General features: G+C 45.4%; 3 protein-coding genes across 5 annotated transcripts in view; 1 reads left to right on the top strand and 2 right to left on the bottom strand.

The window, feature by feature from the left end:
- The window catches only part of NOM1 (nucleolar protein with MIF4G domain 1), a gene marked incomplete at both ends in the record, with an annotated part of 14,135 nt that extends 3,210 nt beyond the window's left edge, over positions 1-10,925 (bottom strand). The window contains 8 exons of the mRNA XM_080700922.1: positions 603-735; positions 2,683-2,804; positions 4,486-4,653; positions 4,912-5,022; positions 5,728-6,051; positions 8,219-8,414; positions 9,383-9,510; positions 10,002-10,925. Of these exons, the coding sequence (XP_080557048.1) occupies positions 603-735; positions 2,683-2,804; positions 4,486-4,653; positions 4,912-5,022; positions 5,728-6,051; positions 8,219-8,414; positions 9,383-9,510; positions 10,002-10,925 (2,106 nt within the window). The remainder of the gene's footprint in view (positions 1-602; positions 736-2,682; positions 2,805-4,485; positions 4,654-4,911; positions 5,023-5,727; positions 6,052-8,218; positions 8,415-9,382; positions 9,511-10,001) is intronic.
- Positions 10,926-60,555: 49,630 nt separating this feature from the next.
- LMBR1 (limb development membrane protein 1) lies at positions 60,556-199,467 on the top strand (the record flags this gene model as incomplete). 3 transcript variants are annotated; one of them, XM_080701131.1, is made up of 17 exons in its annotated part: positions 60,566-60,631; positions 84,808-84,880; positions 88,784-88,823; positions 108,371-108,510; positions 128,945-129,048; positions 152,971-153,097; positions 153,556-153,624; positions 154,407-154,471; positions 157,871-157,943; positions 169,097-169,177; positions 174,048-174,124; positions 174,669-174,746; positions 177,062-177,135; positions 177,363-177,453; positions 178,847-178,913; positions 196,986-197,147; positions 199,382-199,467. In XM_080701131.1, the coding sequence occupies 17 exons, from the start codon at positions 60,566-60,568 to the stop codon at positions 199,465-199,467; spliced, it is 1,473 nt and encodes a 490-aa protein (XP_080557257.1). The 3 variants fall into 3 exon arrangements, with proteins under 3 accessions (XP_080557259.1, XP_080557257.1, XP_080557258.1); XM_080701132.1 differs by lacking the exon at positions 196,986-197,147; XM_080701133.1 differs by lacking the exons at positions 84,808-84,880; positions 196,986-197,147 and having other exon boundaries at positions 60,556-60,631.
- Positions 199,468-209,058: 9,591 nt separating this feature from the next.
- On the bottom strand, positions 209,059-235,200 carry RNF32 (ring finger protein 32; the record flags this gene model as incomplete). Its single annotated transcript, XM_080701802.1, has 8 exons — positions 209,059-209,280; positions 210,106-210,273; positions 223,069-223,177; positions 223,516-223,640; positions 224,166-224,198; positions 227,611-227,753; positions 234,251-234,515; positions 235,186-235,200. The coding sequence occupies 8 exons, from the start codon at positions 235,198-235,200 to the stop codon at positions 209,059-209,061; spliced, it is 1,080 nt and encodes a 359-aa protein (XP_080557928.1).
- Between the last annotated feature and the right edge of the window lie 53,158 nt (positions 235,201-288,358).

Raw genomic sequence — 288,358 nt, 5'->3', positions numbered from 1 at the left:
AGCGCTTTGGAGGGTGAGACAGGAGGATCGCACAGGTTCGAAGCCAGCCTCAGCTACTTAGTGAGGCCCTGTTTTCAAATAAAGTATATCTAGGAGTATAGCCCGGAGGTAGGAAGCCCCTGGGTTCCACCTTCAGTTTCACAAAAACAAACAAACAAACAAACAAAGAAAACCCCCAAAACCCAAAAATACAGTAGTCTGAGACAGGAGGATCATGGTTTTCAGACAGCCTCAGCTACTTAGTAAGGCCCTTTGCAACTTGGTGAGACCCTGTTTCAAATATAAAAAGACTAAAAATAAAAAATAGGGCTGGAAGTGTAGCTCAGAGGTAGAATGCCCCTGGGTTCCATCCCCAATTCCGCAAAACAAACACATACATACATACACACACACATAGGGCTGGAGTGTAGGTCGGAGATAGAAATGCCCTTATGTTCAACCTCCAGCACCAGGGTTAAAAAAGAGAGAAACTGGTGTGCTATTACCACCGCTGCCCCAGCGGTGGCCCTGAGGTCCTATGACCGTGGCGCTGATTTTCGCAGCGAGCCACAGATGTTCGAAGGCAGCAGCCAGGCACAGGTGCCGGCGGCCTTCCGAGTTACCTGGAACCTCCTTTCATAGCCACAGAACTTGCCGGCCAAGAAGGCGTAGAAAGGGTTGTACGTTTTCTCCTGCAAGCAGCAATCCATGAGGACGTGCACGACCTCTCTCTCCTGCTGATCCTTCAGCCCAAGCCTGCGCAGAGACAGCCCGAAGAGGTCAGCATGCCACCTCGTCTGCCAGAGCCAGTTACACTGGGCCGGGTGGGGGAGGGGTGGCAGACCCGCAGGCCCACCCCATCCCCAACGTCCCCCAGCATCATGACGTGACCCAGGTAGGAAGGCACCACACCACCCGGGGCCTCAGGACCTGTGCCCCCAACAGCCAGGGCACGGGGGCGCGGCCCAGGGCGTTCTGTCTCTGAGCCACACTTCCAGCCCTTTTATCATGGATGTGGCTCGGCTGCTGAGATCTCCCCAGTTACTAAGCCTGGCTTGGACCCTGCAATCCTGGCTCAGCCTCCCAAGCCCTGCGATAAGCCAGGCCTCAAAGCAATCACTTCACTTCATTTCATTTCTAGAACTTTTAGCAGAATCCACCCTTTCCAGTCTACAGTCCTGGGAGTGCACAAGCCCAAGACTCAGGTAACCATGACCCCAGTGGAAAGAGAGAATTCCCAGTCCTCCAGGTCCCCGAGCCACAGGCCACTGCTAATCTTTCCTCTGCCCTTCTGCTCTGCTCTGCCAGAAAGCCAGACCCGCAGGCTCAGAGCTGCGCGCCGTCGGGCTATGGAGCCCAGCTCCTGGTGTGGGCCTCGGCGCTGCCCTCTGGGCGCTCATCCTTTCCCCAGTGCAGGGCCACGCGGGCCATTTCAGTGGTGACTACCCGTCACTGCCTTTGTTTTGTGCTGGGGACTGACCCACGCGTGCTAAGTAGGTGCTCTGCCACTGAGCTGCACCCCCAGCCCAACCAGGGACTGAGATGAGTAAGAACAGGGGGACCTCACTGTACTTAAACAGTGACGTTTTCTCCCATACTAACCTTTTTTTCTTTTGGTGGTACTGGGGATGGAACCCAGGGGCCTTCTACCTCGGGGCTACACTCCCAGACCTATTTTATATTTTATTTGGAAACAGGTCTCTTAAGCCAACTGAAGCTGACTTTGAACCTGCGCAATCCTCCTGTCTCAGCCTCCCAAGCGTGTGCCACCACGTCTGGCCCATACTAACTTTTTAAAAAGGTAAGTCAACCAGGGGAACGGTGGAAGAGTCCTACTGGTACAGAAGATGAGCTACTTCCCCCTCCCCAAAGCAGAAGGAAGCTGCCTAATGAGCCCTCGGAGATAAACAGACCAGGGGCTCTGAGTTTGAAACAAATAAAGAAAATGGATTAACATTAAACTGTTAACTGTAGAAGTACTTTGCCAAAGTACGTAGGTGTTTAAAAAATTTTATTTCACCCGGGTGTGGTGGCGCACGCTTGTAATCCCCACGCTTGGGAGGCAGAGACAGGAGATCGCGCAGGTTCAAAGCCAGCCGCGCGCGCTGGCTTAGGAGATCCTGTTTCTAAATAGAAATGTAAAAATAGGTCTGGGAGTGTAGCCCGGAGGTAGAAGGGCTTCCAGGAACCCCAGTACTACAAAAAAAAATAAAAAATAAAAAAAATTCAACTAATTATAGAAACTATACAGAGAACTTTTATATTAAAAATCAGAAACCAGGCATGGTGGCGCACACTTGTAATCCCAGCTTTCGGGACGTGGAGACTGGAGGATCGTGGTTCGCAGACAGCCTCAGCTACTTAGTGAGGCCCATTGCAACTCAGTGAGACCCTGTTTCAAAACAAAAGAGACTAAAAAAACAGGGTGGGGTGTATCTTGGAGGTGCCGTTCCCCCCGGGTTCCATTCCTAGTATCGCAAATGTATATATAAATATATATAGGGCTGTGGGTGTATTTCAGAAGTAGAATACCTCTGGGTTCAATCTCTAGCACCTCTCCCATTAAGTAAAAATAAAAAATAAAAAGGGCTGTGGGCCCAGCTCGGATCTAGGACGCCCCGGGTTCAATCCCCAGTACTAACGCCAACCAACCCCAAACCCATCTGGCTGAAGAATGAGTCAAAGGCCCGCACAGATGCTTACTTGAGCAGCTTCTCAAAAGCATCCAAGAAATCCTCGCTCGTCATGATGGCACAGAATATGTTCCTCCTGACGTCCGTGTTCATCCTCTGCTTCCGGGCAAGCTCCAGCATCTTTGCGCTGACCTGGAAAAGGAGTGAACTCAAAGCCGTTTCCTGGGCAGCAGCACACCACCGTGCTTTAGGTGACGGAAGTGGGGCTTCTAAGTAACTCATACGACTGTGGCTTGAGCTCAACACAACCGTAACTACTTGTGAATGTGTGCGCGTAAATGCCGTTTCTTCATTCCTGCCACCCCACAAAGGGACAACACAGCAAAACAAAGGCCACAGGGGGGACTACTCGGGAGGCCCCTCAGCCTGGGCTCCGGCGACACGTGGCTGCAGGCAGGGCCTGGAGCCACAGCCACCCAAGAAAACCCAGATCAAATAGGGACTTCAGTTATTATCAACAGGCACAGCCTGGACACGGTGGCGCACACCCATAATCCTAGTACTTGGGAGGCCGAGACAGGACAAAGGCTCAAGGCCAGCTTCTTACTGAGGCCGGCAACTTATGGAGACCCTCTGCAACCTGGTGAAGCCTGTTTCAAAATAAAAAATAAAATTGGGCTCAGGGTGTAGCTTGGAAGTAGAATGCCCCCGGGTTCAATCCATAGTACCAGGGAAAATAAAGAAATTACAGGCAGGTATAACAAAATGCATAAAACGTTCAGTGTGAATCCACACGATGGGCGGGAAGTCCACTCTCCAGAACCGCAAGATGAACACTGCACCCTGCCACTTCCTCCTTCCACCAAGCTCCCAGATCTCTTGCATAAACGTGTTCTGGGACTTTAAAAATTTCTCCTTTCTTTTTTGGTGGTACTTGGAGTGGAACCCAAGGGCTCTTCTACCTCCGGCCTATACTTCCAGACCTATTTTATACTTTATTTGGAAACAGGGTCTTGCTTAGTTTCTCAGAGCCTCACTAGGTAGCTGAGGCTGGCTTCGAACCTGTGAGATCCTCCTGTCTCAGCCTCCCAAGTGCTGGGATTACAAGTACGCGCCACCACACATGGCTTGTAAAAATTGTTTTTAGAGGTAGTGGGGATGGAACTCCGGCATTCTACCTCCAAGCTACATCCCCAGCCGTATTTTTTTATTCTTTATTTTGAAACAAGGTCTCACTAAGTTGCAGAGGGCCTCACTAAGTAGCTAAAGCTGTCTGCGAACCATGATCCTCCTGTCTCAGTTGCCACCCAAATGCTGGGATTAAGTGTGTGCCACCATGCCTGGCTTTAAATTTCTTAAAAAAAGCCAGGAGTGGTGGTGCACGCTTGTAATCCCCGCGCTTGGGAGGCTGAGACAGGAGGATCGCACAGGTTCGAAGCCAGCCTCAGCTACTTAGTGAGGCTCTCAGCAACTCAGTGAGACCCTGTTTCCAAATAAAGTATAAAAATAGGTCTGGGAGTATAGCCTGGAGGTAGAAAAGCCTCTGGGTTCTACCCCCAGTACCACAAAAAACAAACAAACAAACAAAAACCTTAAAAACAAAAAAAGAAACAACAAAAACTTAACCAGAATGGCATTTTTTTGTTTCTATGAGATGCAGTCTTGCTGTCTCCTAGGCTGTTTTGGAGAACTTGGACTCGAGAACCTCCCACCTAGGCCTCCAAGTAACTGGGGGAGCAGGCCTGTGCCACCACGCCCAGCTTTCGATTATATTTAATATTAGCAACCGCTCTACGGTCTTCACTTCAACTGCCATTCAGGAATCCAGAGCTACTCAAGAGAGCGGGCAGCCTGGGGCACGGGGTCTCCATACCGTCCCCGCAAGTGGCTTCTGCAGCTGCATGTGATGACTGTTGTCGATCATCGGGGTCCCGCTCCACGCAGACCCCACAATCCACCAGCGACCGGTCTGCTCCGCATTCAAGACGCCATCCCAAGAGATGCGAAGCCGAGTCTCGGAGCCTGAGCCGGCGCCGCGCACCTGATCAAAGGAAAGGTCTCATGAACACTTTATTTGGTTCATGCTGTGTGCTCTGACCAGTTTTTTTTCTAAAGAACTTGACACTGTCAGTGCATGAAGATGGTAATGAGTCACAGACAGCTAGGTGAGCTAGCCTGCCCATGGGCCCAGGAGCCCGGGCCCTACCAGAGCCAATGACCCCTGGATTCAGGCCAGCTGCAGCGGAGCCCCAGCCCAACCAGAGGCCACCCGCAGGCCCAGAGGGCGGCAGGCACTCACCAGGGCCCTCTGCAGCTTCCTCAGCCTCTCCGCCGGCTCAGGGTCGTAGCCTGGGATTTTCCGCATGTCATTGTTCTTCAAAGCCAACATCGTCTCCAGCATGAACCGAACCTTTAAGGAAAAGGATAAAACAAGTCAGAACAAGACACAGAAGCAAAAGCTCCACCATCCCAAAGAGTCAGCCCAACTGAGCACTGAGCTCGCAAGCACGCGCGATGCATGGCCATGGCGCTGCTGAGCTCCGGCCGCGTGAGGAAGCTGGTGCCAACCTCAGAGCCACCGCCACTGCACCTGACACCACCCGCAGCCCTCGGCGGCCCAGCCCGCAAGCAGACTGCTCCTGGACGCCCCCCTTCCTGTCATTTCACCCCTGCTTCCACTGCGGGGTAGCCTTTTAAACTAAAATAACATCACACAAAAACACTGCAAGAACAGCACAAAGACTGTCCAATATGTATGTACTCTCTCTTGAGATTTCCCAAACATCAACTTCTGATCAAGACCTAATTCACACATCACAAAACTGACCCCTCTCAAAGGTAGTCTCTGGTCTATTCCAAGCTGTGTAACCATCTCAAGCCAATTTCAGAACCTCCTTGCCACCCCAAAAGAAAGCCAAACCTCCAGCAAGGCGCCCATCTCCCACCCGCCCCCCCACTGGCACCCCTCACTGCCTCTTCAATGCCATTCTCTGGGCATCATTAGGAGAAATCGTTAGGAAATAAAGTGTAGTATTTACCCCAAGCACTTAGTTACAGGTCGTGGTCAGTTTGAGTGCTTTCAGGCGCTTAGGAGCAGGTCAAGGGGCACTCGTACCCTGGTCTGGTCCTGGAACCTGCTGCCTGCCCTGCTGGCCTGGGCCTGGGCTTCTGTGATCAGCTCCTTGAGCGAAAGGGCATCGTCTTTCCTCAGCGCAAAGCCCACGTTCTTCAGCATCAGCAGGATCAGCTCAATGTCCTTCTCCGTGAAAGTTGCGATGAGTTTCTTCAGAATGTCGACGACGAGGAGAGACTGCACCACGTGGAAGTTGTACAGGTGGGCGACGATGCCGAGCAGGTTCTCGCACTCCTTCCCCTCGGCTCCGCGCCTGTAGATGTCATCAAATTCCCTCACCACGGCCTCCAGGAAGCAAGCTCCAACCTGAGGGCGACATGGACGCATGGTACCCCACGCCACGCTCTGGGACCTGCAGACCCTTTGGCAAACCCAACAGGCACTTTTAAAACTCTTCTTTTAGCACTGGGGATTTCAATCCCCAGAACACCCAGAACTCACGGGTGTTCTACCTCCGAGCTTCACCCTCAGGCTTATTTTTTTTTTAAACAAGGTCTCACTAGGTTAATGAGATCCTCGCTATTGGCTGCAATGACTTCCTGGAGGTTGGCTCCCATAGGCCAGGAGGCCTTGCCAGCCATTATTTTTAATTTTTTAATTTTTTTGGTGGTACTGGGGTTCCTGGAAGCCCTTCTACCTCCGGGCTACACTCCCAGACCTATTTTTACATTTTTACTTGGAAACAGGGTCTCCTAAGCCAGCACGCGCGGCTGGCTTCGAACCTGCGCGATCCTCCTGTCTCTGCCTCCCAAGCGCCGCCACCACGCCCGGCCAGCCATTATTTTTTAAATTTGTTTGTTTATTGCGGTACTAGGGATGGAATCTAGGGCATTGTGCCTCCGAGCTACACCCTCAGCCCTATTTTTTAATCTCTTTATTTTTGAAACAGGGTCTCACTGAGATATGAATGGCCTAAGTAGCTGAGGTTGTCTGCGAACCACCATCTTCCAGCCTCCACCTCCCAAATGCTGGGATTACAGGTGTGCGCCACCACGCCCAGCCTCTCTCCATCTTTCAAGACTTGAGGCTTAATAAACTTAACTTATAAACTCCCAACTCAATTCCCTTCACCAAAGAGAACCCTGAAGAATACAATCTCATAGTATGATCACCATCTTCTATTTAAATACAATTTTAAAAAGGAAATCAGAATTCTGCAGATATCAAGGAAATTCCAGGCACAAGATGTATTAAAGTGTTTTCGACCTATAAAATCATTTAATCACAAAATTTGCATATACATGCAAATATACAATACGTATGTATGCATGTAATGGGATTTAACCCCGGGGCCATTCTACCTCCAAGCTACGCCCCAATTCTTTTTATTTTTTGAAACCAAGATCTTGCTAGGTTGCTGAGGTTGACCTTGAACCTGTAACCATCTCTCCTCGGCCTCCCAGAGTTCTGGGATGACAGCCATGCGTCAGTGCAGCCAGCTAAAATTTGCCATTATTCTAAATTCTATCTAATGTCTTCAAAATAAGACATTAGTGTAACACTTAAATGCATGAATAAAATCCATGTTAAGCTACTAAAGCATATGTATTAGTTTTGACGTAACTTTTAACATAAATCTGCATAGATCTTATTTTGACTTTTAAATGACCTAAAGAAGCAAGCCAAGCACTGACACCAGGTCTTAACAGAGACTGTTTTCCTTGGTATGGCACTGAAAGGCGCCTACTGGCCAGCGTCCTGAGTGCCCGCGCCGCCTCAGCTTGGCTGAAGTGCCTATGACTTTCCACCTCCTTGCTCCTCATGCTATCAGCGAAGGTCCCCGTGGGAAGCAGGGCCATATGCTATCTCCAGGTCAAGCCACTCATGCGCTACGGGCGGAAAGGATCACTGAAACACTGCATTAAATGAGCTCGGTCATCAAATCTGCTCAAGCACACCCGTGCCATCTGCGAGGAAGGGGATGTAGGAAGCCAGCCACCGAATGGTGCTGAACCGTAATCACAGGGCAGGAGAGGAGGTTTCCAGACCTTCCATTATGATCTGTAATGCAAGAAAAAGGACTCACACATGCGCATTTGAAAATGAGCTTAAAAGGAAAAAATAAATTCAAAAAAGCAATTCCCAAAGTAGCCGCTGCAGATGTTCCGTAACAGATCATAAAGCAGCCACACAATCCTGCGTCCAGAAGCTCGCTCTTCCGTCCCTAGCTTCCTGGTGACCAGCAGGTCTTAAGGCCTTCTGCCTTTCCAGATGTTGCCATAAAGTGACTGCTGCTAGGTAAGAGAACCGCGGCTCGGAGGATTCTCTAGGACAGCAGTGAAACCTGCAGAGGCAGGGAGGCCAACGAGACTCTCCTTCCCGTCACACACGGCTAGTTGCTAACCTTTAGCGAGCAGCACTGACTTCGGGCCAGTCTCCCTCCGGGCCTATCTCAGGGTAAGCCTTAAGCTCAGCCGCTCCGGGAACAACGGACCGGCCTAGGCACACCGCAGTGCGTGGAGAAAAGGTGTACCTCGATCCCGACTGTGTGGTGAAGAATGCTGACCAAGAGGACGTGCTCCATCATCAGTCGGCTGGGCATGGCCGAGGCGGTGACGCATGCACTCATGAGGGTGGCGGTCAGCGTGTCGTTCATGTCCTTCCTGCTGTGGGCCATGTACAGCTCCTCCAGCTGTCCACTTATGGAGGCCATGTTTGGCTCGCTCAGCCTGAAGAGAACCAACAGAGCGCAAGAGTGCTTCAGACTAGGAACCACGTTCCAGTTCAATTATGAGAATCTAAGTTACAAACATTCCCAATGCACTCTATCATTATGTCCACTTCTGACCTAGAAACAATTTACCTTGCCGCAAAATCTAGCCCATATTGTTCAAAACCAGATAATGCTTTGAAGCCCCAAAATAACGTATTGTCTTTTCGTCAGTGAAACACACTCGGATTCTCTGAAAGTCTGCAGAAACTTATGTGAAGGGCTTAGAGGGGAAAAGGGGCTTCTGGTGAGGGGAACAGGAGAACCAGAGAAAAGCGTAAGCAGAGGTCAGATGTTAACTCATTTTTCACTACTAGAGGTGGAATCAGTTTTTGCATGTTTTTTTTTTTTGGGGGGGGGGCGAGGTATTGGGGGTGGAACCCAGGGGCTTTCTACCTCCGGGCTATACTCCCAGCCCTATTTTATATTTTTATTTGGAAACAGGGTCTCACTGAGTTGCTGAGAGCCTCGCTCAGTAGCTGAGGCTGGCTTGGAACTTGCGCAATCCTCCCGTCTCCGCCTCCCCAGTGAGGGATTGCAAGCATGCACCCCATTCCGGCCTCAGTTTTCTCAGGTTTTAGTCTTAGCATGGGAATAGTCAACTCCAGGTCAAGTTGCTGGCCAGGTGAGTTTGCTTCTGCAGGGAGGGGCCCAGCCAGGTCTTCTACCGCTGTTGCTGCAACACAGAACCTCCGCCCCATTTCTGGTGCTTCTGAGTAAGAGTGAGCTGGGGCTGCCTGCAAGCACTGCGAGGACTCAGCACAGACGCTGGCACCTCTCAAGGTGCGGCTGCATCAAGAGGAGCAGAAAGGACCTAACAACGGCTCAAGCTCCAGCCCTGGTGCTCACATTTTAATCCTGGGATAGTTGCTGTTTCTAGAAACACACACCTCAGAAGCAAGAGGATGCCGCACTGTAGAAGGTTACCTGTTAAGCAGGCCTTTCACCTGTTTCCTCAGCCGCTCCAGTTCCTCCTTCTTGTGGACGTCCACGGCCTCTTGGGCGCGCCTCACCTGGGGCGGGATGTACTTCTCCCCACTTTCACAAGGACTCTCCTTGAAAAGGGAGGAATAAGTTGGAGGGAAAAAGTCACAAAGGGTGGACTCCATTGTCCTTTGCTACATGTACACTTAAATCTGAGACTCCAACAACTTGGGGCGGCTACTGCTGATTTTTTTTTTTTTTTTTTTTTTGCAGCACTGGGAATGGAACTCAGGAGCATTCTACCTCTGAGCTACATCCCCAGCCGGGTTTTTTTTTTTTTCTTTATTTTGGAACAGGGTCTCACTAAGCAGCCGAGACTGTCCATAAACCAAGATCCTCCTGTCCCAGCCTCCTGAATGCTGGGATTATAAGCGTGCGCCACCTCACTGGCTTACTAATAATTTTTGTTATTTAACACACATTTGACAATTTGCTGAGTGCCTAGGCCAGGCCTGGGTCGCCGCTCTGCAGGCTGCGGAGGTCACTGTGGCAATGTTGCACTGTCCTCTGACCCCACGATTCTGAAGGATACAACAAGACCCAGGGACTGTTCACACCATACCTGATAGGTTGTGTCATTATTCTCCGAGAACCTTTCGGTCTTTTCTTCGTTTTCTGCAAAGCGGACTCTCTTCCTCCCTCTTTTCTCTTGCGCCTCGCCTTCGTCCCCTTCGGCTTCATCCCCGATTCCCGGTTCTCCGCGGTCCTTGTCCTCAGGCGCTCCAGCGTCGGTGTCCTCACTTTCGCACTCAGAGTCGCTGTCTAGGTCACTCTCGGGGAACGTGGGGCTGGAAGCGCCCTCCTCCTCGCCGCTGCTGTCGTACAGGCCTCCGTTTTTGCCGGACTCCAGCACTCCCAGGATGTAGTCCAGCCCGTCACGCGCGAAGCTGAGCGGCATGGAGCTGCCGTCGCCCTTCTTTCTGCGCTTATTCAGACCGAGGCACCGCTCCAGCTTTCGGATCTCCCGGTCCTCCTCCTCGTTGGCCGCTAGAAGCGCCCGCTTCCGGGAGGCGGAGGGCCCGGTCTTTCCCGAGGGAGCCTGAGCTTTGGCCGGGGACGCTGCGGCCGCGGGCTTGGCGGGGCTCGGGGCGGCCCTGGCCCGGGGCGCCGCGGGCTTGGCGGGGTTCGGGGCAGCCGTGGCGGCGGGCTTGGCGGGGCTTGGGGCGGCCCTGGCGGCGGGCTGGCCGGCGCCGCCCTCCTCGCTCCCCGCCGCCGGGCCCGCGGTCCTCTGCAGACGGCGCGCTTTCCGCAGGTGCCGCTTCTCCTTCCGCAGCTCCTTGCGGCTCTTCCTCCCGCCGGGCCGGGAGCGCACCGCCGCGCCGCGCCCCTCGCCGGCCTTGCCCTCGGAGGACGCCCGCACGAACCCCTCCACGGCCAGCTGCAGCCGCTTCAGGGCCCCCTCCCCGCCGCCGCCGCGCCTCCTGCGGCCCACGCGCCCCGGGCGGCCGCCCCGACCCGCCGCACTGCTGCTCGCGGACGCCGCCATCTTCCAGGACGCGGCGGCGCGCGACTTCCGGAGAGGTCGACACTTCCGGCCGGGCGCGACTTCCGGCCGGGCGAGACTTCCGGCGAGGGCGGCGGCGGGAGCGCGGCGCCCCCTGCCGGCCAGAGGCGGCAGTGGCGGACGCCGCCGCCGTCTGGGCGGAGATTGCCCGAAGCGGCAGTGCGCCCGCCAGGTTGGAGCGGCGCGCTTCTGCGCGGGCCTGACTGTCCCGCAGCCCGCTCTCCGCACCCAGCCTCGGATCTCATTAGCGACGGCCTCATTCTTCTTTAGAGACCGCGATCCCGCGTGGGGGTGCGCCACGCCTCCCAGCTTGGGGGTGGTGTCCGGAGGGCGGGATCTTGCCCCACGCCGATTCTCAAAGGTGCAAGCGTAGGAGGAAGAAGCCTCTAGGAACTTCGTGTGTGTGCAGATTTTCCCGGGCAGATGCCTGCCTGTTGGAGCATTCTGTGACCGTACCCGGCCTGCGCTGACCCGTGGTCCTGCCCAGACATCTCCACGCCGCTTGCCTCCGCGGCTCTGCCGTCTTCAGTTCTAGCAGCAACGTGTCTAGTGTGCAGAGACCCAGTGCCAGGCCCTGGCAGGGCTGCGTGCGGGACGCTCCGTGCTCACCCTCCCCGCTCCTTGTGCCCCATGCCCATGTTTGGCAGGCCGTGCGTGGGCGGTGGGGTCCCTCCTCGGGGAACCCACACCTGAGAGGCACGCCACAGCAGAGCTCGCCCTGCCGGGATTCTCTGTACCCACCTGTCTTCCATCCTAGACTTGGGGTCTGCTGAGAGGAGGGCTCGGATTCCTAGCCTCCTGCAGCACCTGCTCGTTTCTCTCCTGGGCCTCCTCTCCTGCATGCTGCAGGCACCCCGACACTCGTGGGGCAGGTGAAAGGATGGAAGAGGAGGGCCCAACTCCTTGGAGCACCCAGGCTGCTCAGCCGGCGGAGGTGGGCTCTCAGAGGCCTCTGTCTCTGCCTGGCCCTCTGGGAATATTAATTATCTATGGAACTGCTAAGCCTGCAGCTGGGAGCTTCAGGTTTCCCTCCACGGAGCAGTACCTTAGTCATGGAGAAGGAGGTTTTGTGGCCCAGGCCTCTGGTGAAACTTTGGCGTCCTGGCCGAGCTTGTCACCAAGGGCCTGTGAGTTGTTTATTGGGAGTTGGCTGTGGGGGCTCATCTTTGACACCACTCACCCCATTCATCAGATGAGTAAGGAGCTGTCCTGGACCAGCAGCCTGTGCTGACATCTCTTGCTCAGTAAGAAGGAAAAACAAGCCGTAGTTAGATGCTGTGATTTTCAGTATTTTTAGTTTAGAGGCCAACTGTTTATCACATTAGGACACTGGTCTATAAATAAACTTGAAGGTGGTGATACATCTGGGCCTTTGCGGGCCTCGAGTTGAGGCAATGATCTGTAAATATATCTGTGTCATTGATCCCTTTATTACTAATATGTGGCTTTCATTTGGTTATCAATCTCGCCCCATTACCAAAGTCCTCGCAAAACCTTTGTCCCTGCTGCGGGCCCCGCGGGCCAGTCCTCATGCGTCTGAGTAGCTCAGTTACGCGGGTCCTGGGTGAACTTCAGCAGTCCTGTTAGCTTCCACCAGCTCTGCCTGTTCTTCCTGTATACTTCCCACACTTTTCTATTGCCCAAAAGCTCTGGGATTAAGCTTAGCTTTAATTTGATTTTATGTTCATTTTACTTTTTTTCTTTTTTGGTGCTGGGGGCTGAACCCAGGAGCATTTTACCCCAAGCGACACCCCGGCCCTATTGTATTCATTCATTTTTATTTTGAAACAGGGTCTTGCTGTGCTGCTGAGGCTGGCCGTGAACCTGTGATCTTCCTGTCTCAGTCTCCCAAGTCCTGGGATTGCAAGCACATGCCGCCACCGACTCTAAGCAAGCATTTTGAATCCACATCCCACATGCGTCCACCTGCAATCTGAGATGCTATTTCCCATTAACATTCTTGCATGAGACACTTTATCCAATGCCCTGTATTGACCGTCAGGATAGCCAACCTGAGACCTGGCCACTTCCACCTATACTTACAAAGCTCCCTGTTTCTCTGTGCAGCTGTCGGACGTAGGCCTAGACCAAATGACAAGTGCTGAAACGCGGCGCTTTCTGATTGCCCAGGACGCTGCTGAGCATCGTCCCAGGCTGCTGTTGGTACCTTTAAAGCCCTCAGTTCAGCCGGGCGTGGCGGCGCACTCTTGTAATCCCCGTGCTTGGGAGGTGGAGACCGGAGGATTGTGCAGGTTCAAAGCCAGCCGCACTGGCTTAAGAGACCCTGTTTCCAAAAATAAAAAAATAGGTCTGGGAGTGTAGCCCGGTAGAAGGGCTTCCAGGAACCCCAGTAGCACACACACGCAAAAAAAATCCCCTCAGTTCACGGCCTGTGACCAAACGTGACCCTCTCTACTTGAAAACCCTGGCACTGTGATAGTACCCAGGCACACTTACCTTTTTTTCTAAATGGATAAGAAGCTCTAAGAAACTCATAAGAGTTCCAGACAATTTGAAAGTTTGAAAAAGAAGGCTGAGAGGGTGCTTGTGTGGGTGCAGGTGGCGTGGGGAGCCGGTGTCTTCCTCCTGGACAGTGGGCCCCCAGCAGCCATGCCCTCGTGGCTGGCCACCAGAGGATCCAGCACCCCTTTCTTGCTCTCTCCAGGCTGACTGAGGCCCCCTTCTTCCACATCCCTGCTGGGGTCTTCACCTCCCTGTCTCTGTCCCCCTCACTGCGGGGCTTCCTGGGAGCAGCTCAACTCGACAGCCACGCCAAAGTCTTTGTCTCCACCTCGCCTTCTGGAAGAGCCAATTCAACCTAGTAGCTGAAACCCCACACCCACTGGTGGGGCTGTGCTCACCTATACTCCAAGTACCTAGGAGGCGGAGACAGGAGGATCACAGGTTCAAGAACAGCCTCAGTGACTTAGTGAGACAGTGTTTCAAAATGAAAAAAATAAAAATTTAAAAAAGGCTGGGGGTGTAGCTCAGAGGTAGAATGCCCCTGGGTTCCATTCCCAGTGTCCCCCAAGCTCCTCAAAACTCCCCCTGGTGGTAATAATCAGGCAACCATCAGGAAGTAACCAAGCTCCCTCTCCAAGCCCAAATCTGAGCCCTCCTCTACAGTCGCTTAAGAACCTCCCGTAGCCAGCATGGGGGCGTCCAAGTGCAATCTTAGCACTTGGGAGACTGAGACAGGAGGATCACAGGTTCGAGGCCAGCCTCAGCAATTTAGTGAGGCCCTCTACAACTTAGTGAGACCCTGTTTCAAAGTAAAGAATGAAGAATAGGGCTGGGGTGGAGCTCAGAAGTAGAATGCTCCTGGGTACTGCCAAAAAAAAAAAAAAAAAAAAAAAGCCTCCTTGCCAAACCACCGTTGTTTCAAAAGAAAGGAGGGAGCAGCGAGTCCGGGACCTGGACCTGCTGTCTCTGAGTGCTCCCTGCGCCCGTCCCTTCCACCGCGAGGAGTCCTCGTGCTTGTGGGGTCAGAGGCAGGAGTCGAAATGCAAAAGCAGAGGGCCAAGTTCCCGGAGGGCGGGCAGGCGACGCGCTGGCCCCTCCGTGTGGCTCATTCCATCAGGGGCCTCCGACGCCGTGCTCGGTCCACGCTGAGAGCTCACCTGCTCCACTCAGGCCTCTTGCTGTGCCACCCGGGGCTCGGCGGGTGTGGGGCTCAGCCCCGCCAGGCTCTCCTCCCTGGCTGCCCGTGTGTGCCTGGGCTGCTGGCGCCTCGTGGCGGCTGTTAAGTTAGGTCCTGCACTCATGTGACTTTGTGTCACATGACCTCTGCAGGGCAAGGGAGGGGCTGAAACCCCCGCAAGAATTGGGCGTTCCCGCGAGTAAACCCCCATCTCGCGAGATGCATGCCTTTAAAAGGAGAGCCCGCGTCCTCTAGCTTCGGACAGGCGCGCGGGCCCCACGGTGCCTCGCCCTGATCCCCGGGAGAGCCGTGCCATTAAAACTTTACATGCCACGTGTACTGACCTCTCTCGTGTTTTTCACACTCCGCCGTATGCACATTATTTTTATTTTACTCGCATTTAATTTTTTATTTTACTTATCATTTGGTGCCGAACCGGGAGAACTCTTGGGTCCCTCCCCATTTTTTTTCCTTTTTTTTTTTTCTGTTTTCTCTTTTTATTTTTACTCTCTTTTTGAGCCCCGGACTCTCCAACCCGCCAGCAGCTCGACTGTGAGGTCCCACAGCAGCGCTCCGCTTGCAGGCGTTGCTCCCGCCACTGCCGCCGCTGCCGCCCCATGCCTGCGTGGACTACCTCCTGCACGGGCCAGGACCTCTGCCTGCCGCTTGGACCTCCTAAAACCGCCGTTCCCGCCTGCCCACGCCGCCGCCGCTGGAATGGGAACGCGCCGCCCGCGGACTGCGCCACGCCGTGCACCTATGTCTTCTCCACGCCTGGCGTTGCTTAGACCCGCCTGCCGGGGCCGCCTGCCTCCTCCATCTAGGTGGCCGCCACTCTGCTAAACAGCCCCCAGCCCGCCAAGTCCAGCCCGCGCTCCAGCTGGTTCCTCCACTCGGACTCGCGCCCTGGCGCCCTTCACCCTGTGCCTGCCCACCCCTGCTGCCTGGGCCTGGCCATTCCGGTAAGCAGCCACATGGAATTACTGGGGGGGGGGGTCGCCAGCTTTGGCCTGCCATCTTGGACACGTGGAATCACTGGGGGGCCGCCATCTTGGCCCCACCATCTTTAACCCCTCCCACCTCATGGCCTCATTGGAGGCCTCGCCATCTTTAACCCCTCCCACCTCATGGCCTCACTGAAGGCCTCGCCATCCTTAACCCCTCCCACCTCATGGCCTCACTGGAGGCCTCGCCATCCTTAACCCCTCCCACCTCATGGCCTCACTGGAGGCCTCGCCATCCTTAACCCCTCCCACCTCATGGCCTCACTGGAGGCCTCGCCATCCTTAACCCCTCCCACCTCATGACCTCACTGGAGGCCTCTCCATCCTTAACCCCTCCCACCTCATGGCCTCACTGGAGGCCTCGCCATCCTTAACCCCTCCCACCTCATGGCCTCACTGGAGGCCTCGCCATCTTTAACCCCTCCCACCTCATGGCCTCACTGGAGGCCTCGCCATCCTTAACCCCTCCCACCTCATGGCCTCACTGGAGGCCTCGCCATCCTTAACCCCTCCCACCTCATGGCCTCACTGGAGGCCTCGCCATCTTTAACCCCTCCCACCTCATGGCCTCACTGGAGGCCTCGCCATCCTTAACCCCTCCCACCTCATGGCCTCACTGGAGGCCTCGCCATCCTTAACCCCTCCCACCTCATGGCCTCACTGGAGGCCTCGCCATCCTTAACCCCTCCCACCTCATGGCCTCACTGGAGGCCTCGCCATCCTTAACCCCTCCCACCTCATGGCCTCACTGGAGGCCTCGCCATCCTTAACCCCTCCCACCTCATGGCCTCACTGGAGGCCTCTCCATCCTTAACCCCTCCCACCTCATGGCCTCACTGGAGGCCTCGCCATCCTTAACCCCTCCCACCTCATGGCCTCACTGGAGGCCTCGCCATCTTTAACCCCTCCCACCTCATGGCCTCACTGGAGGCCTCACAATCTTTAATCCCTCCCACTTTCCACTCCTAACCAATCCTAGGAGTCGGCGGCCATCTTTCCGGCCCGAGCCAGGCAGCTTGGCACTTGCTCTGCCTGCCAACTGCCTGCGCGGGCCAGGACCTCTGCCTGCCGCTTGGACCTCCTAAAGCACCGTTCCAGCTTGGTTCTCCGGTCACCGCCGGGACCTCTGGCCGGTTTGCCCCACCCGCCCCGAGCCAGGCTCACTGGCGGTGCTCCTCGGGGCCCAGCCTCAGCGTCTGGCGCGTGCCTGGAAGCCATTTTGTCTCCACGCTGCCTGCCCGGCAAGCCATGCCGCCTGCGCACCCCCACTGATCCCACCTGCGCCAGCCGCCAGTGCCGTCCACACCAGCCACCGGCATCCACGCGCCCCAGCTCCACCACGCTCCCAGCAGCTTCTCAGCGCTTCTGTCGCAGCCAGCGCTGGCTGGCAACACTTCACTCCGGTAAACTGCCTCCTTCCCTTGGTTAGCGGGTTCCGGACTTGGGTCTTCCGGTCCACTGGGACCCAAAAATCCAAGCGCTTGGTGACCCATTGTCCCCCGGTCCACTGGGACCACGCTGCGGATGACCAGGTCATCCTCCGGTTTTGAGAAGGAATGAAGACGTTCTTCCCTATCTCTTAACCTCTGTTTCCGAACGATTGAGCAGGGAAATCGGGGACGCCCATTTCCTGTTCTTCGTTTCCGCCCACGAACCAATTATGGGGAGTCGAACCTTTATACTAGCAGATGCCCTGAGAGCCTGTCTGCCTTGATACGAGTTGGGAAATAGGTTGCGGTGGCCCAGGAATAGTTAGGAACTTTTATAAGCGGTCTGGTATCCCTCCAAATGCTCTCCCCCATCAGCTTCCATTTATTTTCCTGCCAGCTGCCATTTTGTGATGGCGCATAGTCACTGCCTGGTGATGTCACAGTCACCATCTTGGCCTGCGCCAGACTGCAATTTTGCTGGGTGGCCCGCTCGGGCGCACCCTAGGTGCTGCGGGAAACGACAGGCCGGGGCTGGGGCGACACTCTCTGTCTGCCCGTGCGGAGTCCGCGTTGCCATTCTTGCTGGACACCCGTCTCGGGACTTGCTCTTTGTGAGTATAGGTCCGTCGCAGCTGACAGAACCTTAACATAGCATCTAAGTTAAATTCCAGAGAGAAACAGGCGGAAATGGAGCATACACTCCGACTTTGCCAAAAAGCAGATCCCTGGTAGCTGCCCTTCGGCTGGCGGTGGCGGCTCAGCCCCCTGGAGCGCCACCTAGGTGTGGAGGACTGCAACAACAACTACCTCCAGGAGCCTGCCTCAAGTGGGGCGAAGCCACGCCCACCAATCAGACTGTGCCCGGCGTGTGGCCAGGAGGGCCACTGGAACAGTGCCCTAGGAAAAGGTTGAGCCCCAGGTGCCTCAACACAGGGGGAGCACCTTTCCAGACCAGGCCCCGCCGCTGGCCCTACTCAGCCTGGCTGAAGACTGACGGCTCCTGGATCCCTCAACCTCCATCCTCTTTGCCAGCTCAGGGTAGCTCTCCAGGTACTGAGTAAGCCAGTCTCCTTTTTGGTCGCCTGCTCAATCTCATGATTTGTTTTTTTTCTTTAATAGCCCTTGCCTGTTCAAGCCTCCTCAAGCGCACATCACTAAGCTGTCCAGGGTAACCTCCAATTCGCACTGCAGCTATGCACCCACCTGCATCCCCTTCTGGGGGACTGGACTCCCAACTCCTCCCGGCCTGGGGCCCCTGACGACGCCCCTTGACAGCAGGAAGAAGCTAGAGGGTCCAACGTCATCCATTATCCCTACCATCAAAAGGCCGGAATGTTAAGTTGGGTCCTGCACTCATGTGACTTTGTGTCACATGACCTCTGCAGGGCAAGGGAGGGGCTGAAACCCCCGCGAGAATTGGGCATTCCCGCGAGTAAACCCCCATCTCGCGAGATGCATGCCTTTAAAAGGAGAGCCCGCGTCCTCTAGCTTCGGACAGGCGCGCGGGCCCCACGGTGCCTCGCCCTGATCCCCGGGAGAGCCGTGCCATTAAAACTTTACATGCCACGTGTACCGGACCTCTCTCGTGTTTTTCACACTCCGCCGTATGCACATTATTTTTATTTTACTCGCATTTAATTTTTTATTTTACTTATCAGCGGCGTGGGTCCTCCCGGCCCTCTCTCCCACCCTGGGCACTGCTCCCAGCTGTGTGTTCCCGGTGCCCGCCTGGCGTAAAGGCCTTTGGGACATGTTCCGGTCTGACCTTTTAGGGTGGGGCAGCTCCCGGAAACTGTTCCTGTGAACCACGGGTTCCTGTCCAGACCGAGGACGGATGCGCACTAGTCCGGACTCTCGCTGAAGATTTAAATGAGTTTATTATCACAAAGACAGATACAGGTCGTAACTGTTATGGCCCCATTAGAGACGGAAAGCTAGTGTACCAGTACTGGAGAAACGGGGGTTTCTTGAGAGGAAACCCGGCGAGTTCTTGTCTATGGTGAGCGAAGAATGACACCTGCAGACCTCAGGAAGGGGAGTAAAAGGTTTATTGGAAGCAGCAGGGAATGGGGCAAGGGTGGCTGAACACCCCCAAAGGGGCTGGAACTCGGGGTCCAGCAGCTGCCTTCAGGACAATACTTGAGAGTAGCCCAAGCCGAATTGCCTTCAGGAGCAGGCTGCTTTCTTCCGGAGTCCATGCGATCTGCCAGAAGGGAATAGAGAAAAGTGGCCGAACACCCCATAGGGGCTGTTGGGTCTCTGTTGTCCAGTAGCTGTCTTCAGGGTCACTACCCGACTGTTGCCCGAGACAAGTGCCATCAATTACAAACTACTTTCTCCCAGAGTCCACGCGATCTGCTAGAAAAGAGGTGCAGGTCACCCCTAGGGGCCTGGCCAGCCATGATGTCCAGCAGAGGCCTTCAGGTCACTACTCGAGAGTCGCCTGAGCCATGTGTCCTCAGATGCACTCTGCCTTCTCTCAGGGCCAACACGACCTGCGAGAGAGAGAACAGCTCCCCAAAAGGGGAGGGGGTCCCGAGCGGGAAAGTCCCCCTTTTGCCATCCGGTCAGGCCTTGCCTGACCGCTTGCAAGTCAGCTTTTGGTGAGGGTGACTTTTGAGATTCCAAGGAGAATTTGCATAGGGCATTTGCAAGTCCTTTGAAGGGTCTCCTTTTAGGAATGCCAGACTTGCTCGTGGGTTTGTTGATTAGTAAACAGATGGCTTTGTGAAGCTCTGGCCTTCTTATCTCTGAGCCTTTGGAATTTCAGGCATTTGTCACCCCTCAGGAAACTCAGGAAATTAACTTTTTTCTACCGAGGCCTTTTCCCTATCTGCCTATTTCCTTTCTGCCTCCTCATTGGAAATGGCCTAGGAAGATTTGAGAAAGCTATGGTTATTAATATATTTCAAAAATTGGGTGAGGGGCAAATCTGTGCAAGGACTTGGTTTCTGCCTAAAAGCAGGCAACTATTCCAATGCAAATTAACATAGATAAAAGTAATTAACAAGTCAATAGGAGAGGAGAACTAGGCCTTTCTCCATCTAAAGACAGATCTACATGATTAGATAAGCTAGCTAAGATGGTAGGAGGGGTCTACCTTCATGAAAGGAAACACCTTGCTGGGGGAGGTACCTTACAGGGTTAAGGGGAGGTACCTTACAGGGACGTCCACTACACTACATCAGAATTACGCAAACAAGATGGAGGTCATGGGTATAAAAAGTCCGGTCCACATGTGATCCCTTTGGTGTATTCATTCGAGTCTCCCCTCCATGCCAGTCTGGTATGGAGCTGTAACCTATCCTCTGTATTTCTATCTTTTAATAAACTTCTTTAAATTTTCAGCAACTGTCCAAGCTGTGCATATGTATTCTTAGCTTAGGACAAGAACCCGCGGTTTTTTTCTGTTTTTGGTCATTTTGGGTTTTGTTGTGGTTTGAGGGAAAGTGTGTCCAGGACCCTAACAGGGGTCCCTGGGAACAGTTTCCCCACAACCATATTCTCTCAATCCGTAACAGCTAGAGCTCAGAGTAAAGCACTATGCCACAGAGTGACATTGTGGGATGACCCGGAATGGAGATTCCTGGATACAGAGTATCTTTATAACCAGTCTTCTGACCCTACTAGACCCTACTAGATCCGCCCTATCTCCAGGGGCAGGCCTTTTGTTCTAGATTTCTTTGTTAGAACCAGAATGATTCACAAGGTCAAGGGCCATGTGGTATCTGCTCCCCTTTTACAAAGCTCAGTACCCTCGGCCCACACTCTGGGGGAACTCTTAGCTTTTGCTAGGTGTCATTTATTATGTAAATCTGCCTTGGACTGTGAAGGGCCTAGGACCCAACCCCTCTATCCACTTGCTAATTACTTTTAGTGCGGGCAATCTGCATTATAACAGCTACCTGGCAGCAGTAACCAGGCCTGACTGCCCTTCCCTCTTACAGACCTGCGCTTCATTTTCTGTACCCTGATTTTTGAAATATATATATTAGTACCCCAAAACTTCTTTTTTGAATCTTTTAGGCCATTTCCTAATACTGGTGCAGAAAATGTGCTTGTTGGATCACTCAACTGTTCTAACGTTTACAACAATTCCTAAAGCTGAGATTCCTGATCTAGTTAGTTAAATGTCAGGATTCATATGGGAAATTGTGTGCTTGTTTTGATTATTCTAACTATTCACACCCTAACATTAAAAGTTCTTTGGAAAGCTTGGCAGATCCTCTGAAACTGTTGCCTGCTTGTGCTGCCCTCTTTACACTGGTCAGCCCTGCGGAGTCTTGTCCTAGCCATATTTAGCAGGTAATGAACTTGAGCAGAATTTGATTTCTCTGTGTCCGTCATATCAAGAGTAGCTAATGTTTACTGTGTGCTTACCGTGAGCCAAGCACCAGGCTAAAATTTTTTTCTTTTAAACTGGAGATGGAACCAAGTAAAAAACCTGGAGGGGCATTGTACCTCCATGCACCCCCCCAGCCCTAATTTATAGTCTCTTTATTGAGTTGCGTAGGGCCTCACAAGAACCTGAGGTCCCGAACCTCTGGTCTCTGCCTCCAGAATGCTGGGATTACAAGCGTGTGCCACCATGCCCGGCCTATTGTAAAGTTTTAAAAGGGGACCTGTTCACTCAGTGTCCCCACAGAGCTCAGGGGACCTGGGCGCGGGGCTTCAGAGGATTGCTCAACTGCAGTGGCCGCGGGACGGCTCCACGCTGAGCACCTCTCAGCTGCGGTTGGGAGACAAGCCATTTCCTCACAACTGAGGCCAGGCTCAATGCCGCCATGGGACCTCACGGGCCGTCTGCTGGTGCTTCCTGACGTGCAGAGAGCTCCACCAAGGGCATCACTAACGCTGGCATGGGCCTCTGCACACGCTCTCAGTTGTGGTCGCCTCCCAAGCCCATTGCCACCATCCCCAGCCAGTCTCTAAGAGCCCCTCCTCTACTTCTGCACATGACTTAACACGTGCAGGGTTCATGTTCCCGCATCTGACTTCTTTTGCTCGACCTGATGCTGAGCTCAGTCAGTACCTCCGGTCCATCCACTTGCTTACACGTGACGGGATTTTGTCCTACTTTATGGCAGAATAAACTGTGCCCTGTAGAAGCTCCATATTTTCTTTATTCCCTCATCTGTTGACAGGCACCGAGGCTGTTCACAGTCGCTGTTGTGGGTGGCGCCAGTCAGCGTGGACCCGTGGGTGTCTGCGTGCTCACCTCATTGCCTTTGGATACAGACCCAGGGCTGGTATACTTAGATAATATGGTGGTTCTCATTTTATTTTTAGAAACCTCCATACTGTTTTCCATAGTGCCTCTACTGATTTTTTACCTTCCCACCGATGATGTATAAGGTTCTTTCTTTTCTAGATCCTCACCAGCATTTATTTATTTATTTTGTGGTACTAGGATTGAACCCAGGTCATTCCACCTCTGAGCTACACCCCAAGCCCTATTTTATTTTTATTTCTTATTTTTTGTGGTACTGAGGTGGAACCCAGGGGCTTTTTTTTTTTTTTACGTCCAGGCTATACTCCCAGACCTATTTCATACTTTATTTGGAAACAGGGTCTCACTGAGTTGCTGAGGCTGGCTTTGAGCCTGTGTGATCCTCCTGTCTCAGCCTCCCAAGCGCTGGGATTACAAGCGTGCACCACCACACCCGGGTTTTTATTTTTATTTTAAAACAGGCTCTCATTAAGTTGGTGAGAGTTTAACTACTTGCTGAGGCTGTCCTTGAACCTGTGATCATCCTGTCTTGGCCTCCCAAGTATTGGGATTATAAGCATGAGCCACTACACTGGGCTTCCTAATTTATTTATTTTTGTAATAGTCATTCTATCTGAGTAAGATAAAATGTCAGTGTAGTTTTGATTTGCATTTCACTGATGGCCACAGATGTTGAACTTTTTTTTCTACTCACATACCTAATAGTATCTACTAAGGTCATCTGCTCACTTTTTTTGTGCATATGTATGTGCGACTGGTGATTGAACCCAGAAACATTCTATCTCTGAACTATCCTACTCCAGCCCTATTTACTTTTTTATTTTGAAACAGGGTCTTACTTAAGTTGCTGAGGCTGATTGTGAACCTGTGATCCTTTTGTCTCAGCCTCCCAAGTCCTGGGATTACACGTGTGAGTTACCACGCACGGCTCCTCTGCCCACTTTTAAATCAGATTACAGCCGGGCGTGGTGGCGCGTGCTTGTAATCCCAGCATTCAGGAGGCTGAGACCTGGAGGATCGCGGTTCGTGGACAGCCTCAGCTACTTAGTGAGGCCTCTGCAACTCAGTGAGACCCAGTTTCAAAATAAAGAATAAAAAATAGGGCAGGGGGTGTAGCTCGGAGGTCGAATGCCTCTGGGTTCCATCTCCAGACCCGCAAAAAATAAAAATAAAAAATAAAAAAAAATAAATTAGAGTACATGAGTGTTATTGTTGTTACTGTTGTTGTTCATATTTCGAGGTCTTTACATATGCTGGGTATTAATCCTCTATTAGACTGGCTGGCGGCGCTGGATTCTGTGCTTGTGGGCATCGCAGGGCCTCTCCTTTCTCCCCCACCCCGCAGAGCCGCCCAGGGCTCGGTGCTGGGTGTGCTGGGATTTGGTTGCACACACACTCTCTACAATTGCACCCAGGCTTTTCTACCTCAAGGGGCAGCTGTGCACCTGCTGTTTTGGTTCTATTTTGTGGAGAAGTGGGTACATGCTGGTGCCTCTAAACTGCCATCGTGCAGCCTGGCAGGATACTTTTCTTATTAGCATAGAGTAAATCTTTCAAAACAGTCCAGTGGTGCCTGAACACTAGCTTCTAAATTAGCCATGTTTAAAATAGTATAGTTCAAAAATACACAACAATAAATCAGGAGAGCCTTGTAAATCAGGGTCTCACATCACCAAGCTTTATGCCTTCTTTGTGAAATGTATGATTGATCTCTCTGCTGCCAGGAAAGTGATCCTTTCTGTTGGAGAGATTGAGTGCGGGTCTGAGAGTGCCCTCACCTCGGGGCGATGGCTCCCGCTAGTTTGGGTCTGGCCGTCTGCTGCCGGTCGGAGGACCACAGAAACTTGTACATCATTCTGTTCTTCGGGTGCCATTTTTATTCATATCCAGAGTCAACATGCATCAAGACACATGGACTTGTTCTTCTTCCCGGTGAGTTGGAAACAGCTGGATTTGCCACGATGAACCCATTTCTCCGGTTGCAAATGCGTGCCACCGATAGATATCACTTGGTGACATCAAGTTTTAACCCTCACATCTCAAGAGTGAATGTTTCCAGCATCCACCTACCGGGGGTAGGTGCAGATTGGTAGACTACCAGGACTTAATCCTGGAAAGCAGGAAAATCTATACATCATTTCTAAGTGAGTTGTTCCCCAAAAATTCATTCTATTGGAGTAAACTGTGTGTTTAATACTGGAGATATGGAAATGCTTTCCTACTGGACTGGGGAGCGCTCCCGGGTGCAGCTGGTTAGAAATGCTGTAGACCCCATCACTGTGTGTATGGATCCCTGCCTGGCACAAGGTCCTAGGTGGGAACTCTGTGTGGGTGAGGTTTTACGGCCTCCATATTGATCCAACGTTTTTAATGCACTTTTGGTCTTTATCTTAATGTCACCAAGAAAACCAGTGGCTGAGAATGGCTTTCTGACACCAAATTGCATGCTTAATTATGTTAAGATGGCTCCTATTTTTTTGGGGGGGGTACTGGGGTTCTTGAAAACCCTTCTACCTCCAGGCTATACTCCCAGACCTATTTTATATTTTATTTGGAAACAGGGTCTCTTAAGCCAGCGCGGCTGGCTTCGAACCTACGTGATCCTCCTGTTTCCACCTTCCAAGTGTGGGGGTTACAAGGGTGTGCCACCATGCCTGGCAAGATGGCTCCTTTTTTGACACAGCCTTCTCACCTAAAGAGACCCTGTTTCAAAATAAAGAATAAAAATAGGGCTGGGGGTGTGGCTCAGAGGCAGAATACCCCTGTGTTCTATCCCCAGTACTAAAAAAAGATTTTTGAGTAGTTCTTAGCCCATCTGCCCACATGGCCTCTAGACTAAGCAGGAGATCCTCTCATGTTGAAAATACAGATCTGGGGAAGATGGCGACCGAGAAAAGCGGGACTTAAGAGCCCCGCTAACAACTAATCTCCATTACCACAAAATCAGTGCCTTTCATAGCCAGAAAACACCATCACCAGAGAAACAAAAAAATCACCAGGCTCCAGAGAGAAAGCGGACTGAGAACAGAGCTCAGAGCCACAGAGGAGATACACCGGCCTCACACCCGAGGCCGCGGCAGCAGCACCATACTGCCGGCGGCAGCGGCAACTTCACCGAACGGCTACAGCAAGCCGAGGTGAGCCGCTGCGGAACAGCCAGGCGGGATTTCTCGCCGCAGGTAAAATCTAAAGCTCCCAGTGGCTGAGCTCAGCACACGCTGCAGGGATTCAGAGTGGAAATCAAAACCAAGAAGAAATACGCCAGCCTCACGGCTGAGGGCGTAGCAGCGGCGCCATATTGCCACCGGCAGCAGCAGCAGAGAATTCACCGAATCCAGTACAGCTACATCTGTGAACTCAAGAACAGTGAGTCAAATTGCGGGCCACAGAGGAGAAATCCCAGTACTGTACTCCCTGGGACTTGACCCAGTGGGGGAGGGGCAGTGGCAGAGATATCACACCATAGGAGAACGTGCAACCTGGCACCCCCCACAGTCTAAAGCAGCCTCTATCGACTCTCTGGGTCGGAGACTCTGTGATACAACCCAGTAAAGGAGTAGTGGGGTCTGAGATACTACAGACTCGAGATCCAGAACACCTTAAGTGAAGCCGTAGTGACCCAGGGAAGAACCCAGAGAAGGCACAAACTTCCGAAATCATGGGAAAGAGGAATAATACTGGAGCAATGAATGCCCACAACCCCACAACATCAGAACCCGATAAAACAGAAAATCAGAGATTTCTAGAAGATCAAATCAGGAAAATAACTGTAGAAATAATAGAGGTGCTTTGAAAAGAACTCAGAGAGAGCCAAAAAGAGATAAAGGATGCAATTAATGAAGTAAAGGCCTCAATTCAAAGCACAAACAACCGATTAGAACACATGGAGAACAGAATCTCGCTCTTAGAAGATGATCATTCCAAAAATGAACGCATAGTTTCTAATCTAGGAAAAAATATCCGACAGCAGGAATCTGATATTGAAGAAATATGGGCCCATTTTAAGAGAGCTAACCTAAGAAAAATTGGAATAGAGGAGGGAAAAGAAAGTGAAACCAAAGGGATCAACAATCTCTTCAAGGAAGTAATAGCAGAAAATTTTCCAAACATAGAGCAAGAGGTTGATACACAGGTCCAGGAAACTTATAGAACTCCCTTTAGACAGGATCGGAGAAGAGGATCCTCACGCCACATAATTGTCAAAATGACCAATGTGGAAGCCAAGCAGAGAATCTTAAAAGCAACAAAAACAAAGGGCCAAGTGACATTCAGAGGCAAACCAATTAGAATCACTCCAGGCTTCCCAAACCAAGTCATGAGAGCCAGAAGGGCTTGGAGTAACATATTCCAAACTCTGAAAGAAAACAACTTCCAGCCAAAAATTTCCTACCCAGCAAAACTTTCTATCAAATTAGATGGAGAAATAAGAAGCTTCCATGACAAACAGAAACTGAAGGAATTTATGTCTTCAAAACCAGCGCTAGAGAAAATACTCAAAGAGATTAACTACAAAGAAGAAATAGGTAACACACACCAGAACCAGAGAAACAAGAGTTTCCATCCAACAGTCAACTAAGATTGGTTATCTGTGGAGATTCATTACTTATGTTAGTCTTTTACCTATCTCTAAATGGTATTGTTTGCCTTTATTGTTGTTAATTTTTAGGATTTCTAGTTGGAATATTAATATACCTTCAGATATAGCATTTGGAAATATTTTATCCCATTCTATTAGTAACTCTTAACTCTGTTTACATTGTCTTTGGATATACAATATATTTTTTTTTTTTAGGGAGTTTGTATACTCTTCTGTTGCCTGTGCCATTGAAATCATATCCAAGAAATCACTGCCAATTTCAATGTTGTGAGGTTTTATGACCCAGATTTTCTCCTAAAAGTTTATAGTCTTAAGATTTATATTTAGGTCTTTTATCTATTTTGAGTTAATATTTGTATATGGGATTAGGTAAGGGTCCAACTTTATTCTTTTCCATGTCATTATTATGTTTCAACAATATTTAGTTAAAAGATTATTATTTCCACCACCAAATGTTCGTGGAAACCTTGTCAAAAATAACTTGACAATATATGGAAGAATTTAGCTCTAGGCTTGTATTTAACTCCAATGGTTTATATATCTGCCTTTAGAATAGTACTACACTGTTTCAATTATTATATCTTTATATGGTTTGAAATCAGAAAATATATATCTTCTAGCTTTGTTCTTTTTCAAGATCGTTTTGTGTATCTAGAGTCCATTTTCCATATTAGGATAGATTTTTTTTCTGAAAAATAAATATATAAATATATGATAGTTTCACCTAAAAAAAATAGAAAAAAAATATTCTCTGGTAAGAAAGAAAGTAAAAAGAAATATTGAAATGTTATCTTTAAGTCATCAAAAGCTTGGTATCAGACAAATGAAACTGTTATGTGAGCTTATCATTTTTAATTTTGGATAAATTGCTATAATACTAGATGTCAACCACTAAGCCAAGCATGGGAAGGAGGGATGGGGAGAGAATGGGGTGGGGATCGGGTGGGGGCTGACTGGGCGATGTGTGCATGTATGTCTACAAAAGTTTGTATCCCACTATGATGTATGAATACAGTGCACCAATTAAAAAAAATACAGAACTGCTGCCAAGGTCCTAAACTGCCTTGAGATACCACTAAACTTAGCCAGGCACCTGCACACGGCTGTAATCTTATTGCCTGGGAGTCTGAGACAGGAGGAATGCAGGTTTGAGACCAGTGTTCAGTAACTTAGTAAGACCCTGTTTCAAAATAAAAAAATAAGAAGGGCTGCGGGTGATTTTGGAACCACACCCATGCCAGTTCCTGGGTTCAAGCCTCAGTGTGAAAGAGAAGGAAAGAAAAGAAGAAAGAAAGAAAGAAGGGATAAACCTACAGTTAACTATCATCAAGAGAGCTACACCCAAGCCAGGCGTGGTGCACACACTTGTGATCCCAGCATTCAGGAGGGTGAGACCCGAGGATCGCGGTTCCCGGCAAGCCTCAGCTACTTAGTGAGGCCCTTCGCAACTCAGTGAGGCCCTGTTTCTCTTTTTTTCTTTCTTTCTTTCTTTCTTTCTTTCTTTCTTTCTTTCTTTCTTTCTTCCCTTTTTTTTTTTTTTTTTTTTTTTTGCAGTTCTGAGGATGGAACCCAGGAGCATTCGACCTCCAAGCTATACCCCTTCCCCTATTTTTTAGTCTTTATTTTGAAACAGGGTCTCACTGAGTTGCAGAGGACCTCACCAAGTAGCTGAGGCTGTCCACGAAGCGCGATCCTCCGGTCTCAGCCTCCCGAATGCAAGCGTGAGCCACCACTCCCAGCTCCCTGTTTCAAAATAAAGAATAAAAAACTGGGCAGTGGGTGTAGCTTGGAGGTAAAAGAGAGAGAGAGAGAGAGAGGGGGGGGGAGAAGGGGGAGCGCTACACCCTCAGCCCTATTTTTTGTTCTTTATTTTGAAAAAGGGTCTCATTAAGTTGCGGAGAGCCTCACTAAGTAGCTGAGGCTGTCATGAACCAAAATCCTCTTGTCTCAGTTTCCCAAATGCTGGGATTGCAAGGGTGCGCCACCATGTCTGGCTATTTTTTATTTTGAAACAGGGTTTCATTAAGTTGTTGAGAGTCTCAGTAGCTGAAGCTGGCCTCAAACCTGTGATCCTTCTGTCTCAGCCTCCCATGTACTGGGATTATAGGTATGGGCCATCAGGCCCAGCTGGGCACACATTTTTTATTGTGATAGTCATGCCACAATTTTTTTTTCTTTTTGTGGTGCTGAGGATTGAACCCAGGAGCTTTATACCTCCAAGCTACACCTATAGTCCCAATTTCTTTTTTATTTGGAGATAGGGTCTCAGTTGCTAAGATCCTCATCACTTTCCTGAATCTGGCTTCTGGCTTCACCTCCTTCACCACCCCCACGCCCCTCCACCCGAGGTCCTGGAGGACAGGCAGGCCGCCAGTCACAGATGGGTCCAGTCTGGGTTCTCCTTTGCTCCCGAGGAGAAGAGGTGCATGCTGTGTTGAGGGACTTGGCAGAGGTGGCATCGTTGCTATGGTTTTGTTTCCGTAGCCAGGAGCAGTGGTGTGTGCCTGTAATCTCAGTACTGGGGAGGCTGAGGCAGGTTTGAGGGCAGCCTCAGCAAGTGGCGAGTCTCTCATCAACTTAGTGAGACACTGTTTCAAAATAAAAATAAAAAAGGCTGGGATGTGGAGTTCAGAAGTAGAATGCCTCTGGGTTAAATTCCCAGTAATACGAGAGAGAGAGAGGGAGAGGGAGAGGGAGGGAGGGAGGGAGGGGGAGAGAGAGAGAGAGAGAGAGAGAGAGAGGGAGAGAGAGAGAGAAATGTAACTGGTGTCCTTGTAACAGGAAATTTGGGATTTCTGTAGCGTCTTGAGGTTGGATGATCAGTCAATCCTAAGCAGTGGCTTCTTTCTCAGAATGTCACTTCTCCCTTTGCAGGGTCTTAAACACGTCCTTTGCCCCTGTCAAGTAAAGCTCAGATTAGCAGTGAGCAGCTTCTGCCGTGGAGAGGCTGCTCTGAACCCTGCATGTCCCCCTCAGATGCAGGGTCTCACTGAGTTGCAAAGGGCCTCACTAAGTAGCCGAGGCTGTCCGCGAACTGTGATCACCGGGTCTCAGCCTCCCGAATGCTGGGATGACAAGTGTGCGCCACCGCGCCCGGCTTTATTCTTCTGTATATGGATGTTACGTTTTCCTAGCACTGGATGTTGAAGTTTGTCTTTTCTCCATTGTATGTTTTTGGCACCTTTATCAAAAACCAACTGGCTAGTAAAGAACACAATCAGCTGGGCGTCGGAGCTCGCAGTTGTGATTCCAGCACTTGGGAGGTGAGGCAGGAGTATCACAGTTTCTTCACCAGTCTCAGGAACTTAGCGAGGCCCTCTGCAACTTAGGGAGACTCTGTTTCAAAATAAAAAATAAAATCAGGCTAGGACTGTAAGTCAGAGATAGAATGCTCCTGGGTTCTATCCCCAATACCAGAATATAAACAAATGAATAAAAACAAAGGCATAGCCTTAGCAGGAAAATGGATGGAGTGGAGACCATTGGGTTAAAAGAGAGTCACCAATCACAGAAAGTAGTGGGTCAGTGAGACCCTGTTTCAAAAATAAAAAGACTAAAAAAATAGGGCTGGCGTTGTAGCCTGGAGGCAGAATGCCCTGGGTTCCATGCCCAGTACCACAAAAAAAATTTAATATAAAAAATTATTAAAAAAACATATACAGAAGAATAAAACTAGACACCTATCTCTCATCGTGCACAAAAGTCCAGATGGGTCAAAGACTCAGAAATGAGACCAGAAACTTTGCAATTACCAGAAGAAAACATAGGCTCAACTCTCCGACTAGAGGTACTGGTAGAGACCTCCTTGATAGAACCCCCCAAAGCTCAGGAAATAAAACTAAGAACTAATAAATAGGATGGCATCAAATTCCAAGCTCCTGTGCAGCAAAGGGAACAGGAGCCTGAAGGGAAAGCCTATAGAACGGGAGGAAATCCTCGCCAGCTAATCCTTTGAGAGAGGACTAACATCTAGAATACATAAAAAGCTCAAAAAGCTTCACATTAAAAACTGAATAAATAGCTGGGTGTGGTGGCCCACTCTTGTGATCCAATTCTCGGGAGGCTGAGACATCACAGGTTTGTGGCCAGCCTCAGCTACTTAGCCACGCCTCCACAACATAGAGAGAACCTGTTTCAAACTAAAAACTAGGGCTAGAGGTATACCTCAGAGGCAGAATGCCCCTAGATTCAATCTCCAGCATCACATACATAAATAAATAACCCAATCAGATATGGACAATTGTACTGAAGAGGTACTTCTCAAAAGAAGAAAAACAAATGGCCAACAGATAAATGAAAAACCGTTCAACATCGATTAGCAATTAGGGAAATGCAAATCAAAACTACACTGAAATCCCATCTAATGCCAGGTAGGATGGTAATCATCACTACACACAGTAATGCTGGGCGTGGTGGCGCACGCTTGTAATCCCCGCGCTTGGGAGGCAGAGACAGGAGGATCGCGCAGGTTCGAAGCCAGCTGCGCATGCTGGCTTAGAAGACCCTGTTTCCGAATAAAAATGTAAAAACAGGTCTGGGAGTGTAGCCCAGAGGTAGAAGGGCTTCCAGGAACCCCAGTACCACCAAATAAATAAATAAATAAATAAAATACACACAGTAATAAATGCTGGCAAGGATGCGGGGAAACAGGAACTCTTAGATACTGTTGGTGGAGTTGTAAATTAGTATGGAGGTTCCTCAAAAGACCAGAAATGGAGCCACCATATGACTCAGCTCTACCACCCCTCAGTCTCTTTCCAAAAGAATTAAAGTGAGAATGGTGCAGTAACGCACGCACACCCATGCGCAGAGCAGCACAATTCACAACGGCCGCCTATGGAGCCAGCCTGGGTGTCCATGGACAGATGAACGGATACAAATGTGGTGGATAGGCACAGCAGAGGACAAAATGGTGTCATTTCAGAAAAATGGAACTAGAGAGTATTTTGCCACAGGACACGAGCCAGTCTGAGAAAGTCGAGGGTCCTACGTTTTCTCTCTTAGGTGAACGCCAGAGCAAAGCTAGGGAGCATAAGGGACTCGACAGTGAGGAGAGAAGCCGAATGGTGAAGGGGTGGGGAGGAGCGGAGGATGGGGGAGAAAGCAGTTCAAATACGCCATGACCACAGGCGAGGGCCTCACTACCAATCTCACTCACGGGTACCGGGAGCGAGCGGAGGGCGCGGGAGGGATACCGGAGGAGATGCACCAAGCACTGCGGACAGCACTTTGAACCTCACGTGATGTCTAACTACAGCGCGCCAGTAAAAGCTTAAAAATAAATAAATGCAATGAGGGCCCTGCAGGGCGATCAGGATGAGCCTCCCTTCTTTCAGCCCCATAGATGCTAATAACGTGTCCTACGGTGTCTTAGGGAGCAGAGCGCTTTGGTATCATGATGTGGGTGACATGCTACCGTCCTTTTGACACCGATCATTTCAAGTAGAAAGAAAAAGAAATTGAGTATCTTGAGTGTATATATTGTATTGGGAAATGGCCTAAAAATATTTGAAAATAGTTTTGGTATTAATCAAAAATTGGTTTATCGAAAATGGGGTTCAAAATGTAAAAAGAAAAGCAGTCAGGGCCTGGTTATTGCCAGGCAGTCAGGTAGCTGTTATAATGCAAAATACTGGCACTAAAAGTAATCAGCAAGTGGACAGAGGAGTTGGGACCTAGGACCTTCACATTCTAAAAACAGGTTTACATAATAAATTTCATCTACAAAAAGCTAAGAATTCCCCAAGGAGGAGGAGAGTGCAGAGTGTGGAAGGAGGATACTGACCTCTGTGGAAGGGGAGCGGATACCTCGTGGCCCCTGACCTTGAGGATCATTCTGGTCCTAACAAATAAACCTAGGCTTGCTTATACCTGCAGTAAGGCAGGAAGGTTTTTTGCTTGTTTGTTTTTGTTTTTTGGCTGAGCCAGAAATCTCCATACTCATAACACAAGGGGCTGCATGGAGTTAAGGGGCGGACTTATACCTAGGTCACAGGATGACCTGGTAGAGCAAGATGGGGGACTGTGTATCTACGGAAGCTGTTTTGTATTTAGAACTAGGTGACTTCTCCCCAAGTCACCCCCTATACTATCTCTATAGGTCTCTATTAATCTATATCCTATCTTTCCATCCTTGTAATAATAAAGTGGTTTAAACTTGCAGAGTCCTGACTAGAGTTTTCTATACCTAGTTCAGAATAAGAACCTGTGGTTACATCTCTCTCACTGAAGCAGCTTCGGGAGCCCAACAGGGCCCCCGGGACAGTTCCAGCGCCATTACAGAGATGAGGCTTAAAAGTTAAAAATCTATTAGTTTTTTTTTTATTAGAAATGAAAAAAACTTTGAAGTATTTCACAAATTTTAATTTCTAAACAAGTAAACGTCAGCCTCCACAACCAGCTGAAGCTAAAAAGCTTCTAGAGTCTTTTCTTCTTATTAAAGTGGAAAGTCCTGGAGGCCCCAAAGCGAGAGGCTGCAGGGGCCACAGCCCACTGTGACCCGCCACATGACCTCATGGGAGCCTTTGTGATGGGGGTCTCTAGATGTAGCTATGAAAGGCCCTCCCTGCCCATGGGCTTTGGTCCATTGGTAAAGGGAGCTCTCGGAGGGAGCTGTCGGACTCCGAGATAGTTAGCGCTTTCGGTGGACTGCTGGCTTTGGCTTCATTGTTGTGTGTGTGTGTGTTTGGTTTATTTTGTTGGTTGGCTTGTTTTTTAGCTAGCATCATTAGTTGTGACTGCAGTTTTGATGGGCAGTGCTTGGAGAGAGAGTAGAGAGGCCTTTGACAATTATGTGGTCCTGAGAAAAATGGGCAAGGGCTCTTTTGCCCGCATCATACTAGCCCGCCATATCCTCACCGGGACCGAGGTGGCTGTGAAGGCCATGTCTGATTGGTGACGACCCCTTCCTTGGGTCTGAGATGGGCATCATGAGGACAGTGGAGCAGCCGAACGTGGGCCAGGTGTTTGAGCATAGACATGGCCAAGCACGTCTACCTGGCACTGGAGCACTGAGCTGGGCCGCTGCTGTGTCGCATCTGGGACTGCGCCGGCCTGAAGGAGGAGGCCCAGAGGGTGTTCAGGCAGGTGGTGAGCGCAGTGCACTGCTGCCATGAGAAGGGCATCCAGCACGGCAGACTGAAGCCGAAGAACACCCTTCTGGACACGGAGAAGAACGCCAGGCTCGGCGACTTCAGACTGAGCTGCGGCCTCGCAGCCAGGGAGAAGCTGAGCTCCTTCTGCAGCATGCCCCACTACTGTGGCCGGAGATCCCCCAGGGCCAGGGGCGCACCCCGGTGTAGACGTCTGGAGCCTGGTGTAGTCCTCTGTTTTAGGCTCTCGGGCATCCTCCATTCAGCGCCACCACCATGGAGCAGCTGAGGGAGCAGGTGCACACGGAGGGTACTCGGTGCTCCTCACATTTCTGCCCAGCTCCAAGGCTCATCCATCACCTCCTGACCGACCAACCCTGAGGCCCGGCACCGAAGTCCTGGGGTCCTCCTGGCTGGGATGGGAGGGTGCATTTGCCACCTACCCGGCTGATCCAAACGCCCAAACCCAGACAGCCTCCTTGTCCTTGGGCCCCGCCCCTCCCCCCCACAAAGAAACCCCCAGGGGATGTGCTCTGCCTCCAGTGGCCCTGCGGGAGCAGGCACCCCAAGGAGCGCTCGCCAAAGCCAGCCACTCTCACCCAGGCTTGCCACCCCAGCACTGACGCAAACATACACTTTCCTTCTACTATAACCTGTCGGTTCCTTTACTCTTAGTCCTGGAGACTTTTTCCAACCCCGTCTTACACCTCAACCCTGAGCCACCCAAAACCACTTCTGAGCAGCCCAGCCGCCTGTCTGTCAAAAGCTGGCTTGCCTTAGCTCTTCTGCTGCGATGGAGCTCCCGAACCTGAGAACCATGGCCCAGGGTCCGGAGCATGGAACTGCTATCAAGGTAACGAGGCCAGCCTGTGGCCCTGCCCAGGAGAGGCCAGCTCCAGACCCAGCAGGAGGGAAAGAAGTAGAAGCAGGAGGGAGGCTCGCGGGCTCCCTCTGCCTCCCACGATAAGCCTGGGCTTGCTCAGCCCCTGCCTCCCCAAGCCAGGCCCAGCCCTTACCACGCCTCCTCCTAGCCTGGGCCCTCCCTGCCAGCAGCCCCCCATATCTCTACACCTAGAAGTAATTCCACAAATAAAATGCCAAATGGAAGAATTTCACAGGGAAAAAAAAAACAGTATATGGAATTTTCCACACTACTTAAGCGCCTTAGGAGAAGTGAGAGACAATTGTGGAAGTTTACTGTTAAAACTGAAATTAGACTACGTTTCAAAAACATCAATTTAACCGGGCATGGTGGCGCACGCTTGTAATCCCAGCACTTGGGATTATGCAGGTTCAAAGCCAGCCTCAGCTACTTAGTGAGATCGTGTTTCCAAATAAAATATAAAATAGGTCTGGGGCTGGGCGTGGTGGCGCACGCTTGTAATTCCCATGCTTGGGAGGCTGAGACAGGAGGATTGCACGGGTTCGAAGCCAGCCTCAGCTACTTGGTGAGGCTTTCAGCAACTTAGTGAGACCCTGCTTCCAAAAAAAAAAAAATATATATATATATATATATATATGTCTGGGAGTATAGCCCAGAGGTAGAAAGCCTCTGGGTTCCACCCCCAGTACCACCAAAAAAAAAAAAAAAAAAACCAACAACAACAACAAAAACACATCAATTTAGTGATTGTAAGATATATATAAATTGAGGAATCATAACTTCATTGTAATTTACTACTTTACCAAAATAAACTAGCAAGATGAATAAATATTGCTGCTCATGCCCACCAATGGACTAATATGACCCAAATAGAAATAAAATATTGGATGAGGACGAGATGCCAAGATCAAACCAGATTAGTGACAGAATCTCAGTGTCCTGTCTCAATATAATTAAAGTGATGATTTAATGTGTTTTTAGCTCAGAATGGTCGTAAGAGTTTTTTTGTAATAACGCAGAAATGAATACACATCCTCATTCACAGAGGAATAAAAGGTTGTAATATTTCTGAGTTCTCTTGGCAGAGCCATCCATTCTCATCAATCTCCCGCTCTGCAGGGGACAGAGGGTGTTTTTCTTCTGATCATTCACAGCCATTGTTTAATGGAGGGGAGAGCCACAGTCTTCATTAATATATTAACCTATGGCTCAAAAAGGCCTTGCAGTAAACCAACTGACAACTCCTGTGACAGGTTTATGTCACAGGGCTTGGGGACAGTCGCCATCCGCAGTGCTGGCCTCTGGGAGAAGCCCGCTGTTCACACCCCCACTGAAGCCGGCCTAGCAGCAGAGGAGGCCCCCGCACCCCAGCTCGCAGGACAGCTGCTGCTAAGGAAGGCGAGCGTGCCGGTGCACACCCGCGATCCCCGCCGCTCAGGAGGCAGAGGCAGGAGAAGCGCAAGTTCAAGGCCAGCCCGTGCAACTTAGCTAGACCTGGTCTCAAAATAAAAAATGATAGAGCCCAGCGTGGTGGCGCACGCTTGTAATCCCAGCACTCGGGAGGCTGAGACAGGAGGATCGTGTTTCGTGGACAGCCTGAGCTACTTAGGCCCTCTGCAACTCAATGAGACCCTGTTTCAAAATAAAGAATAAAAAAATAGGGCTAGGGAGTAGCTTGGAGGTAGAATGCCCCTGGGATCCATCCCCACTACCGCAAAAAAAAAAAAAAAAAAAGGACCACATAGCGAATATTCCATAGCTTCAAATATAGCAGTTTCAAATGTCAAAATGGAGCAGGTGCTGATAGCTGCGTTCACATGAGAGAAGAGTGTAACAAGCTCCACCTGCGCTTGTGCATCGGGGCCAGCAGGTCCCCCAAGCAGGACCTGCCAGCATCAGAGCCCAGTGTTTAAGGTCCCAGCTCCCAGCCATGGACAAGACAGCCGAGAACTCGGAGACACGCGAAACCAGCGCGGAGCCTGCGTCTACGCAGCCTGCTCGCTCTGACACACTCACGGAGCCTGCGTCTACGCAGCCTGCTCACTCTGACACACTCACACGGAGCCTGCGTCTACGCAGCCTGCTCGCTCTGACACACTCACACGGAGCCTGCGTCTACGCAGCCTGCTTGCTCTGACACACTCACGGAGCCTGCGTCTACGCAGCCTGCTCACTCTGACACACTCACGGTGCAGGGCTCTGTGTCATAAACACAAAGCCACTAACTGCAGGCGGCCATTGGCCTAACCCCAGGCACCAGAGCGGAGCAGGGAGGGGCCGCGGGATGCCCAGCTGCCAGCTGCCCGGCAGGCCTGAACCTCACTCACTCCTGCGGAATCCCTGCCACTTACGCCTACTCCTGCTGCTGTGGACAGTATGCACCAGTTTCAAATACCATGGAAGTGTTCACTGAAATGTTTCCTAAGAACCCAGCATGGGGCTGAACATGGTGGGACACATCTGTAAGCTCAGCACTTGGGAGGCGGAGACAGGAGGATCGCGCAGGTTCGAAGCCAGCTGGCTGGCTTAAGAGACCCTGTTTCCAAATAAAAAAGTATATAAAAATAGGTCTGGAAGTGTAGCCCGGAGGTAGAAGGGCTTCCAGGAACCCCAGTAACACCAAAAAAAAAAAAAAAAAAAAACAGCATTCGGTGGGCTGAGACAGGATGACTGTGGTTCGTGACCAGCTTCATCTACTTAGTGAGGCTCTTGGCTACTTAGTGAGACCCTGTTTTCATATACAGAATAAAAAATAGGACTAGGAGTGTAGCTCAGAGGTAGAATGCCCCTGGGTTCAATCCCTAGTACTGCAAAAAAGAAAAAAGAAAGGAAGAAAGAGAAAAGGTAGACTTGGTGACTTTATATTTTCCAAGCCATTAAGATGCTTTAAACTATTATATAAAAATTCTGGATCCTCATGAAGCCCTACTATATCCAGTCTTACCAGGAGATTTGGATAGGAATGGGTTGAAGAGTTTTACCACCTACAAAATCAGAAGTGCTGATAAAGAAGCAAAGCTTTGAAAGGTCCTGTACCTGCCCCTGGCCATCATTACACAGCTTCCTTGAGAACACAGAAGGGAACTTCAGCCTGACAGTCAACTTAAACATTGCTATACCTTTGTATGAGACCCTTTTGCGGTGTGGCATGAAGAAACGTTAGGTGCACCATGAAAGAAAGCAAGAAAAAGAAAGAGAGAAAGAAAAGAAGAGAAGAGAAAAGAAAGGGAAAATTGTGATGGTGGAGAAGCAAGAAGGGAGGAGAGGAGAAGGAATCCATAACGGCGCAAATGCTCTCACTTGGTGAAGTTGGGGGCCAAATCAGCACCTCTGGTGGAACACAGAACACGGCGGGTGGGAGCGAGCCCCATGGGAGCCTGCTTGCCGGCCAGTGCAAGGCCCTGGTTTCAATACCAACCCCTGCAAAATGTAAAACTGTATCAATCATTAAAATTCCTTTGATTCTTAAGAATGCGAGAACAGAGCTGCTCTGGTGGCACACGCCTGCAATCCCAGCACTTGAGAGGCTGAGTCAGGATGACTGTGGGTTGGAGGCCAGCCTCAGCCACTTAGCAAGGCTTTCAGCAACTTACTCAGACCTTGTTGCCAAATAAAAAATAAAATTGGATTGAGGGTGTAGCTCAGAGGTAGAACGTCCCTGGGTTCAACCCTTAGCACCAAAAATAACATTTATAAGTAGGCATACGTTCTAACTTTTAATGACATCTATTAGTCATGTCAGCCACTCTATCTAGACCTTTTTAGGCATTATTTTGTCATTCAGTTAAAGTGACCTTTTTAAATAACATGTGTGTGAAATTTAACACGTGCACAGATTGGCGGTCACCACTGCTCTCGGGATGCAGAATCACTGTGCCCCAGGAATTCCTTCCCACATCCTCCTGGGTCATCCCTCCCTTCACTCCCAGCTCTTGGAAGTGATCAGGTTTTATTTTTCTATGGAGCACACTCGAAAATATGAACCCATTAAGTGTGGCTTCCAAGTAATTTGGTTTCTACTTTTTGACATCACCAACCCCATCATATTTAACATGTTGCGGACAGCTGCTCCGCACAGCCAGCCCACTACCGATGGCTCCACACCTGTGGAGGCTACCACGTCCTCTCTTGGCAATACAATAGCTGAGTCCTGGCTCTCCATGACCTAGCTGGAGTTTTTCTCAGCCAACATTCTTACTGCTGTAATCCAAGACGAATGACCACATAGCTGAGAGGAAGGAGGATTTGTTTGCTCAGTTTTCTGGAGATCTCAAGCTGAAGTCCGTGTCAAGCTGGGTTATATCTGTGGAGCTCAGGAGTGACTGATGGCCTCAGGGCCAGCATGCAGTGGCAGCAGGTAAAAAGCATGCAGGTGCAGATCCTCCTGGTGACCCACTGTCAGCCCTTCCTGTGGCCCAGGCCCCTGGAGGCAGGCTCCGATGGGGTCGTGGAGTGCACAGGGAGGCTTTTTCTTTTGCTTTTTTTGTGGTACAGGGGATGGAACCCAGGGCTATTCTGCCTCAGAGCTATACCCCCAGCCCTATTTTTTATTTACTTTTTGAAACAGGGTATCACTAAGTAGCTGAGGCTGGCCATTAACTTGCAATCCTGTCTCAGCCTCCCTTATGCTGGGATTGCAAGCGTCGGCCCCCATACCTGGCTAAGAAGGGGGCTTTTTCTGCTGGTCCCCGGGGAAGATGGCTTCCCTCTGCCTCTCCCCTGCCTCCCCCATGCTGCTGCTGTTCTTGAAGAGGTGGGCCTGGGGGGGCCTTGGGGCCATGCTGGGGGGCTATGCTGGGAGTGGGTATCCTCTTGGCTGGGAAGCTCAAGGGAATGTCAGGCAGGCTGGCTTCTGCAGGCACCAAGTATCGTCCTTGGCTGGCAGATCCTTGGACTTCACTAACCAGCAGACACCAAGGCTGGGTTGGCTGGCTGGCTCTCCTTGGTGGCAGCTGGAAGGCGGAGGGGTCTGCTAAGGGTGAGGGCAGCACCTCATCCTGATGCTTGGGCTGTGCCCTGCCACTCACCTGGTGTTGGGGCATCAGGTAGGTCACCATAGCGTGGTCAAACATCTTGTTTGCTGCTGGCACCACTGTCTGGGTAGATGCTCAGGATGGCTGGGTTCCACGTTTGGGCTCAGCCAGGTAGGAGGCGGTGAATGCTCCTCCCATCCCAGCCAGGAGGACCCCAGGACTTCGGTGCCGGGCCTCAGGGTTGGTCCGTCAGGAGGTGATGGATGAGCCTTGGAGCTGGGCAGAAATGTGAGGAGCACCGAGTACCCTCCATGTGCACCTGCTCCCTCAGCTGCTCCATGGTGGCGGCGTTGAATGGGAGGCGTCTCAGAGCCTAAAACAGAGGACCATACCAGGCTCCAGACTGCCGGAGCCAGCCGGCAAAAGTACGAGTTCCGAAGAGAGGACTGAGGATGAAAGAATTCAATTCTAAGAATTTAATTCAAAGAATTCAATTCAAGCACGGAAGGATCGCCAGTCCACGCCCGGGTCGATCTCTACGGGCCGGTCCCAGGTTTATTTCTCTTTTGATATTTATACAGTTTCAGGTCAATCAATTCCTCGTGCCGTCACCACCTGATCTTCTCTCAGACCTTTTACTTTGAACTTTCTATGACCCCAAACCTTGTTGACTCTGGGCGAAGGACAGTCAGCTGAGTCAGAAATATTCTTTTAGGGGAAAACCTTAATGGCTCCCCACACCAGACGTCTACCTCGGGGTGTGCCCCTGGCCCTGGGGGATCTCTGGGTGCAGTAGTGGGGTGTGCCGCAGAAGCTCAGCTTCTCCCCGGCAGCGAGGCTGCAGCTCATCCTGAAGTCGCCGAGCCCGGCGTTCCCCTCCGTGTTTAGGAGGGTGTTCTCCAGCTTCAGTCTGCGGTGCTGGATGCCCTTCTTGTGGCAGCAGTGCACCACGCTCACCACCTGTGGAACACCCTTTGGACTGCCTCCTCCAAGCCAGCGCAGTCCCAGATGCGGTGCAGCAGCGGCCCCGCTCAGTGCTCCAGTGCTAGGTAGACGTGCTCGGCCGTGTCCCTGAGCTCAAACAGCTGGACCACGTTCGGCTGCTCCACTGTCCTCATGATGCCCATCTCAGACCCAAGGAAGGAGTCATCACCAAACATAGACATGGCCTTCACAGCCACCTCGGTCCCGGTGAGGATATGGCGGGCTAGTTTGACCTCGGCAAAAGAGCCTTTGTCCATGTCCCTCATAATTGTCAAAGGCCTCTCTACTCTCTCTCCAGGCACTGTCCATCAAAACCGCAGTCACAACTAACGATGCTAGCTAAATAACAAACCAACAAACCAGCAAACAAAAAGACAGCAAAATAACAAACCCAACCCCCCCAACAACATCAACAACAAAGCCAAGCCCAAACCAACAGACAAGAGCCAAAGCCGGCAGTGCACCAAAGGCGCTATCTTAGAGTCCGACATCCCCCAGAGCTCCCTGTACTAATGGGCCTTAGGAGCCCTGCTGGGGGCTCCGTCACAAAGGCTCCTGTGAGGCCCCGTGGCGGGTCATGGCAGGGTGTGGTCCACCGGAGCCTCTCGCTTTGGGGCCTCCAAGACTTTTCCACTTTAATAAGAAGAATAAGAAGCATTCTGGAAGCTTTTTAGCTTCAGTGGGTTGTGGAGGCTGATGTTTACTTGTTTAGAAATTAAAATTTGGCCGGGCGTGGTGGCGCACGCTTGTAATCCCCGTGCTTGGGAGGCAGAGACAGGAGGATCGCGCAGGTTTGAAGCCAGCGGCTGGCTTAGGAGACCCTGTTTCCAAATAAAAATGTAAAAAAATAGGTCTGGGAGTGTAGCCCGGAGGTAGAAGGGCTTCCAGGAACCCCAGTGCCACCAAAAATAAAAAATAAAAAAAAAGAAATTAAAATTTGTAGGATGCTTCAATTTTTTTTTTTCTAGTTAAAAAAAAAAAATGGAACTCAAGGGCATTCTACCTCTGAGCTACACCCCCAGCCCTATTTTTTATTCTTTATTTTGAAATAAGGTCTCACTGAGTTGCAAACGGCCTCACTACAAGGCTGAGGCTGGCCATGAGCTGTGATCCTCCAGTCTCCGCCTCCCAAATTCGAGGATTACAAGAATGTGCCACCACTCCAGGCTTATTGTGGCTCCTCTAAAACACCATTCTCCCGAGTCTAGATTATTAGTATTGTTCTTTTTCTTCTACCTCCGGGCTACACTCTCAGACCTATTTTATATTTTTATTTGGAAACAGGGTCTCTTAAGCCAGCGAAGCTGGCTTCGAACCTGCGCGATCCTCTTGTCTCTGCCTCCCAAGCGCGGGGATTACAAGCGTGCGCCACCACGCCCGGCTTAGTATTGTTCTTTTTAAAAATTTGTTGCTACTTACTCATAAACCTTCTGAACATAAGTGCCATCTATTTTTAAAACAGTTCCGAGCACAGGGAAAGTCAGCGCTGACAAGCTATTTGAATGGATGACGCTGGGCACAGAGGTGCACACCTGGAACCCCAGTGCTTGGGAGGCTGAGAAGGGAGGAGTGCAGGTTCAAAGCCATCCTCAGCAACTTATCAAGACACTTTTCAAAATAAAAACAGGGGCCGGGCGTGGTGGCGCATGCTTGTAATCCCAGCATTTGGGAGGCGGAGACTGGAGGATCGCGGTTCCTGGACAGCCTCAGCTACTACTTAGTGAGGTTCTTTGTAGCTCAGTGAGACCCTGTTTCAAAAAATATAAAGATTAAAAATAGGATTGGGGGTGTAGCTCCAGGGTAGAATGCCCCTGGGTTCCACCCCGAGTACCACAAAATAAATAAATAAAAATAAAAACAGAACGGCTAGAGGTTGTAGCTCAGAGGTAGAGTGATCCTGGTTTCAATCATCAACATTACTAAATAAATAAATGAATAAATGAAAACTAAAAAGAAAAGAGGGAAGTTAATATAAAAACCTTCACCCCATGGAAGATTCTGGGTTACCTTGTGCAGCCCACAGAGACAGAACAATTTACAGCCTGGCTCAGGCAGGGCGACCGCAGCCCGGAGCACACCACTGTCTTGTGTCTAGGGCCAGAGGGCCACTGCTAACAGGAGAGATGTCCCCTTTGCCCGTGAACACAGCAAAGAGAGTGTGGGTGCGCTGTGCCGCTGGGGTGTGCCTAGCCTCTCCCCAGAGCACGGACACGGGTGCTCCTGGCTGGCCTGGAGGGCTGGGAGCCCGGCTCACATCTGGCAGGCAGGAGGAAGCAACTCTGTCCCTGTACCACTGAGCCCATCTGGGCCCCTGTGCCACTGAGCAGGCCACGGGCATGCCTGCAGTGGGAGATGCCCATCTTATCACTGCTCACCACGAAAAGCAAGTTGCGTGAACAATCGCCAGCCAACTGCAGCCTCGGGGCTCCTGGGGTGTATCCTTGCTGGAGCCGAGTTCCTTCCAGGCGTCAGTCAGAGAACCTAGCACCAATTCATTTATTTTTGCTAATGAGATGGAATAGAAGACTGGGATTTTTAACAATGGTAGACAATATACTTTGTAAGCCAACCGACTTAATTACTGTCCAGGATCCAGGGCGTTCTCCACCGCCAACCACATCAGCTATTACTGTAACCTGATTAAGAGGAATTAACCACACTTGAATTTAATTAGAATAGAGCACTCATGATTTCAGAATAAGGCTTATCCCTGCTAATTCTGAAAATTAACTTGATTTATTCCCTTGAGGATTTCCAATGCTTCTAAAACTAATCTTTCAGAGAAAGCATGGTATATGGTTTCTTTTCGATGACCTAAGTACAGAAATTCACTCTGACTTCAAAAGCCATATAATACTACATTCTACTTGCATCCTTTGTGCAATTTGACTTTCACATTAAATTCTACCCCATACCAGGACTCATACCAGGAACTAAGCCTACCGACAGCATTAGAGTTAAACGCGCTACCAGAGAGGGGCGTAAGAGCACACACCACAGTCAACACTTGCATTAATGGAAGCTGGCGGGCCAGGTGCAGTGTGCACACTTGCAATCCCAGTGCTTGGGAGGCTGGGATTGGAGGATCACAGATTTGAGGCCAGCCTTAGCCACTTATTGAGAACTTCAGTAAATTTAGCAAGACCATTTCAAAATAAAAAATAAAGTGGGGCTTGGTGGTGTTGTAGATAAGAAGCTCAGAAGTAGAATGCCCTAGGGTGCAATCCATAAGGAGGAGGAAATGGAGGAGGAGAAGGAGGAGGAGGAGGAGGAGGAGGAGGAGGAGGAGGAGGAAGAGGAGGAGGAAGAAGAGGAGGAGGAAGAAGAGGAGGAGGAAGAGGAGGAGGAAGAAGAGGAGGAGGAAGAAGAGGAGGAGGAGGAGGAAGAGGAGGAAAAGAAGAAAGGAAGCCGACTCGGAGCAAAAACATTAGAACTAGTTACTAAGATTGTTTGTACAATCTTTTCCTTGAGATCAAGGGACACACATACCCCTGCCTAAAGACTGACGGTGGGATAAGTTTTGAGGTTTTAGCCTTTAACTTTTTTTTTTTTTTTTGGTGGTACTGGGGATGGAACCCTTCTACCTCTGGGCTACACTCCCAGACCTATTTTATATTTTATTTGGAAACAGGGTCTCTTAAGCCAGTGATGCTGGCTTCAAATCACGCCCGGCTAGCCTTTAACTTTTAAAATAAGCAAATGAAAACTCAAAACCTTCTGGGCGTGGTGGCACACGCTTGTAATCCCAGCAATCGGGAGGCTGAGACAGGAGGATCGCAGTTTGCAGGCAGCCTCAGTTACTTAGTGACACCCTTTGCAACTCAGTGAGACTGTTTCAAAAATAAATAATAAAAAATAGGATTGGAGGTGTAACTCAGAGGGAGAATGCCCCTGGATTCCATCCCCAGTACCAAAAAATAATAATAACAATAATAAAAAACCACGTTTCTTTTTTATTTGAGGCAGTCTCTTTTAGTTGCCCGGGCTGAGCTTGCCATCCTCCAACCTCAGACATGTGGCACCATGCTTGGCTCAAAACTCACTTTTTTTTGTGTGTGTGTGTGGTACTGGGGGTGGAACACAGGCGCTTTCTACGTCCGGGTTATACTCCCAGACGGATTTTATACTTTATTTGGAAACAGGGTCTCACTAAGTTGCTGAGAGCCTCACTAAGTAGCTGAGGCTGGCTTCGAACCTGTGCGATCCTCCTGTCTCAGCCTCCCAAGCGTGGGGATTACAAGCTTGCGCCACCACGGCCAGCTCAAAACTCACAGTTTAATAACAAAATCATCAAGCAGAAAGTGCAGCCAACGAGTTACCCAGTGAATTAAGGGAGTGTAGATGGAACGGACCACTTAAGTCAAATATTCTACCCTCCCGTATCTACAACTGAACAGAGGCACGTTCACTTGTCTATATTGCAGCCAAGACTCTAATCACATAAATAATCTATACCATAAGGCAAGAATATAACAGCACAACATAATAGAAACACATGGCAGCCCGCAGCCCGCAGTATGAGGCCTGCAGGCCGGCTGCCAGGGAGCCCTGCCTCTCACAGCCCTCCCTCCCCGCGGGGCTCCCCACCTCCCCCTAAGCAGGCGGCTGAGACAGGCCCCAGGCAGGGCGCACTGTGAGGCCGGCCAGGCCCAGGGTGGCTAAGACACCTGGGAGGCCACGCGGTGTTTACCTTGAGAAACCCACATCAAAACCCTTTGCCTGGGAAGTAGAGCCCTACGATTCTGTGAGTCACGGACATGAGGGAAGGTTTAAAAAGTGATTACTAAATATGTTTGCCAGCCAGCAGTTTCCACACTAAAGGCTTACCAAGACAGTTAACCGATATAAAGACCCCTGCGCCTGTGCAGAATCCTGAAATGGGTCCGAGAGCATTCTGAGTCCGTGCCCCACAGGGTGAATGTCTCCCACGTGTGCGCCTGTATAACTGCACAGATGTTACTCCTGCCCTCTGAGCCCGCGCCCCTCTGTGCACCACAGGATGTCTGGCTGGATCGGCACACAAGCAGATTTCTCCTGTGGCATTACTGATGGCAACGGAAGACGCATCCGAAGCCGGAAATCGGAAGAACTTCCGGAAACTTCCCCTCCCACGAAGGGGCTATAATATAATCTACGAGTAGTCTTGCATCCACAGCAAGCCTTTATGCACTGAGCTGATGGCAAATACATTACTGAAGAGACACAATTACCTTCGAATCCACCACGGTCAGAAATGTTCTGTACTTCCAAATTACAACTTCTTTTCTTTTTCTTTCTTTTTCTTTTCTTTTTTTTTTTTTTTTTTTTTTTTTTTTGGTGGTACTGGGGTGGAACCCAGAGGCTTTCTACCTCCGGGCTATACTCCCAGACCTATTTTCTATTTTATTTGGAAACAGGGTCTCACTAAGTTGCTGAGAGCCTCACTCAGTAGCTGAGGCTGGCTTCGAACCCGTGCGATCCTCCAGATCCTCCAGTCTCAGCCTCCCAAGCGCGGGGATTACAAGCATGCACCCGGCCAACTTCATTTTCTAATGGCAAAAATGTTAATACTTTTACTATTCTTTTCTTGAGTTTTATCTTTTATTTATATGTATATCCAGATAGAGCCCGCTATTTATAAGATAGTATCCAAGGCTATCCAGGGAGCCCCTGCATTTCCTAGTTACATAAAAAGCAGGTTTGGATGCACAAAGAAAGGGCCGGTTTATCACCCCTATTTGTGTGTGGGACCTGTAACTGCAGAGACCACCCCAGGGCCAGGCCCTGGTCTCCCTATGTAGGGCCTTCTGTGGCTGACGAGGACAGTCAGGAGCTGGGCTGTGTGCGCAGCGCCTTCCAGCTGTAGGTGAGTGTTTAGTGTGGACAGTTCAAAGGGCACTTTATGTCTGTCTGTCTCAGTGTTTCATGTACATCATTCCACAACCATATTTATTTATACCATAGCTCCAGCCGCAGCCGCTGGACCTATGCCCGCCCGTGTCCACACTTATAACTATATCTCTATATAAATGTATACCCATATCTATAACTCTATTCCCATGTCAGTATCTGTAACTTAATCCATACCTATATCTGTACTCTTCACATATATCTTACAGATAGACATCTGTAGTTTTCATATATATATATATATATATATATATATATATATATTCATACTTTGTAACTCTTAACACATTTTACTGTTCACAGCCTTTCTGGTGTTAGTTTGGTGTCTCTCTCTCCTCTCCTCTTCTCTTCTCTTCTCTTTCCTCCTCCTCCTCCTCCTCCTCCTCCTCCTCCTCCTTCTTCTTCTCCGCCCCCCCCCCCCCCCCGCCCTCTCTCGACTTGGAGGAGAGGCCTGCAGTTTAGAGCTGGCCCTGCCATTTATTAGTGGTGCAGGCCCGAGTGTGATGTTTGACTTCACTGTATCCCTCGTCTCTTAGAGATGGCAGCCCTTGCTCATCTTGCTGGGTTACTATGACTATAAATGGTAGATAACATGGACCGTGTGGGCTGTAAAATGGCACATTACGTCAGGTCAGGTTGGGGAGGTGATGAATTAGTTTAAATTCTTATCTTAGGGTCCATTTCCCAGAAAAGCCCTGTAATGTTTGTGCTGCGCTCACGTCGGGAGAATCAGGGCAGGAGGCGGGAGAGTCGCGCAGCCGCCGTCTCTGGCTGGGCTGCCTGGGGCCACCTACGCCTCTGTGTCCTCATCTGCAGTGCTGTCTGCTGACCACATCACAAGATCCAGCTCCAGATGTTCCAAGTCTAATACGTTCATGGTTACAGAAAAAGATTTTAAAAAACAAGGTACTGGGGACTGGACCCAGGAATTCTCTACCACTGAGCCGCGCCCCCCCCCCCATATCTTTTTACTTTTTCTTTAGAGACAGGGGCTCACTCAACTGCCCAGCTGGCCTTGAACTTGGGATCCTCCTGTCTCAGCCTCTGGGGTGGATGAGATTACTGGGATGTGCCATTTTACCTGGCCAGGAAAAGTTAAGTGTGCAGGGAAGCCGGACAAGTAGCACCACCCTTGGGCCAAAATATCCTGATATTCTAATTCATGAAGGGCGTCTCTACCCAGACCTGGAGAAGACGCGTCCCGGCCCCAAGGCCTGACCCGTCCTGCAGGGAGGGCCGCGTGCGCGTGGCGCTGGCGCCCCCTAGCGCTGCTCGGGGCTCATAGCTCCGTGTCGCGGCTTGGAGGACTTTGCACCAGGCTAAGTGGAACCAACCGGGACAGAGGGAGTGCGGAGACCTCCCGCTGCCGCCGGGGCAGGGGAGACCCGGCCTGGCCGGCTCTGGATGTTTTCTTCCTCCTTCTCTTCTCTCTTCTGTGGTGCTGAGGATCGAACCCAGGAGTGTTCTACCACTGAGCTACGCTCCCAGGCCCCTTTTATTCTTTATTTTGAAATAAAGTCTAGCTAAGTTGCTGAGGCTGGCCTCAAACCTGCCATCCTCCTAAGCACAGGGATTACAGGTGTGCGCCACCACGCCCAACTTAACCAAGCATTTTCACTAGTGCTTTTCCAAGCAAGCGCCCTCGTGGGTGGTTTTTGCATTGACTTTTTGAGCGTACAGTATGGGAAGTATTTCCCTTCATTTGAAGATTTCTTCCAGAGGTAAAAAAGAAAAATAACATGTTTGTTTCTGAGTCCCACAGAACGTGTCAGCCGCTCTGCCAGCATTTCTTGGTGAGCGTGACGAGGAGCGTGTTAGGTACTGGAGAGGAGACATCACACGGCCCTGCCATAGACAGCGGAGACTGTATTGGGAAGACAAGGCATACACGCCGAAAAACGACAGGAACGCCTGACTCTGGATGGGCGGCGCATGCCTGCCATTCCAAAACTTGGGAGGCTGCGATAGGAGGATCACAGGTTCAAGACCAGCCTTAGCCCCTTAGTGAGAGGACCCTATCTCAAAATAAAAAAAATTAAAAAGGCTGGGGGCGTAGTTCAAAGGTAGAATAGAATGTCCCTGGTTCTACCCCTAGTACCAAAGAGAAATAAAGAAAGAAAGGAAGGAAGGAACAAAGAAAGAAAGAAAGAAAGAACTAACTCCTTACTGCTGTGTTATATGGTCACATTATCCCACAAAAAGCAGCCCAGGCTTTTGTGTGTTTTTCTTTTCTTTTCTTTTCTTTTCTTTTCTTTCTTTCTTTTTTTTTTTTTTGGCATTTGACCTCTGAGCTACGTCCCCTACCCTATTTTTTATTCTTTATTTTGAAACAGGGTCTCACCAAGTTGCAGAGAGCCTCACTAAGTAGCTGAGGCTGTCCGCGAACCATGACCCTCCAGTCTCAGCCTCCCAATGCTGGGATTATTCTTTTCTTTTTTAAAATGGTACTGGGGATGGAATCCAGGGCATTCTACCTCCAAGCTCCACCCCTAGCCCTATTTTTTATTCTTTATTTTGAAACAGGGTCTCACTAAGTTGCAAAGGGCTTCACTAAGTAGCTGAGGCTGTCCACGAACTGCGATCCTTGTCTCAGCCTTCCGAATGCTGGGATTACAAGCGTGCGCCACCACGCCTGGCTTGTGTGTTTTTCTTGATGTCTTACACATCATAGACATCGTGTGTGTGTGTGTGTGTGTGTGTGTGTGTGTGTGTGTGTGTGATACTAGGGATTGAACCCAGGGGCATTCTACCTCCAAGCTAGACCCCTAGCTCTATGTTATTTTTATTTTTTGAAGCGGTGTCTCACTAGGTTGATGAGATTCTCACTGCTTGCTGAGGTTGTCCTCCAATCTGGAATCCTCCTGTCTCAGCCTACAAAGTACTGGGACTACATAGAAATCTGCCCAGAAAGCAAACTCATGAAATTAGCCAGCACAGCCCAGGTTTTTCTGGATCCTCCCAGGTTACAAAACCTCCTGTGTCCCTGCCTACAATTGGTAAGTGGTTCTTCAGTTGGAGTCCCTGGCGTGGGTTTTTATATTCCGGGGACTTGCTAATAAATTTTCACGTGAGCTCGGTGTAAACACAGCAGGCCAAGGCATCCCACAGCGTCAGGGCCCTGCCTTTTGAAGTTTATGTGCTGGAGCCGGTCCGGCTGACTCCCGCAGAGGGCAGTTGGACACTCCCTGGAAACCTGGTTCAAGGCACTGTGAGAAGGGACCCAAGTGGCAGGGGTTCAGGAATCCCGCTTTGTGAGTGTACACAGGTCACCAAGAGACTTCTGTCACGGGTTGCAAGTTGCCCCAGGAGTCTTGCTCCTCCAATTTGGCTTAGCGGGGCCCCGCCTGGTGCCAGGGAGGTTCCGGCCATCAGCCAGCACAGGGCCTTTCCTGGCAGCTCTCCAGGCGACAGCGGCCGGGCTGTGCGGGCGGCCCCCGCCCCTGTGTGGGCACTTGAGACAGGAGCGTGCCATTCCCAGAGAGGCTCTCCCCAAGTGTTTGCCCACTGGCCTCGCTTATAGCCCAAGATCCACGAATTGATGAACAGGTGCTGGTTCACTTGAAGAGACGCCCCACCGACCATGGTGGGCGTCAGCGCCGTACAAGTGTCATCCTAACTCAAGTCACGCACAAAGGCCAGGCTGGGAGTGATGATGACAGGACTTGGCCTGGACAGCAAACATCTGGGGACAACAGGAGGCCCGGGCAGGGGAGGGTCCCAGGGCCGGCCCAACAGCTGCCCTCCCACCGCACCGCTCCGCTCTGGGCCCGCTCCTGGCCTGGAGCCCCTGCACAGGCCGGCACGGGCCTAGGCTCTCAGGGGAGTCACTGCTTTCTGAAGTCTTGGGCATGTGCCTCCTGAGCCCACAGCTAGCCTGTCCCTTCCTGGTGTGGCTGACTCCATCCTTGGTGGGTCCCCAGGGCTGGCTGGGGCTCTGGGTGAGGCCTGTGTCCCCCTGGGCAGGTCTGCAGAGGGTTCTCCAGGCGCTGCCGCTCCCTGAAGGGCCAAGGCTGGTGGGACTGAGTGCGTGAGTCCTTCCTTCCCCAGCCTGGCCTTCCCAGCAGCCACCCAGGAGGGACTGCGCACGGAGCGATGGGGCCTGCATACCTCGGGACTTTTCAAGAAACCTCTGGGCTACCTTGGCCTCATCCCAAAGCTTATACAGTGTGCAAGGAATTATGTACAGGGATATGTGTCTGGCATTGTTTAGTGGGAATACCTATCGGAAAACCCAGGGCAACCTGAATGGGCATCCACATGACACTCAAAGGAATGCAGCTCGAGGCTGAGACAGGAGGATCCCAGGTTCAAGGCCAGCCTCGGCAACTCAGTGAGGCCCTCAGCCACTCAGGGAGACCCTGTTTCAAAATAAAAAATAAAATAGGGCTGGGGGAGTAGCTCAGAGGTAGGACACCCCTGGGTTCAATCCTCAATAGTACTACTACTAAACACACACACACACACACACACACACACACACACACACACACACACACAGGATGCAATCCACATTAGTCAATAGACTAATGATCAAGAATGAAAAACAGCCGGGCGTGGTGGGCACACTTGTCATCCCTGCACTTGGGAGGCAGAGACAGGAGGATCGTGCAGGTTCGAAACCAGCCGCGCTGACTTAAGGGACCCTGTTTCTAAATAAAAATATAAAATAGGTCTGGGAGTGTAGCCCGGAGGTAGAAGGGTTTCCAGGAACCCCAGTACCACCAAACCTCCCCCCCCGACCCCCCAAAAAATAATGAAAAAGACCAGGATCTATCCCTGACACATGGTAAAATAGCCAAGATATATAAGGAAAAATGTCACATGACAATATCACGTAATAAGCTTAATGCTCTATGTGATGGCCAGAAACCCTTAGCCCCTGGATGGTTCTAGAGAATAAACCTGAGGGTGAGGGGAGTGGAGATGAACATCTTACCTGTGCCTTCCCTGACGCCTCTAGCCCCTGCCCTTCAAGCATAGTTAAGAAGTTGGGTTTAGTACTGGGCATGGTGACGCATGTTTGTAAGCCCAGAACTTGGGAGGCTGAAACTGGAGGATCACAGGTTTATGGCCACCTCCAGCTACTTAGCGAGGCCCTCTGCAATTTAGTGAGACCATGTTTCAAAATAAGAAATAAAAATTAGGGCTGGGGATGTAGCTTGGAGGTAGAATGCCCCTGGGTTTAATCCCTAGTACCACAAAACCAGAACAAAACAAAACATTAACAAAAAAAAGCAAAAAACCGTGTTAAGGGTGTGGATTTAAGACCCTGGTCTCTAGTGCTCGTGAGAGCTGCACGGTCAGAATGTCCCCTCATTAGGCAGCTTCTGAACTTGGCTCAGGCCCTCTCCTTCCCAAGGCCACTGGAGGCCTCTGGGGCTGCACCAGTCTTTGTGCTTGGCAGGATGGGTGGGAGCTGCTCAGCCCCCAGGTTTTCTAAGGAGACCTGTCTGCAACACACACAAGCAAACATCCTCCCCATTGTCTGCCTCGGCCTCCTGGCCTGGCACCTCCGGCGCCCTGTGGACTTGGGCCATGTTGACCAGCTTGTTCCTCTCCAGACACTCTGCTTCCTGTCGCTCGGAGTGGCCTCTCGCAAGCCGAATCTGATCACGCCCTGGGCATTTCTATGTCTGTTCTGCTGGGGGTGTTCAGGATGCCTAGCCGAGTCTGCCTGGATCTGGAGGGGCCAGCTTTGCTGTGGCCACTCTGCACATTGCTGTGTGACCCGCATCTGCTGCAGACGTGAAGCCAGGGCAGCGACACACTTCCTGATTACACAGGCCTGGCTCGCGTCTCTGTTCTCTTCTACCCGTACAATCTTGGACCAGGTGTTAAACTTCAGTGAGAGGGAGCCAGGGACAGGGGGGTTACACTATCAGTCCTAAGATCAAAATCGTGTTGAGATCAGAGACGACCGGAGTAGGAAGGGTGAGATTGTCAGGCGCCTCCGTCCCGGATCTCCGTCCCAAATCCCCGCGGCGTTCCCAGGGTGCTTCCCATTCCAGCGCGCCCATTCTCCCAGCTCCAGAGTACGCCAGCCCCAAGATTTCCTCACACGCGGGGGCTCCTGCTGCCATCTTGAGCACCTTGAGTCTTGCCCTGAATTTCTTGGAAAGGTGTGGACCTTCTGTTCATTTCTGTATGAGCCGCGTGCAAGTGCACAATCTACGCACAGACCGGGTTCCTGGACGATGGTGTAACTCTGACAGTCAGGGCACTTGGGTACGACGATCGCCTCAGGCAAGTGTCTCTACTTTCTCCCCTTTGCAAACAAGAACACAGGCACAGAACAGAGAAGCAGCGCGTGCCAGGGCGGCAAGCCCCCGGGGAGGTACTTGGACTTCCGAGACCCCGTCCTCTCCTACCTAATTACCAAAGTGTCCCTTATTCTACACACCGTGATGCTGAGCTCCCCCAGGGAGTCCCCGAGCACTGGGGTGTGTGTGCTGTGGCTGGCGGCTGGGGCTGGAGCCAGGGATCAGCAGACCTCAGGGCCCTGGACCTCTTGGGGCCTTTCCTTCCTCCTCCCAGTAGGTGAGCTGAGAGGCTGCCCCTTCCTCTCCTCTCCAGAAATTCCCCCCCTTCTTCCTCGTCTGCCGGCCGACCCTGCTTCCTGCTTCCTGAGAAGACAGTGGCATCGAGCCTTCCTGAGATGCGTCCTCAGGCTGAGCAGTGCTCCCGGGGCTTAGGACCTCAGAATGGGGCTGCCTTTCCAGACAGTGTCTTCTCCTTCACTTTTTAAAAATATTAGGTGTTGAACTCAGAGGTAGACTTACCTCTGAGCTATACCCCCAACCCTACCTATTTTATTTATTTTTTATTTCTTGGTGGTACTGGGGTTCCTGGAAACCCTTCTACCCTCAGGCTATACTACCAGACCTGTTTTTTTATATTTTATTTGGAAACAGGGTTTCTTAAGCCAGTGAGGAACCTGCGCGATCCTCCTGTCTCCACCCCCCAAGCGCGGGGATTACAAGCGTGCCCACCACGCCCGGCCCTATTTTATTTTTTATTTTGAAAACGGGTATCACTGAGGGTCTCTCTCTAAGTTACTGAGGCTGTCCTGAAACTTGAGATCCTCCTGTTTCAGCTTCCCAAGTACTGAGATTTCAGACATGTACCCATACCCAGCCGTACTCCTATTCTTTTTTCCTCTCCTCTCCTCTCCTCTCCCCTTCCCTTTTCTCTCCTCCTCCTCCTCCTCCTCCTCCTCCTCCTCCTCCTCCTCCTCCTCCTCCTCCTCCTCCTCCTTCTTCTTTTTTGTACTAGGAGTTGAACCTAGGGCATTCTATCTCTGCACTATACCCACAGCTTTTGTTTGTTTGTTTGTTTGTTTAGGTACTGGGGATTAAACTACATCCCTAGCCCTATTTTATTTTTCATTTTGAAACAGGCTCTCACTAAGTTGATGAGGCTGGTCTCAAACATGTGATCCTCCTGTCTCAGCCTCCTAAGGATTTGGATTACAGGTATGCACCACCACACCTGATTAAAGACAGGTCTTTACAGAGGTGATCAGGTAGACCCTGCTCCAACATGACTGGCATCTCAGGGGGAGTGGCGATCAGGACAGACACACAGCTGCATGGCCCCTGGGGACTCAGGAGAGAGAATGCAGAGGCGGCGGCGGCCTGCCACACTTCACCTTCGGTGCCCGGGACTCCCAGCCTGCAGGGCCGTGAGGACATGATTCTGTGTGTTAGCTGTAGTACTTCGTGGCTGCATAGCACACTATACCACCATCACCACATCTATGTTCTCCCATACCTATGTCCACGCCATTGCCTTCTAGCATAGACAGTGGATTTATTGTATCTCTTTGTGTGTGTGTGGTGTTCTTGTCTCAGCCTCCCAAGTACTCCAAGTGTGTGCCACCACTCCTGGCTTTATCTCATCTCTTAAAAAGACCAAGAAGTGAGCTGGGAATGGTGGCCCATGCCTATAACCCAGTACCTGGGAGGCTGAGACAGGAGGATCGCAGATTTGCAGCTGGCCTCAGCAACTTGGCAAGACTTTCAGCAACTTAGTGAGACTCTATTGCAAAATAAAAAATAAAATAGGGCTGGAGACATAGCACAGAGGTAAAATGGCCCTGGGTTCAATCTCCAGTAATATACAAACACACACACCAAACCATCTCCACCAAAACCAAGACAAACCAAAACAAAAAAAACCCAAAACAAAGAAGTCCCAGCAGCTAGTGAGAGCTTCCTGACTCCTGTCACTGAGATGTGATGGGTGTTTCTGAACTTAGTTTCTGTACTTTCCTGGAGCTAAAACTGTTTTCCTGAGAAGAATCCCATTTCCCCTTAGGGATGCCCTTGGCCACTTCCACAGGAACTTGGGGTGGGCAGCCACCGGGGAGTCTTGCCCGTCCCCCCACCTCCAGCGAAGGCACCGTCTATTCCCACGTGGTGGTTCCATTTCAGCCCAGGTGCAGAGACCGCACCCCAGGCCCTGGCTGCGGGCCCTGCTGTCTCCCGGGGGAGCTGTACTCACGCGTGTGGCAACAGGCTCTCCAGGGAGAAGGGGCTGGACGTGCGGCGCTGGCTCCTGTCCACGTGGTAGGTGTCCCCCTGTGGCCAGGCCCAGCCACCGATGGGATGTCGTTGGGTGCTGAGCCGCGCATCACTGTCCAGTAGATGCAAGTGGCCGGAGTTGCTCTGATAGGAGAACGACAGAAACAGATAACTAGGACGCATGAACTTAGTATTTTTTACTTTTTCAAAAGTATAATTAGGTGTAAGTTTGTAAAATTTAATTTTCAGTAATGACTGCATTTGACAACTGGCTTGCAAAACACCTAAAAGTTAGCCCCTAGCTCCTGCCAGCCAGGACCCACAGGCTCTGGTGTAACCACTGGCTGCCGACTCTTGACCAAATTCTAAAGTTATTCATTTCTTTACAGAGTCTGGGTGCTATACCTGGGTTCTGCTGGATCACCAGAGAACTGTGTATTTGGGCCGTAGAATTCTTTCTGGCTGAACAGTATTGGAAGCTTCTTCCCCTGCCAAGGGGTGAGCTAAAAACATCAGGCGCTCACTTCCCTTGAGGCTGAGCCGTGTGTGTACACATCACCCAGGCACGGCCACTCCTGCGGTACGGGTGAAACCAGCTGGGGCCCGTCACGCGGCAGCCACAGCCGTGTTCAGGGTCCAAATGAGCAGCGTGAGTGGCGACCCGCACCGGATGTGGGAGTGAGCGCCTGGCCGCCAGGAACGCTGCCGGGCCTTCCCGGGACCGCTTGGGATTTGGGTCATCTTTCCAGCTGGCTCTTGGCCTTCTGGACATTGTGTCAGCTACCTGGCATTCTTATTCTCCCTTTTTAAAAGATAAATTTAAAAATTTTAGATAGTTTCAGATTTTCAGAAAAGTTGCAGAGCAGCACCAAGTGTCCCTGTTTTCCCAATGGTAGGCCCCCAGTGTCATGACTGGTGAACCAGTACGACACGTTGTTATCCTTGTCGTTCCCGGCTGGGGGACAACCTTCCCTTGTTTGCCTTGACAACCCAGGGGAGCCCTGGTCTGGTATTTTGTAGCATGGCCGGGGAGGAAGCCCCTCATCGCAGGCACATGATGGCGCATGCTGGGCTGGTCAGGCCGACCTCCTGGCAGAGGTAGGGTCTGCTGGACTTCTCCACTGTCAAGCTCCTTCTGCTTATTATTTCCTCTCCTCTCTTTTTCTCCTCCCTCCCTCCCTCCCTCTTTCCCTTCTTTTGTACTGGGGATTGGACCCAGAGGCATTTCACCTCTGAGCTATACCCCATACATGGTAGGCTATATCCCCTTTAAAATTTTTCTTTAAAAAATTTGAAACAGGGTCTCAATAAATTACTAAGGGTCTTGTGAAGTTGCTGAGGCTGGCCTCGAACCTGCTATCTTCCCGCCTCAGAGTCATTCTGCTTCTTCTGTAGATCTTTTTAGGGGCCGGTCACCAAGCCCGATGGACACCTGGGTGGAAGCTGAGTCCCACCCCTGAGGGGGTTGATCTGAGCAAATCCATTATTTATTCAAACATTTGTTTCTATATCTGTATCTATTCTGGGTATTATCTATAGCTTGAATTCTAATTCAATATATTTTTTCCCCTTTTCTTTCTCTGAGCTATATACCTAGCCCTTTTAATTTTTTTTTTTTTTTGCAAGTCTGGGGATGGAACCTGGGGGCATTCGACCTCCGAGCTAAACCCCCTGCCCTGGTTTTTATTCTTTAATTTGAAACAGGGTCTCACTAAGTTGCGGAGGGCCTCACCCACGAACCGCGATCCTCGGGCCTCACCCTCCTGAATGTTGGGATTACAAGTGTGTGCCACCATGCTTTACTTTTTTAATTTTTTATTTTGAAAAAAAGGCCTCACTAAGTAACAGAGGGTCTTAAGAAATTGCTGAGGCTGCTCTTGAACATGTGCTCCTCCTGTCTGGGCTTTCCAAGTACCGGGATTACAGACGTGCACCCCACGCCAGCTCTTATCCAATATCTTGAAATTTTTTTTTTCAAATTGTTCTAGTTTTGGCCATGGTTGCTGTTGAGGGTGGCTGCTGTGTTCCTCTGTCATCCTTTGCACCCCCTCCCCGGGTTCTGTCACGCTGGGGGTAGAACCCAGGTCCTTGTACATGGTAGGCCAGCACTCTGTCCCGCAGCTGTGCCCAGCCCCGTACCTTCACTGACTTGGTTTCCATGGCTTCCTTTTTCTCTGGTCCTGTGTGTCCCCGACCTAGACCCAGGACCCACCATCTGGTTCAGGTGCTTACCGCTTGGGATGGACTCGGGGGGAGGTGCTGAGGGGCAGGGAAGACCAGCCAGGGGCTGTGGGGCGAGGTGGCTTGAAGCGGAGACTTGCAGGAATCAAGATATGCTTTGGTGTTAGAGTCCACAGTTCATACGACAGACTGGTGCCACGGCCCTGCCTCCCTTGGAGCCTGCACGCATGGCGTGGCACAAGCTTCGCGGAGGCAGCGCCGAGGAAGGATGGGTCCATTACAGAGCGCTCCCTGTTCTTGGATGCTCTTTCGTAGCGATTGTCCTTTTGGTAATGATTCTATTAGCTTTTCACACACAGGGCTCCGGTGACGCAGGACGAGGTCCCGAATCAAGACTGTAGGAACAGGTGAAACTGATTCCGTGGAAGATACATTTTCTGGTAATATGTCTGAGCCCTCAGACGCCCCCTGCCTTGCTCCAAGCTAAAATAAAATTGGCTAGAGAAGAAAAAGGGGATTTCAGCACATTAGTGGATATATTATAACAACAAGATATACTTCAAAAAAGCCCAAAAGAGAACTTAGTCACACAGAAAGCTTAAGCAGTTAGAAAAAAGAAAGAGGCTAAAAAAAAAAAAAAAAGGCACACACCTTCCACTATTATGACTAAGTTTGGTCCTGCTTACATTATTGGGAATAGGCTATAACAACCCCCTAGGAAAAAAGAAACCAATCGGTATCATTTACTGGAGTTTACAAAGATAGGAGATAGATGGGTTAATATTAATGGTAAAAAGGTATCCTATTTTAAATTAACTAGAACAAGATCAGTTTGGTGTTTATTAACACATGCCCCCCCCAAAAAAAATAACAAAACAATTAGAAGAGGAGGTGTTTACTTACTGGAAAAGGAGGCCGTACAAAGCTCCCTGGTTACATTGGACTTGGTTTTTTTATAATCTTTAAAAATAAAATGAATAGAGATATTAGGATATATGTAATAGAAAAGAGCTCATTACAATATATAAAAATATATAAAAATCTTAACGATAATTTCTAGTTATAGCTTGATCTCTTCATACGAAAAAACAAGTTGTACCACAAGTCTAGCAACTGGTCAACATGTTCTGCCATGTTGAGACGTGTGCAGTGATGGGTATCCTAGTTAGACTGTATATAGAAACCATTGATCTAAAAAACAATAACTTGTATGTAAGCCAAAGTTATCCAATGATGTAATCAATTTCTTTTTACTGTATATATTCCTTGCCCACTACCTTGCAAATCACACTCAGATACAACATCCTTGAGTTGTCTGTGTCTGTCACTCTTCACCGAATCCTTGCCCACAACGGTCCCAGTGCTCCGGCCAAGCTGGTCCATTGCAGATTGGATGCAGGATGTTAGGGAAATTCAGGATGACCCTCAGGTTCAGCACCAGGTAACTGATGGACGCTGGTGGTCATCTTCCCGTCGAACCTATGGAAATGCCAAGAGAAACACAGGTGGGAGTGGAAAGTTTCCAGATTAACCTCTAAAACCATGCTTTGAGCTGGGCGTGATGGCACACACCTGTAAATCCCAGCACTGGGAGGCTCAAGGGTGGATTGTTGTAGAGTCTAGCTTGGCCTCCCCAGCTCTTTCTTGTTCTCTCTGAGATAGGTGGGCCCTCAGAGAGAAATAGACTCTTACTAGACGGAGACCCGGATCTATGAGCACGCCAACCATGCTTGTCCCTTTAATCAGATATAGAAGCCTACAACATATGTTTGTAACAGATCAGCTAGAACAAAACCAATTGATTTAAATGTCACCAGATCCACAGACTTGTACAACGTGCCCACAAACGATTTGTGGGTAGACTATTTAACCAGAAAGAAACATTCTAAGCCCCAAATATCAAATGATCATCATAAGAAGCTTGCCCGAGAATCTGCATATTTCTTCCCAGGAATATCACATACAGAATCAGTTCTCAGCTGGGCGTGGTGGCGCACGCTTGTAACCCCAGCATTTGGGAAGTTGAGACTGGAGGATCGTGGATTGTGGCCAGCCTCAGCTACTTAGTGCGGCCCTTTGCAACTTAGTGAGACCCTGTTTCAAAATAAAGAATAAAAAATAGGGCTGGGGATGTAGGTCAGAGGTACCCCCCCCCCCGCCCTGGGTTCCATCCCCAGTACTGGATCCCGCCCAGCCAGCGCCTCAAGGGCCTTCGGACCCTGCACCTACTGGGTAGGGCGTTTCCGCGAGAGAGCCAGCCTCCCTCTGCCCAGAACCCAGCGGCCGCGAGCGGAGCGCTGAATGCACCTGGCAGCGGCGCACCTGCAGGTGCTGTAAACGATTAACTCCCGCCGACAGCGAGCGGGAGCTGCGCTCCATTCCGCCGAGCGCTGCGGCAGCCCGGCTCGGCAGGCCCCGCCCTCCCCGGCAGGCCCCGCCCCTCAGGCCAGCCCCGGCCTCCCCGGCAGGCCCCGCCCCTCGCAGCCAGCCCCACCATCCCCGAAGGCCCCGCCCCTCGCAGCCAGCCCCGCCCTCCCCGACAGGCCACGCCCCTCAGGCCAGCCCCACCCTCCCCGGAAGGCCCCGCCCCTCAGTCCAGCCCCGGCTTCCCCGGCAGGCCCCGACCCTCGCAGCCAGCCCCGCCCTCCCCGACAGGCCCCGCCCCTCAGGCCAGCCCCACCCTCCCCGGAAGGCCCCGCCCCTCAGTCCAGCCCCGGCCTCCCCGATAGGCCCCGCCCCTCGGGGCCAGCCCCGGCCTCCCCGGCAGGCCCCGCCCCTCAGGCCAGCCCCGGCTTCCCCGGCAGGCCCCGCCCCTCGCAGCCAGCCCCACCATCCCCGAAGGCTCCGCCCCTAAGGCCAGCCCCGCCCTCCCCGACAGGCCCCGCCCCTCGGGGCCAGCCCCGGCCTCCCCGGAAGGCCCCGCCCCTCAGTCCAGCCCCGGCCTCCCCGACAGGCCCCGCCCCGACAGGCCCCGCCCCTCGCGGACAGCCCCGCCCTCCCCGGCAGGCCCCGCCCTCCCCGGCAGGCCCCGCCCTCCCCGGCAGGCCCCGCCCTCCCCGGCAGGCCCGGCTCGCGAGCGCCGAGGCGCGCTCCTCTGACGCGCGTCGCCCTCCGCGTGACGCGAGGCCCCGCCCCGCCGCGCGCGCTCCGAGCCGAGCCGCAGCCCGAGCGCGTCCCCGGCGGCCGGCATGAGCGAGGATGGAGGGGCAGGACGAGGTGTCGGCGCGGGAGCAGCACTTCCACAGCCAAGTGCGGGAGTCCACGGTGCGTGCGCCGCCTGCCTGCCCCGCCGCGCCGCGCCGCGCCGCGCCGCCCCGGCCCCCAGCCCGCTCGCTCCGCCCGGGCCCCGGCGCCGGCGCCCGCGGCGCCCCTGCCCGCACGCGCACCGCACGCCTGCACACCTGCCCGCACGCGCACCGCACGCCTGCACGCCTGCACACCTGCCCGCACGCGCACCGCACGCCTGCACGCCTGCACACCTGCCCGCACGCGCACCGCACGCCGCGGCCCGAGCGGCCACCTGTGCGCGCCCGCGCCGCCCGGGCGGAGGGCGCCAGGGCCGGGCCTCCGCGGCGCCCTGCCCGGCAGGTGCCCGGGACCGCGGCGCGTCCCGCGGGGAGCGGCCTCGTCTCGCGGCGTGCCGCCCCGCCTCTCCTCAGCGGCTCTCCCACCCTGGTGGTTTGAGGCGAAGCCTCGGGCCTCGGTTGATTGTCCCGCGCGTGTGAACTTACTGGTCTTGAAAATTGGAAGTCGGCTCGCCAGCCATACCTGTGTTCAAAGGCGGTGTGAAGTACTAGCTGGGCTAACTCGACATAGCTAAATGGGTACTGTTTATTTAGTTTTATAAATTGAAGCCTCAAAGGGGCTTGTGCTGGTCCTGTAATTCCAGTACTTGAAGTTTCAAGGCCAATCTCAGCAGTTTTATCATTATTGTTATTTATTATTATTATTATTATTATTATTATTATTAATTATTATTAGCAGCACTACTGGGGATACAACCCAGGGGCACACTACCTCTGAGCAACACCCCCAGCCCCGTTTTTTTTATTCCTTATTTTGAAACAGGGTCTCATTAAGTTGCAGTGGGCCTCGTTAAGTAGCTGAGTATTGGGATTGCCAGCGCGGCCGCCACGCCCAGTGAATCTCAGCAGTTGAGCGAGCGCTTGTCTCAAAAGGGGCTGAAGCTCCTGAGTTCATCCCCGTGCACCTGCTCCCCGCAGCCATCGAAGCGTCATTGCACAGGAAGGTGTATGTAATCACAGGCGCACCTCTTGGTGCATTCCATTTTAAACATACCTGTGTAATCCCGGATCCAGACTAAGAATCAGAATTTTACTGGCCCCGCAGAGGCCCACGCTCTCGCCCTTGCCTTTTGCTCAGGTCGCTTCGGAAAGTAACCAGCGCCCTGGCTCCTAACACCGTGGACTAGCTTTTGCCTAGTTTTGAACTCCAGACGAACGGCGCTTACAGTAGCGCTCTTTGGGGTCCAGTTGCCTTCACTCCGCGGTGTTTGTGAATTTCCTCCACGTTGTACGTGTGTACGATTCTCTGTAGTTGTGTGGCAGTCGCACGATTTGCCTTTATTTCGCCTTTGCTGCCGGGGGCTTTGTCGGTTTTGCCTGTGTTTTTGGACATGTCTGTAGGCGCCCACGTGTGTGCATTTCAGTTGGGTGCAGAGCAGGTGTGAAATCTGCAGGTGAGGGCTGAGTCTTTGTTCAGTTTCAGTGACATGGTTGCCTCATCTTTACCAAGTGTTTTTTCATCCCTTTTTGGTTTTAGCATAGTATTCATTATAGAAAGGATTTTTAGTTTGCATTTCCTAATGGTTAATGAATTTGGGCACCTGTTTGTATGTTTATCCATTTGGAATTTTCTTTTGTGAAGTCCCAGTTAGTTTCTGCCTCCCATTGTTACACTTGATTAATATATATATATGTGTGTGTTTGTTTTGTTTTTTTGGTGGTACTGGGGGTGGAACCCAGAGGCTTTCTACCTCCGGGCTACACTCCCAGACCCATTTTTACATTTTTATTTGGAAACAGGGTCTCCTAAGCCAGTGCGCGTGGCTGGCTTCAAACCTGCGCGATCCTCCTGTCTCTGCCTCCCAAGCGCGGGGATTACAAGCGTGTGCCACCATGCCCGGCTCTTTGGCTGTATTTTTAATTAACTAGCTAGTATGTGATTCCTCTTGGACCAAGTTATGGCGTTCCAAAGGTTTATTACCTTTGTCTGCTGACCTGGGAACAGCTCAGCTTTGGCACTGATTATAGTTTCTTAGTTTTGGCCCTCCTCACCCCTTTTTGCCTCAGCCAGCACCCCTGGGTGGTCGAGTGGACAACATCTTCCACAGAATCAGTAGAGAAAGTGTCTTTGGCATTTCTTCCTTGAATGAATTTTCTTTTTCCATAGGGTTTTGGCTATATTAAAAAAATGAATTATTCAGCTTGTTTTGTTTTGCTTTTTTAGTTCTGATAACATGTGTATAACACAATTTATCATTTTAAAATGTTCATCTCAGTAGCATTAAGTAATTCACATTGATGGGCAGCCACCACCACTGTCTGTCTCCCGAATGTCATCATCTCAAGCTGAACTCTGCATCCACTAACCATCAACCCCCTGACCCTGCCCGCTCCAGCTGCTGGCAACCATCATGTTTTCCTGTCCCGGTGAATTTGACTATTCCAGATACCTCGTATGAGTCGCATCCACAGCATTTGTCCTTGTATCTGCAGTTTACTTAGCATGATGCTTTCAAGGTTCATCCGTGTTGGAGTGTGTGCTAAGCTTTCCCTCCTTAAGGCTGAACAGCATTCTGTTTGGCATGCAGCACATCGTGTGTATCCACTCACCTGTCACTGCAGCCTTGGGCGGTCCCCGCTCTCCACAGTTGTGAATAAGGCTGTGTGATCATGGGTGTACAGGTGTCTCAGGCTCTGTTTTCACTTCTTTTGTGTGTACCCAGAAACGGCCTGGCTGGATCATATAATTCAGTATTTTTTTGAGGAACTGCCCAGTTGTTTTCCACAAGGCTGCACTCTTTTGCCTTTTATTATTTTATTAGCAGTGTGGTGGAGTTCTGGGTTTTCCACATCCTCAGCAGGATGGGTGTGAGGTGACATGCCATTGTGATTTTGATTTGCATTGCCCTGTACCTGTTTGCTTATGTCTTTTTTGGAGAAATGCCATTAAGTCCTTAGCCCATTTGAGAACCAGCTTACTAGTTTTTACTTTTAAGGAATTCCTTGTGTATGTACGTATTTTCTCTCCTCTTGATAGGGCCCTGCTGTGTTCACCAGGCCCGTCGTTTCAAGCTCCTGGGTTCAAGCTGTGCTGTGACCTCAGCTCCTTTGAGCGGCTGAGACTCCAGGCACACGTGTACCGTGCTTACATTTTGGATGTCAGCACTCCATTAGAAATAGGGATTGCAGATGCTTTCCTTCCATTCTATAGCTTGCCTTCTCGCTGTGTTGATTGCTCTGCTGTGCAGAAGCTTTTTAATTTTTGTGCTCCCATTTTTAATTTTGTTTTTGTTGCCTTCTGTTTTGGTGTCGTGTCCATGGAATCATCGCCAAGACCAGCGCTGTGATTTTTTCCTCTGGTTTTGGTTTCGGGTCACACATTCGAGTCTAGCCCATTGCGAGCTGATTTCGTGTAGGGATGTGAGAAAGGCCCCTTTCATTCCTTTGCATGTAGTCTCCAGTCTTCCCGGGATCATTCATTGAAACGCTGTCGTCAGCATTGTGTGTACTTCGCATTCTAATGTAAGGAGTTTATTTCTGGGCTGGCTGTTTTCCATCGCTCTATGTGGGCCTTTATCCCAGGACCGCATGTTTTGATGACTGCAGCTTTTGACATGTAGTGTACGTGATAGGAGCTCACAGTGTGATGTTCCAGTGTTCCTTCTTAGGGTTGATTTGGCTCTTCAAGGTCTTCTGTGGGTCCATATGAACTTGAACATTTTTTCTATTTATGTAAAAATGCTATTGGGATTTTAATAGGAATTGGATTGAATTGTAGATTGCTTTGGATAGTATGGACGCTTTGACAATTTAAGTCTTCCTGTGAACAGTGCAGATCTTTCCTTTGTGCCTTTAATAATTTCATCAGTGATTTGTAGGTTTTATATAAAATCTTTCACTTTCATGGCTAAACTTATTCCTATACATTTTATTCTGTTTTTGGTGTGTGCTATTGTAAATTGGATTCTTTTACTAATTTCTTTTGCAGATACTTTGTTGTGTTTTGAAATGTATCTTTTTTTGGTATGTGTTGACTTTATGTCCTGCAACTAAATTTGTTTACATGAACAGTTTTTAAAATGGTATCTTTAGTGGTTTTTTTGTTTGTTTGTGGTACAGAGGACTGACTCGGGCATTCTACCTCCAAACTACACCTCCCACCCTCTTTTTTATTCTTTATTTGGAAACAGGGTCTCACTGAGTTGCAGAGGCCTCACTAAGTAGCTGAGGCTGTCTGTGAACTGCGAGCCTCCTGTCCCAGCCTCCGAGTGCTGGGCTTACAAGTGTGCGCCTCCACGCCCGGGTGGTGTTTGTGGTTTTGTATCTAAGGTCACGTGATGCACTTCTTCCTTCCTGCTGCGCAGGTGCCTCGTTCCTTTTCTTGCCTGATTCCTGCGGCGTCTCGTAGTGTGTTGAATAGAAGTAGCACAGTGGACATCCCTGCCTGGTTGCTGATCTTAAGGAAAGCTTTTAGGTTTTCACCACTGATTATAATATTAACTGTGGCCTTTTCATGCATGTCCTTTTATTACTACTTTGTTGAGAGTTTTTAAAGAAAGGATGCTAGCCGGGTGTGGTGGCGCACGCTTGTAATCCCAGCATTCGGGAGGCTGAGACCAGGGGATTGTGGTTCGCGGACAGCCTCAGCTACTTAGTGAGGCCCTTCACAACTTAGACCTGGTTTCAAAATAAAGAATAAAAAAAAATAGGGCAGGGGGTGTATCTTGGAGGTCAAATGCCCCTGGGTTCCATCCCCAAACCCGCAAAAAAAAAAAAAGAAAAAAAAAGAAAGAATGCTAAAATTTTTCAAATGCTTTTTATGTGTCTGTTGAGAGGATCATGTGGTTTATCCTTTATTTTGCTAATGTGGTATATATCACATTAATTGCTTTTTACGTTGAACCATTCTTGCATCCCAGGAATGAATCCCACCTAGTCATGGTTTATGATCCTTTTATGTGCTGTTTGACTTGGTTTGCTAGTATTTGTTGAGGATTTTTATATCTCTTTTCATCAGTGATGTTGGCCCATATCCTCCCCCCCCCCCCGCCCCTGGTGTATTTGTTTGGCTTTGGTGTCAGAGAAATGCTTGTCTAATAAAATGTGTTTGGAAGTGTTCCCTCCATTTTAATTTTGGAAGATTTGAGACAATTAGTGATTGAACCCAGGGGTGTTCTACCTCTGTGCTACACCTGCAGCCCTATTTTTTACTCTTTATTTTGAAAGAGGATCTCACTAAGTTTTGGACGGCCTCACTAAGTAGCTGAGGTCAGCTGTGAATCTGCGATCCTTCCTGACTCGGCCTCCCAAGTACTGGGATTACAAGAGTGAGCCACCACGCCCGGCTGTGGTTATTATTCCTTAAGTGCTTGGCAGCATTCATCAGGAAAGCCAGCCATGTGATCCTGAGCTTTTCTCTGTTGGAAGGTGTGTGTGTGTGTGTGTGTGTGTGTGTGTGTGTGTGTGTGTGTGTGTGTGTGTTTTAAACCCAGGGGCAGTCTACCTCTGAGTTCCATCTCTAACCTTCTTTTTATACTATTTTTAAAATTTTTGTTTTATAGATATTTTTTGCAGTACTGGAGATGGAACCCAGGTGCATTCTACCTCCGATCTACACCCCGAGCCTTATTTTTTATTCTTTATTTTGAAGCAGGGTCTCACTGAGTTGCAGAGGGCCTCACTAAGTTGCTGAGGCTGGCCATGAACCTGCAATCCTCCTGTCTCAGCCTCTCAAATACTGAGATTACAAGCGTGTGCCACCATGCCCAGCATGTTGGGAGGTTTTTGATTACTGATTTTTTTTTTTTTTTTGATGGTACTGGGGTTCCTGGAAACCTTTCTCCGGGCTACACTCATATGTGTGTGTGTGTGTGTGTGTGTGTGTGTGTGTGTGTGTGTGTGTGTGTGTATTTTTTTTTTTTTTAAATTGGAAACAGGGTCTCTTAAGCCAGCATGCTGGCCTCAAACCTGCACGATCCTCCTGTCTCTGCCTCCTAAGCGCGGGGATTACAAGCGTGTGCCACCATGCCCGGCCTAATTTTTTTTGTTTTATTCTGGGGATTGAAGGAGGTCGTTCTGCCTCCAAGCTACTTTCTCAGCAGTTTTCTTTTTTTCTTTTTAAAATCTGAAGCAGGGTTTTGTTAAGTTGCTGAGGAGCTCACTAAATTGCTCAGGCTGGCCTTGAACCTGTGGTCTTCTGTCTTAGCCTCCTGAGTACTGGGATTATAGGCATGTACCACCATACCCAGCGTCTTTTATTTTTGCTCTAATTTTTTTTTTTAACTTTTACCCTCTCAGTACTACTTTTGATGCATCCTTAAGTTTTGGTATGTTGTAGTATTTGTCTTGAGGTATTTTCTCATTACCCTTTTGATTTCTTCTCTGCCCAATGGTTGTTCAACAGTGTGTTTTAAAATTTTCATGCTTGTAACCCCAGCATTTAGGGGGCTGAGATAGGAGGATTGTGGTTCACGGACAGCATCAACTACTTAGGTCCACTGCAACTCAGTGAGACCCTGTTTCAAAATAAAGAATAAAAAATAGGGCTAGGGGTGTAGCTCGAAGGTAGAATGCCCCTGGGTTCCAACCCCAGTACTGAAAAAAAAAAAATTACATAGCCAGGCACATGTTTATAATCTCAACACTTGGGAGGCTGAGACAGGAGGACTGAAGATTTCAGGCCAATCTCAGCAATTTAGCAAGACCCCCAGTAACTTACTGAGACCATGCTTTAAAATAAAAAAAGGCTGGGGGTGTAGCTTGGAGGTAGAATGACCCTGGGTACAGTTGCTGGTGCTCCCTTTCCCAAATAATTTCCACATATTTGTGAATTTTCCAGTTTTTCCTCTGCTCTTGATCCCTATTTTCACTCTTTTGTGGTCAGAAAACATACTTTGTAGCGGGGCGTGGTGGCGCACGCTTGTAATCCCAGTACATGGGAGGCTGAGACAGGAGGATCGTGGGTTCGTGGCCAGCCTCGGCTACTTAGGCCCTCCACAACTTAGTGAGACCTTGCTTCTAAATGAAGAATAAAAACCAGGGCTGGGGGGTATCCTGAAGGTGGAATGCCCCTGGGTTCAGTTCCTGGTGCCTCAAAACAAACAACTCGGTGTCGTTTCAGTCTCCTCAAGCGGCTTCGTTGATGTTCTGAGCATCCGCACGGCAGCTCCGCAGTTACAGTGTTCTTGCAGTGGGCGGCTCTTAGCACAGCCACCTCACGATCTCAGAGACAGACTTTGAGCCCAGCAGCCGTTCTCTGCTTCTCACACCTCATTCTCCTCTTACCCTGCCAACCACCGTCTGCTTTTCATGAGACTAGACCATTCTGAATACTCTGTATAAGTTGAATTATGCGATGTGTAGTTTTCATGTCTAGATTCTTATTAGCATTATATAAGTATACATAGGTACATGATATATATAATAGTATAATATTATATATACATACACATACACACACATGATACTGGGGATTGAACCCAGAGGCATTCTACCTCTGAGCTATACCCCCAGTTCTATTTTATTTTTATTCTTTGAAACAGAATCTTGCTAGGTTGATGAGAGTATCACTGCTTGCTGAGGTAACCTCAGACTTGTAACCTTCCTGAATTAGCGTGATTTATGTATATTTTTTGGTGGTACTGGGGGTGGAACCCAGGGGCTTTCTCCTCCGGGCTACACTCCCAGACCCATTTTATATTTTATTTGGAAACAGGGTCTCACTAAGTTGCTGAGAGCCTCACTAAGTAGCTGAGGCTGGCTTCGAACCTGTGCGATCCTCCTGTCTCAGCCTCCCAAGCGTGGGGATTACAAGCGTGCGCCACCACGCCCAGCTGCATGATATTTTTAACATTCAGCCAAGTTGTAGTATATATTAATACTTCATTCTTTTTTTTTGTTTGTTTGTTTTTGGTGGTACTGGGGTTCCTGGAAGCCCTTCTACCACCGGGCTACACTCCCAGACCTATTTTACATTTTTATTTGGAAACGGTCTCCAGCGCGCGCGGCTGGCTTCGAACCTGTGCGATCCTCTGGTCTCTGCCTCCCAAGCGCGGGGATCACAAGCGTGTGCCACCACGCCCAGCAAATACTTCATTCTTTTGGTTCTGGGGATTGAACAGGGCTGCTCTGCCACCGAGTTACGCCCTTAGTCCTTTTTATTTTTATTTTGAGACAGTGTGCTAAGTTGCCAGGCTGGCCTCAAGCTTGCTGATCCGTCTCAGCCTCCAGGTACTGGGATTGCCGCCATTGGCCACCGGCCGCCGAGTGCTTCATTTTCTGTGTGGCCAAATGGTATTCTGCTCTTTGGATGTGTCGTTTCGTTTATTCACCTGTCAGTTGATGGCCCTCTGGGGTGTTACGTTTTGAATTTGATGTAATCCTTTGTAATCATTTGTGTACAGGTTTTTGAATGGACATCTGGTTTCATTTCCCTTGGGCATATATATGTAGAGAGAGAAGTGGACACGGTGGGTCATAGGACAGCTCTATGTTGAGTCTTTTGAGGAACTGCAACCTGTTTCTAAAGTTGTGGCACCACTTCACGTTTCTGTCAGTGTAGGAAAACTATAACTGCCCGTCCGCGCCGGCCGCCCTGCAGCCGTCCCGTGTCAGTGGAGTGGTGGAGCGGCAGGCTGGGAGCAGGCTCTTGTTCCAGGTGGGCTCTGATTGTCCACCTCTCTCTAGCCCTCGCTGATCAGTTTGCCCTGGGATCTCAGTTCTCTCAGGGGTCTTCCAGTGTGAGGATGGAGACAGTCTTTTCTCCGGAAGCAGCAAGTTACTTAGAAGTCGCCCCTTTGCACTTTGCAGCTAACTCAGGTGTCCTCTAGCTGCGTGCGTCTGTGTGCTCCACTCCTGGGACCTCCCTGGTCGCCCACTTAGCTCGCCTCTCTCTTGGTTGACCTCAGTCTTCCATTTTAGCTCATGTACTCTTGAGTTGACCAGTCGTCTTCCAGAATGTTAGACGTTCAGACTGGCTGGCTGTCTTAAGTAGCCAATCGGTTAGCAGCCTTTAACAATATATATTGACTTCCCAGCACAAGCCATTGAAGATTTTGCTGTTAGGTTTCTTTTTTTTTCTTTTTAAAAAATATATTTGTAGAGCCGGGCGTGGTGGTGCACGCTTGTAATCCCTGCGCTTGGGAGGCTGAGACAGGAGGATCGCACAGGTTCGAAGCCAGCCTCAGCTGGTTTAAGAGACCCTGTTTCCAAATAAAACATAAAATAGGTCTGAAAGTGTAGCCCAGAGGTAGAAGGCCCCTGGGTTCCATTCCCAGTACCACCAAAAAAAAAAAAAAAAAAAAAAAAAAAAACCTAAAAAAATAAAAATATATTTGTATTGGTGCATTATAGTCAAACATATCAATGGAATACAAGACTTGTGAGGATATCCAAGCACACATCACCCAATTAGCCTTTATCCAGTCCCCATCCCATTCCCTCCCCCTCCCTTGATCCCATGCTTGATTTAGTGATTGACTTTGATATATTTGTTCAAGTATATCATGAACTTTATAGAGATTCTATCTTCCCCCCTCCCATCCCCTCTGATAGGTCACCTTAATTGCTCCTCCATAGGGCCCTTTCTTCAACTAGATTTCCTCCTATTACCATTTCTTTCTAGTTTTTGCATATTGGGGAAAGCATCTGATTTTTAAAAAAAATTGTGATATTTCCCTGTGGCTGCCGCATTGCAGGCTCTGATCCCACTCTCTCATTCTCTAACACCCCGGGACCGGCCTCACCTCACGGCAGGCTCCGGTGCCAGCTTCGCTGGCCCCAGCACGGGCCCTCAGCATCTGGCAGGCTCTGATCCAGGCCTCAGATGCCCCAGTACCGGCCTTACCTTATGGCAGGCTCCGATCCCAGCCTTGCTGGCCCTAGCACTGGCCTTGCCACATGGCACGCTCTGATTCCGACTTCTCTGGTCCTGGCACCAGCCTCACGGCACGGCAGGCTCCAATCCCGGCCTTGCTGGCCCCAGCACCAGCCTTACTGCATGGCAGGCGCCGATCCTAGCCTCGCTGGCCCCGGCACCGGCCTCACAGCACAGCAGGCTTGCTGTTAGGTTTCTGATAGTGAGGATTTATGTCACTGCAGTGAATAGTTATACTACTGCCCCTCCCATTGTTAATTAGTCTTTGTGTTTTCTTGGTTACCTTTCTAGGACACAGATGTCAATCTTTTATTGCTCTTTTTTTTGTGTATGGTACTGGGGATGGAACCCAGGGGCTTTCTACTTCCGGGCTATACCCTCAGCCCTATTTTATAATTTTTATTTGGAAACAGGGTCTCACTAAGTAGCTGAGGCTGGCTGTGAACCTGTGCGATCCTCCTGTCTCAGCCTCCCAAGCGTGGGGATTACAAGCGTGCGCCACCACGCCCGGCTTATTGCTCTTTTTACCAACTTATGCCCAAAGGTGTGGTCGACAGATGCTTTCCTGTTCTTTAGTTCTCTATGGTGGCTGCTATTATTAATTATAGTAGTGATGCTAACTTAATTGCTTAACAATAGAAGCATGATTTCTTTTATTTTCCACAAAAGATGATGCTGCAATGAAAAATTTGAAGCATATAGATTTCTTTTTGCAGTTATTGTAATATGAATCCCAAGAGTAAGATTATTGAATCAAGGGGTATATAATACACTACCATTTTGTTTTCTAGCAGGGTTATTGGAATTAAGTTTTATTCATATTGAAAAATAGCATTAGCCAGGCATGGTGGTGTATACTTGTAATCCCAGTACTTGGGAGGCTGAGACAGGAGGATCATGTAGGTTCAAAACCAGCCTCAGCTACTTCAACTTAGTGAGACCCTGTTTCCAAATAACGTATAAAATCGGTCTGGGAGTATAGCCTGGAGGTAGAAAGCCCCTGTGTTCTACCCCCAGTACCACAAAAAAGAAAAGAAAATAGCATTATTCTTTAATGCTATTATTACTGCAATTATATAATAAATTCCAAACTGATAGTAACTGAATTCAAACAATTACAAGAAAGAAGATAAAAGTGTAAAAATAGTTTGAAATTTCACCACTCTGAAATGTATAGCATTGTTTTATGCTCTGAATTTATGTGACCCACTTTGTCTCAGTAAGTGTTTGCTGTTTCTGTGTGCAAGGCTCTTCCGCTGTCTCTGTCCCTGGAGTTCTGAGCTGTGGCTCCTTCTTGGGGCCTGCCGTGCCATCTCCTCGGGTGGTCATCAGTAGGAGGAGCGGCCTCAGTGCATGTGTGATGCCTGCACAGGCTAAATCTTCTAGACAGTCTTTGTTCTCCAGTCTCCCTGGAAGGTGGTTCCGTATGTTTGACGTGGAGAGCCTGTTTCAAGGTGGAAGTGCCTCCGTTCATGTCTTTCTAACAAAGGCTTTAGCTGGGTGCCTGCACACGGGGATCCCAGTGCTTGGGAGGCTGAGACAGGAGGGTCACAGGCTGCGGGCCAGCCTCCGCAACTCTGAAACCCTGTTTCCAAGTGAAAAGTAAAACAGCCCTGGGGTTGTAGAATGCTCTTGAGTACAATTTCTAGCATGCATGCATGCATGTATAAATAAATAAATTCCAGTACTAGGAGTATTGTGAGTTCCAGACTAGCATGTAGTAATTTAGCTATACCCTTAGCAACTTTGTGAGATTCTGTTTCAAAATTAAAAGAATGAAAAGGGCTGAGGATATACCTCAGAGGGAGACTCTCCATAGGTCCAATCACCAGTACCACAGAGGGGGAAAAAAGGTTTTAGCCAGGAGATAGAGTTAGAAAGCACAACAGATTTATTTTATGAAAGGAAAGTACACTCTATTTTTTTGGGGTACTGGGGATTGAACCCAGAGGCCCCCTAGCTTTGAGCTACACCCCCTAGCCCTGTTTTACTTTTGAAACAGGTCTCACTAAATTGCAGGGAGCCTTGTGGCTGCAAACAATGACCCTCCTGTCTCAGCCTCCCAAGTACTGGGATTCAAGCACATTTTAGAGAAAGCTGAGTGAGCTGTCCCAAGGTGGGGTGGGTCGCCTGACGCCTTCTGTGTTGTGGGTTTTTATGGCCAATCTGGATCCTCCCTGGGAGTGAATATTTATTTGTGACGTTACATTAGTTTTCTGCCAAAGTCTAGAGTACCTGCACCATTTCCTTATGTTGCACTTTTCCCCATCACTGTATCAGCACAGAGGAGGAGGGATACAAACCACATGTAAATGATACTCTAATGATCCCAGAGATGATTAGAGGGCAGAGTGCTCAGTGGCTGTGCATGCCCTAGTATGCTGTATTCCTGGGGGCTGATTTATCCATTTTCTGTAGATTGTCAGGGAGTTGACAGCAAGGTGGTCCCTAGATGGTCCCTGGGCAATCCTTGGGCCGAGTAACAATTAAATGTGTGCCACCGAGGGGTGGAGCCCAGATTTCCTTTACCCTCCTCTTGGTTCATATCTGCCTAGCCTACTTACTCTAAGAGTTCAATTTTATATTTTCTTACAGAATAGTGATAAACACAATTTATTAAATAAGCCTTTTTTTTTGCCATACTGAGGATGGAACCCAGGGCATTTGAACTCTGAGCTACACTCCCAACCTTATATTTTTACTCTTTATTTTGAAACAAGGTCTCACTGAGTTGCAATGGACCTCACTAAGTAGCTGAAGCTGTCCGTGAACTGCGATCCTCCTGTCTCCTGTCTCAGCCTCCCATATGCTGGGCTTACAAGTGCCACCATGCCTGGCTTTAAGTCATTTTTCACACTGAAAATACTGTTGTTGTATATTGAATCCTCGAGTACTAGGATATATTTGGACTCTTATGTTTGTTTTCTTTTGTCAATCCCTGAAACATTGGTATACACTTTTTTTTTTTCTTGCGGGTCTGGGGATAGAATCCAGGGGCATTTGACCTCTGAGCTACACCCCCTGCCCTATTTTTTATTCTTCTTTTTTTTTTTTTGTGGTACTGGGGTTCCTGGAAGCCCTTCTACCTCCGGGCTACACTCCCAGACACCTATTTTGTATTTTTATTTGGAAACAGGGTCTCTTAAGCCAGCACACGCACCTGGCTTCGAACCTGCGCGATCCTCCTGTCTCTGCCTCCCAAGCGCGGGGATTACAAGCGTGCGCCACCACGCCCGGCTTATTCTTCATTTTGAAACGGGGTCTCACTGAATTTCAGAGGGCCTCACTAAGTAGCTGAGGCTGTCTGTGAACCGCGATCCTCTGGTCTCAGCCTCCCGAATGCTGGGATTACAAGCATGCGCCACCACGCCCGGCTTAGGGTACACACTTCTATAATAATGATTATACCGAGTATTTGCTTTCTGGTAAGGCAAGGCTCTTTCATTTTTCATAATTTTCTAGGTGTTCCCCCCCTTTCTTTTTTTGGTACTACTGGGGATGGAACCCAGGGGTCTTCTACCTCTGGGCTACACTCCCAGACCTATTTTATGTTTTATTTGGAGACAGGGTCTCTTAAGCCAGCTGAGGCTGGCTTCAAGTCTGCGCAGTCCTTCTGTCTCCGGCTCCCAAGTTGCAGGGATTACAAGGGTGCACCACCACGCCTGGCTTCTCTTCCTTTTAAAGTTAGAAATTCAGACAGTCTTTCATATGAACTTCAGGATAATTTTTATTTAATTCTAAATGAGCTATTCAAGTTGCACATAAGTTGTACATATTAATTTTGAAGGAGTTGATGATTTCATGGTATGTTTTCTTTTGTTCCAGGAATGTGGAGCATCTGAATAAATTGTTGGATTGCTTCATGTCCTCCTGCAAAGCTTTGTAGTTTTCTGCATATAGTGCTTGTTCCTTAGTCTTGCTTTATAGGTGTTGTTGCTGATGTGAGCGACATTTTGATTTGTGGTTGGTTGTTGTTAGGTAGAGAAAGCTCTTGCTTCGAGTGTACTTTGTTGTTTCTGGTCAGCTTACCAAACTCTCCAGATGGGAGAGTCTGGGAGCCTTCCCTGACTCTGAGTTCTTTGGAATGTTTGACAAGAATCAGCAGTAGTTCTTTTCTAAGGTTTGGTAAAATGCAACAGTGATGCCATCCGGCCCTGAGCTTTCTCATTCTTGGGAGACTTTATCACTGATTGAAATTGTTACTCACTGCAGTTATTTTCTGGTTTTCCATGTTCTCATTGTTCATCTTTGGTAGGTTTTGTGTCCAAAATTTATCCATCTAGGTTTTCAATTTGTTGGTATATGGTTGTTCATAATACTCTCAACTAATCCTTATTTTTTTGTGGTATTGGTTATAGTGTCTTTCATTTTTATCTTTGCATTTACTCATTTAGATCTTCTCTTTTCTCTTGTTTAGATGCATGTGTGTTTTCCTGTATTTCATTTATTTCTGCTCTGTTCTTTGTTTTTTTTTTTTCTTTTGCTAATTTTGGGTTTGATTTGTTTTGCTTTACTAGTTTCTTGAGTTACAATGTTAGGTTTTTATTTTACTTGAAATCTCTCTTTCTTTTTAGTGCAGTCATCTATTGTTATAAATTTTTAGTGCAGTCATCTATTGTTATAAATTTTTCTTTTTTTATTGTCTTTGTTGGACCCCATAGGTTTTGGTATGTTATATTGTTTTCATTTGTTTCAAGAAATTTTTAAATTTCTGTCTTAGGTTGGGTGTGATAACACATCTCTAATACCAGTACTTGAGAGACTGAATCAGAAGGAGCTCAGGACATGATAACTTAATGAGACCCTGTTTCAAAATAAAAAAATGTTGTGGGGTGTAGCTCGTTGATAGAAGACCCCTGGTTCATGCCCCAGCACCCTTCTGCTCCATTCTTCCTTGGTTCCATCCTTGACCCATTGGTTGTTTAAGACTACGTTGTTTTCATGTTTGGGCACACCTTCTAAAGTTCCTCTTGGCAGTTTTTGGTTTTATTCCGTTGTGGCCAGATTAACATACATGCTATGATTGTGATTAAAATTTTTTTTCAGATATGCTTGATGGCCTAACAATTGGTCTATCATAGGGAATTTGTATGTGCTAATGAGAAGAATATATATTCTGTAGCTGTTGGACAAAATGTTCTATAAATATCTGTTAGATTTATGTGGTCTGTAGTATAATTTAACTCCAGTGTTTCTTTATTGTTGTTGCTTTGTTTTTTCTTTTCAGTCTAGATCATCTATTAATTGATGAAAGTGGCGGTGTTGAAATCCCAGAGTAATTATACTGACACCTGTCCCTTTTAGATCTAATGATACTTGTGTTATAGAATCGGGCACATCGGCATTGGGCACATATATGTTTACAGTTGTTATTCTCTCTGATCTCCTCATCAGTACATAGTGAACGTTTTTGTCTCCTGAAATAGTATTTTCTTACTTAAATTTTTTGTCTAATATCAGTATGGCTACTCTTGCTTTTGCATTCCTTTCGTCAGTAATTATTTCTCCCTCCCTGTTTTTCAGTGCAAATACACCTTTCCAAGTGAAGTGGGTTTCTTGTAGGCAGCATATTACTGGGTCTGGTTTGTTTTCCCTCTCCCTTTCTCTTTTCTTCTCTCCCTTTCTCTTCCTCCTCCTCCTCTTCCTTCTTAGTTTTGGTGCTTGGGATTGAACCCAGCGGTGTTCTACCTTTGAGCTACACTCCCATACCCAGCTTTTTCTTTTCTAGTCAGCCCTTTGGTATATTTTCATTGGGGAATTTAATCCATTTACATTCATGGTTACTACTGAAAAATAAATACATATCGTGTCTTTCTGTCATTTCTCTTTCTTTCTTAGATTGAACCCAGGGGCATTCTACCTCTGAGTTACACCCCAGCTGTATTTTATTTTATTTTTAAGTGGGATTTTACTCAGTTGCTGAGGGGCTCTCTGAGTTGTTGAGGCTGGCTTTGACCCTGTGATTCTCCTGTTTCAGTCTCCCAGGTACTAGGATGACAGGTGTATGCCATTGTGCTGGCTTTCTGTTTCTAAAATAGCCTACCTTTCTTGCTCACCGCAGTTTGGTGGTCTTCTGTATTGAAAGGTTTTATTTCTTATTGTTATTGTGTGTATCTGCTCTGCTAGTGACTTTTGTATGTTTTGATGACGATAGTCCTATTTTGTTTCTAGTATAGAAACATTACTTGAGGGGCTGGTCTCTTGATGGATTTTCTCAGTTTTTGCTTGTCTTGGAAGGATTTTATTTCTCTTTTTCTAAAGGATAATTTTACTGGGCATAATATTTTTGGTTGGCAGTTGTTTTTTCCTTTCAGGACTTTGAATGGGTTATCCTATTCTGTTTCAGCCTGTAGGCTTTCTGCTAAGAAGCCTGCTATTAGTCTAATGGAAATTACCTTCTACGTGACTTGATGTTTTTCTCATGCTATTTTAGAGCTTTCTACATGTCTTGTACTTTGTGTGTGTGATGTTGGAGATTAAAGCTAGGTCTTTGCACTTGATGGGCTGTGCTGCAGCATTGAGGTACATCCCAACCCCACTGTCTTTTCCTTTTGAGTTTGATCATAATGTGCTTCAGATAGACTTTTTTTTTGTGTGTGAATTTTTTAGAGGTTTTTTGAGTTCCTGGACCTGGATACCTAGATCTTTCCCAAGATTCAGCAAGTTTTCAGCAATGACTTCATTGAATAGGGTTTCTGTGCCTTTTCCCTTTCTCTTCTTGAATGCCATAATATAATTGTTTTATTTTTAATCATGTTCTATTAATTTCAAGTGCATTATTCTTTTTATTTTACTTTATTTTGTATGGATTATTTCAGAAGTCCTATCTTCAAGCTTAGGAATTCTTTTTCTTGGTCTAGTCTGCTGAGTTTTTTTTTTTTTTTTAATGTATTACTGGAGATTAAACCCAGTAGAGTTCTACCCTATTTCCTCTTTCTTTCTTTCTTTCTTTCTTTCTTTCTTTCTTTCTTTCTTTCTTTCTTTCTTTCTTTCTTGGTTTTGTGGTACTGGAGATGAAACCCAGGGGCTTTTATACCTCTGGGCTATACTTCCAGTCCTATTTTATACTTTATTTGGAAATAGGGTCTCACTAAGTTACTGAGAGCCTCACTCAGTAGCTGAGGCTGGTTTTGAACCTGTGTTAGATTACAAGTGTGTGCCACCATGCCTGGCTTAGTCTGCTGAGTTTTTCAAATGTATTTTATTTTTTGTTGTACTGAGGGAGCTTTTCTCACAGACATATTTTTATACTTTATTTTTAAAGTTCATTTATTAACCCAGATGTGGTGGTGCACACTTGTAATCCCAGCATTTGGGAGGCTGAGACAGGAGGACTGTGGTTTGCGGCCAGCCTTAGCTACTTAGTGAGGTCTTTTGCAACTCAGTGAGACCCTGTTTCAAATAAAGAATTAAAAAATAGGGCTAGGGGTGTATCTTAGAGGTAGAATGCCCCTGGGTTCCATCCCCAGTACTGCAAAAAGGAAAAGTTTATTTATTAAACTTATTATTACCTGTGGTGCTAGGGATTAGGAATTGAACCCAGGAACATTCTATCTTTGAGCTACAGCCCCAGCCCTATTTTATTATTTTTTTGGAGTCAGGGGTCTCACTAAATTGCAGAGTAACCCTCTGTCCCAGCTTCCCGAGTCCTGGGATCACAGGTGTGCACCACTGTGCATGGCATGGCTCTTTCTCTGTCTCTTTTCTTTCTTTTTCTCTATTATTTTCTTCTTTTTTAATGATCTATATCTCAATAGTTTATCATTCACATCATGAATTGTCTTCTTGGCTCCATTGAATTACCTGTGTTCTTTGTATTTTATTATGTCTCCATAACATCATTATTTAGAGATTTTTGTTGATGACCTTTTGGGGTCTGTTGCAGGAGAGTCACTGTGGTTCTTGGAGGCGTCGGTACCTTGTTTTATTACCATGCTTCTTGTGTTCCTACATTAATGTTTGTTAATCTAGTGGGTCAGGGCCTCTATTAATTTTATAAGTTGACATCTTTTTCTTCCCCCTTTTAGTACTGAGGATTGAACCAGGGGCATTCCACCTCTGAGCTACACCCCAGCCCAGTGGCGGGGCAGGGTGTCTGTTTCAGCGTTTGTGGGCTGTTGTGTGATCACATTAAGATGTGTGATCCATTTTGAGTTAACTTTTCTGAAGTGTGTAAGAATGCATTTTTTTTCTTTGCATGTGAATGTTTAGTTGTTCTGGCACCATCTGTTGAAGAAAAATCCTTTTCTCTTGTCCTTGCTCCTTTGTGAAAGATTACTTGGCCGTATGTCTGGGGTGTGCTTCTGGGCTCCGTGCTGTCCCATCGGCCTATATTGTCTCTTCTTTCACCACTACCGTACCGCCGTGATTCACGTCGCTTAAAGAATCTGTTGAAACTGGGAGTATTACTTCTTTGACTTCATTCTTTCTCTTCAGTTTTGTGCTAAGAATTCTAGGTCTTTTGCCTCTTTTCCCCCCATGCTGTAGTACTGGGGATTAAACCCAAGGGCATTCTACCTCTGAGCTATATCCCAGCCCTGTTTTATTTTTTTATTTTTAATTTTTAATTTTTTTTTGGTGGTACTGGGGTTCCTGGAAGCCCTTCTACCTCCAGGCTACACTCCCAGACCTATTTTTTACATTTTTATTTGGAAACAGGGTCTCATAAGCCAGCGCGTGTGGCTGGCTTCGAACCTGCGCGATCCTCCTGTCTCTGCCTCCCAAGCGCGGGGATTACAAGTGTGCACCACCACGCCTGGCCTGCCCTGTTTTATTTTGAAACAGGTTCTCCCTGAGTTGCTGCCGGCCTGGCTAAATTGCTGAGGCCGGCCTTGAGTGGCCTCAAACCTGTGATTCTCCTGTCTCAGGGTCCCAAGTATTAGGATTACAGGTGTGCTCCACCATGTCCAGCTTCTTTTGCCTCTTACTATAGACTTTAGAATCTGTTGATGTCTACAAAGTAATTTGTTGGGATTTTTTAAACTTTATTTTTATTGGTGCATTGTAATCATACATCACATTGGAATACAAGACTTGAGAGGATATACAAGCACACATCATCCAATTAGCCCTCATCCAGCCCCCATCCCATTCCCTCCCCCTCTCTGGATCCCATGCTTGTTTGGTGATTAACTTTGATACATATGTTTATGTACCTCCTGCTTTTTTTTTTTTTTTTTTTTTTTGGTGGTACTGGGGTTCCTGGAAGCCCTTCTACCTCCAGGCTTCACTCCCAGACCTATTTTTACATTTTTTTAATTTGGAAACAGGGTCTCCTAAGCCAGCGCGCGCGGCTGGCTTCGAACCTGCGCGATCCTCCTGTCTCCGCCTCCCAAGTGCGGGGATTACAAGCGTGCGCCACCACGCCCGGCATACCTCCTGCTTTTTAAAGAGGCTCCATCCTCCCCTATTCCATACCCTCTGATTGGTTACCTTAATTGCTTCACTATAGGGCCCTTTCTATAGCTCGACCACTTCCTGTTGCCCCTTTCCTCCTAGTTATTGCTGATTAGGGGAAGCATCTGGTTTTAATTTTCTGCGATATTTCTCTGTGCATGCCGTGTTGAAAATACCGATCCCACTCTTGATGGCCCCAGTTGTAGCCTGGCTACCCGGTGGACTGATCCAGACCTCGCTGGCTCAAGCAGTGGCCTTGCCTCATGGGAGGCCCCGATTCTGGTCTCTCTGGCCCTGACACTGGCCTAACCCCTCACGGCAGGCTCCAGTCTTGGTCTAGCTGGTCCCAGCATCGGCCTAACCCCTCAGCTGGCTCTGATCCCGGCCTCGGAGACCCCAGCACCGGCCTTCCTCACGGCAGGCTCCGATGCTAGCCAATGGCCCCGGCATCGGCTTGTTGGGATTTTTAATGAGATTATATTGAATCTGGAAATCAAGTTGGGAGGACCTGACATCTTGATAATACCGAGTCTTTCTCTTCACTAATTAAGTTATTCTTTAATTATTTCCTAAGTGTGCTTCTTCTGTAGCTCTTAGACACATTAGATTTCTACCTAAGTGTAGTTTTGAAGTGCTAATGTAAGTGGTGTTGTATTTTTGCTCTCAAATTCTACTTGTTCATGGCTGGCATACAGGAAAACAGTTGTCTTTAGAAAGTTAACCTTGTGACCTGCAGCCTTGTTATAATTGCTTATTAAGTTCAGTTGTTTTTGTTGATTTTTTCACATTTTCTGCATAAAGGATCACGAGTTTGAGGTCAGTCTCAGTAACTTGGGAGACCCTGTTCAAAACATCACAAGGGCTGGGGTACCTCAGTGATAGAATGCGCTTGGGTTCAGTCTTACCACACCAAAAGAAGAAAGGTGGCAGTTTTGGTTTTTGGTTCATCATCTTTAGTAAGCTATGTATGGTGGCGCATGCCCGTAATCTTAGTACTTGGGAGGCTGGGCCAGGAGGATTGTAGGTTCCCAGGTAGCCTCAGGAATTTAGCAACATCCTGTTTCAAAAAAGAAAAAGAAAAAGAAAAAAACAGATACAAAGGGCTGGAGGTATATAGCTCAGAGGTAGAATGCCACTGAGTTCAGCCCTCAGTACCAAAAACAAAACAACACCGAATCTATTGGCTCTGCTGTGGAAGGGAAGATAATCGGCTCCATTATAGTTTTTCCCAAGGACTTGTTAGACGTGTTGGTACTAGCAGTCCTGGAGCTGCTTTCAGTGTAGCAGAAGTGCACAGCCCGGCCGTAGATGAGAGCTGAGTAGTATCGGCTTGACTCCAGGTGCATATGTTAGGCCCGGGGCTTACCAACATTGGCTTTAACCATAGGAAGCACGGGTTACCTGTGACTGAGTCATTTAGCTCTCAGATGCCTGTCCCCTCGTGGTGCCCTGGGAGGCCCCACTGTCCTCTTTCTGGGTACACAGAGGGAGGCACCCAGCGTGCTTCTCACCCAGCGTGCTCCTCTGCGAGCTTCCCAGCCCTGAGCACAGCGCAGGGGATGCACCACTCTCTGTGCCCGCAGCCCCTCACAGCTGTGCTCACCGTGGGTGGTGAGGAGCTGGGATGTTTCCTTCCCTTTGTCTGGTTAGGAGTTTCCTCTCACCTCTGCTTGGCACAAGGGGAATAGGCCCATCAGGGCTTGCTTTTCATTCTCGCATCCCTGCGGGTCTGTCTCTTTGGAAAAGACCTGTCCATTTAGAGGCGATCCCATTCCTGGTCCCCTTTACAGCTAGACGGAGGTCTAGCCAGCTTGTGCTTTGGTCCCAGGCCTCAGCAGCGTGCTTTCTCTTCACAGGGGTGGCTTCAGAATGTGTGGTACGTGTTTTTCGTCTGGCAGTGCCTACTCTTGAACAGGTTGCTTTCCCTTTGTTTTCCTTCTGCTCATTTTTGGCTCCTTGGTCTCCTCCTCCTCCTCCTCCTCCTCCTCCTCCTCCTCCTCCTCCTCCTGCTGGGATAAACTCTCCCTCACCCCCTCACCGTGGCACACGGCGGCGTCAGCAGCTCTCCTTTCCTCACTGGCATCGGTGTGTATTTCCTGGACTCTCCCTTCCACCTCTGTGATTTCCTCGTCTTAAAAGGTGTCTTCGCTTCACATCCGGCACACCTCCTTAGCTCCCTTCCTGAGGCCACTCTGAAAGGCGCCACCTACCCTTCTCTTCCTCCGCTGCACCCAGTTCTGCACCCACGGTTACAGAGCGCAGCGCTTTAGTCAAGGTTGCCAGTGACCTGGAAGGCACTAAGCTAGCTGTCGGTCCTCCGTCCTCTTTCTGGTGGTCAGCAGTATTCGACACTCTTGCTAATCCCCTTTCTTTGGCGTGGCCCTTGAGAATCCCAGGCTCACCTGCCCCTCTCCTGCAGATTCCTTTAGACAAGTTGATGTCTACGTATTTAAGAGGTTCAGCTTGATTTTACGTACTCGAGAGCTTTCTGTGTGTTTGAGGGCTATACTCATGCCTTAGGATAGAGCTCTTCTCTAATGTTAGAACTTTAAATACTATCTGCTGACAGTTCTGTTTTTTAATAAAGAAGTTAGTTCCTAGCCTGGCCCTCTGCTACTCAGTCCTGATGTGTCTTTACATCTAACTGCTCATTCAGTCTTGCCTGAGTAAATAATGTGTATTTCGAATCCAGCAGCAGAGCTTACTGCTCCCCAACGCCTCTGCTTGCAACCTTTCCTGACTGAGAAAACAGCGTCTGTTTTCCAGGTTCTCAAGCCAGGAGCCTCCTCTCTGTCCCACTACACGCTTGCTTTCAAAACATACCCAGAACTTGGCCACTTTGTGTGTGTGGTACCGAGGATTATACCTTCGGTGGTTTCTCTCGACAGTCTCCAGAAGTGTTCCCCTTGGTCCACAAGCTCTAGCAGGCCTTCATTTTTACTGTCCTTGACTATAGTGAGATTTTCTGTTACTTGATTTATCTTTTTTTTTGACCAGTCTGTCATTCCCCAGATCTGCCATAAATGAAGTGAAATTAATTAATTAATTAATTAATTTTGGTGGTACTGGGGTTCCTGGAAGCCCTTCTACCTCTGGGCTACACTCCCAGACCTATTTTATAATTTTTATTTATTTGGAAACAGGGTCTCTTAAGCCAGCGAGGCTGACTTCGAACCTGCGCGATCCTCCTGTCTCTGCCTCCCAAGCGTGGGGATTATAAGTGTGCGCTACCACGCCCAGCTAAATGAAGTGAAATTTAAGTTACTTGATAAAGAAATGAGCAAAGGACCTAAACAGACAAGAGAAAGCATACAAGTGGCCATCAGGCATGTGAAAGGTACTTAGGATCCCTAGTTGTCAGAGAAATGCAAATTCAGACCAGGAGATAGTGCCTCCCATCTATTACAGTGGCTAACCTGTCAGTAGACAGAGGATAACAGTACTAGCCAGGATGTGGAGAAAAGGGAGCCCTCGCATTCGTTGGCAGGGACGTCAGTCAGTTGAGCATTCATGAAAAGCAGTACAGAGGTTCCTCGAAAATTGAAAATAGAAGCATCAAGTGACCTACCAACCCACCAGAGGAAGAGACTGCACTCTTCAATTTATTGTGGCAGTCTTCACAATAGCCAAGCTAGAGGAACAGCCCAAGCACCCACAGTGGGGGACAGACAAAGGAAGGAGTGTGTGAACACGCTGGGTACTATTCGGCCTTAAGTGTAAGAATGGAGTTCTTATGCAACAGAGAGGAACCTGGAGGATATTGTTATGTGAAATAAGACAGGCACAGGAAGACATGTTCTGCATGACCTCGTTTATGTGTGGAATCTAAAAGAGTTGAATTGTAGGTGCAGATGGTAGAATGGAAGTTACCAGAGCTGAGGTGAGGGTGGAGTATTGAAGAAATACCAATTACAGGAGAGGGAGATTCAGTCAGGAGGAATAAGTCCAAGAGGGCTCTTGTGCAATTTGTAACTTTATAGTAAGTAACAGCGGATTGTATTTTTGAAAATCACCAAGATTGTAATTTTTAAGTGTTCTATTTACCAAAAAATGACAAGTATGTAGCCAGGCATGGTGGCACACACCTGGTGGTGGTGCATGCCTGTAATCCCAGTACTTGGGAGGCTGAGGCAGGAGGATCACAGGAAACCAGCCTCAGCAACTTGACAAGGCTATCAGCAACCTAGTGAGACCCTGTTTCAAAACCAAACAAGACAAAAAATAAATAAAAATAAGAAATGGTTGGTGTAGCTCAGAGTCAGAATATCCCTGAGTTCAATCCCAAGTACCAAAAAAAAAAGTATGTGAGGTAATACATATGTAGTTAACTCAGTTGGGCCATTCCACAATGTATGCATAGTTCAAAGTGTGTTATTTATAATTTGTACAATTTAAGGTCCTTGTTTATTTTTACATATGTTATATTTATTGAACAATTATTTCTGCCACATTGATTTATGATGCCTGCCTTATGTTCAGTCTTTATAATGGAATCTCTTTCATTCATCTTGTCAGATTGGGTGCCAACACACTCCTTAAATGTTATTGAAGCAATTAGTACGTTTTAATATTTGGTAGGGAAAGTGGTGCTCACTGACCTAATTCTTTAGAACTGTTGGGGATAAAGAACTTTTGGCGATGGCTTTGTTCTTTACACTTCCACATGATTTTGAAAAATATTTAATCAAGTTAGGAAAAGAAAAATTTTCATTGTTTTTTTTCCTTGGCATAGTATTATATTGGATTATTGTCTAATTCACATAAATTAATATTTTATCAAAACTTGATATTAGCAAAATGTCCAAAATTGTTATTTTTAATTTAATAATTTTCATCCTTTTTCTGTAACTACCAATGATGTCTCTCCTGTGAGTTAAACAGGAGGCAATAAACAGTAACTATCTGTTCACCTTGTTTTGTTTCAGATTTGTTTTCTTCTTTTTGCCATTCTCTACATTGTCTCCTACCTCATCATCACAAGATACAAGAGGAAATCAGGCAAGTAGGAGCATCTGAATGAGCCCCGGGCCTGGGTACCCACGTCAGTGCGCGGTAGTGTCTGAATCTGCCTGGGATCGAGGTAAACAGTTGGCTGCTACTACGAGCACTAAAATAACTCCCAGGGAATTTGACTACTCCTAGGGTCACCTTCTGAGACCAGAGTCCTTGTTTATCACAATTCTTATATCCAGCTAAGAATAGTGCTGAGCTCGTTAGTATCTGGGAAATTCTAGAGTTCATGAGGATATGTGGTTCCTTGTGTCTGGCTCTGACTTTGAGTATTTTACTCATTCCAGCCTCTTCCTTTTCTGTGTACTAGATCTTTTCTTTCTCTAAACAAATGTAGAATTTAGGGTCTATGTGACAGTACCGGTATTCAACTGTATAGTATTTTTTATTTCATATTATCTTACCTAGCCAAAAGACCACTATGTCTCTTCTTTATTTCTTTTTCTTTGTAAATGAATCCTGTGTTGATTAGTTCAGATTTTTAGGGCAGAGTTTTATAAGTACCTGAGCAGACGCCTCACTGCCTTCTGCTAAATCTCAGCTGTTTTCTAGAAATCGCAATATTTTCTACCCGTGATGCTGAGCTGATAATAGTAGATTCAGTAACCTCCTTAAAGATTCTGTATAACAAGGATTTTAAAATGCTATTTAAAAATAGCCAAACTCTGAGAGAGATAAAGAATTCTTGCTCTAGTGTTATTGCTTTAGTATTGCCTCTGAGCTCTGTGAATGTACTGGAGTACTCCCTGGATTACATAATGTGTCAGAAGAATGTGTAGATCGAAGAGTATGCTAGCAGTTTTTAGAGATGTTTTGGCAGTTTTATAACTCTGGGCACAGAAGGAGGGAAAGAATGTGCGCATAAATTGTTTGTTTTAGGGGACATCAGGGATGAGGAGAAGGAAAGCTGAAGACTTACGAGATGATTTTTAGGGAAATCCAGGAGTGGTGGGGAGTGAGGAACATGGTCAAGGTGGTTAGTGTTGGGAATAGAATTGAAGTGGATGTGGAGATATTAAAGCGTCTTCAGGACTTGACGACGGGTTGAATATTAACTGTAGCTGTGTTGTATGTGGTCCTTTTGGTAGGAGAGCTGTTGTGGGCAGCCTGGACATGGAACGGGCCAAATGCACCGTCGGCACTGAGGCAGGCGGATGCCCACGAGCCTTTGAGGTTTAGTTATGAAGAACAGGAGGGCCAGAGTGTCCTGCAGTAGTCTTGTAATTGAGCAGAGTCTCTGACTGCCAAGTTATGTGAGAGCATAAAAGAGATGTTTAGGAACAGGCCTGAGAAAGGGGAGCAGGCAAGGTGAATGAGTGTCAGAGTGCAGGCCATCTGCTGATTTAGAAAGATAACACAACACCTGGTGTTTGTCTGTACATCATGATCAGTAATTCTGAATTATTGAGGCAGTGGTATCCGAGATAGTTTGAGATGGTCCAAGAGAATCTCATTACCATTACTAATGACAAATTTAAATTATAGAAAATTAAATGCGTTCTAAGATTACCAATGTTAATTTTATAGTAAAACCTTTTGTTGGTTATTATCTGCCAGAAAATTTTATTCATTACCAATTTTACCTAACACTGTACAGTAGTACACTTCATACTAGTTTATTTTTTTTTTGCGGGTCTGGGGATGGAACCCAGAGGCATTTGACCTCCGAGCTACACCTCTTGCCCTATTTTTTATTCTTTATTTTGAAACAGGGTCTCACTAAGTTGCGGAGGGCCTCACTAAGTAGCTGAGGCTGTCTGCGAACCACGATCCTCAGGTCTCAGCCTCCCGAATGCTGGGATTACAAGCGTGTGCCACCACGCCCGGCTTCATAGTAGTTTTAAGGTTCTACTAAGTTTTATTTTCTTGAGGACAAAATATTTGGGAAATTTAATTTACACATATAATCAGGATTTAAAAAAAACAAAACACTCCATTCACTAATCATATGATCTTACCTGATTTAATGAGATATAAATATGGATCTTTCTTTCTTTCTTTTTTTTTTTTTTTTTTTTTTGGTGGTACTGGGGGTGGAACCCAGAGGCTTTCTACCTCTGGGCTATACTCCCAGACCTATTTTATATTTATTTGAAAACAGGGTCTCACTAAGTTACTGAGAACCTCACTAAGTAGCTGAGGCTGGTTTCAAACCTGTGCAGTCCTCCTGTCTCAGCCTCCCAAGAGCAGGGATTACAAGCATGTGCCACCATGCCCAGCTTAAATATGGATCTTTCTAATTGGAGTTAGGTAGTATCTCAGTATAGTTTTATTTGCATATCCCTGATTATTAATGATGAGAATTTTCCATATATTTATTGGCCATTTGTATTTCTTCTTTTGTGGAGTATCTATTCTGTTCAATTGCCAGTTTTTTTTTTTTTTAGTGTTAAGTTTCTTAAGATTTATTTATTTATTTATTTATTTATTTATTTATTTATTTATGTGGCACTGGGGTTCCTGGAAGCCCTTCTACCTCCGGGCTACACTCCCAGAAATATTTTATATTTTGAAACAGGGTCTCGTAAGTCAGAGCAGCTGGCTTCGAACCTGCGTGATCCTCCTGTCTCCGCCTCCCAAGCGCGGGGATTACAAGCGTGCCCACCACGCCTGGCTCTTAAGCTCTTTTTATATTCTAGATATTAGTCCTCTATCAGAGGAGTAACTGGTAAAGATATTCTTTCATTCTGTAGGTTCTCTCTTTAGACTCTTGCTGGTTTCCTTTGCTGCACAAAAGCTTTTTAATGCCTTCCCATGTATTCTTGTTATAATTTCCTGAGCTTTTGAGGCATTGAGGAAATTTCTACCAGTGCCTATATGCTGAGTGTTGATCATATGCTCTCTTCTAGTAGCAGCAAAGTTTCTGGTTTAATTTCTAGATCTCTGATCCATTTTGAGTTGACACTTGTGTAGGACAAACATCAAGAACATAGACAAATTAAAAAATAGGGTTAAGGGTATAGCTTGGAGGTAAAATGCTTCTAGAGTTCAAACCTCAGCACCACAAAAGCAAAACAAAAATAACCTCCCAGACCAACCAACCAAATGGACAATAGTAAATACTGGCGAGGATGTGAGGACGTAGGAGCTCTTGTACACTGTTGGTGGGGCTGCAAGCCAGCACAGTCGCGATGGAAGTCAGTGTGGGAGTCTCTCAGAAGACTGGGAATGGAACGACCATATAACCCAGTGATAACCTCCGCTGGGCATCTCTTTAAAGGAATTGTAGTCAGAATATTAGAGCGATACATGCAGTCCATGTTTATAGCAACAAGTTCACAGTAGTGAACTTATGGAACCAGTCTATTGTCTGTCTACAGATGAATGGGGCAAGAACTGTGCTATATACACACGGTGGAATTTTACTCAGCCTTCAAGAACAAAATTATGTTATTTGCAGGAAGATGGATGAAACTTGAGAATATTACCCTAAGCTAGCTTACCTAGTCTTAAGCAGATAGTTGTGTTTTCTCTCATATGTGGAAGCTAGATAGAAATTGGGAAACAAGTGTGGCCTAGAGGAGCAGAGACTCCAGAGGAGTCGTGGAGGTGTTAGGAGAGGAGGAAGGGGATAGAGAGGGGAAGAAGGAACCGCTGAAACGGTGCTTTGTACCTGTGTTAAACAGCCAGTGCCCATCCCCAGGACACTGTGGAGGGCGGCTGGGATGGAGCCTGGAGGGAAGCGCCCAGGCGATGCGCGCTCCTGTCCCTTTGTCCTTGGATGTATGACTGTGACCACCAGTGTTTGCTCAAGTAAGCAAATGCTTTAAATGTGTAGTGCTTCCATTCAGCAATTGGTTTTCAAAGTTTGTCTTTGTTAAACTTTTTAGTAATTGATGAGATATTTTGTTGGAAGATAAAAGAATACTAATCCCTTAAACATTTTTGCAGATGAACAAGAAGATGAAGAGGCTATAGTCAACAGGATTTCGTACGTATTCCAAAATTCAGCTATTCTCTTTCCATACCTGAAGTCAAATTCTGAAAAACACTCTGATTTTTGGATAACAGAGGAAAGATCACCTAAAGTATTATGATGCCTTTTTCAATATTAATCCTATCCTTGAAAAGCACATTTAAGGAAATATACAGGATAATTGAGCATTGTTTATCTTCTATGAAAATTTGCTTGTTTTAGGAAATGACAGTTTATCTTAGACAATTTAATGAAGAAAGGGTGTAAGTTTGGAAAAATTGCTGAGTTTAAGAAAGAAAACTCTCAGCTGTTCGAATTGCCTACTGGGAAGACTGTGAGTGTCTTGAAACAGGTAGAAGACAGCTGTGTGGTCAGTGGGCGTCTCCCTGCTGTGGCCAGGGAGCTGGCTCGGCTGTCCTTTAGGTAGAAGACAGCTGTGTGGTCAGTGGGCGTCTCCCTGTTGTGGCCAGGGAGCTGGCTCGGCTGTCCTTTAGGTAGAAGACAGCTGTGTGGTCAGTGGGCGTCTCCCTGCTGTGGCCAGGGAGCTGGCTCGGCTGTCCTTTAGGTAGAAGACAGCTGTGTGGTCAGTGGGCGTCTCCCTGCTGTGGCCAGGGAGCTGGCTCGGCTGTCCTTTAGGTTCCTTACGTACACTGGGACAAATGTCCTTGAATGTTCTCAGGTGTATTATTGGATGGGAAGTAATGAATTCCTTTCTATTAGATTTTTCTTAATTAAAATGTGAAATAACATAGATGTGCCTTTGTGGAAGAGTGTCCATATTCCAGAACTTTTAATTTGATACTTTAAAACTTTTTTGAAATCATTTCAAATTTATTGCCAGGCTAGAAGTTGAATACAAAAGCATCTTCTCGTGGACTGTTGGAGAAGTTGCTGGCCTGCTGCTCCCTTCGCTCCTATGTAATTCCTAATGGTGCGTTCTGCCATCAGCCATTAAGTAACGAGGTTAGCATTGATGCAGGACCACTCAGGCCCTTTCAGACTTACAGTCGTTCCAGTAATGGCCATTATGGCACAGGGTCTGCTTCAGAGCCACAGCTGCGCTCACCGTCGGGTCCGTGCGTCTCCTCGCAGGGAAGCACTTGCTCAGCGCTTCTCAGTGTTCCCGGTCTTGATGCTTTCAGAGGCCACTGGCCAGTCATTTGGATTCATCTGGTGTTTTTCATGGTTACAATCGGATTATGCATCTTTGCTGAGGGGAGAAGGGGAGTAAAGAGGAAGAGAAGGAGAAAGCGGTGAGACACAGGCAGGCACACACGTTCACAAGGTGGAATCGTTTTCAGCCATTAAAGGGGGGAAGAACCCGTAGATGTTGCTTTATGAATGAACCTTGAAGGCACGTGCCAAGCAAAAGAAGCCAGACACAAAAGGTCACAGAGCACGAGACTCCGTCTCTGAGGAGTGTGCCGGGCAGCAAGGCCGTTAGAAGGCAGCGGTGCTGTGTGAGGTGAGAGCAGAGCGGAGCAAGGGCTGCCTGGGCGCGACAGCACAGTGTGCGGTGCGGAAACGTCTCAGGCCTGAAAGAGGAGGTGGTGGTTGCATAACATTATGAGTGGTTTAAGTGCTCTGGGTTGTTCACAGTTACGTGTAAATCTCATATAATACAAAATTCACGTCAATAAAAGAAGTTTCACTAGTAAGTGACTTGAATAAGCCTGATATGGCTCTACCTGAATGATGAACATAAACGGAGCCTGCCTTGCTAGAGTTGGCAATTTGAGTTATTTTAAAGGCCCTTAGGGAAGTTGCAAGAAAACAAAACGACTGTAACTTTACCATGGAATTTTTGTTCTATTATGGGCTTAAAACAGGCACAAAACTTGGTATTGTAAATATATAGGGTTAAGAGGTCTTAGTTTTATTCTTAGTACTGTGACATTTGTGAAAATTCTCAAGTGAATCATGTCTTTTCGTCTGAATTATTGCTCCTGTACAAGCAATAGTTGACTCATCTCCAGAAAGCGATCACAAGTCACAGACTGGATGAGGTGGCCAGTCCTTGTACGTGGACTCCTCTAGGTGTGCAGGACAAGTGAGGCGCCTCTCCTCTCCTCTTGGTCTGCGTACCACTTCTGGTGGCAAATCTACTTCACTGCACCTAGAGATCGCTAGTTATAAACAGCAAGGAGCATGTTGTCGTGAAAGTTGGCTGTGAGGACGCTGCAGTGTCCTGTTGCCTAGTAAAGCGCAGAAGCCTCCCTGGCCTCTCCTGCGGGCACCGGCACAACACAGTGCAGCCGGCCGGCCGAGGGCAGGGCTTCCAGTCGCCCGCTTCTTGTCTCTGTCCGTCCTGTCATGGTGGCCTGCACTGTGCCCTGGTCCCCAGGGTGAATGGGCTTGTGGTCACAGCAGGGCCAGAGGGTCTCCTAGAGGGAGGGCCCAGAGAGGGCCACCTTGCCCTCGCCTGCTCCTTGTCTCTACTCTCGCTGTCTTTCACTGTGGTTGAATGAGTGAGGACGGAAGTTAGGCTGTTACCAGTTCAGATTCTGCCCTCAGAGTCAACTAGGACCAAGAAGAGATTGAGGAACAACATTTTTCTCCAGGCTGAGTGTGGGGGCACACGCTTGTAACCCCAGCATTCGGGAGGCTGAGACAGGAGGATCGTGGTTTGTGGACAGCTTCGGCTACTTAGGTCCTCTGTAACTCAGTGAGACCCGGTTTCAAAAAAAAGAATAAAAACCAGGGCAGGGGGTGTAGCTCAGAGGTTGAATGCCCTGGGTTCCATCCCCAGATCCACAAAATAAAATAAAGTAAAATAAAATAAAATAAAAAATTTTTCCAAATGTAAAACAGCCCCACCTACTTTGTAGTAGGTCTTGACATGGCTTAAATAACGTATGGATAAAAGTAGTCATGGCAGGTGCTTGACTTCTCCACTCCTCTAGCCCTCTTACCTCGCCTCACCTTCTCTCTCTGAAGACATCTGGGGCAAGGGGACTGGATAGGAAGAAGGTGAACAGGGTTAGGCCAGGAGGGGCGAGCGCCGCACTCCTTCCTCTGAGCATCGCGGGGGGTGGGCACCGCCTTTTGGCCGGCTCCCCTCAGGTCTCCTTGGCCTCCTTGAGTCCTTTTAGACCCACCTGTGGTTCCCTAACATGCCTTCAGGTGACTGTTTCTCTTTACTCATGCCCTTCAATTAACTCTCTGCCCTTCAGAGCCCAAAAGTGCATTTTCTGAAAACTGTTCTCAGGTAGATATTTGATTTGTTTTGAGTTAAAGTAGATGGAATGCCACATTGGTGTTTCTGCCTTTGAGGATGGCTTTGTGAGTCTCAGCATGAGGAGGGTGTCCATCCTGGGGGAGACCTGATTGGGTGTTGGGGGCCTATAGGGGGATGGCACCCACGTAGCCTGGCCTTGCCAGGGCAGGAGGATTCCATGAGGAGGATGTCAGCTCTGTGCGGAAGAAAGGATCTGTGTGTACTTGTCTTATGGGGCTGGGGCCAGTGTGATGGGAGGCAGATTCCTTGTGGTGGTAGGGAGGCTTCATTCATGAAAGGTAATGGGGACCAAGCACAGTGGGGAGGGAAAAGGGAAAACCATAGTTGCTGGGTTGGAATTGGAGTACCCGTGTGGATTCCTGGGTCCCAGCGTCTAGGGAGGTAGAGAATGAATTAGTACATGTGCACCTGTGTGCGTGCAATCCCACCAGTCTGCCTGGAAGCACTTCTTCCCAGTAACAGATTTTCACATCTAAATACAGTTTCTACTAAGCCGAACCAGGACTTCTTAGAGAAAAGGTTGCTTGTTGGGCTTGGGTAGGGAAGGGCCCCGGCTCATTGTGTGTGGCTTAGTGTGTGGAGTCCAGTGAGTGCGTAAACAATGAGGGGCATGTTGAAAGGAAAGAGTTCTTCAAGGTTCTCCTACCAAATCGCAGGAATTCAAGTATCAAAGTAAGTGAAGGCTCCCAACCCACTCAGTATGGTAGAGCAACCTGAGTTCATACTGGTGACCAGTGACGGGTTCAGAGCTCGGCAAGAACAGGACATTTTCCTAGTTTCAAACTTACCTTTCCACAAAATACTTAAATGAGAGAGTAACTTCAGAGCTTTGGAGGTTTTGTTGAGAAAGTTACTGCCTGTGCCTATATGTTGTAGTGACGAGCCTATGCTCTCCTCTACTAACTTCACAGTCTCCAGTCTAATTTCTAAGTCTTTGATCCATCTCGAGTTGATTCCTGTGCATGGTGAGATATAGGGGTTTAGTTCCATCTTTCTACAAATGGATAGCCAGTTCTCCCAGCACCATTTGTTGAAAAGGCTGTCTTTTCTCCAGCGTATGAGTTTGGCCCCTTTGTCAAAGATTAATTGACTGTAGGTGTGTGGATTTGTTTCTGTATCTTCTATTCTGTTCCACTGGTCAGTGTACCTGTTATTGTGCCAGTACCATGCTGTTTTTACTACTATTGGTCTATAGTATAGTTTGAAGTCTGGGATTGTGATGCCTCCTGCGTGATTCTTGTTGCTGAGAATTACTTTGGCTATTCTGGGTCTTTTCTTTCTCCATATAAAGTTCATGATTGATTTTTCTAGGTCTGTGAAGAATGTAGTTGGTATTTTGATGGGAATTGCATTGAATCTATAAATCATTTTTGGCAGAATGGCCATTTTGATGACATTTATTCTGCCTATCCACGAGCACGGGAGGTCTTTCCATCTTCCAAGGTCTTCTTCAATTTCTTTCTTTAATATTTTATAGTTTTTGTTGTAGAGGTCTTTTACATCTTGGGTTAGGGTTATTCCTAGGTATTTTATTGGTTTTGAGGTTATAGTGAATGGAATTGATTGTTTTATTTCTTTCATTGTGGATTCATTGTTGGTATAAAGAAAAGCCTCTGATTTCTTTAGGTTGATTTTGTATCCTGCAATTTTGCTGAATTTGTTAATTAACTCCAGAAGTCTTTTGGTTGAGTTCCAAAGCTCAGGAATTAAAGAAAGAATCAACAAGTGGGATAGCATCAAACTAAAAAGTTTCTTCTCATCAAAGGAAATTATCAAGAACCTAAAGAGGAAGCCTACAGAATGGGAGAAGATATTTACCAGTCACCACTCCGATAGGGGGCTAATATCCAGAATATACAAAGAGCTCAAAAGACTCTGCACTAGCAAAACAAACAACCCAATCAAGAAATGGGCAACTGAAATGAATAGACACTTTACAAAAGAGGAGATACAAATGGCCAATAGATTCACGAAAAGATGTTCTTCATCGTTAGCCATCAGGGAGATGCAAATCAAAACTACATACACTGAGATTCCATCTAACCCCAGTCAGATTGGCAAGCATAAAGAAATCAAACAATAATAAATGCTGGCGAGGATGTGGGGAAAGAGGAACTCTTTTACATTGTTGGTGGGAGTGCAAACTAGTTCAGCCACTATGGAGATCTGTGTGGAGATTCCTTAGAAAACTGGGAATAGATCCACCATACGATCCAGCTTTACCACTCCTGGGTATTTTTCCAAAGGGGTTGAAAACAGAGAACTACAACAACATATGCATACCTGTGTTCATAGCAGCACAATTTGTAATAGCCAAAATTTGGAAACAACCTAGGCCCCCATCAACAGATGAATGGTTTGTAAAGTTATGGGAAATACACACAATGGAATTCTATTCAGCTATAAAGAAGAACAAAATCACGTCATTTTTAAGAAGATGGAAAGGGCTGGAAAGCATTATGTTAAGTGAGATCAGCCAAACACAGAAAGAGAAGGGACATATGTTTCCTCTAATATGCCCAAACGAGTGAGCATTGGGGATACCAGAGGGACTCCAGATAACGGAAGGGAAATCTCAGCAAAGTTTGAATGGAAAACTAAGAGAGGAAGGAGGCTGAACTTGACTCTTGAGCGGCTATTTCCAAATAGGTATAAAAGTACAAATATAGCAAGGTTAGCCTGGGCATTAAGTATGGGGAGGGGGGAAGGGAAACGAGGGGGGGGAGAGGGCACCAAATACAGATTAAATGTATAACATTTACTTTCAACAAAATAAATTAAAAAAAAAAGAGTAACTTCAGAGTGGAGGGCCCAGTGGATCCCATCTTGTACCAGCGACCAGAGAGAACAGGGCCAACAGAGGGCCAGACAACAATTCCCAGCCACCAGTCAGCCTGCAGAGAGAAGCTGAAACCACGCTTGTGTGACAACCTGCCTGCTGGACACGCCAAACTCCGTGGGACTGAGGCTAGGTCCTCCTTCCCCCTCCAACTTGCTCTGACTGCAGCCTTCTGACTCTCAACCATCAACCCCTCCCAGCTCAGGAGTGCGCTCTCTCACTTTCTGTCTGTTCTCTCTCTCTCTCTCTCCTCTCCTCTCCTCTCCTCTCTCCCTCCCTCCCTCCCTCCCTCCCTCCCTCCCTCCCTCCCTCCCTCCCATTTTACTGTTTTACTGTCTTCACTGCTACCATGCTGCCCCCCCCATCATCTCTGTGACTTCAGTAGCCTTTTTTTTTTTTTTTTTTTTTTTTGCAGGTTTGGGGATGGAACCCCAGGGGCATTTTACCTCCGAGTGACATCCCCTGCCCTATTTTTTATTCTTTATTTTTTTAAAATAAATTTTTATTGGTGCATTGTAGTCATACATCTCAATGGGATAAAAAAAAAAAACTTGTGGAGATATACATGTACACATCACCCAATCAGCCCCTACCCAATCTCTAACCCCTTCCCTCCCCCTCCCTCTACCCATGCTTGGCTTCCTGACTGACTTTGATATGTTTAAGTCCATCATGTGCTTTAGAGAGTTTCCCTTCTCCTCCCTCTTATCCCCTCAGATATGTCACCCTCATTGCTCCTCTAGAGGGTCCCTTCTTCATCTAGAGTTCCTCCTGTTACCCATTTCTCCCTAATATTTTGCACATTAAGAAAAGCATCTGATTTCTTATTTTTTTGTGACATTTCATTGTAAATGCCATAATTTTGTTCTCCCTTATGGCTGAGCAAAATTCCATTGTGTACATATCCCATAGTTATGAAATCTACGCATCCGTTGAAGGACATCTTGGCTGGTTCTATATTTTGGCAATGGTGGACTGTGCAACTATGCACATGGTTGTCCATGCATTAGTTTGGTATTTTGGTTTTCGTTCTTTTTGTTAGATACCCAGAGGTGGTATTGCTGGATCATAGGGTAAGTTCGTTTTCCTCCTTCTGAGGATCTTCTATACTGTTCTCCAAAGTGGTTGAACCAACTTGCTATCCCACCAACAATGTATTAGAGCTTCTATTTCTCCATACTTACTCACACTTACTGAAAACCTGAAAGCTAGAGGGTAAGTAACTTTGACAGGATGATCCACTCACAAACAATTATTATTTTTATTATTTATTTATTTATTTATTTTTATTGGTGCATTATATTCATACATCATATTGGGGTAAAAAACTTGTGTGTAGAGACATGCACACATTACTGATTTAACCCCTACACAATTCCCACCCCATTCCCTCCCCATCCCTCCCTCCCTTGCTCGGCTTAGTGGTTGACTTTTATATGTTTAAGTACATTGTGTGTTTTAGAGATTTTCCTCTTCCCCCCTCCTTTCTCCTCCTTTAGGTTGTCTTGTTTGCTCCTCTATAGGATTTCCTTTTTCAAGAGTTCCTCCTATGACCCAATTCTCCCTAACTCTCACATACTAGGGAAAGCATCTGATTTCTTATTTTTTGTGACTAATCTCACTTAGCATAATGTCCTCCAGTTCCACCCATTTCCCTGAAAATGATGTAATTGAGGTTTTTTTTGATGGCTGAGTAAAATTCCATTGTGTACATATCCCACAGTTTTGTAATCCATTCATCTGTTGATGGACACCTTGGCTGGTTCCATAGTTTGGCTATGGTGAATTGTGCAGCTATGAACATAGACACACATGCATTAGTTTGGTAGTTTGGTTTCTTTTCTTTTGGGTAGATACCCAGAAGTGGTATTGCTGGATCAAATTGTAGATTTGTTCCCATTCTTCTGAGGATTCTCCATACTGTGTTCCAAAGTGGTTGCACTAATTTGCAATCCCACCAACAATGTCTTAGAGTTCCCACTTCTCCACATCCTCACCAGCATCTGTTGTTGTTTGTGTTTTGAATGATTGCCATTCTAGTTGGAGTTAGGTGAAATCTTAGGGTACTTTTGATTTGCATCTCTCTGATTGCCAGTGATGTTGAGCATTTTTTCATGCATTTATTGGCCATTTGAATTTCTTCTTTTGTGAAGTGTCTATTTAGTTCATTTGCCCATTTTGTTACTGGATGCTTTGTTTTCTTAGTGTTGAATTTCTTGAGTTCTCTGTATATTCTAGATATTAGTCCTCTAGCGGAGGGGTAGGTGGCAAAAATCTTCTCCCATTCTGTTGGCTCTTGATTGAAGTTCTTCACAGTTTCCTTTGCTGAACAGAAGCTCTTCAGTTTCATGCAATCCCATGTATTGATTCTCCTTTTAATTTGTTGTGCCTTTGGGGTCTTGTTGAGAAAGTGTTTATCTGTGCCTATGTGTTGCAGTGTTGGACCTATGCCCTCTTCAAGGAGCTTCAAGGTCTCTGGTTTGATTTCCAAGTCTTCGATCCATCTTGAGTTGACTTTTGTGCAGGGTGAGAAAGTGGTATTAATTTCCAATTTACTGCATATGGTTAACCAGTTTTGCCAGCACCATTTGTTGAAGAGACTGTCTTTTTTCCAGTGTATGTTTTTGGCCCCTTTGTCAAAAATCAATTGGCTGAAAGTGTGTGGACTTGTTTCTGGGTCTTCTATTCTACTCCATTGGTCTATGTATCTGTTTTTTTTTTTTTTTTGCCAGTACCATGCTGTTTTTATTGCAATGGCTTTGTAGTATAGTTAAAGTCAGGTATTGTGATTCCTGCAGCATGGTTTTTGTTGCTGAGAACTATCTTGGCTATTCTGGGCTTTTTGTTATTCCAGATAAATTTAAGAACTGATTTTTCTATGTCTGTGAGAAATGATCTTGGTAGTTTAATGAGCATTGCATTAAATCTGTAGATCACTTTTGGAAGGATGGCCATTTTATGCTATTTATTCTGCCAATCCATGAACATGGAAGATCTTTCTATCTTCCAAGATCTTCCTCGATTTCTTTTTTCAGTGTTTTATAATTTTCTTTGTAGAGATCTTTTACCTCCTTGGTCAAATTTATTCCTAAGTATTTTATTTTTTTGTGGGAGATCCTGAGTGGAAGTGTTTTCTGAATTTCTTTTTCAGTGGATTTATGGTTTGTGTACAGGAAAGCTTCTGATTTTTTTAAGATTGATTTTGTATCCAGATACTTTGCTGAATTTGTTGATCAGTTCTATAAGCCTTTTTTTGAGTTTATTGGGTTTTCTAAATATAGTATCATGTCATCTGCAAATAGTGAAAGTTTGAATTCTTCTTTTCCTATTTGTACTCCTTTGATTTCCTTTTCTTGCCTTATTGCTCTGGCTAGGGTCTCTAGTACTATATTGAAGAGAAGTGGTGATCATGGACATCCTTGTCTCGTTCCTGTTTTTAGGGGGAATTGTTGAAGTTTTCCCCCATTTAATATGATGTTGGCGGTGGGCTTATTGTAGATTTCCTTAATAATGTTGAGATATGTTCCTTCTATTCCAATTCTCTGCAGTGTTTTTATCATAAATGGATGTTGAATTTTATCAAATGCTTTTTCAGCGTCTATTGAAATGATCATGTGATCTTTGTTTTTGATTCTGTTTATATGATGAATTACATGAATTGATTTTTGTATATTGAACCAGCCTTGCATCCCTGGGATGAGCCCTACCTGGTCATGGTGTATGATTTTCTTGATGTGGTTTTGAATGCGTGTTGCTAGTTTTTTGTTTAATAGTTTTGCATCCAAATTCATTAGAGATATAGGCCTGTAGTTTTCCTTCCTTGAACTGTCTTTATTCAGTTTGGGTATTAGTGTGATGTTGGCTTCATAGAATGTATTTGGAAGAGTCCCAGTTTTTTCTATTTCGTGAAATAGTTTGAGTAGTATTGGGGTTAGTTCTTCTATAAAGGTTTTATAAAATTCACTTGGGAAACCATCTGGTCCTGGGCTTTTCTTTGATGGTAAGCTCTTTATTGCTGTTTCAATCTCTTTGATTGTTATTGGTTGGTTTAAGTGTTCTATATCTTCTTGACTCAGCTTAGGGAGGTTGTATTTATCTAGAAAGTAGTCAGTTTCCTCCAGATTTTCCATTTTGTTGGAGTATAGTTTTTCAAAGTAATCTCTGATAATCCTCTGGATTTTTATACTGTCAGTAGTAATTTTTCCTTTTTCATCTCTTATCTTCATAATTTGGGTTGATTCTCTTTTTTTAGTTAGGTTGGCTAGTGGTTTATCTATCTTGTTAATTTTTTCAAGAAACCATCTTTTGGTTTTGTTGATTTTCTTTATTGTTTTTTTATTCTCTATTTTGTTAATTTCTGCTCTAATTTTAATAATTTCCTGTCTTCTGCTGGCTTTGGGGTTCAATTGTTCCTGCTTTTCAAGGGCTTTGAGGTGTGTCATTAGGTTATTTATTTGAAGATTTTCTGTGTTTCTTATGTGAGCACTCAGTGCTATAAATTTTCCTCTTAATACTGCCTTCAAAGTGTCCCAGAGGTTTTGATATGTTGTATCTTTATTTTCATTTGTTTCTAGAAATTTCTTGATTTCACCTCTTAAATCTTCTATGATCCATTCTTCATTCAGAAGTGTGGTGTTCAGTCTCCACATGTTTATGTTGTTTCTCTGGGTCTTCTTATAATTGATTTCTAGTTTCATTCCATTATGGTCTGAAATGACACAGGGAAGTATGTAACATTTTTTAAATTTGCTAGTGCTCATTTTGTGTCCCAGAATGTGATCTATTTTGGAGAAGGCTCTGTGAGCAGCTGAGAAAAATGTAAACTCTGCTGTAGTTGGGTGAAATATTCTGTATGTGTCCAACAGATCCATTTGATTAATGGTGTTCTTTAGTTCTGAGGCATCTTTACTGACCCTTTGTGTGGAAGATCAGTCTAGTATTGTGAGAGGTGTGTTGAAGTCTCCCAGTATTATTGTGTTGGGATTTATGTGTGACTTCATGTCACAAAGAGTTTGATTTATGAAAGTAGCTGCACCTATGTTTGGGGCATAGATGTTGATTATTGTTATTTCCTCTTGCTAGATTATTCCTTTTACCAGTAAAATATGACCTTCTTTGTCTCTTCTAATAAGTTTGAGTTTGAAGTGTAACTTGTCTGATATCATAGTTGCTACTCCTGCTTGTCTTCGAGTTCCATTGTCATGGATTACCTTGTTCCAGCCCTTAACCTTGAGTTTGTTCCTATCTGTACTTGTAAGGTGTGTTTCTTGTAAGCAGCAGATGGATGGATTCTGGTTTTTAATCCATTTTGCCACTTTCTGTCTTTTTATTGGGGAGTTGAGGCCGTTTACATTCAGTGTGATTATAGAGAGATAATTTTTAATTCCTACCATGTTAAGATTTTATTTCTGTTTGAGATACTGTTTATTCTTCTTTGCTTAGTTGTCTGCTGGATGGGAAATCTTGTTTCTTTGGTTCTGGCCTGTATTACCTATTTCTTCTTTGTGGTTAATCTCCTTGAGTATTTTTTCTAGTGCTGGTTTTGAAGACATAAATTCCTTCAGTTTCTGTTTGTCATGGAAGCTTCTTATTTCCCCATCTAATTTGATAGATAGTTTTGCTGGGTAGGAAATTTTTGGCTGGAAGTTGTTTTCTTTCAGAGTTTGGAATATGTTACTCCAAGCCCTTCTGGCTCTCATGACTTGGTTTGGGAAGTCTGGAGTGATTCTAATTGGTTTGCCTCTGAATGTCACTTGGCCTTTTGTTTTTGTTGCCTTTAAGATTCTCTGCTTGGCTTCCACATTAGTCATTTTGACAATTATGTGGTGTCGGGATCCTCTTCTCTGTTCCTGTCTAAAGGGGGTTCTATAAGTTTCCTGGACCTGTGTATCAACCTCTTGCTCTATGTTTGGAAAATTTTCTGCTATTATTTCCTTGAAAAGATTGTTAATCCCTTTGGTTTCACCTTCTTTTCCCTCCTCTATTCCAGTTATTCTTAGGTTAGCTCTCTTAAAATGGGCCCATATTTCTTCAATGTCAGATTTCTGCTGTCGGATTTTTTTTCTAAATTAGAAACTATGCGTTTGTTTTTGGAGTGATCATCTTCTAGAAGTGAGATTCTATTCTCCATGTGGTCTAATTGGTTGTTTATACTTTGAATTGAGGCCTTTATTTCAATGATTGCATCCTTTATCTCTTTTTGACTCTCTCTGAATTCTTTTCAAAAGTCCTCTATTATTTCTAAAGTTATTTTCCTGATTTGATCTTCTAGAGATCTCTGAATTTCTGTCTTATCAGGTTCTGATGTTGTGGGGTGTGTGCATTCATTGCTCCATTGTTATTCCTCTTTCCCATGGTTTCAGAAGTTTGTGCCTTCTCTGGGTTCTTCCCTGGGTCACTACGACTTCACTTAGGGTGCTCTGGATCTTGAGTCTGTGCTATCTCAGTCACCACTACTCCTTTACTGGGTTGTATCGCAAAGTCTCAGACCCAGGGAGTCAATGGAGGCTGCTTGAGACCATGGGGGTGGGTGCCAGGCTTGGCATTCTACCGCAGGGAGTCGTGACTATGGTGTGATACCTGTGCCACCACCACTCCCCCACTGTGTTGGTCTGCAAAAGTCTCAGACCCAGGAAGACTATCTGCACAAGTCCCTGGGAATGCAGTACTGGGATTTTTCCTCTAGGGGCCACAATTTGACTCACGTTTGTTGAGTGCGCTGATGGAGCTATAGTGGACTCAGTGAATTCGCTACTTCTGCTGCTGCTGTCAATATGGCACCACTGTCACGACTTCGGCCTCGAGGCTGGAGTATTTCTTCTCTGGTTTTGAGCTCCGCTCTGAGTCCCTGCATGGTGTGCTCAGCTCGCTGTCTTTCCCTCCTCTCTGGAGCCTGGTGGGTTGTTGAGTGCGTTGGTCTGAAGCCGTCCGGTGAACTCGCCGCTGAGGTGACAGTAAGGTGCTGCTGCTGCGTCCTCAGCTGTGAGGCCAGCATATCTCCTGTCAGATTCTGAGCTGCGTCCTGAGTCCCCCTCCTCTCTGGAGCCTAGTGGGTTGTTGTTGGAGCCATCTGGTGAACTCACCGCTGCTGCTGTCAGTACGGCGCTGCTGCCGTGTCCTCGGTCCTGAATCCTGTACCTCCTGTCAGGTTCTGAGCTCCGTTCTGAGTCCCCCACTTTTCTGGAGCCTGGTGCTGCAGGAAAGATGGCGTCCATGCGGCTCCGCGCCGCGTCTCTAGCCACAGCACTGCAGGCTGGTTTCTTTCTGGTGTCCCGTCTTTCCAGCTCTCTTTTTCTCTGTCCCTTGTATTGACAGTTTTTGTTTCTCCGTTGATGGTGTTTTCTGGCTATGAGAGGTGCTGATCTTGTGGTAATAGAGATCGATTGTTAGCGGGACTCGTAAGCCCCACTTTTCTCTATTGCCATCTTCCCGGAACTTGCAAAACAATTATTTTTAAATAGAGGTCACTTGGATCTGGAAATCTGCTGAGAGATTAGGTGAGGTAGCTGCAGCTTCTAGTGCTTCCTGGACACACAGTTGAAGAAACCCTCTGGTCCTTTGCTGTGGAGCAGGCCCCAGTTCCAGGCCTGCCACATGGCAGGCTCTGGGCCCAGCCCTGCTGGCTCCAGACCCAGCCTCACCCCGTGGCAGGTTCCAGGCCCAGCCTCGCTGGCTTCAGACCTGGCGGGCTCTGGTTCCTCTCACTGTGGACAGGACGTTTACAGAGGTCCCCATTTTTCCATATATGTATTTATATTAGGAGAAAACAGCACATGTCGTTTGCAGAGGCTGAGAGCCCAGTGCCCTAGCAGCAGTGGATTTTATCTCCCCACTGAAAGTGGCTCACAGCTTCACCATGGAGAGCAGGATCTGCTGCTCCCAGTACAGCACAGAGGAGCGCAGGGACCATGAGCTGAGGTCTCCTGGTACCCCCAGGCAGCCAATCAGCCTGGCAATACGGGCGGGGCTTCCTCTGACTTGCCCCAGACATTTTTCTTACATGTATATTCTCTAGAATTCCTGCACATGTGTGGCAAAAGCAGTCTACTTTTGGGGAGATATTTTCAAAAATTCAAGGTGGTTTGGATTGGATACGTTTGCCTCTTCGGAATACTGGCCACTGCCGCTACCACCATCTTGGTTTGTCTCTGCAAAACTTTTTCTTACATAGTATGTTGTTCAGAGTTCCTGAGCATGTGTGGCAGGAATGGTCTGCTTTTGGAGAGGTTTTTCAAAATTTCAAGGTGGATTTGGTTGATCTGTCTGCCTCTCCTGAATACTGGCCGCCGCCACCTTCTTGGTCTCTAGAGTATGTTGTTAAGTTTTCCTGTGCATGGGAGGCAGAAGCCGTCTGCTTTCTGATCTCTTCTGGGATATCCCTCCAAAATCACTTTTCTTGCAGTGGCAGGCGCCGCATTGCAGTCTTGCCTCTAATTCCGCCATTTTCCACTCTCTCTCCTATATTTCAGATAGGAAGTGATGACTGGAAATGTTTCTGTGTGTTGTTCCAATCAGCTATTAAATCAAAATCTTTTGTCCAGGGTTTCTTAGAGGGATGCATGTCCTATTTGGCCGCTGCTAACTGTCACCTCTGTGGCTGTGGTCGCCGCTGCAGCTGCAACTGCAGCCACTGCCATCTTTCTCCCGCTTCAGTATTTTTTAATAAAAGAAAATAGTATGTGTCTTTTGCAGGAGTTGGGAGCCCAATTACATAGTAGCAATGTGTTTTATCTCCCCACCAAGAGCCGAGGCCCACAGCTTCACCACAGAGAGCGGGTTCTGCTGCTTTGAGCTCACCCAGCCCCAGCACTGTGCAAAGGAGTGTGGTGGCCCTTGGCTTCCGGGACGTACAGCGCCAGACGATCCGACTATGCGTCGCTCCATCTGACGTGGCCCAAACATTTTTCTTACGTAGTATGTTGTCCAGAATTTCTGAGCACATGGGGCAGGTGCAGTCCACTTTCGAGGAGATTTCCTCAAAAGTTCAGGGTGGATTAAAATAAATCTACCTGCCTCTTCCTGATACTGGCTGCTTTACCACTGCCATCTTGGCCCTCATCCCGAGCATTTTTCTTACATAGTATGTTGTCTAGAATTCCGGAGCATGTGGGGGCAGCAGCAGCCATTTTTGGGGGAGATTTCTCCAACAGTTCAAGGCAGGTTGGATTGGTTTTATCTAGCTCTTCCGAATACCGGCTGCCACAGTTGCTGCCATCTCCACTATCTTGGTCCGTCTCTTCTTTATATTTTAGTTAGGAAGGCATGGTTATAAATGTCTCCATATATTGTCCCAATCAGATATTAAACCAAAATCTGATGTCCGGGGTTTCTCAGAGGAATACCTGTCCTATTTGGCTGCTGCCAGCTATTGTTGCTGCGGCCGTGGTCACCACTACAACTGTGGCCGCCGCCATCTTCCAAAAAGTTATCTTTATTCTTTATTTTGAAACAGGGTCTCACTGAGTTGCAGAGGACCTCACTAAGTAGCTGAGGCTGGCTGCGAACCACAATCCTCCGGTCTCAGCCTCCTGAATGCTGGGATTACAAGTGTGTGCCACTATGCCCGGCTTTATTCTTTATTTTGAAACAACAGGGTCTCACTAAGTTGCGGAGTGCCTCACTAAATAGCTGAGGCTGTACCTGAACTGTGATCCTTGGGTCTCAGCCTTCCGAATGCTGGGATTACAAGTATGCACCTGGCTGAAGCCTTTTTTTTGTGTGTGTGTGTGTGTGTGGTACTGGGGTTGGAACCCAGGGACTTTTCTACCTCTGGACTATACTCCCAGACCTATTTTGTATTTTATTTGGAAACAGGGTCTCACTAAGTTGCTGAGAGCCTCACTAAGTAGCTGAGGCTAGTTTCGAACCTGTGTGATCCTCCTGTCTTAGCCTCCCAAATGTGGGGATTACAAGCGTGCACCACCACGCCCGGCATTGAAACCTTGGTTTTTAATGAAGCTACATCCAGAGGTGGGGCTCTTGGGGAGAGATTGGACCATGAGGACTCAAACCCAATCAGTGGGCTAATCCATTTGATGGAGTGGTGATTGGCATGGGCCATGAGAGGAGGTGGAAACTGCAGGCAGGAGTGAAGGACGTAGGTACGGGGAGGGAGTGCACCTTGGGGCTGTCTCCTGTCCCTGGTCCCTTCTCTGCTGCTCTCTCTGCTTCCCTAGCCCTGAGCTGAGCAGCTGTCCTCCCCCACACCCTTTCTCCATGATGTTCTGCTTCCCTCTAGGTCCTGATGGAGTATTACAGCCGTTGAAGGTGGTCTTACTGCTTTAACTCATCATGGCTTTGCAAAGACTTGGCCCTAAGAGTTGGAGACTCTGGCTGTCCTCAACTAGCTATATTCTGCAGCGTGTGCAGATTCTCCCCGCCCACGGGGAGGAAGAGGCCTGCTTTGCTGCTTGGATTAGGGAGATGGTCACAGGTGCCAGCTGTGCACAAAGGCACTTACCTTGCTGCCACCGCAGTCACAGAAGATCACTATTCTGAAGATGGAAATATTTTATTCTCCATTTCAGAAGGTGACATTTCTAAAACTGTTCTTCAGTTCTGAAAAGGTACTTTTCTATAGTTATATAAGCAACAACTCTGATATACTTTTTAAACTTGTGGCCTTATTTTGAGGATCCTCTAATGGCTTTTAAGTCCATTACATGAGGTTTTTATGAATAGCTCTTCTTAGAGCTACTCAAGGGCAGCAGGGATGACTTTCTGATCTTTTTGCTATCTCTAGGCCAATCACAACAACTAAAGTACAATAGGTTCTAACAGTGTTTGTTGAAAAAAGGCATGTGGTTATGTTGATCATACTTAAGAGTTCTGTGTCATCTATGGCTTACACACTGGATCTGTTTGCCCATCAGCTGATTCCATTTGCCAGATCACTGGTTCTAGTGTTTAGCTTAATAACTGTGTTGGACCAGGCATGATGGGCATACCTGTAATCCTAGTACTAGGGAGGAGTACAGGTTCATGGTCAGCCTCAGCAACCTAGTGAGGCCCTCTGCAACTTGGTGAGACCTATTTCAAAATTAAAAAATGGGGCTGGGTGTAGCTCAGAAGTAAATGCCCTGTGGCTCATTCCTTAGTACCATGGGGGGTGGGGGTGGTGAGAAAAGAAAGGAAAAGAAAATGTTGGCCTTCATTGCCAGTATGTGGTCAGAGTAAGAAGAGAGGGGAGCTAATTTTACTGAGTGAAGTTGAGGACTGCTTCCCAGAGCAAATTGGAGGTCTGTCTGGAAATTCACGCAGGAGTTTGCCAGGCAGAGTATGTGGAGTGAACCTTAGGGAGAGACCAGCCTGGGCAGAGGTGTGGAGGCCCACAGTCCAGGAAACGCAGAGGGCCGGAAGAGCTGGGTGTGTGCTCCAGTGTGTCCCGTGCAGGCTGGGGTGCTTGCGGCAGAATGACATCCTGACACAGGGGCGGCTGCTGGGCCCACCCCACGGAGAGGGCTCGTCCAGAGCTCGCTCAGGACCTGGCTTGTCCTTGGCGGGACTGTGAGCTCCACACAGACGAAATGTTTCCCTTCACAGGCACTTTCAGCTTTTGGGTAGGAATACACTTCTGTTGGTTGCCACAAGATGGCATTGGCCTCAAACTTACTTTAGTCTGTATTTGGGGCATTTCGTAGGAATATTTTTTCTTTTTCCTATAAGTTCTGGTGTTACTTTACCTTCTTTCAGTGTTAACTTCAGTGAAATTGGTTTAGGACTCTATCTGGAATGTTGGTGAAGTTTTCCTTGCCATTTTATTATTTTAGTTAGTTGAGAAATGTATTCTGAGGAGGTGAAAGCCCCTTATATTCTGCTCTCCTCCTCATTTGTAGGCTTGCTAACATCTGCTAATTGCTCCCAGTGATGGGATTTCCACGCCGTACGCTGCTGTTTAAATCTCTTCTTTCCTGATTGTGTATCTGCCCCCCCCCTTTCCTTTTTTCGATGGTACTAGGGATTGAATCCAGGGACATTTTTCCTCCAAGCTACACTCCTAGCCTTTTTTATTTTTGTTTTTGAAGCAGGGTCTTTCTGCACTGCTGAGAGTCTCACTACTTTGCTGAGACTGTCCTTGAACCTGCAATCCTCCTGTCTTAGCCTCCCGAGTGCTGGGATCACGAGCATGCACCACCACGCCTGGCCGAAGTGGTATAGCAAACGTCGTCTAATGATACAGTCTTGTCTACTAGTTCCCTACTATTTACTACTATAATTTATTTAGCCATTACTCATTTAATAGCTACCTAGGCAATAGCTTTTTTCCTTTGAAATAACCATTTTATTTATTTCTTTACATTTAATTTTTTGTGTGTGTGGTACCAAAGATGGAACCCCAGGGGCATCATACCTGTGAGCTACCCCCCCAGCCCTATTTTTTAGTCTTTTAATTTTGAAACAGAGTATCACTGAGTTGTGAAGGGCTTCCTAAGTAGCTGAGGCTATCCACAAACTGGAATCCTCTTGTCTCTGCCTCTCAAATGCTGGGATTACAAGCATGCACCACCACAGCTGGCTAAGGTTTTTTGTAAGTAAAAATGTATTAAGTAGATATCTACATATACTATTGTTTATATTTTGGTAGAATAATGACTTGTTTTAGTATCCTGTTCATCATTTTTTTTTATTAACATCTACTAATTGTACCTAATAATGGGGTTTGTTGAGATCAGAGTGACTAGAATTTTTCTCTCTTGTCATGAAATAACCATTTTAAATTAATTTTCATACTGTTTTCACAAGTATTTTTTCACCTGAAACAGTTGTTACATTGCTCTTAGCATACATCATCAAAGTTGTTAATTAGATGCAATTGTGAAGCCACGCATGGTGGCGTATGCCTGTCATCTTAGTACTTGGGAGGCTGAGACAGGAGGATCGCAGATTCACAGCCAGCTTCAGCAACCTAGTAAGCCTCCACAACTTAAGTGAGACTGTTTCAAAATAAAATAGGACTGGGGGTGTAGGTCAGAGGTAGAATGCCCCTGGGTTCAGTTCCTAGTGCAACACACACACACACACACACACACACACACACACACAGTTTAATTGTTAAATAAACACTTACTTTTAAAAGAGGAACAGAACTGTTATTGTAAAATGTGTGAGGTGTTCTATTTTTGGTGTTTGGTAATTTGTTTATCTAGTTTAACCCCCAGGATCAAATGTGTATCAGTCATCTTCCAACTACATACATTTAGTGAAATTCTTTCTTTTAATGGTACTGGGGATTGAACCCAGAGGCGTTCTACTGAGCTTCCTCTCCAGCCCAATTTTTAAATTTTTTTATTTGGAAATAGGGTCTCACTAAGTTGCTGATGGCCACAGTAAGTTCCCAGGGGTAGCCTTGAACCTGCAGTCTTCTTGTCTCAGCCTCCAAGCACTGGGATTTAGGTGTGCACCTGTAATTCCTAGAGTTTGCATTCTTTCGGTGTTCTGTACTCACTGCGTCTTCAGGTCACCAGTGACAGTGACTCTCTCTTCCAGGTTGTTTCTGAGCACCTTCACGCTGGCCGTGTCAGCTGGGGCTGTTCTGCTCTTACCGTTCTCCATAATCAGCAATGAAATCCTGCTCTCCTTCCCTCAGAACTACTATATTCAGTGGCTAAATGGCTCCTTAATTCATGGTTAGTATATATTGTTTAATATAATTGCAGTTATATTTTATTTTTTTACTACACTTAGTTTTAGATTTTCCTTTTCTTCCTGTTCCTCATAATTTGAAATTTTCTACAGCAAAACATTGGGGCCATTAATAAATAAGAATATGTCACTTGGTATTATTCTTTTTTATTTGTGAAGGCTTTTCTTTCTTTTTATTCTTACTCAAAAAGCAGTTTTTGCTGGGCCTGGTGGAGCCTGTCCATAGTCCTAGTCCTTGGGAGGCTGAGATAGGAGGATTGTAGATTTAAAGCCAGCACGCAGTAATTTAGTAAGAACCTGTTTGAAAATAAAACATCAAGAGGACTAGAGGTATAGCCTGAATATAGAATGCCCCTGGGTTCAACCCTCATGCCAGGAAAAAAACAGAAGTGGAGTTTTTATACTTGTTCTGATTTGGTGGTCGCTAAATATTTAGAAAGAGCCCTTTGGCTCTCCTGGCCCTGTCAGCAGATCTCAGCCCCCACTGAAGGCCTGGGAAACAGAGGGTCAGAGTCTCATTTGCTGTCCATTTATCTCCTTAGTCATTTCGGGTAGGGAAATATAAATGTGGGAAATTCAGCTCTGTCAAGTACAGGCGTAACGGGTTTAAAGCTAATGACAGACTGTGGGTACACAGACACATCGCTGTGAAGCGAAGAGGACGGACACGCCCCCTCTGGCTCAGCCACACTGCTAACAGACTTCTGGAAAACCACATTTTATATGGCCTCAGTGTCCCTTGGACATAGTTAGAATAAACAAAATCTACCCTGCAGGCTTGTTTTCAGGAGTACTTTCTAATGTGCAATACCTTTCTCTCTCTCTCCTTTTTTTTGGTCATATATTATTTTTATTTTTATTTTTTTATTTTATTTTTTTTTGCTGGTACTGGGGTTCCTGGAAGCCCTTCTACCTCTGGGCTACACTCCCAGACCTATTTTTACATTTTCATTTTTGGAAACAGGGTCTCCTAAGCCAGCGCGCGCGGCTGGCTTCGAACCTGCGCGATCCTCCTGTCTCTGCCTCCCAAGCGCGGGGATTACAAGCGTGCGCCACCACGCCCGGCTTGGTCATATATTATTTTTAAACAGGGACTTTACCAATCAGAGGGGAGGGGATGGGGGAGGATGGAATCTTTTTAAAACTCATGAGGTGTGTAAACAGTTATATCAAAGATAATCATCAATTGAGCATGGGATCGAGGGGGGAGGGAATGGGATGGGGATTGGATGAGGGCTTATTGGATGATATGTGCTTGTATATCCACTCAAGTCTTGTATTCTAAAGTGATGTATGATTACAAAAAATAATAATAAATAATTGCCACAAAAGAAATAAATAAACAGGGTCTTTCTAAATTGCCGAGGCTGGCTGCAGACCTTTGGTTCTCCTGCCTCAGCTTCTTGGGTCCTGGATTACAGGGGTGCACCACTGTGCCGGGCTCTCAAACACCGATTTCTTAATAGGCACTATAGATTATTTGGGCTGTGAGGGGTTTTCCTTCTGTATATTCTTTCTGAAGTGTATTATTTTTTTAGCATATTAATTTAGTGTGTGTACAGTGAACTATTTTCTCTCCTAGAGAATGCTGGCACAATTCTTCTATAATTATCTGTTAGAATTGATTCTCACTCTTAGAGATTTTGATATCTTTCTTGCTCATGCTGCCTTTATCTCCCCATTTTATTACTGTTAATTTTTTTCCTAGTTACTGTATGTGTTATTTGCGCTTATGTATTAGTGTCATTAGTTATTGGTATTATTAGTGTTAATGGTTATTTTGTTTTGGATATGTACTTTGACAGTTATGTGGTGGGTTAGGTACATTCTTTTTGAAAACCAGAGGCAAGTAACAAAATTAGGACATCTTATTTTCAGATGTTTTTATATGGATCCAGTCCCCCACCCCGCCATCCTAATGATGAGTCATGTTTCAATTAGTGAAGATAGTCTTTTTATGAAACAGTGTGTTGAGAAGAGTCAGTGAGTTATTGCTGTGTCTTTGAATTCCTTCATGCTGGGTTTCTGATAACTTTTTTACTAAAGAAACTTCTTTGTAGTTAATGGTAAAATAGCCTACTTTAATAATACTTAGCTAATTTTGTCATTTGACCTAGAAAAAATGTATAGAGGGAGCTGGGTGTGGTGGCGCATAACTGTAATCCTAGCATTTGGGAGGCTGAAACTGGAGGATCACAGTTTGCAGCCAGCCTCAGCTACTAAGTGAGGCCCTTTGCAACTCAGTGAGACCCTGAGACCCTGTTTCAAAATAAAGAATAAAAAAAATCGGCTGGGTGTGTAGCTCAGAGGTAGAATGCCCCTGGGTTACATCCCCAGTAACACACACACACACACACACACACACACACACACACACACACACACACACAAAAGTATAGAGGTAGCTTCATGAAGCCTGTAGTATAGAGGTAGCTTCATGAAGCCTGTAGTAGAGGTCTTTGAATTTGGAAGTACAAGCCGACATAGACTATTGGAGTGACTTGCCTGACGTAGTGTCGTTCTGACTACTGTGGTTGCAGGAAAAGCTTTTGCTTCCTGAGACTGGTGTGACTTCTCCTTAATTTGCTCCTTAATGTCGCCCAGCAGCACGCACTGCCTTTTGTTGTGACCACAGACTCAGCAACATGGAGTGCTAGTATCTGTAAAGTCTGCCAGCTTCATGAATGGAAATTAGTTTCTCTTATTACAGTTCTAATTAAAAAAAATTTTAGTTACGTAGGACATTTAATTTATAAAAGACATACATTCATTACATACATGATTTGTTTTATGTCTTTTGCTTTTATACTTTATTGTTATTGTTTTTTTTTTTTGGTACTGGGGATTTAACGCAGGGGTATTCTACCTCCAAGCAGTACCCCCATCCCTTTTTATTTTTTATTTTTATTTTCTTTTGCGGTACTGGGGATGGAATCCATAGCATTCTATCTTGGAGCTACACCCCCAGCCCTATTTTTTATTCCTTATTTTGAAACAGGGGCTCACTGAGTTGCGGAGAGACCTCACTAAGTAGCTGAGGCTGTTGATGAACTGCGATTCTCCTGTCTCAGCCTCCCGAATGCTGGGATTACAAGTGTGCGCCACCACGCCCGGCTTTTATTTTTTATTTTGAAGCAGGTTCTTGCTAGTTTGCTGAACGTGTTGCATAGTTGTCGAAGCTGGCTGTGAACCTGTGGTCCTCCTGTCTCAGCCTCCAAGTACTGGGATTACAGGCATGTACCACCATGCCTGGCTTCTACTTTTTATATTGAATTCTGTGATCTCTTTACATGTAAAACCATTAGCTTTTTGTATAACTTAAGTATGTTTTTCTGGTTGCTATTTTGCTTTTGAATTTTATTTTCTCTTTTGACTTCCAGAATTTTTATATTTTTATGTTTTTAGTCTCTTTCTTTCTTTGGTTTCTCTAATTGTTTTGTATTTAGGAGATCCTTTCCCATCTTGAGATTTGATAAATATGTTTCCTTTTCTTCTTAATGGTTTTGTTTACACTTAACTGTTCATTCCATCTGAGGTTTACATAGACCTTTTCTCTAACCTCTTCCCAAAGTTAACTCATTGACACAGTACCATCTTTTTTTTTTTTTTTTTTTTTTTTGTGGTACTAAGGATGGAACCCAGGGGCATTTGACCTCTGAGCTATACCCCCAGCCCTATTTTTATTCTTTACTTTGAAACAGGGTCTCACTGAGTTGCAAAGGGCTTCACTATGAGTCTCAGGTTAGCCATGAGCTGCGATCCTCCGGTCTCAGCCTCCCAAATGCTGGGATTACAAGCGTGCACCACCATGCCTGGTTCCAGTACCATCATCTGAGTATTTCTTCTTTACTCTTTTTTTATGACATATTTTTGATTCATTAAGTTATTACATAAGGGTCTATTTCTGGGCTCAGGTACACAGGTTTTAGAGTCAGATTTGGGTTTGAATTTCAGCTTTGTATTTTGCTAGCAGCAACTCTGAGTAAACTAAGTCTCAGTCTTTTACCTATAAAATGAACACAACAAAGTCTAGTTGATAGAGTTTTTATATGGGGCAAACAGAATATGTATACAGTATAAAGAGCCTGCCTCATGTAATGTCTAGTCCAGAGTAAGAAGAAAAAAGCATAGGTCTTATTTCTTGTTCTTTCCCACTGGTTGGTCTGTCTATTCCTATGCCAATGCTATATTTCTTTAAAGATTACAGTTTTATAATATTTATTAACATATTATGAAGGTTTTCATAGGTAAGGTATACATTTTGTTTCTATTGCTTACAACCTGGAGACATGATTTAGAAACTTGTTTTTAAATTGTTGCTTATTATAAACAAGGTACTATTACATATATATATATATATGTATATATATGTATATATATTTAAAGAAATACATATCTGATATGGAAATTTGGAAAGCAAAAATCATAGGAGGCGGATTGAGCCCTTGGCAATGGCCTTAGCCAGCTTGGTTATAACACCAACGACTTGGGAAGCTGAAGCAGAAAAGTTCCAGGCCAGCCTGAGCACCTTTGTGAATATATATATATATATTTATTTATTTATTTATTTTTGTGTGTGTGGTACTTGGTATTGAACCTGGAGGCATTCTACTCTCAAGCTACACAGCCTCATTGTATTATTATTTTGAACAGGGTCTCACTAAGTTGTGAGGGCAGCTGTGAACCTGCTATCCTCCTGTTTCAGCCTCTCACATACTGGGATTACAGGTGTGGACCAGAAAGGCCTAGTAAAATGAAATTTAAAAAGTGCTGGGGATGTTGCTCAGTGTTGGAGTACTTGCCTAGCATGTGTGAGGTCTTAGGTTCCATCCCCAATACTACCAAAAACGAAAGAAAAGAAAACAACAGGGGACTTCCGGGAAGATGGTGACCGAGAAAAGCGGCGTTTATGAGTCCTGCTAAAACTCGATCTCTGTTGCCACAAAATCAGCACTTTTCATAGCCAGAAAACACCATCAGCAGAGAAATAAAAAATGTAAACACAAGGGACAGAGAAAAAGAAGACTCGAAGAACAACCAGAGACCAGAAAAGAAACCAGCCCGCATTGCGGAGCCGCACCAGCGCCATCATGCCTCACAGCACCAGGCTCCAGAGAGGAAAGGTAAACAAGGAGCTGAAGTGAGCAGCTGCGGATCATTCAGGTGTAATTCAACAGTTCTTTCAGCGCAAAGAACATCTAAAACTCCCAGTGGCCAAGCTCATCACACCTCCAGGGACTCAGAACGGAGCTCAAAACCAGAAAAGAAATACGCCAGCCTCACGGCCGAGGGTGTGGTAGCGGTGCCATATTGCCAGCAGTGGGGACATGGCGACAGCTCCAGATCAGTGTGCACAATACCTGTAAGTGAAATTGTGGCCCCTACAGGAGAAATCCCAGCACTGCACCCCCCAGGGACTTGCAAAGCTTTGATAATCTCCCTGGGTCTGAGATTTTGCAGTCCAAACCAGAGAAGGAGTAGTGGTGGCAAAGATACCACATCCCAGTCACAGCTCCCCATGGGAAAACACCCAGCTTGGCATCCCCACAGTCTTGCGCTGCTTCAGTTAACTCCCTGGGTCTGAGACTTTGCGATGCAACCCAGTAAAGGAGTAGTGGTGACTGAGATACCACAAACTCGAGATCCAGAGCACCTTAAGTGAAGTCGTGGTGACCCAAGGGAAGAACCCAGAGAAGGCACAAACTTCTGAAATCATGGGAAAGAGGAATAACAATGGAGCAGTGAACACTCACAACCCCATAATATCAGAACCTGATAACACAGAAATTTAGAGATCTCCAGAAGATCAAATCAGGAATATAACTGTAGATAATAATACAGGACCTTCAAAAAGAATTTAGAGAGAGTCTAAAAGGAATAAAGGATGCAATCATTGAAGTAAAGGCATCAATTCAAACTATAAAAAATCAATTAGACCACATGGAGAATAGAATCTTGCTCCTAGAAGATGATCACTCCAAAACCGAACACAATTTATAACTTAGAAAAAAAAAATCAGACAGCAGGAATCTGACATTGAAGAAATATGGGCCCATTTTAAGAGAGCTAACCTAAGAATAATTGGAATAGAGGAGGGAAAAGAAGGTGAAACCAAAGGGATCAAAGATCTCTTCAAAGAAATAATAGCAGAAAAATTTCCAAACATAGAGCAAGAGGTCGATACACAGGTCCAGGAAACTTATAGAACTCCCTTTAGACAGGATCGGAGAAGAGGTTCCCCACACCACATAATTGTTAAAATGACCAATTGGAAGCCAAGCAGAGAATCTTAAAGGCAACAAAAACAAAGGGCCAAGTGACATTCAGAGGCAAATCAATTAGAATCACTCCAGACTTCCCAAACCAAGTCATGAAAGCCAGAAGGGCATGGAGTAACATATTCCAAACTCTGAAAGAAAACAACTTCTAGCGATAAATTTTCTACCCAGCAAAACTATCTATTAAATTAGATGGGGAAATAAGAAGCTTCCATGACAAACAGAAACTGAAGGAAGTTATGTCTTCAAAACCAGCACTAGAGAAAATACTCAAAGAGATTAACTACAAAGAAGAAATAGGTAATACACACCAGAACCGGACAAACAAGATTTTCCATCCAGCAGACAACTAAGCAAAGAAGAATAAACAGTATTTCAAACAGAAATAAAATCTTAACATGTTAGGAATTAAGAGTTATCTCTCTGTAATTGCACTGAATGTAAATGGCCTTAGTTCCCCAATAAAAAGACAGAAAGTGGCAAAATGGATTAAAAACCAGAATCCATCCATCTGCTGCTTACAAGAAACACACTTTACAAATAAAGATAGGAACAAACTCAAGGTAAAGGGCTGGAGCAAGGTAATTCATGTTAAGTAGCCATCCTAACAAATGTGAAGTAGTATTTCACTATAGTTTTTATTTGTGTTTCCTTAATGTTTAGTTATATTATGATAATGATGAGTGATGTTCATGTGTTTATTGGTCATATAAAGATCTTTGGAGATTCATTATCTATTTTAGTCTTTTACCTATTTCTAAATTGCATTGTTTGCTTTTATTGTCGCTAATTTTTAGGATTTCTATTTGGAACATTAATATACCTTCAGATATAGCATTTGGAAATATTTTATCCTATTCTGTCAGTAACTTTTAATTCTGTTTACAATGTCTTTGGATTTGTAATATTTTTTTTACTTTTTATGAAGTTTGTTTATTCTTTTGTTGCCTGTACCTTTGGAATCATGTCCAAAAAATCACTGGCAATTTCAATGATGTGAAGTTTTATGACCCTGTTTTTCTTCTAAAAGTTTATAGTCTTAAGATTTATATTTAGGTCTTTTATCTATTTTGAGTTAATATTTGTACATGGTGTTAGGTAAGGGTCCAATTTTATTCTTTTTCATGTAACTATTATTTTTTAACAATATTTAGTGAAAAGATTATTATTTCCTTCACCAAATGTTCTTGGAAACCTTGTAAAAAATAACTTGACCATATATGGAAGAATTTATTTCTAGGCTTTTTTTTTTTTTTTTTTTTTTTTGGTGGTACTGGGGTTCCTGGAAGCCCTTCTACCTCCGGGCTACACTCCCAGACCTATTTTTACATTTTTATTTGGAAACAGGGTCTCCTAAGCCAGCACGCGTGGCTGCCTTCGAACCTGCACGATCCTCCTGTCTCCGCCTCCCAAGCGCGGGGATTACAAGCATGCGCCACCATGCCCGGCCTTATTTCTAGGCTTTTTATTTTACTTCATTGGTTTATATATCTGTCTTTATAGCAGTACTACACTGTTTTGATTATTGTAGCTTTATAAGGTTTGAAATCAGAAAATGTACATCTTCTAGCTGTGTTCTCATTAGAGATTGTTTTGGGTGTTAGAGTTCATATTTCATGTTAGGATAGATTTTTTTCTGGAAAATAAATAAATAAATAAACGTATGGTAGTGTCACCTTAAAAAAAGAAAATATATCCTCTGGTAAGAAAGAAAACAAGAAAGAAATATTGAAATGCTATCTCTAAGTGATCAAAAGTTTGATATCAGACAAATGAATCTGTTATATGAGATTATCATTGTTAATTTTGGATAAATTGCTATAATATTAAAAAAAGAAAAAAAATAGGATCAAATGCTCTCCCTAATACATGAAAGCTGGGGAGAAATTGGTCATAGGAGGAACTCTAGGTGAAGAAGAGTCTATAGATTTGCAAATAAGGTGACTTAATTGAGGGGAAGGGAGGGGGAAGAGAGAAATTCTCTAATGCACATGATGTGCTTTAACAAACATCAAACTCAAACACCAAGCCAAGCAGGAGGAGGAGGGAGGGGGAGACAACGGGCGAGAATTGGGTAAGGGCTAACTGGGGGATGTATGCGTGTATTTCTCCACCATCTTGTATCCCATTAATGTGTATGAATGCAATGCACCAATAAAAAAATAGCAACAACAAAAAAGAAAACAACAATGGTAAACAATGTTTTTGTTAGTATTTTTTAGTTTTTGTTAGTATTTTTTGTTAGTGTTTTGATAGTATTATATGATATGATTTTTATCTAATTTGCTTTGTATGCTATTTATATAGTGGATAATACAATTTTTTTGTTGTAAGAAAAAGTTGTATTAAGGCAAAAAGTTTTCCTGCTCATTGATAAAATTGTCCACCATTTTTTGTTTTCTAGTAAATAAATAGAGCTCTGTAATTCTGATATTTTCTCAACACTATCTGAAAGTACACTATCTTTCCTCTCAAGCTCTTACACTTTCTTAGAAGAGTTTTTAAAATATTGTCTTTTTAAACAATTATATTCTTTATTTTTACTGAAGTAGCAGCTTTTACTTTTTGAAAATTATTGAATATATATTAACTTTGATTAATTTTTAATTTAAGTTCATGGAGTTTTTGTGTATGCAAGGAAAGTGATAAATTATATTCATTATACAATTGTTCTGAAATATTTTGTAACTCCAGCAGATGGAGCTAGAAGTTAATGAATCCTATGGTGAGCTGGCAGTTTTGTCTTGTTTTAAACTAAGTATCTTGGGATTAAATACTCTTTAAATTAAAACCCTTTGGGGACAGGCATTGGAGGTCATTCAAATACATTGCTGCTGATCCTAATTTAGACAAACTACAACATTTTTGAATTTTTAGGAATCTATCGTTGAAACATGCTATTTTAGCTTTCTGAAAAGATTTGACTTTTCATTTAATGAGTTAACATACAGTAATATGTAACAATATATGTATATTCACCTTACGAGTAATTTTAAGAATGGTCTATCAAAATTATATCATTAAGGGTCATTTACATTTTCGTATGTCTGCATACAAATAATACTGTATTTTATAATATATATTTTATATATATTTTTTAATATGTTAAATACTGTAAGAGGTGAGAAACTTATTAAGCTTTGTCTCATTTCCAGGAATATAGCTACTTAGTGTTTATTAGATTCTTTATTATATTTGTATTTAGACTGTCTTCTCATAGTAATTTAACTTTATTATATGTTACTAATTTTATAATTAACGTAAGCTCTGCCTGCAACTTTCACATTGCTTTATTCTCGCTCAGGCAGTTCGCCTTTTTACATTGAGTTTAGACTGAGAAGGCTGGTGGGTCTGCACAGGAGAAAGGCGTCTGATTTCACGGCGGGCCGCGGGCTGGTGTGAGCGCTCTGACTGCACGCGTTCCTTCAGTCGCTCAGCTCTCCTGCTTCTCCTTGTGAGCTGCGAGGAGGAGTTCCTCATTGAGCTTTGGTATCTATCTTAGTTTTAAGTGAGCGTTTGCTCTTTGCTGATTTGTGAACTTTCGCCTAAGGTAAATTTTTACTTTTTAACTCTTGACTTTCAGAGAATTTGAACTTGTAGTTTTCACTGTATGAAAGCTCTATAGATTTTGGAAGTATGTATAGTTATAGGTCAGTAACAATGGAAGTCCTCCTTTATTATATGAATGGGGGAGTGTTTTAACCTGTTATCAGCGTTGTTTTTTATGGTACTGGCAAGTGCTCTACCACTTCTTTGAAATGCTCTCACTGAGTTGCCAAGGCTGGCCCTGAGCTTGAGGCCGTCCTGTCTCAGCCTCCAGGGCACCAGAATAAAGGCCTCTATCGCTGTACGCAGCTGCAACTTATTTTATATGCCTTGCTTTCTTGTCATTGTCATTTTTCTATATTTTTAGTGTTATGTGTATACGTTTTTGTTGTAGAAACTTTTTTTGGTGAAGTTAATGAGAATAATTTCTTAAAGAGAGGGTTGAGAGCTCATTTTAACTCTTAACATACCATTCTCTTATCTTCACATGGTGCAAGTAAAATGTTTTTCGGTCTTTGGACTATTCCCCTTATGTGTAGGTGGGAAGTGGGAGACCCTGACATTTGTGTGACGCTTGGGTGTTACTCCCGCTGCTCTCCAGCAAGAGCCACATGAGTTAGAGCCTGTTTTATGATGGGGAAACTGAGTGACGGGGGCGGAATCCTGTTTCCAGATCATCCACAGATGACTGGCTGACGCCCTGGCTTATAGGTGCAAAGTGCCATTAATTCTGGTGCCTGTCACAAGGACTGGTGAGGTCTTGTACCTTCTGGTCGAGTTCATCATGGTACACTAGGCATATAGAGTATTCAGTGTTTTATTAAAATTAAGCTTTTTTTTTTTTGGTGGTACTGGGGTTCCTGGAAGTCCTTCTACCTCCAGGCTACACTCCCAGACCTATTTTTTACATTTTTTAAATTTGGAAACAGGGTCTCCTAAGCCAGCACATGTGGCTGGCTTCGAACCTGCGCGATCCTCCTGTCTCCGCCTCCCAAGTGCGGGGATTATAAGCGTGTGCCACCACGCCCGGCCTAAAATTAAGCTTTTTAAAACTTTTCTATTATGGAAAAATGCTTTGATGTTTTAATAAGGCTTTGGTGTACATGTGCACAGCACATAAATAACTAAGAAAACACAAGAATAATTGTTTTGTTCTGTTTTACTTTTGTACAATCTGGTCACAGACTCACCTAAGCATTTCGTTTTACACTGATGGATAGAATTAATGGAACATCATATTTGCTTTTTTCCTTAGTAAAATCTTAGATTTAACTTATTCTTTTGGCAGATAATATTAACAAAATTGAAAACACTGTGCCTTTTTCACTTAGTAAGTATGAGATAGTATACAGTAATGTAGAAGGAGCAAGAAGTCTGAGCTCTAATCCCAGGTCTATCAATTGTCAGTTTTGGAATTTGTGGGGAATTTATTGCATCTCTTTTAAAAGAGAATTTCATTTATGAATGAATTAGACAAGGAGATCTTAGGTTCTTTTCTGCTCTAGATTTCTCTGCTATTTTTGGTACACTAAAATAAATTCAAATTTTTGTTTATTTTGAACAATCTTAATTTCAGATTCTTACAGATGTTTTCTTTGTTCTGCTTAAGTATTATATTGAATTAAGCTCTATGTTTAGTCAACTAGAAACAGGAAAGAGAAGTCTTCAATCTAAAGCAATTCTGAGTAGAAAGCTAGTGTCTGTTTTTCTAAGTTGTGTTTTTTGTTTTTCTGAGAGTGAATTGAAGTATCAGGTGTTGAACAGGGCACTAGGAGCGTAACTCAGGTGGGGCTTTGCAGTTATTTCATCGTGTTGGGGAGATTTCCAGTGCACTGCTATTTGGCCAGGCGGCATCTGTGAGTGTGCTGAAGAACAGAATAGAAAGGCGTGAGAGAGAAGGGTGAGCTCGGCAGTGTTTGCCAAGCACGCTGGAGACCACTGGAGAAGCGCACGCTAGAATGGTAAAACCTAAGAATTTAGGACAAGAGGTGAAGAGGCTCACAACAGAGATCGATATTCCATCTAGTAAGAAAACTATGACATGGAAGTGATAGTTCACTCTTTTTATGGCTGTTCTATTGTTGAGTTGAATGTTGAAAAATTTAAAAAAGGATCAGAGACATCAGTAAGTATCTGAGGAGGTAAACTTGAATAGATTAGGTGACTACACATTAAAAACCACTTTAGTGATTCACAAGTCCATCGGGACAGCTAGGCAGCAGAGAACAAGCATTCCGCTCTGCCTCGCTCTGTGCTTGGAGGTCCTCCTGTATTGCATTATCAAGAATGGAGGCTCAGACTTGGAGTAAGGAAAAACCACCAGAACCTAGCACTAATAGGTTAAAATGGGGTTTAATAAGGACTAGGTTTTAAGATAATACAGGTGTTCTTCAACTCAGGATGGGGTACAATGCAGTGAATCCGTCCAAAGTTGAAATATCATAAGCTGAAAATACACTTACTGCGGTAACTAGCACATGCCGTAGCTTCGCAGCGCAGCGTGCAGCAGAGCGCCAGTTGTCTGGCTCCTCTGTGTGGTGCACAGCATCTCAGGAGCATTGTTCTGCCTGTGGCTGGCCTGGGGAAGGTCGGGATTCAGAGCATGGTTCTACTAGATGTGCATTGCCACTGCACTGCTGTAAACCTGTGAACTCCTAAGTGGAGCCATCGTAAGTTGGGCACTGGATAGGTGGGAGACAAAACAGTTCCACCTGGAGAGGGCTTCCAGCTCAGTGCAGAGGGGGCCTAGGGAGAGCTGAATGGGTTCTGTGCTATGGAGAAAAGGTGGGAGTTCAGAAAGGCCACGGGGGCTACAGTGTGTCAGGCAGAGAGCTGGAAAGCAAGGAGTGCGTAGCAGTTCCTTGTTCCATACCTGGTGGAGTGCCCACAGAGGCTCGTTATTAAGCCTTGGTCCCCAGCATGGTGCTATTGGGAAGTGATAGAACCTGGAAGGGGGGGCTTAGTGGAAAGCCTCAGGCCCCTGGGGCATGCCCTTGAAGGGTAGTGGGCCCCTGCCCCTTTCTCTTCCTTCCACCTCTTGACGGGCAGCTTTGAGGCGAGTGGCTTTGCTTTGCTACATGCTTGACAGTCAGCCGTCCCTACATGCAGAAAACATGAGAACTGCACCAGGGCACCACATCAGAGTGCTTGAAATCATGACAAGAGAGTTGTAAAAGCCCCCAGTATGTGGAGGTCAGCTTACAGTACTGTCTGTCGAAGAATAGAAACCAGCTTCACGTCAGGTCCTAAGGACATCATATTGCTATAGTAATAGAAAAACAAGACTTTGTGTATAAGTAGAAAAAAATGAATCCCAAAGAGGAGAGGAAATTTAAAACAGATGAGAGATCAGTGGAATAGAGAACATAATCAATGAGATCAATAAAATTGATAAGTAATGGCTGACTGATTAGCAGAGATAAGATCTAAGCTTTTCTGAGACATTTTGAGCAAGTGACATCACTACAGACTCTACAGCTGTTGGAAGAATAACAAGGCGTATAGTGGACACCTTTGGCCAGTAAATTCAACAACGTAGAGGAACCAGCAAACTCCTGAGAGGCAAAACTGCTAACGCTCCCTCGGTCATCGTGAGAGTGTTCCAGATATCCTTACAAATAAAGCTCCAGACTGAGAGCACCTCGTGGAAGAAATAACACCACTTACACATAGATTCTTGCACGAAATTGAAGATGGAGGAGTATTTCCTAACTCGCTCAGGCCAACATTACTCTGGTACAAACACCAAAGATAGTAATGAAAACTACAGACCACAGTTACTCATGAGTACAGATACATTCATTCTAAAAGTTTTAGTAAATCAGATAATAAAGGGGCTAATAACTATAATTTGAAAAGCCAGTGTAAGCCACCATATTCACATGCTAAAAAGGAAGTTACAGTACATTCAGGAGAAGCATATGACAAAATCCAGTATCCGTTTCTGATAAAATCTGTCAGCAAACTGCTTAAAAGTTTTTATTGGTACATTATAGGTGTACATGATAGACTTATAGTGACACACTTCTATATACACATAGCATAATTTAGTCTGATTTCTTCTCTGTTCCTTCCTCTATTTCCCCCTTTTACAGACTGTTTTTTTTTTTCTTTTGTGGTACTGAGGGTGGAACCCAGGGGCTTTTCTACCTCCAGGCTCTACTCCCAGACCTATTTTATATTTTATTTGGAAACAAGGTCTCACTGAATTGCTGAGAGCCTCACAAAGTAGCTGAGGCTGGTTTTGAACCTGTGCGATCCTCCCGTCTCAGCCTCCCAAGTGCTGGGATTATAAGCGTGCGCCACCATGCCCGGCTCAGACTGTTTTTTTTTTTTTTTTTTTTTTTTTTTTGGTGGTACTGGGGTTCCTGGAAGCCCTTTTAACTCCGGGCTACATTCCCAGACCTATTTTATACTTTTTTATATTTGAGAAACAGGGTCTCCTAAGTCAGCGCAGCTGGCTTCGAACCTGCGCGATCCTCCTGTCTCCGCCTCCCAAGTGCAGGGATTATAAGTGTGCACCACCACATCTGGCCTCAGACTGGGGTTTTTAAGGGAATGGCCTTATCATAATAAAGAGCATCTAATAAAAGCTGACGTGTCACGTTGTAGTCAGTGGTGAACGACCACAGACTCCCCTGATATCAAGGCCATGGCAAGGAGGTGCTCTTACTGTTCCTATTTAGCACTGTTCTAGAACTGAAAAATGGGGCATTCATGTTGGAGAGGAAAAAGTGAAACTGTCCTTTGTGGATATGATTGTGTATAGATTCTGGTGGAATCTCTTATAAAAAAAAGCTATTAAAATCAGTAAATAAATTTTGTATGGTTGTAGAATGCAAGCGTAATATACAAAATGCAGTTGTATTTTATGCTGGCAATGAATAATTGAAAATTGAATTTAAAAAACCAATGCCATTTAAATATAGAAACATAGCTGGTGTAGTGGTATATGCTTGCAAACCCAGTACTTGGGAGGCTGGTTCAGGAGGATCACAGGTTTGAAGTCAGCCTCAACTATTTAGTGAGACCCTCTGCAATTTAGTGAGACCCTGTTTCAAAATAAAGAATAAAAAATGGGAGGTATAGCTTAGATGTAGAATGTTCCTGGGTTCAATCCCCAGTTCTGAAAAAAATAAAAAATATATAAACATTAAAATATGAACCATTTGGCCGGGCGTGGTGGTGGTGCACACTTGTAATCCCCGCGCTTGGGAGGTGGAGACAGGATGATTGCGCTGGTTCAAAGCTAGCCTCGGTGGCTTAAGAGACCCTGTTTTCAAATAAAAAAAATACGAAATAGGTCTGGGAGTGTAGCCCCGAGGTAGAAGGGCTTCCAGGAAACCCAGTGCCTCCCCCCCCACAAAAGTATGAACCATTTGGGAATGTGTAGGACCTCTGTTATAAGTGAGAAAAGATTGCTGAGAGAGACCAAAGAGAATCGTAATAAATGAGGCATGGACTGTGTCCGTGCGCTGTGAGGCAGTTGTCGCTTTGGGCTGCTACAACGATCTTGCAGTTGGGCTTTGACAGCAGCATTTACTTCTCACAGTCCTGGGACTGGAAGTCTGAGATTAGGCACCAGTGTGGTGAGGCTCTTGGCGAGGGCTCCTGCTCACAGGTGGCTGGGGTGTGTGCTTCCGTGGTGGAGAGCAGAGAGAGAAGAAGCAGGCTTCCTCCTTTCTCTTTGAGGGACACTGTCCCATCATGGACCGCCCACATGACCTAACTCTTCCCACAGGCCCTGCCTCCACATACCTTCACACTGGTGAGTAAGGTTCCGATTTGAGGACACACATTCTATTCATAACAGTATATATATATATATATATATATATATATATATATATATATATATATATATTTTTTTTTTTAGTGGTACTGGGGTTCCTGGAAGCCCTTCTACTTCCAGGCTACACTCCCAGATCTATTTTATATTTTTGAAACAGGGTCTCTTACGCCAGCACGACTGGCTTTGAACCTGTGCGATACTCCTGTCTCTGCCTCCAAAGCACAGAGATTACAAGTGTGCGCCACCACGCCCGGCCTTCATAACAGTATTATTAAGATGTCAGTTTGGTCAAATTAACCTAGAGGTTTAATGACAGTTAAACTCCCAGCAGACCTTTTTTGGTAGAAATTGACAAGCTGATCTAAAATTCAGATGGAAATTCAGTGAACTTAAAAAATAGCCTAAACAACTTTAAAAGAAAGCAAGTTGGGATGACTTAATATCTACCTTAAGGACCATTTTAAGTCTACAATAATGAAGACCATGTGGTAGCAGTATAGAGGTAGACAAATAGATCAACTGCTTAGGGTGTCCAGAAAAGAAACACACATACATGGTCAATTGGTTTTGGATAAAGGTGCAAAGATCATTTAGTGGAAAAAAAGGAAGGTCTTTTAAACAAATGGAAGGGACAATTGGGTAACCATAGGCAAACATTAACTTGATTCATAACTGGTACCGTATACAAAAAGTAACTCTAGTGTCTTAGACTAAACCACAGTTCTAGATCTCTAAAACTTACAGAAGAAATCTTGGAAGAAAGTCCTTGTCACATGGGCTATGCCATAATTTCTTGGATATGTAATCCATGATCCATACAAGAAAAATTTGGTAGATTTGATTAAAATTTTTTTATTAGTGCATTGTAGTCATACGTCTTACTGGAGTACAAGATGGTACATGTAGAGGCACACACGCACACATCGCTCATTTAGCCCTTCCCCACTTCCCACCTCATTCCCTCCCCTCCCTCCTCCTGTTTGGCGTAGTGATTGACGTTGTATGTTTGTGAATGTACATCATGTACTTTAGGGAATTTCCACTCCCCCGCCATCCCCATCTACAGTTTCTCCTTCCTTGTCTGGAGTTCCTCCTATGACCCTTTTTCTCCCTAGCTTTCGCATATTAGGGAGAGCATCTAATTTTTTATTTTTTGTGACTGACTAATCTCACTTAGCATAATGTTCTCCAGTTCCATCTATTTCCCTGTAAATGACACAATTGTGTTCTGGCTGAGTCAAATTCCATTGTGTACATATCCCATAGTTGTTTTTTTGTTTGTTTTTGTTTTTGTTTTGGTGGTACTGGGGATGGAACCCTTCTATCTCTGGGCTACACTCCCAGACCTATTTTTTAAAAATATATATTTTTATTTGAAAACAGGGTCTCTTAAGCTAGTGAGGCTGGCTTTGAAACTGCGCAATCATCTGGTCTCCTCCTCCCAAGCGCGGGGATTTTAAGTATATGCCACCACACCTGGTAATCCATTCATCTGTTGATGGACATCTTGGCTGGTTCCATAGTTTGGCAATTGTGAATTGTGAGGTTATGAACACGGGTACACATGCATTATTTGGTAGTTTGGTTTCCTTTCTTTTGGGTATCTACCCAAAAGAATGTGGTATTGCTGGATCATATGGTAAGTTTGTTCCCATTCTTCTGAGGATTCTTCATACTGTTTTCCAAAGTGGTTGCGCTAATTTGCAATCCCACCAACAATGTATAGAATTCCCACTTCTCATATATCCTCACTAGCATTTATTGTTGCTTGTGTTTTGAATGATTGCCATTCTAGTTGGAAGAAGGTGAAATCTTGGTAGTTTTGACTTACATCTCTCTGATTGCTAGAGAGTCCATAGACTGGAAATCCTGTCCACAGACTGAAAATCACAACTGAAAAAGGCCTTGTGTTCCGAGTATATAAAAACTTGCCAGACTCAATAATAAGAAAACAACCCAGTGTGACGATGGACAACAGACTTGAGACAGTCTGCCCAAAAGGACATAAGTGGGTGGAGAATGGCTCACAAGCACGTTCATGCCGCTGTTTATTTGGGGAATAGTAACTAATACAGTAGTGAGATACCACTGTGCAGCTGTTGAAAGGACTAAGATGAAAATGACTGTCCACCCACGTTTGGAGAACATGGAGGAACTGGAAGTCTGCTGCTATGAATGTCAAGTCCAGCGACTCTGGAAACATTGTGGCATTTCTTATATGTTAAAATGCACCTATCATATGACCTAGCCATTTACTCAGAAGAAAAGAGAAAACGTAAGTCTCCTACAAAGACTTGTGTGATGTTCAAGACAGCTTTATTTGCAGTAGCCACACGTTGGGAGCCCAGATGCCCATTTAGGTGGCACAATCCAGAGACAGCTGAGCTAGTGATACACAAATCAGTACTGCAAATCTCAAGATAATTGTTTTAGGCGACAGAAGAGGGACAAAACCAAGAGTAGAGACCGCAGGACCCATTTCTATAAAACTAGAAAATAGCTTCTGAAGTGCAGCGTTGGTGTTTGAGTAGGGGTGGGGCTGGGGGATGGCAGGAGGCAAGGATTATAAAAGGGTGGACACACTTAGAGGGATGGATTTCTTCTTGAGTAATAATGGCAGTGTCACTGGTATGCTCTCAGGTCAACATTTACCAAATTATACATTTATATATGATTCCATTTTTATGTTATAACAGAGTACCCGGGCTGGTCCTTTGGAAAGGAAAGGGGCATTTAGCTCATAGTTCTGGAGGTCTCTGAGTATGGTTTTCCTGATGAGAGGCCCCCCCACCACCACCCTGCCAGTGTCACAGGATAGCAGGCAGGCTGAAGGTCCTGGCCACTTGCAGAGGGGCCAAGCGTATAGGGTGGTCTCTCCAGATTTCCTGTGTGAGTGAGCATGCGCTCCTGGGAGGAGAGCGTACTGCCTTCAGGGCAGTGTCCCTGGAAGCTGACCTCCCAGCAAGCACTACTCTTCTTCGTCATCTTCATCTTCTATTTTTGGTGGTAGAAAGGAACGACTTGATTATCGTTAGGGCTACACCCACAGCCATTTTTAATTTGAAAGAAACCTTTATTTTTAGGGCCTCCCTAAGTTACTGCACTCTGGCCTTGAACCTGCTGTCCTGTCTCAGCCTCCTAAGTACTGGGTTATAGGCACGCGCCACTATGCCCAACTAAAGACATAGGAAATATCCTTCATTCATACAACTCACTGTTACCCATTCTTCAGTACATTTGGGGATCAAAATGAAGAAGAGAACAGTACTTGTCTCTTGGAACTTGGATTTAGAGATATCTACAGTGATAAAGAGCAGATGTCTGTGGAGAATATGCGAAGTGTAGGAAGTGGTGGGATTTTCTTAAAAATGGCTTGACAAACTAGAAAGAGCTGTGCGGCCATCTCCCCATCAGCCCTGGGCCAGGCCTGACTCTGCCCTGTCAGAGGAGGGGCCACCTGAGTGCCCAGCGCAGAGCCTGCCATTACACAGGCGCGTCACGTTTTGTAGCCTTCTGAAAGGACTGTGTGTGTCTGTCATTGGGGACTGAATTGAGGGGCAGTGTACCTCAGAGCTGGACCCCCAGTCCTTTCTCATTTTGAAAAGAGGTCTCACTAAGTTAAGTTGGCCTTCAACCTGCGATCCTACTGTCTCAGATGTCTAAGAACTGAAAGCCCAGGCGTGTACCACCATGCCTGGTTCTGTGTGACATGTCATTGGATTAAAACTATTTTGTGTAAATTGAGTATAATCCTTCACAATGGTATTTATTTTGTATAACAACTGATTTAAAAGTGGCAGGTTTTTTTTCCACCATGCCTAAACAAAGCAATACATTAACAGTCACAGCTCTCCAGCCTACTAAAGGATACACATGTTGTGTGTGGTAATTTACACAGTGCTCTACCTGTGTGCCTGGAATAACTTACTTGGAAGCCCTACAGCAGATGAAGTGCCGTTGAGCAGTCGAAGCAGAGGCTGGAGACCATGTCCTGAAGCTGGCGAACGCGACCTGGAGGCCCGGCTTGACGTGGCCACGCGCTCTCACTTACAGAGCTGGTCTGTGTGTTTACCACAGCCTACCGAGGGCCGGGGAGGGGCACATGCAGATCGCAAGGAGGCTCGGCAAGCCACACACAGTGGTGCTCAGCACCGAAGGTAGCTCAGAAAATGCTAGCTACTGTTTCTAGGGCGTCTATGAGGCTGAACTTAAACGGGCTTATGCATATAAAACGCTCAGAGTGCCTGGCACTTATTAAGTAAACGCAAGGGGCACTGATTTAAATACGTCAGTGCCTGTATGTCTGTGTCCTTGGGTCTCTGCACATATCATATCTCTAGTTAGAATACGAGGAAAAAGTAACTCGTTTCTTTATTGACTTTCCCCTATAGGCTCAAGTTACAAAGTTAAAAATAAATAAATACACAACGATTTCCCCATTTCTAGGTTTAGGTTATTATTTCAAGTTTATGTTTACTATTAAAAGTATAGATCTTGGTGAACATCACAATTTTGTGAACTTCAAGAAGGCCTGTCACAGCTGGGCGTGGTGGCGCACACTTGTAATCCCCGCGCTTGGGAGGCTGAGACGGGAGGATCGCACGGATTCGAAGCCAGCCTCAGGTACTGAGTGAGGCTCTCAGCAACTTAGAGAGACCCTGTTTCCAAATAAAATATAAAATAGGTCTGGGAGTAGAGCCCAGAGGTAGAAACCTCCTGGTTTCCACCCCAGTACCACCAAAAAAAAAAAAAAAAAAAAAAAAAGCCTGTCACTAATATTCTTTTTTGTCATTCTCTTTATAGGTCTGTGGAATCTTGCTTCTCTATTTTCCAACCTTTGTTTATTTGTGTTGATGCCCTTTGCTTTTTTCTTTCTGGAATCAGAAGGTTTTGCTGGCCTGAAAAAGGTAAGTAAATTGCATTTTGAAATTAAATTTTTTAAATTAAGTAAATGTCATTCATGTTGAAATAGAAGCAGTTGGCTCAAACATTTGAATAGGACATAAAAATTTAATAAATAAGATTAAAATAAGTTTTAGAAATAATATAAATAATTTGCATATTTTGAGCTGGGCGTGGTGGAGCACTCTTGTAATCCCAGCACCTGGAAGGCTGGGACAGGGGGATCGTGGTTCGCGGACAGCCTCAGCTACTTAGTGAGGCCCTCTACAACTTAGGGAGACCCTGCTTCAAAATAAAAAATAAAAAAAAAAAATAGGGCAGGGGGTGTAGCTTGGAGGTCGAATGCCCCTGGGTTCCATCCCTGGACACGAAAAACAAACAACAACAGCAACAACAACAAAAACTAATTAAGAGCTGGATGCGATGGCACACGCTTGTAATCCCAGCATCTGGGTGTTGGAGACTGGGTGATTGAGGTTCTTGGACAGCCTTAGCTACTTCGTGTGAGGCCCTTTGAAGCTTTGTGAGACCCTGTTTCAAAATAAAGAATAAAAAAATAGGGCTGGAAGAAGTTTAGCTCAGAGGTAGAATGGATTCCATCCCCAGTAACACACACACACACATACACACACACACACACACACACACACACACACACACACACACGCACGCACACACACAGAGAAAATAACCCCCAAACTACTTAAGACCAGTATAAGAGTATAAGAAGCAATAGTTTATCTGTGAATACTATATTTTAAAGTAAAAGAAACAAAATTCTGTTTATAGCATATGCGGCTCTTTACCATAAAGTGTTGGAATACAATGGAAAGACTTAACACCAAGTAGCACATTTACGGAGACTGCCTTTATCAGTGCGTTGTAGCCTCACAGCAGAGCAGAGTCAGAGTGATAGGCATGCGCCCGGCACGCACTTGGTGAGCTCCTGCGCCCTCCTGCACCCTCCCCTCCCTGTGCACGATGCCGAGATCAGCTGATGATTTCACATGGGTCCCTAGCGCCACTGGGAGAGTTTTCTTCATGAACCGCTCCGCGGCTTCCCCTCTTTAGCCCATCGTCCCTGGTTCCCCGTATGGGAGAGGGTGCTGAGCCTTCCCATTCTGTGGCTGGCCGCCTCCCTTAACGTGTTCTCAGGCAGTACAGTTCCAGCGACTGGACCTGACAGAGCGAGTGCATTACGGTTTAGCACGTTCGCTTTTGTGGTGTTTGGTTCTCGTGTTGCGGTACATGGAGTGAGGGGTTCCTTTATGGCTTATTACGGAATAATACTGTCATACCAGTTAAACGCGTTTGGCATGGGAAGTGGTAAACTGTGAGTCCGTATGCTTTCATTTTATGTAGCTTTGTGCGGGAGCTTAGGAATGAAACGTCTGAGCACCTTGGCAGCTCTCCTGCGCCACGGGGCCGCACGTGTGCGCTGGTGCAGTGGAGGGGCCAAGGTGCTGGCCAGGGCCGGGCCTCACCTTCCCGCCGTGGCAGTCATTCCTGTGCGGGCCGGTGAGCTTCGCCGTCGGTCAGTGTCCTGGGCTCACAGTGGTGATTCATGTCTGCCAGTCAAGCCTCATGTTGAAAAACTGACTTGTATATTGGACTTTTAAAAAATCATGAATTACGTAACGTTAGAGAAAGCTGTTTGACTCTTTATAGTTGAAAGACTAATATTTATTACTGAAAGGGATTTAGTTCGTGTTGTCCTTGTATAAGGAGAAAACTAGGACCCCAGGATATTAAGTCTTCTCAGATTGTCTAAGGGCAGACCGAGAAGGAAAGTCAGGGCTGCGTCTGACTGGCCACAGGCCGGCTTCCTTTCCCTGTCACTGCTCTGGAGAGCACCGTAAGGCCAGCAAGGAGCGGGAAAGGCCGAGGATGGACGCAGGGGAGCCGCGTGTCAGGCAGGCCAGGAGAGCACGTGGGCTCCCGTGGGCTCCCGGAGCCGGGGCTACCAAGAAGGGCAGCCAGAAGAAAGGAGGCCACTGGCGCCTCTTGAGACGTGGTTTCTGTGGGATTGTGGATCCAACCCTTTGATGGCTGTTTATTCAACAACATTCTGTTAAGTAATCCTGGCTGGTAATTACTACGCCAAGGAGCTTGCTGGGGACACAGATGAAGCGGTGGACTCCTGCCCACTGCCTTCAGGGACGGGCGGTGGGGAGGTTAAGATGCCACAGCAGTGGGGTGTGAGCTTTGTACAAGCGTATGGAAGAAGCACTGTCCACTTGACCGCCTAAGGCCTGGAGCAGGCTGCCCGAGAAGCCAGCCTGTACTGAGCAGGAGTGGAGGATGAGCGGTGTTTGTTAGAGTGTGGTGTTCCGAGCTTGAGCCAAGATCCAGGTACCCAGTTGTGAACTGGGGGACACAGGAGCCCTTGGGTCAGGTCTGAAAGCCTTGATCTTCTGCCAGGTTGTTTGGATTTTTTTGCCATAGGTAGCATGGAGCTGGCAGAGGATTTTCCGAAAAGGGTTTTTGCATCTCCTATTTCATTTAAATGTAGAGATGGTTTCACATTCGGAGGCTCCATGTCAGGGGGGGGCAGTTTCAGGGAGCGCGTGCGCCACGCAGTGCTAAGTGCTGTTCTGTTGAGGTCGCGTCACTGCCCAGTCGGCTATCCGCCCAGCTCTGCTAAACAGGCTTTGGCCAATGTCACTAGAATGGCCTGTTGATGTTTGCTTTAAATACGAGAGCTCTTCCTCTTCCTAACACTGCCTCGAAGGAACTATTACCAAATGCAGAAAGATAGTTGGTACTGTTCTGCATTAAATACGAGCTCATGTATGTTGGAGGAGTATTTACCTGGTACTCTTTATAAATAGTTGTTAGCTAGACAGTTTTTATTTTTAAGTTTTGGTGGGACTGGAGATAGGTTCTATCTCTGGGCTACACTTTTTATTTGGAAACAGGGTCTCATTAAGTTGCTGAGGCTGGCTGAGAACCTGCGGTCCTCCTGTCTCAGCCTCCCAAGTACCGTGATTAGAAGCGTGAGCCAGCACACCCAGCTTAGGTGATGTTTTAAAGCACCCTGTAACACGGGCCACCCCTCCTCTCCGCCCTTCCTGTGAACTGACCAGCCAGGAAACGTGCCAGGGTCTGTCTGATGAAATAGACTTAGCAACACTATCTAGGATTTTTAAAAAATGGAAGAAAATCCAGTGACGTGTTGCTTTTTATGACCTTATTTGGCAGTGAAGTGTTGAATGGTTAAACAATATGGTGACATTATCAAACCAGGTACTTCCCAGACACAACCAAGGATTTAAAAATAGCAATAAGCCGGGCGTGGGGGCACACACGTGTAATCCCGCACTCAGGAGGCTGAGACAGGAGGATCGCACAGGTTTGAAGGCAGCCTCAGCTACATAGTGAGGCTCTCAGCAACTCAGTGACACCCTGTTTCCAAATAAAATGATAAAAAACCCCACATAGGTCTGAGCTGGGCGTGGTGGCACACACTTGCAATCCCAGCATTTGGGAGGCTGAGATGGGAGGATCACAGGTTTAAGGCCAGCCTCAGCTACTTAGTGAGGCCCTCCGCAACTCAGTGAGACCATGTTTCAAAATAAAGAATTAAAAAATAGGTCTGGGAGTGTAGCTCGGAGGTAGAATGCCCTGGGTTCCATCTCCAGTACCACAGACACAAAAGAGAGTATAATAAGGGGGGGCAGTGCACTATTGATCTGCCTGGGAGGCAGGGAAGGGCAGAAGCAGCTTAAACATGTCCTCATGTCAAGTCCGTAAGGGGCTGTGGCTAGGGGCTGGGGAGAAAGAGGAAAGGTCCCAAGGTAGGAAACTGGCCTTCGAGGCAGCAGCCTGGGCAGGCTGCTTCGTTGAAGCTTTAGGTTTTCCTTTATAAGATGGATATAGTGAAGATATTTCCTTGATTATTTTGATGATTAAATGAGATGAGATTATTCCTGTAAAGCACACAGCTCAACACTTCATTCAGTCAATGTCAGCCGTTATTAAACCACCAGCATCCTCAGGGTGGCCTGTAAGTGCACGCAATCAATTCTTATTTATTCTGTTTATTATTCATTAGTATTTGTGATATTAGTGTTATGTGGGTTTCAGAAAGAAACTAAATACAGTACAGTCAGCTCTTAATTATTCACGTGTTATCTCCTGCAGTTGTGGAATTCCAAATCGTGTTTCACACTTTGAAATGGCATGTACTAAATCAGAATAATAGCCATTTTAGCACTGGAAGGCAGCAGACTGAAATGCATGTGCTTGCCGAGAAAGGGCACGCTAGCCCCCGGTAGAAGGCTTTAGAAAGCTCTAAACTTCAGTGGTCAATTATTTTGATACTTTTAAAATAAAATTATTTTAAAGTGCTCATATATATATATTCTCAGCTTTAAAATCAATTACATGAGAGTTGCAAGGGCTATTTGCATTGTGCAGTTGGGTCCGCGTGTCTGGAAGGATATATTTTAAGTGTTTCGGTGTATTTTCCTGTAACGCAGGCTCATTTGGTTTTTACTTGTACAGCTTCTGAATGTTTCTCGGCATAGTGGTTGGCTGCACAGCTCTGCAAGCTGTATTGGAATTAGTGAACTTGCTGCTTTATTGACGTTAGTGTTATCGCCGACCACGCTCATAAAGTGTCTAACAGAGTTGGCTAACAAGTACACGTCTCCATGTACGCACGCAGAGCTCCGCACCCACTGCTTGTCTTGGACACATGAGTTTCTGACTGATGAGAGGAGGAGGTAGATGCTGCCCAGCAACTCGAGTCATGACAAACGTGTAGCATGGTGAAGTTAAATTTCCTTTCTTCCTCTGGCCACCCTCCTGGTGCTCTTTTACTGTGTCTAGCCTGATGTATTTTTCCCTAAGTGGCACATGGCCCACCATACTCCCATGGAGTCCCCTGGGCGATCGATTTTAAAACGGCTCCTTGCATATTGTGCCGAGATGCGGAAATTGGCCACTGGCCACAGGCGGATGCAGAGCTTGAATTGAGAATCAAATTAAGCAGAATTCTCTACTTAGTTTTTAATTAACCCACTATGTTAATTCAAACAGGACATTTTAGGCCCGCGGGGTTGACCATGTCCTTTTAAGGGCCTTAAATAGCCTTTCTTCTCTCCCCTTACTGTGGCGTATGTTCCTATTTTATTAGGACCATCTCCTTGCTATTCCTTTTATTTATTAATTCTCAAGTCTGGGAGAATAGAAATGGTTTTGATCGCTGAGTTTTTTTAGTAAAAAGCTAACTTTAGTCGGGAGTTAGGTGTTGATCAGATGGGGATCACTTTTCCGCCGTCATGTGCTGCGTTAGGCACCACGTGTTTGTGCGTGTTTGAACCTGACCCTGTGTTTCGTCTTAGTTTCAACTCTGGTGGGAAGGTGCGCGGTCGGGCTCGTTTCGCCCGCGGTGGAGATGCTTCTCTGCAGGTTTGGCCTGGCCACTTGTTGGTGGACGGGAGTTTGTGGGTGTTACAGGCAGGACTGCCACAGGGCCGACGGCTCTGCCCTGCCTCCTCATAGACTCTAGACATAAAACTACTAGCCACTGTTTATGTGGGAGTTAGGGACACCTTTGCTTCATATTGTATCTAAACGTCCAATTTTGAATTAAATGTTACGCGGCTAACAACTCCTCAGAGTGGGAAGACTCTTACCGTATGATTGCTATGTCAGTTCAATGACAGATCAGTTCGTAGTCCAAGGTCTTCGGGAGTGAATCTGTACCGTACTTCGTCCTAATGCCTACTTTGATTTGAAGTCCCTGGTATAAAATTAACGTAAGCGACAGCAACATCCTGACCAATTATCCAACCATCCAGACATCCCAGAATGTCCAGAACCTAGCACATGATCTGTGGGATTAAGAGGTTAACTCCTGTAACTTCAAACAGAGTGCTTAATAATAAAGGCAGAAAGTACAGAATCTGAGGTGACTTCCTTCCTTAATTAATGAGACTGACCAGGGGGAAGCGAGCGGCTCTGTGCTGGCGCTCGCCGCGTCCATAAAGCCCAGCACCACGACGGCACGAGGAGGAGGGACAGAGGCTCTTTAATATGTCCTGTCCTGTGGCACAGTTTGAGGTCGTCCTGGTTTATGTCCCTTTTGGCAAGCTTACATAAAAGTGACCTGTACTGTATTTTATGGCCAGATGACTTTTCCCCTCGTGGCTAATTTGCCTCAGGCCTCCGTCCTAAAGAGACGCGAGTAGGAAGTCCAGCCTGTGTCCAAGCGCTTTCATTGCGTTCCTTCATTATTTTTGCTCGTTTTTGCCACTGATGATCCATAAATTGTTGGAATGAGTGATTAAGGAAGTGCTGCTTAGTGTTACGGCACAGGCGCATATCTGGCCTGCTTCTGGTGGGTGAGAGGAAATCACAGACAAGAGGAAGGCTCCTGCTGGGAACCGCAAGGACATTTAACTTGGGCATGTTTTGATCTTGGTGTTTATTACAGAAAATGAAGTCATATCTCACTAACTATTGTTGTGTGTTAATTTGATTCTCCCAACACCTGCAAGGAAAAAAAAAGGTGGTCGTGTATTAATAGAAATCTCTACCCTCCCCAGTCGAGAGCACTGGTTTCTTTTCAGGATAGTATGGATAAGAATAGTTATTTTGAAAATATTCTAGCTGGGCATGGTGGCGTATGCTTGTAATCCCCGCGCTTGGGAGGTGGAGACAGGAGGATCGCGCAGGTCCGAAGCCAGCCGCGCTGGCTTAAGAGACCCTGTTTCCAAATAAAATATAAAATAGGTCTGGGAGTGTAGCCTGGAGGTAGAAGGGTTCCATCCTCAGTACCACAAAAAAAAAAAAAAAAAAAAATTCTGCCTGCCAGTGCCTTATACAGAGCTTTCTTAGCGGCTGTTCTGTGGAAGGCGTGGCCCTGTTGGCGTCCATGAGCCTCTCGGGGCGCTGGAGTTGGGAGGAAAGGCAGAGGGTCATCTTGAGGACTAGAGCACAGGCACTCATTTAGAAATTGTGTGAGCTTATGAGGATTTTGAATGGAAAGTCACCACCTGCCTCCTAAACAGACCAAGTAATGTCACGTGTGTATAAATGTATCACTGTGATTCTCAGCCATGTGCAATTATAATGCACCAACAATAAAAACTAGTAAAAATGAAAATGTTTAAAAAATTGGAAATATATTGCCTAGAAGTTTAGTAAATAATTTTATGACATAAAGATCAAAAGAATCACTTAGCTCCTGGAATTCCACGAGTTTTGTCACTCTTAGTACAACTACACAGGAGAGAGAACTGAACTGTAGTTACAGCGTCTCCTGTTGTTGAATAGCAGCTGTTTTTTAAACATAGCTCAAAAGCATATAGTTCTTAAATACTTTATGAGGATGCCATAATTTGCATCAGCTCATTATCTATTACTTTCCCTCTCCTCTGTATTTATTAAAAAGCAGGGCTTTCCACACGCGAGGCCAGCTCTCAGCACAGCAGAACAGCGGTAGGTGATGGGTTTTGGAGTCTGGAGAGCGGGCTCAAGTCCTGATGCTGCTCCTTCCTGGCTGCGCGGTGGGCGTGACTTCTGGGGCGCACCTGTAAGACGGGTCCCTCCCCTCTGTAGGGGCTCGCAGGGGAGCCTGCTGGTCTCACCTGACGTGCTGGCTAAGTGCCCCAGACACATCATAAGCAGCCGCTATCATTAGGTGCTCAAATGTGTCAAGCATGTGAAGGTTGCTAATGACACATCAGGGCAGTTTGTGTAGAGTTACTTTTTTATATCTTGCATAGCAACATAAGAAGTTACCCTAGTGTTGACATGGTCAGCTTTTGTTTCTGTATCTTGAAATAGGCTCTGTTTTATCTTAGAAAAGCTCAGGTTATAAAAAATAATAGGAAACTAAACTTTGAACTTTATGTGATGATTAAATTACTAACTAATGCCTCATAATGTCTCATAGTTCAGGCGTCTTTGTTAAATGAAAAGTTTTGGTAGGGAAGAAATAAAAAGTCACCAGGTTCAAATTTTAAACTAATTATACTTTAATTGCATTGGTCCCAGTATTTCCAGTATTTATGAAACAATTTTATAGAAATAATCACTGATATTTAGAACTTCTTTCAAGACTTTTTTTTGGAGGGATTGAAAACTACCCACCTCTGGTTGAAATGAATCTTATTTGAAAGTGGAATTGGGTGTCGTTCTTGCTGCCAGAGACTTCTTAAGTAACTGTCACGTCACATGCCTGGCAGGTAAGTAGATTGTTAAAATCCTGTACTTGGTATTTAAGTTGGTACTTGCCTATAAAATCAGTCATTGCACGTGTCACAGTGGTAATCTTGATCTCTCTGAAATGCTTGCCAGTGGGTAGCTGAAACTTGGTGTAGTATATTGCTTACCATCCTCCGTTGGGCCCATCGGTACACGAGAAGCACAAGTTGCATATTCAGACACATCAGAGGTGGTAAAGTTGCTTGGTAGCTTAATAATATCTTAGGATCTGATAGACCTAGTTTTCTCTAAAACTTGTCACTCGCCGGGCGTGGTGGGCACGCTTGTCATCCCCGCGCTTGGGAGGCAGAGACAGGAGGATCGTGCAGGTTCGAAGCCAGCCGCGCGCGCTGGCTTAGGAGACCCTGTTTCCAAGTAAAAATGTAAAAATAGGTCTGGGAGTGTAGCCTGGAGGTAGAAGGGCTTCCAGGAACCCCAGTACCACCAAAAAAAAAACAAAAAAAAAACCAAAAAACAAAAAACTTGTCACTGACAATCATACTACTTAAAAATACATTAGTTTGCGCAATTTCTGTTAAAGGACAATTTCGTCTAGAAAGATAAGATAGTATATTGTACTGGAATAACTGAATCTTAAAGCAGCTAAAGTGTCAAATTATATATATCTAAGTATGTCTTTTTCAAGTGATTAAAATAAGATTAGCAGGCAAACTCTGAAAAAATAAGGATAGTTGACAATCAGAAGAAAGAAAATAAAATGTAGTGAAGTGATCTGTTTTATGAGAAACATTTTCTCTTTTTCTTGGAATACAGAAAAATATCAGTTGTTTTATAATGCCAAGTTTAAACATTTTTACAGTTTTTATTTTAGTTAGGATTACTTTACATTTAATGTTTTCACTATACTTTAATGACTATTAATTTTTATAATCAGTTGGTTTAAAAACTTTAATTGTGAAGGGCTTAAAATGTTTTTTGAGGTATCAGGATGATTACTATTTCTAATTTTTCTATTGTTTTTAAAAATAAAATTTAAGTTATATTTCTGATGTATGTATTAAACAAAAGATTTTCCAAATACTACTTTTTTGTTATGATATAGACTTGTTGTCTTAGATGATTGATGTAAGGTACTTTGATTATTCAATATCCAGAATAGGATTTTTTTCTCTCTTTCTGCGTTTACATTGCTTCAGGCTTCCTGATTTCTCACGTGGATTATTTAAAACTCTACTTTTTGTGTCCAGTCTCTTTCCCATACAAAGTAACCTTAGTGGAGTATCTTCTAGCTTTGTTTTCTTAAAAATACAATTGTTTATGTAAGGCAACTTGATAGTCTTGGATGGCTTCTAATTGGCGACAAAGCCGCCTGCAACCTAGAGCTGGTGTAGGAGACCCTCTGGACGCTGGCTGCCACCCATCTTGGAAGCTGCACTCTGCCGGGCTTTGGCTTGTCTGTGCTGGGTCCCTGCTGAGCTCTCACCTGTGCAGAGGTGCCCCGCCCTTGCCCGCTCCAGGTCTTCCTGCACGTGGCCCCTCTGCCAGGAGACCTGTCCGCCCTCCTCCCTGCAGAGTGCTCCTCGGGTCTCTCCAGTGGCTTTCTGTGGTTGTAACTGCTTTGTCTTCCCACGGTAGGGTTTGGGCTGTGATTGTTTTTGATGCGTCTTTAGTGAGTCCTTGTGCTTGGAGACAAAGCCTGAAGGCTGCGCAGCTCTCGCCTCCCTTGAGAGCGCTCCTGTGCCAGCCCTGTGTGGAGGGGCTGTGAGTTCCCAGCTCTTTCAGGATGCACAAAAGAAGGCGCTGAGACTGCATGGTTGTGGTGCAGCTTAGGCTGTTGATTCAGAGCCTTTGCAGAATCTTGACTGTTTCCACCTCTGTTTATAGAACCAAGCCTCTTCCCAGCCCTGATTGGCTTTTTAGCAAGCTGGGTAGTTCTAGGATTTCTGTTTGGAACGAGCCACCAGATGTGCTCTTTCCCGTGGTTCCTGAGATATCTGTTCAGTTGATGGGGTGACCTTATTCTGCCTGGACTTCAGTCTCCTCTTCCCACTGTGCCCCAGGAGCCGTCCTCCTGTCTGTCTGGCTCTCCCTCTCTCCCTGCTCTGTCGCAGCCCCGAGGCTGGAGTTCCTTTGACGGCGCTGTCAGCTGCGCTGCTTGCCACAGAGCTGGCGAGCAGTCAGAGTGAACTCACAGAATGCTCTGTTAGCCTAGACTCTTACATGCTGCATTCAACTCTTACTTAAAACAGCCTCGAGACCTTTTCCTTCACATTCCAGGTGTGGTGGTGCACACTTGGAATCCCAGTACTTGGGAGGCTGAGACAGGAGGATCGCAGGTCCATGGCCAGCCTCAGCAACTTAGTGAGGCCCCTGCAGCTTAGTGAGACTGTTTCAAAATAAAGACTGAAAAATAGGGCTGGGAGTGTAGCTCGGAGGTAGAATGCTCCAGGGTTCAATCCCCAGTACCGCAAAAAAGAAAAAAAGAAAATGTTTATTTACTATTTTAAGAGTATTTTCATATATTTTGTTCCATTTTATGTTTGAAGTATCTTGAGTGATAATCAAGGCATGTTTTATTGCATGAACTTTACGGATCGTGTTTGAAGTCCTGGTTTTCTCCTGAAAGTCCAGCGTAGAGGTGGTAGTAGACTCCAGAGTCTTTTATTCCCTGTCAATATTTACACCAATGATGCTCAAGCCTCTCCTAGAAGCTACAGAAATGTTCCTGTAGTTTAATTATATTCAAAAACCTCGTTATAAAGTCTCTCCCCCCTCCCTTCCTTTACTGGGGATGGAACTCTTTGAACTACACCCCTAGCCTTATTTTTTTTTTTTAAACAGAATCTCACTAACTTGCTGAGGGCTTTGCTAAGTTGCCCACGCTGGCTTCGAATTTGTGATCCTCCTGTCTCAGCCTATGAAGTCACTGGGATTACAGACATATGATGCCACACCTGGACAAAAGGGAATTTTCTTGATAATGGATTTTTATCTTAAGCCAAACGCTGACATAATACTTAATTATAAAAATTTAAAATTATTTTTATTAGAATTTCTTTTTAAATATTTTATTTCTAATAATCAACATTGTATTGGAACTCTTATCAATATAGTAAGACCAAAAAAAATTCAAATGAAAAGCAAAATAATTATCAAGTGATTTTGGAGAAGATTCTATAAAATCTAAAAATAATTTATTATTTCAAATAAAAATTTAATGAGGAGGGTGGATATAGGATAAATAAAATCAATAAATACCAGCAATAAAGAAAAATCTAATTAGAAGGTCCTTTTTATAATAAAAGTCAGTCTAAAGCATATTGACATAAACCCAACAAACAGTAATTAAAGCCTTCATGGAAATAATCCTACTGAAAGATGCAAGGAAGACCTAAATACGCGATGGACAGTCTGCGCTCAAGAGCTTCTAATAAAAATCCTAAGAGCGTTTTCATGGAATACAACGAACAGTACACATTTTATAGAAGAGCAGAGCCAAGACAGGCCACAGTGATTTTCACAAACAAGATGGTAGAACTTACCTGTCAGAGAACACAACTGTAATGCGGCACTGCGGCACACCTGTTAGAATGGCGACTAGATGGTGTGTGGGGAATCCGCATTCTTGTGCACTGTTGGTCAGAATGTGCAGTGATGTAGCTGGTCTAGAAAAACTATGGTGTTTCCTCAAAAAACTAAAAGCATAATTACTTTCTGCCCCAGCAAGTTCTCTTTGGGGTAGCTATATAGAGGGTTGAAGCAGGCATTCAGTAGATATTTTGCACACTCTTGCTTTACAGCAGTGGTGGTCACAGTAGGGAAAGACTAGAAGCAACCATTGGCAAGAGGAACAGTGAGCAGCGTGGGGCCACAGCGGGTCTGTGCAGCCTTGAGGAAGGGGGGCCCACAGCGGGTCTGTGCAGCCTTCAGGATAAAGGGGGGGGCACAGTGGGTCTGTGCAGCCTTCAGGATAAGGGGGAGCCCACAGCGGGTCTGTGCAGCCTTGAAGGGGGACCCACAGTGGGTCTGTGCAGCCTAGAGGATAAGGGGGGGCCCACAGCGGGTCTGTGCAGCCTTCAGGATAAGGGGGACCCACAGCAGGTCTGTGTAGCCTTGAGGAAGGGGGACCCACAGTGGGTCTGTGCAGCCTTCAGGATAAGGGGGGGCCCACAGCGGGTCTGTACAGCCTTCAGGATAAAGGGGGGCCCACAGTGGGTCTGTGCAGCCTTCGGGGTAAGGGGGACCCACAGCGGGTCTGTGCAGCCTTCAGGAAGGGGATCCACAGTGGGTCTGTGCAGCCTTCAGGGTAAGGGGGACCCACAGTGGGTCTGTGCAGCCTTCAGGGTAAGGGGGACCCACAGCGGGTCTGTGCAGCCTTGAGGAAGGGGGACCCACAGTGGGTTTGTGCAGCCCAGAGGATGGGGGACCCATAGCGGGTCTGTGCAGCCTTGAGGAAGGGGGACCCACAGCAGGTCTGTGCAGCCTAGAGGATGGGGGGGGGACCCACAGTGGGTTTGTGCAGCCTTGAGGAAGGGGGACCCACAGTGGGTTTGTGCAGCCTTGAGGAAGGAAGTTCTTCACACAAGGAAGTTCTGCAGTCTGCATGAACCTTGAAGACCTTGTGTGAGTGAAATGTAACGGCCCCCAGCAGCAGACACTGTGTGGCCACACCTGAGGAGGAGTCCTGAGTCCTCATAGTCACACAGACAGGAGGTAGAGTGGTGGTGGCACAGTGGGTGGAGGCTCATGGGTTAGTCTTACTGGGTGTCCAGCTTCCATTGAAGAGGATGGAGAGTTTTGGACATGGATAGTAGAGATGGCACCACAGTAGTGTGCATACAGGCAGCATACCGAACCATATGTAGTTAAAAATGGTTGCTGGGCATGGTGGCATACACCTGTCATCCCTGGACTTGGGAGGCTGAGTCAGGAGAATCTCAGGTTTGTGTCTACCTCTTGAGGACTCCTGCAACTTAGTGAGACCTTGTTTCAAAATAAAAATATAAACCAAGGCTGGGGGTATAGCTCAGAGGTAGAATACCCCTGAGTACAAGCTCTAGTATCATACTATCACACACACACACACACACACACACACACACACACACACACACATCTATCTACACACACACACACACACACACACACACACACACACACACACATATATATATATCCCACAGTTACTATATATGTATATAGTAACTATATATAGTGTGTGTATATATGTACATATGTCTATATATGTATATGTGTATACACACATACATTCATACATACAGTTAAAATGATGGCCTTTATGTTCAATATATTTTACTACAATTATAAAATGAAATAAATGATAACATGGTGCTGTTTTGTGATTCCCTTTGAAGGGTTGGTGGAAAGGTTGATGTTGTTGGAAGGACTCCTTGCTGCTGCAGGGGTCATAGTGTCCTTTCAAGATGGATGGTATATCTGCAGGTGTTTTAAAGATATACAAAGCTGAACTGAACGGTGCACTTCTACTATGAAACAGAAAGGAGCAAAGATGATTCATTTCTTGGTGATGGGTACACATTAACCAAACAGAAGCTAATACATAAAACGAAATGCCAACTTCATAATTTCAATGGAAAAATATAAAATGTACATGCATGTGTACCCCCCGCCCCAGAGTTTCCTTTGTGGAGACCTACAGGAGACAGGGGATCCCGGGAGACCTGCCCATGAGGCTGACCGAGGCTCGGTCTGGAGTGAGGCAGCCACCTCCAGGCTCTGTGAGCCTCGCCTGGACTCTCATAGAGCAGGCTTCTCTGAGGTTTGGATACCTAGCACTTTTCTGTAAGTGTATTCTTTGCCACATAAGCAATATGATACTGTATCTGAATTGTCATATGGAATTGCTTTATATTTAAGCCCTAGTATCTTTCCTGTAATCTAATAAATAATAACCTTAGTGTATCTTTATTGAGTTTATGCCTAGGTGTTTTATGGAATGAATAGTAGCGTATAGGCTACGATGTTCTATTGTATTAAAAGTTTTCTGCAGGACTGATCATTGGACCTCAGTGGAAGCTTGCTGTTACACACTTGAAAATTAATGTTCTGATTTTATTAGTTAATTAATTTATTTATTTATGTACTAGGGGTGAAACCCAGGGGCTTTTCTACCTCTGGGCTATACTCCCAGACCTATTTTATTCTTTATTTTGAAACAGGGTCTCACTAAGTTGCTGAGAGCCTCACTAAGTAGCTGAGGCTGGCTTCGAACCTGTGAGATCCTCCTGTCTCAGCTTCCCAAGCTCTGGGATTATAAGCGTGCGCCACCATGCCCGGCTTAATGCTCTGATTTTTTTTAAAAAAGCTTTTGTGTTCTTTGCTAAAGTTATAAACCGCCACACAGATGTTTTAAGATTCCTGTTTCCCAATTCCCACGTCGTTTGGCGTCTGTCTGGTCTCTGTCTCTGGGGAGTGAGGCACACGACGCTCTGCAGGCTGTTAGACCTGAGTTTGAAGTCAGTTCTTGTGTGTTCAAGGTGTGACCACGGGCAGATTCCTTCATTCTTAAGTCTGAACTTCCTTAGCTATAATAAATATACCTTCTAATTTATTGTGAAGATTCGGTAAGCACATGTAAGCAGCGGGCAGGAGCTCTGGTATGTCAGTCCTATCTCTTCTACATGAAACTGATAACTAAAATCTTATTAGAATAGAAATAGAAGAAAGAATGTTTCTGCAAAGGTATTTTCTTACCAAAGCTCATTTGTGTATAGACTTAGTGGTTGCTTTGGAAGCAAAGGGGCAAGTGTTTGACACTTTCTAGAGATGCTTGTTTGTAGTTTTTTTTCATGGTTTTAAATAATCAATATCTGCTTTTATTTTCTGTTCTTTATTGGAGCTCCTGTTGACCCCACAGTGACTGTGTACTTTAGGTGCAGTCTTGATGCCATGCTAAGCAAACCTTATCTTAATGTTACTAAGAAACTCTTTTCTTTAATTGAAACAATGACTTGATATTTATTTTAAATGTGGTGTGAATGTAGAAGTTTTCCCAGGCTTTCCTAATGGGTGAAGACATATTGTATGAAGTGGTGTTTACATTCCTTATAGGAGGCAAGATGTCAGGCAGAGCCTTGTTTAAATGGTCATCACCATGGAAACACACCAACTTCTTGGTAGAGCTTTTGCAAGTACATTGTAATTTTCACTTCATTGATGTTCAGTAGAGAGCAATTAAATGTGTCATTGACCAGGACAAAATCTAAGAAGCAGTTACAACATGTCAGGGTTTTAGACTATCCATTCAGTACTTATATCTAAAATAAATCTAGTTCTACACGTGTTTGGTCTTCACTATAGCCCATGCCATCTAATTTAATTACTATGATATAGATTCATTATAATTTCAGAAATAATACTGGTATGAAGCTAGTGTAACTGGTTATGTAGCTTTTCTTAAAAACAATATGGTGTTTGCCAAAAAGTACTTATCTCAGTGGTATTTAAATGAATATACTGTGTGCTTATTCCATATGGGAAAGAGTTGCTTTAAAGTAACATATTTTTTTAGGGTGGGTTAGGATATGTATTCATACTGGGAATAGAAATATTGTCAAGTTCCTGAAATCATAGAAATATATGGCATGAACACCCAGAATATGTGAAGTACAGTTGTTGGTAACAAAGAGGAAGACTTGCACCTCTTTGAGCTTAGATTCTGGAGACTTCTCACCGTCTAAGATAAACAGTGGCGACAATGGAGGCCTTCTTCCTTTTTAACAGTGTTTATTGATTTCTTTGTTCTGGGGATTGATAGCAGCATAATAAACACAAAATTTAAGGCTAATATAGGTCTTTTAACAGTGCTTTGTCACCTTGTCATTTGAAGGTATTTTGATAGTTTTTCTGATGTCTGGTCAGTCGTTTAGCTCAGTTTATGCCTGAGTGAAGTCGATGGGAAACACCTCCTGGGACACGCCAGCTCTGGGCTCTGACTCTGGACGGAAAAGGACCGTGTGGCAGACTTGATTTTGCTTATATGCTGTTCTTCTGGTGACTAAGAGTAGCAATATTCCCCATGCTTTTCATGACTCTGCAGACAAACCACACTGCAGAGCCGAGGAATCTCATACTTTACATGCCACAAAGCCTGTATTCTTCAGGTTTTGTAATATTTTTATGATCTCAGGAAAGACAGTAATAATAGCTTATAGATTTTTGGTACTCGTATTAGCCAGTTGGTCCTGAGTTAAACGGTGACATCTCTGGTTACTTACGGTCCCGTCACCTTCTGCCACACTGCATTTAGTGAAGAGACTTCTCTCTCCGTGGCAGCTGTCTAAAGCTCATGACTATGATTTTGATCTGATTTCAGGTTGGGTGCATTGTGATTCATTTAATTATGAACATAAAATTAAAAAAGGAAAACACAACTGTCCCATCTTCTAGTGGATTCAAGCAGAATAAGTCACCCCTTATTGTATCAATTATCTTCACCATTCTATGGAACAGGCATAGATCATATTGAATAATTATAATTTTTTGTGGTACTGGGGATGGAACCCAAGGGCACCTCTGAGCTACACCCCAGCCCTAGTTTTTATCCTTTAATTTGAGACAGGGTCTCACTGAGTTGCAAAGGGCCTCACTAAGTAGCTGAGGCTGGCCGCGAACCACGATCCTCCTGTCTCAGCCTCCCAAATGCTGGGATTACAAGTGTGCGCCACCATGCTCGGCTCATATTGAATAATTCTTATGGTTTATATTACAGAATATTTTTCTGTAAGTTTAATCTTGTTAATTATTTTTTACATAACAAAATTAGCAGATTTCCTTTTGTGAGTTATTTTGTCTTTCAAAAGAAATATTAACCAGCCGGGCATGGTGGCGCACGCTTGCAATCCCAGCATTCGGGAGGCTGAGTCCTGGAGGATCGCGGTTCGCCGACAGCCTCAGCTACTTAGTGAGGCCCTCTGCAACTCAGTGAGACCCGGTTTCAAAATAAAGAATAAAAAATAGGGAAGGGAGTGTAGCTTGGAGGTCGAATGCCCCTGGGTTCCATCCCCAGATGCACAAAAAAAAAAAAAAGAAAGAAAGAAATATTAACCAATTGGAAATACATTTTGCACAGTTTATATGGTTTAACTGCTCACTACTTAAACCAAAGAAATAAAACCTACTTCTGTCAGTGTGAAATGTCCTTTGTCTCACTTGATTCCTTTGCATGCTTTTGTACAAAAGTGGAGACTCCTGCTAAGTTTTAGAATTGCATTTACTTGATAATCTTTGGGTTGTGTTCTTTCACTTATTTATCATTGTTTACTTGCAATGTGCCTTCTGCATCTTTAAGGCCACTCACCCCTGAGGCCTCATGCAGAGCTAGGACTTCTCCATGGTCTTGGGACATTTCTTCTCAATCTTGAATTTGTACCAATGGGGTGATATGATAAGAGTGCATATTGTTCTTGCAATTCACATTTTCTTTTCTTTTTTTTTTGTGATACTGGGGTTCCTGGAAGCCCCTCTACCTCTGGGCTACACTCCTAGACCCATTTTTATATTTTTATTTGGGAACAGAGTCTCTTAAGCCAGCGAGGCTGGCTTCAAACCTGCGCGATCCTCCTGTCTCCGCCTCCCAAGCGCGGGGATGACAAGCGTGCCCACCATGCCCCGCTCAGATATTCTTTTCTGAAGAGAAAAGTGCTGTCTTTCCACACTGTGACCACCACTGCTTAAAGCACCAGTGTACAAGTATCTGCTGAATCCCTGCTTTCAATTAGAAAAGAATATCTGAATTGCAGATTCAGGACAAAATTGAAATATGGGTTTTGATCTAATTTGCATATATAGTGGTAGTGGATATATTTGGTTGTATCTTTTTTCTGTTTCAGTATTTGTATGTATTTTGTTATTTTGTTAATATGTTGCTAAACCTTTCACTGCTCTTCACTATATTGACTTTCTCCATAGGAAGTATCTTAGGAAGTAACATTGTTTTTGATATTAGTACTGACATGATTACTTTGATATTAGATAAACTCAAGTTTCTTAAATGTACAGTGTATTTATTAAAATATACAAAATAAGCCGGGCGTGGTGGGCAGGCTTGTAATCCCCGCTCTTGGGAGGCGGAGACAGGAGGATCACGCAGGTTCGAAGCCAGCCGCGCTGGCTTAAGAGACTCTGTTATATATATATATATATATATAGTCTGGGAGTGTAGCCTGGAGGTAGAAGGGTTTCCAGGAACCCCAGTACCACAAAAAAAAAACAACAAGAAACAAAAAATATAGAAAACCACAAAACCCTCCCCCAAACCAAAATAACTACAAGTCTTTCTTTGTTACCTTAAGTTTTTTTTTTTTTTTTTTTTGGTGGTACTGGGGGTGGAGCCCAGGGGCTTTCTACCTCTGGGCTATACTCCCAGACCCACTTTATATTTTATTTGGAAACTGCTGAGAGCCTCACTAAGTAGCTGAGGCTGGCTTCGAACCTGTGCGATCCTCCTGTCTCAGCCTCCCAAGTGCGGGGATTACAAGCGTGCACCACCACGCCTGGCTACCTTAAGTTTTTAATAGCATTAACTTTAATTTCTCTATTATCAGAGTAAAAAGAGGAATCAGTTTAAAAGACTTCTGTTTAAAATGAAGTTTTTCTTCAACTCGTTTTTTTCATGTCTGAATACCTATTTCTTCATAAGGTGGCTAGAATTATTGTCGTTAAGTGGCTTCTCCTTCAGCCGTACTCGTGGCACTGTGTTTTAGCTGCAGCCATCTCTGTGCTTGGGTTTCTCTTCACACTTCGGCTTGCTGCTCACCAGCAGTGTGGTGTCGTTGTTTGCAGCCCTTGACTGGCGCGTGCTGTGCTGCTGTGAAAGGCTCACTCCGGCCTAAGGAGGCTGGAAAGACCTCTGCGTGGTTCTAGGGCATTTCCTCCCTGCCCGAGTTTGTAGAAATGGGTGATGCAGTTGGCGCCCACCCTAATCCTGCAACTCAGACTTGAAGGACGAGTATTGAAGACGAAATTGAAGTGAATGTTTTGGATCTATGTAACTGATGGCTTTAAGTTATTAAGTGTGGAATGAAAGATTACATGATTTATTAAGAAACATGGTTATACTTACAACTTTTTTGTTAGATGTGGGTAGAAAACATCAACATCAGTGTTTAAGTTTGTGTGTGGAAGCAGACATTCAGCGGCTCTTCAGGAGTTTAAGGAAGTTCTGCTTTTGCCGTGTCCGGCAGTCTTCAAGTGTAAAAGTCCAGGATCTAGAGCCGGGCGTGGTAGTGCACGTATGTAATCCCAGCACTCAGGAGGCTGAGACAGGAGGATCATGGTTCTCAGACAGCCTCAGCTACTTAGTGAGGCCCATTGCAACTCAGTGAGACCCTGTTTCAAAATAAAGAATAAAAAATAGTGCTGGGGTGTAGCTCGGAGTTAGAATGCCCCTGGGTTCCATTCCTTTTTTTTTTAATTTATTTTTTATTGGTGCACCGTATTCATACATCATAATGGGATTAAAAAAAAACTTTTGTAGACATACATGCACACATCGCTCAGTCAGCACCCACCCAATCCCCACCCCGTTCCCTCCCCATCCCTCCTTCCCATGCTTGGCTTAGTGGTTGACATCTAGTATTATAGCAATTTATCCAAAATTAACAATGATAATCTCACATAACAGTTTCATTTGTCTGATACCAAGCTTTTGATGACTTAAAGATAACATTTCAATATTTCTTTTTACTTTCTTTCTTACCAGAGAATATTTTTTCTTTTTTTTTTTAGTGAAACTATCATATATTTATTTGTTTATTTTTCAGAAAAAAATCTATCCTAATGTGGAATATGGACTCTAGATACCCAAAACGATCTCGAAAAAGAACAAAGCTAGAAGATGTATATTTTCTGATTTCAAACCATATAAAGCTACAATAATTGAAACAGTGTAGTACTGTTATAAAGGCAGGTATATAAACCATTGGAGTTAAAGCCGGGCGTGGTGGCGCACGCTTGTAATCCCAGCATTCGGGAGGCTGAGACCGGAGGATCGCGCTTCGCGGACAGCCTCAGCTACTAAGTGAGGCCCTCTGCAACTCAGTGAGACCCGGTTTCAAAATAAAGAATAAAAAATAGGGCAGGGGGTATAGTTCGGAGGTCGAATGCCCCTGGGTTCCATCTCCAGACCCGCAAAAAAATTAAAAATAAATAAAAATAAATAAAAAAATAAACCATTGGAATTAAATAAAAGCCTAGAGATAAATTCTTCCATATATTGTCAGGTTATTTATTTATTTATTTATTTATTTATTTATTTTTTTTTTTGGTGGTACTGGGGTTCCTGGAAGCCCTTCTACCTCCTGGCTATGCTCCCAGACCTATTTTATATTTTTGAAACAGGGTCTCTTACGCCAGCGCGGCTGGCTTCGAACCTGCGTGATCCTCCTGTCTCCGCCTCCCAAGCGCGGGGATTACAAGCGTGCGCCACCACGCCCGGCTATTGTCAGGTTATTTTTGACAAGGTTTCCACGAACATTTGGTGGAGGAAATAATAATTTTTAACAAAATATTGTTGAAAAATAATAATTACATGAAAAAGAATAAAATTGGACCCTTACCTAACACCATATACAAATATTAACTCAAAATAGATAAAAGACCTAAACATAAATCTTAAGACTATAAACTTTTAGAATAAAATCTGGGTCATAAAACCTCACAGCATTGAAATTGGCAGTGATTTCTTGGATATGATTTCAATGGCATAGGCAACAAAAGGGTAAACAAACTCCCTAAAAATTAAAAAATATTGTATATCCAAAGACAATGTAAACAGAGTTAAAAGTTACTGATAGAATGGGATAAAATATTTCCAAATGCTATATCTGAAGGTATATTAATATTCCAACTAAAAATCCTAAAAATTAGCAACAATAAAAGCAAACAATACCATTTAGAGATAGGTAAAAGACTAACATAAATAATGAATCTCCACAGATAACCAATCTTAGTTGTTTGTTGGATGGAAAATCTTGTTTCTCTGGTTCTGGTGTGTGTTACCTATTTCTTCTTTGTAGTTAATCTCTTTGAGTATTTTCTTTAGCGTTGGTTTTGAAGACATAAATTCCTTCAGTTTCTGTTTGTCATGGAAGCTTCTTATTTTTCCATCTAATTTGATAGAAAATTTTGCTGGGTAGGAAATTTTTGGCTGGAAGTTGTTTTCTTTCAGAGTTTGGAATATGTTACTCCAAGGCCTTCTGGCTCTCATGACTTGGTTTGGGAAGTCTGGAGTGATTCTAATTGGTTTGCCTCTGAATGTCACTTGGCCCTTTGTTTTTGTTGCCTTTAAGATTCTCTGCTTAGCTTCCACATTGGTCATTTTGACAATTATGTGGCGTGGGGATCCTCTTCTCCAATCCTGTCTAAAGGGAGTTCTATACGTTTCCTGGACCTGTGTATCGACCTCTTGCTCTATGTTTGGAAAATTTTCTGCTATTACTTCCTTGAAGAGATTGTTGATCCCTTTGGTTTCACTTTCTTTTCCCTCCTCTATTCCAATTATTCTTAGGTTAGCTCTCTTAAAATGGGCCCATATTTCTTCAATGTCAGATTCCTGCTGTTGGATATTTTTTTTTCTAATTTAGAAACTATGCGTTCATTTTTGGATTGCTTATCTTCTAAGAGCGAGATTCTGTTCTCCATGTGTTCTAATCGGTTGTTTGTGCTTTGAATTGAGGCCTTTACTTCATTAATTGCATCCTTTATCTCTTTTTGGCTCTCTCTGAATTCTTTTCGAAACACCTCTATTATTTCTACAGTTATTTTCCTGATTTGATCTTCTAGAAATCTCTGAATTTCTGTCTTATCAGGTTATGATGTTGTGGGGTTGTGGGCATTCATTGCTCCATTGTTATTCCTCTTTCCCATGATTTCGGAAGTTTGTGCCTTCTCTGGGTTTTTCCCTGGGTCAGTACGACTTCACTTAAGGTGCTGTGGATCTCGAATCTGTGGTATCTCAGTCCCCACTACTCCTTTATTAGGTTGTATCGCAGAGTCTCAGACCCAGGGAGTCAATCGAAGCTGCTTTAGACCATGGGGGGTGCCAGGTTGGGCGTTCTCCTATGGTGTGATATCTTTGCCACTGCCACTCCCCCACTGGGTCAAGTCTCTGGGAGTCAGTACTGGGATTTCTCCTCTAAGGGCTGCAATTTGACTCACTGTTGTTGAGTGTGCAGATGGAGTTGTAGTGGACTCGGTGAATTCGCTGCTGCTGCCGCCCGTGGCAATATGGTGCCGCTGCCATGCCCTCGGCCGTGAGGCTGGCGTATTTCTTCTCTGGTTTTGCACTCTGCTCTGAGTCCCTGCAGGGTGTGCTGAGCCCAGCCACTGGGAGATTTAGACGCTCCCTGCGCCAAAAAATCTGCCGAATTCCTACCGGCTGTTCCGTAGCGGCTCACCTCGGCTCGCTGTCTGCCGCTCCTCTCTGGAGCCTGGTGGGCTGTTGAGTGCGTTGGTCTGGAGTCGTCCGGTGAACTCGCCGCTGCTGCCGGTAGTAAGGCGCTGCTGCCGCATCCTCGGTCGTGAGGCCAGTGTATCTCCTCTGTGGCTCTGAGCTCCATTCTGAGTCCCTCTCCTCTCTGGGGCCTGGTGCTGCCCCTGGGTTCCATTCCTAGTACAAAAAAAAAAAAAAAGTCTAGCCTCTAGTTTGGCCTTGAGATAGAAGAATGATTGTACTGGGGATTGAACCCAGAAGTATTCTACTGCTGAGCTGTACCCTCAGCCCTTTTTATTTATTTATCTTTATTTTGAAGCAGGATATCACTAAATTGCTGAGGACCTTTATTAGCCGCTGAGTTGCCAAGGCAGGTCTTGACCCTGTGATCTTCTTTCTCAGGCTTCCAGGTACTGGTCTTACAGGTGTGCACCACTGCACCCAGCTCAGAATTTATTTAAAAATTTAAAAGTGTGCATAATGGCCGGGTTCTCTGTACTCCTGTAATTCCAGTATGTGGGAGGTGGAGACAGGAGAATTGCAGTTTTCAGGCCAGCCTCAGGAACTTAGCTGTTTCAAAATAAAAAGGAGAAGGTGTGGTGTGGGATTGTAGCTTGGAGAGAGAATGCCCCTGCGTTCAATCCCCAGTACTAAAAAAATGTGCACAGTGATTGTTTTATTTCAGCCCCATGATTAATGAACATTCTATCTAGTGTGAAAAAGGAATTGTATGCCCTTGCTGTAAAAGTTGGATCACAGCAGACAGTTCTCCAGCTGCACACTAGAGGGCTCTGGAGGCTGAGGCGCTGCATAGACCTCCTTCTCCCCATCAGGCCCTCCAGTAAGGTGGTGCTCTGTGATTTCATGGTGTCCAAGCCCACGAGACTGAGGCTGTCTTGATCAGAAGCACACAGAGAAACTCAAGTCTGTGTTCTTAGTGGGAAGTATTAGGTAATTAATTGTCAAAAATGATGCCATAAGCTTTCTATATGAAGGAGTTTTTTTGTACTTTATCCCAAATGTAACATTATTTTCTATACTTTTTAAAAGTCAGTCTAAACATTATGAACTAAGCATTTAGTATTTTCTAATAAGTGTAAATTTATATAAATAATATATATTAAGTCTATAACATACATATAATAAGTGTAAATATAAATTGAAAAATGTAAGTGCTCTTCCCTCCCAGAGGATTATCTTAGGCTTTTCTGTCGACACAAGCCTGGTTGTTGACAAGCCATGAAACCTTCAGCTCCTGTGCCAATTGTGCTTGCAGGGGATCCGAGCCCGCGTCCTGGAGACTCTGGTCATGCTGCTGCTGCTGGCGCTGCTGGTCCTTGGCATCGTGTGGGTGGCTTCCGCGCTGATCGGCAACGACGCTGCGAGCATGGCGTCTCTGTACGGTAGGGTTTGCTCAGCTCTGCAGCGGCCACAGGGAGACATGGCTACAGAGGACACTAAGACATTTTCATAATTTTCCGTATAGTCAGCCCTCAGTGCTAATTTACAGAATTAACTCTTTAGATATATTTAAGAAATGAGTGTTCATTTACTTTATATGTGCAGAATAAAATAGCTTTGCAGGTTTTTGTAAATTTTATTGGTTTTCATTCTTGAAATTTTATGGAGGCCTTTTCTCCTTTCAAACATGTTTTGCAAAGCATTATTTCCTCCTACTTTAGGTCTTTTTATTCTACAATTTACATCGTAGAGTTTACATGGCTTCGTGTATTCAAATCAGCAGTTACAATTTTTGGTATACATTTAGATATAGTCATCCTATATTTTGTCTTAATATGTTCTCTATATCCTAATGTGTAGTATTTTGGACTTAATAAAATGCATTTAATTTTTTTCATAGACCTCTGGGAGTTTTACCTACCCTATTTGTACTCCTGTATATCATTGATGGGATGTTTGCTACTTCTCTGTAAGTATTTTTCTGTTTTGATATTGATAGGAAGGTAGAGTTGTCCTGTATTCTGGAAAATTATGGGAAAGCTTCCTTATGAGACTCCTCAAGGAGTTTTTGAGTTGGACCTGAATTTTTATTGTTCAAGATAAATGATCATGAACTGATACTTGAAATAATAGACTACTGTTACTGGAGTAGAAAAGCCTTTTTCACTGGGTTGGACACACACACACACACACACACACACACACACACACACACACGTATACGTGCCCTACATTCCATGTACAACCTATTCTAATACTGGAGTCTGCTTTTAAGTGGAAATGGTAGATTCTTATATGATAAATTTGTGTTTTTTATTTAAAAATTTGTTTTACTTGAGGCATCATATCCTATCTCAAAGACAAGTTGTTAAATTGTTTAAAGGACTTAAGACCAAAGTCTTTTCAGGTTCTCAATCCTACAGGTACATAACACTTAATCTGTTCTCTGCTGTAAATTTTTAAAAACGTGTTTGAACCAAGGCCTTGCTGTTGCTCAGCAGCTAGTCTTGAATACCCAAGCCTTCTCTTGCCCTCACGGATCTCCCTAGAGGGAGCTCTGCCACCCTCCTCACGCCGCCTGAGCTTCTCTGCTGACCAAGGGAAGAGCGGCTGACAAGCTCTGGAGTCCACGTTGGAGACAGGAATGCACTTAGCATGACAGTGCCCGAGCGGCTGTGTGTCCTGTGGCCAGCGGTTTGTCTTTCGCGCTGAAGCACAGTCCTCCTGTGGGTGATCTTCTCTTTTCTGCAGTGTGCACACCCGTTGGCCTCTCCCGTATGTTCACAGTGACGGGGCAGCTGCTAGTGAAGCCAGCAGTAAGTACCCACCATGCGTCATCTGGCTCGTTAGGTAATGTGCCTGCATTTGAGAGTCTACAGACTGTGAACTAGTACTTAGAAACAAAAAGAGTGTTTTTATGGGCCTATCACTAAATCATTATTTTTAAGAAAGTCTTCTTTATCTCTGGAAGCCACATTTGTTTTGCTTTTAAAATACTAACTATAGGCACTCAGGTAAAATTTTGTCTTAAGACAAAAAAATTGTCTTAAGACAAAATTTGCAGATATTTACAGGTATTCTAAAATTTTTACAATAATTATGTTTTAAAATTATGTTTTAAAATTCACCAAATGTATGCTTTTTTTTTTTTTGTTTTAAAATTTACCAGTGAGCCGGGCGTGGTGGCGCATGCTTGTAATCCCAGCATTCGGGAGGCTGAGATCTGGAGGATCGCGGTTCGTGGACAGCCTCAGCTACTTAGTGAGGCCCTCTGCAACTCAGTGAGACCCGGTTTCAAAATAAAGAATAAAAAATAGGGCAGGGGGTGTAGCTCAGAGGTAGAATGCCCCCGGGTTCCATTCCCAGACCCGCAAAAAAAAAAAAAAAAAAAAAAAAAATTTACCAGTGGACTCACAGTATGTCTATCATTGAGCTATATGTCTCCTTTTTATTTTTATTTTGGGACAGGGTCTTGCTAAGTTGCCAAGACTAGCCTCAAACTTGTGATCCTCCTGCTGCAGCCTGCAAGCAGTTGGGATGACAGGTGTGCGTCATTGTACTTAGCTATATAGATGCATTTTGAAATGATGATTTTTTTTTCAGTACTGGAGGTGGAACCCAGGGGCATTTTACCTCCGACCTACACTCCCACCCCTAGTTTTTAGTCTTTTTTATTTTTAAAACATAGTCTCACTGAATTGCAAAGGGCCTCGCTGAACAGCTGAGTTTGTCCCAACTGCGACCCTCCAGTCTCTGCCTCCAGAATGCTGGGATTACAAGCGTGCGCCACCACATCTGGCTGAAGTGACTTTCATTTGGTAATTGTCCTGAAGATCTCTCTCTGAGTCTCTTTGGTGTTTAACCATTTTGTTAGATACCTAATACTATCAAAATTTCATTGCACTTAGGGAATTTGTCACTTACGTTATGTTCAGGGATCCTCACTGCTTGCACACTCAAATCTAGGTGTACACCCGAGAGGTCTCCCAGCACGCCCGGACGAGCTCCCTTGCCCTCTGGCGGCATCGTCCAGCACAGGGGGTGCTGCCCACTGCAGGCGAAGCGCTGCCCGCGCCTCTCGGCTCAGGAGAGTCCACCGAGAGGACTCCACGCGGGTGCGGTCCTTGCAGCGGGCCAGGGCTTGGGCCTCTCCTCTGGGCCGAGACGACACCCTCCTCTGTACTTCTCACACGCGCCACATGTTTGTGCACATTCTGATGGCAAACCTATGAATTTCGGGTGGTCTCATTTTATGGCTGAATGAGCTGTGTGATGGGTGAGTTTGAGCCCAGAGGCCGATGTTGGTGCCCAGGTGTGAGTCGCTGTGGTATCCCTCCACGAGCTCCCGAGTGATGCAGCACCCCTCACTGAGTGGGCTTCACACCTCCCTGCCTGTCTACATACAGTTTCCTCTGAACGCCTGCCTGCCTGCCTTTTGGTAATTCGGGCTTTCAGGTGAGGCGCAACAGCCATCAGCGACGACAGCCAAGACTTTTCTCCCCAGCCGAGAGTAATCTTTCTTCTTCTGAACTTCCATAACATTTTATGTAAGCCTCATTTTTGACATTTATTTTAATTCTATGATTATTTTTGAACTCTGGCATAGGGACCCTGTCTTGGGTGCGGCCCTTGACTGCTTGTCCAGTCAGTCTGGCAGTGTACTGCCCTCTGGTCCTCTCTGGACCCTCCCACATTCTGTGTCCCTGGAGAGGCATCACTTATCCCTGGCAGGCCCCTCATACCCTTTCTCATTCCTGTCTTTTATCCTTCATTGGACAGGCATTCTTTGTCAAAATTTGCATGTTTATTATTAATTTGTTTTATTATTTATTTATTCTCCCTTCCCAAATTTAGGTTTCCCAGGGGTACAGATGATATATTTGTCCAGTGATTAGTTCAGTGCTAGGCCATAGGGGATCATGGGAACTTGTTGGAAGACTAGAATTATTGGGTTGTTTTATGTAAATATCACATAAACTTTACAACTCACAAGCCGGACTTGGGGGGGGGTTGCATGATTTGAGACTGCAGCTGGAAGGGCACACAGGTACAGTTTCTGTACCTGTGTTCTGAACTCGTGATTCACTATTTTTCTGGGAGTAAGGAGCTTGGGTTTGAACGATCTAGCTCTGAACTTCTTTTCTTTTGTATTTTCCCCAGAGCTGAGAAGATAGAATCCTTTCATAAAAGAATAGCTATGTTAACAAATTGAGAAAATTTTGTAATTGATTAGTTTTCCCCCAGCTGTTCTATAGCTTATTAATGAGTTGTGTATATGTAAATAGCTGTTGTTTACAGCAGAGTTCTGTGTATTGGATGAACTTTGTTCTCAACTTATTTATTTATTTATTTATTTATTTATTTATTTATTTATTTATTTTTTGGGTGGTACTGGGGTTCCTGGAAACCCTTCTACCTCCGGGCTACACTCCCAGACACCATTTAAAAAAAAATTTTTTTTTTTAATTGGAAGCAGGGTCTCTTAAACCAGTGCAGCTGGCTTCGAGCCTGTGCGATCCTCCTGTCTCCGCCTCCCAAGCGCGGGGACTACAAGCGTGCGCCACCACACCCGGCTCAACTTATTTATTTTTAATCACAATTATTAACACATTAATATGCAGATCAACAGAATTCACTGATATTTCCATGTAGCATGAATTATATATTGATCATGTCCAAATTATGTGATTTAACAATATCAGCGTTCATTATTGACTGCTTTTAGTATATAGAGATGACATAAATGTCTGGTTCTGCTCATTACTGATGGCTGTGGATTTTATGATTTAGACATTGTGTAAGTAAATATAAATGGCAAGACAGATGTTGGAATAGATGATCTACTCTTTATAGCTCTAAAATAATGGCTCGGGCATAAAGATATATTTACTGTATATAGTGTTTGGGCAGTTTAAAATTCATACATTTGTTTGTCATTGAGAATTCAGAGTTCTTTAGCTTAATCTTTTAACCTTTAAAAATGTCCAACCTAAGTGTATGTAGATTTCATGATAATGAAATTAATATTTAGGTAAGCATTAAAATAATAAAAGTATGCAAAACATATCTATAGACAAAATACTTTAGGCATTTTTATTTTTGGCACTTAGTTATTTGAGTGAATATATTATGTAAAATAATAGAACAAATAGCTTTGTCAGTAAGCATGACTTTTATAATGTCACATAACTGAATACTTTTATCTTTAAATTTAGATTCTTGAAGACCTAGATGAGCAAATTTATATTATAACTCTAGAAGAAGAAGCGCTCCAGAGGCGACTGAATGGTATGTGTATGTTACATATTTAAATCAGTATAAAAACATCTAATTCCAAGAGTCAGAGAATTAAAGGGAAAAAAGCAAACTTCTCAGAGGCTTAAGAGTGACAGGGCCCTGGTGAAGGGGACTTGGGAAGAGCTGTTGGGTTGAGTTGTGGCCAGCACAGCCGGCTCTCTGGGGGCCGGCAGACCACCATGGCCACTCCTCAGAGGGACGCTGCATCCCGGCCTCACCGCCCTCCCGTGAAGGTCTGAGGTGAAAAGGGGCACGCTGCTCGGACACGACGACGCCAAAAGTGACGCTAAAAGTTTAATTTGGGAGCGCTCTCATGGGGGCAGTACTGCCAGCTACTGGCTGCTAGATAAAGAAGCGCGTCAGAGATCCTGAAGGTTAGTTTTAGTTATGGTCGCTTTTGGCTCTGACGGCGCCTGTCATATCTGTGATTTTGGTGGCTCTGCTCACGACCTTCCCATCACACAGGGAAGCTCCTTGCCACACAACTCAAGCTCTTGCATACCGTACATTGGAGCACCCCATCCTCCATCTGTCACCTGTTGTGACTCTGACTCACTCTGTCTGGTACTCCATTCCCTATAGTTCATCAGTGGAGAGATCAAACATGCCACTTGGCCTCACCGCATTTCCTGACCTTTCCCCTCATTGCCCTCAGATGGAAAACATGTGCTGGAGAGTTGTCATTTCGCCACAGAAGTGAGGAAGGAAGGGGGAGTCTGAGTTTTGAGAGAATAACACACTTTTGGAGACTATTTAGGAATGCTGCCGTGGGAACTGCAGCAGACAGCCAGTGCTGGGGGACCGCGTGTACCGGAACAGATGCGAGGTGGTTTCCCTGCTCTGTGGCTGTGAAGTGGGAGTGCTCAAGAGCCATCTCTGCCCAGGACCCCAGAGCAGGGGCTCAACAGAAAGTCCCATTACAGTAATTGTAGTAGAAAATCTTTTGTAATTCCTTCCCAGTGTTAAGAGGATACATATATCATTAACATGTTTAAATGTTTAAGTAATGCAACAGCATTAATTGAAATAATTAGCTTTCGTGTGTGTATAGCCTATGGGTGTACTGGGTAACTTTAGAAGTACCATAATGAATAGAAATTATTTTTTGTTGTTTAAGTTCAAAACCTCCACAATCCTTTTAATGTAATTTATTTTAAAATATTGTAGCCTTTGAACTTAATTATTCAGTTCAATTTGGTTAGATACTATTTTCATCATCATGATAAAAAGTTAGTATATCATTTTTGTAGCAATTACTTTCCTGCTTGATTTTAATCTCTTTTAAAAGCCTTTTTCCATTGAAGCCCATATTAATTCTTTATTCTTAAGAGCAGGGAAGACGTCGTTGTTTCATTTTTGCTGAGTGCCAGGTTTCAGTACCTTTGTATTATAAAAAACAAAAGGGTTGAGACTAGCAGGACGCGTCCTCTACCGCCTTTTCTTGGAGCTTGGTCACCTCTCAGGAGCTCTCCCTGCGTCATCATCTTCGCATCCCACTGCGTATAACTAAGTAGAGTGCAGGCGTCTGAGGTGCCGTGGCTCGGGCGGTACCCAGGCTGCGTCAGTGTGGCGCATCCTCTTAACACTGGCTGCCACAGGTGGGATGGGGCTGCAGTTTGGTCATCACGTATCTGATGTCTTTCATGTAACACACAGGGAAGCGCTTGCCAGATTTTATCATGTGTCCTCAACAGTACTTTCATCTTGGCTTTCTCTAGGCATTCTTCTAAGTCTAGCAGTGGTCATTCTAAGAAGTGTGTGTGTGTGTGTGTGTGTGTGTGTGTGTGTGTGTGTGTGTCTGGTGGAGAATATTTCAAATTTCTCAGACTTTGGACCACTGTGAGAAATGAAGCCTGGGCTCAGTAAGACACCCTGGAAGTGATGGGATATCTGCAAAAAACATTTGTGTACAAGGAGCTGAAAAAATGATGGATGCCTTATTAAAATGTATTCATTTTCTTTAATTACTTTAATGACAATAAAATATGGCCCAAGCAAATGATTTGTGGCAAGATGAAGTGACTGTTAGGAGATGCAAACTATTCTAGTAGCAGTGGGACCGGGATCCTTTGGAATTACAAACCAGAGCAATAGAAGTCAAGTATCATACTATAAGATTCAGAGAAAAGTCGAACTATAGATGACCCAGAGTTATTTAAAGGAAGACGAATTTAATATATACCAGTTACTCTTTTCAACTACTGTCTGCAGGCAGATGGCATTCCTAACGGTAGTAGCAGACATAAAAAAGGCATGGCCTTAACATCTCAGATAGTCTATAATTCACTGAACTTATATCTGAGAGAAAACAAAACCACAATTGTACATAACCTTATATAGCGTTCCTAAAGCTTCTCTCTTGCTTTAATATTGAACGTATATTCGCATTTTCACTATTGGGTATCAGAAATCTGACATTATGGGGTCCATAGTCAGCCATGTTTCGGTGGCGATGTCAGAAGTCAGTATGAACTATTAACAAATACGTCATTGCAGATGGCACAGGCATGGAGTTTTACGTGTGTGGGCTCTGTCTCCTCTGTAGATAGCACCGTGTTAGTCTCAGCTAAGTGCGCGCCTAAGAGGCTTGGACGGGAGGCCTCAGTTTTCTTGTGCTCTCTGGGATCTGCCAGTCAGCCCTGGGTCTGTGGGGTACAGTAAGCAGTGTCTGCTTAGGGAGACGGAGGCTGTTTGCTTTAGGAATTGTCAGGAGAGTTGGGCTTGAACAAAAAGTTGTTTGGACTAATGGTGGAAATAATTAATAGTAGTTGAGTGACCTCTCATTCTTGGGGTAGAAATCACTTTGGTTAAATTTAAAGTTGTAAATATAATAGAAATTTTCAAGAGTTACTTGGATAAGATTTTCTTCTCAAACTTTTTTGGTTATGTGCTAAATTTAGACAAATGCAAAATGAATCTGTTTATATTGGAGATCTACTTCCAAATTGATTCATTATATGACTAAGTTTAGGACACTGCATTATTTAAGATACTGAATTGTTTAGGGAGATAATTTTATTGCATCAGGTTATTTGAGTTGTTCACATGCCTACTTGGAAGTGTGCATTTGTTAAAAAATATATTGTATATTTAAAATTAAGTAATTTGCACCTTCCCTTTAGCATATAAAGACTCTTGTATATTGAGTCTGTTTCACATATTAAACTGTAAGGACAGTTTATTTCTTACTGGAGAAATGCTGGACTTTGGGAAATTCTGTTATCTTGGAAGACAGATATTTTCAATACCACACTAGTTTCTCAGCTTAAGAATAAAGCTGGAAAACTTGCCTTCAGCTATTAGTTTTCCTGAATCCAAAGAGACGGGTGGGGCAGGATCAAAAATACTTAGTTGATCAAAGTTATTGGCTCCGAAGGTATTCTTACCTAGTAAGAAAGATGAAAGGTGGTGTTTTTATTGCATGCTAGTAACAGTGTGATTTTGAACTAATTGGTGTTGAACTGCCAATCACCTGGGGGAATGCAAATAGATACTCTTACAATTTCCTTTGAGGTAGTGAAATCTTATGTTGGGGTTGGAAGAAAAACAGAATAATACCGTTAAATTGACCTTAAATGAGCTGCTTTGTGGTTTTCTTGGAGAATCCCTTTCTATTTTTCATGACTTGTCTAAACAGGTTTTGTCTACCAATTTGACTTATTGACTAGACAATGCTGACATTGAACATTCTAGATTCATTTTGAAATAAAGTAACAATAATACAGTTTTTGGGATACTTTATTTTTTTTGGCACAACTTTAGTTCAAATAATAATTCCGGTATTTATTTGTATTTATTTGTAGTATATCAGTTCCTCACAGTAGCCACTGTTGCCTTCTGTTCATTTACAGTGAAATATCCTGTCCCATAAAAGCTTACTTTTTTTTCCACTTAGGTATTAATATATTATCATGTAATAAAAATATGGTAATGTTCTCAGAGAATATTATGCAATTTTGGATGAATCTAGTAGTTATTTGAGGACAGTTGGAATGCAGTCTCATTTTTGTACACAAGTCAGTGTTTATTATAATCTCCAACCGTGGCCCAGATCAGGGCCACTTGAGGCAAAATCCCAGCATTTCAGAAATGCTGCTTGCTTCACCCTTGGAGAAGTGTGCATGAACAGTCTGGACACTTGTGCTAAGCTCTGTGGACATACGAGGTGGGCATTTATGTCTTTTCATTAGGTTCCAGGCTGGCAGCAAGAGTACTGTTCATTCCGATACCCGATCTCTTTCAACGTTCTGAACACTCATCCAGTTATTTTTCTGTCTTTGCACTGGCTACTATAATACTTCTGTACAAGTAGAGGGAATATATACAGTTTGGAATTATATTTACAATTACTAGAGCGTAAAGGTTAAGTGAGTGTTAGAGATACATGCCAGGTAGTTTATGAAGGATTGGGGTAGAATGTAAGGTACAGCTGCCATTATTTATGCACGTGGTGTTGGGGATTCAGTAGTCTTGCACATTCCAGGCAAGCGCTGTGCTGCTGAATTATACCCTGCCCCAACCTGGAAACCTACAAGGTACAGATTTATTCCCAATATACGTGAATTCCAAAAGTAATTCTCAACCTTGAAGGAACAGTGCTTTCTTAAATCCTTAAGCTTTCACATAGAAAATAACTTACAAAGGAAAAGTAGCTTAACATCAGACTTCCCATTTGAACCTTCTAAGGATCATTGAACAATATCTTCTGTTGTAAGAGGGTACTAATGATTGGTATTAAGAACTCACATGGTCCGAAAGACATCACTTATCTGTTAGGGAAAAAGCAACGCTCGTTAATTTCTCATCTGTATAGTGAACAGTTAATTTGTGCCTGGTACTCTTCTAAGTCTGCTGAAGAAAAAAAATTAGTAATAGTCTTGAGCCAATTTTTAAAAACAATCTCAGCAAAATCTAGGAATTGGAGGGATGGGTCGGGGGCAATGAGGGTGCTTAGGCAAAGTGGTCGTGAGCGCTTGGCCTTGGCATGGGTCAGTTGCTCAGTGGGTTAGAGTGTATTGCACTGCTATGTAGTGCAAGAGTTAGAAGAGAAGGCAGCCACCGGAGTCCCTCGCAGGAGGAAAAGAGTAGGCAGCAGCCGCCCTGAGCCTGGTGCAGTGGGCACACCTGCGATCCCAGTACTGGGATAGGGTCAGGGTCAGGGCTGGGAGTTGAGCAGGAGGGCCAGGGGTTGAGGCCAGCACACAGTGATTTAGTGAGACTGTTTCAGAATAAAAACATAGAAAGGATGCCCCTGCATTCATTCCCCCCAACCCCCAAATAAACTTCACTGCCTGTGGAGGGAAGAAAAGGAGAAATGAAGATCAAAGTGAAATGGAATCGCAGTGTTACATGGAAGGGAGAGTGGCACCGTCTTCAGACTGAGCAGCAGCAGGTGGCGGCAGTGTGGCTGATGGCACTGTTGAGCTGGCCGCAGTGTGGCCGATGGCACTGTTGAGCTGGCCACAGTGTGGCCCCGATGGCACTGTTGAGCTGGCCACAGTGTGGCCCCGATGGCACTGTTGAGCTGGCCACAGTGTGGCCCCCATGGCACTGTTGAGCTGGCCACAGTGTGGCCCCGATGGCACTGTTGAGCTGGCGGCAGTGTGGCTGATGGCCCCCATGGCACTGTTGAGCTGGCCACAGTGTGGCCCCCATGGCACTGTTGAGCTGGCCACAGTGTGGCCCCCATGGCACTGTTGAGCTGGCCACAGTGTGGCCCCGATGGCACTGTTGAGCTGGCCACAGTGTGGCCCCCATGGCACTGTTGAGCTGGCCACAGTGTGGCCCCGATGGCACTGTTGAGCTGGCCACAGTGTGGCCGATGGCACTGTTGAGCTGCTGAGAGCCCCTGGGAAGCGGCTGTGTGTCCAGACATGTGATTACATGAGCGGCCGTGTGTCCAGACTTGTGATTACATGAGATCATTTTCTGATTTTTCACCTACTTTGAATTTTCTGATTTAGCGGAAAGCATCCTAATAGTCCATCCTACTTCACAGATGAGAACTCAGATCTAGAGGAGCATAAACTTGAGGAGAAGAGTGGAGAGGAGGAACCACAATGAAATGTAATCATTGAGCAGACCTGAGGACATTCTGGAAAGGGCCTATTTGGTGGGGTCAAGGAAGCCGAGTCCTTAGCCTCCTGTGCTTGACTTGTATGCTAGAACTCCTCAAGGGCTCCAGAAGCAGCACTGCCAGGTGAAGTGGCCCACGCTGAAGCAGGGAGGCTGGCTGGAGGCCTGGTTATATGACTTGTGATGACGCAGCTCGAGCCCCAGTGGAGCCTCGCCTTCCCTCCGGGGTGCCAGGCACCTGCCTCTTCCGCAGCAGAAGGGCGAGGGTTGCCGTCTGAGAGAGTGAAGTGGGGCCTGGGTCTCTGGCCAGGCCAGTGAGAGGGACTGCCTGCAGGCAGAGCACAGCCCCACTCCCTTCACGCGCAGCTGGGCTTAATGCAAGGAGGCAAGGAGGATCTTAGCCGGGGAGTCTCTTCAACCCGAGAGGAAGGTTCTCCAGATCTAGCAACAGGACATCAGCTAGGTTATTTTATGGAGAATCACATTGTTATCTTGGCCTACCCACAGTCTTGAGTTTCACGTTGGCAAGTTTTTTATTTTTATTTTTATTTTTGGTATAGGGGTATTCTACCTTTGAGATACACCTGCAGCCCATGTATGTATTCATGCATGCATGCATTAAAGCAGGGTCTTGCTAAGTTGCCTAGGGACTTGGTAAGAGGCTGAGACCAGAGGATCAAGTACTGGGATTACAGGCACAGGTGTTATTCACTCTTCAGTAACAGCAGACGGTGGAGGCTCGCCTGACTGCGTAAGGGAAGTTCCCACAGGAAACAACAAACGAGAGCACATGGGCTGTAGGAAGTGCAGGGGCACGGTCAAGCCCAAGATGAGTCTGTAGGTCCTGCCCTGACAGACTGCACTTAGGAGAAAGGCCAGGGTTCCATAAAAATGGGATATCTTCTGAGCAGAAAGGAGTCGTGAAATTTAGAAGTAAAAACTTATCTAACATATTGGAGGACAAGGAAGAGCTTTTCCAGAAAAGAGGCCAGAAAGACACAAATGGGGAAAATGGGAAAGAAGAATGTTGGAGAACCACATGAGATACACCTCCAGCTGTAGGTAGTCCACACGGGGAGAGGGGAGAAAGCGTGTGTCAGGAGAGTGCGCACACTCGAAGGGCGTGGGTTGGAGGGAATAGGGCTCACCGTGTGCCTGACACAGCGCGCGAGCACGGACTCACAGGAAGGGTACCGGGACAAGCCCCACGCAGGCCGCAGCAGGACCGCCCAGCACTCGTGGGCTACGAAAGGCCAGGAAGGAGGACAGCTGCGGCTTCTCCGAGCAGCCTGGGAGATGCAAGGCAGTTGGGCAGCGACTTCAGAATCCCAAGGGTGAGCTTTGGCCCAACAGATAAACCCCATTCCTGTGTGTTTAACCGAGCTGTAGATAGAGGTCAGATATTCACAATTGTACAGTCTCAGGTAACTTGTCTTCTATTCATCTGTTTTTAGCAAGTAACTGGAGGATACTTGCTGCCTAAATAAGAGAGAAAAGACAGAGCTGTGCAGGAAATAAAGACGGCAGCCCAGGAGATGGGGAAGGGCAGCCCTGGCTGACCACGTGGGCCAAGGAGAAGCTTCTCTTCAGAAAAATGGGACTCACGGTATCAGCAAGGAGCATAAAACCCTAGAGAAAATGGGCTTTCATCAGGGAGTTTGGACTGGGGACAGATACATAGAAAACCAAGTAAATAAAGAAGTCATCATGAAATAATGCTCCTTGTGGGGCGGAAGGATGTCAAGGAGGAACAGAAAGCGGGGGTAGTGATCTCCATGGCGTGCAGTGGCGTGCATTCTGTTGTTACAGTGCTGTGGGTAGGATTATACGCCTCCACAAGGTCACCAACATGGCCACACAGGGAGAAGCGAGTGCGTGGTGCACTGTACAGGCACCCGGGTCCTCATCGGCGCGGGCTCGGCAGGAAGGGCTCAGCTTGCAAATGCCCAGTTGGAGGCACTGTCCTGGGAGGGTGGTCTGGGCCCAGCACTGTCCTGGGGGGTGACCTGGGCCCAGCACTGTCCTGGGGGGTGACCTGGGCCCAGCACTGTCCTGGGGGTATGACCTGGGCCCAGCACTGTCCCGGGGGGGGGGGTGACCTGGGTCCAGCACTGTCCTGGGGGGGGGTGACCTGGGCCCAGCACTATCCTGGGGGGGTGGTCTGGGCCCAGCACTGTCCTGGGGGGGTGACCTGGGCCCAGCACTGTCCTGGGGAGGGTGACCTGGGCCCAGCACTGTCCTGGGGGGGTGACCTGGGCCCAGCACTGTCCTGGGGAGGGTGACCTGGGCCCAGCACTGTTCTGGGGGGGGTGACCTGGGCCCAGCACTGTCCTGGGGGGTGACCTGGGCCCAGCACTGTCCTGGGGGATGGCCTGGGCCCAGCACTGTCCTGGGGGGGGTGACCTGGGTCCAGCACTGTCCTGGGGGGGTGACCTGGGCCCAGCACTGTCCTGGGGGGGTGACCTGGGCCCAGCACTGTCCTGGGGGTGTGGCCTGGGCCCAGCACTGTTCTGGGGGGGTGGCCTGGGCCCAGCACTGTCCTGGGGGGGTAGCCTGGGCCCAGCACTGTCCTGGGGGCGTGACCTGGGCCCAGCACCAAGCTCATGCACGAGTTTGACTGCGGGCTGAGCTCTGTGCACTTTCTGACAACAAAAATCTTTTTAAAAAATCACTTCAAATGAAGACAAATAGAGCGGAAGGTATAAACTGAAGTCTACTATCGGCTGCACTAAATTATACCAAGTGTAAGCTGGGCGTGGGGGCACACACCTGTAATCCCAGCATTCTGGAGGTGGAGACCAGAGGATCGCGGTTCACGGACAGCCTCAGTTATTTAGCGAGGCCCACCACAACTCAGTGAGAGCCTGTTTCAAAAAATAAAAACGAGATAAATTATACCGATGCATACACTGTATGTTTAGTAAGTACAAATGGACTGTGTTCTTCTCTAAAGAACAGCCGGTTAGGGCGGGTCGTTCACACGCAGTTGTCATCGTTGCTTCGGGCACTGGTTATTCTCTCTTCCAGGAGAGCACCTGCTTCAGCTCTGCAGGTACCGTAGGTAAGGTCTGTGCAGCTGCCTGTCCAAGTCCTCTGCTTCCCTGTCACTGTTCGCTGCACCCCGACACTGGCGTGACCACAGCGGCTGCCTCCGTGCTGGGCAGGAGGTCCTGCTTGCTCTGCCTGGAGCTCAGGAGCCTCGGTACCTCTGCTTTCTTCACTGAAGTCTCCCTGCTCGTCTCAGGAATTCCTCCTGCTCTGTTTAGCTAGGCAGCCAGTCTCACTCACTTCTGACCAATGAACTCTGATATGAGTGAGACCTCAAGTAAGACTCAGCTGGATAAGAGAAAGAGAGTAAAGTGGCAGGCAGGAGTGTGTGTCCAGTGTGTTAAATAAGCAAGGCAAGTGAAAATAAGAACTCGCCACAGAACAGAACTTAAGTTGTAAAGAGTCTAAGTTGTTTAAAGACAACAGGGGTCATTATGAAATAATAAAAGTTATAGAGCATAATTCTAGGAGTACAACAGCAGAAAAGTCTTAGCAGACAAATACAGATTCATAATGAAAAATGTCTTAAAATGGAAGGGACCTGATCAAAGCACAGTTGTGCTGGGAGATTCTATCTGCTTCAGAATGTAACATATAAACAAGAAAGAATAGAGTGATATATTAGGGAAATAGAAGATATGAATAGGGAAAATCCGTGTAATCAGCTCATATGAAAGTATTGTCAGTCACACTTAGGGAGGTGAATGTTAACAGTAAGAAGATATTTTTTACCATCACAAGGACAAAAATTGGAGTTTTTACATCCTGTGCTAGGGAAGATATTGGAAAATAGGTACTTTTAAAAGCTATTGATGGAAATATAAATTATTACAATAATTTGACTTGTTGTAGCAAATGACATTATTTTGGGAATTTAACCTTAAATATGGTTAAGGTTAACTTTAAATAGCTCTTAAAAGGAAATACGCCTTTTGATTCAGCAGTCAGATTTGGGAATTTGTCTTACAGAAATAACAGAACCCAAATGTCTCAGATATGTATATACAGTTTTTATTATAACATTGTGGTGACAAAAAATGGAGGATAAAATTCTTTTATAATTCTAAGTAGAATTGTAGTCCATCCATGTTACAGAATTTTATTTAGGTAATCCAGAGTGGGCCCTGACTGTCAGTTGGTTAGGTCATAGACAAAGACAGCAAACAGTGAAGTAGCGGGTCTGATTTGGGCCTACTTATATAAAATACACAGGAAAACCCATGTCATGGTGAAAGTGAAGTGTGCTCCAGTAGTGCTGGTGAGGGTGCTCACTTCAGGGTCAGTGTGTGATGCTTTCTGTGTGTGTGTGTGTGTGTGTGTGTGTGTGTGTGTGTGTGTGGCACTGGGGAGGGAACCCAGGGGCATTCTACCTCTGAGCTACACCCCTAACCCTGTTTTTTATTTTTTATTTTGAAACAGGGCCTCACTAAGTAGCTGAGGCTAGCTATGAATCACGATCCTTCTGTCGCAGCCTCCCAAGTACTGGGATTACAACTGTGAGCCATCATGCCCGGTGCGATTCTTTCATAATTGAGAAAATATTAATAATAGGTCAGTTTGGAATTTTATCAAAGTGAGACTTTTTCTAGGAAATCTGGTTTTTAATCAGCAAGGACTTGGATGTTTTAAATAGTAAAGATGTGGGCCAGGTATGGTGGCTTATGCCTGTAATCCCAGCGGAGACCAGACAGCCTCAGCTACTTGGCGAGGCTCTTTGCAACTCAGTGAGGCCCTGTTTCAAAAATAAAGAGACTAAAAACTAGGGCTGGGGGTGTAGCTCGGAGGTACAATGCCCCTGGGTTCCTTCCCCAGTACCACACACACACACACACACACACACACACACACACACACAGAAAGATGTGAATGGACTTACCTCTGAATCATAGATAGCAGCATTTGTTTTTATTCCCAATTGTCAAGATTTGCAATAAATGATTTTTATATCCTAATTAAAAGACTGCCTGTTCCATAGTATTAGGAGTTTTGTTGCTGTGTCTAAATACTTGTGCTTTGAATAGGGCTGTCTTCGCCGGTGGAGTACAACATGACGGAGTTGGAGCAAGAACTTGAAGATGTAAAGACTCTTAAGACAAAGCTAGGTACTGTGCTTCCTTTTCAACCTATTTATTAGTCTCGGCTTGTTATTAAAGACCTTACTTCCACTAGGAAATGTGTGAAGTCTGCTAGCACTTTCTGTCCTCCAGAGTCATGGATACAGACCTTCTTTTCTCTTGGGGAGAGGGAAAGAGCACATTTGTTCCCTCTGTTCTGCGTGCACGCAGATGACTTTCGGGGTGTCAGTGCTCGCAGATGTTGCCTTGTTACTTTTTGCTTTCATTATTTCTGACCGTCCGCCATACTTATTTTTAACAGATCTCTTCCTGTGCCTGCTCTCCAGGTGTCCTCCTCACCATCGACTTTGAGCAACGTGGTTATGATGTGCCCTCGAGCGTGTCTGATTCTCTGGGTTCATCAAGTCTCTTGCATAGGGCAATTTACAGTTTTTATCTCATGTGGAGAATTTTCTTCCATGGCATTTTTCCTTTTGCCCTCTGTACCCCCCTTTTTAGGGACTCTGGCTCAACACAGATTAGCCCACAGCTGAAGGGTGCTTCTTTATTTTTTTAGTTTGTTTTCTTTCTGTTTCACTCTGATAGTTTCTATTGCTTTGCCTTCATTTTTCTTTTTTTCCTTTTTTATTTTTATTTTTTTTGGTGATACTGGGGTTCCTGGAAGCCTGTCTATCTCTGGGCTACACTCCCAGACCTATTTTTTATTTTTTGGAAACAGGGTCTCCTAAGCCAGCGAGGCTGGCTTCGAACCTGCGCGATCCTCCTGTCTCTGCCTCCCAAGTGCGGGGATTACAAGCGTGCGCCACCACGCCCGGCTTTGCCTTCATTTTTCACTAACCTTTTTCCTGTGTACATCTGATCTGCCTCTCACCCCAGGTATTTTTTTTTTTCTTAAGATAGGGCAGCTTTCATCTCTAGAAGTTCTGTTTGGGCCTATCTAATATCACCATGGTTCTAATTAACATGTCCAGTCTGTGTCCTCCACCTTTTTGAAAATAAGGAATACAGTCATGATAACACTTAACGTTTTTTCTGCTACTTTTAATAATCTGTGTTCTTGGTAAGTTTTGATTGATTGGTTTTGCTCATTTTTGGTCATATATTGTGTTTCTTTGCATGCTTGGAAATTATTACTTGACAACTTTTGACTGGAAAATAGACATTGTGGATTGGGTGTCTGTTTTTATATTTCTGTAAGTGAAGAATTTTGATCTGGAGGGCAGTTGATTTACTTGGAAGAATTGGGCACCGCCTTGCATTTGAGCTTGGTAGCTGGCCCCGTGTGGCTCTGTGCCGGAGCGAAGGAGCCTTCCACCAGCAGCCACTGTTCTCGGCCCTCTGCGACGCAGTGCTAGTCCCTCTGTTTCTGTGCGATCTTTCTCTCGTCCGCGGTTCTTCCTTTCCTTCCTGACCTGAGCACCGGAAGGCTCTTCCCCTATTCTGCAGTCTCCTCTTGGGGACTTTCTCTGCAAACTTAAACTAAGTCTCCTCAGACTCCCATTCATGTTCTCAGTGCAGGAAGAGCTGGGCCCCGCTCGGTCTCTCCTCCCAGCACCTCCGTCTGGCAGCTGTCAAGACAGGACGCTGGCCCAGCGGGCTCACGCTCCCGCCTCTCGCGCGGGGATCTTTGCCCTTCCACGAGCAAGTGCCAGGCAGCCTGAAAACTGTTCTTTCACGTGTGTGTAGTTGGCATTGCTTCATTCTTTCAGACTGAATGGTAAATCTGTGTCCTATTGTGAAAGCCCAGAATTATGCTTTTGAAAGTTATATATGAGCTAGATGTGGTGGCAAACACCTATAACCCAGTGTTTGGGAGGTAGAAGGAGGGTTGCAGGTTTGAGACCAGCCTCAGCAAGGAGTGAGACTCTCAGCAACCTAATGAGACCCTGTTTCAATAAAAAAAAAGTAAATAAATACATAAATAAAATAGAGCTGGGGTGTAGCTCAGAAGTAGTATGCACCTGGGCTCAATCCCAGGACCCCCATCCCAAAAGAGTTATTTATGTTCATTCATTTTTATTAATGAAAATATCATACTGCCTAGAATTGCCTTAGCATTCTCCTTGCTGTTGATGGATTGGGACTTGTTTAATAATGTTGTTGTGAGCATTCTTGTGCGTTGTCTTAGTATATGTCTTTCAGGGCACACTGGTGGAAGTGGAGGATGACCGTGCACGGACGGCTTTGGTAGATGAATGCTGAGCGCACTCCCCAGGTGTCTGTGGCTTTGCAGCGTACCCAGCCTGTTGCCTCACACCCTTGCTAACATTGGCCGTGTTGGTCTTTGAAAGCTTTACCAAGTGTGGTAGGTTGAAATGGAGTTTCGCTGGTCTTTTAACTCACATGCTCCCGATCTGGTTTTTCAGTGTTCACTTAGCTTCTGGTAGAAATAGCTCTTGGTACTTTACTCCAGTGTCTGTTTATCTGAAAATGCGCTCACTTTCCCTTCTCATTTGTAGGGCATTTGTTAGCAGAGTTGGGAGATCTTGCTTGGCATTTCGCAGCAATATGGAGATGTCATTCCAGTGCCTTGCTTTCTGGTTAGTTGCTGTGCTGTTGCCTTTGAAGGCCTTTAAGTACTCCTTCTTGTCTTTGTTTAGCATTTTTGCTCTGATGTGCTTAGTTCTGGTTTCCTTTGCTTCATATGTTTGTATTCAGGTATCCTAATTGTCGTTTTTCGCATTTTAGGCGTTCTAATCGTCCTTCTGGGGACCGACGCTTCCTGACCATGTCTGATGTCTCACCGCCTGGGCACTGGCCACTGTCGCACTCTGCTTCTCCATCACTCTCCTCTCTTAGTCTCCAGCCACGCGCGCTGCATTTTTACTTACTCTTCTCTGTGTCCACACTGCAGTCTGTGACTTTCCACTGGGCTCTCTTCCGTCTCGCCGTCTCTCTGGCTGTGGTTAACTGTCCAAATGACCTGTTGAATCCTTAATTTTTGTTACAGTACTTTTCAGTTCTAAAATTCACACTTGATCACTTTTGTAGGTTCAGATTTACTTGTGAGCTGAATATGTTCATACGCCCTGTGATCCCTGCACGCGGGAAGCTGAGATGGAGGCTTGCGGCCAGCCTCCGCCGTTTAGCAGGGTCTTCAGCAACGTAGTGAGGCCTTGATTCAAAATAAAAACCAAACAGGGCTGGAGGCGTAGTTCCAAGGCACAGTCTTTCCTAGAACCAACCTCAGTCTTTCTGGGTTTTCTTTTTCCTTTACAAGGGCTGAACTAGTTCCAACTTGTCATTAATCCTATGTTATACCTTCTCATTGGTTCTCATTGAAAGTCTGACTGTTTTGACCTGGCTCTTTAATGAACTCTAGATTTTTTTTTTTTTTTTTTTAGTGGTACTGGGGATGGAAGCCCTTCTACCTCTGGGCTTGTAGCCCAGAGTGTCTCCCAGACCTATTTTATATTTTATTTGGAAACGGGGTCTCTTAAGCCAGTGACTGGCTTCGAACCTGCGCGATCCTCCTGTCTCCGCCTCCCAAGCACGGGGATTACAAGTGTGCGCCACCACGCCCGGCTTGAACTCTAGTTTTTATCTCAAAACCTTGATGGCTGGGCTTCCCAGCATCGGCCGCTGAGCGTGGGTCTCCTCCCCTTGGCCTCTTGGCATGGAGGCTTGCGGCAGCGCTCTGGTGCCGGCCCCTTGCCCCCTTCTCTCTCTGACGGCAGCTTTGTGGGGTCTCCCCAGGCTCCAGCCTTCGCTCCTTGCTGTGCAGAATGTGCTGAGGGCTGGGCCTTTGCATCGCTGCCTCTGCGCACTGATCTCTGCTGCCCTTCTGCCCCGGGTCGCTGCGGCTCCTTGTTGGAGGGCCTTGCAGGAGGTGGCGTGCTGTGGAGCCACCTCCACTCCTGGCAGGGCGCGCCCTTGGCCTTGTTTTCCTTCGTGGCTCTGGTCTCTGCACACAGAGCGCTCTTTAAGCATCGGATTCGCTTTTCCAGTTGTTGCTAGCATGCGGGTCGGTCTGGTTATGAGGTCATCTACTGCAGCAGCGGCAAGTTTGCTTCCAGCCATTAGAAATCTGGAAGTGTCAGCTGGACGTGGTGGCGCATGCTTGTAAGCCTGCTTGGGAGGCTGAGACAGGAGGATCGCGCAGGTTCGAAGCCAGCCTCAGATGGTTTAAGAGACGCTGTTTCCAAATAAAATATAAAATAGGTCTGGGAGTGTAGCCCAGAGGTAGAAAGGCCCTGGGTTCCATCCCCAGTACCACCAAAAAAAAAAAAAAAAGAAATCTTAAAGTGTTTATTCTTGGAACATGAAATTAGAGGACGTTTGCATTTATATGACTTTATTCATTCCAATGTATATACATATGATTATGCATCTAAAACAAATACAATATGTATGTATTTTCAGAGTAAGCTACACATTAATATAGTTCCTTAAAAATCCAAACTGTTGGCTGGGCGTGGTGGTGCACACTTGTAATCCCAGCATTTGGGAGGCTGAGACCAGAGGATCGCAATTTAAGGACAGCCTTAGCTACTACTTAGTGAGGCCCTTTGCAACCTAGTGAGACCCGGCTTCAAAATAAAGAATAAAAAATAAAAATAAAAATAAAAAATAAAAATAAAAATAAAAAATAAAGAATAAAAAATAGCTCAGAGGTAGAATGCCCCTGGGTTCCATCCCCAGTAACACACACACACACACACACACACACACACACACACACACACACACCGAATTGTCTTTACATAGCTAAAATTTAAGACTTACAAGATTGAGCTTATGTAGAAAACTGATCTTAAGACTCTGATTTTTATAGTTATAGAGTGAAAGTAAAAATAAGTTTTTTAAAATAGGAAAAATAATTACATCTTGGGATAAAAACATGAATCTGGAGAGAATTTTTTAAAATTGCTGACATTTTTGTTTCTCCTTCTTACAGAGAGGCGAAAAAAGGCTTCAGCCTGGGAGAGAAATTTGGTGTATCCTGCTGTTATGGTTCTACTTCTTATTGAAACGGTAAGCATTTATTTGCTAACAGATAAAGCTTATTATATATTACTTACTTTAGCATTTGAAATGGCAGCTTCCTGAGTAAAGTCATTTTTATAAACTGCTTTTCTATCATCGCGATTAAAGTTCATCTGTACTTTTATTTATAAAACTCAATAGAGCAAAAATGGAAATTTGTGGGAACTGGAAAAAGTACTCCAGAAATTCAGGCTTTTGTTTTGCTGAAAATTAAGAAAATACGAAATGTTGCAGATACCCTTCCTCAAAGTCTGTGAAAAGATGAACTTGGTTCTGATGATGCTTTGCCAATCTGAAGTCTGTGGAGTTGTAGATCTCCAGTTGGTGAGCTACTCAGTGGGACCGTAGCATCATCCTTAGTCACAGGCCCTGAGGTGATGACGGTTCGCAGTTTATGCTAGAGTTTTTGTAGGCGGTGTACTCGGTCTATAGACAGAAGTTGGTGCTGGCCGCTGTCCTCGTTGAAGCCTTCCTGTGGCCACTTAGACTTGACAGTGTGCTGGGTGGAGCGCTGACTTCCTGTCTGTTGCAGTCCATCTCGGTCGTCCTGGTGGCGTGCAACATCCTCTGCCTGCTGGTGGATGAGACAGCCATGCCGAAGGGGGCGAGGGTACGTGCGGTGCTTTCAAGGCCTTTTTGTGAATGTATTCTGCATGTGTGTACGCGAGGACTTTCAGTAAGTCAGTGAAAACACTCACTTCAAGATGTATAAATTCTTTATGTAAAGAGCTTTCGTAACTGCTTCTAGACTATGACTTTTCTTTTTACTTTAGATCTTGAGGGCCTTTTTTCAAGCATCAGATTTCTTTTTAGAACTCTGTCTCAGAGTTTATCTTAATTTTACTGAAATTCCTATTTACATTCTTTAAGAAAATGCATGCGTTCAGGTATAATGATCTATACCTTGATCCCAGTACTTGGGAGGCTGAGGCAGGAAGATCACAGCTTCATCGACAGCCTCAGCAATGCCGTGAGACCCTTTTTCTAAACAGAAAATAAAATGGGGTTGAGGGTGTAGCTCAGAATTTTTCATAAATTAACTTTTTTCTCATTTACAATTTGATGATGGGTGTGGAGGTACATGCTTATAATCACAAGTTCAAAGCCGGCCTCAGCAACTTAGTGAAGCCCTGGTTCCAGATAAACAAGTGAAACAGCAGCCGGCGTGGTGGTGCACGCCTTTAACCCCAGTACTTGGGAGGCTGAGACAGAGCATCGCAGGTTTAAGGGCCTGCAAGTAGTGAGACTCTAATCAATCTATCGAGACCCGGTTTCAAGATCAAAATAAAATAGGGATGGGGTGTAGCTTGGAGGTAGAATGCCCCTAGGTGGAATCCCCAGTGCTACACTCACACGTACAAAATTGTTGATGTTATTAATTTCTGTCAGTCTTTCTTAATGTACGTGTCATATAGAAAGTAATGACCACCAAATATTCATAATCGACACACTCTCTCTAGATATCTCTATGAAGTCTTGGATCCCGCAAGTAGCATTTGAATTTTTGACATTTTATTATGTTTTTCCATTCCCCATAATGACGACTTTTAAACTGTCTCACTTATATCACTTCTCTCTGAAATTGTCGGTGTCCATCTGTCATAATCCTTTTTCTTTAATATGAGACAAAGATACCCTGTTCATTCAAAGGCCAACTCCTTTAGCCCTTTTCCTTTCCTTTTCTTTCCTACTAAAGATTGAGCCCAGGGGCATTCGACCTCTAAGCCACACTGCCAGCCTTTTTAGTTTTATTTTGAAGTAGGATCTCGCTAAGTTGCTGAGGCTGGCCTCATATCTACGCTCCTCCTATCTCAGCCTCCCAAGGCTTGGCTTATTTATTTTTAGTTAGGCTCACTACACATTCTTATTTATCTCTGATATTGTCATTTAAGCTGAAAAGTGAAACAGTAAACCATATCCACATGGTTTCTATAATCTGTAGTTAGTAGTAAACCCTGAATATGTTAATATTACTTTTTCTGTTTGGATTTTTTCAAGTTCTGAGTAAAGATAGGATTTTTTTTTTTTTTTTTTTGGTACTGAGGAATGAACCTAGGAACATTCTACTTTCAAACTATACCCCCATCTTGCCGGGCGTGGTGGCGCACGCTTGTAATCCCCGTGGTTGGGAGGCTGAGACAGGAGGATCGCGCAGGTTCGAAGCCAGCCGTGCGCACTGGCTTAGGAGACCCTGTTTCCAAATTAAAAAAAAAATGTAAAAATAGGTCTGGGAGTGTAGCCCGGAAGTAGAAGGGCTTCCAGGAACCCCAGTACCACCAAAAAAAAAAAAAAAAAAAAAAAAAAAAACTATACCCCCATCTCTATTTTATTTTTTATTAGTCTTACTAAGTTGCTAAATCTAGTCTTGATAAATATAGGTTTTGAAATAAGCATAATGTTTAGGGAAAAATGTATTACTTTAAAAATATCTGCATTAACAGTCTTATCTTTTGTAACTGAATTCCCAAGGTTACAAAGGAAATAGGATATCGATTCACTTTCTTTCTGAGCTTAGTTTTCAATTGGCATACTTCAGTTTGTATAATGTTTGTATGTTACCTCAGCCCTCAGATAGGTATATACTCTATTCCTATTTTAAAGATTTTAAAGATTTCTCCCAAGATTTTTTTTAAGTATCAGATTGCCCCATTTTATAACAATGAACATAATCATATCATTTTGATGAGTACTTAAATTACATTTGAGTTAAATAAGATTTTCTTTATAGCTTGTTAAAATTTCTAACATAGTTGCTGAATTTGCTGATAAAATAAGTCTAATGTCATGTTTCATTGGCCTTTAGAAATCTACATGTTATTTCAATGTATTAATTCAAATTTCAATTGAAACAACAATTTTAGTAAAGCCAAATATTATGGTGTCGTTGCATTCTGAGGAGTGTTTTTTTTTTTTTCCCTGCTCTAGGGGCCTGGAATAGGAAATGCCTCTCTCTCTACTTTTGGTTTTGTGGGAGCTGCACTTGAAATCATTTTGATTTTGTATCCTTTCTTTAACTGAATGTTCTGTCTGTTCACAAGTTTTCTGTCCAGTTTCTGTAAAGTGGTGATTTACTAAGACACTTGTCTAGAAGAAAACACTAGTCAGCCTTCCTCAAGCACCGGGAGTGGCTTTTTGTTTTGTTTTGCTTTCCTCTGGGCCGTGAGAGAGGGGCAGCTGCGAGCGCTGGGAACTTGCATTCCTTGGGAGTTTTCCTTGAGCCTCACAGCTATCTGATGGTGTCGTCAGTTGTCGGCTTCTATAGCCTTCGGTGTTTCGGAAGCTTCACACCCAGGAAGGATGACACCACCATGACCAAGGTAGGTGTGAGGCGATGAGGCTCCCGTGCCCCAGGACCGGCGGCGGGCCTCTTGGGGGCACCCAGAGGGGCTTGTCCACCGCGACGGGCTGTTGGTTTGCAAGTTGTGCAAACACAAACTGGGAGCTTTGAGAATGCTGAGTGAGTGGGAAAGGACGTGCCCTGTTTGGCTTGGCCGACCTCGCGCACCCTAAATGCCAGGACTGCGGGGCTGGTCCCCAGCCAGGGGAGGGCCCGACAGGGCTCTTGTGGGTCTGAGTGACTGTGCTGGCTGGGCTGGAGGCCGCTCTTTGAAATCTGAAGAACTCAGTTGTTACAAGCGGTAGAGACAAAGTATTTCAGATGTGAATAACTTGAGTAAGACTGAAGAATTCTATTCAGAAACATTTTGTAGTCTGAGGCTAATTTGACTTTGTACAATATGTCATCCGCTTTAGAACAATCAAGGTGGTTATGTATATAGTGATGAAAGCTTTGTGAAATATCCCACAGGCAGGACAGAGTCAGCTGAGAGCTCCCGGCATGCTGTCTTTTTATCTTACATTCCACACTTTAATTCAAAGGGAAGAAGTTATTACATATATTCATGCACACAGTATGTCCTGCTGTGACTTCTTTAAAGCCAGTCAGTAGTTGAAGTATCTCGTGTCTAGTTAAGTCATCGTAAGTATTAGTCAATATTCTCAGCCTCTTAATGTGAAAGATGGAGCACAGACACACTGAAAATGAATCACTAGAGTTTAGATGTTTGGATTTGGGGCATTATTTAAATTAATTCTCTTGCCAGGTGTGTTGGCGCACGCTTGTCATCCCCACGCTTGGGAGGCTGAGACAGGAGGATCCAGGTTCACAGCCAGCCTCAGCTACTTAATGAGGCTCTCAGCAACTTAGTGAGACCCTGTTTCCAAATAAAGTATAAAATAGGTCTGGGAGTGTAGCCTGGAGGTAGAAAAGTCCCTGGGTTCCACCCCAGTACCACAATAAATAAATAAATAAATAAATTCCCAATAGTTAAACATTAAAAGTAGATATTATATAAGAAAACTTGAGTAGCAGTCTGACTATAAAAGTCTAGTGAGAAGTGTTGAATATATTCTTTTTTACTGGACAGGCTAAGCTTTTTGAAGCTGGTAACCGTATCAGTAATGTAAAATGCTTTGTCTGAGTATAAGGTAATACAAGAGTTCTGTAGCTTTGTTTGTGCTGGGTGCCATCAACCTTTTCTAGAATCCACAGATAGGGCTTTAGCTCTTGCAGAAGTTCATCCTTTAGAGTCGGTACTGAGCAGCGAGCATCCTTAAGAAGCCGGCCGTGGGGCCGTGGGGTGCTGCCCAGGTCTGCAGTGAGCCTCGGCGCCTGCGTTGCCTGGCATTCTTCCCACTTTCTCTCAACAGATCATTGGGAATTGTGTATCAATCTTGGTCTTGAGCTCTGCCCTGCCTGTGATGTCACGCACACTGGGTAAGTTTGAATGGCAAATGTTCATTTAAAACCCTCAGCTCTTAAAGTACCTTTACAAAACCTCTTTAACTTGTACTTTTTAAAATCTGACCAAAAGATCACCTTTAAAATAGGATGTCTTTTCCCATGTGCTGTTTTACCTTTAGTTCTGCACTTAATTTGTGTAGAGGAGCATACCAAGACAAACACTTTTATCAAATAAAAGCCACTTATTTTCTAAACACTAAGGCATTCCTTCCCTAACAATAGACTGGGGGTTTCCCCACCACAGGCACAAGTTAGGCTTCTGAATCTTCTAGTGAGGAGACTGATTTTTTTTTTTTAAATAAGGTTTAACATCTTGAAAATGTTAAACTGATTCATCTTCTCTGGTATGCCTTTTCAAATGTAACATGCCATTGTGTTTGGAAAGCTGCACATTTGTAAACTTAAGCTGCCTTGTGTCCATGGCAATGGAGTGGAGAGATGCAAGGCCGGGAGCGGATGCAGACTCACAGGCCTCGGCCTTTCGGCCCACACTGACCTGTCATTCGTTCTGTTCCTTAGCTCGTCAGAGCACAGAGGGCTTGGGTCGCTTTTAAAGGTAAAGCACAGTTTCCACGTTCTCACTGAGGTAGATGGGCTTTCACCACGAAGTGGAGTTGTAGACTCTGTGTTCAGTTCTTGGCTAAATATTATTTCAGACAGAAATTCCTGTTAGGCGGTTCTGTGCGGTTCTCTAGACTTAGGCTTCAGTGTAGGACGTTAATGATTAGAAGATGACCAGGAAAGCTTCATCAGTAGACTTCAGGAACTTGCCCTTCACAGAGTGGTAGGGCCTGTGAGCTGCTCCTGCTGGGCTCTCGTGTCCTCTCCAGCACTGATCCACGACTAAGGGCTGTCAGAGATGCAGGCGGGAAAGAAGCGGGAGCTTTGTAGTTATCTTCATAATTCTACAAAGAGTTTCGTATTTTAAGAGAGAGTGGAATTAAAGTATAAGTATAAAAGAGATCACTGTTGTATAGGCTGATGCAAAACCCATTTACTTTAGTGGCCTTACTTCTTTTGTGTCTGGTTTATAGGACTTGTTATTGTTTTGACATCTGCTTGTGGTGTGCTAATCTTGAAAATTCCAAAAGTGTGCAAGTTAGTAGCTGACTGGATGCTAAATGGTATCATACGTGTTACGATAGTCCGTCAAATAACTTTAGTGGTATGACAGCCATCCTTCCATTTTAACATTTAGAAACATGGATACTGTACTCTGTTACTTAAGGTTAATTGCTAATTGTTAATATGCACTGATTTTATGGAATATGATCACATGATGAGCGTCATTTTAACGTGAAGAAAACAAGTTAATGGCAAAATTTACTTTTTGAAGACTGACAAATTAAATTCCTGAGTAGTTTGCCATAGAGATAAAGAAGAAGAAGAAAAGGGAGAGATGGAACAATTAAAATGCGGCGGACAAGTGCCTGGGCCAGCTGTCCAAACAGGATTAGCGGGAGCACTGGGTCCAGTGCGTCATGTGGAGCTTCGCAGCTCCCGGCTGCAGTACGCCACGCCCAGAGCGCTGAATGGATGAAAAGAAGCAGATACGCTACACAGACTCGCAGAGGCTTTTCACAGTGCTAGGAAAGCAAATCTCTAGACTGAGAGATAAAGCTTTATTTTAGTATTATGGGAAATGCAAACTAGAGAGTTACTTTGTAATTCCTCTATTAACTCTTTAGAATTGAGTCTTTGATTTTAAGAAGGTAAAATGTAGAGAATTGTCATGAATATGATCCCGGTGTATAGCAGGATTTTGATTTACCAGCCCCAAAGCTTATGCGCCTAGAACAGAGGATGTATTTAACAAGCAAATCCACGCTGTGGAGCTTTGGCCCTGGGCGCCGCCCGCGGACCTCCACCTAGGTGAGACGGCGGCGCAGCGGCGGCAAGGACCACGGCTGCTGCAAGGACCACGGCTGCTGCAAGGACCACGGCTGCTGCACGTGCGCGCTTCCCTCCAGCAGATTTTAAGTGAGGACTACAGTTTTCACTGTAAATTAAAAATACATCAAACCTAGTATTATTAATTTGATGATGTTTTTGCTTCGAAAATGTATTGGTTTTTCCTTTTTAAAGGCTTGCCAACGCTATATTTGATTCTTCACAGGCATTGAAAATTATGGCTTTAGGCTCAAGTGCATGAGAACACATTTATAAAGAATTCCTTTAAAATAGCAGGTTACAGTTGAATGTGGAAAATTTCGCACTAATCAAAAAATGACCACTAAATTTTTTTTTTTTTTTTTTTTTTTTTTTTTGGTGGTACTGGGGTTCCTGGAAGCCCTTCTACCTCCGGGCTACACTCCCAGACCTACTTTTATATTTTTTATTTGGAAACAGGGTCTCCTAAGCCAGCGCGCGCGGCTGGCTTCGAACCTGCGCGATCCTCCTGTCTCTGCCTCCCAAGCGCGGGGATGACAAGCGCGCGCCACCACGCCCGGCACTAACTAAATTTTAAAAACATACCATTTGCTACATAGAATTAAGTTGTGGGGAATATTTTGATGGGGCATTTTTAGTCAAGTGTAATGAAAATACAGGATAGTTTTAGTGCCTATAGGAGGCATAAAGAGTCTTCTTCAAATGTTGTTTGAGAGCCCTTTACAGCCCTTGAAATGATGTGAGACTGTAATGCACCAATAAAAGCCTATTAAAAATTAATTAATCAGAAATGTTTGGAGCCAGGCCAGCGTCTCACAACGCCTTGCTGCCTGTGAGACTTTAGTTTTGAAAAGTCCAGATTTTGGGGAGACTCGATTCCCATAGTTTTAGTAAACAGTCTGTCAGCTAGTGTATGGACGCGCAAGGTGATTAGAGGAAATGGTACAACAGGAGCAAACTGGCCATCCATAGGTGTCCAAGCTTCTCTGTAATCAAATTCTTTATCGGTTGCAATGAGGTTTTTTTGTGTGTGTGTGGTACTGGGGTTCCTGGAAGCCCTTCTACCTCCGGGCTCCACTCCCAGACACCTATTTTGTATTTTTATTTGGAAACAGGGTCTCTTAAGCCAGCGCACACGCCTGGCTTTGAACCTGCGCGATCCTCCTGTCTCTGCCTCCCAAGCGCGGGGATTACAAGCGTGCGCCACCACGCCCGGCGCAATGAGTTTTTTAAGAGTAGATTTTGTCCAGTTGCTTAATATGCTCTTTATTGTCTTAATCAAGAAAGCAATGAGAGGGTAATGTTTTTCAGTATCCTTCGTTCAAAGTGTCCTTAAAGGACACTCAAATTTAAACAATAGTCTTTGAAGTACTTTTGCTAATTTCTGTTTCAAAATTAATTGTATAGTTTTTTTACATTCTGGAAGGATTTTCTGTAACTTGCATAATTAATGCAAGGCCCAAATGCAGATTTTTTTAAAAAATCTGGTTATGGTATTAAAACAAAATACTCTTTCAAATCAGGCTGAATTTATTTTTAGTATTTCCATCTACTTCTCATCTCATCCTGTGAGTCTCTTGTAATGTAGAAGGTGCGGTTCTCTGGTGTAGGGACCTTCGCAGAAAATGTTCTTTCTTGGAGAGGCCTTCCTTTGGGGTTTCATGAGTATTCCATAATCATTGTGAAATGGGGACCAACGATGCTTCCACGGATGCCTGGTGAGGACAGATGTGCACTAGAGGTCATCATCTGCATCACGGTACTGACAGAAAAGTAGCTGCAGACCTCTTACTGCAAAGTTCTCAGCAAGCAATTGAACATGACTTAATTATATTCAGGTGTAGTGAGTTGATTGCTAATGTTCTTATACTGAACAATAAATTTGTGTGTGTAGTTAAGATTTTTAAGAATAAAGAATTCTTACAAGTATTCTGTGTCAAATGTCTAAGACATTGGAAGAACAACTAATAACTCCCTAGAACTTATATTCTATTATTATTTATTATTATTATTGTTATTATTGTTATTTTCTTTTTTTGTGGGTCTGGGGATGGAACACAGAGGCATTTGACCTCCGAGATACACCCCCAGCCCTATTATTTATGCTTTATTTTGAATCAAGGTCTCACTGAGTTGCAGAGGGCCTCACTACGTAGCTGAGGCTGTCCGTGAACCGCGATCCTCCTGTCTCAGCCTCCCGAAAACTGGGGTTACAAGCGTGCGCTACCACGCCCGGCTCCTTGTTATTTTCTGGTATTTCACTTGTCCTGGGAGATTGGAGCCTGTCTGAGAAAATGTCACATTGGTCACATGAATCTAAATGTAGCCAACTGTTGATATTCAGATATCTTTGTTATAAAATGATTTTTAGATGAAATAGTTTCACATAGGATCTTTTAGTCAGAAGCAATGTTAAGAGGTCATGTTTAAAATGTTAAAATAAAAATGCTAGTTACAACTGACAATTAATTAATTATTTAAGAGTCAGATTCGCACCAAGAATAAAGACCACTAGCCTCGCCTTTTTGGAGGGGTGATACTGGGGACTGAACTCAGAAGAATTCTGCCTCTGAGCTATGCCCTCCAACCCTTCTCATTTTGCTTTGAAACAGGGTCTTTCCGGGACACTGGAAGTCTACTCAGTGGCTGAGGTGGTATCAAAGCTGTGACCCTCCTGCCCCAGCCTTCTCAGTATGTGATTATAGGTGTGCACCACCATGCCTGGCTTGAATATTTTTAATTACTATTAAAAAACACACATACCCAGTCAACTCTGAGATAGGTGAATAGTTATCGCAATGGTAGGAAATTAAATTTTAATTTTGGATTACATAAAGAGGCACTCATGAATAGCTTGTCCTTATAAAGACTATTAAATATTAGCTCTCAGGCTAGAATTGCTTGTGCTATTACTTTGAATCCCAAACCCTTCTTCAGTTTTCTCAGGAACCACTTTGGTTTATAGCCTTTCAAGTGTGTGTGTATGTGTGTGTGTGTATGTGTGTATGTGTGTGTATGTGTGTGTATGTGTGTATGTGTATGTGTGTGTATGTGTGTATGTGTGTGTATGTGTGTGTATGTGTGTATGTGTGTATGTGTGTGTATGTGTATGTGTGTATGTGTGTGTATGTATATGTGTGTGTATGTGTGTAGGTGTGTATGTGTGTGTGTGTGTATGTGTGTATGTATGTGTGTGTATGTGTATGTGTGTATGTGTGTGTATGTGTGTATGTGTGTGTATATATGTGTGTATGTGTGTATGTGTGTGTATGTGTGTGTGTGTATGTGTGTGTATGTGTGTGTGTATGTGTGTATGTGTGTATGTGTGTGTGTATGTGTGTATGTGTATGTGTGTGCATGTGTATGTATGTGTATGTGTATGTGTGTATGTGTGTGTATGTGTGTGCGTGCGTGTGTGTGTGTATGTGTGTGTATGTGTGTGTGTATGTGTGTATGTGTGTGTGTGTGTATGTGTGTATGTGTATGTGTGTGCATGTGTATGTATGTGTATGTGTGTGTGTGTATGTGTGTGTGTGTGTGTGTGTGTGTGTACATGGGCAGCACACTCTAGGAAATTCCAACTCTTACCTGGATCTGACGTAGTTTCTGATTCTTTTCTTCCTTCTGGTGACTTCACTGTGCACTTGCCAGTGGGAGTCCAAAGAAGAAAGGCTTTGGACGTCATTTCTTCTCTCAGACAGAGCTCAGTCATCTGGAAGTGACATTCAAGCCACAACACGCACCTCCTTAGCGCAGGTCACCGGTGTCTCCTAAATGCCCGTCCTCTGAGTTCTGGTCCTGTGTCTGTGGCTCGGCCAGCAGACCTCCTCCTCCTCCATTCCTGGTTCCCGCTGCCCTCTCCCCGTCCTCCCCTAGTGAGTCCTTAGGCCTCTCTTCACTGCTGTGCAGCCACCACCATCGCCGTCCCAAACTGACGCCTGTTGCCTCCCACGCGGCTCTGAGCTAAGCAGGTACGCTGCTGCCATCCCGCACGGCCGTTCCGAAGCAAGACCCGTCTGTCTCTTTGGTCTTTGGTCTCTGCTATCCAGAGGCCAGACCAGAAACTCTGGTTAGGGTGAGGGCAGATGTCGCTGCCACCTTGCAGTGATACCCAGCAACAGTGCTGAGCTTCCTGCGGTGACTCCTTCTCTCCTACCCTTTCTTCCCAGTTTTTCTATTAAGAAAGTAGAAAGAGTCAGACTAAACTTGGGATGAGGCAGAAAGCTGAGTGTATAGTGTTCTCTAGTATTCCATTGTGAGAGGATGCTTTCCTTTTCTTCTGTTCTCTTGAGGACAGCGGAATGAAGCGATGTGAGAGCTGAAGGCGGTGAAGACGAAGGGAGAATTGACTCGTGTGACTGAGAGACGCTGTGGCGGGAGACGGGAGGGTGTTTTAGGAACAGAGACAGCTGCCTTCCTCTGTGGAACTCAGACTCACTTCTCTGGACTCTGACCATGGCTCTCCTTCATTAGCTTTGCCTTCATGTTCAAGTTCACTTACCCTGGTCCCTGGACTGTAGAGTGACGGCCTTCCGATGAGGACAGCGTGAATTTGCAGTGTGAATAGCCGTCACGAGGTCGATTTGGTACTTGCAGACGCGCTTTTCCCTCTTGGAGCTTTGGCTCAGGCGCTCCCACAGCCCTCTCCCCTTGGCCTTTCTCTGCCTGCCTATCCTCCCATCCTCTGTGGCAAGGCAGACCCTGTGCAGCAGGTCAGGGTACCTCAGAGTCTGCACTCTGCCTTGCGTTACACTGGCTTTCTCACTTGAGGACAGCCCGCACTTGCCGTCTTTCACCCCGTCAAGTACTAGTTAGGAGGCATGTGTGGTGGCAGTGGTGCTGCTGGTGAGGGGGTTGTGTTCAGAACATGAACTGAGATAGTCCAGTTGCCCTGCTTCTGGCCTACTTGTCTCTATTTCCATGTTCTAAGCTTGTTTGTCCAAACACCTTAAAAGACTCTTACAAGCTGGGTGTGGTGACACACACCTGTAATTCCAGTACTTGGAAGGCTGAGAGAGGAGGATTATATGTTCAAGGCCAGTCTCAGCATCTTATAACAGCCAAAAGATGGAAACAATTCAAGGGTCCATCCTCAGAGGAATGGACAAAGAAATCGTGGTATGTACATAAAATGGAATGGTACTCAGCCGGGCGTGGTGGCGCACACTTGTAATCCCAGCATTCGGGAGGCTGAGACCGGAGGATCACAGTTCACAGACAACCTCAGCTACTTAGGGAGGCCCTCTGCAACTCAGTGACACCTGGTTTAAAAAAAAGAATAAAAAATAGGGCAGGGGCTGTAGCTCAGAGGCCAAATGCCCCTGGGTTCCATCCCCATTACCGCAGGGGGAAAAAAAGGACCGGTACTCAGCTGTAAGAAGTAATGACTCCTGAGTGAATCAAGCTAGTCACAGAAAGACAGATGCTGTAGGGCTCCACTTAGGAGTGGCACCTGGACAGAAAGCAGGGGGCTTCTTAGCTCTGAATGCCTTGTGTTATATTAATGTAGCATCTCAGCTACATTACTTCTTTCCTTTCTTATATTTTTAACTTGTGTCTTTATATTTAAGTTGTTGGTTTCCTGTAGACATCACATATTTGGATTTTACTTTCTTATCCATCCTATCAGTATTTGTCTTTGAGTTTTGGTGTTTAGACCATTATATCAAACATGGTTACTGACATAATTTCAGCTGAATTTCTCTTAATATGTGCCCCATCCCGTCTTGTTCCCCCTTCCTCTTTATCTTCATTCTTCCAGGTAAATTGGTTTTTTTTGTTTGTTTGTTTTTTGTTTTTGGTGGTACTGGGGTTCCTGGAAGCCCTTCTACCTCCGGGCTACACTCCCAGACCTATTTTCATATTTTTATTTGGAAACAGGGTCTCTTAAGCCAGCATGGCTGGCTTCTAACCTGTGCGATCCTCCTGTCTCCGTCTCCCAAGCGTGGGGATTACAAGCGTGCCCACCACGCCGGGCCCTAGCGGACTTTCTTGAATTTTTTGAATTTTGCTTCTGCTTTTTTTTAACCAGACGTTCATGTGTTCCTTTGGCGGTGTCATGTTTCCCTGACACTCATTTTTTGTATCGCTGTGTTGACATCAGTGCAGCTGAGGACTTCGTGGTCTCTCGAGTGAGGAGTGGTCTTCAGCACTGGGGGAGCACAGGGGCACTGGCTAGGGGAGTGCGCAGAGCCAGGCTGCAGCAGTGGGTGTAGCAGCACGAGGGGCGCCAGGCAGGGGCTTGTGGGGCCTCTGGGCCTGGGGGTTGGGTGGTGCGGTGGCTCAGGCAGATGTGGTATTCCCAGTGACATCTGTGGGGCATCTTTTGTGGCTGTGAGGGCTGTTTTGGGCAGGCAGGGGCTGGGCCAGCTGCAGGAGACACCCCTGTGGCATCAGAGCCCGGGTTTTGGCCAGTCACTCCACAGTGGGAGCTGGGGCTGGTGGTGGGAGGCTGGTTTCAAAAGTGTGCACTGGACACCTGCAGCAGTGGTGTATGGAGCAGAGCAGGTCTGAGCAGCCTAGGCAGCTGTGTCCACATGGGCACAGTGGTGGCCATTGGTTTCCTTAGAGGCAGAATCGGCTAGAGCCTTTGTTGGTGCAGGCTGTTGGTGACTGGTGGCACCTGCCCTCTTGCAGCTAGTCCTGTTTGCGTGTCTCAGCGGCGTGCGCCTTCCAGTGGGCCGTTGGCTGGAGCTCTGCATGTCCTTGGCAGCCGCCAACAGGCTGTGGAAGCTTGAGGCCCACCTGCTCTCCTTTCCCTGTGGGAGGAGCGTGGGGCTGGGGAGAGCCCTCCCAGGGATCCCTGCTCCACCTTCTCCATGCTGCTTGGCTTATTTTTAGATATTCTTTCTAGGTATGAAATTTTACCTGTTTTCTTTGAGTATTTTTTAAATATTGTTCCATTAGCCGGGTATGGTGGTGCGTGCCTGTAATTCCTGTACTTGTGAGGCTAAGACAGGAGGATCACAGGTTCACCACTCCCTCAGGAGTTTAGTGAGGCCCTCTGCAACTTAGTGAGACCCTGTTGCAGAATATCAAACAAAATACGGCTAGGGTGTAGCTGTGTCTTATGTTACCATTATTTCTTTTCTTTTTTGTGTTATGTTTTTCTTTCTGCAGTTTAAAATTTTTTTATTTTCAGCAGTTTACCATGTACTTTGGTGTAGTTTTCCCAAATTTTTTGGTCTCTGAGTTCGTTGTGCTTCTTTGCTTTGTAGGTTTATTGATTTGTAGGTTTATCGGATTTGGAAGATTTTCAGCCATTGCTTTTTCAAATAATGTACCACTTCTTCCCTTTTCTTTGAGGACGCTCATCATGAGCATATCATCATTTGCAGTTAATTCACAGTTTGCTGAGAATCTGTTCACATTTTTAAACTTGCTTTGCTCTATTTCAATTTGTATTTCTATTACTGTGTCTTTAATTTTGCTAATCTCTTCCTGCAGTATCGAATCTGCCATGAATCACATTACTCCCACATAGAATACTCTTTATATTTCACATTGTAATTTTCCTTTGTAGTAGGTCAATTTCAGATTATTTTATATATTTTCATAGCTTTGCTTAGTAAGTTCAATTCTCTCTGTAGCCTTTGACATAAAAGGAGTGTTCTAGTTGTGTTTCGTTGGCCTTTCTGTTAATGCTGTCATGGGCCCTGGCCGGCCGGCTGTTTCCCACAGGTGTGCACTGCTGGGCTCCTGCTGTGTGCAGCGCTCCGGCTCCAGGCTGCTCTCCTCCCTCTGGAGATGTCTGGCTGCTGCCTCTCTGCCCAGCCACCCACCGGCCCCTGTTTGCTTCTCAGCCATCAGTGGCCTCCATTGACCTATGTCCAGGGCCTTGAAAACTATCAGATTGTACATTTTGTCCAGCTTTTCAGTTTATTCAGATTGAAGGGGAAAAAATCTAATTTCTCTTATTCCGTCTTGTCGGGCACCTGAAGCTAACAATTATATTTCTGATTGGTATAATTTAATAAAAGCTCACTTCCACAGTAGGGCTCATCAGAGGTCCAGTCTGAGTTAGCAGTGCCACCTTCCATTCCATCTCAACGTGGAACCTCTCCTACTTATCTGATGACTTTGTTCTTTAGTAATAAAACAAGCAGCAATGAGGCTGTTTACATTCATCCTGACAGTAATGTGTTTAAAGTGATTATTTGAAGACCCTCTTCTTTCACACTGAGTCATGTTTGTTTGTTTCCACATTGTCTTACCTAAATTATTGCAATTCTGGCATAGAGAAGGAAACTTGAGAACCAATCAGAATAGTAGTGTAAACGAATCATGCTACTGGGTGGGCTGAAGCAGGATGACTTCAAGTTTCAGGCCAGCCTGACAGCTCTGCGAGACTACATGTCAAGAATGGAAAGGAGGCCTGTTGGTGCATGCCGGCGGTCCCAGTCCTCAGGAGGCTGAGGTCGCAACAGCTGCCGAATGGCCCTGGAGGGCTCATTCATGTTTAGAGCTGATGAAATTGAGTCCTGAGGGTTGTAATCCCCGCAGTGGGCAAACCCATTGTGAGGCACTTGCCTGGTCGGTGCGGCTGGAGCTGGGTCCTTGGGCTGTAGCCCTGGACTTGTACGGGAAGCCCTGAGCTTTCCTTTCTGCTTCCCACCGCAGCGCCCAGTCCCATGTGTACTGAACCCCAACACCTCCCAAGGAGACCCGGGAGAAATAAGTCTGTCCTCTAAGTTATGTGGGCAGGATTAGAGATTGTAGTGACTGAGACTGAGATAGAAGAATTGCAGGTTCAAAACCAGCCTCAGCAACCCAGTGAGAGCCTGTTTCAAAATGAAAAATGCAAAAAGGGCTGGGGGCGTAGCTCAGAGGCAGAATGCCTCTGGGTTCAGTCCCTGGTACCACTAAATACATAAGCCATTGTTTGAGTCCAGAGACAGAAAATATGTTCATCTTTTAATAGAGAAAATTTAATTCATAAATATGATTTTATAATAATATGTCTGTTCTTTTTGAAAGCTTTATATTAAAGCTGCGGGTGTGTGTGTCATTCACTTGTGTACTAGGCCGACACATACAGTTTATTGATGAAGGCACTCGTGGTCCCTTTGTGGCCAGGCTCTTCCTGGCTGCGCCTGAGGGACACGCGCGTGCTTGCCAAGAGCAGGAGTTGACTCAGGTGGGCTAAAGAACACAGGCTCTGTTGACTCACGTGCTGCGGGAGCACGAGCTCTTCCTGGAAATGAAGTTTGTATTCTGTACATTAGTGCTTTTAAGTGTAGAAATAGAAAAAATATTATTCAGGGAATTACCCATAAAACATTTTCAAATGAACCCTAGTGGGGGGTGTTGGGGGGCGTTGATGTGCAGCTTGTTACAAAACGTGTTTTACTCTTGACAGGTCATCCAGGTAATGTGACCTTACCCCGGGCACTGCTTGACTGACTAAGCTCCTTACCTGGTGTATATCTCACCTGTCTTTTAACAGAATGAACTTCTGAATGAGTATAAACATTAGGTATTTGATAATGGTGTTAAGTAATAATATTTGATAATTGAATCTTTCTTAGTAGTATTTTAAAAATTGCTGTCTTTCTCCCTTTATCTTTCTCTGGAAATACAGGCTTTTAAGTACTATACATTTATATTCAAATATTATTAAAGCTTTATCTGAGTATTGTTGCTTTAAGTATTGATATTCCCCCCCCTTTTTTTTTGCGGGTCTGGGGATGGAATTCAGGGGCATTGGACCTCTGAGCTACACCCCCTGCTCTATTTCTTATTCTTTATTTTGAAACAGGGTTTCACTAAGTTGCAGAAGGCTACTCACTAAGTAGCTGAGGATGCCCGCTAACCATCATCCTCTGGTCTCAGCCTCCCGAATGCTGGGATTACAAGCGTGTGCCACCATGCCCAGCAAGTATTGGTATTTTCAATTTGGAAAATATGTAATTATTGCTATGACAGAAGCCTTATCAGCCAGACTCTTAATGCAGTTATTAAGTTTTATTGCTGTCTAGGCTTTGTAGGTTTTCAGAATTGGAGAGCTGTGTGAGCCAGGTGTGGTGGCGCATGTTGGTAATTCTAGTGCGTAGGAGGCTGAGACAGGAGGCTTGCAAGTTCAAGACCAGCTTCCACAGTTTAGCGAGACTTTTTTTTAGCAATCTAGCAAGATCCTGTTTAAAAAAAACACCTTAAACATAAAAAGGGCTGGACATGTAGCTCAGAGCTAGAACACTCTCATGTTTAGCTCCCACTGCCCCTCCTGCCCCTCCCGCACATAGAGCTGTATGTTGTCCAGAGTAATCTTTTAGTCAGTAAATAGAGCAAGATTTTTCAAAATATTAAACGTGAGACAGAAATGTCTTTAGAACTTGTCCCTGTGAGTATAGCTAGTTCTGGTCTGGCTCTACGGCAGTGATAGCAGCAGGCTCCTGGATCTCTCTCTCTGAAGCCAACCTGAAATACCTGGAAAGAGAACGCCTGGTGGTGGAGCCTGGTCCCGCCGGGCCTCCTTCTTAGGCTGCCCCATCTGGCTGAGGTTGGGTGTGCGGGGAGGCTGGTGAGAGCCCGCCCTGCGGTCTGCACCCCCCTGTGTGTTCACGTGCTTGCCGGGCAGTGCATGCTGCCCGCCGTGCTCTCAGGCTGTGCTGTGGCTCTCAGGGCAGGCCAAGCTCAGGTGGGTGCCTGACCACGCAGCGTGTGCAAGCCAGTGCTCTGTGGAGTGGGGCTGGAGCCCCACATGGATTCTTAAAGCAGCCATCGAACTGTGAAAAAACATCAGACCGTGTATTTAACTTTTAAAGCGTTCTGTCAGGATGTAATATTATGCCAGTAAACTACATATATAGTCAGTGAGTGGCTAAAGACAGACATTGGGTTATGTGCTCAGATCTTGTCTTTACTATGGTACTGTGTGATTAAGCACTTTGAGTGCAGGTGAGACTGCTGAGGGGCCTCTGGGCATCATTCTCATTCTAGGACCTGTTGCTTCCTCTAGAGGTAAGCCCCATGGAATGTCAAACTGTGTGTGCATATGTGTTTTGCTAGTGAGGTGATCCTTAGCACCACCAGATTCAAAAGGCGTCTCTGCCCTGAAGATTAAGTAGCTGCCTCTGTGAGGTCCTGGACAGAGAGCCCTGGCGCCTGTGTTGGTGGGTCACTGCTTGTTCACAGACCACCTCCGAGGCCCAGCTACAAACACTCCCAACTCTTAGGCTTTATTCAGAACACAAACACAGATATTTGTCGCTTTTAGCAAAGTCGAGTCTTTTTTTTTTTAAATAAATTTTTATTGGTGCATTGTAGTCATACATCTTAATGGGATAACAAAAAAAACTTGTGGAGATATACACGCACACATCACCCAATCAGCCCCTACCCAACCCAATCCCTAACCATTCCCTCTCCCACCCTCCTTCCCATGCTTGGTTTCCTGATTAACTTTTTTTTTTTTCCCCCTTCCATATATGGTCAAGTTTTTTTTTTTTTTTTTTTTTTTTTGGTGGTTCTGGGGTTTCTGGAAGCCCTTCTACCTCCGGGCTACACTCCCAGACCTATTTTTTATATTTTTATTTGGAAACAGGGTCTCTTAAGCCAGTGCGGCTGGCTTCGAACCTGCGCGATCCTCCTGTCTCTGCCTCCCAAGCGCGGGGGTTACAAGCGTGCGCCACCACGCCCGGCTGGTCAAGTTATTTTTTACGAGGTTTCCAAGAATATTTGGTGAAGGAAATAATAATCTTTTCACTAAATATTGTTGAAAAATAATAACTACATGAAAAAGAATAAAATAGGGCCCTTACCTAGCACAATATACAAATATTAACTCAAAATAGATAAAAGACCTAAATATAAATCTTAAGACTATAAACTTTTAGAAGAAAAACAGGGTCCTAAAACTTCACATCATTGAAATTGCCAGTGTTTTCTTGGACAAGATTCCAAAGGCACAGGCAACAAAATAATAAACAAACTTCATAAAAATTTAAAAAAATATTGTACATCCAAAGACAATGTAAACAGAATTAAAAGTAACTGATAGAATGGGATAAAATTTTTCCAAATGCTATATCTGAAGGTATACTAATATTCCAAATAGAAATCCTAAAAATTAGTGACAATAAAAGCAAACAATATATTTAGAAATAGATAAAAGATTAAAATAGATAATGAATCTCCAAAGATCTTTATATGACCAATAAACACATGAACATCACTCATCATTATCATAATATAACTAAACATTAAGGAAATACAAATAAAAACTATAGTGAAATACTACTTCACATTTGTTAGGATGGCTACTTAACATGAATTACCTTGCTCCAGCCCTTTACCTTGAGTTTGTTCCTATCTTTACTTGTAAAGTGTGTTTCTTGTAAGCAGCAGGTGGATGGATTCTGGTTTTTAATCCATTTTGCCACTTTATGTCTTTTTATTGGGGAATTGAGGCCATTTACATTCAGTGTGATTATTGAGAGATAACTTTTAATTCCTAACATGTTAAGATTTTATTTCTGTTTGAAATACTGTTTACTCTTCTTTGCTTAGTTGTCTGTTGGATGGAAAATCTTGTTTGTCTGGTTCTGGTGTGTATTACCTATTTCTTCTTTGTAGTTAATCTCTTTGAGTATTTTCTCTAGCGCTGGTTTTGAAGACATAACTTCCTTCAGTTTCTGTTTGTAATGGAAGCTTCTTATTTCCCCATCTAATTTAATAGATAGTTTTTCTGGGTAGGAAATTTTTGGCTGGAAGTTGTTTTCTTTCAGAGTTTGGAATATGTTACTCCAAGCCCTTCTGGCTCTCATGACGTGGTTTGGGAAGTCTGGAGTGATTCAAATTGGTTTGTCTCTGAATGTCGCTTGTCCTTTTGTTGTTGTTGCCTTTAAGATTCTCTGCTTGGCTTCCACATTGGTCATTTTGACAGTTATGTGGCATGGGGAACCTTTTCTCTGATCCTATCTAAAGGGAGTTCTATAAGTTTCCTGGACCTGTGTATCGACCTCTTGCTGTGTGTTTGGAAGTTTTTCTGCTATTATTTCTTTGAAGAGATTATTGATCCCTTTGGTTTCACCTTCTTTTCCTTCCTCTATTCCAATTATTCTTAGGTTAGCTCTCTTAAAATGGGCCCATATTTCTTCAATGTCAGATTCCTGCTATCTGATTTTTTTTCTAAGTTATAAATTATGCGTTCATTTTTGGAGTGGTCGTCTTTTGGAGCGAGATTCTATTCTCCATGTGGTCTAATGTATTGTTTATACTTTGAATTGATGCCTTTACTTCAATGATTGTATCCTTTCTTTCTTTTAAACTCTCTCTAAATTCTTTTCGAAGGTCCTGTATTATTTCAACAATTATATTCCTGATTTGATCTTCTGGAGACCTCTGAATTTCTGTGTTATCAGGTTCTGATGTTGTGGGGTTGTGGGCATTCATTACTCGATTGTTGTTCCTCTTTCCCATGATTTCAGAAGTTTGTGCCTTCTCTGAGTTCTTCCCTGGGTCACTACAACTTCACTTAGGGTGCTCTGGATCTCGAGTTTGTTGTAATCTCGGCCACCACTTCTCCTTTACTAGGTTGTATCGTAAAGTCTCAGACCCAGGGAGTTAATCGAGGCTGCACGAGACCATTGGGGTGCCAGGCTGGGTGTTTTCTCACAGGGAGCTGCGTCTAGGGTGTGGTATCTTTGCCGCCACTACTCCTTCACTGGGTTGGACTGCAAAATCTTAGACCCAGGGAGATTATCAAAGCTTTGCAAGTCCCTGGGGGTGCAGTGCTGGGATTTCTCCTGTAGGGGCCGCAATTTCACTTACAGTTATTGTGCGCACTGATCTGGAGCTGTCACAGGCGTGGTGAACTGGCCGCTGCTGCTGGCAAAATGGTGCTGCTGTTACGCCCTCAACTGTGAGGCTGGTGTTATTTCTTTTCTGGTTTTGAGCTCTGTTTGAGTCCCTGGAAGGCGTGATGAGCTTAGCCACTGGGAGTTCTTTGCGCTGAAAGAACTGCTGAATTACACCCGAATGATCCGCAGCTGCTCACTTCGGCTCCTAGTTTACCTTTCTTCGCTGGAGCCTGGTGTTGTGAGGCATGATGGTGCTGGTGCGGCTCCGCGATGCGGGCTGGTTTCTTTTCTGGTCTCTGTTTGTTCTTCGAGTCTTCTTTTTCTCTGTTCCTTGTGTTTACATTTTTTATTTCTCTGCTGATAGTGTTTTCTGGCTATGAAAAGTGCTGATTTTGTGGCAATAGAGATCGAGTGTTAGCAGGACTCGTAAACGCAGCTTTTCTTGGTCACCATCTTCCCCGAAGTCCAAAGTCGAGTCTTATTAGGCTTACAGTTGAAACTGTGTCCAAGATTGTTGTTGGTGTCATCCTGCAGTGGTATTTGACAGGCTCCACGCATGCTCCTGGCGTCTGGGTTTTAACCTCTTTTCAAAATTTCTCTTTCTTCCTATTTGTTTGTTAGTTTGTTTATTTTTGTGATGCAAGGGAAGGAACCAGGGCCTTGTGTATGCTAAGCAAGCACCCTACTGCTGAGCTTTGCCCATAGCCTTTAGTCCTTTTTTCAAGGTTTTAGTCTATGTTTTTATTAATCATCTCTTTGAAAAGTATTTGATTTTGTCTTTCAAATTCATATGCATTGGTCCCAGGCAAGAGTGACTGGAGGACAACGTCTGAATCCCTGTTCTCACTGCACTGTGTGCACAGGAGGGTGTCCTCTCGTCTGAAAGTCACTCCGTGGGGTGCTCTGTGTTGGTTGACGGAAGTGCCCTGGGGCAGAGCTGGGAGGCAAGTTCAAAAGTCAGTTGATGATGTGAGTTTGAGTCAAAAATACTTCTGAAATCGCCCATACACCCTTGCCTCACCGTGCTGTTTGAGGTGCTTGACTGCACTCGTGCCCTGCACTGGAGCCCCGTTACTCTTTGAGTCTCTGCGGGCGTCCTGTGTGACTCCTCTGGCTCTTCAGTGTCTTCCTTGGAGTTGACTAGAACCCTGCTGTCTCTCGCTGACCACTTGAATGTCTGGGTTTATTTACTCGTCAGTGGTTGGAAAAATTCTGCCACTCACATATTTGCTCAGGTATTGGACCTAGGGCACATGCTGACCGAATTGTATGATTATTAAACATTTTTAAGTAAAAAAGACTTTAAAAGTGGTGTGGAAGTAGATTTAAGTAACTTAAATGTGCACATGGCGTAATTCCACTGTGTATACAGCTTTGCCCTTTTACTCCACAGTCCTGTAGTATTAAACTCATTGTTTTTATAGAAAAAATATCCTATTTATCATTCACTTATACAGTATAAGGACGTAATTCCACTGTGTATACAGCTTTGCCCTTTTACTCCACAGTCCTGTAGTATTAAACTCATTGTTTTTATAGAAAAAATATCCTATTTATCATTCACTTATACAGTATAAGGAATGTGTGAGGTATTGCTCTGGGCATCACAATGCTAAGAGTGGAACAAAACAGGTCTGGTGGCACATCCTGTAATCCTAGTATTTGGAAGGCTGAGACAGGAGGATCACAGGTTCAAGACCAGCCTCAGCAAGTAGCCAGACTATCAGCACCTTAGTGGGACCGTGTTTCAAAACAAAAATTAAATAGGGGTGAAGGAGTGGCTTGGAGGTAGAATACCCCTGAGTTTAGTCCCCAGGACCGTAGGAAACAACAGTCACTGTTCTTAAGGAACTAATGGGAAAAAAAGAGCAGGTAATGTGTGCTGTGAAGTAGGATACAGGGCCACAGAAGAGCCCATGTTTAGGGAGGTGAATCTGGTCCCCACTCGCTTGCAGGAGCTGCCTTCAGCCAGGGTTGGGGCGGGGCAGCGTGAGGACCTGCTTCCGCACTCATGGCTTCCTCCTCCGGACCCTGGAGTCCTCTGACCAGTCTTAGCCGTTGCGTTTCACCTGCGCACACAGTCAACCTCCTCGGACAAGCAGCACAACACCCTTCTTGTGAATGTAGCTGAGGCTGTCCGTGAACTGCGATCCTCCGGTCTCAGCCTCCCGAATCCTGGGATTACAAGTGTGCGCCACCCTGCCTGGCTTATACATTTTAAACCAGAACCATTCATGAGAGCATCTCACATAACTGAATTGAGAAATTGCTTGGAATGTGACCTGATTTGAACTTTATTTTGTAACAAATATATCTTACCTGATTTTATTAAGAGCTCTTTTATTTATTTGAACAGGAATCACTAGATTTGATCTACTTGGAGACTTTGGAAGGTTTAATTGGCTGGGGAATTTCTATATTGTTCTGTCCTACAATTTGCTCTTTGCCATCATGACAACACTGTGTCTGGTCAGAAAATTCACCTCTGCAGTCCGGGAAGAGCTTTTCAAGGCCTTAGGTAATCCTGAGAGTTGGGGCATTCTGTCTCTGTGTGTCTGTCTCTCTCCTTCCCTCCTTCCCAATGAATAATCTTGACATTGGATTCATTTAAGTCTTTATTCGGTCTCTACACATGTACAACCTCAAGTCGAATTCCAGATCTACAGTTGCCGGTTGCGACTCCTGCAGGACCGCCTGGAACCTCAGCGCACGGGTTTGTGGGACAGCGTTGATACCTCCCCTGGGGATCGTGGGCATTAGCTGACGTGGTTCTCTGGGTGCTCAGTGTACTGCTGAGCACATCCTAGGCGCTCAGCGAGCCTCAGCTTCTTTCTTCTTATTAGAGGGCAACCATCATCAAACGAGGGAGGCTGGGTTTTGGTGACGGTGTTTTTTGTTTGTTTGTTTGTTTGTTTGTTTTTGGTGGTACTGGGGCTCCTGGAAGCCCTTCTACCTCCGGGCTACACTCCCAGACCTTTTATATTTTTATTTGGAAACAGGGTGGCTCCGAAGCAGCGCGATCCTCCTGTCTCCGCCTCCCAAGCACGGGGATGACGAGCGTGCGCACCGCGCCCGGCTAACGGTGGTTTTTTTGAAGCTGGCTTTTTGATGACGCTGCCTTTTACTACATCTTAGTTAAAGCTTTCGTAGAGGCTCGGATTTTACAAGTATCAGGGTAGTCCGTGCTTCTCTCCAGTCAACGTTTGGGGGTGAGAATGCTAGCAGTCTTGGCACTGACGGGTTCACTGTCTGCCCATGGGAGGCATGCTTCGCCATGGCCGCAGAAACTCACTGCAAGATAGAGGTGTGCTCTCCATGCGCCTGTTCACGCACTTGCTGAGTTTTAGACTCAGGATGACCAGTGCACGGGACATAATCGGCTATCTTGGATATAGGGTATGTGATTTTTTTTAAATGACAAAATCAGGAAAAGGCAGTGATTTGTATAGAAATTTAAAAGTTTTGTGTTGTGGCACACAGAAGGAGAGATAGGAGGATCACAGGTTCGAGGACAGCCTTAGCAAATAGTGAGACGCTCATCAACCTAGTAAGACTGCTCAAAGAAAGATAGGGCTGGGGGTAGAGCTCAGAGGTAGAATGCCTCTGGGTTCAGTCCATGATGCAAAAAAAAAAAAAAAGGAAAATAAAATGATGGAGAACTCAGACATTAGCTCACATGCCTGAGCTGAGGCCATACAGTGCATGTTCTCTGTAGCCCCTGGCTTGAGCTGTTTCAGAAGGCAACTACAGGTGACTCTGTGGCCCAGTTCTCAGACAGCCTCGACCGTCTGACAGTGGAGCTTCCCACACAGCCTTTCCACCCACGAGGCTTGGCAGGACGACCTCTGGAGCAGAAGGCTTTCAGACGACCGGTCCGTGTGTGTTGTACTTTGAATCGTCCCTGGGAGGGGATGGCTGATTAGTAGTGAGCTCAGTGAGAATGGCTACATCTTATTTCAGTTGAAGTGCGAAGTATTCACGACTTTTAATGCCTAGGATTGTGCAGGACCGAGTGAGAATCAAACAGTACTCTGAGTCGGGGGTTGGCTTTGTTGTCAGCACAAGCAGAGGCTCCCACTTGCCGTTTCCTGACTGACTGGCTGCTCTGGGCTGCAGTGTGCTAGGAGTGTGAGTTAATGTCCTCCATGCTGCTTCCCCAAGGAATCCTCTGCCAAGTAGTAGACACCCCTCACCCGCGGTGAAGACCGCCGTCTTACGTGCTGTGGGCTCTTCGACCAAAAGAGGAGTGGCATAATCAAGAGTTACGTGAAACTAATAGGTTTACTTTTCCTTCCAAATGTTTCCTGCTGTCCTTTGGGTGCACTGTCGGGCAACTGGATGCCTAGAGGAAAGCTTCTTTAGGTGTATGCAATAGCTGGGTGATCCAAGACCTTAAGTATGATTTCATGGGCACTCATAATTTGATTCTAAAATTCAGCTATCTCCGTTCTTCTTTTCTCCCTTTCTCCCCCCATTAAGTCTCTTTCTCTCCCCCACTGATAACCGTGTCCATTTCATAGACGGCCTGCTACGTATCGGCCATGGGGACGGTAATGGGGCAGCCTCCCGCCCAGCCCTTTGAGCGGCCCTCCCCAGGCTGCCGGGGGAGGAGACTTCTCAGTGCTGGAAGGCGCATCACAACTTCGCGCCCCAGCTCTTTCTTCCGCTTTGTGAACCTCCCGCCACCCGCCCCTCGCCTGACCACTCAGTCATGCCTCACTTCTCACCATTCTGTAAACTTTATTTTTGCAGGGCTTCATAAGCTGCACTTATCAAATACTTCAAGGGATTCAGAAACAGCCAAAACTTCTGCAAATGGGCATCAGAAAGCACTGTGAGACTCCTGGCGGCCCCGAGCTGCGAGCAGACTCAGACACCCCGTCACTTGAGCACGCCTCCCGCCGGCCTGGCGTGTGCTCAGGCCTGGGCCGCCGCTGTCCTGTTTCAGTCTCCTAGGAACGTGGCTCTTGCTCGTCCTGCTTTGGGTTCTGCTTTTCGATAGACCCCCCAGTGTGGGCTTCAGTGCCGTCCTGGAGACATCTGGAAAAGCACACTCCTCTGCAGACACTGGGGCTGCCTGCCGGTCTCTGGTGAAGAGTCCCACCTGCGGTGACAGGGGCCGGGAGGCAACTCAGACGCCCCAGAGCGCGGCCCACACCCACCTGGGCAGAAGCCACCAGAGGCTCCTTGGTGCCAGCGAACACCTGCGGAAATCAGTTCACACCCTGCATTCGTTGGTTTTACTTGTGGTTGCCCAGGCTGGCTTCGAACTTGTGTTTCTACTGCTCCAGCCTCTGAGTCGCTGGATTATAGGCTTGCTGCTCAGATTTCTGTAGAAACTGCTTTACAGAGGCCATTATTGCACCTTGTGCATTGGGACTATAATAATTGCAGATTATATTTTTTATTTACTAAAAAAAGCATAGCTTCTGGTTTACTTTATAGAACATTTATTAGATTTTGAGCCAAGGGAAAATACTAAATTTTTTTGGAACCCAAGCATTGGCGGGAAGCCACAGGAGCATCTTCTGTTGTGCAGTGCAGTGAGCTGATAGGAAGCACCGCAGAGCCTGGTGACGGAGCAGTCCGAGTGTGAGACTCGGGATACCTCTCGTAGCAGTTACCAGCGCTGCGCACACTTGTAACTTAGATCTTGCCTTACAGGCTATGTGTATACTCACTTTTTTAAAGCATTTTTCAAAGACCACTTAGTTCCCTGTGCTTCTGTGATGCTTATGAAAAATGTAAATACTGAGTGGTAGAAACCCGTCTTTCTTCACATTCTTGAGGCTTGGTTACTTTTGTATATGTAATTCTGAGCCTCCGACTTACCAGTTCACCTTAGCTCTCATGAGGTTAGCATCTGCAGCGCTAAGAATAGGTTTGTGGTGATTTGATAGTCATTCAGTTACTGAGTTGCAGGTGATTGTTGGGTAGTTTCTTGACTCTTAAGTCCACCAGTGAAAACCTCCAATCTCTGCTCTGTGTCGGTGGTCGTCCACAAGGGGCGAGCACTGGACGCCCTGTATGCAAAACACAAGGCCCATCGGCACACAGCCATTTGATCTGTATAACACGTATGTTCACATGCACTATGCGTGTGGCAGTAGAACGTCTGTGTTCAGACAAAGTAAAACATTTTCTCAAATTGTTTAAAGGGTTTTTTTTTTTGGAGAAATTTATAAAAATAGTCTATTTCTGTCTAGAGCCAAATTAATATGAAAATTCAGCCTATATATTTCTAAGCCCTGTTGAGTACACTTCTCCTTTATTTATACTTCTGCGTTTCCTTCTGAGCTTCTCATCTTTTTAAAATGCAGCTTAGTTTTAAAATAAAAACACTCATGCTGTGGACCCAGGCAGTAGTCAGTACACACCGCAGTCCAGCACTGCCGGCTCCTCAGCGTGAGGCTGCCTACCTAGCAAATTAATGTGTCACTTGCTTTCTCTTCTGCTGTTGGTTCCTACTTCAGCATTCTTTGCAAGGTTTGATTTTACTGAAACTTGGAATTCGTACATTGAACAGTCAAGAGGAAGACAGAAACTCAGGAGTACTAAAATAATTTTTAACTTACACCAGTTTCAGGGCACATCCAAAGAAAGAGTTCCTGGGTATTTGTAAGACGCCTGGATTTTTTTTTAGTAAAATATTAAACTTTTCCATGTCTATCTCAACTTGTGAATTTCCTAAAATGAATTGAAAATTTTAAGACACTTGCGCTTCCTGTCGGGTCTCAAGTACCTGTGATTGCTAGGTCCGTATCCTGTGGCGTGGCCACAGCCCCGCGAGGCTTTCTCCCTGGCTGCAGGTGCTGGACTCTCCCTCTGGAGCCAGCGGCCTGCCCTGGGTGCCCCTGCTCCTGCACATGTGTGGGAGGCTGCTCTACCAGAGAACGTCGGCGTGGGTGCTAAGCGCCTCCCCTGGCGAGGACAGCCATGCCTGGGGCCCTGCCTCTTACCGCAGTGGTGTGCTGCGGGGAGGGGAAGGGATAGACTGGCAGACGGTGCTCCCGCTGCTCCAGGGCTAGTTGTGGAAAGACTGTTCCGAGGTGGGTAGGACGCACCAGTGACAACTTCAAGGTGCTCTGCTTCCGGAATTTGTTGATCTTCATCACTGATTGGTTCTGCAGCACTTAAATGATGTTACAGTTAGAATTATTTTATATTACAGCATTTATATCGATTTTTACTGACTTTTCAGGATATTTCTTAGATTTAATATTTACGTAGTTTTATGTACAGTCCATGTAAAACTAGGCCTGCTCTAAATCGAGTACTTTATGCCCGTTGGACGTGTGCATTGCACGCAGGGCTGGTCAGTGGGCAGGGGTGCGGCCTCAGCTTTCCGCACCCCACACCTCGAGTCAGTGTGCCAGGCGCTGCGGCCCTCCCTGCAGCCGCAGCGATGACTTGGTCCACCAGCGACATCGGCACCCATCCTGCTGAGCCTTTATGTGCTTGCTGTGGTGAGCACGGCACTTAATGCATCCAGGAAGAATTAGAAGTGTGGACATAAATGCTCTGCGGACTTTAAACTTAAAAAAACTGATAATGTTACATTAATGTTTGGGCACATTATTAATGTTTGGGTAAATTATTTTTGTTTACAAATTGTTTATAAATTCTTAGCCCTGTTTCTATGATAGACTTTTAGTGTGGCTTTTAAAATGTCTTAGAAATTAAAGTTTTGCAAACCTAACTTAGTATTTGGTTTACAAGCATATATATATATATATACATATATATATATATATATATGTATATATATATATGTATGTATATGTATATATGTATGTATATCTTAAATATTATCTAGTGTGAATTTTAAAATGTCCTAGAAATTTAAGCTTTGCAAAAGTAATATTTGTTTTAAAAGCACATATATATTAATCTTAAATATAGTCATGGCTAAAACTTAAGGATATTTATAGCCCACCTCCATTCTGTTTTATAAAGGGTAGTAATTAATTCTGGTGAAATGTTGAATAGAGGAAGAAGTATCTATTTCCACTATCTCTCTCTCTCTCTTTTTTTTTTTTTTTTGCAGTACTGGGGATGGAACCCAGGGGCATTCTACCTCCAAGCTACACCCCCTGCCCTATTCTTTTTATTCTTTATTTTGAACAGGGTCTCACTGAGTTGCAAAGGCCTCACTAAGTAGCTGAAGCTGTCCGCGAACTGCGATCCTCAGGTCTCAGCCTCCAGAATGCTGGGATTGCAAGCATGCCGCACGCCCGGCTCCACTCTTTTTGCTGTGAAGTTATATTGGTAGATAAACTTCTTTGCAATCCAAAAAGTATCATGAAGAGTTGAAAGCATGCGTTTTCGTGTGCTTAGTGGTCCAGCTGTGTAGATCTGTGTGCCTCCTTCGCTCTCTGTGGTCCCGACAGTGCCTCTGTCCCCCGCGACAGAGCTGCTCCTGCTGCTGAGGCTCTGGCCAGCAGCTTCCCAGAATTCCTCAGGAGCAAAGGGCGTTAGCTTCTGGCTGATTCACTGGCAGTGACACGGGCTTTTGTGTCCACCAGGAATGTCACACTTTTGTCCACAGTAACAAATGCATTTCACTCAGTAATTCAAGTTGCTCACACAAATACATATAAAAAATTAAAACAGTGGTCTCTTACCACATGTGACGCATGCCGGCGTTTTCCATTTATTTTATTTATTTATTTACTTACTTACTTACTTACAGTACTGAGAATTGAACCCAGAGGCATTCTACCTCCGATCTACACCCCCAGCCCTATTTTTTATTCTTTGCTTTGAAACAGTCTCATTAAGTTGTGGAGGGTGTCACTGCATAGCTGAGGCTGGCCTTGAACCTGTGATCCTCCTGTCTCAGCCTCTTGTGATTTAAAAAAAAAAAAAACACTAGAAACAAACAACTAAGTTATTTCCTAACCTACTAATGGATTGTGAGCTTTAGTTAGATTTAACTTTGGGCTCAGGTGAGAAGAACTAAACTTTTTTTTGGTTTTATTTGGATTTTGAATATTGTTAAGATAAAAATTCATTATTGCAAGTATTCAAAGTACCATGTATGTAAAGGACTTGTTATATGCCAATAAATGTAATTAAAATCAGTAGGCACAATGAAAACTTTCAGATAGAGTCCGAATCTCAATGCAGCATGATTGATCCATGTCGTATAGGAGGTCACACAGGCTGACCTTCTCAAGAGAAGATGTCTAACAATTCTGATTCAACTAGACAGTGATTCAAGCTTGATGACAAGCAGGACACTCAGATGACACCGGCATTCTTGGGTGTGCCCTGGGTGCGTGCCCTTACTTCCGGGGCCTGTGGAAGCCCAGGCCAGGGAACCTGTGAGTGCGGGCAGCAGTGAAGCTGAGGTCTGCCGCGGACAGAGGCTGCCGCAGGCACCTCGGGCGGGAGCGTGGCCGCAGACGGGGGCTCCTCCATCTGCTGTGAGGCCTTGGTGCCATCGGGCATGTGACGCTCCACAACTTTGGGCGCCGATTCTGCAGCGTTGAGGCCGTTGTGACAGTGTGGACTCAGCGGGTGTCATGGGGAGTCATGGCTGCAGCGGGTGTCAAGGCTGCAGGTCCGTGGGGAGTGGCGCGTGTCCAGCCTCCTGGCGCAGCCCGGCCTCCAGCCCTCGCAGCGGTCTGAAGGGGACTCACCTTGCCCCTGTATAGTGCTCGCTGGAATCTCGCCCGAGACCTTGGAGTGGACTGGCGTAGGGGGCTGGGGGCGCGAAGGGTGAGTTCTGCCCTGTGGCCAGCCCTCGGCACCACCCGGACGGGAGCCTGCTCGGCAAGCTGAGGGTGACTGCGCAGCGCCCCACGGGCAGGACGGCTGGGCCTCTCCCTCCCTGGCTTCGCTGGGCCTTTGGCGTTTGGTGACTCCGTGGTGTCAGAGCTTTCCAACACCAGACACGTCTCGGGGTCCTGTGTGCCGATGGAGCCGCAGCCAGCTTGTCTGCCTTGGCCCGTGCACCAGGCGGACCTCCTGCCTCGTTTCAGCAATGCAGACAGCGCCTGAGGTACAGTCTGCCACAAGAGCCAGTCTGTGTGGAGCTTGGAGGAAGGACCTTCAAGTAACAGTGGTGGTGACGGGCAGCGTTACCGCCCTCCGCCAGTGTGAGCCCCACGGCACCGCCTCGAGCACGGTGCTCGGCGCCGCCCCGGTGAGGTTGGAGGCGCAGTCACGTGACCTGCACACCGGTCAGGCTCAGGAGGCCTGGAAGCCGGGCCTGCTGTGCCCACTTGGGGATGGGGACGCTTAGCTGCAGCCTGTGGGAAGGGAGCGCCCGCCTTCACCCAGGCGTCCCTCTGTGCACAGACTGCAGAGCCCTTTCCAACAACAGATGCCCTTGGTCCTTAAAGAACCAGAGGTCCTGAAACATCCAGACTGTTTCAAAACCATTAAGTCGTCTGAGGTAGCCCGTTGGAGATGGGGGCGAGGTGAGGGCGAGGTGAGGGCACGGTGCGGCATTCCGGCTTGGCAGTGGCGTGTACCTTGAGAGCTGCTCCAGGTCGGGCTCCACTTGGCATGGCCGGCCAGCTTCAACCTCGCAGGGTTCTGGAGCTCAGCCGTCCTCCGCACTGGGGAGGACCCTGCCCCTGCCAGGCAGGAGTGGTCCTGGCTAGTGCAGGCCCCTCCCTGGGCTTGCGATCCAGGGCTAGAAAGTAGTAACCATGGCGATCTGTGCCAGAATGCAGGTGAGGAAGCTCGAGTCTGCCGTGGGCCGGCTGTTCTGGAGCCCCACGGCAGGCCCGTGCCACCCTGCCAGGCCCGTGCCGCCCTGCCAGGCCCTGAAACACGAGGCACGGGGGAAGCTCAGCTGTTGCTTTTAGTAGTTTACTTAAATGTTCTGTATCGACTTCTTAAGGTCACGTCACAATTAGTTGTGGTAGATCCTCTAAAAGTTAAAGTGTTTAACACGAGGGGCGTGAGTTCCCGTAGGTGCCACGCAGCCTCTGGTTTGCCCATTACCCTCGTGGGCGAAGGAGTTTGGATTGAAGCTGGTGGGTTAAGAGCCTGAAAGAAGTAAGAACATGACTTTGGGCCTCCACGCCCCATCGTCACTGGGGAAGCTTGGAGCCCGGACGTGTCACGTGTAGATTAGTGTTCTGGTGGAGTCCAGAGCTACAGAGCACAGTCTTCCTGGATCACTGAAGCGCTTCCCGATTCCTCTACTGTAGTCCCTAGATTTGGGGGTGGGGGGTGCCGCTGCAGCTTGTGTGGCTGCCCCGTGACAGGCCCGGCCACACAGCGTTGCCTCATGCATGTGTGCCCCCTGGCTCAGACGCCTCCCACCCATCCCACTCCAAAGGCCCCAGCGTGCCTCGCTGTGTGGGTGCCCATGGCAACCAGCGCCTCGGTGTTGGGTGGGGTTCCGCTCCCTAGCGAGGCCAGCTCTGACGGACACCCGCCCTGCACATATCTTGGCTGCTGTTCTGACACTGCCTGACATGCGCCCTGCAAGTGGAGTCCCGGGTCAAGGAGCCGTGTGGTTGCCCCATACCACCAGCAGGAGGAGGTCTGCTCTGCGGCCAGCACTGGCCTTTTGCACCAGTGGCCACCCAGCAGGCAAACATCTTGCTGCTGTCCTTGCACTCTTAGTGACGTGGGGGTGCTTTATTTGAGCAGTTGCTTGTATTTCTGCTCATGTGAGTTATCACTAAACACACTTGGCCCATCCTTTTGATACTTCCTAATGCCATCTTATAAAAACTTTATTATAGACATTAACTATTTGCCTCTTTCGTATATTGTAAGTATTTTTCCTCATAATTCAGTTTTTTTATAAAAACTTGCTCACAATGTTTTAAAAAAGTATGGGAATTTTGAATTTTTTGTCAAAATATGTATTTCCCTTTGGGGTCCTAATTAGGCCTTCCTCACAGTATTTTACAAAAATGTACTCACTTTGCTACCGGCAGGATGTAATTTGCAGAGCATGCGGTCCACTCCTGTGGAGTGCAGTTCTCCGTGTGTTCACTGGGGTAGCAGCCCCCGTTCCTCTCAGCCCCCAGCATGGTGCTCGCCCTAACTACAGTGCTTTGGGAGGCTCCTTTGTTTTTCCCCAGGAAGCACTGTGGGTCTAGGCGTTTCTTGAGGAAAGGCTTGGGCAGTGGCGGCCCAGGTGTGACACGCCTCCCTCACTCCAACCCAGGCCAGGGCGGGCTCTTCATTATGACTGAAGGGGAAGACCCGTGTCCTCCAAACCCCCATGCCAGGCACCACGCTCCCGGCCTCACGGACTCCCCGAGGCCCGCTGCCTAAGCTGGCCCTGGTTCTTAGGTCAGCAAAGCACTTGGCTGCGAAGGGCAGAGGTTGGCTCTGCCTGCTTGAGCAGGAGAGGGGTTTCCGGGAGGATGCATGTTGGCTCACAGTCCGTGGGCGCACGCCCAGCGGCAGGGACGCCCCCCACCAGGAGATCCATGTCTCTGGGCCTCCTGGCAGGTCCAGAGGTGGCGCGGTGCGGCGCGGCAGGGCTGCCCGGGCCTTGGCCACATGCCTGCGCTCTGCCTTTGAATGGGGGAGCCCGCTGCTCCTCGGGCTTCTGAAGGGGAAAGCGGGGTTCTGTGTGCAGCTTACACTATTGCTCATGTGCTAAGTTTTTACTGGCATATACCCACAATTGAAAAATGAGCACACCCTCACATGCATTTTTGTTTATCATTATAGGTATGTATATATACACATGTATTTATTATATCTATGTACATATATTTATATGCAGCATAAGTAAAAAATACCCAAATACTATTTTGAAAGGGTGAGTATGAATATGCCTCAGTAACACCTATTATGCACCTTCACTGATATGCACTGGCATTTCCCAAAAGCAAAGGAAAGGGTGACATAAAAAAATAGAAGTGTGAAGCCAGGCGTGGTGGCGCACGCTTATAATCCCAGCATTTGGGAGGCTGAGACTGGAGGATCACTGTATGTAGACAACCTCAGCTACTTAGTGAGGCCCTCTGCAACTTAGTGACACCTGTTTCAAAATAAAGACTAATGCCAGGCGTGGTGGCGCACACTTGTAATCCCTGCGCTTGGGAGGCGGAGACAGGAGGACGCGTTGGTTCGAAGCCAGCCGTGCTGGCTTAAGAGACCCTGTTTCCAAAAATAAAAAAAGTATAAAATAGGTCTGGGAGTGTAGCCTGGAGATAGAAGGGCTTCCAGGAACCCCAGTACCACCAAAAAAATAAAAGAGAATAAAAACTAGGGCAGGAGGTTTAGCTCAGAGGTCAAATGCCCCTGGGTTCCATCACCAGACCTGCAAAAAAAAAAAAAAAAAAAAAAAAGAAGTGCAAGTTCCCACACTCCTCGTGGCATGCAGGGTCCGCCCTGGACCTGGCCCTACAGCTTCCTCACATGGGCACCACTTCCTGGAGCCGGCCTCACGCCTCTGACCTCGCCCACCGTGGGCATCTGGGGCAAAGGAAACTTGAGCCACAGGACAGAGAGAGCCAGGGAGCCTGCGGGGACCGTAGGGTGGACGCCTAAGCCCGTGGCATCCACTGCTAACCAAGACTGGACCAACCAGGGCGCATTGTTCACAGCTGTGCTTGGTTGCTGTGAATAGCCAAGCTCCATCCGGTACAGCCGGCTGCCCTAGCTGTGGGCTCTGTGGTATGCAGTCAACAAACCCTGAATTGAAAATTTAAGAGCTTCTGTACTGACCATGTAGACATTTTTCCTTGTCATTCTTCCCCAAACAGTACAGTATGACAACTATTTACTTAGGACTTGATTGTATTAGGCAGTGTAAGTAATCTAGAGGTAACTGGAAGTATACGGGAGGAGCTGTGCACACATTGACAAATCCTGGACCATCGTGCATTTCGTATGAGGAATTGGAGTGTCTGTGGACAGCCCCGGGCCCGACCCCCTCAGCTGGGCAGCGGAGGCTGAACTAGCAAAGTGTCAGAACAACCCTGAGCAGGGAATTTCCATCGTCACTATGCGTGGGCTATACTAACGGTCTACACTGCTCTGTGATTAAAGTGTGATTTGCCATACTGAATACCGCAGAAGCTTTTATTGAGTTTACATATTAAAGTGCTGAGCTGAAGCAGTGTCATTATGTTACACAGAAACACAGTGACTATCACACAGTAAGTCTGAGGGTCAGCAGAGGCTGTCAGGCCTGCACTGATGGAAAACACCAGGAGCCTGAGCGTGCTCCGGCTCCCTGGCTTGTTGGTCAGACTGTACTTTAGCCAACACCATTCCTCATTTATTTCAAGAAAAATGAATCTGAAATTTGTTTCTTATGGACTAAAGACGAACCAGATGGCTGGTTGCCAGCTCGTACAATAGAGTTGCATTTCCTCTGTGTGACTGCCAAGAGTTAAGTCACTGGAGACCAGGCAACACTATAAGGCTCAGCTCAAACCAAAATTAAGGTAATCTTCTTTTTTTCTTAAAATTCTCTTTTCCTGAACATGAATTCAACATTCAAGAATCTTCTTTTGGTAGTAAGAGCGGCAGAGAGGACAGGCGTGGAACGGGGAGCTGTCTCCCAGGGAGAACTCCTCCAGCGCCAGGAGGCAGGCGTGGTGGAACAGGTGTGCGCAGGACAGGAGGACGGTGGCCCGCGGGTGCGGGCGCGGGCCCTGAGCTGAGAGCGGGGTCAGGCAGATGGGGCACTCGGAGATCTCATGGCGAGCAGCCTGCAACAGTGCGACACAGGGCGGTCACGGGCGGCGGTAAGTTCCCCCACACCAGACAGCTCCTCACAGGTCGGTGAGGTCTGGGGACCAAAGGCATACACCTCCAAGTGACAAAGTTCACTCTGCTAAAATAACAGGTTATGGCCGGGCGTGGAGGGCACGCTTGTGACCCCAGCACTCGGGAGGCTGAGACCGGAGGATCACGGTTCACAGACAGCCTCAGCTACTCACTCAGTGAGGCCTCTGCAACTCAGTGAGGCCCTATTTCAAAATAAAGAATAAAAAACAGGGCTGGGGGTGTAGTTCAGAGGCAGAATGCCCCTGGGTTCCATATCCAGTAATGGAAAAAAAAAAAAAAGTTACGTGCACATTTGTGGAACCAATGGTATAGTAACCCGTCATTAGCAAGTTTAAACAAAACATCCACAAAGCTGAGCCTTAACCATGTACAGTCCTTCCAATTAAACAAGAAAATGGTGAGCTTTCATAACTCTGCGTCTCCACCAAGCTTCTTAGGTTTTTCTGAGCTTATGATGCCTCCAATTCCCCTCTTTCTTGGCTTCGAGTCACTCACCTCTAGATGCATGAGGAGGGGGTGGAGTTAGGGGAAACGTTCATGAAGTAATAATCATGGTCTTTTCCCTGCAGTTTCAGTGTTCACAAAACACATCGTCCAACCGGAACTTACAGCCCTTTCAAAGCGAGAGGACCTTGGTAGTGGCCGCCTGTGCCTCTGAGGGGCAGACAGCCCGGCAGGCTCCCGGGTGCCCGGAGGCCGCCGCCCCAGGCCCCGCAGCCCCGGCCAGGCGCAGGCGCAGAGCCTACCTGCACTTGGATCTCCTCCCACTCCTTGTCCGTGATCTCGTGGCCACACTTCCTATCCAGCTGCTGAAGAATGCTCCTGTTGACGGCCAGGCAGTGGTCGATTTCTGAGAAGAGCTCTTCTATGTTGGTGTCATAGGAGCGCAGGATGCGGAGACTGATTTCTACGAACTGAGGACAGAGGGACAGGCCTGCTTAGCGCTGAGCTGGACGCACCCGAGCGGGGAGAGGCTGGACCTGCACACGGGTCAGTGTGGAGTTCTTGCAGGCCGAAGGGAAGCATCCCTGAGTTCCACCCACCTGTTTTACCAACATCACTCAAGTCTCTTACTCTTTAGGGAAATAGGCATATGGCTGCCAGTCACTACAAATCCTATTAATTTTTCTGGACAGATTACCAAAAGTGTTCTGACAGGGTTCACAACACCCTATCCCAAGATGTGGCCTCTTGGCATGCTTGATGTGTTCAGGAGGAATTGGGAAAGGGCAGGTGCGGACGTCCCCGGGCCTCCTCTCTGCCTGCAGCTGCTGTGAGAGCCTGCTCTGAGCCTCCGGGTACCTGGGGGCACAGCCTCGGGGCACACCCTTGCCCGCGGGCCTCCTCCCTCTGCTGGCGGCCTCACTCCGCCCTGTCCCACCACTGTCCGTTCACCAGTCCAGCACAGAGACGCTTGGCTCCATGCCCGGCCCACTTCCTGTGGAGGCCGTGTGTCACGGGAGACTTGTATTCAAGACGCAGTCGTCCGCCGCCTTCTTGTTGATCTGTCTTGTTGGACTGCGTGGAGAGCCCCCAGTGAAGGAGTAAGGAGGGAGAGGAAAGCGAGCCCCCACCCTGCTCACTTGGCAGCGAACCTCGGTGGCTAGCAGGGAATGCATTTAAACTGGGAGTGGAGGGAGAGAGGAATTCCAGTTTCACAGAGCTGGCCACGTGGTCGTGGTCGTGGTCGCTGCAGGGCCGCACCTCCGCAGCCCACGACTCCGTCACCACCACTGGCTGCCGATGGCGGGCTGTGCTAGTGTGATCGTAGGAAATGGAGTAAGATCCGAGAGAAGGATGGTTGCCTTCTTCTGACTCACTCATTCTGCTGTTTTCACCACGCTCTGAAGCCAAAGTTTGAAAGTCCTCACTGCCTAGGAACCTTAAAGATCTCTTAAGCAAGCCAGACATGGTGGCACACACCTGCAATCCCAGCACATGGGAGGCTGAGCGAGGATCACAGGTTCAAGGCCAGCCTCAGCAATTTAGCAAGACCCTCTGCAACTTAGAGGAAGCGGTTCAAAATACAAAAATAAAATGGAGCTGGGGGTGTGGCTCAGAGGTAGAATGCCCCTGGGTTCCATCCCCAGTCTCCCTCTCTCCCTCTCTCCAACACACACGATCTCTTGATCTCTTAAGCAGAGGTAATCAATTTATGGCAGCTGTGAGTCCCTGGCTACAGAGCAGGCCTTTAGGACTTACCTGATACTGTTTTCACTACTAGCACATGCAGGCCACAGACATGTGTGCACATACATGTGTGCTGCTGGGGATGGAACCCAGGGGCATTTTTCCTTTGAGCTACAACCCTAGCCCTTATAACTTTTTTATTTTGAAATAGGGTCTCGCTAGGTTGCTGAAGCTGGCTGCGACCCTGGGATCCTCCTGCCTCCGCCTCCCAAGTACTGGGATTATAGGTGTGCACCCCACGCACAGCTAGCAGATCACACTTTTTCTCAAGATTACAGGAAATGTGCTTTGAAAGTGCTGTCCTTCACTGCAGTCTGGAGTGTTCTCCAAACCCGCACCCTCTTGTATGTCAATAGTGAACACACGCGAGGGGCCAGGGAAGCCCACGGTCTCGGGGCAGAAGACTTCACTGCAGCAGGGCCGCTCGGTTGCGGCTGGGCATGCTGTCGCCTCCCGATGGCATGGAGAGAGGTTGCCAGGATAACACGAATGAACACAGTGTCCGCCGAGGTGCGTGTTTGCAGTTGAACTAGTTCAAACGTGCTTAGGACTCCTGGGTAGGCATGACAGTGCGGAGTCACACAGGTTCATGGGGGACTTCCCACAGCGTCTCTTCTGGCGTCAGGACATGTCCGCTACTGACGCCACACAGCCCTGCGCAGCACAACGCCCTCAGCCACCAGCTCCCCTCTCTGGGCTGCGACCTCGTTAGGAGGGCTCGCCCGTGGGCACCTGCCCTTCCTTCAGATGCCCTGGTCCCTTTCTTAAAAAGACAAAGTCTTGTGTTCACTGCGTCACTTGTTAGGATCGCTAACATCTTAAACTTCAGTGAGGTGGGAGAGGCCGCTCACTCACGGTGAAGCCAGCTGGGTGCAGTGGCCCCGCCTGCAACCTAGCACTTGGGAGGCTGAGACAGGAGGACTCAGGTCACGGTCAGCCACAGCTACTTAGTGAGGCCCTATTTTAAAATACCCAAAGGGCTGGGGGTGTGCAAGCAAGTGGGAGGGGCGCCGGGCCTACTCACCTGCCTACCCTGGCCTCTCCTCCCACAGCAGCTGTCGACACCTGCCCGGGCCAGTGCTCCTCCTGGCGGGGAGGGTCTGAGGGCCACGGGCTCTCGGGGCACGCTCTCGCTGGGCCACGGAGCGCACCAACGCGCCTCTGTGTCCCGACCTTCCCATTCTCACCTCTGCTCTTGTTAAATTTCCTATTTTGCTCTCTTTATTACCATATGGATTCGAAGTTTCCTTCTATTCTGTAAGCTAACACCCCAGAGTGAACAACTAAGTTGTCGAGGTTAGAAGTTAACCCAGATCATCATCCTAGAAGCGATCATGGGATCTCAGGGCTTGTTCACGTCATTTTCATCTGTAATTGATTTTTTGTCACGCACTTAAGCTTTCTCTCTTTTTCCTTTCTGTGTAGTGAGGCATTCTACCTCTGAGATACACCTCCGGCCGCTTTTTAAATTTTGTTTTGAAATAGGGACTCGCTAGGTTGCTGAGGCTCACTGAGTAGCCGAGGAGGATGTCCTCAGCCCTGTGACCATGCAAGGACTCGGCGTACAGGCGTGTGCCACCATGCCCCAAAGCGCGCTCTTTTAGCTTGTGGGAGACATTATTCTTGTTTGGTAGAACTGTCAATGGCTGTGCGAGCCCGCCGGGGCCGTTTTCTTTGCGTGGACTGCATCCTTCAGGACTGTCAGTGAAGGTTCGGGGCAGCCTCCCCTGCTCTGCAAGCTGTTTTCTTTGGGCCTCTGTTCTTGCACACGTTCCCCACTGGGCGCACCCGTGCCGACTGCTCTGTCTTCTCTAAGATGCTGCAGCTGCCACTCGCAGCCTCGCCTCCTGGAAGCTGGGCCCAAGGCGGCCCCTCTGAGGGCAGCCGCCTGCTTTGCCGTCCTCAGCGTCCCGCAGCCCCATGAGGCTCCACGAGTCTCTTTCCGTGTCAGGTCCCATGGGCTGCCTCGGGGTGGCCGTGGCTTGCACCTGCAGATCTGGACAGTGGACACTGCTGCCGCCTCTTGCCGCGTCCCACGGGCTGCCCACTCTTCCTTCTCTCTGACCTCTGGCACTCACTGAACACAGGTCTGGGAGGGCAGGAGAGGGGCAGCCCGGCCCCTGGCCCGGGCCGCCTCAGTGGCTGAAGGCAGTGGTCAGGCAGGCAAGAGCAGCGGCGCTGGTTTTGTTCAGCATTCCAACTCTCTGGTCAGAATGAAATGCATGGGTGCAGAAGGTAGCCATACAAACAGATTCTGGGCATCTCAGCCTTTCCTGGCATCTGCTGTGCAGGTCTTCAAGGAGTGTTCGATGCCTCTTCCCTTCCCTCCATTCTGTGCGGGTGGAAATTCCGCACATGCGCCCAGCACGCTCACAGAGCGCCTCTGGCCTGTCCCCTGAGGCTGGGCTGCACTGGTCCCTTGTATTTCTTCTCTGCTCAGATGAATGCCTGGGATTCCGAGCAGCACCAATTCCTCTCTGTGAGGCCCTCAGCATTCAATAAAAAATTTAACTCTAGGTTTGCCGTCGATGAGAGGTGAGGACGAGCGTGTGCCCGGATGGACACATTTGGGAGGAATGCGGCAGGATACTCCCTTTCTTCTGGGGAGAGAAGGAAAGAATGTTCTCCAGAATGATTTTGAGGTTGCTTTGGAGTAAATTTTTTTTTAAATTGAGGTTTAGCTTATAGCCATAACATTGGTGTTAGCTTGTTAATAAACATACTAAAAATCTTTCAGTGTATGTTTATGGTAAAGGTCTAGAGGTGAACTGAGAGGCTGTTCTCTTGTGCCCCTCCTCGCAGTTAGCAGTGGTAATGCTTGTGGGATGGGGGTGAGGCTTGTGGCAAGTATGTGCTTATTAGCGTCCATGAGGCTCTGGGTCCCATCCCCAACACCAAGAGAAGTATTATTATTTTTTTTGGTGGTACTGGGGTTCCTGGAAGCCCTTCTACCTCCGGGCTACACTCCCAGACCTATTTTTACATTTTTATTTGGAAACAGGGTCTCCTAAGCCAGCGCGCGCGGCTGGCTTCGAACTAGCGCGATCCTCCTGTCTCTGCCTCCCAAGCGCGGGGATTACAAGCGTGCCCACCACGCCCGGCTCAAGAGAAATATTTTTATTTATGAGGCTACATATATTTATTGATCACCTACTGTAGTCAATTCAAAGCAATTTTCTGAGTGTAGCTACTAGTAGATATTTCTGAAATGTCAAATTCTTATGTGTTCAGGAACCTTCCTTTTTTTTTCTCTTACTTTCTTTTTTTTTTCTTTTCTCTTACTTTCTATGCAGGTCAGATGACCTTAGTAATGAAAAGGGCAAGCACTGTCAAAAAATCAGATATGATTTCTACATTAGCAGTAAAATACACACAAGCGTTCAATTTTAAGAAGAACGGATATCTTAATATATTTTTCCTGTTAAGTCTAATATTTCAGACATTTGATAAGCAATGGAGAGCTCAGATTATTGATATGTAAAGCAATTACTGGTCATTTACAAATAACATACTGGCTAAACATTAAAAAAATAACTAACAAAAGCACCCAGGTGAACTTTGTCTACCCAGGAGGCTGTCTTAAGTGATCCATCTTGATGTCAGCAAATTGCTTACTAATGTGTTGACTTATGGCCAGCCTCAAAAGCAAAATGAAAAGCCTGGAATTTACAGCATATCAATGAATCCGTTGATAAGCTTTTACAGGTTTAATATCCTCCCGGTCTTGCGAGCTGGAGCCACTTCAAGTTGGCAACAGAGTGTTTGCCATCTCCATGTGATAAAGGAAGTCAAAGGACTGAGCAAACTTCAGGACCATTAGCTGTTTGGCGAGATGGAAATGCGAGTGCTGGAGTCGGCGGAGGGTGTGGCCGTCCGCCTGCACCTGAGGCCAGCCTCCCTAAACAGCGCTGGGCTCTAGCAGGGCTGGAGGTAACACAATGCATTTGAAAAGTTTTAATTGCAGCCATAAAAGACCATGCCTCAATTATATGACATATGCTAGCAGAACTTCCAGATAAGGATCAAAGGCATCCAAGGACCAGCCCTGCACTCTGGCAACCCGGGAGCTTTCTGTACACACCGCTGGAGGGGACTGGCACACCGCTCCAGAGGCCTTTCTAGGCCTCTTTGATCTGAGTGCTCAAACGTGGACAAGTAAGGGTACCAGGACTCCCGAACCACCCCTAGTCGGCCCCAACACCCTCCCTGACAAAGGCCTTTCTGGCTGGACTTTAGTTCTCTGACACTTGAGGGGACAAAATGCGACATGTGACCTCTCGTCAGTTGTGTGTGTGTGTGTGTGTGTGTGTGTGTGTGTGTGTGTATGTGTGTGTCTCACTGGGGACTGAACCTAGGGGAGGGGTGTTCTACTTCTGAGCTACACTCCCAGCCCTATAGTATTTTTTATTTGAAACAGGGTCTCACTCAGTTACTGTCACTGTTGGTCTTGAACCTGTGTTCCTCCTGTCTCAGCTTCCTAAGTATTGAGATTATAGGTGTGTGCCACCATGTCTGGCTTGACTTACCACAGACTGCAATAAAATGGTATCTTGTATGCTCGGCAAGGCGGCACACACTGTAATCCCAGGACTTGGGAGATTAGACAGGAGGATCACAGTGCGAGCAGCTCCTTAGTGAGGCCCTTTGCAACTCAGTGAGACCCTGTTTCACTGACTAAAATTAAAAGAATTGGGCTGGTTCGGAGGTAGAATGCCCTGGGTCCCATCCTCAGTGCCAAAAACAAACCTATGTTGTAGCATGACATCACTCTGGTGTAGTCCAGTGTTGTTGAGAATGTGACAATGATACTTGAAAGCAAGGCAAAATGTGGGAAGAGAAACTTTCAGTGTATGGGAGCATTGTCACTGGTAAAAAGATTATCCCTGTGTTTTATTAACACACAAAAGACGCACAAAAAACGGAGAAGAGACCTCCCAGGAAGAGAGAAGTAAATATGCAAGGCCACAGTTCTTTCACAAGTGAAACAGATTAATTGTGGAAACAGAACGCCCTAGGCTGCACTAATGCAGAGTATTAAAAATGTCCATCTGAGACACGGAAAGCAGCGGTTCCCAATCTACTGCTGCAGAAACTACCACATGGCTACCGTCCCCTGCTTTCTTACTGATCAGACCTCCTTTTCCCTGAATAATATTTACCTTTGATCTAAGCCAGTGGTTCCCGTGTCTAGCAAAGTTTTAACCCTCCTGCCAGCAAAGAAGGTTCAAATCAACAGAGGATGTTTTTATGAAGCTAGAGCTATGTGTTTAGTGAGGACGTGAGGCCTTTCCGCTTTCCTGCTGTTAGAGTAGTCCATCCATCCTTCCCTCCCTCCCTCCATGTGGTACTGGGGATTGACCCTAAGGGTGCTCTACCACTGAATTGCACCCCCAGTTCTTTATATTTTATTTATTTTTTTAGTTTGAAGCAAGGTCTTGCTAAGTTGCTGAGGCTGGTCTCAAACCTGCCATCCTCCTGCTGTGGACTCCTGAGTAACTGGGATTACAGGCAGGCACCACGGTGCCTTGCTGATGGGCAGCTTCTTTCCCAACATGGAGCACATGGTCATACATCTGTAACAGCTATCTTTTCTCAAGCTATTCTTTTTTGAACCGTAAAATATTTATCCTACTTACATTATTACAACTTTAAAATGCATTAAGTTCCAAGTTTCTAATTACTTTAATAAAATTATTTCAAAGTTACTATAATGCTATATTTGTCTCTCAATTAGTTGCATTAAATTTATATGATCTAGCCGGGCGTGGTGGCGCACGCTTATAATCCCCACACTTGGGAGACTGAGACAGGAGGATCGCGCGGGTTTGAACCCAGCCTCCGCTGGCTTAAGAGACCCTGTTTAAAAAAAAAAAAAAAAAATATATATATATATATATATATATATATATATATATATATATATGCCTGGGAGTGTAGCCCAGAGGTAGAAGGCCCCTAGGTTTCATCCCCAGTACCACCAAAAAAATTTTTATATGATCTAGAGAAAATGGATGTTTTTATTTATATCCACCACAAATGTCATTTACTTTGTGCCTGTGATTTCATCAGAAAAGTTTCTGGTGGCATCATGCACATTCCTTAATTTCATTTTTAGGCATTAACTATTAGAAAATAGATAATTTTTCATTTCATTTTATTTTTAATTATTGCTGCTTCATAAGAAATGATTACTGCATACTTGAGTTTGAGCATCTTCTAATAGTTCTATTCTGATAATTCTTCAGGTGATTTTGTACATTCTATAGGACATTATATATGTAATTTATGTAACATGCATAGACCATATTCTGTTTCACCTGATTGGTGTAGAGGCTAGTAATATTTTATCTTGTAGTGTTTTTGTTTTAAGCTCTGGTGACATTATTTATTTATTTTCCCACAGGCTATGTATTGCTTTCTCTTACTAGTTTTGCTTTTTTCTTAGTAAATTTTTCTACTACTTCTTGCATTCAAGAAAAATTTTAAGTGTTATTTTGGTCTGATTTATTTTATTTTTTAATTTTTTAATTTTTTTTTGGGGGGGTGGTACTGGGGATAGAACCCTGGGGCAGCCTTGGAACCAAGCAATACTCCCAGACCTATTTTTTATTCTTTATTTTGAAACAGGGTCCCGCTGAGTTGCAGAGGGCCTCCCTAAGTAGCTGAGGCTGGCCGTGAACCGTGATCCTCCTGCCTCAGCCTCCCGAGTGCTGAATCACAAGCTGCGCCCCCACGCCCGGCTTTGATCTGCATTATTCTTGCTCAGTAAGAAATGTACTTGATTGCTTCTCAGCCTTTCAGCTAAGACTGAGTATAAGAAGTGTACTTGGCACTATAATTTTCCTCTAAGTACAGCTTTATCTATTCACCAAGGAATATTAGTGTTCTTGTCATGAACACCAGAAGAGAAGATACTTTGGAGTATAAATTCTCAAATATGCTTTCAAATTATCTCGTCTGTTCTGGCATTCACTTGATTTCACTTCTTTTAGTGGTCTCCTCTTTCTCAGCATGGCTTTACACAGGGCACTTTGGTTTTATTTTGTTTTACAAGCACCTCTCATGACCAGTGTAATCAAGAGTTGGTTATTTAATGGGGAAAATTTGTCTCAATCATATTTTCTGTTATTATTGTTCTGTTTTAACCCTATCATCTTGCCTTTTCTGTTCATTATCCTTTCTTTTTGCTTTTCTCCCTTTTTCCTGACTTTTGCAAGAATAATTTTCAAAACTTTAAAACATTCTTTACTTAATATCGAAAGACACATGCCAGAAGAGAAAAAAGACTATGCACGCAAGGCTCCCAAATCAGCAAAGGTCTAACAGAAAGTAATGCCATTTGCCCTCGATCCTTGCCCCTGCATCCTTCTACAAGAGGGGACTACTCATAAGGTTCCTATTATATCCACCTTTTCTCATTTATATGCTTTAAATTTATCATTTAATGTGCACTTCCCTCTGTCTGCCATGGGAATGCTCTCCATTTCGGTACATCTACTGGGCTCTGTGGCCGCTGTGTGGATAGCACTCTCTAGCATTCCTTCGTGGTGGACTCAGGTTCTTCCTGTTTTTTTTTTTTTTTTTTTTTTTTTTTATAAACATTGTTGTGCTGGGCACAATGTGGCAAACATCTGTGAAGATCCCGGGGGGGGGGGGGGAGGGATTCTAGAGAAGGGTTTTCTCATTTCTACCCATGGCTAACAAGAAAATCCATTTCCCGCCGTTCTTCATTACTAGAGGGTGATCATCATATGTGAATGCTTACCAGTCTCATAGTTGAGAGAAGTTTGTTTGTTTATTTATTTATTTATTTATTTTTGCAAGTCTGGGGATGGAACCCAGGGGCATTTGACATCTGAGCTACATCCCCTGCCCTATTTTTTATTCTTTATTTTGAAACAGAGTCTCACTGAGTTGCAGAGGGCCTCACTAAGTAGCTGAGGCTGTCCGTGAACCGCGATCCTCCGGTCTCAGCCTCCCGAATGCTGGGATTACAGCGTGCGCCACCACGCCCGGCTATTTATTTATTTTTTAATTTCGAGAAGGCTGGACATCTTTCCATATGGCAGTCACACAGCTACATCCCCTCCACTGTAAATTGCTCGTCACAACATTTTAAAGAAATATGCGGTAGCTCTTTTCTGAAAGTGCCCTCAGTCTTTTAATCTTTTTCTTCTTATAAAGAAGTTTTGAAAGTTTATGTAGTTTTCAATAAGTTATTTCATGATTTTGTGTGTTTTAATCCTACTCACAAGTCTTTCTCATTCCAGATAATAAATTTATCTTACAACGTTCTCTTCTAAACACCTTGGTTTGGTGGCCGTGGCGAGGCTTTGTTGGGCAGTCTCCCTTCCACAGCCTTCCGCTCTCCTCCAGCTCCCTGGGGCTAGCTGTCACCCACCCACTCTGGGGAGGGCGTTTGCTCTGCCCAGTCCAGGGACCAAGATGCTGGTCAGACACACCCAGAGACAGTGTTTAAGCCAGAATCTGAGCAGCCCTGAGCCCAGGCAAGGTGACACCTGGATAATGTGAAATCCAGTAACACAGTTCAATAGCTTTCATATTCCATCAACATGCTGACATTTTAAAATTATAGATTAAATTTTGGATTAATGTGTCCTAGAGCGTTCCTGAAGCTCAGAGAACAAGTTCTGCCAAGTGGAAAAGGAAGAATGAGTCATTCCACTGCAAGAGCCCTTTGATAAGCCACTAAGGCGCTCTTACTGCAGACGCCCCTAGAGCTCAGCCTCCCAGCGCCGGGATGGGATGGACGAGGCTCAGCCTCCTGGGCCGAAAACGAGCGTTGGGCTCACAGATTTCAAATCCCACGGCCAAATGGCAAATGTGAGCCGAACCAAGGCCTGAAGGAACTGCAGAGATGACTTGGAAAACCAGCACACAGCTGGGGATTCCCAGGGCTCACAGTTAGAAACCCAAAGCGGAAGCTCGGGCTGAGCCGATTTTACACCCATCCGGCCTGCAAGGAGGCAGGACCGCCTGAGGGGGGAGGGTGGCTCCTGTGAAAGTGCACCCCAGGTGCCTCAGGTCATTCATGGTGGCCCCACATTTTGGAAAGGGAAAATAGAAGCATCACAGTAATGATGCATGAGTTAAGGGCGGGTTTTCCCTTTGTGCAAGTTTTGTTTGTGTTACATGTGCAAAGGTGCTATGTAGAACATGTATTTTACTCTTATCATGTGTTTGTTCTGTGGTGCTAGAGACTGCACCCAGGGCCTCAGGCAGGCAGCCTGCGCCTGAACCCCAGCCCCATCCCAGGAAACCTTGAGTGACTTGCAGAACTCAGCTCTAGAGAACTCGGAGAGTTTGTTCTTAACATTCTCTCCCACCCAACCCTGCACAGGACACACAAGTGTGCTAATCAATGACTTCTTAGTTATTAAAATGTCATAGGATCATTTTCAAAAGCCCAAAAGTAAAAATTCCAGATCTGTAACATGCCAGCTCCAATGTACCTACGTGTGTTCTTTTTCTATCCTTTGCAGGCTATTGTTACACATGACTTACATACAGCCCAGATCCAGGCGGGACCGAGGAAGCTGGAGGAGAGCTTGCGGGTGTGGGCCCGGGGTGGGGCAGCACAGGAGGAGCGGGCGCGAGGGGACCTCAGGCCAAGCAAGCAAGGGCAAGGCCTTCCCTTGGACTTGGGGGGTGAAGGTGAGGGAGAACCCTCCCAACTTGCCAGCTGGTCTCTAGGCTGCTTTCCTTTTCTTGGAGAAAATGAAAATGCAGTGGGGAAGTTATTTTCAGAGGTTAAAGAGCTTTAAGAAGAATGGCTGCAGAGTTAATTCTTCACAAGTAAAGACACGGCCAGTGTTCTTTCACTGAAGAACACATGGGCCGGAGCAGGCCCTTGGACAGCCAACCCGGCGCGCAGGCCTGTGACAGCCATGCCCACTCTGCTCCAGCTACTCACCACGAGCTCTGGCTTTTCACCTCTCAGAGCGAAAGCAGACGGGTGACTCACATGTCACAGAATCGCAGGGAATTCAAATGTAGCTGGGGCCATCTATCGTGGCTCAGGACTATGTGTAAGCAAGGCGTAGCCAACACGAGCACGTGTTAAAAGTTACTTATCGCTGCCGAGCACGGTGCTGCACACCTGCAGGGCCAGCAACTGGGGAGGCCGAGGCAAAGGGGTTGCAAATTCTAGGCCAGTCCAGACAACAAAGCAAGATCCCATCTCAAGCAAACAAGCAAAGACCATATTACAAAGTAACTCAGAGAAAAGATCGTCAGACTACTGAATAGAAAAAAAAATAAAAATAAAAAGGAAATAGAGCAAACGAAGGATGAATCCAGGGATGGAGGACGGCGATTTCCTGAAGAGAATGAACCTCAACACTTGAGCTCTGATCTCTGATGAAAGGTGAGAGGATCTGCCTGGGAGACACCACATCACCCGCTGCCTGTCCCTGGAGGCTGTGCGCGCCCGGCCTGAGGGCCACCGAGACCCTGGACGCGGACCAGCGGCAGACACGCTGTTCCAAGCAGCCAGAGCGCAGCGGACACCCAGGGAAGGGCACGGGCGACCCACGGACTTTCCATCCAGTTAATTTTCAGGACTTTTCACCAGGTGTTCTGTTTCTTCTACAAAATGAGGATGTTGGAGAAAGAACCAGGCTGTGTGGGGAATGAAGAGCTTTTCCTAGGCCACGGCAGGTGGGGCGCGGCGGGCCTCAGCAGCACGGACTGTGCTGAGAGCCCCGGACAGCACTGCTTTCTCATTCAGACACAGCTGCGCCAGCTGCACAGCGAAGGGTCCCAGGACACTGTGACCGGGACGGGCTTCACCTCGTGACCTGAAGCGGATGCTCCATCAGGACACCACATGCTACCTACCGTAAAGATAACACCCGCACTATCGCTAAACTAAAACAGCGTTCGCGAAGATCAGCCTCAACGGTATGTTAATATTTATAATAAAGATGGATTTCCCAGTGCCTACCGCGTGCCAGGCCTCTAAATACTTTGTCAGCTCTTAGACACTTCCCATCACAGACGAGGGCACTGCCGGGCACCACAGGCTAAAGAAGACAGGAGAGGGACAGCCCAGGTCCGGCGAGGCCTCCGCCTGCCCTGCCCGGCCTCTTTGTACAAGATGCAGGTAGTGGACCTTTGTTGACTGCGCCCCAGACGCAGGGGCGAGGCGGGCTTTCCTTGGGCGTTGCCATCGCGGCCAGATGTCCACTCTATTCTCACCACAGCCCCCGCAGGCCTCCTGGTCACTGGTCTGTGGGAATGCGAGCCTGTTCGTTCTGTTACTGATGGAAATGACTTGTTTAACAACTGACATGTAGCGGCCAAACAAAAGTTGCTGTGCATTCAACCCTTTATGAACTGAGGCTGGAGAGCCACTACATCGAGCAGGACTTTTAGCAGCCTCTCAATCGTTCGCAGCCCTAGAAATCACGAGAGCCTCAACGTTTTAGAGCCCCTTTTACAAAACGACCCTGGAATGTCACACACAGAAACGATCTGGACGAGGGATCTAAACCTACCTTTTCTTCAAAAAACTTCCTCCGTAACTTGGCATCTGTGGGAGGCACAGCTTTCCTCAGGTTTCTGTACCACTTTCTAACTATGTATCCCCTCCAGCAGGCTTGGATCCTACAACACAGAGATTGCAGTCACTTCCTTATGATGAATCTTTATTTTCTAATTTATTTATTTATTTATTTATTGTACTGGGGACTGGACCCAGGAGCATTCTACCTCCAGCTCTACTCCCAGAGATTTTTATTTTTGTTTTCAAACAAGGTCTCACTAAGTTGCTGAGGCTCACTGAACATGCGATCCTCCAGTCTCAGCCTGCCACGATCTGGGGTTCTGGCGTGTGCCACTGTGCCTGGCTCTGTCCCACTCTAACTAAACGTTTCAATGCTTCCGTGAGCCGGTGCTGGCGGAGCCCGGGGAGACGGCGGTGGCGGAGGCCAGAGCCTCCTTACCTGGTGGCACACTTCACCCTGAAGAGCCTGGCACCATCATGTATCACTCTGGTTTGATACTGCGTCTTTCTACAGAGAGGACAGGACTTTTTATTTGTAAACCTTTCAAAAGCCTGAAGGCACGCCTGAAGGAGAAGAATTCATTTAAAATTTTACAAGTAATTACTCATAAACAACATTTTTACCCCTAATGTAATTATAGTGTTCTTTTCTCTCATTAATTATGAGACTTAGCCTAATTTAGACGAAGCAAAGGAGTTCCATCAGATGTTAACACCTTCCTCATGAAACCTGTTCCAAAAATGACTTTTTACAAGAATATACATGCAGAAACATCAAAAACTTCTGCAGATGGGTGTAAAGGTAAGCCGCGCGTGTGAAAGACGGCCCTGCTGCTGCGCGGACGGCAGGAGCTGAGCCGCCACTGGCTTTGATGTGCCTGGCTAGCAACCATCTGTTGAACACACACCTGTGGCCCTACTGTCACATGAAATTCACCATTTTCAAAAACAGGATGAATTGTACTGTAGCCTAAAGTCATGTTTCCCAGTACAAATGGTGACTGTGGCTAAAATGGATGGCTCTCGGGAGCCTTTATGAAGCGGGAGGCTCTGGCGGCAGGAGGGGCAGGAGGGGCGCGGGGGGCTCACCCTGTGGAACACGTGGGAGCAGGAGAGCAGCACCTGTGGGGAGAGACAGTGGTGGAGACAGCGTTAGCCCGGCGGCCGCTCAGGCCGGCCCTCTGACGTCTGCAAAGTTCAGTATGGCACAAGGACACGAACAAGAAAGATGAGGTTAGCAACAACCTGAAACTCCAGATGAAGACAGTAGCGGATGGAACCCAGGGGCATTCTACCCCCGAGCTACACCCCCGCCCTATTTTATTTATTCTTTATTTTGAAACAGAGTCTCACTGAGTTGCAAAGGGCCTCACTAAGTAGCTGAGGCTGTCTGTGAACCGTGATCCTCCTGTCTCAGCCTCCCAAATGCTGGGATTACAAGCCTGCGTCACCACGGCCGGCTAAAGACATTAGGTTTGACATTAAACTACTGAAATGACAGAACTGGTATATTTCCAGGTAGATGGGGTGGGTGTGGGCTTGTGGGAGAAAGGGCAGAGAAATGTTAAACGAGGAGAGCTCTGCTCAGTTGAATTATGCTTTTACTCAATGAATATAGTTCTGGAAGTCTTTTTGTGTGCATGTGTGTGGTACTGGGGATTGAACTAGACCCCGCTCCCCACCATTTTATTTTCTGTTTTCAAACAGGGTCTCACCAGGTTGCTGAGGGTTTCACTAAATTGCTGAGGCTGTACTTACACCTGTGATCCTCCTGTCTCAGCCTCCCAAGTACTGGGATTACAGGTGTGCACCACTCTGCTCGGCTTCAACAGTCTTAAATAGCAAGAAATCATGTGGACATAGGAATCACTTTTTTCATTTATAAATGAAGGGAAAATGTGCTCATAAGAAAACTTCAGCTTTCTGTGACCCAAATTCTCCCCCAAACAGTGAATTCTGGTCAAAAGCCACACGCTTAGACTGAATGAAGGAACCAAGTCTGGCCCTTGGTGGAAGGAAACCAGGGCCCAGTGGAGCACACTGGCAGCTGAGTATGGGCAGAGAGGGCGCCTTCCTGCTGTCCAGGACCTGCCCTCCTGCGCACAGGCTGCAGGCTGGGAGGGTGCTCGCAGAGGCCAGGCCTCCAGCCGGGGAGGCCCCAGTTTCCAAGTGACTGGCCCACCTGCCTACATTTGCTCTATACTTTTCTTCTTAAATGGGAACGAAGAAATGTTGGAATAAATTGAATTTAAAAAGTCCTAAACCTTTTCTTGACACTACCAACAATATGTCTAAATCGGATCAACTTGTATTTAAAATCATCTGCAGACTCCATTACTCATCCCTTGTAGAACAACTGTTCAAAGTGTCTTATCGGCAGATATTTGATGACTGATGGATATTAAAGAACATACGTCTTTTTTGAAGAACATACTTCTGTAAATTTAAAATATTCTAAATGTCCATAAACATTATTGGTAAACATTTTCTGAAAAAAATAAATAAGTGGCCAGGTGTGGTGGCGCATGCTCGTAACCCCAGCATTTGGAATGCTGAGATAGAATCGTGGTTCGCAGCCAGCCTCAGCTTCTTAGTTAAGCCCTCCACAACTTACTGAGACCCTGTTTCAAAGTAAAGGATAAAAATTAGGGCTGGGGGTGTAGCATGGAGATAGAATGCCCCTGGGCTCCACTCCCAGTAAGTACCATGAATCAATCAATCAATCAGTCAGTAAGTGGTGGCAAATACACTAAAATATCCTCGAAGTTAAGAATAAAGTTCAGCTGGACTCAACCATATTTTTCAGTCGGCCTATTGTGGATCACATGAATTATTACCTCTTCTGTTGAATGAGTATATTGCATCCCTCAGAGATATGAAATTAACTGAAGGCTCTCTGAAATCGTAAATATTGGGAAAATACCAACTTTTGTAAAGAAAACTTTAACATGGAAATAATAACTAGACTTACAAAATAAACAAAATGGTGTTAATATCTATAACCAAAAAATAAATAGAATTTAGTAAGAAACTCATAAAGAATGGAAGGTGTGCTGGGCAGGATGCAGTCGGAGTACTGAAGAACTGGAGTCCTCCGCCTTCATACAGGTAGGCAGGCCAAGTGTTTACAGACAGACAGGAGGTATCCGCGGCCAGGAAGACTGCCCGTGGCTTTGTCAGTTCTCTTGCTACACAACAGTACTCAATTATACATTCTGCCGCATGGCAGTTCTGTGGTTCTGTGGTTCCAAGGGCTAAAGTCTTCCTAAAACACCTGACTCTCACCTATGTGAGGTCAGACTCTGAGGGGGAGACCTGGAATGTAATAAGCATGTTCCAAATTACTTGTCAACTCAAATTAGTAATGAACAAGAGCCTAATGATTGTGAACTTACTTGCTGATAATTAAAATTCCTGAAACAAATTAAGCTTGAGAGTTTATGTGCCAGGGTAGTCAGAAGGGCCTGGAGTTCCCAAGCCTGGGCTTCTGAGGGTTCTAGCCACACCTGCGGTATGTCCTCAGCCCGACTCTGGGTACGGGCTATGGAGCACTGGATGCTACGCGCCGGACGATCACCGTGGCAAGTGGTCAGTGCCAAGAGCATCCTGAGAACATGGGCATCCCTCACTCCCCTGAATGGCGTTTGGTCAAGCAAGGAAGGAACAGAAACGACCCTGTGCTATATGTCACATTTCATGGATAAGCCCAGCATAATATTATCCACCTCAGTACTCTGGTATCAAGAGAAAAGATTAAAATGTTATTTCAGGATTCTTCTACAAAGTCTTTGATGAGATACATAGTTTTTCTCCTCTTGCATGACTCAATGCCCAAAATAAAGATCCCATTGTGTTCACCCTTTCTGTGCTAGGACTGATCACTTTTCTGTGTCCTGCATCAGCTGTCACTCGCTGTGGTGGAAGAGTTCCTTAATTTTACACTGGAGACTATCAGTGTTATGGTTAACTAGAGCATGTCCCTGGAAGGGCTCATGTAAATGCTCAGAGTCGGCGCGATTGAGCCGTAAAGGTTATAATCTTGTCAGGTGTAAGTGCACGGTAATGGGTTATATTGGGCAGTGGATAAACTGGGCCCTGGGGTGTGGCCTTGGACTCTGCTCTTGACTTTGAATGCCCTTGGTGTTTGCCCTCAGGCTCTGGCCTCCAGGACTCGAGGCCGAGCCATGCTCCCTCCCTCTCTGCTTCCCGCCGCCCTGCCCTGAGCTCCACAGGCCTGGCCTCACGTGGACTAAGCCCAGACTCTCCAAAAACTGTAAGCAAATAAATCTTTCTTCCTCTAGGCTGGGTGGAATTGTAGTAGTGAGACTGTTGACCAAGACAATCTGTTAACTGGCAAACTGCTTAATGAGGGTGCTCAGTTCTTTCCACACACATGCTGCTTGGTGGAAAAGGAAACTTAAGTATTTGAGGGTGGAACTAGAAAGAGGCAGCGAGGCAGCCTGCCCCTGCAGCTCAGCCCCTGCCTGTCAGCAGAGAGCAGGGCTAGCTCCAGGGCTCCGCGCATGCCGCCCACCTGGGGGTGCAGCTCGAACTCCTCTTTGCAGATGGGGCACGGCTGCATGGAGTCCCCATGCAGGATGGACCTCTGCTTCACACTCTCCCATTCATCCGGTGACAGCGGCAGCGGGGGAGGAGCGATGAGGCCCAGCTTCTGTGCTACGGGCAGAGCATGGCTGTGTCAGGATGGTTAGGCTATGCACCAGCTACAATGCTAATGACATTACCTGCAAACCGATATTGAAGGCAATACATTACAGCTCACGCTCTATTTCCCAAAATACAGAATGCTATTTTCCTATGGAGGCCTAGATCTCAGTGGTGATGACACCTTGTCTTCCCTTTCTTCCTTCCTCCTCTCCTCCCTTCCTCTGGTTTTCTTCCTTTTTTTTTTTTTTTTTTTTTTTTTGTCCTTTTGGTACAGGAGATCAAACCCAGGGACATTTTATCTCTAAGGCATACCCCCAGCCTTATTTAATTTTTGTTTTGAAACAGGGCCTCACAAAGCTGCTCAGGGCCTTGCTAAGTTGTGAGGATAGCCTTGAATTTGCCATCTTCCTGTCTCAGGCTCCCAAGTACTACATGTGCCACCATGCCCAACTTTTAAGTTTTGATACAGGATTTTTCTATGATGCTGAGCGTCTCAATGAGTTTCAGAGGTGGCTTTGAACCTTTCTCCTGTCTCAGCCTCCCAAATATTAGAATTATAGGTGTGTGCTACCATGCCTGGCTCATTAATAATTTTTTTTCTTTTGGTACTGGAGATTGAACCCAGAGGCATTCTACCTCTGAGCTCTTAGCCCTATTTTATTATTCTGAATAAGGGTCTCACTAAGCTGCGGAAGGCCTACCAGAGTCTACCAACGCAATTCTCTGCATAATGCACCAAAGGAAACTCAGGCAAGAGCTGAACAGCTCCAAGAAAAAACTTAATGAAGTACATTCCTTATAATTAAAAAACTCCAGAAACCTTTGAAAGGTCAATTCTGTAATTAGATAAATACTAACAAATAAGCAAAACAAAATAATACAGAGCAAATATTATACATACAGAGAAATCATAAGTGCCAGGCTCCAGAGCAAGACATAAATGGTAAGAACTACCACTTGTATTCAACACAGTTCAGGAGAGGCTGGCAGAACAAAAGGAGAGAAGAGGGACAGGAACACAGAGAGGAAGAGACAGCAATGATCTCAGCAGAGACTCCATGATTTAGGCAGGAATTCCAGAGTTGGAAGCCGGGCATGGTGGCACATGCCTGTTACCCAGTGCTTGATGAGACTGGAGGATCAAAGGTTCAAGGCCAGCCTCAGCAACTTAGTGGAACCCCGTTTCGAAATTAAAAAAAAAAATCAAAAGAGCTAGAGGGTCTAACTCAGAGGGGAATGCCCCTGGGTTCAAGCCACAGTAAAACACACACACACACACACACACACACAGAAAAAGTCTCAGAGTTGGTGACAAAATGACCAAAAATGGAGTGAAATTTCTATATTAGTGGATCAGATGACAACACTGTGAACATGTTACTTTTTCTAGATTATAAATCATAATTTCAAATAAAGTATACAGCATAATTGTATGTAGAAAATAGGGCAATTTTAGGGGGGGAAATGAAAAGGGTCTTTTCTCACCAGCAATTAAGATGTAATACAAAACTATTAATTCAATCCCAGGACGTGGGAGGCTGAGACAGGAGGATTGCAGGTTTGAGGCCAGTCTCAGCAATCCAGGAGACCCCCAGCAGCCTCCACCCTGTTTAAGAAAAAAGTGCTCTTGTGAAGAGGGGTGGGGTGTAGCTTGTGGTAGAGTGCCCTGGTTCACTCCCCAATACCACAAACAACACGGAGAGGTAGAGACATAGAGACAGAAGCCATAAAAGGAGGACTAGCACATTTTATACTAAGTCTATTTTCCCAATACACAGAACCAACTGTGGTGGGAGTGAGCTCTAAATAGGAATGGTAAAACTTAAAAGAAAAATTAAGAACACGTAGAAAGCCGGGTGTGGTGGGCACGCTTGTCATCCCAGCCTTTGGGAGGCTGAGACAGGAGGATCGCGCTTCACGGACAGCCTCAGCTGCTTAGTGAGGCCCTTTGCAACCTGGTGAGACCCTATTTCAAAATAAAAAATAAAAATTAAGTCTGGGGGTATAGCTCGGAGGTAGAATGATCCTGGGTTCCATCCCCAGCACCACACACGCACACACAGGAACATGTACAAACATCTTTGTAATCTCAGGATGGAGAAGAAATCTTCAATCTCCCAAAACACAAATACTAAAGTCAAAGAAGCAATGGATTTACGTCGTTCAGAATGAGAACTGTATCAATGGAGACCGCAGGCAAAGGTAAGAGGAGGTGACAGACGCTATTTTCAGTGGCTAAGTCACAAGAGGTGAGCATGCAGAACACACAGAGAACTCAGCAAAGTCACGGGCAGAGGCAGAAACCCAAGTGGAACATGAGGTGTAGACAACAGCTCGGCGTACTTCAAGCCCCTTAGCACCTCAAGTGTACATCGGGGTGCTTTTCTCTACTCATCTTCTCCCTTATGATCTTATGTTCCAACCTGGGAAATTCTCCCTCATGTCCAATATTAATTTTTCCTGATAAAATCTTTAAGGTCGACCAGGATGAAGCTGGTTGGTCATCTCCAGCAACTGCACCTGCACAGTAGAGGAGATACACCGAGATCCCGCATCACACCACTCTCAGCCTCAACGTGCTCCTGAGCCAGGCCATCTTCTGGAAGAGAACGAGCTCTGCTAGCAGATATTCAGAGGAAGACGGTCATGTCTCTCCTGAACACGATCCGTCCATGCAATTCTAGCCGACAGGCCTCAGCGCTCGAGAACACACCCACTGTACACCGGGGCACAATAGCACAGCCAGCCAAACCTGTTTTCCATGCCCATCGTTATTTAAAAATGCTCCTTTATTTATAATCTCTTTGTTTCAAATAATTTCAGAGTTACAAAAGGTTGTCAAGACAGTATAAAGACTTCTCATTGCCCTTAGCACAGAATGTTAATGTGCCACACAACCTAGCACAATGATCAAAATCAGGAGCTCGAGGCCAATATGATCTAGTATCCCCGTCCCCAGTTCTGTGCTTTCACTTTATAAGTTTCAGCAATGTGTTACGTCCAGGTTAGCGTCTGCACCAGTCACTGATCAAAGTGGATCTCACTGCTCCTCCCGAAGGTGTGTGTGGCAGGCATGTGGGTGATTCTTGGGCAAGAGACTGAAGCCATGAGGTTGTATCTGGAGATGGGAAAACAGCCTGGACATTTCAGTCAACTGCACTGGAAAACTCTAAATGCAAAATCCCAGAAATAGTGCCTATGGTAAAAATGTGTGCCATTCTGAGTAGCATGATGAAACCTCACTGTCCCAAGCTCCATCCCACCAGGGGCATGAACTGTCCCTGTGTCCAGCATGTCACCCTTTCAGCATTTCAGTAGCCACCTCAGTTACCAGCTCAGCTGTCAGCTACTGCAGTGCTCTGTTAATAATGACCCCCAAATGCAAGAGTCTTGATGTTGGCAATTCAGATACACCAAAGAGAAGTCAGAAAGTGCTTCCTTTAAGTGAAAGGCTGAAAGTTCTTGACAAAAAAAACCAAAAAACCTGTATGCTGATATTGCTAACATATAGAGTAAAAACAAATCCACCACCCAGACAATTGTAAAGAAAAAATAAATTTGTGCTACATTTGTGGTCACACCTCAAACTGCTAAAGTTATAGCCACAGGGCCACAGGGTCTAGTTAAGATGGAAAAGGTGCTCCATTCCTGGGGGAAGGCAGGGACAGCAAACGTGTTCCAACTGACAGCTACGTGCTGCACCAGAAAGCACAGAGCCAGCAGACTTGGGCAGGGGACCCCGAGATGCAGGCACCAGGTCATTTCCCGCGAGTGAGGGATGCACACACAGACGCAGGGATAGGTCTGGACTGGAAACGACTGCTGGAGAGGGCGCGTCTGCCGATGGAAGCTGCGGCCTCACCTCCCGCGGAGCGACAGAAGTTGGCTAAGGGGAAGGACCCAAAGCCAGTCTTCAGCTGCAGGGAAGCTTGGCTCTTCTGGAAGATGCTCGTTGGAAACTACATTCTTAAAGTACAAAGGAGGCACCGGAGCTTAAAACGAGGGGACAGATGAGCTCTGTCAATGTGCGTCAACGCCACAGTAAGTGTGAAGAAGCTGGCACAGTGTGCAGAGCGAAGAACTTCCCTGCTCTCGAAAACAAAACCACCTGCCCTCGGTCTAGCAACAAGGACAGACGGCAGGGGGACAGCCAACTTGCTCATGGAATGATTCCACAGGCTTCATCTCGGCCATGGAAAAATATGCGGAAGAAGAACTGGAATTAAAATCTTATTAATGAGGGACAATGCACCTGGCCATCCCCAGTCTACCAGGATAAAATGTCCAGGCTGCATTTCATCTCCAAAGCAACCTCACTCTCAGTCTCTAGACCAGGACATCACCCAGTTTGTCCACACGCCCCTGCCTGGTGCCGGACCACATTTGACCAGCAACAGCAGACCTAATCTGGACATAACGCAGTGCTGGAAACCACTCCTGACTGCTGCCTCAGTGACATCATCCAAGCTGCGGTGGACGATGAAAACCAGGAGCTGCTGGAAGAACTTACGACGTCCTGAATAATTCCAAAGGCTTCCTGGGGATGCACTGGAAGACGGGAAGAACAAGTTGGTGGAGAAGGATTTGCCAACATGCGATGAAGTGGGGAACTTGTTGAAGGCCATCAAGAAATGTTAACAAGCCAGGCATGGTGGCGTGTACCTGTAATCCCAGTACATGGGAGGCTGAGACAGTAGGATCACAGGTTCGAGGCCAGTCTCAGCAACTTAGTGAGACCATGTTTCGAAATAAAAAATAAACTAGGGCTAGGGTTCTACCTCAAAGGTAGTATGCCTCTGTGTTCTATCCCCCGTACTAAAAAAAAAAAAAAAAATTAAAAAGAATGAGGAATTGGAAGAACCTGTAGCGTCATCTATAGAGGAAGAGGGAGATGAAGCAGAACCAGCAGGCGGAGATGATCAAAACTCACCGGTGTTCCAAGCCACACAGAATTAATGGACAAAACTGAAAAATACAGTTCTCACGTGGAACAGTGTTAAAAGTCACCAGTCTCTGCAGCAACACTTCAGTGAGTTAAAAAGAGACGATCTCCTTGGCTGGGTGTGGTGGCACATGCCTGTAATCCAGTACTTAATGAGAGGCTGAGACAGGAAGATCGCAGGCTGTCATACTCTCAGCAACCTAGCCAAAACTTGTTTCCAAAACAAAAAAGAAAAAGGGCTGGGGATGTAGCTCAAAGAGAGACTGTCTGAGTTCAACCTCCAGTACCTCGAAGAAGAGTGAAATAATTTTTCCAATTGTGATGCTCTTTTTTTTTTTTGGTCAAAGAAAACAATCATCGTGACTCAATGATTCAGGGTCACCCACGGGAAATGACTTGTATCATCGCAAGGTCAACAGCAGCCTGATGCCACTTCACGGTCCTCGTCCTCGCCTCAGCTCACCATACAGGCACCACAGCATCTCACACCATCACAGGAAGATGTGTGAGTGCCGTACAGGAAGACACGGGGAGGGGCCACACCCAACAACTCCTAGTACAGTGAACTCTTATAACTAGTTGTTATTGTTAGTCTCTTACTGTGCCTAATTTATAAACTTCGCCTTTATGTGAGATATATATTTGTATATATTATACAGATATATATAATTATGAGGCTTTTTCATCATTATATAATATATATATATATATATATCCATATATATATTTGAAAACAGTTTATGAAGGGTTCTGTACCATTCAAAGTTTCAGGCACCACTGGAGGGTCATGGAATGCACTTCGGGTGAGAGGGGCGGGACTGCGTAGAACTAGGACTGGACCCAGGATGACATGTCACATTTAGCCTCATGTGCCTTTAGCCTCCTGTAATTGGGGACCGTTTCTAGCGTTTCTAGCGTTTCCGAGGCTGTTGAAGAGCACCAGCAAGGGATTGTGTGGAATGTCTCTCGATCTCTGCTTGGAAGGGGTTCCCTCACGACTAGAGTCAGATACGCGTTTTTGCCAAGAATTTCACAGAAGTGACGCAATAGCTTCCATCAGACACGGCATCCGTATCTGTCGCTGGGTTTGCTTCCACTGGGTGCTGTTTGCCAGGGCTTCCCACTGTTATGCTTTCCCTCAGTAATGGATACAGGTGGGAGAAGCTGTGAGCCTGCACCAGCCGCGTCTCGACAGGCTCCTCCCATTAGATTCACCATCTACTGACAACTGCTGCGGTGTTTGCCAAAGAGAGATTTTCTATCGCCTGTCTGCTGTGATTAGTTGTCACGCTACTATAGAAAGGTTTCTTCTTTTCCATCATTTATTAGCTTGACTACTTTTACTAGTGTGGAAAGTGGGTACTTCTTCTGATTCTATTTTTTTATTCTTATTCTACTTAGCCTTGCCATCTTTATGTCCTCGTTCAAATCATCCCATCACTTTAAGCTTCAGTACCTAGACCTCTCAGTATAGCGAAGTACTTATGTACCACAGCACCACACTCTTAAACTCTTGGTTCATCAGTGCTATTACGCCAACAGATTAATGACAACATTAGCTTACCTAAAGTTAACGATGGTGGCGTGGGATCAAGAACATATTCCTTTTCTGGATCTTCCACTTTGGGGCCCCGTGTAGTTTTTTTAAGTCCAGTGTCTATTACTGCCTTTGCGTCTCTTTTTAGAGACTTTGACCTGTTCTCTTTCTTTTCTACTTTTGTCTTAGAATGCTCTGCTATTGAAAGAGTTCCAAGTTGAAGATCATGTAAAATGTGATCTTGTAAAGCAACTGCAGTGACTGCTAAGTTTTCTTTTTTAGATGCATGATCCTAGAAAGCAGGAAAAAGATCTTATTTACGGGAGTGTTATGCAATGTGTCACTCAGAAGAAAGCTGCAGTACCACACCTTGATGGGCACATCAGACCAAATCGCACACAGGACTATCTTTTTATTTAATTACTAAAGCCTTAATTATAATGTAAACAAATTCACTATGACCTATAAACCTGTGCATGCCTAAACAAACCCATGCTGTTTCACTATAATTAAACTCGACTCTAAGCAAACACTAGAGAATCTCGTACTTGGGCATGTGCCTTTGGTGGAACACTGAATGTGTTTTCTACGGAGGAAGTCACTGTCGGCCAGGAGGTGCTTGAAGAGTGTGTAAGACTCCTCATCTACCCGCCCACTGTCCCACAACACATGCTTCTCCACTGTGTCTGTGCGTGTGGCTTAGGAGGGTGCTGCACACTGAATAGAGGCAGCCTACTTTTGAGCTACAGTCCCAGCCCTTTTTTAGTTTTTGGAAGTAAGGTCTCACTAAGCTGCTGAGGCTGGTCTTGACCTGAGATCCTCTTGTCTTAGCCTCCCAATAACTGAGATTATTGGTGTGCACCACGGTGCCTGGTGGAATCTATTTTTATACTTTCAAATGGCTGAATTAAAATCTATTCCATGAGTAAAATCATGTGTGTGTTTTAACAAGGATGGCATACCTTATTTTTCAACATGCTGAACCAGGAAGAGTTGTGGCTTGGCTGCAACAAGCCCTGTCATCACACCGTATCAGAGTCCTTTCATTCTACAGTGAAACAAGCCGCCAGAAAGTTAATGGGCACAAACAGCTTTCAGGATGTTTTGGGGAAGACTCCCATTAAGTCTAACTGATAATGAGGTAACGGGGTTGCCTACTACCGCACAACAATAAGCTACACATTTTGATTCTGGTGGACAGGGAGGGCTTACACCAGCTGTACCTGACGCAGCCCCGTCCCCAGAGAGTTCACCATGGGACTGGAAAGATCATGTAAATATAAATGAGAACAGTATTGGTAAATATGAATTATACATAAGTACAACAGAATTTCAGAGCAAAGTCAGTAAAGAAAAGAACCAAGGCCAGGCACCATAAAACCTCCTGCCACCTCAACTGAAATCCGAAGAGCAGATATAGAGAGAAATGAACAAGGCAGAGTCAGGAAACCAGAGCGACATCATGCCGAGGAGCAAGGGAACAGTGACGACCCTGGAAGGCAGAGGAGTGCTGGCTAACTTCAGTGTGTCCCAAGCTCACAGCGCAGAATGTGGGTGCAAGCCTGGGTTCTAATCTCCCACTAACACTTTTCTTGGTGCAATACTTAACACAGTGCATCTCAGTTTCCTCATCTATAAAATAGGCATAAAATATTCACTTTGTAGGATTATTGTAGCGATCAAGAAAGAAAAACTTGATAAAGGATCAAAAGGGACATGCAGAAGATGTAACATATCAAAGTCAATCACTAAGCCAACCAGGAGGAGGAGGAAATGGAGAGGGAATTGGGGAAGGGCTAATGGGGTGATATGTACTTGTGTGCCTCTACCAGCTTGTACCCCATTAAGATGCAAAATAGAAGGCACCAATAAAAAATTTAAAAAATAAATGAAACGACATTGCTTATAAAAAAAAAAACCGATGTAAATGGTTATTCTTCCTTCAGTTCTCTTCAAACTTGGCAGGAAAATTTGGACCTTTTAGTTTTTGAATAAAGATAATTTTATGAAGTCTAAAATGTACTAGAATGGAGAGAAACAACGGCATTTAATTCATCTCAACAGTATTGAGGACCTAAATGTAAGAAAGGAACTGGAGGCTGGGAGTGTAGCTCCTGCCTGTGCCAGGCCATAGCTGAATCTCTCCACCCCATGAGTAAAAAGGAATCGATACAAAAAATACTTCTAAGGACTAATCCCTGTAATAAATGAGTCCCACTGAGAAAATAAGGAGTGTAGGGCAGGAAAGTAAGGGCAGCAGAAACAAATGTCCGAGGTCTCTACGGTTTAGGAATAAAAAGACGGGGAGCCGCTCAAATCCTTTGACACCAGCGGAAAGGTTTCACTACAACCCTGTCCTGGTTCCCGTATATTTCTGGTATGTACGAAAGAAGTCTGTCTAGGCTGGAGAAATGGTAAGGGTATTTCAAATACTGAAAGATCTCTACTTGAATATCCTACGTTCAAAATGTCTAAACCTGGCAGAGATAGTTTTGTCATAGCAAAAAAGTTAGTTTTAACAATGCTCGTTACTACTGATACAGCTACTTCCTGTCTACAACTTTATCTCGGGTTTCTACACTGTGATCTACTCTGATGATCACAGTACGACATTTCGAAAACTGCCCCTTAACCAAGCGCTCTCGGATCATTCCATTTAAACATTTAAAACATTAAACTTAGGACTTAAAGGCACTGGCAACCGCAAGCTAGCCCCTCTCCACGCAGAAACCAGGCTGCGGCGGGGGCGCCGGGTCGGCCCTGCCCCACTCCCGAGGCGCGGCCCCAGGGGCGAGCGCCGCCCCTCCCCGGCCGACCCAGGCGGCCCTCCGCGCCCTCGGCTCCTCACACTGCGGATCCCGCAGCGCAGCGCCGGGAAACAGCTCCCGCAACCGAGTCGGCGAGGATCGGCGCGCCCCACGCTCACCGTTGCCGTGGCGACGGGCGGCCTCCGCGCACTCGCAGTGCGCATGCTCACCGGCCCCGCCCGCGAGCCGCGCACGCCTCTCCCTCAGCGCGCATGCTCGCCAGGCCCTCTCGGCCCCGCCCCGACGCCGTGCGTCACCGCCGCCCCGCGCACGCGCGCCGGCCCCGCCCCGCCCCGCCCCCGGCGTGCGGCGCCAAATCCGGAAGCCGCCGCGCTGGCGCGAGGCGGGCGTGGTCGGCCTGCGCGCGAGAAGCGGGCGGGCGTCTGTTTCGGGGCGCGCGGGAGCCCAGCGCCCGCCGGCCCGGCTCCGCCCTCGCGTTGTCCACGTGCGCGCCGGCAGGAGGGGGGAGGACGCCGCCATGCTGCCGCCCGCTCCCCGGCCCGCTCCCCGGCCTGGGCGTTGCCTGGCGCTGCCCTCGCAGCGTACGAGGCGGAGGCGGCGAGGCGGGGCGCCCTGCTCGAGGCCGCGGGCGCCCGGGCGCTCCGCTCTCGGCGAGGCCTGGGCCCCTGGCCGTCTCCTCCTTCCCCTGAGGCCCGCAGGCCCGCAGGCCCGCGCTGCGGTCGTGGAGGTCTGGAATCCACGTCTTCACACACTGTGCCCGACTTTTGAGTTCCTCAAATCCGACCTCTCACATTTCATCGTGGGCAGAAGCAGAGGTCGATAGAAGTTTTTTTCTTTTCTTGACTATAAATACCTTTGTTTTAACTTTTTTTTTTTTACTTTAATTGCAATAATATTCACCTAAAAGTACAAAAACCATGCAAATACCGTCTTTTTTTTTTAAACTTCCTTAAACAGAATCTAAAACGTTACTAAACAGGTTAGAATGGAAATTGGTTATTGATAACTAAGGACCACAACATTGACATAAATGTGAGACATGGTATCCGTGAAAGAAGTCAATATTAGTGGACTTGGTGGTGCACACCTACGTTCCCAGTACTTGGAAACCTGAGACAAGACGCTCTAGAACAACCCTGAGTTCAGTTGGGTGATGGCATGTACGTGTGTACACACACACACACACACACACATTTTTAACTCAAGATTCTAATTAGTGGAAATGAATTTCTTGAACTGGCTACTTCTGTTTAAAACTTAAAACTTAAGTTTTTTTGATTAGCCAAATTAAGTTCATAATGAATGAATATTGTTATAATTCTTCAACATAATAGTTCAAACTTTTCCAAGCAACATTATCACCTTAATTTATGTTTCAATTGGTGATGTACCTAGAAGATAGGGTCTTTCATTTTGAGACTGGGTGTTAGTGTAGTGTAGTGCTAAATGAATACAGCTTTGGGTTTGGATAGGTAGACCTGAGGTCCAACTTCGACATTCTAGTTATCTGATTTTTGGCAAATTACTTAAACGTCATGGACTATGGGTTCCTTATTTGTAAAGGGTACATTTGTTACTTACCCCCTCAACATCCATCAGCGTTCTCCAGCGGTAGCCCTGGGGATTCTTCCAGTCTTTAAGGGAACAAGTGGCTAGCCTAAGCTAGTCAGAAAATCTGGTGCCCTAATCTCTCACTTTATCAGAAATGAGTATGTGACTTAGCTGAGCCAATCAGAACTCAGTACTTTCTGAGCATTTTAAGAAAATTCTTAATTCTTCCTACTGAATGTAGAAACAAGACAAGACATGAAACCTGAGAGCAGTTGGCTCTCAGCAGCCCAGGTGAGAGCCTGAAGCTGTTAGGGCTACCACATGGTCCGGAAATGGCAGAGCCCAGATTTGGACAGAGTCCAAGCCCTAGTGATAGAGTTTGAGCCTGGAGCAAGCCCTACTCTTAGCCTTTTCACTTACCTGTTTCAGTCAGTGTGGGTCTGGTTTTCTGTTACTTGTTACTGAGTGATAAATAATATTACCACCTTAGTGGTGAGGTTTAAACATGAAGCTGTATGTGAATTACTCAGTATAGTTCCCATTGTAGTTTGTATGTTTTAAGGTATTGCTCTTGAACTGAATATATTGCTAAAAACATTTCCATCTTAAAATTCTTACTTCCTGACCAGTGTCTAAATTTTCATGATTTTGTCTACCTGCATGTTTTCTGTCCAAAACAGATCAGTTATTCTTCAGTTAACTATGCAGAATTTTTTTCCGAAGGCACTTGCTTGAGAAAATCACTTTTAATTATGACTTTGTGGTTCTTGACCAAAGACGAGCTGATGTGGTTGATCTTTTATTTTGTTTTCTGGTCCTGGGTATTGAACCCAGAGGTGTTCTGCCTCTGAGCTACACCCAGCCCTTTTTATTTTGAAACAGGATCCTGCCAAGTTTCCACACGCTGGCCTCAAACCTACTGTTCTCCAGCCGAATTCAACATGGTTTGAAGAAGATTAATGAGGAAAACTTTATTCATTCTTTCTCAAGATACTGTTTTGTTGGGTTAAGTTAGGTGATCAGAATGCAACATTTTTGGATATAGTTTATTAACGTAGATAGCCCAACTGTCCTGTTCCCTTGGCTGTGTTGTCAGGAGACTATATATATATATATATATATATATATATATATATATATATATATATATATCAGATCAAACCCAGGGGTATTCAAACTCTGAGCTACACCCCCTGCCCTGTTTTTTATTGTTTATTTTGAAACAGAGTCTCACTAAGTAGCTGAGGCTGTCCGCGAACTGCGATCTTCTGATCTCAGCCTCCCAAATGCTGGGATTACAAGCGTGCGTCACCACGCCCGGCTAGGGATCTATATTTTGATGGTAGGCCTTTAGGGATTTTGTTTTTGTTTGTTTTAAGGTTGTGCCTAAGAAACTGCAAGTGCAGAACTGCTTGTCTGAAAACCCTTGCTGAGCACGTTCTCCAGGGTGCTGCTCATGGCCCTTTGTGTCAGCACTCACATGATTGTTCTAGGAATGGTAGAGTGGATGGAATAGAAGGTGAGTACGTGCTAAGAGGGCTCCTTGCTATGCTTTGACGTGCAGAGGGGCATGGATGTGCCTAGAGTGAGCAAGATGTACAGATCTGTGCCCTGCTGTGCCTAAGAATCATGCTATCATGCATGGCACCATACTTCAAAGATATGTTGTATAAACATTGTGATAAAAAGGTGATGATATTTGTGCATATTGGGGGGGGGTCCAGCCCAAGATGGGAAGGGCTGGCTATGTAAGTTAAAAACATTTTTGTGAAGGGAAATTTTTTTTCTGTATCTTGCCTGTGTGAAAGGCAATTCAGGAAAAGTGTTCAAATACTAGAATTGGTACCTGGCATTTATCTCCTGGCAGAGTTATACTAGAGACAAGTCATTGATATCAGTGTTGACAACATGTGGATTCTCTGTATAATCTACCTATTGAGTTTGAGTTTACTGCTCTACGTAGGTTTTTAAACATTGTTATCAAGGAAGCCTAGGAATGGTGGTTTGATTTCAAAGTCCTCTTTACATATTTCTTATTTTCGTGCTCTTACATTTTTCCTTTGTTATGTACAAAATACATACAATCCATAAGTAACTCTGGTTGGACTTAGGATTTTTTGACTTGAGGATGGTTTATCTGGATGTAACACTATCATAAGTTGAGAAGGATCTACTTTACCATGGTTCAACTTATGATTCTTTGACTTTATGTTGGGCTGAACAGGATATTGAGTGCAGTTTCAAATTATGATATTTTTTATTTATGTTGGATTTATTGAGAAGTAACTTATTGTAAGCTGAGAGCATCTGTATTAGTGCTACTCAGAGAATTTTCTACTCGTGTCTCATTTAACACAGTCCTTGATACCAAGAAAACCTAAGGAGAAGTACTTGGCATAGGATCCATCCTCGTCTTTGATTTAGCACTCAACTTTGACCTTCACTGTACCCTCTGTTCCTGAAGTTTATTTCTCTTAATTTTAGTATTACCTTTAACTCCCTACTAACACTTGCAGAGTTAGCAACTTTTATTCCTAGACTTGCTCACACCCAAGTTATCTTTTCAAATGGCTCTAAGTACTTTCTTGTATTTCACAATATGTGAGGTCCAGAAATTGTTTAGAAATTTTTCAGTCTCTGAGTGTTTTGCAGCAGCAGTTGCTATAAAACTTGGGGACACAGTGGGGACTTCCTGCAATACTTCCATTCCTAGAGATTATACTACAGTGTTGCTTTATATTTAATAAAGGAATAAAAAGGGACTTAGGGAAAGCTGTTTTCATCTCTTCTGGCAAAGCGCATACCTATCCATCCATCTATCTATAATCTTTCTACAGTGTCTGTGACAGATACATACTGGTTAAGACATTTCTGTCCATATTAAAATAGTGATGGGGTGCCAGTGGAAGCACTCCTGTGCTGGTGAAGAGAGGAGGAGTCATTTTATTTTGGTTATCTGCATATAACTTAAGTCATAAGTATAACAAACAAGCTCCTTTTAAAAATTGTGTTCTGAGGCAGGCGTGGTGGCAGATGCTTGTAATCCCAGTACTTGGGAAGCTAAGACAGGAGGATCACAGGTTCTCAGCCAGCCTCAGCTACTTAGGCCCTCCAGCAACTTAGTGAGACTCTGTTTCAAAACAAAAAATATGGCTGAGGGTGTAGCTTGGAGGTAGAATGCCCTTGGGTTCAATCCCCAGTACCACAAAAATTAATAATAATAATACAAAGTAAAAATAAAAAAGTGTGTTCTTAATAGGAAATGGAGAAAATCCATTCTTATTGTTGAGTCCAATGTGCTTAGGACTAGTTTATCACTTTGGAAAGAAGAATGCCATGCTGTCTTCTAAGCTCTGACATGAGGAAGGTATTCATGCTGACTACACTATGATCACCAAGTACTAGACACTTTAAAAACGCCGCCCAAAGCAGTTGCGCATGCTCATTGTATCAGAGGAGTCTGGTAACATGGACTCCATTCAGGCATTTGTGATTTTTTTCTTTCCTGGCAGATGAGTAAAAGTATTATAAATGCAAGGTAATTAGTATAAAGTAAAAGAACTTGGGAAAGAAATCTATGCTGGTTTCTAACCACTTTGGCTAATGCTGAATTCCTCTAAAATGGAATCATTTGGTGCTTGGACATGTTCAAGTTATCAAGAGAGGCCATTTACTGATTGAATTCAGGTAAGTATTTACTGATTGAATCTAGGTAAGTTTTTAACAGATTTTATTTATTTGATAAATTGAGCACAGAGTTTCCATATAGCCATTCTCCTTGAAATAGTTTTTCCTGTTATTAACATCTTGTATTTGCATGGTATATTTGTTATAATTTATGAATCAATATATTCTCTTTTTATGGTGGTACTGAGGTTCCTGGAAGCCCTTCTACCTCCGGACTATACTCCCAGACCTATTTTATATTATTTTTATTTGGAAACAGGGTCTCTTAAGCGCGCGATCCTCCTGTCTCTGCCTCCCAAGCACGGGGACTACAAGCGTGCCCACCACGCCTGGATGAATCGTTATATTCTCATTATCTTTATTTACAATTTTTTGGGGCGGGCAGGATCTGACTGCTGCCCCTTGGTCTCAAGCTCTTGGGCTCCAGTGACCCTCCTGCTTTGGCCTCTCGAGTGGCTGGGACGATGGGCGTGCTCCACTGGCTGGGACAACGGGCGTGCTCCACTGGGACGATGGGTGTGCTCCACTGGGCCTCCTCCTTTTTTGTTACCTTTATTAATGTTCTTACTGTGCATTTCAGTCACATTACAGTTTGCTCTGTTTTGCATAGTTCTTAGAGTTTTAATAAATGCACAGTGTTATGTAACGTATTATTCAGAATAGTTCCACTTTCTTATTCCTCCACCCATCTCCCCACTAGAACCTTGGCAACCCCTGATATTTTGTTATCTCCATAGTCTTGTCTTATTAGGAATGTCATATAGTTGGAATCATATAGTATGTGGACTTTTAGACTGACTTCTTCAACTTAGCCATAAAAATTTTAGGTTCCTCCATGTCTTTTCATGCCTCATAACTTTATTTTATTGAAGAACCTATTAAATGACAAATTGGTCTCTTTCAGTTTTTGTGATTATGGATAAAGTTATTATAAGCATTGTATACAGGGTTTTTTTGGGCCAGGAATGTTTCCAACCTTGAGTGAATGCCAAAGAGCATGATTGCTGGATCATGTGGTAAGAGCATGTTTACTTTTGCAGTGAACCAACAGCGTCTTCCAAGAGGCTTCACTCCCTTGAATCCCTGCCAGCAGTAACTGAGGTTCCCGTTGCTCCACGTACTCTCCAGCATTTGATATCGTATGTTATTTAAGTTTTATCCATTCCAGTAGGTTTGTAGTGATATCTAATTTCTGTTTCATTTTACAGTTACCTAATGGCATGTGACATTAATCATACTTTCATATGCTTATTTGCCATATTATATCTACCTTTGTGAGGTATCTGTTCAGATCATTTACCCATTTAAAAATAGATTGTCTTCTTATTATTGAGAGACAGGAACCTTTGTGTATTTTACTTGCAAGCCAGTTATCAGATATATGTATTACAAAGATTTTGTGTCTGTGACTTGTCTTTTTATTATATTAACAGTGTAATTCACATAATAGAAGCTTTAATTTACAACAAAGTTCTATTTTTTCTTTTAAAGATTGTTCTTTTCATGCTGTATCTCAAGTTAACTCTTAACCTAAGGCCACATAGATTTTCCTACATGTTTTCTTCTAGAAGTCTTAGAGTGTGCCTCTTACAGTTATAGTTTTGGTCCATTTGAGCTAATATTTATGAAATATGTAAGATCAATTTATAGTTTTTATTTTTTGCAGGTCTGGGGATTGAACCCAGGGGCAATTCGACCCCTAGCTACACCCCCTTGCCCTATCTTTTATTCTTTATTTTGAAACAGGCTCTCACTAAGTTGCAGAGGGCCTCACTAAGTAGCTGAGGCTGTCCTCAAACTGCAATCCTCCCGTCTCAGCCTTCCAAATGCTGGGATTACAAGCGTGCGCCACCATGCCTGGCTATAGTTTTTTGTTTGTTTGTTTGTTTGTTTGTGTGTTGTTGTTTTTTTTGGTGGTACTGGGGTTCTCCGGGCTACACTCCCAGACCTATTTTATATTTTTATTTGGAAACAGGGTCTCTTAAGCCAGCAAGGCTGGCTCTGAACCTGCGCGGTCCTTCTATCTCCGCCTTCCAAGCGTGGGGATTATAAGCGTGCGCTACCACGCCTGGCCTATAGTTTTTTTTTTTTTGCTTGTTTTTTGTTTTTAAACAGGGAAGTCCATTAGTTCAACAGCATTTGTTGGAAACATTTTTTTCTCCATTGATTTGCCTTTGCTCTTTTGTCTAAGATCAGCTGATTGTATGTGTGAGACTATTTTTGGGTTCTATATTCAATTCCCTTTATGTATTCTTTTATTAATATCTACCATTATCTTAAATATAGAAGCTTTACAGTAAATTTTGAAGTTGGGTGGTGTGGTCCTCAAATTTTATTTATTTTCAGTATTGTGTGAATCTTTTATATTTCTCTATAAACTGTTGAATAACTCGACTATATCTATAAAATAACTTGTTGGGTTTTGTGTTGAGTCTATAGAACAAGTTGGGAAGAACTGACATCTTAAACATATTGAATCTTCCTAGTCATTTGCGTGGAATACCTTTCCATTAATTTAAATGTTCTTTGATGTAGTTCATCAGAATAGTATAGTTTTGCTGGGTGTGGTGGTGCATGCTTGTAATCCCAGTACTTGGGCACCTGAAACAGGAGATCACAGGTTTGTGGCCAGCCTCAGCAACTTAGTCAGGCCCTCTGCAACTTAGACCTCATTTCAAAATAAAGAATAAAATAGGGCTGGGAGTATAGCTTGGAGGTAGAATGCCCCTGAGTTTATCCCTAGTACCAAAAAAGAATATTATAATTTTCCTTATATAGGTTTTGCATATTTGTTAGTCATATATAAATATATCATTTTTAGGGTTATTGATGTAAGTGGCAGTCTGTTTTTAATTTAAAATCTACTTGTTTATTGCTGATATGTAGGAAAATAGCTGATTTTTGTTTACTAACCTATGTCCTGCAACCCTGCTATAATTGCTTATTGGTTCTAGGCCTTTTTTTGGGTAAAATCTTCAACATTTTCTACATAGATGATTGTACCATCTTCAAAGACAGTTTTATTTCTCCCTTCCTCTCTATACTTTTTATTGTCTTTTCTTTCTGCATTATATTTTCTTGTTCCTTTTATGCCTTCTGAAGTTTTAATTAAACATCTTAAATGATTCTACTTTTTCTTATTTTCTAATATGTCAATTATACATAATTAGAAATGTATTTTAGTTGAATATGGTGGTGAATGCCTATAATCTCAGTACGTGGGATGCTGAGACAGGGGGATTGCAGGTTTAAGGCCAGCCTTAGTAATGTAACAAGACTCTCAGCTACCTAATGAGCTCCTGTTTAAAATAAATATAAAAAGGGCTAGGGGTGAAGCGTAGAAGTGGAATGCCCCTAGGTTCAGTTTCGCACACCACACACATCCATACACATCAATATATTTTAGTGGTTGTCCTAGAGTCCGCCATAAACGTTTACAAGTAATCTAAGTCCAATTTCAAGTAACACTATATTGTGTCATGGCCAGTGTGGGGACCTTGTAAAAGCGCTCACAATCCCTCCTTCCTATCCCTTCCCAAATCACTGTCACGAATTCTACTTATCCATAAGTTGTAATAACCCAATTCAGTGTGTGTGTGTATGTACTAGAGATTGCACTCAGGGCATTCTGCCTTGAGATACACACCCACATCCTGTTTTTAGTTTTTTCTGTGAAACCAGATCTTGCTGAGAGTCTCACTAAGCTTTTGAGGCAGGTTTTGAATCTGAAATTCTCAGCCTCCCAAGTACTGTGATTACAGGCATGTGCCACTATGCCTGGCTTCTTTTTATTATTATTTTGAACCATGAGGCCAATTAGGAAAAGGGGCAATGGTGGTGATTAAAGTTGGTGGAGTAGAAGAAGGCAGTACATTTCAATTGCCCAAAGACTTAGAATTGAACCAGCAGGAAAACTGCTTGTTGGTGAGAGAAGAAAAACAGTAAAAAATCAGCAGAAGACAGTTAAATAGTTGACTTAGAAGCTGCACAAAGGATAGAAGATTGAAAAGAGCCCTATGAATCTCATCTCATGAGCAGAGAGCTGAGGCAGGGGCAGTTTTGACAGGTTTTTCCTAGAGCGGGTGGCTTTGGGAATCCAGAGGCTCTTGGAGATTAACTCTCCAGCACAGAAGAAGCCAAATACTGTTGAGCCAGTGACTGCAGAGAGCTAGTGAGAAAAAGTAATCACATTCTTCTCCATACTTTTCAGTACTCCAAGACCATGACTTTCCAAACCACCCGGCCACACTGTCAAGCGAACTCCTGTGGCCACAGTTGAATTTGATGGGATCTAGAAACTACATACTCTTTCTGCAGGGACCTGCATGGCTACAACTGGTTTTGTCAAGACCGTGAGTTTACGTACCATCCCAGTGGGAGCCTGATGGTTGTGGGCAACCACATGGCAGCAAACAAACTTGAAGGATTTGTGAGTTTACAGATTCTGTGCAAAGTCGGGGCTGGAAGCTACAGTCCATTATGTCAGAAACGTGAATTTGTAGACAGTCCCTAGGGCTACTCTGTTGGAAAACTGCCAGAATGGCAGCTATGGTGTCCCCGAGGTGAAATAACTGAACCAACCATACCATAGGCTTGGAACTGTGAAACTTCTTGTCCAGTGGAGTTTGGGTCCTTTAGGTATGGAAGCTGGTAGCCTGCAAGGCTGGAAGAGCAGCAGTGCTGACTCAGTGGCTAAATAACTCAGCCGGATATGTTGCAGGCTTAGAACTGTATAATCTCACCTGGTGGAGTTTTCTCCCTGCCCCCTGGCACAAATATCAGCAGCCAATTATATTAGGGTTTCACGTGATTATAGCTGGTGGAGCTAAAATGGTGTTCTGGGGTAAAATAACTTAGCCAGCTGTGCTGCAGGCTGGTAGCACTGCAATCTCTTGCCTGGAGCAGCTTGGGCCCAACAAGCATGGTTGTTGGCAGGGTGTCACATGATTGCAACTGGCCGAGTACTGCTAGTGTCCCTAGGGCATTATAGCTTAGCCCTCCAGGCCACAGGCTCAGAACACTATAGTCTCTTGCCCTGCTGAGTTTACCTGGTGAACATGGAGGCTGGCAATCAATCAGAGACTGCTGTTTGCCTACACTACTCTTATTAAAAATGTTCTGGGGGACTTACTCAAAGCTCTAATTAAACGAGGCACATTCATTGAGGCAAATATATATCTTATCACAGGTCTTACTATAAAGGCACAAGGAGTAGATATAGAACTCACACACAAAGAGGAAGAGAAAGGCAACACAATGGAGATGCAAACCTAAGAAGCCTAAAAACATGAGAAGACCAACAGAGAAACAATAAACTCCCACAATTCCACAACAATGGAAATTACTAATATGGAGCTGCAGGAAATTCTAGAAGGAGAATTAGATTTGAATATTAAAACAATCAAGGAATTAAAATGGGATCAGAGAAAGTATATAGGCTATGAAATAACATTTAATAAAAGTATTTGATGCCCTAAAAACAAAAAAGAGGCCCTAAAAGAAAGGGCACAATAAATAAAAGTCTTCAGTAGAAAATATCACTGGCTGACTAGACCACATGAAAAATAGAATCTCATTTTTAGAAGTCAGCTCACCAGAGGATCACAGTTTGCTGACAGCCTCAGCTACTTAGTGAGGGCCTCTGCAGTTTATTGAGACCTTGTTTCAAAATAAATAATAAAAAATAGGGCAGGGGGTATAGCTTGGGAGTTGAATACCCTCTGGGTTCCACTCCTAGACCCACAAAGTGACCATGTAGTCAACAATATAGATAAGATAATATGATCACATGACCAAAATATTTAAGAAATATGGAATAATATTTAATGACCAAAGTTATAAACAACAGGCATTGGAGAAGGTTGAGAAACATAACCCAACAGTATTAGAAACCTCTGGAGAGAAAGAGTTATCAAAGTATTTCCCAAATATGGAAAAAGAGATGGACATTTACAAGATAAGATATTCAGAAACCCAGTTAGACAAGATCAAAGAATTTCTCTATGCCACATAATACACAGAATGACTAATATATAGATCAAGGAGGGAAATGTAAAATAACAAAGTAAAAGGCCAGGTAACACTCAGGGAAAAACAATAAGAATCATCCTGGACGTCTCAACACAAATCCTGAAATCCAAGAGGGGTGGGTATGATGTACTACAAATTCTGAAGGAAAACAATTTCCAACCAAGATTTCTATATCAAAAATATCTTTCAAAATTGATGGAGAATTAAAAACCTTCCGAGGCAAGCAGAAACTAAAAGAATTCATGACTACTCACCTAGCACTAGAGAAAATACTCAAAGGAATAAAACACAAAGAAGAAATAAAAAATAAACATTAGAACCAGAGAAGGGATGAATTCACAACTAAGAGAGGGAGAACTAGTAATACATCAAACAAAATAAAATTGAAAATGACAGGAAATAATGTCTCTTAATAATGACATTTAATGTCAATGGTCTTAATTTCTCGCTTAAAAGGCAAACTGGTAGATTGGGTTAAAGACCATATCCAACTATCTGAAGCTTGCAAGAAACTCACAATAATAGGCAAAGATATTCATAGACTAAAGGCAAGAGGATGGAAAAAGACATTCCATGCAAATGGAGGCAAAAACAAGCAGAGGTAGCAATTCCCATCAGACAAGACAGACTTCAAGCCAAAACATATCAGAAGAGACAAAGCGAGTCATTTCTTACTGATAAAAGGAACAATCTGCTGGGCGTGGTGTTTCATGCTTGTAATCCCAGTCCTTGGAGGTGGAAACAGGAGGATTGTAGGTTCACAGCCAGCCTCAGCTACTTAGTGAGGCCCTGTTTCAAAATAAAGAATAAAAAATAGGGCTGGAGATGTAGCTCAGAGGTAAAGTACCCCTGGATTCAATACCCAGTACTGCAAAAAAGGAACAATCCAACAAGAAGATATAATGATAATAAACATTTATGCCCCAAATGTGGGTGCACTACTTTTATAAAACAAATCCTTCATGACATTAAGACCCAGATGCCAAAACAATAATATTGGGAGACTTCAATTCACCCCTCACATCACTAGATTGGATCTTCCAGATAAAAGATCAGTTAAAAACTCTTCAAATCTAAAAAAAAATACTAGGGACCAAATGGATCTAATAGATAAATACATAGAAGTATGAATACACATTATAGAGGTGAAGGACAATTATAAATCTCTAAAGAAAGATTGAAGAAGATCTTAGTAGAAAGACCTTCCTTGCTCTTGGATATTAAATATTAAATGTAATATTTTCAAAATGAATATTATAACTACAGATTCAGTGCAATACCTCTTAAAATATCAATGCCATTCTTTACAGAGCTAGAAAAATCAGCCCTAAAATTCTTTTTTTTTTTTTTTTTTTTTTGGTGGTACTAGGGGTGAAACCCAGAGGCTTTCTAACTCTGGGCTATACTCCCAGACATATATGTGTGTGCATATATATATATATATATATATATATATTTTTTTTTAATTTGGAAACAGGGTCTCACTAAGTTGCTGAGAGCCTCACTAAGAAGCTGAGGCTGGCTTCGAACCCATGCGATCCTCCTGTCTCAGCCTCCCAAGCGCCGGGATTACAAGCGTGCGCCACCACTCCCGGCGCCCTAAAATTCTTATAGAAAAAAATACTCAGGCAGTTCTCAGCAATTACAACCATGCAGGAGGCATCATGATACCTTAATTCAAATTATATTACAGCACTATAGTACAAAAAAGCATGGCATTGGCACAAAAACAGACACATAGACTAATGGAGCAGAATAGAAGATACAGAGATAAATTCACGCACTTAGAGCCAGTTAATTTTTGACAGTCACCAAAAACATAAGCTGGAGAAAAGACAGCCTTTTCCACAAATGGTTTTGGGAAAACTGGTTATATTTTTGTAGAAAAGTGGAATTAAATCTCAACCTCTCATCCTGCACAGGAGTGAACTTAACATTGATCAAAGACCTGGAAATTAGACCAAAGACTTTGAAATTGCTAGAGAAGGGCATAGGACTAACACTCCAACATAGAGATACTGGTAGAAACTTTCTCAGCAAGGCCCTCAAAGCTCAGGAAATTAAAACAAGAATTAATAAATGAGATCACATTAAATTATAAAGGTTTTGTGCATCAAAGAAACCATCAAGAATTTAAAGAAAAAGTCTACAGAATGGGAGAATGGGAGAAGATCTTTGTCAGCTCCTCCTCTGATAAAGACTAATATCCAGAATATACAAAGAATTTAGAGACTTAACACTAAAACAATTAATCATGAGATGGGCAATTGAACTGAATAGACATTTCACAAAGGAAGAGATACAAGTGTCCAGTAAATGTATAAAAAAGTTCAACATTGTTAGCAGTCAGAGAGATGCAAATCAAAACTATGATGAGGCAGAGCATGGCGGTGCTTGCCTGTAATACTTGTACTTGGGAGGCTGATACAGGAGAATTGCAGGTTGGAGGCCAGCCTCAGCAACTTAGCTAGGCATTCTGAAACTTAGTGAGACCCTGTTTCAAAGTAAAAAATAAAATGGGGCTGTAGGTGTAGCTCAGTGATGGAGTGAGTGCCCCGAGGTTCAATCCCCCAGTACCACAAAATAAAATAAAATAAAATGAAACAAACAAAAAGACTCTGAGATTCCATCTAAGCCCAGTTGGAGCTGCCATCATCAGAAGACCAACCACAGTAAATGCAGTGAGGGTGGGGAGTAACAGGAACGCCTATATACTATTGGTGAAATGGCAGATTATTGCCGCTTTTATGGAAGTCTGAGGATGTTTCTCAGAAAACTTGGATAGCTGTACTACTCCTGGGCACCTTCCCAAAGTGATTAAAATCAGAATATTTTAGTGATGTATGCATTTTTATGTTTACAGTAGCACATTCACAATAGCCAAATAATGGAACCAGCCTGGGTGTTCATTAACAGATAAACAGATTACGGAATTATAAATAGGCACACAGTGGAGTTTTACTCAACAATAAGAAAGAACAAAATGTGTCATTTTCAGGAAAATGAGTGGATGAATCTAAAGAACATTATGCTAAGTGAGATTAGCCAGTCACAGAAAGTGAAGGGTCATTTGTTTTCTCTCATATGCAGAAACTAAGGATAAATCAGGATACTAGAGGGACTCCAGAAAAAGGAGGAGATACTCTTACATCCAGATAAAGGAGGAGATGAAGGGAGTCTGCGGATGGGGGAGGGAGTGTTAATGAAGTAAACACTTCAGTGACGCTGTGTGTCTCTACTAAATTATCAATGCCAATCTCAATAACATCTGTGGGGAAGGGTGGGAGATCAGGTGGGAGCAGGGCGGGGGTAGGAAGCCTAACATGTCCCTATCACTTTGAACTTTTATGATGTGAGATTACAATTTACCCATCGCTGCATATTTATTTATTTATTTATTTATTTATTTATTTATTTATTTTTACTTCCATTGGATGCAATTTCCCAGAGCCTTTAGCAGCAATGGTCTTGCTTCTAGGTTTTATTTCCATTCATATTAAATCCCATTATAATAACTGTCACTATCTCTTTATTGTCCTTAGAATGAATCATAAAGACATTAAGTTTAGACTATTTCTAAGTACAGCAGGTGTGTGGGATTTTAAGATAACATCATGCTTTCTATGCACAGTAATGTGAGCAGTCACCTTCAAAAAGGGCCCAGCTGTGGCTGCGTCTCTCTGTGACGGCCTTGAAATGCTTTCCTGCTTGAAAATATCAAGTCAGGGAACAGACATAATGTCGTGCAGGCATTGTGCTGAGAACTTCTACTGATCTTAAACTTTATGCATGTAGAAATACACACTTCAACTGTGAACTAAAGGAACAATACATAAAATGTTAGGTCTCTATCTCTAAATTATTCTTTAATTCTTTCTTTGGTTTGATTCTGGAGTTTAGTTATGTCCACTCCTGTGTTATTCTCAGCATAACCAATTTACAAACTTGGTGGCCTCTCTCCAAGTTTATATGTCATTGAATAATTTGTGAAACTAGTATTTTCAATTTCTGTTTTATGAACAGAATCTATAGAGGCAACACAGTTGTCAGTGATGAGCTCTGGACTCAAGGTTTTAGTTCAGCAGGAGAGGAGAATTAGTCCACGAAGGACTTAAACTGAGATTGGGAAGAGTGACAAGCTGCTGCGGAGCTGGGAGAGGAGAGCTAGGAGGTAAGAGTTTAGATCTGATGATCTTGAAGGAAAAATAGCCCTGAGAATAAGGGAAGAGGGAGACATGTCAGAACATGCAGCTGAGGCACGCAGGTGGAGAAGGCCACCGGGAACTCAGAAGGGACGGCGGGGTAGGGGAACACATCTAAAGAGTGGTTGGGGAGGATGAGAAGTTTCTGGCTGAATGTCTCTGGTGGGGGATGGAAGCTCACTGGAAGTGTCTACATAGTATAGGAATAACCTGTGGTCAGAGCTGGGCTGGAGGAGACTGATCAGCTGGCAGGCACAGGATGCTCTGCCTGGAGATGGCCATGTGTGAGGTGGAGAGGAGTGTGGAACCCAGACGTGCTGGCCCCAGGTGTGCTGCCATGGCACTGGGAGGAGGGACTCCCAGGGGCTCTGGGAACTGGATGCATGAAGTTAGAAGAAAGATGCATGTTCTACTGCATTGGGTCCGCACATTTCTGAATTGCCTCAGATGATCCAAACTGTTACAAATATATATTCAAGTGAGGAGCAGAAGAGAATTTCAGATTCCTAATATGAATTTCGATGATGACCACTAAAGCACATTCTACAGCTAGAAGACACAGCTGCCAGTAAGCAAACCAAGCCCAGGTCAACACCTTCAGCTTTTGCTCCCGTCACAGCCAATGTCATCCTTAGCACAGGCTTCTGATCCACCTCCTTTCTCCTTGGAACTCCTCATGGCAGGCAAGGTGGGGCTGGTCCCTTTGATGTTGGGGTGCTGCTTCCCTGTTTCAGTTCTGTCATTATAAGCTCCTGCTCACATTGTTTAAATTGTAGGTTCCAATTATTTGGACTCACGGAAACCAGCACGATGCCGGCCAGAAGGGCTGGGGGACATTTGGAGTGTTGACTGTTGGCTTTGCTTTTGGGCATATTGACCTTTACGTTCTGGCAGGACATCTGAATCCAAACATACATTTTTACAAATAGAAATAAAACACAATTCTTATAGGCTACAAAGTAAATTTTGCCTGTTTTCTTAATTCCAACAGCCCCAGCTGTAGACACAGAGTAGGCACTCAAAATAGATTTTTCGCCGGGCGTGGTGGCGCACGCTTGTAATCCCCGCGCTTGGGAGGCAGAGACAGGAGGATCGCGCAGGTTCGAAGCCAGCCGCGCGCGCTGGCTTAGGAGACCCTGTTTCCAAATAAAAATGTAAAAATAGGTCTGGGAGTGTAGCCCGGAGGTAGAAGGGCTTCCAGGAACCCCAGTACCACCAAAAAAAAAAAAAAAAAAAAAAAAAAAAAAAAAATAGATTTTTCAACTTTCTAGTCTTCCATGGCAGAGGCAAAGACTGTACGTCTCTGCTTACAGACGAAGGAGGAGTTTTTGTTTTGTTTTGTTTTTGATGTTGTTATCCTTATTGTTGTTTCTCTTTGATTCGGGAAAGATTCTGGAATAAAGTCCATCAAGTTTTGAACTTTTATGGTAACTCATGTTTTTTAGAATATAATGCTTTTATCATAGTGTAAGACAGCTTGGATTTTAGAAGTAAAACGACTTAATTTACGTTCAGGATCTACCACTTCCTAGAGGTGTATGGTCTTGTTCAAGTCATTTCACTGTTCTTCCTCAGTTTCTTCATTTGGAGAGAGTCTTTTGTAGGGTTAAATTAGATAATATGTGAAAAAGTACTTATCCAGAGCCCGAGAGAGCAAGTACTCAGTATGACATGCAATCCAGGTAGAATCAGGGCCTTCATTTGAGGCCATTTGTGACAGGGCACACGTGCTCAGGGTCCGCCAGGAAGGAAGCGGCCGTGGTGCTGGTACTGTAGAGTGCCGAAGCTTTGTCCTAATGCTGTGGTCCATTTGGGTACAGACACCACAAATGGTTTTCAACTAAGAAAATAGAAGCGAATTAACATGTCTTGTGCGAATGTATGCTATTCGATTTAAACTTTGTAATGAGTTTTGCACAACAGCAGATTGAAACCACAGTCCTTTGAACAATGGGGATTTCAGATCTTGTGGTATGTGAGTTTTATTTATGTCTTTTCCTTATTGTTGAAGCTCCTTGTTTGAGAGTGTAGTGAAGTTCTATCATTTCAGACATCAGAATTAGCACTGAAAACACGGGTCTCTTGATCCGGGTTGATGAGAGGGATTTATTGTTTGCTGTGTCAAACACGGCATGCTATTTGTCACATTGTGGTCTGTGTGTCTTTCTAGAAGCTTTTGGCTTTGATCTGAGTCAAAGTACAATCAGTAGCACAGATGACAGGGCTAAAAAAACAAAACCTCTGTGATGTGCACTGTCACTCCCGGACTCTGAGTCAACACACGGGAGGCTGGAGTGGAAAGCGCCTCACTTTAAAGAGGCTTGTGCGTCCTTGTGGCCACCAGACGCAGGCCTTTCGCAGGGACAAAGGTGTGGGGCAATTTATTAGTTAAGATTGGGTTCACCGTGTGCAATCAAAAGACGCCTCTTCAAGGCCAGCTCCTGGCTCTTGCTGCATTTTTAGGTAAACACTCGCGTTTAAAAGGCTGCGCGGAGCTGGGCTCCGCACACATGAAAGCAGTTTTCTTAAAACTGTCAGCAAAGTGGATTTTAGAACGTGCTTTCAATACTTACAAGGTTGATGTTTGCCTTTTTAAAAATGCTATTTAAGGTAGCTTCTTATTTAACTTTCACCTCAGCGTGTCTTTTACCTCCTTTGCGGCAGCTTTAAGGAAACTCACCTTCTTATGAGACCAGACAAAGATTTAGGAAAATGTTGCACAGTGTGACCTTTTAGAAGTCGAGGCTTAAAAAAATCCTTGTTTAAACACCATAAAAACTGGATGAAAAGAGAAGGCATATAATCTTAATCTGCACGTTTGGCCTCAGATTCTTGTTTTGATCTGAGGTTGATCATTCTGTGAGATAAGTTGTTTCTCAGAGTTGCTCTCATACTTCCATTTCTTTTCTGTTTTACCAAACAATGGCTAGATCAATAAAAAGGCAAATAAAGAGGTTTGGGATATAGAATACTGATAAACTTAGGCCTGAGTCTTCTAGATTATAATTTTCAAAAGAAATGTATCTGTTTGATTTGAGAGAGAGCGAGAGAGAGAGAGAGAGAGAGCGAGAGAGAGAGAGAGAGAGATTGTGTGTGTGTGTGTGTGTGTGTGTGTGTGTGTGTGTGTGTGTATTTTTGTGTGTGAGTGTGGTTCTGGGGATTAAACCCAGAGGTATTGTACCTCTGAGATATAACCCTGACCCGATTTTATGCTTTAATTTGAAACAGAGCCTCACTAAGTTGCTGGGGCTGGTCTCAAACTTGTGATCCTCCTGTCTCAGCCTCCCAAGTACTGAGATTACAGGCATGTGCCTGTAATCTCTTAGTATATTTTCTTTTTTTTTTTTTTTTTTTTTTTTTTTTTTTTTTTTGGTGGTACTGGGGTTCCTGGAAGCCCTTGTACCTCCGGGCTACACTCCCAGACCTATTTTTACATTTTTATTTGGAAACAGGGTCTCCTAAGCCAGCGCGCGGGGCTGGCTTCGAACCTGCGCGATCCTCCTGTTTCTGCCTCCCAAGCGCGGGGATTACAAGCGTGCGCCACCACGCCCGGCTCTTAGTATATTTTCAAAGTCAAATATGTTGAGGTAAAAATACACATATCTTTTTAGTCTTGCAGTTTTCTGAATTTTGACATAGACAAATCGTTATGTAATTACCACCAAAATCAAGCTTTACAACATATTCATCATCCCCCTTCAGAGTTCCCTCATGTCCATTGTGAGCCAGTTCCTGTCGGCATCTTTTCTGGCAATCGCGGGTCTCTTTGCAGGGCCTGAGCTTTGCCTGTGGTAAAATCATGCAGTATATAACCTTTTGAATCTGTTTTTTTCTCCTTGGCATAATGCATTAGGTAATCACTGTGTTGTTACTTGTATGCATAGCTCCATTTTATTGCAGAGACATGTCCCATTGGTGAAACATACCTCACTTTGTTTATCCCTTCACTGTTTGATGGACATGTGGGTTGTTTCCAGTTTGGGCAACTACGAATAATCCACTACAAACATTCATGTACTGGTTTCTGTGTGAGCACATGTTTGGGTTTTTCTTGGATAAATATTTAAGTGTGGGATTGTTGGGCCGTATGGCGCGTGTGCTCGAGTTTACCAAGCGTATGAGATACTGCCAGACTCTTTTCCAGAGCTCTGTGCATGAGTCCCTTTGCATCTTCACCAGTGCACGGCACTATCACCCCCCATACCGGCCCCCTCCAGCAATCCTAAAAATGCACGAGGTAAAATCTCCTCCTTAGATTTCCCTGTGGAGAAAGAAATTAAACATCCTTTCAGGCTCTTCTTTGGCAGCCATGCTGGTGAAATATTTGTTCAAATTTTTGGCCCAATTTTTTTTTTTTTTAAATGGGGTTGTTGGAATTCATCTTATTTTCTGGAACTAAGTCCTCTGTTGGATAACTGGTTTGTGCGTATTTTCTCCCAGTCTATGTATATTTTTGTTTTCTTAGCAGTATTTTTTTTTTTGGGGGGTACTGAGGAGAGAACCCAGGAGCATTCTACTTCGAGCTATACTCCCTGCCCTATTTTTTAATTCTTTATTTTGAAACAGGGTCTCACTGAGTTGCAGAGGGCCTCACTAAGTAGCTGAGGCTGTCCGCAAACCATAAACCTCCTGTCTCAGCCTCCCAAATTCTGGGGTTATAAGCATGCACCACCATGCCCGGCTTAAGAGTGTTTTGTTTGTAGAAGAAACATTTGTAATTTGATGAAGTCTAATTTATCAGTTTCTGTTTCCATGGATTGTGTTTCAGGTTTTATATCTAAGAAATATTTACCTAACTCCCGGTCACCAAGATTTCTCCTATGACGTCTCAGTGTTTCGTAGGTTAGCGTTTTATACTTAGTGCTACCGTCCTGAGTTAACTTCTGTATGAGGTTGAGGTTTGGTCAAGGTTGGTCTCGTTGCATGTGGATACCCAGTTGCTCTGCAGCCTTCGTGGCTTTCCCTTGAAGCCTTTTTGCAAAGGTCCAGGGGCTCTCCCTGTGTGGCCGCCTCCTGAGCCTCTGCTCTTCTGGCACAAGTCTCTTCCACCTCTCTCTCTGCTGTCCTGTCTCGGTTGGCACAGCCAGACGGCAACCCTAGACACACAGTCGAATCCCACTTGACTCATCTTGTTCACAGTTGTTTGACTGTTTTAGCTCTTCTGCCTTCCCATATTAGTTTTAGAATCAACTTGAATGTTCATAGAAAAATTCTTCAGGATTTGAGTCGAATTGTAATAAATTTGTGGATTGGTTTGGGGAGTCTTCCATCCCATAAATGCTGTGGGCCTATCTTCTGAATTAGATTTTCCCGCCTTTCCTTCATGGTTTTGCATTTTTGAAAAAAATGTTTTGTTATATTTAAGTAATCCATTAAATCTTTTTCAGCTTTTCATCACTAAATATAAGGTCAGCACTAGGCATTTTTGTAATGCCTCTTATTAGATTAGCCAGGGTCCTTTCTAGTGTAGTTTATTGAGCTTTTTATTGAGTCATGTGGAATTTTAAGTGCTCTTTCTGCATCAATCTACATGACCATGAAGTTTTTTTATTTGTCTATTTACATGATGGATACAATGACTGACGTTTGGATGTTCAAGTAATTGCATCCTGGGATTTTTCCCTACCTGACGACAATGTATTGTTCTTTTTATGTATTGCTAGATTCAACTGTTGTTATTTTGTGGAGGACTTTTGCATCTATGTTCATGAGGGATATTAGTGTGTTTTTTTGGTACTGAGTTTGTCTGTGTTTGGTAGGGTACAGATCCTTCCTTTAACATAAATGAAAAATGCAATAATAATATAATGTGGATGTGAAACCTTAGTTAAAAATACACCTGTACCTCATCCCAGTGTAGGGACTAGAAGATTATTGGCTGCTGCCTCCTCGTCTTCTGCCCTGTTCTGTTGAATGGGTTCTCCAACATATCTCAACACTATTCTGAATTGAGTATTTATTAGTTTCTTGCTTTTGTTCGGTTTTATTTTATATTTCGAATCCTCTCCCATATGTTTGGATTTTTATCATTTTTCAGCTTTATACAAATAGTACAATACCAAATATAATATTCTAGGACTTATTTTTTCATTTAATGTTATGAAAAAATATTAAATTGTGGTGTTGTTCCTCTAGTGATAGCTTATTTATTTTTTATTTCTATATAATTTTCTGCTGTGAAGCTTATATCTCAATATCTCAGTTTGTTTATCTGTTTTCCAGTCAGTGGATATTCAGGTTTTTCCTGTGGACTTTTCCTATTAGACTTAGGGCTGCTACGAGTATTTCTATACATGTTTCCTAGTATTCTGATGCAAGTTTTTCTAGGCCTTGGACCTGTGGTACTCTTCTCTCAGCCTCCTAAGCACTGGGCTTACAGGCGTGTGCCGCTGCTACCAGCTCAGGTAGAATTCTTTCCGGTCCTCATGCCCTTAGTCTCTCTTTTCTTTTTGTGGAAGCCAGTACGCATCCATCCAGTGAGGACTAGAAGAGACAGCGGCACCGGCAGTAAAGGGAAAGCTGCTGATGCTCCTCCCACAAGTGACGTTTGACGTGGAGCCTGGAAGACCATCCTTACCAGCTTCTGCGTTTCCCTCTGCTCCGACTTTAGTAGGGGATTATTGGTGTCTGCCTCAGAGTTTATTGAAAGCTGTTTTTAAAGCCATCTAGGTGGGGTTGGGAATGGGCTCAGTGGTAGAATGCTTGCCTACTATGTGTGAGGCTCAGTTCAACCCCTATAAAACAAGCAAATAAAAAACCCCTGGTTGAATATCACTAGCTGTTACTGGTCTTTTTTGGTTGTGTGTTATTTCTTGAGTCACTTTGATTAGTTGTATTTTTCCAGGAATTTTTTTCAGTTTGTTCTAAAATTTCACATTTATAATCATAAAGTTGTTTCAAATATTGCCTTCTCCTATGATTCCTAAAGTGTCTGTAGGAATGTCCCATTTTCTCTAACATTGGTTGTCCTCTCCTTTTCCTAAAATTCATGCTTAGAATCAGGTGTTTGTCACTTTTCTAGTTACTTCAAAAGATACACTTTTGGCCTGTGACCCGCTTCACTGAATGCTTGTTTTTCTTTTATTCTTTCAATGACACCTGTTTTTCTGTTCTTTATTATTTCTTTTTCCTTTAGTTTTACATTTTTCCCTTTTTTTTGGTGGTACTGTGGTTTCTGGAAACCCTTCTACCTCCAGACTATACTCCCAAACCTATTTTATATTTTTATTTGGAAACAGGATCTCTTAAGCCAGTGCGGCTGGCTTCGAACCTGTACTATCCTGCTGTCTCCGCCTCCCAAGCGTGGGAATTACAAGTGTGTGCCACCACGCCCGGCCTCATTTTTCCCTCTTGAGATTGATGCTTAACTAATTTGTTTCCAGTTTTCTTCCTTCCTAATATATAAATTTAAGTTATATATATACAAATGTTTTAATTAGCAATGGCAGCAACAAATGGAAGAGTGTGTAGGATGAGGTGGAAGAGCCATCCAAGGCTCACTGCACTTACGAGCACGCTGGTACACTGGTCACGGTTCAGAGCTTACGCCACGCCCTGGAGTGCACATGCCGGGCGCCGTAACTAAGCATCAAACGTCCGTTTCCCCTTCTATTGAGTGGGCTGCTTCAGCGTGATAGGGCACAGGGTGGGTGAGACCAGACCCTTCCGTGGGCACAGGCGGTTGCTGTTCCTCGCTGCTGCAAGATGAGTCCCCTGGTCAGAAGCAAGGTTATGTGGGGCATCTGCTGATGAAAGACAATTGTATAGTTCCCCAGATGGCAATTTAGGCCAAAGCACCGTGGGCAGGGAAGCAGACCCGTCCCCAGGGTCTCTGTGTCCTGCAGAGAAGAGAGCTCCCCCTGGGCTGCAAGGGCAGTGGCCAGCCAGCCTGCAGGAGGCGGTCTCCCTGGGCTCCAGAACCAGGTGGAGCGCTCAGAGCCAGCTCTGCTGGTGGCACAGTGGGCACTCTGCTGTGGCTCAGCCACATTATCTGGGGTGTGAAAGCTCAAAGGCTTTGTTCTCACTGCACTTGGTGAGGAGCCCTTGTTGGTGTGGCCTAGCAACTCCTTAAGCCGAACTTAACCTGCAGACAAAGGTGATGACAAGGCCATCGTGCTGCCTAGCATGATACTGCCCCACATGACACAACTACCCTGCATTCGACCCAGTACACAAAGAAAACCACATTGTGCTTTGAACGTGTCCTTTCCAAGATTCATGTGCCGCCCATGTTAAAAGGGGGGACCTGAAAGCGAGAGTAGGCCATGGAGCTCCTCCCTCATAAAAGGCCAGGTGTGTGTGTACGTGTGCGTGTGTTGTGGAGGGCGCTGTAGGAAGGGAGCCGCTTCCTGCAGAGTGCAGGATGATGTGGGGATGCCAAGGGAGGGGCGCTTGGGTTCTGGTGTAGGAGACAGCAAGCCGGGCTTCGCTGTGGCCCTCAACTGCTGGTGGAAGTCTTCTGTCCTCCCTCCAGTGCCCCTGACTATTGTGGGCTGGGGATTCAGTTTTGTGGTAAATACATCAGAAGGACACACAGTCCGTGTCTCTTGGACACATGCAGCTTCTCCAGGGAGGAGGTGGATCGGTGTGGAGCATTAACATGCACCCCCAGGGGGGCATTGGGAAGCTGCACACTGTAAGAGAAAGGCTGCTTTCATCTGTGACCTTGAAGATTTACATGAATTAGTCTCGTTTAGAAATAACATGATCTACTTGTTTATTTATAGTGAGGATTGAAGGCAGTTCTACCGCTTGAGCTACACCTCCAGCTCTTTTTTTTCTTTAATTTGGAAACAGGGTTTCACTAATTTTCTGAGGCTCTCCTCGAATCTGTGATCCTCCTATCTCAGCCTCCCAAGTACTAGGATTACAGGCATGTGCCACCATACTTATAAACCCCTCAGTCCATGGATTATCAGTAACGATATTATACTGGGAAATACTCCTGGCATACGGAAGGCAGTGAGAAGAATTACTTCCATCTCTAGAAGAGCCACTGTGACTGCTGTACCTTGACCGTACCTTTATAGTGTTGGTGGAATTAGCCAGGAGAGATTCCCAGTTTAATGTTGCTTTTCTGTGTTAAAACGTGCAGCCCTTTCTGAGCCCCACGGAGGCGCCTCAGCTCCAGGACCTCTGCTGCCTGTGCACTGGTGAGGTGGTGGAAAGCCTCTCCCAGCAGAAGTCGTGCCAGGCCAGGTACAGGAGGTGTCCTCTGGAGCGTCCTAGTCCTCGTCTAGTTACAGAAATGTTAAAGTAGTTACTCAAGTGGCAAAGACTGGCTTTGCAGCTGCTATTTTATAGAGCTATTAACTCAGACACCATTACTTAAATGTAATTTTTATTATTACAATTAAAGACTGATTTGACTTTATGAGATCATGTATTTTTATTTTATGGAAGTTTTATAGATAAATTCAATTTAAAACATTCTGTATTTAAAATGAAATATAAGCAAGCAGAGTGTTGAAATTATACTGTACTTCTCCACAGATCTGATGTTAAAACGTCCATGCAACTGATACTATGTTAGAAAGAACTGTTTTTTTAATATAAGGACATAAGAACCAACATAGAAGCAAACTTGGCTCATTCTGCCTGTGAAATTACAGGGCTTATTGGCCTATTAAATATACCACATCTGTGTGTGTGGGTGTCGCTCAGTGGTAGAGTAATTGCACATATATGTATGCATGCAAGTACTCTCTCTCTATTTATATCTACATATGCATATTCTAATTAAATTTCTTGTTGACTTTTTACAGATCAAAGTGGGTTTTCCTTCAGTTGATGCTCAGAGGAAAGGATTTCTTTGGGTCACAGAAAGCTTTCATTGTTATTTTATTTTTCACATGGTGCAAAGCTGTAAAAGTTGAGACTAGCTCACAACGCCAGCTCTTGACTCCAGGAGAGGAAGTTTGAGGAACCACCTGCAGCTGGTCAGTATAAGATACAACTGGGGGTGCACATAGAGTGGACTTAGGACTCAAGTTTTCATGCGGTTTGTTGCAAGGTTTTTTGTTTGTTTGCTATGTTTTTGATGGGGAGAGAATATTTGCATTAAATAGATTAAGCTGTTAGTAAACATGTCCCCTAGAAACCAGCTGATGAGGAGGACAAAGGATGCACACTGCTGTGAGCCACTGAGAGGAGCCAGGGAGGACCAAGGCCTCTCTAACGCCTAATGGAAACATAGAGATTACACAAGAAAGGGTCTGGTCAGTGCTAGGGCCACATTAGATTCCTCCTCCCATTTACGTGGGCTAAAGCTTGCTTTTCTTTCTGTCACTTGCCTTTCTTGGGAGAGAAACCTGTTTGTTTTTTTTTTCCCAAGATAAAATTAGCATAAGAACAAATATAGCTACTCAGGAATGTGTGTTCTTTTCAAGGGTCTCAGCTCTTGTGGTGATTAAGTTCCTTCTTGGTAGTGCTGTAGACACATTCCAGACCTGGCCGCAGGACAATTAATCTCTCGACCAGCTTTGCTAACAGAGGAGAGCTTGCTCCCTGCTTATGGTCTGTGTAGTGTGATGGGCGGGCCATCCTCACAAGGGGCACTGGCTTTCTGTGAGGACTTTGCTAAGTGAGAAAAAGAAAACAACGAGAAAAAAGAATAATGGGTTTTCAGGGGGTATTGGAAACCTTTCGGTCCTGGGAAGGGAATGCAAAGCCCAAAGTGGTTCTGAAGGAGGAGAAATGGCAGGAGCACGAAATGACCGCTTAGGTGGTCAGTCCTAGTTTTCAAAAATGAGTGTTTGGTTGGGAGGCCAAGATGGGAAGATGGCAGGTTCAAGGACAGATTCAGCAACCTAGCAAGAGCCTATTTCAAGATAAAAAATAAAAAGATTGTATCTTGGAGGCAAATGCCCCTGAATTAAATTTCCAGTAACACACACACACACACACACACACGAGTGAGTGAGTGTTTGGGTTTAAATTGGCATGTATCAGAGAAATGCAAAAAAGATAGGCTTGAAATGTAAAGTTGGACACTGAGCTGCTTCTGTATTCTCTCTATATATGATAGTTTTTTTGTGTGATACCGGGGATTGAAACTAGGCACATTGTACCTCCAGGTTTCACCCCCAGCCCTTTGTATTTTGAAACAAGTATTACTAAGTTGCGGAAGGTCTCACTAAGTTGCAGAGGCTGACCTTGAGCCTGCCTGTCCTCCTGTGTCAGCCTTCCAAATGTGGGATTGTAGGTGTGTGCCATCCCATCCAGAATGGTCATTTCCAGTCTTTAGGTAAAGGTAGGGTTGTATTTGCTGTTTCAAGTTGGAGATTCAGCCACCATAGTTAAGGGGAAGGTGAAGAGTCCTGGCGCCATTTTCCAACATAGTGTTATCATTTCTTTGGGAGCTCTCCATAGGAGGCGCCTCTGCTAGGCCATGTTTAGGTGAAAAGTTTTGCTCAGAGAATCAGAGGCATCTTTTAAATCCTTTCAATAAAAAAGAATTGGCCACTAAGACAGAGCTGTAGTGGTATCCAGAGTCCCTATACTTCAGAGCCCCAGAAGTCTGCAGGGACAGTTGGCTTCCTGAACTCCTGTCCAGCCCCCAGGCAGCTTTCCTAGTGAGAGCAGGAGCCTCTGGGAGCAGGGAGTAGACTGCTGCGGAGGGCCTGGCACTTGGTGGAGGATGTCGGGCGCAGTTCACACGGTCAGCTGTAATCCTCTAACTAGATGGGAGAAGCCTGGAAAAATAGGGACGTCATCCTGCTCTTCAGTGAATCTGGTACTTTTCTGACCTTAGATTCCTCAGTGTGAGTGGGCTCCTGAATTTTTTGGTGGTCACTGCACTCATAGGGCGGTTGTAGGACAGTAATATGTAAAACATGGCACAAGGTGACAGACACATCAAGTCCAGCCTGGTCCCTTTCCTCAGAATTGGAACCAGTCAGAAACTTTCCCAGAAGTACATCCTTTTGCTCCCTTTCCTCCTGGCTTGACTTCTGAATTTGGAGGGCAAGCCACATTTGGCTAGTTATGACTTCTCATTGTCCTTAGTCTTAACCCCCATGACCCAGCATGAGCACTTCCGGCGGGTCCCTCTCACTAATGGTTTTCTTATGGCACGGAGCAGCCTCGTGGCCAGGGCAGAGGAAGGCCCTGCTCGGAACACACCCCTTCCCACGGCTTCAGCACTGGCTGAGGCAGCCTCTTTCCCAATGGGCTGGAGAGCTGTCCAGGCGTGGCCCACAGTGAGGGGGCGCCAGAGGCTGCCCACAGTTCCTGTGTCTTCCTGGGCACTCAGGGGCTCAGCCCTAAGCTTGCCTAGGTTGCCTGGTGGGTTTTAACCAATGAGATTCACTAATTAATTGTGTGTGTGTGTGTGTGTGTGTGTGTGTGTGTGTGTGTGTGTGACAGACAGATACTGGGGATTGAGGCCCAAGGCATTCTTCTTCCAAACTACACCCCCAGTCCAATTTTTTATTTGTATTTTGAAACAGGGTCTCACCAGATTGATCAGTCTTACTACTTGCTGAGGCTGGTCTTGGTCCTATCGTCCTGTTGTCTCAGGAATCAGAGGCGTGTGCCACCACGCTGGCTAACCAGTGGAATTTAGACAGCAGTGTTCATGCTGGCCATGAACACCACTCTCAGGTGACTTCGCTCTCCTGCCTCTGCCAGCGAGATGTCACTATGCAGGAACCCTCAGAAGGCGAGGAGTGCAGATGGCAGGGCCTCCCCAGCCTGGGTGTAGCTCTCCCACCCAGCCTTCCTTGCCAGCCAGGGAGAATGTCCATACCGGGCTAGTACTGAAAGGAATAGTAAAGTTTTGTTCTGTTAAACCTCTGAAATTTTGGGATTTGTTTGTACAGATGGTAATATTTTCTAAACTAGAGGGTTCCTCTCTAGAACCTATGTACCTCTATCCCCCAGCCCTGAACCAGAAAACACATGGAACATTTCAATGTTTTTTTCACATTTAATCCAGGCCAACCCAAAACTGGGTTTTTTGAAGTTTTCTTTTTCCTTTGGAAGGGTTGAAAAAAACTACCAAGTCACCATACCCCTTGTACCCGGTTTCCACATATATCAGTATATTATATAATCATATAATTATAAAACCTAAGGAAATCTAAGAAGCTAATCCTGGCATAGTACTATTTTTTTATATATTTTTTAATTGGTGCACTGTATTCATACATCATAGTAGGATACATACTTTTGTAGACATACATGCACACTTTTCCCAGTCAGCCCCCACCCAATCCCCACCCCATTCTCTCCCTATCCCTCCCTCCCATGCTTGGCTTAGTAGTTGACATCTAGTATTATGACAATTTATCTAAAATTAAAAATGATAATCTCACATAACAGTTTCATTTGTCTGATACCAAGCTTTTGATGACTTAAAGATAACATTTCAATATTTCTTTTTGCTTTCTTTCTTACCAGAGAATATTTTTTTTCTATTTTTTAGGTGATACTATCATATATTTATATATTTATTTTTCAGAAAAAATCTATCCTAATATGGAATATGGACTCTAGATACCCAAAACGATCTTGAAAAAGAACAAAGCTAGAAGATATATATTTTCTGATTTCAAACCATATAAAGCTACAATAATTGAAACAGTGTAGTCTATTCTAAAGGCAGATATATAAACCATTGGAGTTAAATACAAGCCTAGAGCTAAATTCTTCCCTATATTGTCAAGTTATTTTTGACAAGGTTTCCACGAATATTTGGTGGTGGAAATATTAATCTTTTAACTAAATATTGTTAAAAAATAATAATTACATGGAAAAGAATAAAATTGGACCCTTACCTAATCCCATATACAAATATTAACTCAAAATAGATAATAGACCTAAATATAAATCTTAAGACTATAAACTTTTAGAAGAAAATCTGGGTCATTAAACCTCACAACATTGAAATTGGCAGTGATTTCTTGGTTATGATTTCAATGGCACAGGCAACAGAGGAGTATACAAACTCCCTAAAAAATAAAAAAATATTGTATATCCAAAGACAATGTAAACAGAGTTAACAGTTACTAATAGAATGGGATAAAATATTTCCAAATGCTATATCTGAAGGTATATTAATGTTCCAACTAGAAATCCTAGAAATTAACAACAATAAAGGCAAACAATACCCCTTAGAGATAGGTAAAAGACTAACATAAGTAATGAATCTCCACAGATAACCAATCTTAGTTGACTGTTGGATGGAAACTCTTGTTTCTCTAGTTCTGGAGTGTGTTACCTATTTTTTCTTTAATCTCTTTGAGTATTTTCTCTAGTGCTGGTTTTGAAGACAAAAATTCCTTCAGTTTCTGTTTGTCATGGAAGCTTCTTATTTCTCCATCTAATTTGATAGAAAGTTTTGCTGGGTAGGAAATTTTTGGCTGGAAGTTGTTTTCTTTCAGAGTTTGGAATATGTTACTCCAAGCCCTTCTGGCTCTCATGACTTGGTTTGGGAAGTCTGGAGTGATTCTAATTGGTTTGCCTCTGAATGTCACTTGGTCCTTTGCTTTTGTTGCCTTTAAGATTCTCTGCTTGGCTTCCACATTGGTCATTTTGACAATTATGTGGCATGGGGATCCTCTTCTCCGATCCTGTCTAAAGGGAGTTCTATAAGTTTCCTGGACCTGTGTATCGACCTCTTGCTCTATGTCTGGAAAATTTTCTGCTATTACTTCCTTGAAGAGATTGTTGATCCCTTTGGTTTCACTTTCTTTTCCCTCTTCTATTCCAATTATTCTTAGGTTAGCTCTCTTAAAATGGGCCCATATTTCTTCAATATCAGATTCCTGCTGTCAGATATTTTTTCCTAGATTAGAAACTATGCGTTTATTTTTGGTTTGCTCATCTTCTAAGAGTGAGATTCTGTTCTCCATGTGTTCTAATCGGTTGTTTGTGCTTTGAATTGAGGCCTTTACTTCATTAATTGCATCCTTTATCTCTTTTTGGCTCTCTCTGAGTTCTTTTCGAAGCACCTCTATTATTTCTACAGTTATTTTCCTGATTTGATCTTCTATAAATCTTTGATTTTCTGTTTTATCGGGTTCTGATGTTGTGGGGTTGTGGGCATTTATTGCTCCAGTATTATTCCTCTTTCCCATGATTTCGGATGTTTGTGCCTTCTCTGGGTTCTTCCCTTGGGTCACTATGACTTCACTTAAGGTGTTCTGGATCTCGAGTCAGTAGTATCTCAGACCCCACTACTCCTTTACTGGGTTTTATCACAGAGTCTCCGACCCAGAGAGTCGATAGAGGCTGCTTTAGACTGTGGGGGTGCCAGGTTGCACGTTCTCCTATGGTGTGATATCTCTGCCACCGCCCCTCCCCCACTGGGTCAAGTCCCAGGGAGTACAGTACTGGGATTTCTCCTCTGTGGCCCTCAATTTGACTCACTGTTCTTGAGTACGCAGATATAGCTGTACTGGCCTCGCTGAATTCGGTGCTGCTGCCGCTGGTGGCAATATGGCGCCGCTGCTATGCCCTCGGCTGTGGGCCTGGTGTTTTTATTCTTGGTTTTGATTTCCACTCTGAATCCCTGCAGCGTGTGCTGAGCTCGGCCACTGGGAGCTTTAGATGCTCTCTGCGCGGAGACATCCCACCTGGCTGTTCCGCAGTGGCTCACCTTGGCTTGCTGTAGCCGTCCGGTGAATTCGCCGGTGCTGCCGGCAGTATGGCGCTGCTGCCGCGTCTGCCGCGTCCTCGGGCTTGAGGCCGGTTATCTCCTCTGTGGCTCTGTTCTCAGTCCGCTTTCTCTCTGGAGCCTGGTGATTTTTTGTTTCACTGGTGATGGTGTTTTCTGGCTATGAAAGGCACTGATTTTGTGGTAATGGAGATTTGTTGTTAGCGGGGCTCTTAAGCCCCGCTTTTCTCGGTCGCCATCTTCCCGGAAGTCGGCATAGTACTATTGATTGAACTACGGACTTTGGTAGTTATGTCTAGTTCTGGAGCCTGGAGAGATGTGGGGAGCAGAACAGGAGACTCCTGTGTCATTGGGACGACAGAAGCCAGGGATAGTTTTTGCAGATTGGAAGACAACCAACTGCCCTTAGTGTTATCACCAAAGAAGCACATTCTCATATTATATAGGTATGAAAATGGCCGCCATGGGCCTATAGCCTGCTTTGATCCTCTCTGCAGTGACAGGCACCATAAGACCATCCCCAAAGAGGTGCCTGGCCTGGGCCAGGATAACATCAATGAAAAGAGCCCAAAATGAGAATTTGGGGCATGATTTTAAGTAGTCATAAGAATTCAGGGTTTTGCATATATGCACAGATCCAAGCTTCATGTGTGCACCCTGGTTGGTGTACGGCCTGTGGCTCCTCCAGGCATGGGTCACAGGAAGCAGAGGGCTCCACCCTGATGCACACCTCTGCCCTGCTCGGCCATTGCTGTCACTGTGGCACAAGCCCTGAGCTGTGACAGGCCAGTCGTGTGTGCCTGGTGCTGGAGGACTTGGCATTAGCACAGCTTGTTGCTTAACATTGTCCTCTTTCCTTACCAAGGTCAGAAGGACCAGTTCCACCCAGACAAGACCATAGGAGTCCTGAGTGTGGACATGGTGGGTCCTGCTACCTACATGTCCTGATTGCAAGACTCTTCTCCCCTCTCCTTTGGCTCATCACACATCCATGTGCAGGGTTGCACACACAATATAGGTAAATGTGTTTGGGGCCGAGGGTGTGAGAAAGGTCTGGTGGAGGGTGCCACTGGAGAAGATGGCGACAGTGGGTAAGGTCTGTGCCTCAGAGTGAGGAGAGGGTGCCCGTGAGAGGAGAGAAGCATACGGGCGAACATCGCCAGTGAGGACCCTCACCTGACAGCTTTGCCCAGGGCACACTAATGTGCCCGGGCTGCCTCAGCCAGCACTGCAGTGGGCGGCTTGGCCAGGGAGATGAATTCTTCCACAGCTGTGGAGGTTGAGGTGTTGGGGACTCACTCCTTCAATGTGTCCCTTCCTGGCTTGTAGGCCATCTTCTCCCTGTGTCTTCACACAGCTGTTCTCTGTTCTGATCTCTTCTTGTGAGAACACTGGTCAGATTGAAGTAAGGCCTACCCTAGCAAGCTTAATCACCTCTTGAATGGTTCTATTTCACATTGGGGTTAGGATTTTTTTTAACACATGGACTTTTGAGGAATATGGTTGGGTCCCTAACAGCCCACCTTGAACAAAATGACCTGTGGACTGAAGCCACATGGCCTGGTAGGGTTGGTTTAAGAGGATCAGGGAAGAGCAGGTGGAGACTCTCCTGCCCTCCGACTCTGGCGGCTGAATGCTGGGCAGCCCACACATCACTCGTGACTGTGGCTGTAGCATGTCCTCATGTGTACACCCTGCAGAAGCCTGGCCCAGAAGCACAGCCACATCTTCTGTCTGTCCTGAAACAGACCCAGGAGGAGGGCACAGGAGCCCTGGCTCTTGATGTGCCCTGACTAAAATTTCCAGAATAGGGAATTGTGCGCACACTTTCTACGTTATTACTCATTTGACCTGTGGTTTCCTGGTTTCTAGTTAGGTCTGTTCTTCTGACCCCATAGATTTTCATGAAAGTTCAGTAGGAGCATATAGAAACCCTGGGCCATTATTGGACTCCAATAATTTAGTTTGACTCTTCAGTCAGCAGATATTTATTGAGTGCTTTCTGTCTTCCAGAAAGTATTGGCTATAAAACTGCAGAGACAGAGGAAGACAAAATCCAGGCCATCCTGTGTGTAGAGCACTCCAGGGGCAAGTATAGGTACTGTGTACTGTCTGAGCACATGGGAGGGTATGCAGGTCAGCCTGGGTGAAGGTTGAACAGTGCTGACACACTGCATTCTGGCTGAAGCCCACTGCAAGCACCATCCCTGCCATGCCATTAGAAGAGAGTTCAGGATGCAGCTGAGAAAATCAGCCAGTAAATGGAAAATAGGTCCAATATTGGATTTATGTGTTCAGATACTAGACTGAATAGCGTACACAAACATACCCCAAATAACTTATTATCGCGACCCTAAGGCTCTGACCAGCAGAGCCTAGGGAAGAAACACACGAACGCCGACTTGCTGATGATGCTTCCTCTTTAATGCTCTCTCTCAATGCGCACAGCAAGCAAATATATATCAGTCTCATAACCCCTCCCTCATCACTCCACCAACCCCAAGCTTCCCACAGCTAGGGCATGCGCATTTCTAACCCTCTCATAGGCGGGCTGGTGGTAGCACGAGGCGCTGCATCACTGATCATCCGTAGGACGCCTGATAGGGCTCACTGCGCAGGCTCAGGGCACCGCCAGCCTCGTGAGCCTCGTGACTTGGCTGCAAGCCTAGGCGCCATCTTGAGTCCACGCTGGCAACAAGCCTGGGTGCCATCTCGGTCCAGCCGAGTGGGCCCCGACATCTCCCCCTTTTTGTTTGATTAAAAATAAGGCTCGGGATCGTGCCTGTCTTAGGTTGTCGACCCTCAAGGATCATTCTTACCCGTCTTTCGGAGAACAATAGCATGATTGTTTCCCTGTCTTAGGTTGATATGATCCCGGGGACGATCTTACCCATCTTTGACTACCGATCCAGCATATTGAGCCAAACCTGAGGAGATGAACCAACATCAAGGCTGCCATAGCTTGCACCAACATGCGCTATTGTTGCAGTGTGCGTTGTCGAGTTCGCCTGATATATCCAACCAGGAAACAGCATGCTACCACCAGCAAGAATGCCCAGAATGCCATGCCACCCCAATCTTTTAAGAAACCCAGTGTTCCATGTATCAAGTCCATCCATTGTTGTACTGTGGCGACTTCTATGTGGGTAGAATTAATTGCAACGATAGATGCTCGAAGCTCAATCATGGAGTGTTCGAATTCACGGCTCCAAGTTCCTAGAAGCATCTTGCTTAATTGACGAGACAAATTGCCTGCATGGGAGAAATTTTGATACTGCCCATACGTTATACATAATCCAGATAATTTATGAATACATGGTACCATGGTCATTTGCCCCAGAATGTCAACCTGTTCTTGTAACAGGTCTACTCTTTGATTTACCATTAATATGCCAGCTTTAAGTTGCCCATTTATTTGAGCTTGCTGAGCCATGGCAGTAGCCACATGTGAGGATAGGGCATTCATAGTGGCTGCAGTATTTATAGATGTCGCCAAAGCGGCAGCAGCTGTAACTGCCGCGGCCACAGAGGCCACAATCACAGCAAAAAGAGCAGAAATTCCAAAGTCTCTCTTTTCTCGTTTCAGCAAAACTAGAAGGGAATTTACATTCACTCATATTGGCCAAGGAACTGCTGTAGGCAGTCGCACTGCTACTGCCCAAGGGTGCATAGAAGCATTCCAGCAGAGAGTTAGAAAACAGGTATCAATAAAACAACCTAGACTATCATTAACCAAAGAACTATTAGAAACAAGCCAAAAAAAAATGGAGTAGTTACACAAACAGGAGTGGGCCCAAACGGGAATCGTGGTCCTATTGAACAATTCACCTTGACGCTAGCCTCAAAAGTATTGGAAAAATTTTGAGAATAGCTGCAATTTTTTACAGTTTCCCCTGAAATCATAGAAAAATGGTGGCAATGGTGGACACAGGTAAAGGAAGAGGGAAAGCAGAAATAATTCCCCAAAGATCTTTTTCACCCATTCCAATGTGAAACATTACCAACAGAGTTAGCAATATCCATTTGTTGCTTGGCATCTTCCATTGGCTCCTGTACATGGCGCACCAATCTTTCAGGAACCCAAATCGGCGAGTCTTTGTCCTGTGGGAAAACACACACCGACCCTCGACCCCATGTTAGCACTGGATCCGGACCATTCCATGCTCCTGTAAGAATATCTTTCCACATTGCTTGCCCTGCATAGCGCTCATGAGGCCTGTAATGTCTTTCCGCTGCCGTTCGTCCATTGGCATCCAACATTAAAAAATTTAGAATAAATAATATAAGATTTAGTTTATCTTTTGGTGTGCTCCATTGAGCCCCTATTCCCCCTTTTTGTTTTATTAAAGGAGACTTAATAGTGGCATGGGCTCGTTCTACTATGCCTTGGCCCGGTGGATTATATGGTAATCCATGATTTAAGTGTATAGCCATTTGGGCACAAAAATGAGAAAATCTCAGAGAAACATAAGCAGGTCCATTATCAGTTTTAATTTGGTGAGGGATGCCCCAGGCAGCAAAAGCCTGCAAACAATGGGAAATTACATGTTGGGCCTTTTCTCCAGTATGAGCAGAGGCAAAGATGACTCCGGAACATGTATCCACGGAAACATGTACATATTTAAGAGAGCCAAATTCAAGAACATGCGTGACATCCATTTGCCATAGGTGAAGAGGTCGCAGACCTCGAGGATTTACTCCTGTAGTAGGCTGTGGCAATAATGTCAAACAATTTTTGCATTGCAATACAATGCGTCGAGCTTGTTCTTTAGTGATTTTAAATTTTAGTCTCAGCGTTTGGGAATTTACATGAAATTTATTGTGAAATTCTTGAGCCTGTAACACTGTCCTCATTTGAAAAAATAAGTACAGTTTGAGTATGAAAATCTGCAATAGCATTGCCTTCAGCAAGCGGTCCAGGGAGTCCTGAATGAGCTCGTATGTGGGTTGCATAGAAGGAACATTTTCGGTTCCAAATATATTGTTGTAACTTAGCCAATAATAAAAGAATAGTAGATTGTCCCTTAATATGTCCTACACATTCAAGGCTATTAAGTGCCTGTACTACATATAAGCTATCTGAAATTAAATTGAATGGAGTGGAATCATAGATCATAAATACTTGAATCACTGTCAAAATCTCTACTGCCTGTGCTGATGAATGGGGAAAAAGAAAAGTTTGTGGATCTGAGCCCTCTTTGAATATCACTCCCATACCTCCTTTGGATCCATCTGTAAAAATATTTGGCGCTCCAGCAATCGGTGCAGATTGAGTGATTTTAGGAAAAATAATAGGATGAGCCAAAACAAACCTGAGCCATGGATGTTGTGGATAATGATTATCGAATTGTCCTGTGGCCATTACATGGACAATGGCCCAGTCAGAATTGGTGGCAGCTAGAGTGGCAAGCTGTTCTTTAGTATATGGAGTGATGATAAGATCAGGCTGCATCTCAAATGCAGTCAGAGTTGCCTTTAGTGCCTTAATAATTATTTGTGCAACACAGGCTGGATACCATGGCAACACTTTTTTGGGAGAATGAGGGAGGTGTACCCACATTATGGGACCCTCTTGCCACAACACTCCAGTGGGTGTGAGATCTGTGGTAAGAATACATAAGAGCAGTTTTTTCTGATAATCTATACGATCCACTTGTGCTTCAGATAATCTTTCCTCTACGAGTTGAATACATGTTCGCACCTCAGGTGTTAAAAATCGCGAAGAAAGTAAATCTGAATCCCCTTTTAGCAAATCAAACAAAGGTTTTAGGTCAGCATTACTAAGTCTGCAATATGGTCGAATCCAATTTATATCCCCTAAAAGTTTTTGAAAATCATTTAAAGTTTGTAAATTGTCCACCCTCAAGCTAACCTTAAGAGGACGAATAATAGTATCTTCTAATTTGGTGCCAAGGTATTGTTTAACATTTCCCTGTTGTATTTTTTCTGGAGCTATAATTAAGTTCCATTGTTTAAGACATAGTATAGTTTTTATAAGCATTTCGTCCAAAATTTCTGGGGTTTTAGCACATAATAAAATATCATCCATGTAATGACAAATCATGGAAGAGGCAAATTCTCTCCTAATAGATTGTAGGGCTTTATCTACATATATTTGGCACAACGTGGGACTATTAGCCATACCCTGTGGTAGCACTGTCCATTCATATCTTTGATCCACCTGCTGATGGTTAATGGACGGTATTGTAAAAGCAAATCGAGGGGTATCTGCAGGATACAGTGGGATAGAGAAGAAACAGTCTTTGACGTCCAACGCAACAGTGGGCCAATTGGCAGGGAGGGCTGATATGACTGGTAGCCCCAATTGCACTGGTCCCATGATCTCCATACTATTATTTACTGCTCGGAGATCATGTAACAATCTCCATTTACATGATTTCTTTTTGATAACAAAAATAGGGGTATTCCATGGAGATGTGGAGGACTGTAAATGTCCTGCCGATAACTGCTCCTGTACCAGCTCGTGGGCTGCTGTAACTTTTTCTTTAGGAAGGGGCCACTGAGAGACCCACACTGGCACACCTGTTTTCCATTTAATCTTTAATTGTTCAGTGGCCCCATAGAAAAACCCAGTCCTTTTATCTTTAAGATTGTTTCTTCCCATCATGGGAACAGGGGACTTTCGACCTTGTTCAAATCGGCCAAGCCCACCTGTCCCTAAATAGCCTGCATCATGCATAAGTTGTTGACTTTGAGGGCTATATACAGATTCAGTAGTCAATTTTACTCCCATTTGTTGTAACACATCCTGACCCCACAAGGATACAGGAAGCTCCAGAACAAAAGTTTGGAATGTCCCTGAATGACCTTCTTGATCTGTCCAATTAAGGTGAACAGCACTGCAGCTTGGACTATTTGCATATCCTAACCCCTTAAGTAATTGATCTGTCTGTTGTAATCCCCAATCTTTTGGCCATTCAGATAATCTAATGATACTACGGTCTGCACCTGAGTCCAAGAGACCCCAAAAAGAGAGTCCCTGTATAGTGAGTTGACACATGGGACGTGACCCATATCCATAGTGAGCCATGCTCCAGGAGGACCTGTAGAACCAAAGCCCTTATCTTTTCTTGCCTGTCTTTGACTAGGAAAAAGAGAATGTTTACTAGGCAACAGAATTATCTGAGCAATGCGGTCCCCATCATTTATAACAGAAATCCCACGAGGGGAAGAAACTAATATTTTCACATTGCCTGTATAGTCCTGGTCAATAACTCCTGGATGCACCACTAGACCCGATAAGGTAGTGGAACTTCGGCCTAGAAACAGTCCTACAGTATTAGAAGGAAGGGGTCCATGAATATCTGAATCTACTTTTTGAACTCCCATTTCAGGGGTTAATGAGTCGGGCGGTGGCACAGATGTCCAATCCTGCACTCCCTGGGGTTGCTCTCCGTATGGTGGGAGAGGCTGCTGAAATTGAGGCACCTGCCTCATCTGTGGTCCTGCGTTCCCTGTCTCCTGTTGAATTGCCCCATACATTTGAGGGCCCTGAGGCACAGGGCCCCTCTGCCCGTTTTTTGGCCTAGCACTTGATTGCGGTGGGGGAAGAGGCTTTCCATCTACATCCCATCGAGATCTGCACTCTACCGCCCAATGATTGCCTTTTCTACACCGAGGACACAGATTGGGAATCCTCTAGGCTGGTCTAGAAGATGCTCCAGAATTAGTCTGTATACAATCTCTTTTAAAGTGTCCTGGTTGACCACATCAGAAACAATTCCCTGAACTGCCTCTCTGCTTTTGATTGTAAGGCTTGCCCTGCAACCCAGCAACAATGGCAGCAGCTATGGCTTGTCCTTGTATGACAGAGTCGGTTATGTCTCTGCATACCTTGAGCCATATTTCTAGGCCCTTATTTTTATAGGGACGTATTGCATCCCAACAAGGCTTATTGGCTTGCTCATAAGCTAGCTGTTTAATCAATGGCATGGCAGCGTCCACATCAGGGAAAACCCGAGAAACTGTTTCCACAAGTCGTGATAAAAAATCAGCAAAAGGCTCATTGGGTCCTTGAGTAACTTTGACAGACGGGCTCCTAAATTACCTGTCCCTGATAACATCTTCCATGCCCTTAATGCTGCTTGATTAATTTGCCCATACACCTGCTGTGGGTACCCATTTTGATTATTAGCAAATGGTCCCTGTCCCATTAACATATCCAAATTCCAAGCAGGTTGCCCTGTCTGAGCATTAACATGAGCTTGATCAGAGCAATATTCTATATAGGCTGATTTCCAATTAAGATAGGCTCCACCAGACAGTACAGCCCTGCACAAATTCATCCAATCATTTGGAGTCATGGAGTATCTTTCAAAGGATTCTACCAGTGACAAGGTAAATGAGGCCTGCACTCCATATGTAGACACAGCTTCTTTTAATCTTTGAACAATCTTCCAATCTAATGGCTCATGATACCTTTGCTGATTCTGGTCAAGAAACACAGGAAATGCTCCTGGTGTAGGCAAAATCTCCGCCCACGGACTAACCTCGGGTCTCTTCCGCCTATCAGACTTTCCTTTCTCAGTAAAATATGGCGGCGGACTAGGAGAGGGAGGGGGAGGAGCGGAAGGTTCAGGATGTTTCTTTTTTCTGCTATAAGACATTTGGAATCTGCGCCAAGATTCTAACAAATCTTCTTCCTCCTTATCTCTTTCTGGTGGAACAGGCCATATCTCTTGTTCCTCCTCGGAGGAATCGGAGGAGTCGCTTTCAGAGGACTCCTCGTCCCTGTGAGAGTCTGCCTGTTGACCTTGCCCTGAAATCTCTTCTTTTGCTTCCTCTAAAACATTAGAGCCTTCAGCCAGAACTTGATGATACCTCCCTGTTTTGTCTGTCAGGCATAATTTAATTAAGCTCCAGATAGCCAATGTCCCAGGTGGGAGAGCCCTTTCGGCATCGGCCTTAAGAAGATCCTGACCAAGACATTTCCACTGAGGAGTGTTAACATATCCTTCCTCTAAAAACCACGGAGCTACAGTTTTAACTGTGCTAAGAAAATTTTCTAAAGTGGCTGCTTTCACTTTCACTCCCCCCTTAGACAGAATGTTACGAAGAGCCTCTTTGACCTTCATGGTAGCAACCTTAGACCCCATGATAAGTTTTACTTCATCACAAATTCCTGCAAACCTATCGTCGCAAATTCCTGCGAACCTACACAGCGCTGTCCCTCGCTTATCTGCGAGCCTTATCTTATTTTATCACTTACCTGCGAATTTTTTGCTACGTTTTTTTTTTTTTTCCCTCTCTCCCGGGTTTTGGCGCCACTTATCGCGACCCTAAGGCTCTGACCAGCAGAGCCTAGGGAAGAAACACGAACACCGACTTGCTGATGATGCTTCCTCTTTAATGCTCTCTCTCTCAATGCGCACAGCAAGCAAATATATATCAGTCTCATAACCCCTCCCTCATCACTCCACCAACCCCAAGCTTCCCACAGCTAGGGCATGCGCATTTCTAACCCTCTCATAGGCGGGCTGGTGGTAGCACGAGGCGCTGCATCACTGATCATCCGTAGGACGCCTGATAGGGCTCACTGCGCAGGCTCAGGGCACCGCCAGCCTCGTGAGCCTCGTGACTTGGCTGCAAGCCTAGGCGCCATCTTGAGTCCACGCTGGCAACAAGCCTGGGTGCCATCTCGGTCCAGCCGAGTGGGCCCTGACAACTTATGGGTAAACTCTTAAAATTGGTAGGTAAAGTTTTCAAGGTTATAGTCTATAAAGTTATTAATAGTTGCAGCCAGGCATGGTGGTGAACGCTTGTAATCACAGCATTTGGGAGGATGAGACAGGAGGATCATGGTTCGTGGACAGCCTTAGCTATGTAGTGAGGACCCTGTTTCAAAATAAAGAATAAAAAATAGGGCTGGGGGTGTAGTCCCTGGGTTCCATCCCTAGTATCACAAAAAGTTTTTAGTAGTTGCATTTCTTTAAAAAAAAATTTTTTTTTTTGTGGTACTGGAGTTCCTGGAAGCCCTTCTACCTCCGGCTACACTCCCACGGGCTACACTCCCAGACCTTTTTTTATACTTTTTAAAATGTGGAAACAGGGTCTCTTAAGCCAGTGCGGCTGGCTTCGAACCTGCACGATCCTCCTGTCTCTGCCTCCCAAGTGCAGGGATTACATGCATGTGCCACCACACCCGGCTAGTAGTCGCATTTCTATACCCTGCCATTAAATTCAATTTTAAGAAATTATCACTAGCATCTCAGACATCAAACACCCAGGAATAAATGAAGTGAATGATGACAAGATATGTGTACTGAAATTATAGAACCTCAGAGAAATATATGAAAATATGACACTTGTATCTGGACAGATTTGCAATATTCATGGACCACAAGACACATTATTGCAGAAATATCATTATCTCCAATATAAGGATATTGGATTTTGTAGACTCATTTGCAATCCCAATAAAAATTTCCCAGCAATATTTTATGAAAATTGATAGACAGTCTAAAATTTACATGAAAATGCAAAGAGTCAATAAGAGCAAGGAAAATTTTAAGAAAAGTAGTTGGAGGATGACTCTTGTAACTACCCAAAGTTATCATGGGTTAAAATGACCCAAGATACTTATGAAGGGCATGTGCTGTAAAACGTGGCATCAAGCCTTATTATTTTTCATTCTTATTTTGCTTTTAGTTTTATTTCCATCTGTATGGGTCAGCTTCAGCTTAGGTCGCAGTAACTAGACACTGCTGACTGGGTGGCTTGAACAACACAAGCTTGCTTTCCATAGCTGCGGAGGCAGAAAGTCCAAGCTCACGGTGCCAGCAGGGTCGGGTTCTGGAGCAGACCTCCCTGAGCTGCAGAAGGCCTCCTTCTCCCGTAGCCTGCCATGGCCTTCAGTGGTCAGAGAGACCGGGCTCTTCTCATAAGGGCACTCATCCTGTCAGGTCAGGGCCCCGCCCTTTTGACCTCATCTATTACTTATCTTTTGGAGGTCCCATGTCCAAGTATAGCCACACGAGGGGTTATGGTTTCAACATGAATAAGAGGTTATACACACAATTCACCTCACCAGCTCCTTCTTTCCTTAGCAATTGCAGTTTATTTTGGACTCATGGCTCACTAATTTTTAATCTCTTTCTCATGCATAAACAAAGGCTAGAGACTTCCGGGAAGATGGCGACCGAGAAAAGCGGGGCTTAAGAGTCCCGCTAACAACCAATCTCCATTACCACAAAAAGAGCGCCTTTCATAGCCAGAAAACACCATCACCAGAAAAACAAAAAAACCACCAGGCTCCAGAGAGAAAGCAGACTGAGAACAGAGCTCAGGGCCACAGAGGAGACACACGCGCCCGAGGACGCGGCAGCAGCGCCATACTGCCGGCGGCAGCAGCGAACTCAGCGGACGGCTACAGCAAGCCAGGTGAGCCGATGCGGAACAGCCAGGCGGGATCTTTCGGCGCAGACAGCATTTAAAGCTCCCTGGCTGAGCTCAGCACACGCTGCAGGGATTCAGAGTGGAAATCAAAACCAGAGAAGAAAAAATACGCCAGCCTCATGGCCGAGGGCATGGCAGAGGCGCCATATTGTCACCGGCGGAGGCAGCAGCAGTGAATTCACCGAGTCCAGTACAGCTACATCTACGTACTCAAGAACAGTGAGTCAAATTGCAAGCCCCAGAGGAGAAATCCCAGTATTGTGCCTCCTGGGACTTGACCCAGTGAGGGAGTGGTGGTGGCAGAGATATCACACCATAGGAGAACGTGCAACCTGGCACCCCCCATAGTTTAAAGCAGCCTCTATTGACTCCCTGGGTCGGAGACTCTGTGATACAACCCAGTAAAGGAGTAGTAGGGTCTGAGATAATACAGACTCGAGATCCAGAGCACCTTAAGTGAAGCCATAGTGACCCAAGGGAAGAACCCAGAGAAGGCACAAACCTCCGAAATCATGGGAAAGAGGAATAACACTGAAGTAATGAATGTGCACAACCCCACAACATCAGAACCTGATAAAACAGAAAATCAGAGATTTCTAGAAGATCAAATCAGGAAAATAACTGTAGAAATAATAGAGGTGCTTCAAAAAGAACTCAGAGAGAGCCAAAAAGAGATAAAGGATGCAATTAATGAAGTAAAGGCCTCAATTCAAAGCACAAACAACCGATTAGACCACATGAAGAACAGAATCTCGCTCTTAGAAGATGAGCAATCCAAAAATGAATGCATAGTTTCTAATCTAGAAAAAGATATCCAACAGCAGGAATCTGATATTGAAGAAATATGGGCCCATCTTAAGAGAGCTAACCTAAGAATAATTGGAATAGAGGAGGGAAAAGAAAGTGATACCAAAGGGATCAACAATCTCTTCAAGGAAGTAATAGCAGAAAATTTTCCAAATATAGAGCAAGAGGTTGATACACAGATCCAGGAAACTTATAGAACTCCCTTTAGACAGGATCGGAGAAGAGGATCCCCACGCCATATAATTGTCAAAATGACCAATGTGGAAGCCAAGCAGAGAATCTTAAAGGCAACAAAAACAAAGGGCCAACTGACATTCAGAGGCAAACCAATTAGAATCACTCCAGACTTCCCAAACCAAGTCATGAGAGCCAGAAGGGCTTGGAGTAACATATTCCAAACTCTGAAAGAAAACAACTTCCAGCCAAAAATTTCCTACCCAGCAAAACTTTCTATCAAATTAGATGGAGAAATAAGAAGCTTCCATGACAAACAGAAACTGAAGGAATTTATGTCTTCAAAACCAGCGCTAGAGAAAATACTCAAAGAGATTAACTACAAAGAAGAAATAGGTAACACTCACCAGAACCAGAGAAACAAGGTTTTCCATCCAACAGACAACTAAGATTGGTTATCTGTGGAGATTCATTATTTATGTTAGTCTTTTACCTATCTCTAAATGGTATTGTTTGCCTTTATTGTTGTTAATTTTTAGGATTTCTAGTTGGAATATTAATATACCTTCAGATATAGCATTTGGAAATATTTTATCCAATTCTATTAGTAACTTTTAACTCTGTTTACATTGTCTTTGGATATACAATATTATTTTTATTTTTTAGGGAGTTTGTATATTCTTCTGTTGCCTGTGCCATTGAAATCATATCCAAGAAATCACTGCCAATTTCAATGTTGTGAGGTTTTATGACCCAGATTTTCTCCTAAAAGTTTATAGTCTTAAGATTTATATTTAGGTCTTTTATCTAGTTTGAGTTAATACTTGTATGTGGGATTAGGTAAGGGTCCAATTTTATTCTTTTCCATGTAATTATTATTTTTCAACAATATTTAGTTAAAAGATTATTATTTCCACCACCAAATGTTCGTGGAAACCTTGTCAAAAATAACTTGACAATATAGGGAAGAAGTTAGCTCTAGGCTTGTATTTAACTCCAATGGTCTATATATCTGCCTTTAGAACAGTACTACACTGTTTCAATTATTGTAGCTTTATATGGTTTGAAATCAGAAAATATACATCTTCTAGCTTTGTTTTTGCTTCGAGATTGTTTTGGGTATCTAGAGTCCATATTCCATATCAGGATAGATTTTTTTCTGAAAAATAAATATATGATAGTTTCACCTAAAAAAAGAAAAAAATATTCTCTGGTAAGAAAGAAAGCAAAAAGAAATATTGAAATGTTATATTTAAGTCATCAAAAGCTTGGCATCAGACAAATGAAACTGTTATGTGAGATTATCATTTTTACTTTTGGATAAATTGCTATAATACTAGATGTCAACCACTAAGCCAAGCATGGGAGGGAGGGATGGGGAGAGAATGGGGTGGGGACCGGGTGGGGGCTGACTGGGCGATGTGTGCATGTATGTCTACAAAAGTTTGTATCCCACTATGATGTATGAATACAGTGCACCAATAAAATAAAATTAAAAAAAAGAAAACAAAAAAAAAACAAAGGCTAAATATTTTCATTAAAGTACAATAAAAGCCGCTTCCTCTTGTATATGGGATTTTAAAAGCAATCTTCTGCAAAGTAATATCATGGGCAAGGCCCTGTCTCATTCAGCTGGGTGAGTATAGCCACACAGCTGGTCAAACACTGGGCTTGACTGTGCTTTAGAACTGGGCTCTGGAACCATCTGCTTGGGCTCAAATGCCAGCTCTTATTCTTCCTCTTGCTTCAACAGTGGGTCTTTTACATAATTCCTTGTGGGTGTTGGTATGTGTGTGGATGCTTGTGTGTGTGCAGGCGTGTGGTGTGTCCCTGTCCTGGCTCTGGACTCCCCAGTCGAGCGCTTGCATTTGTTTGGTTCAACACCCTTCAATGGTCCTGGTCTGAGTTTCAAGGACGTCCGTTTCTTTGCATGACATACTTGTGCAGACACTATACTCTTCTGATTGCAGTTTGCACCATATGAAGGAAGACCTCCTTCCCAATCCCTTGGACAGCGCGCGTCCTCAGCTCGCCCTGTGCGGGCGGGTGCCTCTGTGGTTCTGCGGCATGGCAGGGCTGCGTCTTCACTCCCTGCTGCAGGCACAGACCAGCTCCAGGAGCTGTGTGGGCACCAGGTACTGGCTGTATACTCCTCACTCTGGGCTTCTCTTTCTCTTCTCTTTCTGGGGTTTGCTTTTCTTCCTGTTGAGCTCAGCTGTGAATTTTTACAACACTGTGTTTTAAACTGTTTTACCATGTGATGATAGCCGGAGAGACACTGTTGACATAAATTCAGTCCCTGTATTCCTGGGAATGAGCCACCATGTTCAACTTCACCAGCGCTATGTTCAAGTAAAGTTTTGTTTTTATTTATTAAGCAAATAATTCCCCTTTAACTGGCCTGAGATGAGTGAGTCTGGACCTAAAGAAAAATTTGAACCATTCATTCAGTCTGTGCTTTTCTCAGTGAACCACTGAGCTGTAGCATAATCATCAGCATTGGAGTTCTTCACTCTCTGAACCCAACGCGGCCCTGTAGAGTGAGCCATTCACACCATGGCACACTGCTGGCAAGAAAGTCAGGCTATGGATGTCTTCCTCCTCACTGGGCCCTGAGGCTTACAATATTTATGAGCCTCATCCATTGAAACTTTCTATATTTGTCTAATAGTCTAGTAATTCTTATCCCCATTTCCAAGGCCCTTTATAAGGCTGTTTATCTTTCATACAATTCCTTTCTTTGCTGTAATTTTATTAAACTGAAAATCCATCAAGGACCATTTTTTTTTTGCAGCAGGACTATATTTTGAGCCATCTCAGGAATTCTTTGGGAAAAAAGAAAACTGTACATGTATGAGTGTATTGGACAATCCCAAGAGAAGTGTTATTGGGGCACCTAAAATTATTTGTATTCCCTTTTCTTTTTGTTTTGTTGAGTTTCATTAAAAGCTTAAATTATAAAAAAAAAAAGAAGCAACTATCTTGCACTTTGGCCCACTGCCTGGATCTGCGTTAAGTTGGGTCTTATAAATATTCCATAAAGTCCTCTGTAATGGACTTGCTTTTTCCTGGCAGCTAGCCTGTGTGGATGGCATCTTAAATATTTATGCCATTTTTTTGTAAAACTTGACGAAAACATTTCAGGCATTAATAGTTTTGTTAATAAATTACTCAGCACCAAAACAATACATTATTTAAGACAATTCTTAAAACCAATCAGTCTACTGCTTTGCTTTTGACACTTGGCAAGATACTATCATCCTGCAGAGCATCAACTTAACACAGCACCCAAGTGGGCACACTTAGGAATGCCCAGTGCATGTTGCTAGGACATCTCCTGAGAAGGAGCAGGGACTGATGAGTCAAGCCCTTGGGCTTCGTTTGAGGAACATTTCATTCCGACAGTCCTGCTGGGAATTTTGTATTAGACAGTTCTCCTTTGCATACCTGGCCAGGACTAACCATTGCAATACTTAAAACTATCTGTAAGAGTAGTGATTAAAAACACCCTCAAATTGCTGTATACTCAATATTTTAATGCACTGGAAATATCAATCCTGAAGATATTAATTTGTGCTTCCAGATTAATTTCTTTGGGGAAGACTCTAACATAAAGATGAACCTGCCGTTGTGGGACACAGATTTGAACTTCTTAGAGCACTGTTACTATAGCATTAATTTGAAAACTTTTAGCTCTATGATGATTTTTTAAGTTAAAATTGTGATTCCCACTTATATCAGACTATATTAGATTGTGTGTTACATACATAATGCATAAGAACATGTAACATCTCCATGTTTGTACATATTTGTCCTCGTATGCTGGCTCAAGGCAAGGCAAGAAACTCTGGTGTTTACATGGCACAGGACCTGGGAGTGGACTGTCAGTCACTCGTGAAATAAAAAGCAGGTGTGCATCTCAGCACTGGGCCCAGGTGTTTAAGTACGGGGTCAGTCTGAGAGGTTTGTTTTCCCTCTTATTTTTATAGTCTCCTCCTCATCTTTCAGGCTTCTGAATCAGTTTGATTGAAAAATGGCCTGAGACTGCAGGTGAGAAGTTGAAAGTGATTTCTGCTTCTCTTAGTGTGGGGTGAGCACACCCAGAACAGAGTACTGAGGCACACAGAGGCAGAGCCTGCACGGCAGGTCAGGTAGAAGCTCCCGACAGGTGTGCCTCAGAGCTCGGTCATGTTTCAATTGATTTCCTTTATACTAAGAAAATATATTTACTTATGCATCATCTGCTGCCAACATCTCAGTACTTTTGAATATTGAATCTCCATATGTACTTTTTCTTCAAAAAGGGGTCTGCTACTAAAGATGTTTGAAAACTGATAGAGGGACCAGAACATGGGTTTGTATTCAGAGAGACTGGAGTCTGAATTTCAGCTCTGAGCCCTGCAGACTCGGGAGCAGGCCCAAGTTGCCTCACCTATTGGAGACTCGATGTCCTTATGGGTCAGGTATGGCCGCACCTACTCCTGAGGTCAGTAAGTGAAGTGAAGGGTGCAATGCAGCCTCAGGGTGAAGTGAAGCGGTGGGTGAGCCATGAGCACAGTGTCCGGCGTGGCGTTACAGACAGAAGGCAGCCCTCTTTGCACTCACTGTCCTCATGGGTGAGGTTATTGGCTTTAAAACAGGAAACTCAAGAGTCAGGAGCTCAAGGAAAGTGAGTAGAAACATTTGAAATTTGGCTTGTTTTTAGGAACATGGTGTTGATTAAAAAGTAAGTTTAAGAGCAAAGAGAAACTGGGCATGGGGGCACACTTCTGTAATCCCAGTACTTGAGAGGCTTAGTCAGGAGGATCACAAATTTGAGACCAGCCTCAGCAACTTGGCAAGACTCTCAACAATCTACCAAGACCCTGCTTTGAGAGCAAATCATCAGCAACAAATAGGGCTGGGATGCAGCTTGAAGGTGGAATGCCTTTGGAATCAATTGGCAGCAACACACACACACACACACACACACACACACACACACACACGAATGAAGGGAGCTCTGGAGTGCAGAGAGGTAAGAAAGACAGGGCAGAGTGAATCTGTTTTTATGTACCTCATGCTTCTATTTGATAAGATAACCGCCATTTGGCTTCCAGTGGTAAACTGATGTTAATGAGGGCGACGTGACCTGTGTGGTCTCTGTGTGCTCAGAGTATGTGCAAGTTCAGAGCTGCACAGCAGCCATGAGGAGGTTTAATAATTTTTCTAAATCCATTTATATATGAGGTCACATGCCTAACATGTAGTAGATGCCTAGTCAATGGCCGATCAGTATTGCTATTACTATTATAAGTACTATAAAATAAAAACAAAAATCATGGTAATGTGTAGAAACCACTCAGGTTCCAATTTTACAGAGCCTCCAGCTGCACTGGCTGCTGTGATGGGTAAGAACGGAAAACATTCTAAGTGTTTGGGGACAACATGTATTGGGTCTTGTATTTTGCCTACTCTGACATCTCTGTCTTCTCAGTGGTGTACGTAGGCTCTTCACATCTGAGCTGATCACTGACATTGTTGAATTAGTATCTGCCATGTTTCCACATTTGTATTTGTAACTTATCTATTTGTTAAGATTACTCTTTGCTTGTATCTTCTTATCTTTCTTAAAAAAATCACTTCCCTGGTTTTAACTGAGCACTTTACACGATCCCATTTTCTCTCTTTTTAGCATATCAGGTATGCTTATTTCTGAATTTTCCTGTGGCTACCCTATAGTTTCCAACCTATGTTTTCAATAGTCCAAGTTCACTTTCAGTGGCATGGTGCCTCTTCATGCCTCTTAACAGCCCCCCAGCCCTCCCACCCAGGACATCATTTTCATTCACCGGGTGTACGCACATGCTGTGATCTCCCAGAACATCTTTGCTGTGGTCACTTTGAACAAACCATTAACTGACCAAAGGAAAGAACAAGTGTTTTTTTTTTTTTTCACTCCTGAGAATGGGGCATTCTACCTCCAAGTTGCATCCCCAGCCCTATTTTTTATTGTTTTCTTTGTGGGTCTGGGGATGGAACCCAGGGGCATTTAACCTCCAAGCTATACCCCCAGCCCTATTTTTTTATTCTTTATTTTTGAAACAGGGTCTCACTAAATTGTGGAGGGCCTCACTAAATAGCTGAGGCTGTCCGCAAACCGAGATCCTCCAATCTCAGCCTCCTGAATGCTGGGATTACAAGCGTGTGCCACCACACCCAACATTTTTTTTATTCTTATTTTGGAACAGGGTTTCACTGAGTTATAAAGGGCCTCACTAAGTAGCTGAGGCTGTCTGTGAACCACTCGATTCTCCTATTTCCGCCTCCCAAATGCTGGGATTACAAGTGTGCGCCACCATGCCCAGCTCCCAAGAACAAGTGTTTTATTGTATCTCCATTTGTCTTTTCCAATGCTCTTCCTTTCTGTAAGAGAACGGGCTGGATGTTTTTCGCCTGAGGGAGTTATGAAAGCCTTGCAGAGTGTCCTTCCTTTGTGATGGAGAATGCCCTGGCTGTCCCTACCCAAGACAAGAGGGGGCTTTTCTTGCTTTATACTTGAGAATCGGGAGGGTTCCTGATGCCTCCTCTTCATACTCACCTTGGGGTGCCTCTGTCTGTGTGTGTGGCTCCAGCCCTTCTGCTCTGGGGGTGGTGGTGAGTGGATCTGGCTGTGGCTTCTGTATCCTTGTGTTTTCATTTTCTGGTTAGCGGGTGGCCCTGTGATCTCAGTTTGCTGTTGAAGCTAAGAAAGATGCTTGATTTCCAACTGGCTCTGCTCTTTTCTGGCTGTATGGACAGAAGGGGAAGCTTCTTGGCTTTTCATAGGTTGCTCAAAAATGGCTACTAAGAGGCCAAGGGGCAGTTTTAAAGCTTCTTGTGTTTGTCTGATTTTCATACATTTATTTATTTATTTATTTAGGCAGTCCCAGGGATTGAACCCAGGGGCATTCTGCCTCTGAACTACACCCCAGCCCTAGTTTTTATTCTTTTTTTTTTTTTGAAACAGGGTCTCACTGAGTTGTAAAGGGCCTTGCTTAGTAGCTGAGGCTGTTGCCAGAGCCAGCCAGCAAAAGTATGGGTTCTGAAGGGAGGTGTGAGGATGAAGAATTCAACTCTTAGAATTTGATTAAAAGAATATTTAATTTTAACATGGGGGACTGCCATCCTACTATCTCTACTGGCTGACCCCTGCTCCTGGGTCAATACTTTCTACTGGTCCGACGACTGCTCCTGGGTCAATATCATCATCTCCCTCCCGGCCTCTCCACTCCTGGGGTATTTATAGAGTTACAGTCAACATCCCCATGCTACCACCACCAGAATACAATAGAGACCAATCCAAAGCACATACATTACAGGTAGGTTAATCTACCCTCGTGCCATTACCACCTGACCTTCTCTCAGACCTTTTACTTTGAACGTTCCATGAACCCAAACCTTGACTCTGGGTGAAGGACAGTCAGCTGAATCAGAAATATTCTTTTAGGGGAAAACCTTAATGGCTTCCTACAGGCTGTCTGTGAACCCAGATCTTCCTGTCTCAGCTTCCCAAATGCTGGGATTACAAGCATGTGCCACCATGCCCAGCAATAAATAATTTTTAAGTTAGTGTCTAAACATTTCAGGAAGCTCATTTCCCAAATAATCCTGAATATTACATTAACATTTTTAACAAAAAAGGCGATTAATGTTATATTTCTATAGTATACTACCTAACCATTCCAATTCTGGAAGTAGCCCTTGAGAATGTATCTGTATGATGAGACTCTGCACAGGATGTAGTAACATGTACAGAACATCTGCTGAAATCACCATGGAAACCATTAAATTGTCCTTTATCTCACATGCAACCTATTCCATAAGTCAGCTGCTATCTGTCATGTCTTATCTGGGTCCCTAG

The sequence above is a fragment of the Muscardinus avellanarius genome (assembly GCF_963383645.1).
Source record: "Muscardinus avellanarius genome assembly, chromosome: 9".
NCBI classification, from domain to species: Eukaryota; Metazoa; Chordata; class Mammalia; order Rodentia; family Gliridae; genus Muscardinus; species Muscardinus avellanarius.
Note: the sequence above shows the minus strand (reverse complement) of the source record. Positions and strands in the feature narration are given on the sequence as shown.